This window comes from Erithacus rubecula, assembly GCF_903797595.1.
Source record: "Erithacus rubecula genome assembly, chromosome: 6".
Taxonomy (NCBI): Eukaryota; Metazoa; Chordata; class Aves; order Passeriformes; family Muscicapidae; genus Erithacus; species Erithacus rubecula.
In genome coordinates, this window is record NC_136688.1 from 54503523 (window position 1) to 54791880 (window position 288358).

The 288358-nt window shown below is 42.3% G+C and overlaps 1 protein-coding gene across 1 annotated transcript; it reads left to right on the forward strand.

Moving 5' to 3' along the window:
• Positions 1–41109: 41109 nt before the first annotated feature.
• KCNH5 (potassium voltage-gated channel subfamily H member 5) lies at positions 41110–187024 on the forward strand (the record flags this gene model as incomplete). The annotated part of the gene is made up of 11 exons (XM_079308248.1): positions 41110–41197; positions 54438–54561; positions 58875–58981; positions 63429–63557; positions 77687–77802; positions 82483–82875; positions 97539–97968; positions 136574–136773; positions 147695–147947; positions 158281–158477; positions 186077–187024. Exons 1-11 carry the CDS (start codon positions 41125–41127, stop codon positions 187022–187024), a joined length of 2970 nt encoding a protein of 989 aa, XP_079164374.1. The 5' UTR covers positions 41110–41124.
• Positions 187025–288358: the final 101334 nt, after the last annotated feature.

A 288358-nucleotide genomic window follows, 5' to 3' on the forward strand; every position in this document is an offset into this window, starting at 1 on the left:
CCTGGGGTGGTGCACACCTGGAAGCGCAAAGACCAACACAGCCTTGGAAAAGAAGCCTTGTATCCCCACATTGCATGAGTAAAGACAAACAAAGCCATAATAATGGAGCTCTGCAGTTCCAAAATGTGTGTCCTTCAATTTTTTTGGTGAAGGGGCATGGCAGCCTCACCTGCAACTTCCTCTGGACAGGCTAAGTCTGTCAGAGCCTCTCAATGGTCTATCTGTGCTGGATCAGCTCTGGACTCTTTACCCAAGAGGTAATAGAATTATAGAATCATGTAATTTGGGATCTCAAAGATCATCTAGTCCTAATCCCCCTCCCACTAGACCAGATTGCTTCCAGCTCCATCCAAGCTGGCCTTGAACACTTCAAGGGATGGGAGATGGATAAAACAAGGTTTGCCTGTTCACCTGGAGAGCCCCAGGGAGCTCTGTTTGCTGTCTCTAGCCAGGAGTCTTGGCCATTCAGTAATTTGTGCCCATTCATCCCCCCCTCCCTGCTGTTAACAGGGATCTGGGCAGGCAGTGTTAGGATCACCTGCTGCCAGAGGCATCACTGAAATGTTTCCCAGAATTAGGAGATCAGGCGCATCCTCCTGGCTTCAAACTGCAGCCCAAGGCTGAGCTTTTTCCAAGAAAGCCTGTGAGCTCTGGGCATCAGAACCCCCACTCTCCAAGAATTTGCTCTGCTGATGACTTGTACCATCAGCAGCCTGGCTGGCCCATCCTGAGGAGCAGCACATGCTGCAGGGATTTATTCTTTAAGCTCATTTCTAGTTGTAATTGAGGTCAAACCCAAGCCTGTGCTGTGTTTAGTGGCTGTGCACTGAGTAGGTACCAGCACCCTGATCCCCTCTGTGCCTTTGCTTGCCAGCCTGGTGACCTTGTGGGGAAAGTTTGCCAAATATGTAGGTGCATGCTGTTTGCAAGGTAACTGCAGAGCCTGAGGAAGAAAAACATTCCAGCAATTCATGGTTCAGTTCCCCACTGCCTCTACCAGACAAAAGCAAAAGCTCTCTTGCTTTCCACTTTACACTGGCATAATCTATCTGCAAGCTTTTTTCAACATCAGGCATGCTCCAGTAAATGCAAGATTTAATGTTTCTTGGGCCAGATTTAGGCCTGCAACAAAATCCTTGTGTCTCATTCCTCACTGTTCATAAATCTGGGCAAGTCTCAGCAGGACTGTGCCCACCTCCACTTCTTTTGCAAGAGGTTAAATTATGAAATTTCCTTGCTGTTTTTTTTTTTTTTTTCTAGAGGATTATGGTGACTTTATTCTCTCTTCCCTTTTAGAAAAAGGATCTTCCAAAATTTAAAGGTTTTCTCATGCTATCATGGGGCTGAACTGGACAATCATAGAATCAGAGAATCCCAGAATCATTAGGGTAGGAAAAAATGTCCAAGATAATTGAGTCCAACCTTTGCTCCATTATCACATGTCAACTAAATCACAGCACTGAGTGCCACATCCCATAATTTCTAGAACACTTGTGGTGACTCTAACACCTCCCATTCCAGTGCTGGACCATCCTTTCAAGGGAGAAATTTTTCCTGAACTCCTTAGGTCCTTGCAGACCCTTCCCATTCTAAGCTCTGATGCATGGGACACTTTATGGGGAGCCAGTTTTAGTTAAAAATGCATCAATAAAAGGCCTTATATCCCTCAGTGTGAATAATGGAAGTGCAGTCATGAATCCAGAGCCTAAATAATGGATTGCCTGGAATAAACCAACAGGAGGTGAGCAAGGATGACCTGCAAAACTCAAACTCAGTGCTACAAGTTTGCTTTACCTATATAGGTGATATGTGCAGCTTCAGAGGAGTTAGGATAAAGTTATAAAATAAGAATTTTATCCAGACTAAAAACACATGTTCTTTTTAATGTCATGATTTAACTCAGTTTGGCACCATTTAGATCAGCTGGATCAAAACATTTTAAGAGCTGTTTTAGTTTCAGCAAAGTTTGATCAGGATGTTTTCCACCACTTTACTCAGAGGACTGAGAGGGTGTTTACCCCTCTGCTACTCTGGGGTTGTTGCTGTTTTGCTTATCAAGTTGACTGTGACTTTGCTGTGTGAATTAACAGGCCTGTCATCTAGCAGCCTGGCAAAGTTTGAGGCAATCCTGTTGCATTTTACAGATTTGTTAACCTGCAAATGGCACGTGGCAATTCTGTAGGTTCAGCTGACCCTTCTGCACTGCAGTGCAAGTTTCAGCTCCCCTAAGAACTCTTCTGAGCAGTGGAGCTGCCTTCAAACCCCAGCCTGGAAGCCACAGGCTTATTGGTAATCATTAGCAAATGTCAGAAGGTCTAATGATTTAGTCTCAATCTAGGGCTTGTTTTTGCTATTTCACTAATCAGGTTAGAATTGGTCAGATTTTTTCACAAGATTTCAGTCATTACCATCTCACAAATCTAATAAGAGCAGGCTGGTTACGCGCCACAGTTTGGAAAGATGTCTGAAGCAAAAAAAATTCAAAAGTAAAGCCAACTAGTCTGAATGCTTGCAAATCTTGTTTAAATGTGTGTGGTTCTTGGGTATCCAGCCCAGTTTGTTTCCCAGTGATTTTACAAATTTCTAGCCAAGGGCTCCATGGTACAAACAGACCCACGAGCACCACAGAGTGAAGATGTCATCTGAGGCACTTTCTAGGTGAGAAACCAAGTTTCTCAGGCAATCTCTGCTCCATATGAAGTGCCTCTGACCTTTTGTTAATTAATAATTTACTGGCAGCAGATCTACTCCTAAGGTTGCAGAGTATCTCCAACTCCCAAGCACAGTGGGGATGCATCACCTTCATCTTCATCAGCACAGGTCAGACAGGGGTGCCAGGGTTTGCTTCCAGGGGATTGGCAAGTTCAAGACTGGTGCAAAAAATTTAGGTGAGAAGATCTGCAGGACACAAAGGACTTGCAAAATTTTTAATTAGCTCAGCAATTAGCAATATCTTGGCCAATTAACTCTATTCTGTATTTCTGTTCAGGCTTACAGGAGGACAAAAGGGATATCACGCTCTGTTGTGTTCTGTCTGCTCTCTTCTCCTGGCCAACCTGCCATCCCCACATTTCTCCAGTGCCTCCTGAAATGCAGTGGTCTATCATTGTGCAATCTTCTCAGTTTGAAACTTGACAGCCAGAGCAATGTTCTGCATTGACTCTTTTCCTCACCAGACCTGACTGATTTTAAGGGGATCTTACTCTTCCTTAGGTCCTGTTCACCTAAATCCTCCAAGCAGATCTGTCTCTACATTCCCACCCTTAAGAAGCTCCCCAGGGTGGGGGATTTTGAAGGTGACAACACTGCTGTGAAGCTTTTCTCCCCATGTCTTGCTGCTAGAAATAGACACATTCAGCCACTTTCCTTCCACCTACCAGTGTTGATGATGAAATGAAGTTTCTGGCACTACTACTGAACTGTAAATTGATTTCAGGCAAATCTTCTCACATTTTTCTTATCCTTTGTCTAATCTGTTTAGATTTTGAGTTTTTTGGGGCAGAGATTGTGTTGGTGTTGGACTGAACATAGTAGGACTATATTAAGCTTAACTATCACTGTGCTGTTCAAAACCAAATTTACCTGCCCATCAAATTCAGGATCTTGCCTGGACTATGTTGTTTTAAGAGCCAGACTTTTGCAGTAAAAAAAACATCTTTGGGACTTTAGGACATCCCCAGAGTCACTATATCTCTCACCTCCAGTCTTAGCTATTGGGGTGGCTCCTGTTTGTTCTAGGGTTGCCTGGATGGCCCTCCACATTCTGCTAAGATTTAATTAAATTGGAGCATTTTATCCTTATTCCCTCCATCCTCTCTTCCCCTTTCTTTCTGTCTGCCCCACTCATCATCCTCCCACCCCAGGAAGTGCTCACTGAGACCTGAAGTGAATTTTGTATATTAAAAAGCAGAAGTAGCAAATTCAGGAGAAAAAAAATAATAGCTTAACAGTGACCACAGGAGGGGTGGAAGTGCTCTGTGTGAATCCTTTTTAAAAGCATCATGCAGATGGGCAGGTGCTGAGAGTCATTTTTGAGGCTTGTTGAGAGAGAGCAAGCCTCTCTCCAGCCATCCCACCCCACCAGCAGCTGCCACCAGCATCACCACCTTGGTGGTCCATGCCAGCAGTGGGGGTTCCCTGCTTCAAGCCACGGATATAATTAATATCATTGAATTTCCCTTGGCAGAGATGAGCTAATAAAACAAGAGGCTTCTGGGAGAGGAGGTCAAGAAAAGGAAGCTTCATGTCCTGTCCAGCAGAGAACCCTCTTGCTTCCCAGAGGGGGCTGCTGTAAAATGAGAGCTGCAAATGTTGTATTTGTGTGTTTGTGAGTGGGGAGGGGAGTTTTCAGCTAGGGCAGGAGGTGCTCCCTGTTACCTTACAGCCAATTCTGCATCCCTGACTGCAGGCAGTGCCCTGTGTGTGCCCCCCCACCCCCAGCTGGTGGTACTTAGCCAGAGTCTGCATTTCCAGCTATTTTCTGTTCATAGGTACTTGAATTTGGACTTTGAGGATGAGTTTTCCTTGGAGGTGTGAAAATTCCCTCTGGATACTGGAATATCTGCCCCTGGTGCATATTCTCCCTGTTTGCATCAGAATTCGCTCATTTCCTTCCAGCAAATCACTAGCTGTTGCCTCTGTCTTCTCTGCTTTCTGGTTTTGTTCTTGCATGTCTCATTTCTCCTCTCCTCTCCTCTCCTCTCCTCTCCTCTCCTCTCCTCTCCTCTCCTCTCCTCTCCTCTCCTCTCCTCTCCTCTCCTCTCCTCTCCTCTCCTCTCCTCTCCTCTCCTCTCCTCTCCTCTCCTCTCCCTCTCCTCTCCTCCTCTCCTCTCCTCTCCTCATCCTCTCCTCTCCTCTCCTCTCCTCTCCTCTCCTCTCCTCCTCCTCTCCTCTCCTCTCCTCTCCTCTCCTCGTCCTCTCCTCTCCTCTCCTCTCCTACTCCTCTCCTCTCCTCTCCTCTCCTCCTCATCCTCTCCTCTCCTCCCTCCTCTCCTCTCCTCTCCTCTCCTCCTCCTCTCCTCTCCTCTCCTCTCCTCTCCTCTCCTCTCCTCTCCTCTCCTCTCCAACACAATGGGGAGAAGCAGACTTAGGTAAGAATTCAGCCTGGGATTAGCATAGCAGAAAAAAACATCACTTCATGCAATTTCTTTCTCCCTACCTATGATGTTTTCCATAGAGATTTTCTTCCTAAATTACATTTATTTTAGGTTGAATGGTGCAGCAGGAGGTTAAACAAAGAGAAACCTCATCTATGCCTCTTCTGCATCTCGAAATGGCATTTGCCTCTGCAGATGGTGGACTGCTGGGAATGTAAAAGGGCTGCAATCAGGAAATCAAGCAGCACTGAGGGCACCAACATTGTGATCAATTAGCACCGTGTGTGCAGGTACTCAGTGAAGTCATTACAGGGACAAATCTGTTTGTTCACATCTGAGTAATGCTTGGGACATAACCTGCAATTTCTTTAAAAGCAGAGAAACTTCCCCAAGTTAGATGGGTCCAAATGTAATGTTTCCAATGGGGGAAGAGGTTCGTGTCTAACAACATGCCAGCTGGAATTTGTAGGTTTTCAGCTTCCCCCTTTCCAGCCCAAATTGCCAAGCTGGCTTTATCGTTGAAATGAACACACGTCTGATTCATAAAACATTCATGCAGAGTTTTTACTCTCTTGGAAAGAAGGGAGCAGGCTGATTCCAGGAAGGGAATGTGCTTTTTTGCTTCATGTGATCTTTCTGCCTCCTCTCAAAAATAAGCAGAAGGCTGCTGCTGCTGCCTCCACATTCCAGGAGCAGGCAGACAGGAGGAGCACCAAGGTGGCAAGCAGAGGGATGTCACAGTTTTCATGCTGTCTCCTTGCTGAGCCCATTCTCTGTGCCAAAGCACTGCCATGAGACCTGAGAGCACCATTTAAACCTGCTGGTGAGACTGGCACAAGCAGAGGGGATCATCCAAGTACAGCCCTTACCTCATGAGTGAAACAGGAATGAAAGAGTGCTTCCCTTCCTTTTTTCTATTTATACTGCTGATCTTCAGGGCAGAGACCAGCTCCTGCCTTGTTTGAAGGGTGTGGGCATGTGACACAACTAAACCAACCTGCTGATTGTCACCCAGAAAGTGCTTGGTCTAACCTGACAATGAGCTTTTAAAAGGAGAAAATGCATAGAAAACTCTTCTGCTCTTTTTCCCCCTTTACACTAGTTTTCTGCAGGCTGACATTTCCCAGCTCACTATAGGGACAGCTTGATTTTCCACAAGTGGTGAGAATTATGGGAGAAGTGCTGGCAGCAGAGGGTTGCTTTGCTCCTTTTGTAGGAATTCAAGGTTTTATTTGCACTGCCAAACCATCCTCTTGCTTTAAAGGTGTCTGGGTGTGGTGGTAAAACAAGTGAAGGATGTGGGCACCCTACCTAGGCTGCTGAAATGTCCAAAAATCACATGAGGCTTAAGGTTAAGGCCTTAGCTCAAACCTCAGGACCTACAAAGGGCTGAGCATGCAATGGAAGGGGAGGGAGAGGTGGAGAATAGTCAGAAGCAGAGCTTTTGCTGCAGGTAAAGCAGGTGTCAGTGTACCTGTGCTGGTGTGTGTGGTCTGTGTGTGCCAGGAGCTGCAGACACACCATGGTGGCATTCCTGGCACACTCAGGCTGCCTCAGAAACCCTTCACCCACCTGTGCCTCCTCTTTCTCATCCCTGCCTGGCTCATTCCTTGGTGCTGGCATCTCTCAGGAGGAAGCTCTGCTTATCTAGCAGTGCTCATTGTGAAATTCAGTGTAATGCATTCTGGGGGGTCTGTGGCTGCTGAATCCTGTGCAGTGGTGCTGTGCTCTGCACTGGGCTGCAATCAGCTGGGACAGCCCCATGAAGTTTTCAAGGGTCAGGGTTCCTTTCCCTGCTCCCTGTTCCCCCACAGTGGCACATTTATGTAAAATGAGTCTGGCTGAGCATCAGCCACCATCTCAGAGCTCTCTGGGTTTGCTCCCAGTGCCTGCCATCGAATGGCAGGAATCCCTGTGGGTTATTTTCCTTAGTTCAGAACTAATTTTCCTGTTTTAGTTACTGGTTAACCATTACAAATTATAATCCCCATTTAAAGCCATTCATTAAATATCTAAATAGTGGCATAACATCTGAATAATGGCATGGTGCTTCTCCTCTTTCTTACATGTCTTCAGTTCTTTTCATTTTTTTTTTTTTTTTACTGGTTTGGAAGTACAGCTTAGATTGCTACTGTTTCAATGCCTCTTTCAATTTCAACAAGATAATTTTGGGCTACATTTTAATTTTTGGTGAAAAAGAAAATAAAAAAGAAAAAGATAAATACATGGAATAACACAAATGAACTTACTTTATGGGTTTACCCAGAAAAGGACCTGTCAAGCTCTTCAGAAATCTGTCCTCATGATATTTCCCTACTTTTTTGATCAGGTCATGTTAACAGTCCTTTTCCAAATTTGTGCTGAGGTAAGGAGGACTGGAAAACAGTCCATTGGGAAATCATCTGAGAGTGGGTTCATGTGACAGCTCTTTCTGGGACTTGTCATGCTGTGAATAGCAGAGCAGCAGCCTTTCAGCACTCAACCATGTCACTGCCTGCCCTGCTTTTGATGGAACTGGGGTGAGTGCCTGCTTGTGGAAACCAGGCAAAACTCAGCCAGTGCTTTTTATTTCTATAAAAGGTCTGGTTTGCCTTCTCATTCAGTGTTTGCATAATATCCTGGTTGAGTTGCCCTCCTGTCACCATGGCCCCTGCTGCAGTGGCTCTGTGCTGGCATGCAGGGCTGGACCCAGCACTGTCACACCCAGCAGAGGGACAGGGACACTCAGCAGCCTCTTGCAGGCCAAAGGGGCAGGGGACAGCAGGGGAACCAGCAGGGAAAGTGTTGTCCAGCTGACGTGTGAGGTTCTGGAGTTGCCAGAAATAGCAGCCCATGCCCTTGCCCCATGACCACTGGTTATCTCTGGCTAAGATAAAAGCCTTTGAGTCATGTGCTGTGCCTAGAGCAGGTTGCTCTGAGTGCAAGCTGGGGGCCAGAATAGCTGTTTATGGGATTTTCCTGCTGTGGCACCTGCTGCTCTGCAGCACTTGGGAAGGACTGGGTGTAAGGTGCTAAAACTGAGATACAGAGCTGTTGGAGGGATGGAGCTCTTCTGCTACAAGGAAAGGCTGAGAGAGTTGGGGCTGTTCAGCCTGGAGAAAAGGAGGCTCTAAATGACCATATTTTCACCTTTCAGTACCAAAAAGGACTCCAGGAGAGCTGGAGAGGGACCATTTATATAGGGCAGAGTGTGATAGGACAAGGAGGAATGGCTTCAAACTGAAAGAGGGTAGATTTGGATTAGATACTAGGAAGGAATTGACTGTGAGGGTGCTGGGTCCTGGCACAGCTGTGGCTGCCCCATCTAGAAATGTCCAAGGCCAGGCTGCATGTGACTTTGACCAACCTGGTCTAGTGGAAGGGATCCTGCCCATGGAGGGAGGTTGGAACTTGATGGTTTTTGAGGTCCCTTCCAACCCAAACCATTTTATGATTTCTGTGTAAACTGGCCTCCAGGTGTCTCAGGGCTCAGGTCAGGGCTCCTCTGCTTCTCTCTGTTACAGCAGAGATGTTTGCCTGAAAATGTCCTTTAGGAAAATACATTCCTTCTCCCTACCCAGCTGTATCAAAGACTGTAGACATCAGCAATGATCACCTGATGACACAGGGGCCTTTCCTTAGTGCAGCTCTTTCATCCTCCTGTTGTTGAGACCATCCCATTGACTGGGCTTGAATTTGTGCTTGAACTTCTTTCATTACACAACTCCTACCAGCTGCTGCCATTCTGCCCCAAGAGGCAAAATCCAAGTCTGGGCATTTATTGTGACGAATTTTTTTTAGCTGGCAATTCCCTTGGTTCCCAGCCAACACAAAGCAGTTTGGGAACCAACAAACTGACAAGTTTTAGAGTTTCAGAAGAGTGGGTTCAAAATGGGCTTGGAATACAAAAAGGTATGACAATGTAGATGTTCTGTGTGACTAGGAATGGTGAATCATGCAGCTACCTTTTTTAAGCAGCAAGATGAGGTGATTTACTGAAAAGTCATGGCATGTATATAGGATAGATTGCAAAAAACAAAGTAGAAAAGACTCAGTGCACTGAGAAGGCAACACCTCTTTGAAAACATGCTTTCTGCAAAATATCAAAAGATACATGGTTTGGTGGTCAACACCAAGGGTTTATCTGTGTTGTTCTTTCTTCCTTTTTTGTTTTGTCTTTGAGGAAAGTCCCCAGCCTGGAAAAGGTCTGGGCTGAAGCTGAGAAAGCCAACAGCCTGGGAAAAATCCAGATTGGATTTTTCCACGAGCCTTCAGCAATGTCTACACATAGGTATGAGATCTTCTCAGGTGCACAATCATATACCACTATTTCTTCCTTCCAGAGTGTAGAAACCACATTTACATCTGAGCAGGATGGATCTGGTGGGGCAAGCAACTTTCTACAGCCACGAGTTACCTCTCACAGCAGGCAGCTGCTCACAGCTGCTGTTTCCCACTGTGGACACACACAGCTTTGCTGGTAAGATGCAGGGGGAGAACTTGAGCTTTCAAACCCTAACAAGCTATTTTCTTCTCCTTCTCTGTCTCTTCCCACAGCTGCCCTCCATGTCCAGCCACGAAGGCAATTTCTGTTTTACGAGTAGAGGTGAGCAGAGAGCCAACAGGTGAAATCCCAGCCCCTCCTGCCTCTCTGTAATTAACAGCCCCAAATATGGAGCAGTGGCTGACCCTGTGACATTTTTTTCCTAAGGCTTTTATTAATTTGACACTGGTTTTCATAGCAACTCGCCAGGGAGCTGTAACAAACACTCAGCTGTACCTGACAGAAAATAGGGGGTTTATCTGCTCTAAAGGTTATTCCAAGCCTCAGAGGCCAGCTGTGGTTTGGATCCTGGGGAACTGCTCCAACTGTTTGATGGAAAAAACATGGAGCACTAAAGTGGGAACATTACAGTTTAAAAACAGGGTTTGTGTCACCTTGAGCTACTGATCTCTGTTATTGTGGTCTATCCAAACTTCCACTCTCTGCAGAGCAGGCAGGTCCCTTAATGACCCTTAATGTCATTGTTCCTGAGGGGACACTACCTTGTCACCTCCAAACTAACTCAAAATGAAGGTTTTGTTGTCTCATTCATTAGCTGATGGAGAATTTTGTTCATTTTCTGAAGAGGGCTTTTCTGTTGTTTCTACAAAAAACTGTTCTCAATGCTCTTGTGATCACTTTGTTCCTGCCCTGCCATTTCTGCTGGGATCACACTGTTGCACAGTATTTCTTGGACACCTCAAATTTCCTATTTTTTTGAGCCAGACACTGTGAAAATGGCCATAGTACGTGCAAGTTTTTTGTTTGTTTATTTGTTTACCCAGTGGACTCAAACTTCTGGTTTCATGTTTTGTCTCAGGGCCCTTTATCCTAATGAAATTTGATGGCAGTGTTCACCCAGTGTATGATCGACCTGGACAGGATAGATCATCCTTTCCTTGACTAACTTAAATTGCTGCGTTGGAAGATACTTCTTCATTTGTATGAACTATCTTGGCTTTACCCTAAATTCCAGTCGTAATCTGTTTGCTACAATCAAGGACTCTGTCCTCCCTGATTGATACATCATTATTCAGTAATTTGCAGTCTATTCTGTCTTTTCTCCTATTGTTGCCCATCTTGCAGACATCCCCTTCTTGAGAAAGGTTGTGATTTCAACACAAAAACATCATTCAGTGCTCTCTGGTGCTCAGGACATGGGGCAGTGGTAACAGGGTGCTGCTGTTTACCAGGTGGATTCAGTGATCTCAGACCTTAATGATTCTGTGATTATAAAACATTAACCAGTTTGTTTTGTGTATCTCTTGCAAGGCTCATGTCTCCCAACACAAAGGTGGCTTTAATGGTATCCATTGCATCACTAGCATTTTCACCTTTTCTTAGCCCATACCTTGGTTCTTCTGCCTTAGAGTTTCTCCTCCAGCATAAATAAAAATCCCCAATTATTTTAGTGTCAGGCATTGCTCTGGGATGTTTATCCTGTGAGTCTCTTGTAAAATCAGAATTGTTTCTGAGAAGATTTGAATGCACTGGACAGTTGAGTGTCAGACCAGTCAGCTGTCAGTGCAGAATGTGAGAATCACAGTTTATGCTGAGTTGGAAGAGACCCATCAGGATCTTGAAGTCCAACTCCTGGCCCTACACAGGATACCCCAAGAATCACACCCTGAGCCTGAGAGCATTTTGCAAATGCTTCTTGAGCTCTGTCAGCCTTGGTGCTGTGAGCATTCCCTGGGCAGTTTGTTCCAGTGCCCAAGCACTCTCTGGGAGAAAAACTTTTCCCAAAACCTCCCCCCACTCAGGTTCATACCATTTCCTCTGTGTTTAAGCAGCACTGTAGTTATTAAGGCTCCTCTGCAGATTTAGTGGTAGTGGCCTGACACCTGTACATCCTAAATTTTTACTGTTGTTAAACAGATAAATCTGACATTTAAATTCCCTTGAAAACTCATTATTTTCTGTCTCAGATTTACTTAAGATCTCAGCAAAGCTTCCATTAAATGGCCTGTGATTGAGACAAAAGTTCTTTCCTCTCCTACATTGTATGGGGGCAGCATATGTGGTGATGTGTACCTTTAGCTGCAGGTGGGGTGTTAAATTCACTAACACCTGCTGCTAATTCTGCTGAGTAGGTAAATAGCCCCATGCTGTTATTCTTTCCTAGCTGCTTCCATCTGCAGTGAGGTGAAATTTGAGGGGCTGCATCTTGCATTCATTTGCAAAGCAAAATCATTCCTTGGTGTAGGCAGTTTTGGGGAGAAGGAAAGGACAAAGAACATCCAGACACCATAAAGCAGCAGTCTGTGTCCAAAGCATACCCCAATGCAGTTTCACAGCTGCCAGCAGAGATGGGTAGCCAGCCATGCAGACAACAGCTGCACTGCCAAGGAACAAAATTACAGAGCCAGATGTTCCTTTTGGAAGCACATTACACTGAACTTGGTGGATGAGTGCAGCAGCTGCCAAGTGCTTCTCTTATTTGGTCATAGGTAATGATTCCTCTATCAGGGAATGTGGAGGAAAAAGACCACACAGAATGTCCTCATCAAAATGCTGTAGTTGGAGCATTAACTTCTCTTGGACCAGAAAGACTTGGGAGCTCCATGGCAACCTTCACATCTTGTTTGAAGGATAATGTTGTTTACTACCAGGCATGAAGTGAGAAACTTGCAGCTACTGAAGCCAAATGCTCTCAAGGTATTTGCTACTGAGAGGTGACTAAGAGACAATTTTTATAGCAAGCACAGTTGTTTGTGGGCGCTGTTGTAGTTCTCAGCTCAGGCTGCAAGTGAGAAGGAGAGCTTCTGGTTCTGTCTCTAAAGCAAATACCAGGAGGTCGGGTTTCTGAGGACGTGTTTGTGCTGCAGCCATGCTCTCAGGGCAGACCCAGGCTGGAAGAAGCCAGCTGGGTGTGAGTAGGGCTGGCCATGGCAGTGCTGAGCACCTCCATCAGTTTGTCCTCGTGGGAATATGGTGAAGGCTGCATTTCTGTCTGGAGCTAGCACTGTGAGGGTGCATGGTGCTCTGCAAGGCAGCACTGAGGCACACAGGCTCAGATTCGTGCCAGCCAGTGGAATACTGCTGATTAAAGTTGCTGATTTGGGGTTTCTGGTTGCCAGCAGAGAAGGATGGATGATTCTTTAGAGAGATCCACAGACCCCAGGCACCCCTGTAAGTACTCACCTAATGAGAACTTAGATGACTGAATAATTGGAAAGAGGGAATATTGGCATCTCTGAGATAACAGGAGATAACTCATATCTTGCATCTCTCCAGCCATCTTTCTTAAGCTATGAATCTGATAATTCCCTCCTAGCTCACAAGTTGCAAAGCCAGGTCTTTTTAAAAGTACCTTCTACTCAATAACCAAAGAAATACACAATAGTCCAAATCCCTCTGCCAAATAAATCTGTCAGTAAGGAACTCACCCCTAAAAATTACATTGGCCCAACATTTCCTGGATAGAATATTACACTTACTCCTGCATCATCAACAAATTTAAGATCCTAGACCTCATGGATTGCAACAGAAAAGCTACAGATCATAAATGAAACCTGCAGATCATATTGAGAGATTTTTTTTTTTCTTCTAATCACATCGAGTTCATGTCCCCACTACTCATCTGGGAGGGGAGGGAAAAGGTCAGGTTAAACACTGAGGGTTTGGAGTGAGAGCACACTGTGCTGACTGCGGATTTTCCGTGGGATTTAAGGACAATAAGTTTCTTTCCCCACCTAGCGGTCACTAAGAGCCTTTGAGCAGAGCAGCAGCTTAAACCAGAGTGCTCAGGAGCAAAATTGTTTTCTGATTTTTCCACAAAATGGGAAAATCAGGGAGGAGATGGTTGCTCCCTTTGCTGTAGGTTATCTAGCTCAGATGAAAGCAGAGAGGAGGATCCCTGGAGGATTCCGTTTTTTCTCAATATACTCTTAAAATATGACAAGAGTAAGAAACTGAACTGATGGTAAGGAATGACTGTGAACCAATGGTTGGGCTGTGGCTGCTGATTTTTCCTTCTGCTATAATCCTCCTTCTGTGGGTTTTGTGGTGAGTGAGAGCAAGTTTGAAATGTGACAGGCACAGAAACATCTTCATTGCTCAATAGTGTGTTTGGCCTGGCTGGGGTTAATTCTTTCTGCAAATAGTGAGGCATTGGGTGAGGGGAGAGGAACGTGAAATTAATATGAATGTGAATGTTAAGCAAAGCTGTGCTGACTTGCCTAAATAGAAATAAGTAAGGCAAGAGACTAAGCAGTAAAAGTCAAGTTTGAATTCTTCCCATTCCAATACCCTAAGGTGTTATCAATGATGTGAGGAAAATATATGTGAGGCAAAAACATGGTTATAGTACACAAGACATTCCACTGCCTTCCCTGAGCCTGCCCATGAGTCATGCCCTGTGGGGAGTGGTCCTTTGGGGAAAGCAGTGCTTTCTTAATGCTGCCCCTCTTTCAGAGCAGGTCACAAGAGATGAGCCCCAGTGGTGCTTTGTGCTGACTCTGGGTTACCCAGGGATGTCTCCCTGCCTCAGAGCTCGATGATCCCCTGCTGTGTTTCCCAGAACTTCACTGCAATTCTGTTAATCCATAGGTGTGAAATGAGGGTAATGATATTTTTCTTGCTGTGAATAAAACTTTGAAAATGAAAGTTGAAAACTGTAATTAAAATCTGCAGTTATGCCAAAAGTGCTGATAGAGGCTTGTCATTTCCAGGGCAGCTCGAGTGCCCTTCCTTCCAGCTGGAAAAGTCCCAGGGAGCCCCTGTCCTGCCCCACATGTGCCAGGCAGCTCTGGATCATCAGCTCATGCCCCAGCAGACAAACTTCCCAAAGAATTTTGTAGAAAATCCCTGAACTTGAGGCTGCACTGAGCTCTTTGTCCCTCACCTCTGGATGCAGACCCAGGGTGGAGGAGGGACTCAGGCTGTTCATGGTGCTGCTCCTCCATCTCACCCTGGGATACCCAATCCATTGCTTGCTGATGAGCTTCCCCCTCCTGCACACTAATAAAGTCTCATAGCTGAGATTTGAACTGCTCTCAGCTCTAGCAAACTGGGACAAGCTTCCCTGGAGAGGACACACATCTCCCCTCAGACTTCCCACCACTAGTCTCAGGTGTCAGACTGATTTTGCCTTTAATAAAGACCTAAGCCAGGAAGAGAATCTGAAAACCCATGGGAAGGGATCAAATTATCCTGTGGCTCAGGCAAGGAGGAGAAAAAAGGTCTGGCAGGAGGTTTCCACATGTGACACCACATTTCTGAAAAGTATGGTGGGATCAGTATGGAATGGAAAAAGTCAAGTTAAATTCTTTCTCATCTAAAACCTAGTTATTATTTTCTCCACTTGACTCTACAGAGACCTTCATGCTGTGTCTTACAGTGGTATAATAAAGCAGATGGAGAGAAATGTGCATCCTCCCTCTAGCTCTCTTATCAATACCTCTGCTGAACAGTAAATAACAGGGAAATGGAGCTGGCTTGTCAGTGCTCCCAGCTGCCATTGCTTTCTCTAAACATACAGTCAGATATTTATTGCTAAGTGTTCTGAAATATATAACAGCATGGGACAGGCCTGTGGACACATTGTCTTGCTTAAATAAGATATTACTGACAGCCAATGTTAGATACCTCAAGGTTTTTATATTTTTATTTTCAGTAGATGTTTCCCTTACAGAGGGTGCCAGAGAAGCTGTCAAGGCAGTGAAAGGTAGATTAACTGACAAATTTCCAATCAGGTTAGGTTGACAGCTCACTCTAATTCACACCTTGAACACTTAAAGGGTGTGTTTGCAGGGTGTGTTTGCAGGGTGTGTGGCTGCTGGTGCATTGCTGGTGTGGCACAGCCCTGTGAGCCCCTTCCCTGCAGCATCCTGACCCCTGGCCCTGCTAGTCACACTGTTTGTCTGTGGACACGTCCTGCCCTCCTTGGTGGCCAGGACCCTCTCAGCTGAGGCCACCTGCACATTTCTGAAGCTTCACTTTAGGTCATTAGCACTATTAAATATTGAGTGCAACTGAGCAGGACAGACCAGGAGCTCAGTGGCAATGTGTGCCATCAGTCTGAGGACAGATTTTTGGGACACCTCCTTGCAAGCTCCTGGAAACCACACTTCCCTAATTTTTCATCACTGAAATCAAGATATCCAACATCTACCACCTCCTGCTTTCCCACTCATCCTGTCAAAGAGGAAAATGAGTTTGGGTTGGGTACAACATGTTCTTGACATTCACTCTAGCTTTTTTAAAATCACATTATAGTTCTCCTGGTGTTTATAAACAGATTGTTTAATAATTTGTGCTATTCTTTTTCCACACTGATGGTTTTTTGGTTCCCCAGACCCTCATTTTCCACTTTTAAAAGTGAGAGGTACTCTGTTTAATCTCGTAGTGTGCAACACAAAACATTTTATACAAAGAAACAGAGAACTAATATTGCATTGTAGCAACTATTCTGAGTCATCTCGAGGATTAAACAGGAACAAGAGCAGTGGCAGGACCTGAATGTTCAGAGAGATAACAAGGCAGCAGGGAAAGGCTGTGCCAGCAGCAGCATCCCACCTTTGCAGAGGGTGGGTGATGCCTCAGCCAGGATGGGCTGCAGGGAGAAAAACATCTGCCATACAAGAATGGCACATGCTGGACCATCACCAGAATCCAAACATTTGGCTGTTTGGCTGCTGGTGTTTTAGTATTTTGGCAGGGGTGCACTGCTGTCCATCTCATTTCCCAGTGTGGAAAAGCCAAACTTGCCTTTTCCAGAATGCACTGATGGACTGAAAGAGCTGACAGGCCAAAGTCAGACATGTAGCTTCTATCATATCCATATTAATCTCTGGTGTTGAAAAAAAATGAAAGAACTTTGTAGTTTAATTAAAATTGAATTAAATTCCCAAACAGTTTATTTTTTAAAAAAGTTTCTTTTTCTCTGGCAATGCTTGATTGACCTATTTGGTGGATTAGTTACCAGGACATGATGCTTATATAAACTTTCTTAATAAGCTGTGCTAGACACAAACATCCCTTATAAAAACTATTATCTTCTTGCTGCTGACAACTGCATCCTTTTTATTGTTCAGAATATAAAGCAAGGCAGAGAATTCAGAAGACACTTTTATCATTAATAACTTCATAATTTTCCCTTTGCCTATCTTAAATCCAAATACTTAAATTCAAGTGTAGCATTCCTATCTTGGATCTGTGTTTGTAATTTCTATTCCTCAGAGCTTAAAAAAATGAAAAATTAGGGAAATCCTACCATTTTGTCATAATGAATTTCAGTTTCAAACACTCTTGATGTGCACCATCACATGAAATATTTTTTTATTTGACGTTAAGGAGGGGTTGGGAAGGTATTGCAGTGTTTCCTGGGGTTTTCTCTGATTGTGTCTCTGCCTTTGCCCCTTGCTATGAAATGTGAGTCCTGTGTATGGTTTTACAAATCAACACTCTAAAGGAAGCAGGGGCATGACTGAATTCCTGCAGGTGAGGGGATATTTTAGCCCAAAAATGAACCCAGGAGTTGGGGTGAGGCGTCAGCAATGCCCAGTACAGGGGATCACTGCCCTGGTCCTGCTGGCCACACTATTGCTGGCAGCTGCCACTGCCCTCCTTGCCCCTGGGCTCATGCTGGCTCAGGATAAAATTTGCCAAATCAGATTCCTCTTTGAGTTTTACCATTGTGTTCTTTCCTTCACACCAGGAGTTTTCAGTAACCTTTGCTGATGGCTTTCTTTTCCCAGTGCCTTCTTGCAGTGCTTTCCCATGTGAGAGACAAAATAATTTTAAAGTGATTATTTTTTTCTTAATACTAAAGCAGCTGCATCATGTTCCCAAGTCAAATATCCTCATTATTTAAAACAGATCTTGTCTTCATTCCTTCAGTATTTGGTCAGAAGAAATTAAGTCAGCAGAAAAAATAGTCACAGAGCCCAGTTGCCAAAAATTTCCATTACAGAGAGCTCTCAGTCAACTGTCTGCAGACATAATGAACAGGAACTGCAGCCAAGTTCACAGAATATTGGGGACAATTTAAAGAGAAGCTCACAGGACAGTCTGCAGCTCACTTCTCTCCCTAGAAGACTACTTAAAATTTGGAAAATGTGACTGTAGGGTCACTAGAAGTGTAAAGTCCTTCAGAAAAACCTGTATAGAGATGTGCAAATGGCTGAGATCAGCTGCAAAGTGCACTCACCTGGGTTCTTGGGGAAATGACCCAAAGGTGATCAGGAAAATTAATCCTTTTCTTTCAGTAGATCAGAGGCACTGGCTTCAGTTCTCATGTCCTGGTGTTCCCTGGTAATGCAGAAACCTGTGGGACCCCATGATTAGGAAAGATTGAGGTCACAGCAAGATTTATTTTAACTTTTAACAAACCAAATCTGGGAACACATCTCACAAGACAAACAGAATCACTTTTATTTTTCTTTCTTTTGTGGCTGATAAAATGGCCCTGACTAAGGAAACACACCTTGCATCCTAAGAATATATCTAAATAAAAGTGAGGTGAAAGTGGGCAGTGGGAACAGCATTACCCCAGTGGCACTGGTGTGGCTGGGTATTTAGGAATAGCCTGGAGGTGTTGAACAGCCTTTGGTGCAAACACTGCCCTGTTTTGGTAATAACCTCACTGACTTAGTGGTACAACTAAAGCAGCTCAGGAGAGCATCTGTCCCTGTTAATATGAAACATTAAATAAGTAAATAGCAGAAATCAACCATGGAGTGTTACTTGAAGAGGATGAGTTGACACCGACCACCCAGAAAGAGCAGAGACTGAGCAAATTACACTTTATGGAACAGGGTGTTGAGAAAGCTGGAATATATGCAACCTTTTCAAAATGGTAGAGAATTTGGGCCCACATCCTCAGTCAATTAAAGGAACATGAGAAAAGGCACACATCTCATTTTCTCCTGGTTAATTGGCTGGCTTTCCCTATCTCATGGAGCTCTCTTTTTTAAATAAAACCTGGTTAAATGATGTTGGAGCAATCAGGCCACCCATAATTCAGGCTGGGAAGTTGCTGGCCCTCAAGCTGGCTCTGAAGGCACAGAGGACACAGCAGTGACAATCTGCTGAGGAAACAGGGGATATTGCTCTTTGGCTTTGGGGAGACAAAGAAATGCACAGTTCCACAATAACCTACAAAACACATGAAAACTTGAAGCCCTCTCCTTTGCCAGGGAGTGGAAATTCATTAGATACCTGCTGAAGGCAGGCAGCAAGATGTTGCTAGGATTAAGATTTTGCTTCATTTCTGCTCCCTTGGAAAGAGCTGGTGGTGCTGCAAAGACCAAGTGAGACTGTTGGATGGGGAAGAAAATGCAAACGAAATTCTGGGATATATTTAAATGTTAAGTAATGTTTAATGTGTGTGTCTGAGACAGAATGTGCTTAGTTAGGGGAAATAGGAAATTTTCTTAGAAATGACGTGTATTTCTAAGAAATACTGTCATCTAATAAATGAGTATTGACTGAAGATTTGAGGGGAGGGGACTGAACTGACCCAGGGTGTCATTTTTGTGTTGCTCTTGGGATGAGTTTGGCACAAATTGTATAAATGTCAAAAACAGGTAAAAAGATAATTGTTGATGTTATTTGCAATTAGCCTTGCTCATGGTGATTGCTATTCACAGCTGAATCTCTTGAGAGGATTAGTAATACAACTAATGAAGACTAATAATGCAGGTAAATTAGTTTGTATCTGATGTAATGGACTATTTTTGAAACTCTAATTATGTAACTGGGAAATCTGTCCTCATTTTCAAGTTCCAGACGGTTTTAGAACTAAGTCTGATTTTCTGAAAAAATGCCTCAGATGCATCATCTTCAGAACATCTGTATTTAAATTAAGTCTGTCTTGTCCTGTATGATGAGCAAGGTATGCATTTTCTCTACTCTTCCAGGAAGTGTGATTTATGGTTTTATAGTGTGCAGCAGGAATAACAAAATGAGCATCCAGATTAAGTCAGGAAGAGGCAAGTTTGGGTGCTGTGCAGGGATGGGGGCCAGATTTGTTGCATTACTTCAGACTGAAGGAACATCCATGTAAGAAGTGAAATCTGTGCCCTGCAGAGATTTAGGAACTCTTGCAAGCACCAGCTCATACCATGAACTGAACTCCTGACCCTGCTTGTCCACCTGTGACAGCACAGTGGGATTTTTCCCTCTCAGTCCTTGTCTTCCACATGCCCATGGTGTTCTTGGCTGGTGTTTGGGGGCTTGGTAGGACTCAGGCTGAATTTGCTTCCAGGTGAGTTTGGATAGTTCATCCCCCTGGGAAATGGGGGCAGGTGAGCAGAAGAGAGGAGATTGCAGAGCAACACACCCTCATCTTCCTCCCTCCTTCATACCAAACCTGGGATTTGGTAGCAGGGGTTTGATATGGGACAGGCAACACTTCCACATTGTTTTTCAAGAACAGGATTTTTTCAGCACTTTTCATAGACAGGCACTTCTATTATTTCCTGTAGAAGTGCATTTAAATGATCTTATCCTCTTTCTATCATTTGTGACCCCTTAAAAATTAATCTGCAGGCCTTTTGCAGCAAACTGAGAGCCACCAGCTAGAAGATCTCCCAGATCACATCTTGCAGCAGCCAACACAGTGTCTGCAGGCTTGGCATGTCCTTCCCTCCTCTGAGCACCTTGAAAATAAACCAGCTCTTGTGTGTGTTTAGATTGTACTCTTGGCTTCTCTTTGGCAAGGAACAATGTGGGCAGAGCAGTGTTTTGCTCAGGTGGGTTTTTTTGGGTGTGTGCATGTGAGGTCTTTATGGAAAACTCTTCTCCAGCAGCCAGCAGCATGTGTGTGTGTGATACACATCCAGGAAAGAACTAGGAACAGATTCCTGGAGCTCTTGCTCATGCCAGACATCCTTGTACTGGAAGAAGGGCTCAGTGGGAGCTCTGCCTTGCAGAATTCCTGTATGCTCTTTTGTCCTCCTGACTTCAGTTAATGGGAGAGCTTGTCCTGGCCCTCTGCAGCATTGGGAAGCTGTGATGGTTAATAGGAGTTACCTGTGTGCTACCTCTAGTTTGGTTCCTATCTCCTGCTGAAAAACAGAAGAAATTATTGCAAGGAAACTGGTGAACTCCTGTGGTGTCACAGAACTGCAGCCAGCAGGTCACAGAACCTTTAAAGCCAAAATTGTGGTGATCAGAAGGTAAAACCTTGAGTGGAATAACAAGAAAAATTTCTCAGTGGTGTGTTGTACCTTTGAATAATCCATGTAAGGAGTGCAAAAAGTCCAGTAAAAAAGGATTATTTAGTGGGCAAGAGGAGCCTTGGTGAGTGAGGGGGCACCAGAGACCAGCTGGGTACAGGGAGCTGTAACATGGCTTGTGCCTCTTTCTAGTGAGTCTGATTTTGTTCATGAACAATGACTACTGAACATCTTAATCTAGTCTTAATTTTGGTTATTGTTAAATGTTTTCTTCTCTGTTGTTTCTCCAGGGAAATGTTAAGTTATCCTTTTTTTTTTTCTTTCTTTCTTTTTTTCCCCATCTGTCTACTGGTGTTTATCTCTTCCTGGAAGAAATCCAAGTTTAGCAATTAAGGCACTAGGAACAGTCAGAGGTTGGATCAGCAGATAAAATGTAATTATAATAGATCTATGAATCTCTCTGCAGTAAATATTTTAGCACCTTAGGCCAAATCCTCCAGGAACACAAACAGAGTTTTGGAGATCAGTGTCTTACACCCACTGGGGATCTGTGTAAAACTGCACTGACAGCTCCACTGTGGTTGTGTGGCATAATTAAAAAAAAAAAAAAAAATTACCTTAGGAAGATGATGAGGTGCAATACCTGCCCAAAAGGCAGTTTGGATGAAATGTGTGATTTTTTTTTTCTCCCATCCTGTGATAAATGCTTGCTTATTTTTCCCGTGGCAGTTTTCAAATACCCTGAAATAGAATTATCTCTGTATAGGTAAAATCTTAAGTTGCAGTGGTGAGCAGCTGGATTACATATATTAACTGGACAAGGGGTGTAACTTATTCCCTAATTTGGGTCCTTAGGTGAAGGTAGGTTTGTGGCACAAACATTCCAGAGAAAATAAAAACACAAAAAAGATGGAGAACAGAAAATTCCCCAGAGCCCTGGGGAAACTGAGGTCAAATGTTATCCCCTGAAACTGCAAAGTGCCAGATGTTGTTTTGGCACCTCCTGGAGTGGATCAAGGGCTGCAGAGGGACACGTGGGAAGGTTGCTGGCCACAGACATGGCAAGAGAAGGACTGGAGTGAGCAACAGCCCCCTAGGTGATCAAAAGTTTTCCAAGAGACTGTATGGATGAACCCTAACTCAAGATGAAAAATCAAAAGAAAACTGAATATTAGGACAATGGAAGCCTGGTGGCAATTCCTGCTTGCCAAAACTGAGGGGCACAGGTCCTGTAGGAGCAAAGGCAGCAGCAGTTAGATGGGAACAGCTTATTGCATAATGGAAGCAATTAATCCCTCAATGTTCCTTCACAAGCAGAACTAATAACCTGATATCTTTTAAACAATGACAGCTCCACTAACTCAATAGAGAGTTTAAAGAGAGCATTGAATAAGAATGCAGCATTATTATAATAGGAAGAAAAACAGTCTCATTGAAATGTTAGGTACCTGCTCCATCCTTTAACAAACAGAGATTCTAGGGAGCTGAGAGTAAAATTTGAGTCTATAAATCTTCCTGTATTACTGTATAACATTAACTGTGTAACATAACACAAAATACAATATAATATAGTGATATAGTATAATAATATACAATTTGAAAGGTGCCTGGTCTTCAAAACCAGGGTTCAAGGCTCATCTGGCCCTTCTGGGTGGCCTCTCCTTATGTGGAGCTGATATGAAAACTCTTTACCTCAACCTTGTATCTGCACTGAGTGTGTGATCAAAGAATAAACCACAACCATCTTTAAAGTCACCAGAAAGCTGCATGTCTATCAGAGATGTATTTATTTATGATTCAGAAATGCCAAAAACATAATTTTCCTTCAAGGTTTGCCAATTCATTTGAAAAAAAGATGTAAAGGATGCATCTGTGCAAAGGTTTGGAGTCACACAGCTGGAAAAGGGGGAAACCAGTTGTTTATCCCTTCAGAGGTCTTGAATTTGCACAAGTAAACACTGCAGAGGCTGCAGAGGATGTGCCCACACCATGTCTGTGTCTAGATGTGAGTGCTCAGAGGGGAAAAGCTGTTCCAGAAGCTTTTGGAAGCAATAATGAGCAAAGCTCGTGGCAGCACCAACACATCTACAACACACAGTGATGTTCCCTTAGAAATATGCTACTGTGGTTATGTGCACACCAAGAGAAAACATACCCCATGCAGATTTCTTGGTCAGTTGGGTTCTGGCAGGGGAAGACAATTAGAAAGAGGAGTTTTCAGGCATAAATCAGCTTTGCTTGGGCTGAGCAGCATTTGTGGTGTAAGAAATGTGGGCCCAGCAATGGCAGATGCTCAGCTGTGCTTGGCTCTTTCACTGCATTTCAGTGTTCAAGAGGCTGTCCCAGGGGGAGGCAGGAGCTGGGGGTTACCTGGGTTTTAGGGAACCACACCAAATTGATTCATTTTGGGAAAATGTGTTTTGCAAACAGTGAATAAAGATCAAAACCCCTGAAATGACATTATCTCTGACAACCTTCATTTCTGTGGGATATTTTTGTCCTCTGAAACAGCACTTGGTGGTGATGATTGAAATAGGGTGCTTTTGTTGTTGTTGCTGAAACTAAAAAAAGCAAATACTTCTGCAATTAGAATTTTCAGTTGGGGTGGGGTTTTTTAAAATTATTTTTTTCCCAGTAGGCTCAAGGATATTTATTGGAAATTGCCAGTAGGAGCTACAAAAAGTTGTCTTGCTACATACAACTTGTCATTTATTTGTGTAAAAGTTAGCTCTTGGAGAAATGCTTGTTGTTTAGGTCTGTTCATTTTGCTTTTGTTTTCCTGGAAGCCAAGTCCATGAATAAAGAATCACAGAATGGTTTGGGCTGGGAGGGACCTTGAAGATCATCTTGTTCCATCTCCTGCCATGGGCAGGGACACCTTCCACTATTCCAGGTTGCTCCAAGCCCCATCCAGCCTGGCCTTGGACATTTCCAGGGATGGGGCAGCCAAAGCTTCTCTGAACAACCTGTGCTAGAGCCTCACCCTCACAATCAAGAATTTATTCCTAATCTCAGCCTGCCCTCAGATTGCCCTGACCCATGTGCAGGATGTTGCACTTGGCCTTGTTGAATAATAAACCTTTGTGAGGTTTATTATACTCCTTATATGAGATTTTTTCTTCTTTTCTCAGAATCAATCATGATGACAGCTGCTGCCCTCAGACTTCCTATTACAAACAAACAAACAAAAAAAAAATCCAGAACTTTTGGTTCAGATATTTGTCTCAGTTTACAAAGAGCAGACAGATAGAAGAAGAAGCTGCCTGTCAATATTAAATGCAAAGGAAACATCTCTGGCTTAGGAAACCCCTGGAGGGCAAAATATCCATTTTGGAGAGTAACCATTCACTGCCAGGTGCTTGTATTCCTTCCCATGCACCTGTTCTCAGCCAGTGCTGGAAAAAGGACAATGGGTTTTTATCTTCAGCAGTATCTCAGGTTTTTGTCCTCATGTTTTTATTTCGTGTCATGAAACATTTTGTTGCTTCAAAAATGTTTCTCAGCAGCAGCAGCACACCTGATTTTTGGAGCTACTTAGGCTGCACATCACAGCAGAAAATGAACCAGCTTGTTGATATGGTAATCTACATTGCGAAGTTGCATCTGAAACAACAAAAAAATTGAGTGTATTGAAACAGAAAGGTGCTGCAGTTAGGTGCACCCCAGGTAACTCTGAAAACTGTCACATTTTGAAAGTAACCACAAAAAATTAAAAAGACATGTGACAAAACCTAATGGAAATCCTTTAAAAGCTTAATACAAACTTCATTAAATGACAATCAGAGCAATAAACTGTTTGTGGTTTGCTCCAGTCATATGAGCTCATTTGTGGCTTGACTTTCTCCTGATGAAATTCTTTGTCAGAGCTGCTCTCAAAGGCAGGAAAAACAACAGGTTAGTTTCATACACCTGATTTAATAAGATTGCCCAAATTATCATTTTTCACTGCTGCCAGGGAATCAGGAACAACCCCATATTCTTCTCCTCAGACTCAGTCATTTTGGCATCCACAGTGTTTGGATCAGGGAAGTGTGAAAGAAACACTTGGTAGCAGCAGCCCAGTGGAAAGTTTCAATAAGTGGTTCAGGCCAATGCAGCAATGGCATGGGGTCATCTGGATGTAGAAACCTTGGAGAACTTTACACTAGAAATAATCAGTGGAGCCCCAAGGTGTTGTGACTTCACCAGCTCCTTGGTACAGCCACTCTCAGGACAAAGTGGAAGTTCTTCAAAAGGTTCAATTTGGTTAAAGAATTGCTGAGTTGTGTGTAAGAGAAGAAAAGGCCTCTCTGCAGATGCCTAAATAATCTGCTTTAGCTGTGCTGAGTTCCTCTTGCCCACACCTGATGCCATTTGGATTAGCTCTGGTCACACTGATAAACCTGGAGAGGTTTATTTGCACCCTGCCTGGAAAATATCCCAGCTGTCAAAAATAAACCTATACATCATTCCCTTTCGGGTTTTTTTCCCCCCACTCCTAGATTTTATACTCAAGACTTCAAGTTTGATAAGTGAAAAAACCATTTAATCAAAACACCTTTCAAAAAAGGAAACTACAAATTAAGAGGACATGTTGCCTTAACAAATGTCTTCAGCTAATTTGAACCAGACAGCTGCTTGAGGAATCCCAGAAGGATGTAACATAAGGCTGTGCCTATTTTTCACCAGCAGCCTCCAAGAAAATTTACCAATTTTTCTATTATTTATTAAGGTCTTCTGTGTTCTTTTTATAGAAATCTGTCCAGAAGGAAGCAGGACTCAGCTTCTGCCTCTGATGGCCCAGGCAGAATCTCGTGCTGTGTTTGACATGCTGGTCCCTCAGAGCCTGGAAAACATGAAGAAATATGAGATGTCCTGCAGGAATGTGGAAGACATCATGTGCCTTGGAACTTGGTGAATTTCCAGCAAAATTTACTTTTGCTCCAGATTTATATTAATTCCTCAAAATCTGCCAGTTGTGATGCTCTTAGCTAAGAAAACCAGAGGAAATTGAAAATCAGGGTAGACCAGAGTCACCTTTGCACACAGGGTCTGAGTTAAAAGAACAGCTTTAGGTACCCTATGATCCTGGGGAAAATGTCTGCACAATGCAAAGCAGCTGTGAAAAGCCAAGAACATTATGGAAGCTGTGTTAACAAGGGAATAGGGAGTAATACAGAAAGTCCAGGGGCCTGACAAATTAATCAGAGCTGGGCAGCAGTTTGAGAAACCTCACAAGGATATAAACCAGAGCTGCTGGATAGATGCAAACACTGCAAGGGGTTGGGTTGTTTCACTTCCAGAGGGTCTGAGCTTATAGAGGATGCTGGGGAGAGGGAGTGGGGTTTGCAGCACTAAGGGAAACCAGGGGTGATGCTTTGGGGTGTGTGACACAGCTCCTGTATGCAGGGCACACCTGGGGAGATGGACAAGGGGAATGGCTTTAAGATGAAGGGGGATAGATTTAGATTTTATATGAAATTCTTCCCTGTGAGGGTGGTGAGGTCCTGGCACAGGCTGAGCAGAGCAGCTGTGGCTGCCCCATCCCTGGAGGTGTCCAAGGCCAGCTGGGTTGTTACCTGGTCTAGTGGAAGGTGTCCCTGTCCACAGCAGAAGGTGGGAATGAGATGATCTTTAAGGTCCCTTCCAACCCAAACCATTCTTTGATTCTGTGGTTTATGGGCCTGAAACAGGATTCAGAACATAAGGGCAACCTGAAGCTGCAGCATTTGAGAAACAAACTAGTAGATGGAGTAAGAAAAGACATAGAATATTTGAATGAAAAGAATTTCAGGCAATGTTTTCTACACTGAGTCTCTGCTCAGGCTGCACAATATATATTTAGTCAATCTTATCCATTAAAAGCAGAATTGTGTTATTTAGTTTCCAATTAATAGATGTATTTCAGCCTCCTAGGCAAAGACACTGAGTAACTGGAGACAGACCTGCTCATGCTGCAGATCAAATTGCTTTAATCTCTTTTAAGGGTGTTTCTTACTGATGCAGCTCCTTGTTCCTTTGTCTGCTTATCAGATCACCATAGTATATTCACATTCTAAATGCACAATGCTCTGCCTGAAACCTGCTTAAAACTGGTAAAGATCATCTTCAGATCCAGATCTCTATTACTCATTATATGGAACATGAAAGAGGGGAGTGTTTTTTCCCTGTGCAAAAGCATCACATCCTTGGGTAAGTTTGGTGGTTCACTCCATTGCAGTGCTGTTCTCTGAGCCCATTGTGTTTATTTGCTCTGAATCTGTTCCACCATTGGAAGAGGCAGGTAAGTGCAAGAAGAGGAGTTTAAGAGGCAAGAGATCAGGGTCATGAAAAGGAGGAAATGGAGAGTGGTGAGTAGAAGCATGAAGTGGAAGGAGAAAAAAAAGGCTGCAAGAGGAGGGAAAGGCACAGATAGATACCCAGGGTGAGATGGGAGGATGTGGGAGCCACTGGAGCTTGGCAGAGGACCCAGCACTGAAATGCAGGGCACAGGGAATCTGCAGAGACTGTGATCTGAACCATCCAGGGCATCCAATCTTCTGCTCAGCTCATGGGACTGGGCTTGGGCATCACCTGGGAGGAGGCTGAAATCATGGAAACACTTCAGTGCCAGAACTGATGTAACCAGGACAAAAGAATGGTTTAGAAGAGGCAAGCAGTTTTGCTTCACAGCACAGATAAATCTGATTGTATTATGTTTCCTGGTTTTGTTGGCAAAAATCTGACAGCATGAGACAACAAATGGCTTTTAACTTATTGTTTTCTCTGAGGAAAGCATTATATTTTAAAGATCTCCCCATTAAATCTGCATATTCTTGGAGCCTGAAGAAAACAATCTGATGGAGCAAGGGGGAGGAAGGGGATGGAACAGCTGAAAATCTATTTGCTAAGTCCTGCAATGGAGAATATATATTTTAATGTGAAACAGTGATGACAAGGGAAGCTTTAGACAGCTTCAAAGCAAAAGCATCCAGGCAGGCAGTCCTGCAGGACTTCAAAACCTTGCATGGAGACAAAGCTTTTTGTACATCAGAGCTTGAAATTCAAATCAAGTAGAGAGTGAGCCAAGCCAACTTTGAGCATTTTGCATTTCACTTGATTTCCTTGAAGGCTGCAAGAGTTTCTTTATCATTTTCTTGCATCACATGCCATTTTCAGCACTCTTTTGCAGGTGTTTCTTTCCTCCTTTTTTTCCAGTTTCTTTGAGTGGTTACACAGATTTGTGGTGTATCACATGTGTTTTTTCAAGTTTTTGTTCAGCTGGATTCTCTTTCCCTCCCTTAAGCCTCAAAGGCAGATTTACAGGAATCTTTCAGAGATATGACACTGCATTATTTTAAAAGCTTTGCTCTTCTTATCTCCATGGCCTTGGAGGTCACAAAGAACTACATGTGAGGATAAGCATCATGTTCCCCAGCATGGAATAAAGTCAGACAGGATTGCAAAAAACACTTTAACACATAAATCCAGATACTCTTTGCAGTGTCTCCCCTCTCTCCTATCACTGCTGAGATTTCTTGAATTTATTTTAAAAAAAGACAGGCGGGGGGAGTGCCAGGAAGAGCAAAAATATCCCCAAGCCTCTATCAAAGGACCTGAAATAACATTTTAATTCCATCCAAATAATGCTGGTTCAAGAGTGGCTCAGTAAAGATATTTTATTACAAAAGCAGTAAGGAATTTTGTTGCCTTACTACTGATAGAGTTTATATTTCATTAATGAATATCAAAAAATCATCTAATATAGAATATTTTCAAATTAAGGGCAGAGAGGAAATTACATTTGCTTTTGCTAGAGGAGCAACTGGATATTGGAAAATTGTTGCAGGTTTTGCTGGATTTGATTAAAATAAATGCTTACAGCTTGGTTCTCCATTGCTCATGTTTTATACTGTAATTTCAGCCATGCTTTCTTTATGTGCTGCTGCAATTAAGGAACCTGGATGTTTTATAACTCACAGCTCTGGTTCAGCTCAGCTGTGCCAGAGACTTTGGGTGTGAATCTCAACTTTGGCCACATCCAGAGACAACTGAGGTGAGTGGAGGGGTGGCACCCCAAATCTTGGCTCCTAGGGTGCAATATCAAACCCTGCACCAGTTGCCTCCTGATCCCAGCAGGATGAGACCCAGGTGGTTGAATTAGCCCCAACCCACACTCCTCCTTTATTTGTCCAATAAAAATTGGACAAATAAGCCTGGTTTGGCCAGTGGCACTGGTTACCCTGCAGGGCAGCAAGGGGCTTGGTGGCACCTTGGGGGCTCACAGGCTCCCATTGTGGGTCCCTGGGGATTTCAGCATCCCTGCAGTGAATGGTGACACTTAGAGACTGTCAGGGAGTGAGGAGAGGGGCTTGAGAAAAGCTGTGCCCAGCCAGATGTGGAGGAAGGAGGCAGGAGCAAGAAATAGTTCTGCAGTGATTTAAGCAAGACAAAGGGGCAGTGCTGCTTTTGGCTGTGCCTGGTGTGGCTGAGGGAGATGAGGCTCATTTGGCCAGCAGCCACAAAATATCTCCTTGTGTTCCCCTGCATTTCAGTGTTCTGCCTTTCCACAGAATTCAGTTTGTCCCTCTTGCTCCTAACCCTGATATCACTGGCATGCTTTTAATCTGAAGACAAAAATTACAAAATTCTACAAGGAGAGGGAGCTACTCCAGGAGCTAAGGTAAGGGAATGAAACAGGATTGGAGAAGCAAAGGTTTCAAACTGAGGGTTGGCTTAGATTAGATATTAGGAAGAATTTCTAGACTGTGAGGGTGGTGAGGCCCTGGCACAGGTTGGCCAGAGCAGCTGTGGATGCCCCATCCCTGGAAATGTTCAAGGCCAGGCTGGACAGGACTGGAGGAAGGTGTCCCTGCCCATGGCAGGGGATTTGGAATAGATAATCTTTAAGGTCCCTTCCAGCCCAAACCATTCTGTGACTCTGTAACACTGATTCAGCTCTGGGCATCTTCTCCAGCTGAGTGTTGGACACCAGCTGTGTCCCTAGGAGGAGGCTGCTATTGCAATACCCAGCCCTGGCCCCCCTTTCTCTGGGCAACCCTGGAGTCTGTTACATCACAGGCTCAGACAAGAGGGGGTGGCACAGGAATCCTCACAAATGTAACAACCTTAATGCTGGCATTTGCAGTAAAATGTGAGAGGATGGCAATTCCTGCTGTGTGACTCCAATTCTGATGCTATTTCCAGGTAAGGACAAGAGGATGATCTTTTCATTTGGCTCTGCTGCACAGGTCTGAGCTATCTGTTGCTTCCATAACCTTTAAGGTCTTTTCCAGCTGGAATGGTTCTGTGGTTCCACACTGAGTGGTGTCTTTCTGAGGGACAAGGTACTCAGCCAGCTCTGGAGGATTGGTTCAGCATCTCCTCTGGGGATATGTCTGCCAGGCAGGAGGGACAGGGAGTGTTCAGCTGTGGCTGGACAGAAACTTCATTTCTATGGGGTATTTTTGTCCTCTGAAACAGAACCTGGTGGTGATGATTGAAACAGGGTGAGCCAGCCTCTGGCAGCCAGAGCTGAACACTCACTGCCCCTCCTGCCTGGCAGACACATCCCCAGAGGAGATGCTGGACCAATCTTCTTGCTGAAATTTCATGCTGAAAGGCAGAGGTGCAGAGGGGTAGAAGCAGTCTCCTGTCACAGGAGTGATTCCTGCCTCTGAAGATATTGCCCCTTACTTCTCCTGAGACCAGCAGGAGTCTCTCAGCATCTTCTGCTGTGTAGAGCCAGGTGAACCACTGTGCTCAACATTCACTCAACAGAAAAATGTGCTGTTGGCCAAAGGAATTTTGGTAAAAATACCTTCACTTAATTCTGTGTATTTTTGTTTAATTGTTCCTAAGACTTTTTCCAAGGAAGGGCAATTCCAAATTTAGGTTGAACTGACTGCAGAATACACACCCAGCTGGAAATGCTGTCAGCTTTCAGTTTGGGGGTCTCCTCAGAAACCAATGAAATGTGTTGTGGAAAAACTAAAAACCCCAAGTAATTTTGGCTTTAAACACTTGACCCACAATTAGCATTTTGCCTTTTTCTAACAGGAAACACAGAAGCCCCAGGCTGTGTGACTGGCGTTGTTGAGTCAGGAGGAGACTCAGGGGGGACCTTGCTGTTCTCTACAACTCCCTGAAAGGAAGCTGCAGCCAGGAGGAAGCTGCTCTCTTCTCCCAGGTAACAACTGCTAGGACAAGTGGAAATGGCCTCAAGCTGTGCCAGGGAAGGTTTAGATTGGACATTAGGAATAGTTTTGCTGCTGAAGGGGTGTCCAGCATTGGAACAGGCTGCCCAAGCAGTGGTGGAGTCACCATCCCTGGAGGGATTTGAAAGATGTGGCACTTGGGGACATGGTTTGTGGTGGGCTTGGCAGTGCTGGGTAAATTGTTTGGCTCAGTGGTCTTAGAGGTGTTTCTGACCCCAATGATTCCATGATCCCATTATTCTGCAATTTCCATGTGCAGTGATTGAGGACAGGATATTGCAGAGCACTCATGGTGTGGGCTGGCTTTGTAGGTACAGAAGCATCTTATACATCAGGATGTGGCTCTGTGCCTGTGAGGGAGGAGAGAAATTAATTCTGGTGAATCTGGAGAATAATCTCCATGACCATGTAAAACCTTAAATGTTTTGTAGGATGCTTCAGTCAGCAGTAGATGAGGAGTCCCTGTGTGCACAGGCAAGGGTTTAAGCTGTATATAACCAACAGGGGGCATTAGGTTTATGCTTATTAAATGTGTATTTCTATTCCTAGCAGAGAAAAATCTCTGAGTAGTTTGATTGAAAACAGCAGGATGTGAATCTTGTACCCTATAAAAGATGCAGGATTCTGTCATTTTTTTGTTTTATTTCCAGAAGATTTAGTAACTGTGTAAGTCTGCTTTTCTTTAGGTCTAGCCTATTCTGAGACAAAGATACGTGAGATAGATGTAATTAACAATCAGATGTTTGCATGATTTGCAGCTCAAAAAGCACTTGAAAAATATAAGTGTTTCTGGTACAAATTTGTTTTTATTGATAATTCCCAGTTTTCTAACCAGAAATGAACATTAGGCTGCAATTATACTTTTCTTATGGAAATGAGATTCAGCAGTGCACAGTCAACTGCTGCCCTTAAATTTGGAGAAATCCTTGCCCTGAATTATTTGATTACTGAATGCAAAGAACTTCAGTGAGGAGCTACAGTGCAAGCACAAATTGTGGTCTTTGGAAATGAAAGTAATATTTATTACAGAGATAATTATTATGGCTACAACCACTCATACTCCTGTACATGGTACTATTCATATACACATTCCTTTTATATTTATATTTTGTATTCACAGCACTGACTACCACCTTTTTCTCTTTACACATGAAGTGGGAAATTGTAGCCTGTTCTGCACTCCTGTCACACCCCAGCAACTGGAAAACTGTTTTAGGTGATTTCTACAATCTGTAGTTAACTTGAGCTGCATTTGGAAACATGGAAATAGATTAAGGAATTAGTTGTTAAATAGGTAATACAGCTGTGACCAGCTTTCATAAAACAATGTCAAAACAAATTATTGTCCCAAATGTACAGATGCTTTATATTTCAATAAGTTGATTTAATTACCTGCCTTATGTTAAAATGGGTTTCACGCCACCTAATAACTTCTTCCAAAGTAAATTAAAAGTTAAGATTTTGAAATGAAGAAAAATAACCCTCCAGCAGTTGCAGGGTTTTTGCCTGGGATGCTTTCAGCAACTATTGTTCCCCCACAGTCAGAGAAGAGAAATTCTAATGGATCAGCGGCACACAGTAACTCCTTTCCCCTGAGCCCTCTTTAAACCCCTTGTCATAAATAAATTTTAAAAAAGCAAGACGAGTTTGGTGCATTTTTATGCAGTAAGAAGTTGTTTGGAGGGAGGGATGGATCCAATTAATCAGTGGCTTGACTCTGAGGGACACCTCATCCCAAGACTTTTTCCACATCCTAAATGTGCTGCAGGCAGTGCAAGGTCTGTAATCTTCAGGCTGGTCACCCATTACAGACAGAAAAATGTATTTTATCTTATACTGTTTACCTGGCACGTTTGTAAGCACAAGGGAAGGAACCAGATCACCTACAAGGATTTATTTATTTATTTATTTTTAAGTTGCTTGGTCAATATCCTGGCACATCCTTCCTTCTCACAGAGCAGAATTTAGTGCCCTGCACTACTTAACTCAGGCTGAGCAGCATTTTAAACAGGATCTCATCTGCTGGGCCAGTTTTTGTTAGTGAAGAGTGGTGTTACTCTCTGTATCCAACAGAACAGCAAATTAGGGACACCTTTTCCATGCTAATCAATTAGTCACAGAAGATGTTTCTGCTTTCCAAAGAAGTGCTGGAGTAGCAGCTGTGTGACTTGTTCTGAAAGGTCTGTGTGTCAGCAGCTTTTCTGCAGAGCCAGCAGCAAATCCTAATAAAACTTAATATGAGAAAACACTGCCAGTGAGGTGAGAGGTTGAGATTAAGTGCACTAAAAAGAGGCAATTCCATGCTAAGTCTTTTTTAACTTCTCTGAGGAGTCACTATTATAAACATACCAATTTAAGGGCTTCTTTCTGCTCCTGTGAAAATCAATATGAAAACTCACACAGAATTAATCTAAAAAAGAAAAAGCAGCCAGCCAGCCACCATTCATCCTAAACTTGGACAGCTAAACTTTCTGACTTTCCAGTAACACAAGTTATAGCAAGTATGTTTAAACTCCAAATTAGCTCCATGCTGGGTTCTAATGATAATTTCTATTAAAAAAAAATAAAATTGCAGTTGAGATAAGCCCTGATTCAAATTTCATTCTCAAAGATAATTTTTATAAATAAGTGTATATAAATAAGTTTAAAATTGGAAAAATTCCCCATCAATTTGTTCTTAACTGTATCACTATTAATATAAAATATTTCCCCAAACATATTAAACACTTTACTTAGATTGCCTGCATTAGAAGAAAATGTTGTGTTTATCACCTTTTTCTGGTGTTTGCATTTGTAGGTATGTAACTTTCAGGACAATTTAATGTGTCGACCCTTCAGCTGCCAGAAAGTATTGAAATTTTCTGCTGTACTTGAGGCAAAATCCCCAGGCCCTCAGAAATATCCCTGTAAGAAAAAATGTGGTGAACTTTTAATTCTGGGGAAGGTTTTTTTCTTCTGTAGCTCCTGCTGATTTCAGAAGAAGCTTCAAAACTGGCACTGTTCTCACATGGAGAAAGGTCCAGAGAGGTTTCAGATGTGGGAATAACCTGGACATCCTCTGGGGAGGAAAATGAAGTGTCTCATTTTGCCACAAGCACCTGTGATGACTGACTGGTCTGTCCCCCTTCCTGCCAGTGCATTTTCCTGTCTGCTTCCCACATGTGTATGCTAGCACCTGTGGAAGGACAAAAATATTCATCATCCAAAAAAAACCCCAAGCCATGATCAGAACCAGAGCCCCAATCCTTGGGTCATAGGACCAGGGATTCTCATTTTGCTCTTCTTCAGCAGAGAAATTTCTTCACTTTGGAATCCCCCAGAAAGCCTGGAAACCCAGTCAGACCACAGCCTAAGAAGCAATTCATGCCTTGGAGTCTGCAGGAAGCCTGAAGATCAGCTCTGATGCAGAAAATGGCTCAATTCTCCAGCAGGGTGCTTGCTCTCCTCTCCCATGTGTGGCTGTGGCTCCAGAAGAGTGGGAATTATTTGCTTTGTTATTTATTTATTTTTGCTTTATCCTTTCACACTCCCCCAGTTCTGTGCTGGGATTGTGACCTTTGGGGTACAAGGGGGGATTTCATGCTGTTAGGGGCTTCTATCAGACTTAATCCAGATTATTACTCCTCTCTGAAAAAATATCCCTTTATACTAGGATAGCATTTATTACTGAGTTTCCTGCTCCTATGGTGCCAAGGATTTATTGCTGTTTCAAGTAATCCAAAGACTCCCCAAAATATGGAACCCTGGAGTCAAGAGCAGAGTTTTTAAAGTGTATTGCAAACTCTACCCAGGAAGGACCTGTGAGCCTGTGCAGTCCTTGCCTCTGTCACAGATTTCCTCAGAGCATGCCTGCAAGGATGATTTTGGGGTAAAAATCCAGGCTTAGTCAAAAAGGCCAAGAGAAGAAGAATGTGCTTCTTATGTGCTTCTGTGACCTGTTCTTAGATGGACACTACTTTAAATGCAAAATGCTTCTTCTAAGATAAACCAGTGGATTGTTTCCAATTCTGAATCTTTTCTGTGATGATTCAGCTATTGGCAAAAACAAGCTGAAGAGTACAATGTTGAAGCACTGTCATTTCCTCTTCACATGATTGTTATCTCAGGTACTACCTGTTCAGGGTAAAAATATTTTCCCCTTTAAAAAAATACAAACCAAAACCACAAAAAACCCCACTAACAACCAACCAACCAAACCAAAAAGAAAAGAACCCCAAACCAACAGCAAGAAGAAAAGGACATGAGTCCATTTTTCTTGGTTCTCTGTAATTAATACAGTGATTTATCTCTGTAAAGCCTGCCAATAAATTATTGGTTGCTATCAACTTATTTCTCAGGATGAAAGTCTGTGAGAGGAAGTTACCATGGACTCATTAGAGCCCCCAATGATTAATGTGGGTGCTGATAATTGCTCTTCTTATGATGGAAGAACATTTCCTCCCCTTATTGCACATCACCCTTTTGACCACTGAGCATTTCTGTGATTTTCCCTTGTCCCAAACATTGCTTCCTGCAAGCTGCCATCCTGTGGTACTGGTCATACTGGGGTTTTACATTAAATCAGAGGACTCTTCCTTCCAAGTAGGAGTTTGAGATTTCCACCTCTTCTCTCCTGAAAGACATGAAAACTTTCACTCGTATCACTGTATGCTTCCCTACCCACAAACATGCTGTAGCATGTGTCAGGATTTCCCTCCAGGGTTAGAAATTATGAGCTCTGTACCCTTGGGAATGAGGGATTTCCTTTCTTCCAGGGTGAAGGTATACGAGTCTTGGTTTGGACCCTGCAGCACCTGCCTGATGCTGTGATAATGGACTTGGAAAGTTTTGATGCTGTTCAATTCAAGGTGTTATTTTAGGTCATTTCAGAAGCTTTAATGGCTCCCTGTGACTGCACAGCTGGACTCATGGTAACTGAAGCACAGACCTTGCAGGTGAAGGAGTATGAAAAATAACATTAATAAAATGATAATGTTTTAACTTTTTCCCAAGTGTCTGATTCTGGCTTAAGAAAAGACTATGGAAAATAAAAATTGAGTTTCTAGCCACTCCAAAGGGAGGCAATGCCCACATAATGCCTGGGTTGCTTCTGCCCTTATGTCTGTGTATTACAACCCACACTTCAGTTACATTCCCCACAATATTTCATGTATGTGTGTGTATAAACCTCCCCCACTGACTTCTTCTGACTTGTGTGCAACTTTGGCCCGCAATATCTTTGGTGTGCCCACTAGAGGAAATGAAAGCTATGAAATAATAAGGCAAGGGCTATTAAAAGTGTCATTTTAAAAGCAAGCAAGAGCTGTTATTGCTAAATTTGCTGTTAAACAGGGATCTTCCATGAAGCTGTGCAGGTCATTCAAAGGGTCTTCCACTGCCCATTCTTCCTGTACTTTTCATAAGCTCATGGGGAATGCAGAGGTTGTGGTCTGGAGAAGTGTTTTGCTCTCACAGCTGTAAGCAAAGCCTCCAGACACTGAATGCATAAACTTCTGCTGAACTGGGACTGCTAAAGTATCCTGGATGTCTCAAGTTGGGCACTGTGATTTCCCTGACCATTTTGACCTTAATCTCCCTGTGCCCCAGTTTCCTGTCTGATCCCAGTATGACAAGGTAAAATGCAGAAGATATTCAATGGTGCCCACAAAGCACCAGCAGATTAGTGGTGAGCACCAAGCAGAAAAAAATTAATCATGCCATACTTGAGCAGAGGTTGGCTGGGGTCCCAGGAATGTGGCACAGGGCCATGAGAGGTGTAAAAGGGAGAGGCTAAGCCATTCTCTATGCACTGAGCCATCCTCAGAGCATCCCAGGTGCAGGATACACAGGGAGCCTTGATTCTTCCTAATTCCTGTCTGCTTGACTCAGCTGAATGCTGCTGCCTCCTATAAGTTCTGCATTCCTTTGCTTTGTACTGCCAAAGGGACTGAGGAACAGGAGATTCACAACATCCAGGTCTGCTTGTCCAGACTTAACTTGCCCAACACAACAGAGAATAAAGAATCCTCATCGGTGCCAAATTAGAATCCAGCGAGTACTTTTGGTCTGAGGTTTCATCAATACTTTACATCAATTTTATACCAAAAGCAGAGACTTTTGTCAAGTTTTTATTGATTTCCTGTCTGCCAAAGTACTTCTTCAAATTTGTAATGGGGTAAGAAGCAACCCCCCCCCCCAAAACAGAGAAGGAAAGAAACTGCAATTTTTTATTTTTAGGAAAGAAACAGTAATTTATTTCCTCCCCCTCTCTACTTTTCTCACCTAAGTATTTTTTCTGGTATTATCAGCTGCTGCTATGAGCAGAGGTATTTCTTCCTTTCTGAAGGCAATGCAGAAATGCAGATGTGATGCCAACCCCTCAGCAACTTTCAGACTCAGATCCCACCTTTATGGTGAGCAGGATGGTGAGCTCAGAGATGCTGCTTTGCTTCCTGCAGATTTCTGACAACCCCCACACAGTTCTTGTGTAGTGTTTTTGGAGCCAGTAAAAGAACCCCTGACCTTATAGTCCTCCCTGCTGAGGAGAAAAAGTTGCAGTATGAGCTCCTGTATTGTCCCACTCCAGTATCTGACAACAGATGTACTTTACTCATGAGTAAGATTTATTAATGGTCTCATAGCTCTTAGCAGAAAAGTCTATTCTGCCACATTCTTTTGGTGCAGATTTGGTGGCCTTTGAGGAGAAAACTCTACCTGCTTTCCCACCATTTAACATCCTTCAAATGTCTCTGGTTCAGTTACAGTAATACCTGTAGAACATGGGAAGTCAAATATTGCTAATTTGGTGTTCCTATGTACAAATCACATTGTTCATAACAAAAGCCCACGGTCATCTTGATGATGTTTTTTAGAATGGGAAGTATTCTGTGTGCACCTGGGGTAGGAAACAGCTCTGAGCCTTGCTAAGGGTATTCCATGGCTCAGTTCTGTTCACAATATTTTTAGAATGATGTGGGTGAGTCTCACTGGGTCCCCAGGGTGGTTCCAGGGAACCTGACTCACCTTGTTACACACAGCACTGGGAGCAAAGGAGATGTGCATCTGTTCCAATGACTCAGGCTATTGGATTGGATCAGTGCCTGACCTGTTTATGCTGCTCTGTGTCTCTCTTCTCTTCTAGGAGCCCTGGGAGCGATGATTCTTCAATTCATAAATTCACAGAAGACACATTTAAAGCTCTGTGCTGTGAATAAGATCCAGTTCTGAAATGTTTAATAGTCCCTGAAGTAAAATAACCCTCTCCTGTAGGTTTAGATTCCAAGGGTCAGCTCTTCACCACATGGAGCTGAACTTCACAGTGTGTGTGTTCTCCACTTGCTGTGGGAGCTCAGTGCCTGCCCACTGCTGGGTGGATTTGGGGTATTGTGCCTTTTGTAGAAATACCAGAACAGAGGTAAATCACCCTGAGCAGGTTCTTCAAATACCAGAAGAAAAGGAATGGTGAAGCAGAAGAGGAAGGAATCGTGATTACTTCTACTCTGGTACAGGGATGCGCTCATTCCCTTTTTGTCTTTTTCCTTTTAGGAAAGGAAAACTAGTTTCTTCACTTAAAGAAATAAAGTTTGCAAGCCAGGAAGAAATAAGAACTAGGAATGCTCTGATCATCCATCTGGAATGTTGTTACATTTAGCTTAGACTTTTTTTTTTCTTTTTAATGTTATAAAAATTAATTAATTCCTTAAAATGGAAACTGTTTTGACTTACTTATTCTGAGAGGGGAAAGAAAAAAAAAAATGAATCACAGTGGGTTTTTTGTCACAATAATAGCTGGTTGAGACTGGGGAATTTTTGATGTGGGAAGAAGCTGCCTAGTTGTCTTTTTCCTACTTACATTGACCTCAAACCTTCCTGACAGTTTCCTGCGTGGTGGCTCAATGCTGTTTCCAAGCACAGTTCGAAGATTCCCAAAAGAAGACACGAGTCTCTTTGCAGCTCCCAGTTTGCTTTCTTTGTCAGACTCTTCTTTTCAAGGTTATCTTTAGCCTCATCCAGCATTCCAGGAAAAGAAAGAAGTGTCCTCTGGAGTTTTTTGCAGTCTTGGTATAAAAACATCCCACCACATCTTGCCATTTCTATCTGACGTCTGTGACATTTGAAGATATGGTTTTGGAGCTTGCCCCTCTCCATAACCTATTGTTTAATTAGTGCCACTGGTAATAAAGTGAAGGAAGTTAAACGGGGGATCTGAAGTTGGGGAGATGGAGCAGGGAGGATGGAGTGAGTCTTGGGCACATCAGAACAGAAAAGTTTAGTGGAAAAGGTGAACAAGAAGGGGTTTGAGAAAAGGGGGATGGGAGGGCAAGTAGCAAATCTAGGTTTCAAAATGAAGTTGGGAAATGTGTAGGAAAATTCAGATTGGTTGGTTGGGATGGAATTGGGGAGCAGAGGTCCTGGCAGCACCGGCCAGTCAGATCAGTCACACAGTATTTGCCTGTGCACTGGAGGTTCAGGTGAGCCACAGCTCACTTGAAGCAAAGGTGTTGCCCTCCACCCTCCAATTACCGGAGCGAAATTTCCCTGTACCTCTGGGCAGAGCTCAGCAGGAGCGTCTTTTAAACCACACCACGCTAAGGAAAGCCCTGAAGATGCCAGACCTGGGGGGAAAACAATGAATGTTTGACAAATAGGGTGTGATTCACACTTCAAACTTGTTTTCTGTCAGCATTTCCAAACTGATTGTAATTGAGCTGCCCCTGATTTGCATTTTTTTAAACGAAAGACAAACCAGACATTTTCCAGGGACAGCAGTACTGCTTCCTAGGAAAGAGCTGCTCCAGCAACAGCTCCTGGTGTGGTAAAGATTTTAAACTTTAAGCTGTGGAGTGCAGGTGACGTCCGTGTGACTTGCTGGACCAAGACTCAAGCACAGGAAGAAGCAGGTGCTTCAAGCAGGATGAAAAAATAAATAAATTGATTTTTCCACAGTGGAATGATGTCCACTGGGAGAAGCACTGCTGCTTGTGCCAAGCAGGGCAGTAGTGTGCAGCACACGGGGATGAGCTCTGCAGAGCATGCTCCTGCTCTGGACAAACACTGCTTTTCCATGTCTTAGCTCCTTCTATGATCCTTTCCTCTCTGCAGCAGCACGCAAAATTGGCAGAAGCAGTAGGTGGAGAAATTCCTTCCAGGATTTTACTATCCATAGCTTTAAAAAATACTATCCTAGCCAAGAAACGGCTGGAGGGAGAACGGTGGCCGGGGCAGGAATGGGCAAAGCTCACGCAGAAACTCGGGTGTGGCGCTGGCTCACCTGCTCCTCTGGGGCTCCGGCGCAGCACAGCCTGGTCCCTGAATACCGGGAGAAAAGAGGTTTCCACCCAAAATTCACCTGCTCCTGCCTCGCACGGAGAGAGGGGGAAATCCTCCAAGACATATCTTGATGGCTCCAGGCAAGGCTAGTGGCATTTAACACGTTACGTCGCACTCTGCGTTTATCTTTGGCGGGCGAAGCGCGGCCGCCTTCCAGTGTGTGCCACACAAGCATTCCCGAGTGTTTTCCCTCAAACCCAACCTCCGGGGGGAAAAAAACCCCAAAAACCCCAAAGAACAACCACTAACAAAACAACGTATAGATGCAGAACCAGGAGGGTTTGGGGAGATTTGCATGAGTTTCGCTCAGGGCAGAACTTCGCGGGGGACCAGCGAAGGGGGGATGATCGGAGGGATGCTCGGAGGGATGCTCGGAGGGATGTGGGGGATGCTCAGAAGGGTTCAGGGGATGCTCAGAGAGATGCAGGGGGTGCTCAGAGGGAGGTGGGGGATGTTCAGAAGGGTGCAGGGGGTGCTCGGAGGGATGTGGGGGATGCTTAGAGGGATGTGGGGGATGCTCGGAGGGACGCGGGGGATGCTCAGAGGGATGCGGGGGATGCTCGGCGGGGCAGAGGGGATGCTGGCAGACTCCACGCCGTGTCCCCCCGTCCCCTCCCCATCCCCTCCCGTCCCCCCCTTGCCCTGGCATCCCGCGGGCCGGCGGGGCGGGCGCGCAGGCGCAGGGGGGGCGGGCGCGGCGCGGGGAGCGCGGAGCGCGGCGCGGCCCCAGATCCGCGCTGCAGCCGCCGCGGGGGCGCCTCTACCATGAGCGGCCGCGGCCGCCCCTGCGCGACTCACGGGCACCGGGCGCTGCCGCCGCCGCCGCCGGCCCCCCCCCGCCGCCGCCGCCGCCGCCGCTGCCGCCGCGCACCCCCGGCCCCCGAGCCCGGCGCTGCAGGATGCCGGGCGGCAAGAGAGGGCTGGTGGCACCGCAGAACACCTTCCTGGAGAACATCGTCCGGCGCTCCAGCGGTGAGAGATGCCCCCCTGTCATGCCCGTCCGTCCGTCCGTCCGGTTTCTCGCCCCGGTGGGTCGGTGCCAAAGCGGTGCCTTCAAGGAACGGGATCCGCGCATCCCCTCCGGAGCATCCCCTCGCGGTCCTTTCCCTGTCTCCCCGCACTTCTCACATCGCGATCGCTACCGCCAATTTGAACCTTTTTCTCTTCTATGAGACAATAAATTGTCAACCTCTCCTCTCCTATTTTTTTTCTTTTTTCTTTCTCTTGTTCTTTAGTTTTGTAATAATTAGGACTCGCAACTATTTCCATGCAGGGCGTTCCAAGTTTTTTCTTTTTTTTTTGCAATTCTGTGACACTTTAAAGTCTGTGGCGAAGGTGCCGGGAAAGCGGTGAGGGAGTGACTGTGGTTTGGATGATGGTAATCCTGTGGCTGAGCAAATGGGTGAAGAACTGTCTGCAGTTGGTCATTTACGGCTCCTCTGTTAGGTGAATGTTTACAGGGCTAGTTCAGGACTGTGTGGCACCCACTTATTCCTTGCTGCTGGAGCTAATTTCTCCCTTTCTAGAGCAAAGCACCCATCAAGAGCACAGTACACAGCTCCATTAAAGTTACGATGTGTTTGCAGCCCACTGTCTCTTTGGGTGTGCTGATGTAGATGCTGCTTTAGGGAAGTCCTGTGCTAGTTGCATTCATTTTTTAATGCAGTTTTGCACTGGCACGTAGCTACTGAGACATAGAAGTGTTTGCAGAAATGGGTTTGCTAAAAGATAACTTGGTCAGCCCAAGTTTAAGGTGATGCTGCCATGGGGAAGCACTGCTGTGCCAGAGAACACTTGGGGACAGGAGAGGGAAAGATGAGCAGAGGATTGGGAAGAGTTACTACATTTAGTATTAATCAAGACACCAATAAGCTGTGAAATTATGCTGAAAAATGTTCCTTTCCACCTTTCCCTCTTGCACAGTGCTGGATGTACCTCACAGTCACACCAGTGTGGTGTGGTGTACTGGCTTGGAGTGGATTTTGACAGCAAGTAGTGAATTGGTGATTCATGGATTTTCCCCATGAGCAGGAACAGGATGAGGAGCTGGAATTTGTTTTAAAATGATGTGTGTTAAAATGCCAGCTTTGTTTTTGGGGGCTTCCTCCCTCTCGTGTTGCCTCTGTCAGTTCTGTGGTCGGCAGCTGACTCCCTGTCAAGCCCTGTAGCTGCACGATCTCCAAGAGCTGGTTTACCTCCAACAGTGTATTTATTTCCCAGGATATTAAATGCAGGCATAATTAATAGGCATTTATATAGCACTTTGCCTCTGACAATTTCAAAGTGTTGGGTGGAATTTAATTACACTTCATGGCTCCTTGTGGAAGAGGACATGCAGAGTCTTTCTCGACCTGTTCATCGAATTGTGGCGTAAACGGGGGCTTGGGGCATCACAGCTGATTTCCCTAGGTTGTGCAGCATGTCAGTGGCAGGGCTGGGAGCACGGTTTGGGAATGCCATGGTTTTGTATCATGCCCTAATTAAATCACACATCCTCCCTGGTGGAAGCTCAGTTAAGCTTTGAGATATCAAAAACTGGGAAAGCTCAGAAGGCTTCTGAATGTTATATTTTAAAAGCATGTATCCCCTCCAGTTCTTAACCTGGTCTAATTTAGGAGCATAAATCATGCAGATCTGGTCATTCATTCTGCTTTTGCTGTGCCACTGATGATGTCTAAGCATGGTGCTGGCTAGAGAGGTAAATCTTCCCTGTTGGACACAAAGAGGAAAGTAGATTGGGAATTTGTATTTAACTCATGTAAGTTGTCGGTGCTGTGAGCTGAAGCATGATTTAGTTCTTATTTTTGTCATCCAGGACATAGCCTTATTTATCCTTTATAGAAATAGTAATTTTCACTGGATTCAGTACTGTTTAATCCAAACTTAATAATATACAGGGGAGCAAATCTGGTTCAAGTATCTCCTGCCAGTGCTCAATAGAAGACAAGGATTTGCTGGCTGTCTGCTGGGTTTGTTTTTAGACTTGGATTCACCAAGTTCTGAAGGATTTTTCATTAACAGTTTGAGCAATGGGATGAAGGAAAGAGTGATGATTGTTTTTAAAAATACATCTTCAGCATTCCCCTCAAAAAACCTTTCTGTCACCATTCCTGGTTCAGGAACATTCTCCTTTGAGATTTGTCATGTTTATGCAATCCCATTGCACTTCTTGATCATAAGTCTTTTTTTAACAGCCAAGAGAAGGTTTGTAGATTCGGGTAATAACTTCTATTAGACTATGGGTACTGCTGGAAAAAAATCAGGCAGGTACTTCAGCAGATAGGCTCTTCTTCAGGTGAAATAGAAGCAGTGGCTTCAAAATGAAGTGTTGATGGAGATAAATTACTCAGAGTTACCAGAGATGGATCCTAATAAGAAAATTTATAGACAAAATTGTAATAATTTTAAAATGTGGAAATTCAGGACTGGGAGCGGGTGCAGTGGGAACACAGTGTGCAGGTTTGGTGTGGTGTGCAGCAATCATATATTGAATTTTCAGCATTATTTGGGCACTTTCTCTTCAGGAATGTTGAGAACCCTTCCTTTTTACCTCAGGTTTGGCTGCTCATCAGGTTAAAATTGTGAGAGAACTGCTCACAGCGTTCAGCCATGAGCAAAGCACCACGGAGCTGAGCAGGAAAGAGTGGGTTGGCTGTGACCAGGGTGGCTGTGAAACGGGGTGACAGTGGCTCTTTGCCCTCTGTGTTGGAGAGTGGCAGAGCTGGGCTGCCCTGCTGGATGCCCCTGTCCATGCCAGTGTGTTTGGGAAGGATGGAGCAGCTGCCAAAACCTTGGAGGGGTCCCACGGGTCACCTTGCCTGGGGAAATCTCCTTTGGAGACAACTTTACACCTTGGAGCTTGTGAAGTGTTTTAGGTCAGCGTTGAACTTTGGTGTTTGGGCAGCATCACAGGTGATTCCCAAAGCATGGGGTGGTGCATGGAATCCTCTGCTCTGCAGCTCTTTGCTCTCAGCACAGCTGAGCTCCACTTAAGCAGAGCCAAAGCCCACGGGGAGCAGCAGGGTCTGTCCTTAGGGCTGCTGTGGTTGGTAAAAGGGACAGGCAGACCTGTCTTCAGGGTAACCTCAGTGCACTCCCTGCAATCTTCTTTTTTTCTTCTTTTAAAGCCCAGTGAAAATACATTGAGGCTTATCTGAGGCTTGCAGAGATTGATATGATCTGGCTGCAGCTTTGGCTGTGCCCTAGATCTCAAGAGCACCAGGTGTTTTGCTGAGCTGAAAGGTGTTTTGTGAGAGCACTGGGCTAAATCACATTAAGGTGTCTGCCTTTTAGTGCCATTAGTATTTGGGATGTTTAATAAGGACCATCCTAAGGGCAATGTTCTCTCCCAAGATGTTCTCAGCAGGCTGTGCCTACTATTACTGATATTATTGTTCACTCCTTCAGTGCATTTAGAGCTCCTACTGATACTGACCTGTGCTCAGCATTGTGGAAGTGCAGGGGGTAGAGAATTGGGCAAGTCTCTAGATCAGGTTTGGGATTTATGGACCTGTCCCATGGGCAGAGTCATCCAGTGAGTTGAGCCATGCAAGTCTGTTTTGCCTTCACAAATTCTCTCAACAAAAGATTAAGTATATGTTAATGGAATAATCTGCTTTTATGATAGAGCATGAATTTGTGGAAAGGGTGACTCTGGGATTTGGCAGCTATCTGCAATAAAGACTACTAACAGTTTGGAAGAAGGGATGAATTTAATGAAAAACTATATATAATCTTATATTTATGGTAAGAGTCATCATTATTGGGTATTGTTTCTGTTGCAATAACTCTTTAAATCTTCCTCATGAAAGTAGGTCTTTCACAAATGCATTTTGACACTGAGAGGAAATCTTAGCCCTGTAAGGCTTACATGGGAATTTCAGCATGAGTTTTAATGAATCTAGCATTTAATTCCTGGCCTTTTTCAGCTTTATTCCATGTTCCCAAAGAGCAGTTCCTTCCCACAGACCTTTATGCGCTGCTGGGTCCCTGTGACTGATGGGTGAAAGGATCAATCCTGTTCATAGGTGATTTTTGTCAAGGCAGGTTACCTGGAAAGGGGAGGAAACAAGTGTCACATCTGTAGCAGTAAGACACCTTTTTAATTTTTATTCCATTGGTCTTAAACAAATAAGTGTCTCTTGTGTGTTTTGTTCTTATAACTCATGTAGGATTCCTGTTTTCCAGGCAGGGATGTGTGATGTGATACACATGGGCTTCTCTCCCCTATATTAAAACAAGTTGCATTTTCATCTGACACCAATTAAATTACACATGCTGCACAGAGAAAGCTCTTTAAACGAAAGTACTTCAGGTTTAGTGGATGTCTGTCACTTGAGGTCCTCTGACAAAAATGCAGAGCTCAGCAGTTCCCTAATCCCTGCAGAGAAGCAGGATGCACCGTGGGGTGGAAGTTTCCACCCTCCAGTCCAGCTCAGAAGTTTTTGAAGGGATGACCAAGGTGCTCATGTCACTGGGGCTCTCTCTGGCATTTGAAGGCTCAGGGCTCCTTCTGCAGCTCCTGTGACTGCAGGGTGCTTGCTGACACATAAATCAGTGCAAAGTGGATTTTTACTCTGACAAGCATTACTAGATGACATATGTGAGGGGTTTGCAATTGCAGACACCCTGTTTTCCTTGCTTTTCAAGTGGGCTTGCTGAGCACAGACTGATTAAGCATCTCTGAAATTGGGGGAGTTCTGCATGGTCTAAAATGCTTATTTTTACTTTTTAAAAAACCAACAGTTTTGAAAGCTCTGTGCCATTTTATTAATTTAGAAACATAAAGAATGTCATGTTGTTAGCAAAAGGAAAAGCTGCATTTCCTTGAGACATGATCAGCTGTTTTCTGGTCTTATTTGTAATTGTGCCTTCCTTCCTTCCTTCCTTCCTTCCTTCCTTCCTTCCTTCCTTCCTTCCTTCCTTCCTTCCTTCCTTCCTTCCTTCCTTCCTTCCTTCCTTCCTTCCTTCCTTCCTTCCTTCCTTCCTTCCTTCCTTCCTTCCTTCCTTCCTTCCTTCCTTCCTTCCTTCCTTCCTTCCTTCCTTCCTTCCTTCCTTCCTTCCTTCCTTCCTTCCTTCCTTCCTTCCTTCCTTCCTTCCTTCCTTCCTTCCTTCCTTCCTTCCTTCCTTCCTTCCTTCCTTCCTTCCTTCCTTCCTTCCTTCCTTCCTTCCTTCCTTCCTTCCTTCCTTCCTTCCTTCCTTCCTTCCTTCCTTCCTTCCTTCCTTCCTTCCTTCCTTCCTTCCTTCCTTCCTTCCTTCCTTCCTTCCTTCCTTCCTTCCTTCCTTCCTTCCTTCCTTCCTTCCTTCCTTCCTTCCTTCCTTCCTTCCTTCCTTCCTTCCTTCCTTCCTTCCTTCCTTCCTTCCTTCCTTCCTTCCTTCCTTCCTTCCTTCCTTCCTTCCTTCCTTCCTTCCTTCCTTCCTTCCTTCCTTCCTTCCTTCCTTCCTTCCTTCCTTCCTTCCTTCCTTCCTTCCTTCCTTCCTTCCTTCCTTCCTTCCTTCCTTCCTTCCTTCCTTCCTTCCTTCCTTCCTTCCTTCCTTCCTTCCTTCCTTCCTTCCTTCCTTCCTTCCTTCCTTTCATTCTTCACTTCCTTCCTTCCTTCCTTCCTTCCTTTCCTTCCTTACCTTCCTTCCTTTCCTTTCCGTCCTTCCTCTCCTTCCTCCTTCCTCCTTCCCTTCCGCCTTCCTTCCTTCCTCCTTCCTTCGCTTCCTTCCTTCCTTCCTTACTTCCGTCATTCCTTCCTTCCATTTCCTTCCTTCCTTCCTTTCCTTCCTTCCTTCCTTCCCTTCTTCCTTCCTTCCTTCCTGTCCTTCCTCCGGTCCTTCCTTCCTTCCTCCTTCCTTCCTTCCTTCCATTCCTTCCTTCCTTCCTTCTTCCTTCCTTCCTTCCTGTCCTTCCTTCCTTCCTTCCTTCCTTCCTTCCTTCCTTCCTTCCTTCCTTCTTCCTTTCCTTCCTTCCTTCCTTCCTTCCCCTCCTTCCTCATTAATTATCTCTTTTATTATATTTAATTTTCTTCTTAAATTTTTTTTCTTTTTTTCTCTTTTGTCCCGTGGTTGGTGGGAGAGTATCCTCTCTTTTTGGAGGAAATTTGAGTGCTGCTGAGCACTTGCCACAAGAGGTCACTGCAAGAGCTGCTGCATTCCCAGGTTAATGTTGAAACCTGAGAGAAGGAAAACAATTAAATTGATTTTTTTTTTTGAGGAAACATTCAGGTTTTCTTATGCAGCCAAAGAATAATGTCAGGAAGTGGAAATACATTTAATTAGCCTGTCTGGTGGTGGACTGGGATTGTAAATTATTCTCTTGGATAGCTGAAGGAAATAGGATTTTCTGATTTGATAACATTAAATAATATAAGATTTTGGAGTTGGTACTCTAATAATCTGCTTTTCAGATAAAAAAAAGGGCAATATTTGTTTAATCAGCACACTCAGGGCCCTGGCTATTGGAAGTGCTAAGCCCTGGGTATCCCAAGTGGCCAGGGCCTGACTCCACACCCAGGAGGGCTCTGGGATCAGTCCTGTGGAAAGCTTTGCTTCAGCCTCTGGCACAAGGAGGGGAGCACAGGGGATGCAGCTGGTTTTCTGCCCAAACAGGTTGTTCTGAGCAGCAGCCAGGCTGTGTGGAAGTGCAGCCAGGACTCGCTGCAGGCTCAGTGTTTGCAAGAGGAGCCTCATGTCTGAAGAGCTCCTGTACCACAATTTTCTCCTCTGGGGATGGGGAGGCAGAACTCTCATTTGTATAAAGCTGGAATCTGGATTCTGGCTCTCCCTGAGGGTGCCTTGAGTGAGAGCTACAGCATGCTTCAGTTTAAATTTAGTCTCAGTACATCTATGTTGTGTTCTGCATAATTTTAATAGAGAGCAGATTCAGCAGTGGCATTTAGATGATAACTGGAATAGGTGAGGGTTGGTTTGATTCTAGGATAAATTGATGTGTTGGGGAGAAACTGTGATCAGAATTGTATGAAATGTCATTTTTCAGGTAATTTATAGAGATGCTCTTATGTCCTTATTTCCTCAGAGCTCTTCCTGGGGTCAGTGATGTGCCACAGTAAAGGCAGGAGCTGTTTTTGGGCTTCCACACTCCAAATTATTGCAGCTAATTTTCTAAGTTTGAGGAGATATATTTCAGGTAGACCCTAATTTTTCTTCTTGAGCTTGCTTGCCAAATTGCTGAAAGCTGCTGTGTTCCCAGCTGAGTGGCTTACATGTGGATTTAATATTTCAGCCAGAGCTGGGTTATTTGTCTTCTGTATTATTTGAGGAGCATTTTTTGGGGCAGGAAGTGCATAATTTCAGCATAGTCAGTGTGATGACACCTTGCTCTGGGTTTAGCCCTCACTGCATCTCCATAACATGAGTATTAAATAAATTCAGCACTGGCACAGAAAGGTGACGTAAAGAGTCAGTCCTTTGAGAGTTTATTTTTTTCAGGCAAGCAACGCTTAATGCACTGGGTAAATTGGATGACACTGATGTTTTGCATGCTTTAAAGACACTGGGGAAATTATAGCTTTGTTAGAAAACAGCACTGTGGTTTTACAGACAGGAGTACAAAGCGCTGGTGGAGGTTGCTGCCACAAGAACAGAGGTTTGTCTGCAGCCAGCCCCAGAGCTGGAGGGGTGTTGGTGCCTGTTCAGGCAGATTTCAGAGGGCTGTGCCCCCAAGTGGGCTTAGGATCTTCCTCTGTATCCCATGGGGATGTAGCACATGGCTGGAGTCACCACAGACACCACAGGGTACTGTCAGGACCAAGACTGCCTCAGGAAAGCTAAGAAAATTAAAAAGTAGAAATTTTTTAGTACACCTCTCCTAAGTACACTCAGAAAGGAGCACCAGCAGTTTTCCAGGATTCTCTAAACAAGTCTGCAGCAATATGCTGACCCTGTGCAGTTTTGAGTGGAATCAACTGGCAGCAGTTGAGGTGGTTTGGGACTTTTATATTAGCAAAAAAAAGGGCAAATTCCAGATATTTCCCAGCCCCCATGAGGTCTGAGCTGCCTTTGCTGTGCAGTGGAAGGGTGATAGTTCTGAAGGACAGCTCTGTGTAAAGTTGACAGAGTTAGGAATTTGTTTATGGATGGAAATGCTGCTTTTTTTTGTTGCCATAATCATTATTGTTTGTGTTCTACTACTTTACTTTCTTTAGAATATCTATTCAGTGGTGACCTTTCTAAAAAAGGCCAGTTGTCAGTTTCCTTGGGAAGAGAGGGAATTCTTAAAACTGGTGATTTAAACAATTTCGGTTGCAAGAGGTACCCAAGCATTCTTGAGAAAAAATGATTAGAGACAAGGTTTCTCACTTGGTTAAGCATATCTCCTGGAATGACTTAGCTGTTCTTGCTCTCCTGTCATTACATAACAGGAATTTTACACTGCTTTAGGCATTTTGTTAGTTAAAAAATTGCTCGCACACCGTGGTCTTTTTATTTTGTTTTAATAACAATCACAAGGCTCAGCACTGTGTTGAGTGCTAGCTGCTGCAAGATAGAGTAAGATTAAAGGCTTGCTGCTCTACAGCACAGGCTGCCTTTATACAAAAGAGCCTTTTTACAAAATAGAATCGTGGCAATAGCAAATGCAGTGCTTTTTAAAAAATTGTTTTCCTCAATTTGGTGTTTTCCAACCTGAAGTTTTGCTGACTGTATGCCTCTAATACCCTGCTTTCTTGCCATCAGCATTAAACCTTGTAAATATGTTATGGGAGCTATGTTAGCTAATAAAAAGCCTGCTGCCTTCCTGAGAGGAATCTGGCAAGTCTGAGACAGACAAGTTGCTGTCAGCCCCTGCTTTCCCTCCTGGTGTTCAGAGGTGTCCAGTCAAGCAGCATGCACAACCTGCAGAGCTGGGATTTGGGTTCCCTACAGAGCATCAGAAAGGGCAGTGGGTGGAGAGGATGGTTGGTGGAGGCAATGACATCAAGACAAGCTTAGAAATAATAAATGTGACCTTTTGTCTGTGAGGAAATGGGAAGTGGACGTGTACTTTCAGTGCATTGGAGAAATCTGAGGATGAGCACATCAGCAGAGACTTTGGGATAATCATCATGTGAGTTTTGAAATTAGCTGCATGAAAGTGTTTTCAGAGGATGAGATACCACACCATGGTCAGCTGGATCCAGTTTTCTGGAGTTCCACCATGTGCTGGATCACACCAGAGTTACTGTCCTGCTTTCAGCAGTCACCAGTGTCTCACTGACCTGTGGGGAAGTCCCAGATTCTTGTGAGATTGGGAGCTTCACAGAGAGAGATTTTCCTTCCTGGTCCACAGCACTGATATTGCACAAGTTTTAGTTCCCAGCACCTTACAGCTGATATCAGCTGTGTTTATGCCCTGCCAGTCATAACTTTGGCTCTTCTTGGCAATCCCTGTTGTGATCTTTACATGAAGTTGTGACACAATTAAAGTAAATTTGTGTGTTCTGGTAAAAGTGTACTGGCTGAATTCAGTGATGCCCAGTTGCTAGTAACTAAACTCTCTTAAGAAACACTTGTTACTGAGAATATCCCCAGTAGAACATATTTCAAAATACTTGATTGCAGGATGTAGTTCTTGTCTATTGGATGACTGTGGAGATCCCAGTGCTGGTGTCCCTCCCATGCCCATCACTCTGCCATTTCCACACCTTTTGTTGGCTCCCTTTATTTTTCTTCTGAAGAAGTCACAAAACACTCCTTTTATCTGTTGAGGACTTGAGCAGGAAAGGAGAGGTTTCCTCTCCCATGAAAGGAAGTCTAAACATCTCTATTCTTGGCTGCCCTGTGGCAATTGGAGATGGAGATAAATGAAGTTTGTTCCAGCCCTTGTTTCTTACACCTGGTTCAAGCAGCCAGCTGGAAATTGGACAGAGTGGAATTTGCCATAGACTTGTAGAAATCCTAATCAAAGACACAACTGTGATGACCTTTCTTAGCCAGAAAATCATGAATCTGAACTGTAGGAATATGAAAGTCAGGAATTTGGGTGGATTTAGTCGTGAACTGGCTGTGGATCCATCCTCATTGGAGGGAACTGCAGAAATGGACTTTCAATGAGTAGTTAGTGGTGATAACATGATTTTATAAAATTATAGTCAAAACCAGAGAGGTTTTCTCAAAGTCATCCAGTACATAGTTTGGATTTTTACAGCTGGCTATGGACTGGCTCATGTAGAATTAAATCTGCCTGGAGATAGGATTTATAGCTGTAGAAATAGGGAATAATTAATTGTGGCTTTGTTGAAGAAAACAAAACTCCTGATAAAATATAAGGTAGGTTAAATACACAGAGTTCTGTGAATACTGAGATTTGGGTACCCAATAAAACCAAAGGATCAGACACTGACCTGTTCTTCCTTCAATTGTGTCAAGTTGCTCAGTGAGCAGCAGCATTAATGAAACATGGATTCCTGTGGCTTTGTGGCTGCAGTTGGATTTATTGGTCTCTAACAAGAGGCAAACATTGATTCAAGGTTTTCCTTTGGCTGGAATTGGACATACAAACACACACACACAGATGTTGGACCTGGCAGTGCTGGGTTTGCACCTGGGCTCAGTCATCTTGGAGGTTTTTTCCAACCTAAAAGATTCTATGATTCATATTCCTGTGTTGAGCCTGGATGAATGAGCTTTGCTTGCTTAGGACACAAGGGTGAAAAAAAGAAGTCAATTAAATAAAGGAAAATTCAAGGGGGTGAAAGAAAGCACCTTCTAATATCTGGTCAAGCTTCTAATGCTAATATTATGGATCTGATCTAACCTTAACAATTAAAAATGCTTGTATCTACCAAGATGTTTCTAGCATATTTTTTTACCTCAACTTTTATGGGATTTAAAAGAAAAACAAAACCACAACAATTTTTAAATAGCTTGGCCCTACATTTTGTCCCCTCCCAAGTTTCTAATGGATTTGTTTTGTTAGGTGAATACCTTATCAAATATTTTGAGACCCTCAGGTACAAAGAAGCATAAATCCATAGAAGACAGCCATTAAATGCTATTTATCTGGCTGCCCCATGTATCTCCTGCTGTGTGCTCTGTGTCCTGAAGCAGTGATGTGGTGGAATACACAGTGGAGTTCATGTCTGTGGATGGGAGGCTTTGCAGAGGGCAGGAGGGCTGTGTGATTTTGGACTGAGGTGCTCTGAGGAGCTCAGGGATGTGCAGAGCATCCCTGAGTGCCTCATCAGCAGGCTGTACCCTTTGTGTGGAGGTGTGTGAGCAGAATTTTGGCCAGAGATGGTTCTGGCTGATAAAAACAATCTTTCCAAATTTAACTTGCACCCTTGGGTTGTTTTCCTGTGGGATGGGAAATTCAGAATTGCTGATGCTCCCAGTATCTCCAGTTTGTGGAGTCTGGTGGTGATGGGGTGGCAGCCATGGGGACAGCCCAGGTTTGGGGGGTTGGGGGTGTCTCCCCTTTTCCAAAATGGACATGCTGCCTAATGAGAAAAGGAAGAAATTTTGTAACAGTGTTAAAGTGGTAAGATAAAAAGCAACTCTTTAATGGAAGCTTTCAGGTGCACAAATATGGCTCTGTGCACATGTGAAAAATGATTTTCACAATTTTTATAAGGTTAATTAATTAGTATATCTAGCCAGTACTTTCAGTAGGAAATCAGTTACTCCAGTAACCCACCCTTGGATCAGCACTTTGGAGCTGGTCCCAGGGTTTCTTTGTCCTATTTTCTTGTTATATCTGTTGAGTTCTGGTGGAAATCAAAATGTCCTTATCTGAAATTCTCTCCTTAAGTATAAGATTAAACAGAATTTCAAGAATGTGTTAGAAAAGAGCTAGCTTATTATGAGAAAGGGTAGGAAAAGTACTAGAAAGTATACAACTGTGTATCAAAATCTACAAGGCTACAAATATATGAAAATATATAAAAAGCTAAAAAATCTTTAGGCATCAGTGGAGATGCAAGTGAGGGAAATGCCAATACAGTGGGAGCAATCATTTTGGTCCCCAGGGGTTTAGGATGTCCCTGGGCTGGGCTGAGTCCCAGCAGAAAGGGGCTGGAGGAATCCAGGGATATTTTATGCAATGCTCAGCCTTTACTCCATGTCTCCTGCTGTTTGTAGTAAGGGCATCTTCCTGTGGGCAGGAAAGCAATTTTTGAAAGTTGACATTTGGGCTTAAAGAATATTTGTGATGGATCTGAGTAAATGCCTTGAGAGTAAAAGTGTTAGATTCCAGAGACTAAACTTCTATTTCTCCCATTGGTTGGCTTTTAAATATTTTGAAATCTGCTTTTCTGTAGAAAATCCAATAATCTTGAGATTATTTTTTTTCAAAATTCATGCTTGTAAAGAAAAAAGATAGAAATACTATTTTTTCTTAGTACATATTCCATATTCAATAGAATAATATTTGCAGAAAGTACAATCCAGTCACAGTTATAAATACTCTGTGTAGGGCATGTGCAGCTCATGCAAACTCAGTGTTACTTTTATGTTAAAATCAGTATGTTCACCTGAGTAAGTGTCTGTTGTCATAAGCATTCTTTGGTTATTATGAGGAAAATTTGTAAAAATATCCTTTTTTTTTTTTTCCAACAAGAACTAATGAAAGGAACATTTCCTACAATTTTATGCAGCAATGATTGTTAATAGTTATATTTTAACAGCTTTTTAGCACCAGTGAATGGGACCATATAGCTCCATAGCTGTAGTCAAAATGAAATTGAAAACTAACAGGAAAAATAAAGAAAACACTGAAGATTACAAAGTACTACAATTTTAAAACATCTGCTTGCCCCAGCATCACCTGGCACTCTGTCCCTCATCCCAGGGATGCTGCCTGTGTTCTGCAAAACAGACTCAGACCTGCCAGGAAGAAAAAATTACTTGTCTAAGCAAAAGAGTCATTATCAGCTTTGGGCACACATACAGTTCAACATTTAAAACACAGTTTGCTCATTAATTTAATGTTGCTTTCAAATACGTGTAAAATAAAAATAAAACATGCTCTATTGCCCAGATGTTGTGGATAAATGAATGCTTTCTAAATTGTTAAAGCATTGGGGTTTATATCAGTGTTTTGTGGTGTAGGAAGCTACTTTCATTACCAGGAGTTATCCTGTTTTATCACTAATTCTTTTCAGATGTCCGTCTGGATTTCCTTCTGAAAGTTCCTGTCACAAATAACTGCATCTGCTGCGTGACACCAGGAGGATTTCTCTGTACTTTGCCACTGACACCAGCCCTTCCACTCTTTTTCTCTCTGTCCTTTCAGAATCCAGTTTTTTGTTGGGGAACGCCCAGATTGTGGACTGGCCCGTAGTTTACAGTAATGACGGGTTCTGCAAACTCTCTGGGTACCACCGAGCTGACGTCATGCAGAAGAGCAGCACCTGCAGGTATGCTCATTGCTTTGGCTGCCACTTGGGGCACTTGGAAACTCCTCATCTGCTGGGGAGGGTTTGGGAGAAAGGCATTGTTCTGCAGGTGTTGAAGACTTAGACTTTAAATGAAACTGGCAATTTATAGAGAACATGGTAAAGCACCTTGAAATTTATCCTGGCTAGTATTGGTGAGAATATACTCAAACTAATGATCCAGTGAAGAGGGTGGGTTTTGGGTAATACAGTTCAAAGGCACTTTTGCTAGATTGTTCTGAGCTCTGCTGTTACCATGCCAGGAGGCAGTGGGCTCCTCTGCAGCCCACTGTTATTAAGCACACAGAGAGCCCAGTAATGCACAAAGTGCATCTTTATTCCCAAGAAGGTGATTAGGCTGCTGATATATTTACTCTAAGCATTGCAGCTTTATGGCCTTGTTCTTTTATTGGTGGTCTTTCAGGAGTGAGCAGCTGTGATTTGTGGCTGGATGTGCATTTGAGCTGTGTCTGCTGCATCCTTTAGAAAGAGATGCTTTTGGGGAAGGACTGCTCCCTGATGTGTGTGCATGTGTGTGTGAGCAATGCAAATGAGGGACAGAGGCAGGAAGGGAGGGCTGAGAGACAAGTTTGGGTAGGTTTTCTGTCTCCTGAGAGTGACCAATTCCAGGCACTGGGGACAGAGGATGGAATATCTGGAAGTGCTCAAGGCCAGGCTGGATAGAGCTTGGAGCAGCCTGGTCTGGTGGAAGGTATCCCTGCCCATGGCAGGGGGTTTGGATCTTTGAGATCCCTTTCAACCCAAACCATTCTGTGATTCTGTGGTTCTGTGATCTGCAGTGACAATTTCTGGGAGATGATGCTGCCATACACTGCTGATCAGCTGATGCTTCAGTGCTAGATTTGGTGCTGGGATGGCACCCCTGTGGCCTGATTTTTGTGTGTCCTTGCAGTGCCAAAGCTGTGCAAAGAAGCCCCACTGAGGATGCCCATAGGACCCACAGAGCTGCATCCCACAAATGGTGTCAGCCCTTCACCTTGCAGAGTTTTGAAGCTATTGATGTATCTGTGCTTGCTGTTCCTCCTGGGCAGATGTTTGTCTCTTGTAGTTGATGCCTGAACACTTTTGGATGAAGAGAGCTGTAAATCTGGTGTGGGGTTGGATGCCTCCTGTGCTTCACTTTTCCTCTGTCCTGGATAATTCCTCCCAAACAGCTGTTAGTGCCCTGCAAACCCAGAGCTGCCCTGATGCTGCTGCTCTGCATCCTGGCAAAGGACAGGGGAGCACAATGTGGAACTTCAGACAGAGATCTTCTGTGCCAAGAGATGCTTTAGGAGGGAGGGGGAGCTCAGGCATCCCAAATGACAACTGGTCTGTTTCAGGGGTGGAGAAAATATCTAACATTGTGCCTCTCTCTGTGAATTTCAGCAAGTCTTGCTTCTCTTTGATAAGTGTGTTTTCTATGTAGTAAGATTCCCAGTAGCAGAGTGGTTTTGATATTTATGTCTTGTACAGTTAGCACTCAAGGCATTTGACAAGCACTAAATAAAAAAAATGAAAGAAAAAAAGAAAAAGGAAAAAAAGAGGCAGAAAAAGACAGAGTGATTGACTAAAGAAGTAGGAGTCCCTCCATGTGTACAAAATAGGACAGACTAAATTAAATTAAACTTGTGATAAGCAAAAATCTTATATAACTTGTGCAGTGAAAGGCTCTGAGGTTCCTTTGGTGCTGTTAAAAATGGCCTTCTGAAAAATGTTTTTATTGTTCCAGAAGCCTTTAAAATTCCTCTTTATGTGTGAATATAATATGAGATTTGAGCATTACAGGTTTACTGCAACAATAAGCTGCCTGTAATTTAAAACATAAAGTTGATTGATGTTCTGCAGCACTAACTGGTATCGTCCACCTCTCATCATCAAGTAGGCTTTGTCATTTTAACACTAATTAATGACAACTTTCTGTATTATAAGTCATGTAAAATCAAGCACTTCAACAAATTCTTGCTATGAGAAACATTTTTTTTTGTCGTAAAAAAACAAAAAAGAGATGCATCAGAGAATTAAAAAGGGCATAAATTAAAAAAAAATTAAAATCAAACTTTTTGCTGTCATCTCATGTATAAATGTATAAAAGGTTATGAGGTGATATGGGAGAGAAAGGCAGGTAATTTGAAAAGGAGCTGTGTTCTGCATGTCCTTGTGACAGCTGTGCATGTTAATGATGATCAGCACATTAATGAAGCCTCGTGCCAGGGTAAAACCATTCCCTGCCTTCAGCTGCTGCGGTGGCATCTTTGCTGTCCCAAAGGTGACAGTTCTGCCTTGCCATTTATAAAATCACAGAATCATTTGGGTTGGGAAAGACCTCTGAGATCACCAGACCTGCCACTACCTCAGCACTGCCACCTGCACCAGGAAGCCACGTCCCCAAGTGCCACATCCTGGTGTTTTCTGAGCACTTCCAGGGCTGGCAATTCCACTGATGCCTTGGGTTTTAGATTTTATGTTTTTTAGAATCTCTGCTGCTTAGTGTGTAACTCTGAAACTTCATGTTAGGTATTAATAAGGTCTCTTCACAGGGTAGTGACAAAACAATCCCTTCCCAGCTGGAGAATCAAGGACACCCAGTACCCAAAAAGCAGAAACAGCAGTGAGGGAAAGGGGGCAAGGCAGGGATGAGACTTCACAGCCTGAGGCTGTGCTTGGATAATTGACCCCAATGTGTAAATGAACAAAAATTTATAGAAGTGTAAAAACTCGTGACCAGGATCCACCTTGGATTTAATTTGGGTGCAGCCCCAGCCACTGCCCAAGGTAAATCCTTCCAATAAATTCGTATTTTATCCCTTTTGCTCTGTCCAGTCTCTGTTCCATGCCAGCCTTTCCAGGCAGCACCACAGCCTTGCTGGGCAGCCTGTTCCAGTGCCTGAGCACCTTTCAGGGATGCTTTTCCTAATGCCCACTCTGATCACTGTCTGTGCCAGTGTTAGCAGTGCAGAGGCAGCTCTGGTGACATGCAGATGTTGCAGCTCCTCTGGTGCTTCCATCACCCTGTTGTGGGAGCAGCTCCACTGCCTCCTGTGCTGGCTGTGGAAAAAAAAGATTCATGGTCTGGCATTCATTGAGTACCTTAATGCTTGGCAAGCCTCTAAGCACTATGTTGTTTTATTGTTTCTTTCAGAGCAGCAGACATAAAATAAATGTTTATTGAACCTTTGGAGGTCTGTTGATCAATAAGGGAAGCTGCACTGAAACCACAGAGGCTCTGATAGCTTTTCCTTTTCACATTCTCAGGGTTGTCTGTTGTGGGTTTCAACTGAGGCTCAAATGTTTGTGAACGAAGAGAATGGGGGGAGAAAAAAGTCTGATCAATTAAAATATATTCATCCAAGTGCCTGAAAGCTTTTATCTGATGTTCCATTTTTCTTTCAGTTCTGTAACTGGGAATTTGCACAGAGCAGCCTTCACTTATTTTTAATCCAGGAGAGAATGACAATAAAAGCCTTACAAAGGCTGTCAAAAGTAAGGTCAGGGGGTTGGGTTTGCTTACACCAGCTGGAGGTCTGACCTGGAAAAGAAGGCAAAGATGAGATGGTTAAGTGGCAAGAAATAGCAGAGTTAAAATTGCATATTTATATTTTCAGCCTGGAGAGGGATGAGTCTCCAAAAGCTTTTTAGCATTTTCCACTGAGCTATTAAAGAAATGCAGTATACAGTAAGAAAAACTAGGATGAATTTGGTTGCTTGGTAGTAGTGCAGACATTGCTATCATTGCTCCTCACTGTTTAAATCCTACCTCTATTTGTATTGATATTTAGTAAAAGAATTCCAATTATCTTATTGTCCCAGATGCATCTTGACAAGATTAGATTTGCAGCCATTGGTTCAGCCAACAGCCTTTACCCATAGTAGCTTTACATCCCTCCTCCAGAAGGATTTTCAGGAGGATTGAACAAAATTTGGGAGATTTTGGAGGTTTTGTTCAGTTTTCTCTGTTTTTACAGCAATAGTGCCATGGCCTGCAGCTGTGGTGATAATGGTTTCATAAGCTGTCAGCTCTTTTTCTAACCATATATCCTTAAAGAAATGCTCAGTAAAGCACTTAATGAAGCATTATGCTGGATTTATTTGCAGTCATTTACAGTAAGAAGGTGGTCATGGTTCCTCACTATTGTAGGTGTCCTTGTGACACTCTAAATATTTAAATGGAGTGTAAATCATAATTAAACCTTGGTAAATGACAGTTCATAACATCTTTAATGCTTTTGCTATTTAAGGTGACTGTAACAATGTTGTTGCTTGTCTAGAAAAACACATTTTTTTTTTTTTTTCAGTTTTATGTATGGTGAACTGACAGACAAGAAGACCATTGAAAAAGTCAGACAGACTTTTGACAACTATGAGTCAAACTGCTTCGAAATCCTCCTCTACAAGAAGAACAGTATGTATATATTTGTATGTGGTGCTGGGAGGGGTAAAGCATATTTAAAGCATGTGATAGACTGAAAGAAATTTTCATTTTGACATATGGGTAAACTTGGGGCAAGATTTGGGGAAGAAACAGGTATTTTGGTTGCCACAGCTCAGGAAGAAAACTCCCTTTTCAGGCCAAGCATTCAGATTGCCAAGAATAGTAGCTGTTCCCTGCTGTCTCTAGTCTGACTCCTTCCTTCAAAAATATATTTCATTTTGAGGATTGTTTCCCTGAAGGGAAACTGACTGGGTTAAGTGAAAGGAAATGCTGAATGAGGTTCCCCCACATCCCTCAGGGAACTCCCCCTGTCTCCAAGTGAGAGCCCATCCCTGCTGGGCTCTGCTGCTGCTCCTGGCTGTGCCTCGTGGTGCAAACCATCACATTTGAGCTCTGGGAGAGCACTGAGCCTGGCACATGGCCCAGGGATTAGCACAAACCAGGGATTTCCACTGCTTAATGACATCCAGGGCCTGTGCTCCTCCTTCTTGGTGGCATTGGGTTTGCAGGACATTCCCAGAACTGGAGATTTTCTTCATTTTGTCTTAACCACGAGCCCTTGCAGTCACATCTTCTTGTCAGCCTTAGAGCACATTCTGAGCACAGCCCATGCTGGTGTGTGGCCTCACACAGACCTGCTCAGCTGCTGGTTGCAATTCCTGTTGTTGTCAGTGGGAATGAACAGCCTCCTTCACCAGCACAGACCATCTTACCAAGACAGAAAGCCAAAACTCAGGTTAAATGTGCTCCAGAAAAGCTGGTTCTTCTGTAATCTGCTCAGAATTTGTCCAGTTGCCTGGGTTGGTGGCCAAGAGCAGTCCAAGAGCAATCCTGATGGAGATTTCTCTCAGTTTGGCTCTCAGTGCCCTGACAGGGTGCAGGTGCTGTGGACAGGGGATCTGTGAGATCACAAACCTCCTGTGCTCTAGGCACCAGCTTTGTTGGGTTATCTTAAATGAGTGAAGCAGCTAATAGTTGCTAGAAGGTTATTTATTACAAAGCACATCAGTCTCAAAAGGAAAAAGAAAAGCAATGGCAGGAAAAGCAGAAAAGCAATGGCAAAAGCAATGGCAAAAGCCTCAACTTTCCCCAATACACACTCTTATATAGGGTCTTCTCAACAAGCTAAGGCACAAACTCAGAGCATCACCCCTTAACCTATTAGAATTCTAGTTTCTTAACATGCCAGGTTACATATAAACTACACATACAACCTGTCTTGTTCTATCTGAAAAATGTAAGCAATATTCTTACCTGTGCATGACTGCCCATTTCACTGCAAACTCACCTAAACCTTTCATGACATTGAAAGGAGCATCCTGGACATCTCCTCTTCTGCTTTACCTCTGTTTTCCCTTTTTAGACTAAATCTTCCTGTGTGGGCACTAAAATAGCAGGAAATGCCTGCAGAGTTCTCCAGTTCTGCCTGCATCAAGGCATTTGAGCCAACTTGTTAATTAAAGAGAGAGGGCAGAGCAGCTCTGAAGTGCAGCTGTTCCTGCAGGTGCCCACAGACACATTTGGGGAGCCCTCCAAATGACCTTTTTTGGGTTCCTAAGCATACAGATGTGCCTGTTCTGCAGATTTTCTGCTTCTCTTCCCCTTTCCTGTGCAGGTCACCTGGATGCCCCCTGACATCAGGGGAATTTCCTGGGACAGTCTCATGTTGGGTATCTGCTGGTGGTGCCCAGCACTGCCATGCCCTGTGTCCATTTGGTTTCCAAAGTGGATCCCAGAGACCCTGTGCTCTCCCCAACCCTGGCTTCTCTTAGTAAATGCTGGAGCAGCTATTGCTCTAGAAGGAGCATGAGTTAAATTCCTTTATATTTTATTTATGCATAAAGAGAGAAAAGTCCTCTCTTGGTGACTTTCCTGTCACAAGGCAGATACTTTTTGCTTTGGGTTGTGTCTGCTGGAGCTTGATGATGCTGCAGAGATTTATTGAGCTGCAGTTGCCTTAATAAAATCTTCACCTTTGCCCAGATCTCCAAGCCTACACTTTCAATAAATTATGCAGAATTAGTGACAGACTTTATGGAAAATTACTCAGTATTCCTCTCTGGGCTTGAGTCACTTCCCATCTGTGACATCTGCTGTCAGTTTTCCTCTCTGTCACCCAAAACTCAGACCCCCAAACTCTCACCAGTGCTAACAGGCTCACCTTTGGCTCCAGCTCAGCAGCTGGAGTGCTCAGGCTTTGCTTCTGTTCTTCATTCTCTGAGCCTTGTGGAAGATGGTCCTTCTAGACACTGCTTATCCTCCAGGCTGAAAACTGGAGCAGAGAAGGAAATAAAGATTAGTTGTCTGTTGGTATGGATGTAGTTCTGCAGAGTGTAGGTGGTTACTCTGTGGAAGGGCTTGTGTTTATCACCCACATGAGGCTTGCAGAGGCTTCAGAGCACCCTCCCACCCACATTTTCAAACTGCAGGTCCAGGTGTGCTGGGTATTTTTGATAATGTGGCACAATGTGGGTTGTTTGGATTTTTTTTCTTTTCCTTTATCCATTTTGTTTCTGGCAGAGGGAGAATCTGAGGTTTTCAGGTTATTTTTCCATCCTTCTTTACCGTGTTAGAGATGATCTTTAAAGGCTGGTGCTCTCTGGCAGCATCTGTTTGACTGCTCCCTTCACACTCCCCTTGGTGTTCTAACCCAGCTTGCACTTTCCAGCTTCAAGACTTGAAAGCTTGCTACAACTTTCTTCTGCTTTGCTGCATTCCCTTATTACATACTCCTTACTTCTGCCCACACAACTATTCACCAACCACATTAGGCATGCCTGCATATACACATATATATATGTATATATGTATATATGTATATATGTATATATGTATATGCATGCCTCTCTGTGTATGCATCTCTATGGTAATACTCAGTGAATCTCTTTACCAGCTTTTCCTCATTTTGCTGTTTCTACAGCAGCAGCACTTTGCCTCTGTCTTTGATTTTAGTCAGCACCCTTGCACAGGGTGTTTTGCCTACTTGCTTTCATCTCAGAGGGATCTCAAATGGATTCCCAGGTCTAAGTGCAAGTTACTTCCCCAGAAAGCTGCAGCACTCTGTTTTAGTAGTTACAAAAAGGTTTTTGTCTTGGGTTAGCAACTGGGAATTAAGAGAATCAAGGAATCAGCATAATGGCTTTGGAATTATCACAAAAAGCAGTCCCACACCTCTCCCACTTCTCCAGTTTACTGGTAGTGAGTTACTGGTTTAATCCTGGATGAATTACAATAAACCCTTGTGGGTTTTAACCTTCCCCACAGTAGTCCTAGCCTAAATGGTTTTCTCTGCCCTCTGGGATCTGTGCTGCAGCTCCTGGCACAGCTCCCAGACCTGGTGCATCAGAGGAGATTTGGGGGGGCAGCAATCAGAGGAGATTTGGGGGCAGCAGTGCCCATCCCAGTGTGGGCTAACAGTGGGCAAGAGGCTTGTGCCAATGTGCCAGCTCTCAGGCAGCTCAGGAGAAAGGCCATGCTGTCAGCTGGCTGAAGGCACATCAAATCAGAGGCAATTAGCAGGCTGTGAAGGCATTGCTGGTGCAGGGTGTGTAGGTGCTGGTTTGGGAGGGAGGGACATGGAGCTTTGCTGGGTGGAGAACATCTGATTTCACAGCCCTGCAGGGGAACAGGGAGATTCTAAGGAAATTGCTCCAGTGTTCTGGGATTGCAGCCCTTGTGGAGCGCACCTGCATTTGTGTAGGGCACTGCCACGTGTGTGCTAGCCTGGAAGACCAGTGTCACCTCCTGAGCACCTGCAGGAGCCCTCTGCAAACAGGGATTTACCAAAAGCCAAGCTGACCACTCCAAAACCAAGGGCTGTTTTTTTGATGGGTGGTTGGATTTGGTTTCATTTCAGATGTAGAGATAACTGTGCTGGGAGAGTGCTGCACTGGGCAGGGCAGTGAGGAGGTGGAGGTGTGACCTAAAACACACACAAAAAAAATTAGATCTGATTTGTCCTGATAGGACACTGAGAGTCCAACTCAGTCCTCTTAAATAATGTGGTCATGTAAAATTTGGATCACATATACTCCACAATTTTTTGGATTTGCTAGCTCCATGTTATGTAAAGAGGCAATCAAAGATGTCATTCACCTGTTTTTTTCTCACTTTTCTACCTTTCAGACCTAAGTTTGTGCAACATGCTGGGAAAAAACAAAACCAAGAAGGGAAGAACAATGTATTTTATTTCAGAATGAATTTTTGTATAGCCTCCTCTCTCTGTTCATCATCTGGTTAGATTAATGAAACTGTAAAAATGGGAATATATTGTTTTTCTTGGGGGAAGTAAGACTAAAATCTGGAAGATGCAGAAATACTGAGATATACACCTAAACTGCTTGTGTGTTTAAATAATGTGTAAATGTTATGGGTTGTGCTACACCACATTCCAATGTCACTTTTTTCTCTGCTCCAGGAACCCCAGTTTGGTTCTACATGCAAATTGCACCTATAAGAAATGAGCATGAAAAAGTGGTTTTGTTCTTGTGCACTTTTAAGGATATCACTTTATTCAAACAACCGATTGAAGATGATTCAACAAAAGGTAAACATGAAATACATTATTATTTTTGTGAAGGATAAAAGTAAATGCTTGAGCTCAGACCTGTCACAGGGACATGTCATGTCAGTGATCTGTGTCTTGAACTGAGGAAATGTTTTGTGACCTGTCAGAGTTTCAATGCCACTCTCCTAAATTATAATAATAAAAAAAAAGGATAAATCACCATGAGTGGAAATTCCCTACAAATGTTTTTCTAGAGTCACAAGCTTTCCTTTTTCCTTGCAATTTGCTTCTTCATCACTGCAGGTGGCATTTTCTAAAAATTACACAGTTTGGAGTTGTTTACATGCTGTGCTGTTTTGGGAGATATTTCTGTTATGGGACAGGTGTCATCTTTTCAGGAAAAAAATAATTCCAACTCCTTGTCATGCGATGCTGATATTTCATCCCATTCTCCCTCTTGGAGGTGAAATGTGAAAGAAACAGCCTGCCTGAGTCATTTATTGCTGCTCAGGAGTGATGACTGCATGGCAGTGGGCATTGTGCTTGTTACTTATCAGCTGCAGGGCAGGATTTGGTTGGAATGCTCTTGTCACTGAACAGCTCATGGCCAGACCTGCAGCCTTGCAGGAGAAATTGGTGGGGAAAGGTACAGGGGATCTGGCAGCATCATCCTCTGCTTTAGTCACAAAACATGTGTCTTGTGTCAGGTTTACATGTGTATTGCTGTGGGTGAAACAGTGCATGATTGCAGAAAGAAGGACATGATCCACATCTCTTGGAATTTGCCTCCTGATGATTAATTCTTTACTGTGTTTTTCCCTTCACGCTTGAAAAAGGCTTGATATCTCACTTGGAGCTGGTGTGCTCTAAGCCATCTTCTTTAGGGTGAAGTTGCTGTCATTTGAATGCAAAAAGTGTTTGAAGTAATTTCTTAATATCTAGATTGCACTTATTACAAGTGTTTGGATAACTGAAAAGTCAGTTTATAAAGGCAGACTTAAAATGAAAGGCTCCCCTCTGAGCTAGCACTAAATATGACATTTTTTTTTTTTTTGTCTAGAGAGTATTATCCATAAAATTATAAGATCCTGATACAGGAATACCTTCTCAGCCATCATAAACTTTATTGCCTCAACAATTTAGCTAGCAACCTGCAAATGTTCTTTATTCCACTTTCAGCTCCGTTATGTGGAATTCTTCTGCCTGGAAATAAACTGAGATTTTTTAGGGTAAATGCCAGTTAATTGAAAGGGCTTTATAGGTATCTGAAAGCATGGGACTGGCTCCTAGCTGCAGTGTATGTAATACATAGTGTGAGCTCATCAAGGAAAAAGCCAGTTTTTGCAAGAATCCTCTTGTGAGGTTTCCTATTTGATGCTTTCTGGGGGAACCAAGATGTAGCTCATAGATATGGGATAGAACCAGCTCCCAAACCCCCCCTTTCTCCCAGCTCTGCCCCACTTCCCCCAGGACTGATTTGCACTGAGAAGTGTTGGGCTGCAGCAGGACAGAAAAAACATACTGAAGGTGGCTCTCAAATGCAGAAATGATGAATGTTGCCTCCTTTGGATTCTCAGCCTGGAGATTCAAGCTCTGCTGCCTTCCCTGGGGAGGCAGGGATGTGCTCCAGGGGCTGATCTCTTCCCTTCCCCAACTTGTGGCTGAGGAGGAGCAGAGCCCAGGGGGCATCCAGAACAGGAAAGTGTGTTCCTGTGGGAAAGAGCAAGAGCAGTGAATGCATGGCTTGCATGCTGCTGTGCACTGAAGGGCACCATTACTTAAAATGCCAGGTATTAATGATGGATATAATGAAATATTGCCCTCAGCAGCCAAAGAGGCTCTATGTCTAAAGAGCCCTTAATTCTGTCAAAGCCATTCTCTAAAATCCCCAAAACTCACACAAAACATCACAGAGGCAGTGCAGCCACATTTCCCAAGTGCCTTTAAAACACAGAATTGGAGCTTTAAGGATCTGTTTAGGGTGCTTTGATTAGAGCATTGAAGAGCATTGATCTGTGCCTCCAACAAACCTCATCATTAAAAACTACTGACCTGATTTTAGTTCAGCTTTTGTATAAATTAAAGCTTGTCTTTTCCATCCTTGATATGAGGAAAACATTCAAATATTTGCAGCACTTTACTACAGGGGTGGGAAAACAGCACTGTTGCACTGCCCTGTGTGTCTCAGCTGTGTGGGTCTCTGGGATCCCATGGCACTGGGATCATAGATTTTTTGTGTCAGACATGTTGCTATGAGAGCTACATAATTCATTGTCTCTGCGGATAACATTACAATGTGCTTAGAAAGCTGCCAGGCCACTTTCTTTTAGAGTTATGAGATTGGTAAACATGTATGTTAAAATTTAGTGGAGAATTTTTAAAGTCTTGTGGAAAAGGGTTTCAATATAATACTTCTGTAGAGTGCTGGGATTTGCCATTGGAAGAGCTATATTTTTTTTCGATTTTAAAAGAAGGATATTCCTTATGAAATTCTGCCAGGACCATGCAATACATAATACATAAGTAACTATGGTGCAGATGAGTTACTGTGTGTTACTTATGGGAGCAGTAAATCTGAGATAAAAAATTCAGCAGCAATAAAATATTGATGCCATTATGCAATAATCTCTCCATACCAAAACGCTCTGCACTGTTCAAAGGTGTGTTGCTTTGCTGTGAAACCTCAGTATATCACACCCCTGTGAAGCATTTAAATCATGGCACTGGTTGTATCTACACTGCAGTTTCTGTGTGTCCCCACTCCTGGAAATACCTGGTTGGGCTGGTCAGATCTGCTTGCAGTGGGGTTGGCACCTCGTGGAGACTTTTCCAGGGAACAGCAGGTTTGGGGACAGGGAGGGTGCTGAGGATGCAGATCTACCCAGAAGTGTTGAGCAGCTTGTTGGGTTTGTAGAAACAGGACAGAAAAATGAGAGTTGTCTCTCTACAAAACACATTGCCAGAGTGAGGTGGGATTTTTTTTTTCCTGATGTGGGATTAAAAATGTGTTTTTTCAGTGCAGAAAATACAGTTGATTCACAGGGACAAGCCCCGTGCGATCAGAGGGAATCAGAGAGGTCTGGGATGCTGTGACAGATGGTGTGTGTGTCTCTGCTTACCTGTGTGCTCATCACTTGCTCTGTTAATGCTGAGAGGAGGAGGAGGAGGAGGAAGGGAGGAGGAGGGAGCTTTGCTTGCCAGAGGGAGTAAAAGTAATGAAAATTTTTCCTGTGAATTTGCTGCAGACCAGAAAGCTGTTGAAACTTACTGGACTGTAAGCAAGACTGGAGAAAAGGGATATTTAAAAGCCACCTTCCTCTCATAAAATACAGTGACAGAGATCAAAACCCTTGTTTTCTGAGAGGGTACAGGCAGTAGACACTAAAGATTGGACTGACTTGTTTTCTCGTTACTTGTGCTCCAATCTATTACTGCTGGCTGATGCGTGGGAGACCTGTGATGTATGGCAATGTAACAGTGACCGAAAAGTGCTGTAAAGCCATTCCTTGTAAATGGAAAATTACTTTAAAAAGTCTCCAACCAGTCAAAAGTGTCAAACTCTCCAGCAACTCCAGCAGAAGCAGCAGAAATGATGATGGCAGGAAGGATCAGCCTCCTGTTTGACTGTTCCCTCCTGGGTGAAGGTGCCACCAGCAGCTGTGGAGGTCTGGGGATAGACAGAACTCCCTCCATCGGTTTGTTTTTGATTTATGGTGCCCCAGCTCCTGAGCCAGTGGCTGATGGGGGGATGGGAGCAGTGTGGAAGAAGAGAATTTGTGGAGAGGCAGGAGACAATGGCTGCACTTAGTGGGCACTGGGCTAGTGCTTTATTTTCTGGTTAAGGAGCTGTGCTTTGTCTGATCTCTCCTTCTCCTGCTCCTCTCTGCTAATAGGAATATTTGTCTGATGTGGATTCAGTGGCAAGCAGCAGGTCCCACCTGTGGTGGCAGAGGGCCAGATCCCCAGGTGTCCATGCACAGCAGAGGTGAAAGGCCATTAAAGCATAGGAAAGATCCTATTATTTATTTTCTTTAAGCCAATAAACCCCAAAGAATCTTTTTTTTTTTAATATTTGTACCATTGTCAGGTCACAGTTGGATGCCTTTATCAGCTTGCTGAGCTTTTATTCTGTCTTTACCCAATGACCTTTTAAAAATATCTGAAGACTTTCAGTTCCTCCAAGACACACAGTGGTAATAATCTTCTGTTTATTTGTTAGGGGAAAAATGAAGCCATTTTTCTGGGCCCTAACTATTACAAGGGTGAATGGGGCCACTTAAAATGTTAACACCATTTGAAGCCAGGAGAGGTGTAGATTCTATTGAACAGAAAGTCTAGGTATAGAAGGAAAGAAAAAAAAAAAAAAGAGGAGCATTTTTGGTTAATAGTGGAGTTTCACTTGATGCAATGGTTTTATTCCCTTTTTATCATCAGTGAAGAAAAAATGTGGCCTCAATGTAAACTTAAATTTTTTTTTTTGACTAGGATCCTCACTGATTATCTGTAGTCTCTGTGGAGTGAAATATCAGGCTTGTCACATCTGCAGTGATGGGGAAGTTCTAGTGAATAATGATGGGATGTTGCATCAGGATGCAAAGTTGTGTTAATGAGCCCCCTACAACTCAGGACAGTGTGCTGTTAACAGATAGGATCAGAAATGGCACAGCAGGACCCTGAATTTTCTTTTTTTTTCCTTTTCCCCCAGTTGGTAGAGCCAGACTCTGATAATCAAGTCTGTCTGGGACAATGCTGTAATGCTTCCAGTGATATAACTCTTTATGGTTATATAACTCTATATAATGATACAACTCTATCTCAGAGTGTGACAGGGCTATAAAAAGTGTAGTAGTTGCAGAAATACACTCTTATGGCTTGCTAATCCTTGCTAAGCCTATAATTCTGATCCTTTTTTATCTTTAATAGGTGCAAGTTATTAAGCATATATAACTAGTTGCACATGGGAACCTTTTTTTTACTCGAGGGGGTATCAATCCTGATGATAATAGAGGAAGTGGGTGGAGGGATCAGAGCATGAAAATGATGTTTCTACCTTTAGCTGAAGCACAGTGTACCCTGTTGAGTACATCATCTTGACAGTAATCCATCACAGTAATTTAATAGGTTACAATTTGGATATCCTTAGCATGTTTTTATTGCATTTTTCTATGCCTGTAATAACAAGGGTCACAATAGAGAACCTTGCTTCCTTTTGCTGTGATTTGCAGTTTCACTCTTTTCCAAGCATCAAGGAGATCATTTCTCCATTCTCTCCTGGGTCTAGAGTGCTGCATACAGGGACTTATGGGCTGGGAGAAAGGACTTTGTTGGGGGGAAGAATGACAAAAATTGCATTTGCCAGGACACCAGGTGAGTTTTCAGCACCAAGAGCAGACAACTCAGTGCAATGATGCTGAGATAGTCTCTTTTGGTATTTAGGTAGTTAGATAATATTAGTATTATCTAGTATTAGTATAATTATTTAGGTAGTTAGATAATATTTTGATAAAATGCTATTTTAGGTGGTATTTTAAACCATCTATTTGGGATAGGCACAGCTTTTCCACAACTAACCTGGAAGATGTTCCAGAATTGCTTTTTTCCTGTTCCTGCAGGACAACCATCCCTGTTGTTTGTCCCTGTTATGTCTTCAGTGATGTGCTGCTGGCACTTTCTGCAGACACTGCACAGACTGAACAGCCACAGAGAGAGTTGTTTCCTCACTTTCAGGGGAGATGCTCCAAGTCCTTATTTTCACTCTCCCTTCCCCCTCTGCATCCTTTTTGCTTTTAATGCTGCTGGAGACCCACCATGATGAAGAAAAGAGAATTTCCATATCCAGAGTTGTTTAGTTTCTTTCACAAAAATGAAGTACTTTTTTCCTGAATCTCATACAGTCTTTGGAGCTCTTTGTGTGCTCTATCAGAAACCCATCAATGCACAGTAACTGCCTGCAAATTTCTGGAAGTTTAATGTGCAATGAAAATGAAATCCCATTGAAATCAAATCTAACCCTGTGAGAGATTGAATTAAACTGGAAGCTGGTCTTTGAAGCAGCAGCTGTTTGTAGATGGATACACTTTGTGTGTAGAAAACTGAGCACTCATCATTAGCCAAATCTAAAATAATAAGTATAAATGTAGTGGAGTTTAACAGTCTGATCTGTGTAACACAGGGCATTCCACTTCACTGAGTTGCTCCTCTGCTGAACCCATGAACTTGTGTTACTAAATCAGCCCCTCCAGGGAGGCATCCAGTATTGATTTAGAAGAGGCTGAGCATCCCCTGCATTACTTAATATTTTTTTGTGCTTCTCCATTACACTTTTGGCATTAAAAAAGTGTCAAATTAGCCAGGCTTCAGCTTCTTGCAGTGGCATCTTCTTATGTCTTTTTTTCCACTGTATTAAGAAAGTTCCACTAAGGCATTTACACATATAATCAGCTCATCACTGCGCCTTCATTTGATGAAATAAATGAGTTCAGCTCCTTAAACCTCTGTCTAGACTGAATTTGGAGGTCTGGTGATGGCAGATACAAGGATGTTTCAGCTGCCCTTTAATCCAGCTCATTGGCAGCAGTAGGGATGGAGCTGTGCTGGTCTGGATTTCAGCCTCCCAGGTGCCCAGCGAGTTTCTGCAGCAATTTTTGTGGCTGGGTGGGTTTCCAGCTAATTCCTCATTATTGCCCATTGCTCACCCTCCAAGCCCAGTTCTTACTGTTGTGCATCCAAGGATCAGGTGACTTTTTGCCAAAGCCAATTTCATGCTGAATTGCTCATCTGCCAACACCTTTGGACCCTTTTCAGAGCTGTTCTTTGCTTGGGACGTTTCTCCCTCCCTTTCTGGAGTTACAATTTTCATTCTCTGGATGACTGTTTTCCATTTAAAACAAGTTTTAGGTGCCCAGTTATCAAGCACATCATCCTGTTTGACTGTCCCCAGTGCTGTTAAGCATTCCTTTAATCCTCCTGTTCTTTGACACTTCCTTCAGTCACTTTATAAAGACTCTCAAACCCTGGAGACAAGCACTGAATAGGATGCCTGGCCACTGGTGTCCAAAAGGTTCCCAGCAATAAATTTGTACTATTTTCCACTGCTCCTTGTTTGATATTTGCCAATTAACAAGTTCTTCACCCATTTAACCTGTAATTTCTTGAACTGTGTGGTCTCAATATCTCGTTGAGAGTGTCACAGAAGGGTCAATTTGGTGAAAATTGCTGTGCAAGAGCTTTGGCCACTCTGTGTCTCAGGGGTGATGCAAATGCAAAACCAGGATGAGGTGATGTGATGGGATGAGCACTTTGCTATCTGACCAACTCCTGAAAGCCAGTACTGACACTTACAGTAATTAGTATTTTCTTTTTCTCCCCTTCTTTTTCCCAACATTTGCACTTGTATTTATGCACTTATGGGATGTAATTCCCCCATGGTCCTGTGTTTGTGTAAAAAGTTTAGCCTTAAAAAAAGTGAAATGTAAGAAGTTTGGTACTGTACATTTAAGGATATTTGAGAGTTAAAAAATATATTGTAATTTAAAAATGTATGCCTAGTGTAGTCTAGAGTTATATAAATCCTAGCTCTTCTTATCAGTAGATCTCAAAATGGCTTGCAAATTAGGTAATTAGCATTATCTTCATTTTAAGGAGGAGAAACTGAAGCTCAGAGAGGTAAAATTATATACCCAAGATTACCCATTAGTTCTTCATCCATATTGAGCTCCCTAGCAGTTGCAGTGGGTGGATGGAAACTGGGAAGACAACACTGAGCAAGAAGGGAGGTTGGAAGTAAAAATCATCCCAGGAGTGCAGTGCATTATCAGACAGAGTTTCAATTCCAGGAATTTATCCCAATATTTTGAATTACATTTAAATAAAGTATTAAGTCCAGAACTATTTTTACTGCACCATGGGAATGACAGAACATTGTTTGACTATTAATCTGTTTATTCAGGAATCCTGTTTATTTCTCTCTCTTTCTATAAACTCAATACAGGGATTATTAAGATTTTCAAAGTGAACTCTTTCACACATACTTTGCCTGCAGTAATGAGCAAACAGCCAGCTATTGTCATGATTTTACTGCTGCAAAGTCTAGAAATAGTTGGGATTTATACATGCTAACTATTTATGCCAAAAGATGATCTGTGCTACCAATTGAATTCCACACTTCCTAACTCTGAGCAGTGCTAGCTCTTTGCTCTTGTGGCTAAGTCATAAATTATATATTATTTAAGCATTCTGCATGTTAACTGTTTTGTGCTTCACAATGAGATCAGAACAATCTCCCTATGTTTGGGATCTGTTCCCTGTGCTTCTGCAGGCAGGAATGAACACAAGCACTGCTGGATTTGTTCCCTGCAGTTTTTTTGGTTTTTTTTCTCCCACAAAATATAATTCTTTACCCAAGTGTATTCCCTCCAGTCTAAGGTAAGGGTTAGTTCCCTGTTATACAGTTTAAAAGTCATCATTATTTAAGACCAGACAAACCCTGACAAAAAGGTTAATTGCAACCCAGTAGAGCTACACTAATGCTTTATTAGGGGGAACTAGTCATGTCTAGGCTTTTCAGAGCAAGTGCACCATAAAGGATATTAACATTTCACCTTGGGATTTTAAACTCTTCATAAACTCTGATGTATGAATTTAGCTTTAAAGTAACATAATATTGTTAGGAATTAAATATATTTTTTCAGTGGTGCTGCTAGCTGGGTGGTTAGATTTGCCTTTGGAACTGTACACAAACTCAGTCAGAGAGACTGCAAATTTTCAACTCCTAATTAAATTACTGTGAGAGTTCTAAAGCTTTTATCACTTACATTTAGTTATATTTGAAAATATTTTCTGCTTTGTGAGCTTTGTAAGCTTGGAAATCCCTCTGATTCCAAGGTTTTATCTCCACATAACCTCTAGGAAAGAGTCTGAGATGTCTTTTCCAGCCTAAACAATTCAATGATTCTGTCTCATCCATTCCAGCATCACTTCTGCTTGGGGAAACCTCCCTTGCTGCACTTTCTTTGGACAGATTTTGCTCTGGTTCTTTTTATGCTCAGCCATACACTGCAGCAACATCTTGGACCTGGCTGGGGTTTCTGCTTTTTTCAGGGAAGGCAGCAGAGATGAGGAGTGCTGGGGATGGCTGGGGTGTTTGTGTGCTGGATCCCCCTGCAGGGGGGTGTTTTTGGGAAGCAGGCTGGTGACCAGAAGGGCAGAGAGAGATCCCTGTGGCACTGCAGGGGTGCAGAAATGTGATATTGTGGAGTCCCTAAATAAGCCTGGAAAGGGTTTTGCACACAGAGAAAGCAGTGGGGGGGAGGTTTGTGGATGAGCTGTGTCCATCCCAGCTGTCCAGTGGGAAACAGAATGATGGAACTGGGACCTCAGGGAGAAAGATGGGTGGGAATAATACTGCCCTTGGTGAGGAGCAGCTGATGGGCAGGCACATGCTGCAGTGAGTGGGATAGTTTGGACTTTCTGGTGGTGGAAGGACAAAAGGATTGAGTTCTGACCTTGAAATATCATTTCCCCCTGAGGCACCATGTAGTTTCTGTAGTGGGGATGAATCTGTACATTCATACACACTGAGTGGCTACATGAGCTCCTCAGACCCTTCTGGGATGCTTTTCCTCCTCTGAGGAGCTCATTTTTTGAGCATCCTCACTATTGCCCACCTCCTGCCTGTGCTCCTGCACTGCCCCAGGCATCCTGTCACAGCATCAGCAGCTTCAAACAGTGCCACAGCATCTAAGAAAAACACAGAAATAATATGTAGAATATATAGAAAAATTATATTAAAAGAATATATAATATAGAAAAAATACCTTTTAAAATTAATTTGGTATTCCTGTTTTTATTTCTCTTCAGAGAAACCTCTGGCTCTCAGCTGTTGTGTGAAGGACATCACAAAGTCATCTCTGTCTCAGTTAGACCCACAGTCAGAGGACTGTTAAATTGGCAGTCCTGTTTAGGGCAAGAGACATGGGGAATAGTGGGTGTAAAATACTTAATTATGTCTAAAAGCATGGAGAAAAAAGGAAGTTGCCTGATTGGAAGGGCAGCATTTCAGGTGGGCCAAGGCAGAGACTTGTTTAGCCCATGTCTGTCAGAATGCTTTCCTTCTTCAAGTCCTGTTCTGGTACCTGTTCACCTCCAGTTTACTGAGAATGCAGGAATTTTACTTTGAATACGGGTAGAAGCAGGCAAATATTTTACTAGGTTCCTGTTTGAGAGATCATTGTTTTAGATCCTGAGAGTGAACACAGATCATGAGGGTCTTTTTTAAAGAAGAGGAACAAATTCTTCTTATTTTGTCTGTGGATAAGAAAGTGATTAAAGAGAACCAAGGAAAAAAATAATTTTATTTATATGCTATTCCAGAATTTTCCATTTGAGGTGGTTCACATTTTTGTGTGGAACACCCAGTTTAACTGTTTGTAAGGAGAAGCAGCTGCTGGCCTGATCTGGTGTGTGATCTGATGATGATCTTTTTTCCCCAAAAATCTGAGTGCACTGGTGCAAGTTCAGGGTGCTCTTTTCCAGGCAGTGCTGTGCAATCCAGCTGAGCTGAAGAGAGCATCAAAAGTTGCATTTCCCTCACGAGTAAATTTTTGGTTTTGCCCCTCTTGCACCTGCTATTTGTGCATCTCCTTTGCTCCTTACAGACTGAAAATATCTGTGAGGACAGGCGGCCACTAATACTTGGGATAAAATTACCATTCTTTTCAAGTGTCTGCCTATAGAGGAACAGAAAGGAGAGAATTGTTTGAAGAAATATTGACAGCAGTAGGCAGCTATGCAAATTTTCCCTGGTCTATTTAAACATACACATTGGTTTTAAATATAATTCTGAACTTGTCTAGTCTACAACAAGGTCAAGGAAGAGAGAAATGTACCCTGTGCAGATTATTTCAGACACAAGGCAGCCTGTATACATTTTCACCTTCCCACTCATAACCCAGCATCTTGCTGGTGCTGTGTTTTTAATTCTCTTGGGTTGTAAATAGGAAACAAAAGAACCTGGTAGTTTTTTCACAGTTTTGCAGATGGATGGATGGGAGCAGGTAAAATATTGCTGGACTTGGTGCTGAATTGGAGAAAAAAGTTATGCTAGTGTATTCTATGCTTCCTATGTCCAGAATCATGGGCTTCATAGGGCTAAAGAAATGTGAAAATGTGAAGTGTCTAAACGAGGCTGGAAAGGTTTTGTAGGTCTGCTCTGGTGCAAAGCAAAGCTTTGGTCTTGGTGGAGAAAGGACAGGATGAAATGATTTGTCTGTGAAAAGAAGAGGTCAGAGCAGATGAACAGAGTGGTACCTTGAATGCTAAAATGTGTGGCTGCTTTCTTTCACATGATATTGATGATCTCACATGAAGGTAAAGAAGGATTTGAAAAAAATCATAGTTTTTATTTTCTTTTTATTTTTACAGCAAAAGAGTTGCTGTTGTCTGGTATGCAGCTTACTGCTCCATCTGCCCTACCTTCCCCAAGAATTCTGCATTTGTGGTTAATGCAGGACAGATGCTTTCCTTACCTAAAACAATGACAAGGGATTTCTTACTAGTTCTGCTTTTATTTTAAACCTTGTATTTTTATGAGTGGTATCTCCCAACCTGCAAATACCATGACAGAGGATTTCTAGAGAGCACACAAAAACATCTCCTGTTATTGCCAGCCTCTGACTCTCCTCTAACTGGACACAGCACTGCAGGAACTAGTGAGGAGGAGATGGGAGGGATCAGGCTGTCAGTTCTGGGTCTCATTCCTCCAGGGATTTCCACCATGGACACGTTCAGCTCTGGGAATCCCCAAACCATTTTCTGCCAAACCACTTTCCAGCCTGTGCAGGGGGTTGTACCTCCTCAGGTACAGGGCTTTTCACTCTCCTTGCAGGACATCTTCATGTGTCTGTCAGGAGCTGGATAGCTGACAGCACTGAGGTGTGACAGGGATTGGGACTGGACCCAGCAGTTTGGTGGTTCTGTTTCTGCTGGACACTTTCCCATCACTCTCATATCAGCTGTGGGGCAGGATGACAAAATAAAAATTTGGGATTGGCCCATATTTTTCCTTATGGACCACAGGGAAATATTTTTTCAGGGGAGAAGAACCATGACTGGGTACAGAGTGTGAGTACCTGGCCTGGTTCTTGCTGTGTGTTTGCAGTGACCCAAAATAAATCACCTGGGTGCAATGCACCTGGCCTCCAGCAATTACTAGAAATGCTGGGGCAGAGCTGTCACAGTGCTGTTACCAAGCTCACTTGGTTCTTTGAAATTGCTGGTTTAGAAAATAAAAAGCAGTTCTGACTTCTGTCTTAAAGCTGTCTCCTTCCTGCAGTTTTATAGACAATTAGGAGAAGGAAAAGTGCAAGGATTTTTTTTTTAGAAATTATTAGTTCATAGATCACTGTAGTCTGTCTTGACCTTGTTTAATAGAGAAAGTGCATATTCCTAATTGAATATCCCTGTAAGCTTCAGAAGCATGAGACATATCCAAAGCTCACATTTTAAAGTTTACATTTGAAAAGTTAATAAAATGCTTCTATTTTTTAGCTTTTCCCAGTGAATTTTTTATGTGCATTTTTGAGGTCATGTATAAATAGCCAGACACAAATGTTTGTGCAGTGCTGGTGGCATGTCATGATATTTTAAGCTGTTCTGACTGTTAAATGATGAACAATGGATTTACATTTGTGTGAATGAGATATGTATGTGGTAAATGGCAAAGCCAAGTTTGTACATAATTTTTTTCTTGATGTTTTACTGTCTTTTCTAGTCCCTGCTCGTTATTTAGTCTCCCTTAGGGCTTCCCTTAACATTCCAAGTCCCTGACTCCTATCAGCAAAAGGCATTTAAAAATAAGCTTTGCACTGGCTCAGGGTGCCCAGAGAAGCTGTGGCTGCCCCATTCCTGGGTGGGTTCAGGGCCAGGTTGGGTGGAACTTGGGGCCACCTGGTCTGTGGAAGGGTCCCTGTCTATGGCAGGGGACTGGAATGAGATGATCTTTAAGTTCCCTTCCAACCCAAACCATTCTGTGATGATTCTAATGTAGAAATGCTATGTTTCTTTTCCCAGATATGATTATTTTCCCTAATTTTCACCTACTCAGCATTCAAATTAAGTGAAAGTTAAACCTCCTGAACCCCTTTCCTGTTTGTAACTCGTTTGATATTTTATCCACAGCTCTCTGGTAAAAAAATGACATTATACCTGGCTAAAGTGAATGTTCAGCATCTCCTTCTGTGTCCTTGGGAATATGTTTCCTTCCTAAAGATTCTTGGATTTTCAAATTACCTGCTCAATACTGAGGTTCTACACTGATGAAAATCCTGGTGTTTTCTTTGCTGCACCCATCTCCCCATCCACTGATGCATCCACACCATCACAAACACTGGGTTGTTTTTCCAGCAGGAATGACTTGCTGACATGTTCCTGGGCTGGTGGTGCTGTCAGTAACAAACTGCTCCTTGCAGGAAAATGTTCCTCAGGGGCAGCTCAGTGTACAGGTCCCAGGCTACAATTAAAGCAGCTGTTTATCATTAGTATAACAGCCAAATGTATTTCTTAATGCCATTTAAAATCAAGTTCTTAATTTGACTTAAAATGCTTAATTTTATTTTTGTTTGTTTGTTTGTTTGAAGCATTTCTGCTGGTGCAGTCTTTTTACATTTTTTTCCCAGTTTATTTTTATCCCTGAAGTTTAGTTGGGGCAAAAACCAGTGAAGACTAAAGGATCAGACTTCTGGGGCTTCTCCAGTGGTCCTGAATCAGCAGGAGCCCTTCTGTTGCTGGGAAGGATTTTCCTTCAGCAGGATTTGCAGACTTGGGAGGCCTTTGCAAGAACTTCAGTGGCTAAGAATTAGATTTCAGCAGCAGAGTATGTCCCCAGAAGGCTGAAAACAGGATGTCATCCCCTAACACAATGTCTCCAGCAGGCAGAAGAAAGAATATTTTGATTCCTTTCACATTTACCTGAGTGCCTTGAAGGAGCAGTATCTTCCCTCTTTTGCACGGTCTTTAAACCCGGAGCCTGCAGCTGGTCTGTGCAGCAATTTAGAGAAACCACTCAGGTCTGAGACTGAATATGGTTGAGCAGCAAGGAGATTTACCAGCACTGGATGAGGCCTGAGTAGTTTCTGAGGGGGTTTGTGACATTTTCCCTTCTGTTCCTGCAGGCTGGACCAAGTTTGCGCGGCTGACGCGGGCGCTGACCAACAGCCGGAGCGTGCTGCAGCAGCTGACGCCCATGAACAAGGCTGAAGTGGTGCACAAGCACTCCCGCCTGGCAGAGGTAAGGGGGCTGCACACCAGCCTGCTCCCTTCCCAGGGCATGGGGGAGAGGAAAACCCACCCTAATTCCCATTGGTAAAGGGTATTCTTGGAGGAAAATATTTCCCGACTCTGGTTTTTTGAGCCTCGCCTCTACTCGTCCTAAAGCAGCACCACGTGGCAAGCCTGTGTCTGTAAGGCAGATCATAAAAGCGCTCTCTGTAGGGCAGTTTTATTTAAATGACTCTATTTCTGTGCACACAGTCCTCAGATTCCCGGATGTGCCTTAATTTGGGGTGCACAGTGTGCTTCTCTGCTGTCTCACAGTGACATGGAACCAGGATTGATGTCTTGGAGTCCCCCTCCCAGGAAAATGGGATTGTTTGAGAAACCTCTTTGGAAGCATCTGACCTGGTTTGAAGGACAGGTATCTGCCAATAAAGGCAGGAGCTTCTCTTTGAAATGGAGAATGTAAATCCCCTCCCTCCAAATTATTATAATTCTGAAATTAAGGGGCTCTCAGGCAAAGATATGGGAATTAGGAATAACAGTTCTTTACTGGAAAAATAAAATAGAAATACAGTGTTACAAAAAACAATCTGAACCCTGCCAGAGTCAGAATCCAAGCTGGCACAGTCAGTCAGTCAGGGTGGTGGCACAGTCCCATTCAATGGTGGCTGCATCCTCCTGCAGTGGCAGATGTGGTTCAGCTGGAGCAGTGCTCCTGGAGAAGGTGCAGTTTCCTCTGAAGGTCCAGGAATGATGTGGAAAGGTCTGGTTTTCCTCTGGAATCCAGTGGGAAGAAGGTATCTTGGTTTTAAAAATCTCAGTTTTTATCTAGGTAGGAAAGGCTTGGCTCCTGCCCTGGCTGGAGCATCTCCCAGTGGGATGATGGAATTTTATCAGTCATGCACTGGGACTCAATGGCCATGAACAGGAGATATCTCCTGGAGGGAGGATAAGCTGTGGAAAGATAAAGATGATTGCCCCAGCTGGTTTAAAGCTGGCCCATTAGCAGATAATATGTGCCAGGAGATCAGGGTCACTGCTCCACCTGGCTTAAACTGATGGTGACAGAATTCACATTGCTGGTCACATCCTGTATTGCAACCCAAGACAGCATCCCTGTCTGGGTCCCCATGAACTTCATACAAACCCTGATCTTGACTTTATTGCGAAGCCATCCCCACAATACTTTCCTCATCACTTTTGTCTTCAGAACTGATGAAATGAACTCTTTGGCAGGTAGCAAATGTTTCCTTAACAGTGCAAGTGATGCAACAAATGAATACCTTATACAAGTTAATACTTATGAAATAGAGGTGCTGCTTTCATCTTTGTGTCCACTGGTAATGAAAAATAAATAGGTCGAAAACACAGAGTCAAAATATACGAGCTACTGAAAAAGACAGCCTTTGTACCAGAGAACTTACCCTGTAGAACTGATAGCTGCTTTAAATGTTTGCTTTTTTGGTGTTCTGTTTCCATTACCTTTCTGGTTTTAGTGAACTTTGATAACAAAAACCTCAAATTATTGGAGTGGAAACCCACAGTTTTCAGGTGTTGGCAGTGTGGCGTTTTCCCTTCAATGATCCCATACCAACAGTTCAGATAAATGCTGGATTACTGACTCCTCATGCTTTTCAAATTCATGAGGTTTCATAATGTCCTGTAAATCCTGTTATGTCCATTTTGGTTTAGTCTGGAGAAGACTGTAGAAGATGTGATAAAAATATTCAAAAGAGTCCAAAACAGTTGCATAGAATGGGGGAGGAAATAGTTCACCACTATGGCTAGAGGAAAAAAAATGGCATTAGGTTACAGCAAGGGAGATTTAGATCAGGCAGCAGCAAAACCTCAGGTAAGGGAGTAGGTGTGCTCAGGAATAGGTGGGATGATGTTGTGCTCAGGAATTGTTCCCTGCAGAGTGTGCAATCTCCTCTTTTACAAGTAGTTTATGGCTGGGAAGTGCTTTGCAGGCAAAGTGCTGTGAGGAAGGCAGGCTGAGGCGAGGTTCACCATCCCTGTACAGACCCCATTTTCCATATTTCTGTATCTGAGGAGGAGCATTATCTTCATAGCACATTCCTTGCAGAATGTGCTGCTCACCTTATCAGACTCAACAGTTATCACTCATTTTTATTAGCTATACACAGGAATAATTCAGACAGTCTGGTAAAAGCAGCTGACTAACAAGATATTGTGTATTCTTTGGTGATTTAAAATTAAAAATCCATACAGTATGAAAGAAATAATCATTATAGTTCAGTGGTCTCCACAGCCACTTGCCACCCACTCACCATGTCAAACTCAGCATGAGATTATGTTAAGAATAATAATTATGCTTTTCCAGTATCGTGGGAGCTCCCAAGCACTCCACCACCAGAGGCACAGGGAACTGTCAAGCATATGTTAATGGCATTCTGCTTGAGCCCTAAGCAGCTTATTTTTCCAGCTCTAGTGAGGATGTTTCCAGCTCCTGCCCAAGTGAACAAGGCAGGGAACAAACAGGCCTGAGGAAACCAGGGAAAGAAGTCCCAGTGCTGATTTATCAGCAAGTGTTGGACACTGATGAGTCCAAAGACATAACTGGAGATAACAACCAAATTACTAGGCAAAGCCAAAATGCTGTGTTAAGTGCAGGTGAAAATTTTTGCTTTGAAAGAAATATTCACAAGGCTGCTGTGAGAAAATGTGTTGATCATAGCTTTAATTCCAGGGACAACCCCACGATCTACCAGCAAGTTCAGTGTGCTCCAGTGGTTATAGGAATATGGATGTGCTGATAGTGAGTCTGTCCTGGGCACTAGGGGAGGGACACCTGGAGTTTGATGTTTTTGTAGGTCTCACCAGGGGTTTGGCATCTGTGCTTGTCTCTGACAAGTGCCATTGGGACCACAGCACTCCACAGAGGGCTCTGTGTGACACTGGAGCTGCTGTGACAGGAGGCTGCTGGCAAAGAGTCTCTGCTGCTCTCTCATTGCTGCCATTTAGTGGGTCCAGTGCTTTTCTGTCCATGGCATAAACCTGTGCAATTCACCCTGACTCCCTAGAAAACAAATGGCTAATTAATGTAACAAGTTAGTTTTTTGTAGTGTCAGCTCAACTGACTTTCCTTGCAGGTCATCATTTTTAACTGTGACCTCAGGGAGGGTGGGACCAGGTAGGCAGAAGCAGGTTTGCATCCCTTCAGCCTGACACTGGCCCAGATTTGACATCTTGGGAAGCCACATCCCCATCACAGAATGAGGGAGGCTGCTGTTAGTGTTGGCTGCAGATTTTCAGCAGAGCTAGTCTCTTACTGCCTGATCTTAGTAACAGCTTTCTCTTAAAAACATCTAAAACACAAGAGTGCAGAGAATTAATGGATAATCCCTATCTGTGGTGCTTGAGTTCATATTCTTAGTTGTTATACAGTTTATTCAGAGCTATTTACTCCTCTCCATTGAGGAACCATCCTGTGTTTGATGAATTTTACACATCTGAGGCTGCTGTTTCCAATCCAACTGTCCCTGGAAATATGGTGCATCAGCCCCAGTATGGGACAGGTGCAGGGCTGAAATGAGTTTTAGAGTTGCTGTAATTATTTATTTTATCCCATACAGACTTCAGATCCCCAGATGGATTCCCCAATGGATCTTTCAGTTGTCAGTGCAATAAATTGCCTGGTGTGCATTCCTTTGTGCCTTTGTTTCTTGTGCTGGACTGAGATAAGAAGTAATTAGATTAGCTGGGAATGCCTTAAGTGAATTTGGCCTGGTTTCTGCAGTGTTTCCAGTTCCACAATTTTACAACAGTGAGCATGCAGGAGATTACAGTACTATGGAAAAAAAAAAAAAAAAAAAAAAAAAAAAAAAAAAAAAAAAAGAGAAGATAAGAAATTACAAGAAATAAAAGAGAACCCACTAGTGATATTGAGCTTGTGGGAGCAGCAACTTTTTGAAGAAAACACGAAGGAAGTGTGATACTGGCAGGGTTCTAGACAGAAGCTGTGCACATGATGCCTCATTTTTGGAGGCTGGCCAGCAAGGCTGGGGTCTGTTTCACCTTTGGTAGGGTGTTGCTCTGGCTCAGCAGTGATTTGAAGAAGAGGTCAGGCACAAGGAATAAGTCTTGTAACTATTACAAATCTGAATGAGTGTTCATGTTTAGATTATGTGTTAGGAAGGAACTCCTTACTGTGAGGGTGATGAGGCACTGAACAGGTTGGCAGAGAAGCTGTGGCTGCCCCATCCCTGAAAATGTTCAAGCCCAGGTTGTACAGGGCTTGGAGCAATCCAATCCAATGGAAGATTCCATGCCCATGGCAGGAGGGCTGGAGATAGATAATTTTTTAGGTTTCCCAGCCTAAACCATTCTATGATTCTGTGTTCATCACTGCAAAGCATAAGCTGGTGTGGCAGTACCCAAAGCCTGTTCCTGGAGCCTCTCTTCCCTTGCTGTTGGAATGGTTTCCCCTCAATCCATCTGCAAAGACCTCCCTTTTTGCAGGAATATCCTCAAGTGCCATGCTGCTCCCATTCATTGAGTGACAGCTGCTTCCACACATCCTATATAAATCAGATTGTTTAGAAACTGTGCATTGCCTTACAATGGCCAACAAGCACAATCCCAATTCTGCTGCTCCTCACAGAAATCTCTAAGACCCTCATTGGATCCTATTCAGTGCAAACAGTAACATTTGCCCCTCTGCCTCCTACAGGTTCTCCAGCTGGGATCTGATATTCTCCCTCAGTACAAGCAAGAAGCTCCAAAGACTCCACCACACATCATACTCCACTACTGTGCTTTTAAGACCACCTGGGACTGGGTCATATTAATCCTCACCTTCTACACAGCAATCATGGTCCCATACAACGTGTCCTTCAAGACAAAGCAGAACAACATTGCCTGGCTCGTGCTGGACAGCGTGGTGGACGTTATTTTTCTGGTGGACATTGTTTTGAACTTTCACACCACCTTTGTGGGCCCTGGGGGAGAGGTTATCTCAGATCCCAAGCTCATTAGGATGAACTACCTGAAGACGTGGTTTGTGATTGACCTTCTGTCCTGTTTACCATACGACATCATCAACGCCTTTGAGAACGTGGATGAGGTAAGGTGTTCTCTCTCAAAAGGGTTATTTTAATTTTGGATTAATTTAGAAGCTTGTTCCCAGTGAGGCAGCTCATGTGTAAATACAAGGGGTGGCCTTGAGCTGGTGTTTTGTCCCAACAAGACACTCCTGTGTTGTTGAGAGGTGTCCTAGGGCTCCATGTGTGGATGTTTGTTTTTGTGGGGGGTTTTAGAATGGCTAGAATGTCATCCAAGAGTGTTGGTGCAAGGCCCTGTCAAAGTGGGCTGGGCCAGTTGGGATGTCCCCTGACACACCCTTCCTTTTCAGCTCAGTTTTTGGGCTTCTAACCCATTGCAGGCCTTCATTACAGTTCTGTATTTGCTCTGGCTGAAGCTGGTGACAAATTTGCCACTTATATGAAAGTAGGGAATGGCTCTGAATAAACAGTTTTTTAAATCCTACTCTAGGACTACCTTTTGAACCAGGCTCTAATTCCTTCCTTTCCTTCCTTTTTTTCCTTTCCTTTCTTCCTTTCCTTTCCTTTCCTCTTTCCTTTCCTTTCCTTTCCTTTCCTTTTCCTTTCCTTTCCTTTCCTTTCCTTCCTTTCCTTCCTTTCCTTTTCCTTTCCTTTCCTTTCCTTTCCTTTCCTTTCCTTTCCTTTCCTTTCCTTTCCTTTCCTTTCCTTTCCTTCCTTTCCTTTCCTTTCCTTTCCTTTCCTTTCCTTTCCTTTCCTTTCCTTTCCTTTCCTTTCCTTTCCTTTCCTTTCCTTTCCTTTCCTTTCCTTTCCTTTCCTTTCCTTTCCTTTCCTTTCCTTTCCTTTCCTTTCCATTTTTTTTTGTACAATTCTTCAACTACAGCTAAAATTTGAGAGACTTTAAGGAGTAAAAACATAAATATCATAGATGGATGCTGAATTAAAGCTTTTTAACTGCTGAGTGTGTTTACATTTATGCAGTTGAGCTTGTGGCCTAAGCTAATACAGAAAACAAGCAATAGCTACAACAAATAATGCATGCACGAGTCAGTGTACAGAAATTCATTATTAGAATGGAACTGTAATGGCTTTAGGATTTGTTTTAATTTTTCTCTAGAGCTTTTTATCTTCAGGGCCATAAACAGATGGAAAAGCCTCTGTTCAATTTTGAGCATTTTAACAGGTTTTTCTTAGAACACCATTTAGTGGGGTTGTTTGTTTGTTTTTAAATTCTCAATTCTGCACTTAGATATCCTTACTATATAAAACCTATTTTTTTTTTTAACACAGGCTTTACTGCAAATTTTGTAGAACTCCTTTAAAATCTCATCCCTGACTCTGTGTGCTGAGTAGCATTTTTTGACATTGTTCCATTTCATTTATATCAAATATGGCAGAAGTGATAGGACTTGGAGCTTAAATTCAAGATCCTAGGAGGGCTGCCCATCTGAAACCAACTTGTTCAATTAGGCTGTGTAACAAGGTGATATTAGCAAGGTTGTAGATGTAATATATCTTATTAACATAATCAGTCTCAGACTCAGAGGAACCTGATTTTTATAAAAAATACAGTGCTATATCCATCTTTTTGTGCTCTAATCTGTAAAACAAACAGAAAATTTCCATGCCCAAGCAGGACAGATTTAAAGGATGAGGTTAACCTCTTTCTCTAACATATACATGGGAAACAAACCATCTGCAATATTTGTGACAGGGAAGAGAATATTGACACAGCACATTATAATTGAAATGCACCCAAAGTGACAAACTTTAATCAAAATGTAATAACAGTAGCAAGGTACCATGAACTCCAGTGGTCCTAGAGCTGCTGTCATTTACTTTCAAACAAATGAAACATTAACTCCTTTTTAATAAAGGAGCCAACAGTGATTCCCTTGTCATGGAGTGCTGTGTTGTGGCTCTGGAGCCTCCAGCAGGTACTGGTTTATATTTACTCGATTTCCATCTCTTACAACTCCAGCTTTCCCTAGTGTCTGAAAAGAATTGGTTTTGAAAGCAGGCATGTAAACAGTCAGCCTTTCCTCCCTGGGTCTGCATCTCTTTTCTCTGTCCTTCAGGGGAGATTTTTTTAAAAATTTTTTTGGTGATATTTCTTCTTTTGTGACACTTAAGTCTTTCAGGCTGGTTGGTGTGTTCTGGGTGGTTGCAGTTATTAATGCTCTTTATCTTCATTTGGTTGTTAACATTAATTTTAACTGGTGCTTCTTGTCTGGGATTTAACTTAACCCCCCAGCAGCAGGGTGTACAAACACTGTTGATAGGTAAAGAATAAGTAATCCATGATCTTAATTTGGGAGAGATACTCTGATTAAAAGCAATGTTTCTTGTTAGGAAATTGATGTTTCCTTCTTAAGGTAATAAGAAGAAGAAGAATTCTTTTAGTTCTTGATTCTGCTAGGGTTTAGCTCTCTGTCTTGACTCTGGGTGTTGGATAAAAATTGATGATTAAAGTTGATGATTGTGGCATTTCAGATAAAGTTGCAAAAAAATGAGCTTAGCTCGTTTAGTAAAGATCTTGGGTGCAGGTCCTGGTGCTCTTTGAGTTCTTGGTGGTGAGGGATGGACCCAAATCAGAATGAACAGCCCTAAGAGGCAGCTGAGTGAAGGGTGACTTTCCAAATTTCCCTTTTCCCACATCTGACCCTTGTTGTCCCACATAAAGCACAAATGCTTTTTTGCTTTTTGCTGAGGAGCTGGATGAGAAGGGGGAATACCACTGGAGGGGGTTTCTTTTCCTCCCTATGGGCAGATCTCTCATGAAGAAGGAAGGATGTGGCCAAGGAGGTTTGGGATTTTGTCTCTTTGTTGCACACACAGATTTCTATGAGATACAGGTGAGTGAAGGAATCAAAATGCCTTGGGTGCATTTATAAATAGCACTATACAAATAGCACTAGAGTGCTATTTATAATGCCAAAATTAAGGAGATAAATTGAAATATTAAAAAAAAAAAGTTGAAAAATGAAATCAGTGTTTTCTTACAGAGTGTTGTAGTTTTTCAAATGCAGCCAGTCTTGGCCAGAGTAGCAATGGTGTAATTTCCCTCACAGACAACATCAGGTGAAGGTTGGAGTTCCCATCTGACTGCAAATCAAAGTTATTCTGCTGTTGAGTACATGCAGAATCTTGGTAGAAGGATTTGATGGGGAGGATTATGACACACAAATTGAGAAATGGGGGGGATTAAGATGATTTGAGGCAGAATTAGAGGTGTAGGTTCTGTGGAGTTACAGAGCCGGGCTGTTGGAATCTGCTCAGGGGATTGGGATGTGTGGAGGGAGGGGAAGGTGACATAATAAGAGACACCTTGCACAGCACAGAGTGATCTAAGTTGAGGTGATGGATGAGGAATTAAGCGGCTAAATGGTATTGAAAGGGCAGGAAAACAAGATAAAATAGTCTGGAGAAAAGTGAACTAGTGACAAGAAGAATGGAATCCTTAGTGGGATATTTGATTTAGGAAACTTGCTAGGATGGGAGTCCCAGAAAATCAGAAAAAAATGGATGACATTTTTTCTAATTGGGCAGCATATCCTGCACTGAAAGACTGACTAAACCAAACCCATACAGAAAACCTTTCCTATACAGAAGTGTGACAGGAACAGTGTAGTACATACTGGGAAATCCAGGCAGTTTTCAGGGAACAAACCAGAACAGCTGTGTGTGTGCTCAGAGTCTCTGAAACTGGGATGATTTTTTTTTTTTTTTTTTTTTTTTTTTAGTATAAGAGTTCTCTGAAACTTCAGATTTCGTCTAAATGTGTCTGCCTGTGTCTTCTTTAACATTATGCAAACAAACAAAAACAAAAAATGAAAAAATAAACAACAACAACAAAAAAGATTAAAAACTTTGGATTAATGGGGAATTTGATGTTGGATCCAAAGATTTTGGTCCCATGAAGTTCCTCTAGGTATTAGGATGTGAAGTGTGTAGCTACTGGAAATTGGATTTTTGTCTTGGAGTTACATGTTGCTTTTAGTGCTTCCAATCTTCTTTTCCCTGAGTAATGAGCTGTATGTGACAACTTTCCACTGCTGTATGCACCAGTATATGAAATTTATAAGATCATGACTCCTTGTTTTTGAAGCTGGAGAATTTTGTTACCTTGAGACTCAGCCTTTATGTGTGTTCTGCCTATTACAGAGATAAATATCAACCTCTCAGTCTGGGCTACCAAAAAGTTGTTTGTAACCACATTTTCCATGCAAGTCAGAATTATCAGACCCATATTGTGATAAAATTGTTAGCAAATTTGCAGAGGCCCAAGAATCTGATCAGGTATGGTCAAACCATGCTAAAATCTCCCTTTGGGACCAAATACTTCAGTTGGCATCCCAGGACTCCAGGATGTTGGGCAAGTGTTTGTCTCTTGCCTTCACATGCATGTGAGCCTCTGAAAAGAAATATTTTAAGTAAATATTCCCCAAACTAGAAGGATGGACAAGCTTTTGGCCATATGGAAAACGCTTCCACAAATTACAGGTTAAATTCAGCTGGAAAAGCCTCTTACTATTAAAAAAAACAAAACCAAAAAACAACTGGGAATTTTAACTGAGATTCATGAATTTCTGATTTTGTAATGAAATAAAACCTAGAAGCTGGATCTCCTCTCTGCCAGAAATGTGGTCCTGAAATGATATGTCACATGTGATGAAAGGGACACGAAGTCAGGGTGGTATCCAGATGGTTTTCTGATGAGTTGTATAAATACCATCCTTTCTGCAGAAATGAATTTTCACAAGCAAGTGGCTGGAAGTGAAAGCAGAGAAATTTAAATGACCTAAACCAGAGTTCTGTGCCTGTTGTTTAATAATGTAAGACTACATGACCCAGTGGCCTTTACAATTTAGTGATCTATTCAGGGCATATTAAAGCATAGACTCCCTGTACTTGTAATTTTCTTTTAATTACTATTATCGACGTATTTCAGCACTGTCAGAGACTTCTTTGTATCAATCCAATTAATAGGAAGTAAAATTGCAATGTCTGTAAATTGAAAGCAAATAGAATCTGATTAAGCTGGTGTAGCCATGTCCACACCTGCAGTGCTTTACTGCAAACATCCCCTTTGTGGGAGGTATTTGGAGGAGGGTTTTGGGCATCAGGCTGAGTAAAATATGCAAGGTGAAGATAAACTGGTGTGTTTCAGGAGTGTAACTTTGGCTGTGAAGTACAGTCTATGGCTAGCTAGCTTTTTTAAAAAGACCATTGGGATACCTAATTAAAGTTCAGTATGCCACAGCCCACACTAGACAGGGGTATGAGGCTGTCAGGTCACTCACCACCCCTGCAATGGAGAAAATGAATGGAGAAAATAATTATCAGAACTAAACCCAAGTGTTAAAGTACCATGCATGTTCCTAGCAAGTGACAACAGAAGCACTGGCACCTGGCATTTCCCCCCTTGTTATGTACTCAGAAGACAATTAAATATGAAGAATGCTGTCATTCTGTAGCAGTGTGTGAAAACTCACAATGGAATAATACAGTGGCATGGGTATGGTATTAAGTTATAAATGTATCTACACTGCAGGCATACATTTTGTAGATTTTCAACTATTTTCACCCCTTTCTCTTATTCACCTCTATCACCCCATTGCACTGACTTGCAGAATTGCACCTCTTCTCTTTGGCTTTTATTATAAAACTTTATTAAAGTTCTGCCGTTGTTTAATTAATCAATTTTTTTTTCTTAATTAATTAACCAGCTACTTCAGTGCTGTACAAGGTCTGGGATATGAGTGCAGGTGTCCCTGTGGAGACATCTGAATGTCTCCATGATGAGAGGGTCAAGGTGAAAGGAAGGAGCAGAGCCAGAGCCAGGGCAGGGGGTGGTGAGTGACCTGGTACACCTGTCTGGTGTGGGCTATGGCAAACTGAACTGCAATTAGATGTCCCAATGGTCTTTTCTTTCTTTCTTTTTTTTTTTTTTTTTTTTTTTTTTTTTTTTTCAATTTTAATAGGATGTATATATTACTGGGAAGCAGATGTTGGGTACCTCTAAAAAGTCATTTAAAGCAAATCTTCAGTCAGTTTGTGGAGCACTTTCAAGGGAAACTTGGAGTCCTTTGTGATCCCTGTTGTTCACAAAGGAAGGGGAGGCTTACAAAGGAGATGAGGAAATGAAATAATCTGATCAGATGCTGATGCTTCTGATCAGAAGTGATGCTGATGGGAGCAGCACAAATTCCCATTTTCTCCTCCACCCACCTTCCCTACATGAGTGAAAATTATCATATTTCACAATACTGTCTTTTTTCCCCCTTTGAGGGGCACACTGATGCACTAACAAATAAATAGTGCAAGATGCCACATCCCCCTCATCTTGCATCTAGGGGAAATATTTTGAAATCACCCTTCTCTTTATAACCTCAGTTATTTGCTGTTTGAAATGTGCTGCACTGTGTAGTTGTGCCATAAACTGTTCACTGGAAGTTTATTTATAAAGTTACAGCTTATTGATATTTCTGTTAGGAAAAAAAGGGAAAGGTTCTCCCCCCTCCTGATTAAAAAAACTCAGAAGATAAATCCCAAGCAATAAATTTAGGGGTACTTACAGAAAATGCATGAAGATACCTATTTGCTTACATTTTGCTGTAAAGACTCAAATTCTTGCTCACTGAGGTCACTACTCCCATTCTTCCAGTGGTGCAGGGTCAAGTATTAGTTGGGCTCTGCTTGTATCTGACCTGGGATCTAGACAGCTGGTGCAGAAGAAGCAAAGCTGTTTACTCCTGTGTGTATCTACATGATTGAACACAACTCAAAATTCTGCTCTTAAAGTGGTGATAAATCACCAACATCACTGTTTTCTTTTTGTCATCCATTCATTTTGATTTGTAACTATGCAACTTTATTATATTAATTGTTTACCGAGAAATAAAGATTTCTGATACACGTTGGAAGATTTAACATTAACTCCAGTAAAGCAGCATTAAGGAGCTAACCAGGGATTTTTAGAGCTAAGCTCTATTTAAGTAGCTAAGCTCGAAAATTTCTTTTAGGAATTTAGGATTTGCTGGTTGCATTTCAAACAGCCTTTACCTCCTCCAGGATGCTCCCCCTGCCCTGCAGAGAACAGGAGTTTTTGGTTGTGTGCCTGCAGCTCACCTGCTCATGTTGGCAGGGCTCACCCCCTCAGTCACTGCCAAATCTGCAGGCACTTTGTTTTCTCTTACATCACTTGCCATGTGGAGCAACTGTTTGGTGGAGATTGCCCAAGCTTTACAAAAATCCTGCCTCTTTCACTGCTTCAATAATAAACTACACAGAATCAGCTACATGATTGATTTGGGTGGGGTTTTTTTTTTTTGTTGTTGTTGTTTTTGCTTCTTGATTTTGTTTTTGTAATTATTTCTGCTGAGAGAAAGGGAAGGAAAATTTTGCCCACGTAACTTTAAATAAAGTATTTTAAATGTATTTCAAAATGTGCTGATGAAACATGGAGCCAGGCATCATCCACAAGGAGGGACAGGCACATTTGGGACATGGCTCCTCATGTTCTAAGATGCATCTCCAGAGTAGGTCTGAAAAATCATTCTGCCCTAAAACTTCTATGTCTCACCCTTGAATGTAGTGACACCAGTGTGATTAGCTCAGATGCAAACTCCTCTGTGGTCTAGTTTAGGCTGGGATGAAATATATCCCCCCTTGAGACTACATCTGCCTCATTTGGATTTTTCAAAGGATAAAAGCAAGAGAAGAAAAAAAAAAGGTGTAAAACTCCTTTTGAGTCTCTGAGCCATCAGCTTTGTGAGCAGGTTCATCGTGCCACCTATCCTATAAACTGGTCAAAATCCACATTTCCTCATGATGTCTTAATAAATCTGTCTTAATTTGCAGTCTGTGCATTCCTCGCTGTGCCAACCTCCATGGTTAAATATTTCTTTTCCCTCCCTTGTGTTTATCTCCTCAATGTGCTTAGAAAAAAGTCATCTCTCCCCTGCATAAACACTCCTATTTTCCTTTTCTTAGTTTAAGCCAACTGATCCTGTCTAGACACCTCATTTATGAAATTTTATGAAAGTTTTTGTGGCTGATCCAACTGCCTCCCTCTGCAGGAAGTGAAGTTCAAATACATCTCTTTAGGGCAGAGCTTTACAGATTACTGCAGGTGGAGAATTCATCTTCACTTTGCAGCTGGGGTTTGGTTTTCCCTGTTGCTGGTGGAAACACTCAGCTGGTGTGTCCTGGAGCTGGATTAACCTCTGCTGTGAGTGCAGCTCACTGATTGCTCTGAGTCATGTGGGATGGGTACATGGGATTAACCCATATACCCAAATATTTCTTTTTCTCAGTAATCTTCAGTTAAAGATCCTTGTAGTTGTAGATGTTTTTGTTAATTTGCACTGTAATGGATGCCTTGGGACTCTATATTGTCAGGCTTTATCACAATTTTCTTTATTCCCACACTGTTCTCTGTACCTGACAGTGTGTTCCACAGGTGCTATTAACAGATTCTGTGACCATATCCTATTTCTGTTTATGTCACTTAAAAACCAGCAAAATCTCTGAGAGTCATCACTTGTAACCCCTTCTAGACTCCCTTTTTATGCTTTTCATTTTCCCATCCTGTCCAAAAGTTCTTCATTCACCCTGGTATCCCAGTGGTTGTCCTTGGTTTCCCTGTGTTTCATAAGAATTTCACCTCTTATGATGCTGAAGTACTGCATTTGTTTTATTTAGAAAATAAATTTTCTCTGTGTTATCAGAGAAAAGCTATCAGGAAACCTGGGATAGATCCCAGCTAGCCTAAGCTTTAACCTACTGCTCCACTGATTGCATTTTGATTTATCTCAAAGTTTCTAATTACTCTTTCCCTTAACATTTGTTCAGATAATGTATCTGTTTATTTCCTTCTTGATGCATTAGATTTTCTGGGAAATATCAACACCATTTTTGGAAACCAATCTTCAGGATTAATTTAATTTTTAGCCCAAGCCTGGATTATTTTTACTTCATTGCAGCTCAATCACTTTAGTTCTTTCTTTTCTTTTTTCCCAATTTTGAATGTGAAGGATCTTTGGGTATTTGTTTCAGTATTCTTAGCAAGGAAAAGTTCAACCTGGCATTTGGCAATTCTTACTTTACTTCTACTTCCTCTCTAAGGCATAGTTTTCTGTTGATCAGTTTTTTAATTCTTATATATTGTCAGTTTCTGTTTTCTTCCTCTGGGTGATCACTCATTTATAACTGATGCCCAGATTTACAGGTTTTTCTCCTTCTTTGAGTTACAACCTTTTGTCCCTTTTGGTGTAAGGACATTCCAGGTGTCCTCTGCTGCCAGGTGTCTGACTCTTCTACCTCTCATAACCCACCTGTCTTCATTTATTACTGCCTTTAGTTCAGTATTTATAATTTACCAGCTCTTGCCCTTTTGAGAGCAAGAGCCCAGCCCAGTTTACTTTGTGATTGTTCACTTTTTTATGAACTGATTCAATTCCTTTCTCAAGCCCATGGGGACTTCTGCAAAACCCTGCAAGAACCAAAGGTAGTGTAGCATCCCATTGTGGGAAGTAATTGCTGTTGAATGAAGAAATAAGCATTCTGTTGCATCTGCAGAGTATCTCAGCCTCCTGTTATTAATAGCTTTTATTCTCCAAGCTCATCTGGAGCAGGACCAGTCTCACATTGGGAGGCTGTAGTGTCTGTTTCTCTAATAACCAGTACAGATTGGGTTGCTGTGCAGGTGCAGCTCTCTGGTTTCTGAGGATGGGTTTGATTTCCAACCCCTCCCTCCTGTTGGACATGGATGGGGTGAATCACTCCCCTGACATGCCCCATCTCCAGGGAGGAAGATGGGCTGCTCACAGGGACAGGGTGTTTGGCAATGCTTTCTGTGGGATGCAGGAGGAGCCTGGAGCTCAGCACATGCTGTGGACACACAAAACCATTTTGCTTTTGCTCAGAGGTGAGCCCTGGCTGCAAACTCCTCCAAGGATTTGATCATTTTTATGGCAGTTTTGCTGTAATTGCTTGTGTTCAGCATAAAAAAAAATTAGTTTAACATCTGTATATGCTGCAATTGCCCTCTGACTGCAGTGGCAGCATGTCCTACCAACATTTCATAGCTCTGGTTCTTGGCCACACCATCAATTCTTCAAAACCACAGTGTGCTGAACATTGAGTGAAAAGTTTTTCATTGTTTTTTTTTTTTCCTCTGACCTTTTCTGAGATGGTGTTTTATGCAGTACCTATCCCCATTTCCAAAGCTCAGAGTATTTCAGTTTTAGAACACATTTAAAATGCGTATTTCACTTCCTTTTGTTGTTGCTGTTGCGTGTGTACCCACAGCTAACAACAAATAAATAAAAAATCATGGAGTGAAATCTAATTGAAAAAGTGCCTAGAGTTAAAAACACATTGTTCCCTAGTAGAAAGAAAAAGATATGCATGATTTACCATTTCAGCATACTGGCATTTAATTTGGAGGTTTAAGCAGAATTTTGTACATTTAGATGGTTGAAACTACTGGCTGTTTTTGTTTTTATTTTACTTTAAAAATAACATTTATGCAATAATTTCCAACTTCAGAAAAGATTAATTAGATTAGCAAGTAACCAGCTATTCTTTTTCAGATTTTACAAGCATGCAGCTCTGCTATTCTGCTGCTCCTTTAGTGTGGAACAGACTCCACTCTCTCTTCCCTGGTTTAGGAGGGTTTAGGCAGAGTCATTGTGGACTCAGATGATTTCCTGCCCTTGTTAACCTTCATTTCCCTTTGGTGACAATGTTCCCTTCATCCTCTTGCATGTTTGGCTCTTGACCCTTGTATAACACAACTTTATCAGCTTCATCCTCCTATTGCCTGGCTTATCAGGGATTCATTAAGTGCAAGAGAACTTTGCTCCCTGTTCTTGCTGGAGGTGCAGAGATCTGTTCCCACGGCGTGCATGGCAATTTTGGGAAACATCTGTCTCAGTCCTGTGGCTGGAAAAGTTCAGCTGGGTTCAGGCACACAGCTTAGACACTTCTTTCATTCTGGAAGGCAGCAGCTTGGCAGTGGGGTGACATCTGTGGTCTGAAGTGGCAAGAGTCAGGAAGTTTTAGAAGGAAGGATTGGTCCCTCTGCATGTCAGGCTGAGTGCTGTTATCAGCTGTGCCTCCACTATCAAATTTAATTTTCCCTTCTTAGTGTGTCAAGAGAATTGAGAACATAGACTTTGCAAGGTGCTTTGTCAGGCAACTTGGGCTTTGTTTAATCACGAATGTCTAATTTAATTCCAAAGTTAAACATCCATCCCTCAAAAATATCTTTCTGGATAGATTTGACAGCGTCTGCATCCTTTGTATGGCTTCAGCTGTCTCCTAAATTGAAATGGTGGCAAAAAATGGCTGGTTCAGAGCCACTGCTCTTGTCTTCTCCTGATCCAATGGCCTCACAAGTCCCTGGGAAGAACTCCTGTGTCTCCCATTTGTGCTAGTTAAATCGATGATGTGTGTCAGAAGGGAATTTGGTTCCAAACTTACCACCCCAAATGCAGTTTTGGAGTAGGTGGCTTTTCAGTGGAAGGATTTCTGCAGCTGGGATGATTGATGATGAGCATGCTGAGTGTCTTCATCTGATTAGGATATAAAATACATTATCCAAACCCCCAAGGGGCTGGATTGGATGGTTGATAGCATAAGGAGATATTCTGTTCAGCCAGAGAACACAGCCCAGCAGCTGTTACAGACAGTTGGCCCAGCTGAAATGGCAGTGGAGTCACAAATCTCCTCTCAGAAGGTTGGATCTCCAGTATCCAACATGTGCTTTACTTACACAATGCCAGTGCCTAACTGGATTACATGCCCCATTCACAATTTCTAATCACCTCTCTGTTCCTTGAGTGCTGAAGTTACCTCTCTCAGAGCAGATGCTCATCCTGGAGTAGAAGGGTTTCCAAAGTATTCATTACTGAGCATAAATACAGTTAAAAGAAAAATGAAATTAAAGGCAGCCTGCAATCAATTGAGTTTAGAAAACTGAATTTCTTAATTGCCCAAATGTAATTCAAGGCAGTTAGTCTTTCACATAACTTCTATCAAAAAGACGTTGCTGACTCTGAGGCAGAGCTTTGCATATTAAAAATTCTGCATTAATTATTGGCAATTTTATGAGTATGAAGGTACCAGCTTGACCCAAGCAGTAGTTAGTGCATATGTAATTGACACATATATATATATACATATATATACGATCCATTCTATGTGATATATCACATATTAATTTAGCATTTGTTTCTTTGCTCTCTCCTATATAGTGCTTTATGGAAGAAGCTTTTTAAGCTTCCAGTATTGTCTTTATATGAAATGTGTTCAATATATCTCTTGATTTTTTGGTCTTAAGTAAGGGGTCAGATTGAACAGGCTTTAAGATTTACAGTGAAACTTGCTTAAATTAATTACTCTTTGGAAAAATTACATTTAAATGTCAGCTAAAATGAAATATTTCCCTTTGTTTTATACATAAGATATGAGATTGCTACCTATGCTTAGGGGAAAAAAAAAAAACTACAGCAAAAACTTTCTCCCAGACTTTGAAATAAATGCTGTATTTTTATATAACTTGTACAACTGCTAAATTGTCCATGTAACTTAGAGATGATGAAGTGTGGGTGGGGGATGGAGTGTAAACTCTTCTGTTCAGGAATTGTTTGTGCAGTAAAAGTGCAGTGTAAGCTGTGCCACTGGGACAAACTTAAACTACTGGGTGTAAAAAAGGGCACCCCAAGCTTAAACTCCAGTTTTAAATTTTAACTCCATCCCTAGCATTTATCCTGGTAATGAATGGTGACTCTTTAATTAAAACAGAAATAATGCATCTCTGTGGGACCAATGCAACAGGATTGGTTGGAGAAAAACACCCTGCTGTTTTCTCCCTCTTTTAAAGGTGTAAGCTTTCAAAACAAGGTTAACTCAGTGAAATATACTGAGAATAACTATAAACTACTCTGAAGGTTTTTTTTAAATGTAGGTATTGTTTCTGTGGGGTGGGACCCTCATTCAGTCCATTGCATCAGGAATATTGGAAGGGACTTCCCAGTTTTTTGGAAAAGTTGGCTGCTCAGAGTGTCTCCCAGTCATATATCCTAAAGCAAATAAGTAGATATACATTTAGATGGAAATAAGGATGATAAACCAGATCTCTGTCTTGTGTAAATGCAAAATGCAGAAATCAAAATGGGAAAATTCCACTTCCCTCTGTGGTATTAGTCATCATGAGAGCTCAAATGCAAATATAGAGCTTCAATTTATTAAGGATTTGGGGATCTGAAACACATTCCAACAGGATTTGAAAAGCATACAACAACTGTGCCAAACAGATTACATCTAGAAATATCAGATGTGTGTTACCCTTCAAATGTTGGGAAAAGGGAAAGAAGGTACAAAAGAAGAAGAAACGGAGGTGCAAAAGAGACAAATGTTTTTCTGGTATGGAAAACTCCAGAAACTCCAGTCTTTTACTGTTTGATAATATAATTAGCCAGTGTTTTGACTAGACTGATTTGATAATGATGCATAGAAAAGGGCAATTTAATCTTGGCACAGTAGCTAGGAATGTTTGCCTCATTGCTTTCTATGTCTTAATTTCTACTTTAAATTAAATGTCTTCAGCTTCTGAATGTTTTATATTAGAAACCTTCTTTTACAAACCTTCTATTTTGAGCCACTAATTAATGTAATGCACAAGTTAGGTATATCATGGGATTGCAGTAGATCAAGAGCATGTTTTTGTTCTCTTTCTGCATTTCTAAACTCCCAAGCCATTTGTGCATTGAGAAGGACATACACATTTCTTATCCCTGCTCAGATGTTTCTATTAACTTTCTGATGGTCCTTGTGCTCTTATTCCCTAAATATTTGTATTTCCATTTATTTGTGTGTCATCTATCTTGCATGACAGGAAAAAAACAACACTGCACCAACACTTGCTTTAGGGAAGTGATTGGAAAGGAAATTAACCCTGTATGCAAAGGCCTTGAGGTCTGTATTTTCCTTGCTCAGGAAGGGAATGTGCTCACAGTTGTTTAATTCCATGATCACTCAGTGAGACTTCTTCTAAATAACAAAATATCCAGAGTTATGTTGGAAAGATAATAAGAGTTGGAGAGTGTTGTACTAGAGGAAGTCATTCAGCTCCTGTTTGGTGGATGAGAGTAACAATAGACAGATTTCTCTGAGTTTCCCACTGCCATTATGTTCTGATGTTTCTCTCGAGCATCTCTTCATGTTGAGGGCTGTTGGAATAGGTGTGCCCCCGTTTTGGCCAGAATAACAATCCTCTGCTTGGATTTAATAGACTGCTGTTCTCTGGGAAACTTCACAGGGTTGGTGTAGTTCCACCTGTGACTCCTCTTCCACCTCCTTTGATCTTCTTGAGGTCAAAGCAAAGTCTCCGATTTACTTCAAACTGGCGAAGCATTGAACCACTCCTTTTTGTAATAAACTTGCTGTTTCCACTTTGGGTTCTACAGAACCCTTTTGTTGCTTTGAAAGACTTGAGTTTGAACAAGGTAATTTATCCACCTGGTGAGTGCCAAACTCAATTGAGCCTGACAAGGACAAAAGCACTGGAGGGGCAGGAGGGTTTGATCTTATATTCTGTCATCTAAGCCCCGAAAAATTACATAGAAAGATTTTAAACAAATGCAGGAATTGTTGTACAGCCTTCTGTGCTAACCAGCAGGATGTTTCAGATGAAATGATGGTTTTTATTCCTTTCCAGGGAATCAGCAGCCTCTTCAGCTCCCTAAAAGTGGTGCGCCTTCTGCGGCTGGGGCGGGTGGCCAGGAAGCTGGACCATTACCTGGAGTACGGAGCTGCTGTGCTGGTGCTGCTGGTGTGTGTGTTTGGGCTGGTGGCCCACTGGCTGGCCTGCATCTGGTACAGCATTGGGGACTATGAAGTGATAGATGAGCTGACCAACACCATCAAAACAGACAGCTGGCTGTACCAGCTGGCGCTGAGCATCGGGACCCCGTATCGCTACAACACCACGGGCTCGGGCCAGTGGGAAGGAGGGCCCAGCAAAGACTCCTTGTACATATCCTCCCTCTACTTTACCATGACAAGCCTTACAACCATAGGATTTGGGAACATAGCACCCACCACGGACGGGGAGAAGATTTTTTCAGTGGCCATGATGATGGTTGGCTGTAAGTAAAATCTGTTTTTTTGTGTCCTGTCCTGTCTTGTATAGTGCACTGGCTTTAAGCTTCCTTGTTATCCTAAAAAAAAACCAAACCTGTAAATAATCATGAAATGAGCTTGGAATTTTTAAAAACAGGTATTGAAACGATGCACTTGTTGTACATTTTAAATTTCTTGCAAGGCTAAGTGGTTTGGGTACATGAGTGTGCCCAATGACGAGTTATACTTGGGGCCTCATCTTTACACTTTAAAAATGGATTTTATGGTGTTTGTAAGGTCTTTGCTAGAATTTGGTTAGAAGTTACAAAGTGTATTTGAATTCAGGTAGTCTGAGTTTTGCTTATAAACTTACACAAGCCTGGAATCATTTGATGAGGTTTTATCCAATTCTTGAAACATTAATTATTCCATAAATTGATTGCTTACTTTATGGCACTGTTTTGAGATATGAGCCCTGATTTTTCTCTTCTGAATGTAGTGGCCTTTGTCACCAGCAAAGCTAGAAGTGAAGGAAATTATGAGACAATATATTGCACCTTTTTTTTTGCTTCCTGCTGTTTCACAGGGCTGCTGAAATAGTCCAAAATCAGGAGTGGGTAAAGCACAACTCTCATTTCATGTGCTCCAAGGTTACATCACTGAGAGGTTCTACAGATAACAGAAATCTTCAAAATATAGGGGAGACAACTTAAAATATTAATACCATTTGGGAGAATTATTTTTCTGTTTAATCAGTAACTCTCAGTATTTCTCTGGTGCTTTCTATTTTCTGAGCACCATGCAAACACTAAGCAATTATGTAACAAGAGAGCAAACAAAACCTTTTGATAATAAGATCTGCATAATCTCTCTGGTAATTATCTCAGCTAAGACTTCGAGCTCATCTCTGAGAAATACTGAATTATAAAAAAGGAAGTTTTCTTGCCACAGTCTTTCTAGATCTTCAGAAGATTTAAGACATTTGTCTGGAGATTTTAAAATGCTTTTTAAAAAGAAAGGTTGCAATTTTGGGACTCTTGCAGTGTGGTTCAATGAAATTTCTGCTGAACACCATCTTTACATGATGGGTTGATGTGTTGCAAAACATTTCCAGGTCCATAAAAAGCAAATCCCCAAGCCAGAGCATTAGTGAGCTATTGCAGATAGGTCATCTAAAGCCCATAGGAGCTGATATGCTATTTGTTACACTGATTTGTGGTATTTACAGAACCTGGGGATTTGGACAATAAAGTGGATGTAGAACATTTTTTATGCATTGTAATATTTGCTTCCCTTGTTTTGTTTTGGGTTTTTTTTTTTGTGTGTGTGTGGGGGACTTTTGTTGTCCTGTTGAGGGGGATTTGACAGACAAAACGAAGTGGTGAATGACTTAGGGTGTGATGAGAACCATAAAAACATAATGAATGCCACTACTACTATTTATAATGATAATAACAAAATACATGCATGGCCTCATGAGGTGAAAAGGAGATTGTAACCTGCTTTGTGTCTGTTCTAGGTGGATTGTTTCCTTTCTTTTCCATCTCTGAAACTCTCATTAAAGATGGGGATACAAGTAGCAGGATCAAAGTTAAAACTGACAGCAGTCTGTGTATGTGGCACTGGCAAATAATTTTCATGAGTGTTACCTACAAAATTACTAAATGTTCACATCAAATTTATAAGTGGCAACTGTGACCTCAGCAGTTGAGAAACTGTGTAGGATTACAGGCTTTTGGAAAAAGTCAAAAGTAGAGTCTAAAATTTAAGAAGTGTGGCAAAAGAAGTACTGAGTTGCTTATCGTAAATCAAAATCATATCAAAATAATAACAGCAAATTAAATGTATTTTCTCTTGTGGGTGGGGTGAAGAGCACTGTGGCAGGCAGGAAGGCTACAGACAGGAGAAACCTTTTGGTTTATTTATTTGGTTTATATAAAATGCTCAATTATCATCAAATAGTGAATCTTTTACAATGATATCAGTGTAGATTTGAAGATTTCTAATCCATGCACATCAGTGTGATGAATGCTCCTGATTGAAATCCTACCCTTGATTGATCTTTTTCCACTGGTTAGAAAATAAACCAGCTTTGGAACAGGCACTAATCATGGGCTTAATATTTGCAATATTTGTGAGAGAGATCAGACCTGCAAATGTTTTGCTGCTGCCTGAAGCCTGGCACTCTGAGCTCCAAATTGAAATGGGAAGGCACAACAAATAATTGATGGAAAATACAATTTCCCAGGCATTCAGAGTGTCCACTGAGCTCAGGAGAAGGATTTGCCTCATGAAAAGGTATAACTAAGAACTGAGTGATTTTCAAACCAAGATGTTTTATTTTCTCTTTTGAAACAGCATTTTTAGATAAACATTCAGTAAAATTCAATTACAGTTCAGTCAATAAATATGTCTGATCCACAAACATGCTCCTGTTATAAACAGAGGGAGGCTGTGAAATACCTTTGGTAGTTCTCCTGAAGAAGCTAATACCAATAGCTGATATTGGCAGTGCTTTTTTTTTTCTTTTTTTTTTCCCTAACAGACTATGCCAAATAAATGCTTTAAACTTAGCACTGGAATCAGAAATAGTAATTCATCACAATCCCAGCTGCCTACTCATGCAAACTGCAGATAGGAAAGGAAATCTTCCCTGCTTTGTCAGCGAGCTGTGGCTCGTTCTGAAAGCCCCAAGTTTCCTATTCATGCTGGCAAAGTTATCAGGACCTGGGAGGAGTGTTTGGAGAGATTTGCAAATCCTTCTGGTGGGCAGCAATGCAGGATGGTGTTCTCGTTAAAAATAGGCAGATTGAGGCTCTGTAGGTGCTGATGAAGCATTGCTTGGTGTGGGGCAGGGTGGGGGCTCCCCTGATGGATGGGGAGCTTTTCACTTGGATTGGCAGCTTGTCACTTACTTGTTCACTGAGGACAGATCGAGTGGGATATTAAAGCTGAAATACATCACCTGTCTTGCAGGAAAGAGAGCTTTGAATAACTTATAATCTTGTGGAGCTTGCTTTGGATTTCTTTTTGCCTCACTTGTTTAATATTGGTGCCCAGTGCTGTTCAGCAATATTTTTTTTTGTGTTGCTTCTTGACACTTGGAAAGCTAAAAATAGCAAACAAAGCATCCTATGACAAGGGAGAAAGGGTTTTACAAGGGTTATTGTTTAAATACCTATTGTGCATTTGCTGCCTAGAGTTGCTGAATATGCATTGAAAATCTGATTTTTGTAGCACCTTTTGTGTTGATCTAGGTCATTTCATCCCCTCTCTGTGCAGAGCAGAACAAATAGGTAGGTCTGTCAGATCCACCAGGAATCGTTTATAATTCAGGAGGGACCATTGTTATAAACTTCCCATTATCTTCTGTCAGCTCAGAGCCTCCAAACAAAATCTCAGCCTGTGCTGCTGTGTTCTGCTCTACTTCTGTCCACAAGCAGCTTTAAGGCTCCTGCAGCATGGCCAAAGATGCAGATGTAAAACTGACTGGGGTTGTGTCTTTCACACACAAAATAAATAAATAAATAAATAAATAAATAAATAAATAAATAAATAGATGTATGAAGAAAGAGAACAGAAAGAAACTTTTTGGTTCACACACCACTCTCACTATCTTGCAACTCAGCACAGCCAGGCCTTTAGTGATCAGAAAATAAGAGGGGGAAAGCATTTTGGGGAAGGTGGCCGTGTGGTTGGGTGAAAGAGCTTGAAGAATTCAGGAGATGGATTTTTTGAAGGAACAAGTGTGAATGTTTAAACAACTAGAATACAGTCATATGCTTTCTTTCTCCCTGTACTTTCACTGTGAGAACAGCAGCCAGCTTCCCAAAGTCCTTGTTTAGGCAGGGATGGAGTTAATTTTCTTCCCAGCAGCGGGTGCAGTGCTGTGTGCTGGATTTGGAAGGAGGATAATGTTGATGGAACACTGAGGTTTAGCTGTTGCTGAGCAGTGCTCACATGAAGCTCCTGGTTCCCTGCCAGCTGGGGGCACAGGGAGCCACCAGGGGACACAGCTGGGACAGCTGAGCCAAACTGGCCACAGGGACAGCACACACCATATGGCATCATGCTGAGCAAAACTGGGGGGCTGGAGGGTGGCTGGGCAGCAGGTAGTGAGCAACACTATTGTGCATCACTCTTTTTTGCATTCTTTTATCATTATTATCAGTGTTTCTGCTTTCTTTTCTGTCCTGTGAAGCTGTGCTTATCTCAACACATGAGTTTTTTGCCTTTTTTTTTTATTCTTTCCCTGTTCCAGTGGGGGAGAGGGAGTGAGCAGGTAGCTGGGGGAGTTTTAGCTGCCTGCTAGGTTAATGCACAACACCCAGCCTGGGGCTCAGGGGGTCTCTGACACATCTCATGCTTCTGGTGTAAGCTGGAGTAATGGATTTGTCCCTGTTCATGTGCAACAGTGAAATGGCTTTGTATGGCACAGAGCAGATTGCAGCATCAGTCTGACCCCATAAATACAGCAATTACAGCAGTTTATTTATCCAGCTGAGTGGACCTGGCATGTACATCCAGGCAGTTGGAGAAATCCAGTATATTCCACTGGTCACTGAAATGCTCTGATGATCTGTGCAGCAAGGGAAGGTCAGAATGAGTTACTGAAGGCAGGATTGTCAATGAACATTGAATATTTCCCTGTTTGTCAGGCTGTGAAAAGCTCAGAAGAATCTCTTAGCTATCCATTGGTCCCCAGAACTGCTGAGCAGAGGATGCTTTGTTGTTCTTCCTTTCATGCTTTTATCTATATATGTAATTACTTTGGCTTCTATTTACTCCAGTTTTATAGGGAGATGGTTGTGGGAGATTATATTTTTCAGTGACTGGTTTTAAATTATGGTGGAAACAGGTCTGGCAATTCACTTTGGTTTTGCATATGAGCAGAAGAATTTGTTGTAGTGATTATACAGGATACCTTCTCTAGAAAATGGGAGTAATTTCTAGATTTCTTCCAAGAGTTTCTAGTTTAATGGCTTAAATGCTAGCTTCTTTTCCTCTTAAAATACCCAGGTTAATGATTTTCAGCTTTGAAAAGGAGACAGATATAATTGCTGTCACTTTGACCCCAAGTTGTTGTTGTTCAGGGGAGGGATGGTGAAGGAGAGTGTGGGTGGGCTCCTCTTGGTATCACAGAATCACAGAATGCTTTGGGCTGGAAGGGACCTTAAAGATCATCCAGAACCAGCCCCCTGCCATGGGCTGGGGCATATTTCACCAGAAGGTGTCTGCTAGACACATAAATATCAATATCATTGATGTCTTAGTATCTATACTAAACACATAGACGTCCTGCCCTCCTTCCAATTTTATTAAACAGAGAGAACAGGACCTGCTCTTTCCTATTTCAAACCAGTCAGATGCTCTCATCTGAGCCACCTCTGGCCCTAAATTTGGCAAACAGTGCTGGGAGGCTGCAGACTGCTCATGGCACCCCCTTGCTGCTGCTGTGACGTGGGGTGCCAGGGGCTGTCAGTCAAGCCTGCATTGATCTGACAAACCTAATTCATTATTTAAGCAGGTTCTTTCATTGTTCCAGCAGCATTTGTCAGTTCCCTGCCAATATAGGGTGGTTAGCCACTTGAATGCTGTTTGGATGAATCATGGGAGTTTATCTAGCAAATTTGTTAGGCAGTGGCTGAGCCCACGCACTGACACAACAGCATATCATGGTAGGAGAGTGTTTGTCTGGCAGGCTCCCAGACAAGCCATCCCAAGAGCCCATAGAATTTCATTTTTGATCCTGAGGAACGTGTATAAGACAGCACCTTCCAGCAAAAATCACTGCCAGCAACGTAGATTAAATTGTATTTTTCCTAGCAACAGATACTAATATGAGAAGGTTTTCCATCTGTAGGAACTCGTAGGCTTGAGTGTTTAGCTGTGGTTGAAATCCAGCTCTAAGGGTGTCCTACAAGAGTCAGTCCTGTGGAAGGGCAGTTTGTTTTCCTGCAGAGCTCTGGGGTGTGGGAGAGATGTGGCTCTGCATCAGGGAGCTGCAGAAGGGTTTGCTTGATCTCTTCAGCAGTAGAGGACTGGTGCCAGTCCTCTATTTTTGTACTGTTCTTAAAGTTTCTTAAACTGGGGGCCAGTAAGGGGTATGTATCTTCCAACAACAATATGGCCCTGCTAGCTCTTAATTATTTCTTAGAGTCACAAAATGATAAAATGATTTGGGTTGGAAGGGACCTTAAAGATCATCTGGTTGCAAATCTCTGCCATGGACAGGGACACCTTCTACCAGGTTGCTCAGGGTCCCATCCCTGGTCTTGAACACTTCCAGGAGTGGGACATCCACAATTTCACTGTGCAACCTCTTCTGCTACAAACAGATGTAGTCCTCAAGCAATGAGAGAGGTGGCAAGTTCTTCAACATCCAAATCAAGAGAGGGAAAAGCTATTCATTTACCCATTAGTGCAAACAGAGGAAAGTGGCACAGAAAGTTACAAGAAGTTGCCTTGCAAGGGAAAATTTCTCCTCTTGAGTGCCATTGAAAAAGCATTTTGACACTTTTGGATTGCTGAACTGCAGCCCAAGTGCTATTAGCTCTACAAGGAAAGGATATCAGACTCTTTCTGTGTTATCTCTTAGTTGTTACTAATCTTACTTATGTCTCACAGCTGGGGCACGTGAAGTATTTTGAGCCAGTTATTGGTGTCAGTACAGCAGTCAAACTTGGCAATCTCAATATTGTCTGAGCAGCTGCATGGAAAAGCCTTAAGAGTATAATCACATCTCAGTAGCCTACATTAAAAAAACCCAATTACATCTTGGGGATGTAGCATCATCCACTTTTTAATGGAACCTGAGTGTAAGAGGGAGATCATAAAATCATGGTTTAACTTGGAAAAGGCTTGTAACATCATTGAGCCAAACCATCACCCCAGCACTGCCAAACCCACCATTGAACCATGGCCTCAGGTACCACATCTACACATCTTTAAATATCTCCAGGGGTGGTGACTGCCCTGGGCAGCCTGCTCTGGTGCTCAACTCATTCCATGAAATTATTCCTAATTTCCAATCTAAACCTCCCCTGGTGCAACTTGAGGCTGTTCCCTCTTGTCCTGTCACTTGCTACCTGGGAGAAGATACCACCACCCCCCCAGTGCACCCTCCTTTCAGGGAGTTGTAGAGAGCAATGAGATCCCTCCCAGCCTTCTTTTCTCCAGGATAAACACCCCCAGCTCCCTCAACTGCTCCACACCAGATTTGTGCCCCAGACCCCTCCATTTCCCAGCTCCATTTCCCTTCTCAGGACATTCTCCAGCACCTGGTTGTATCCACCAGATTGGGGCCATATGTGCCTTGTTTAGCTGCAATTCTTTCAGAGCAGGAGATTTTTAGATATTTAGGTTCGAGTTTATAGCAAAAACATGTGTCTTTATATAAGGAGCTTTAAAACTGTAAAACAGTCTCCTTGGGAAGCTTTATGGGATTTTTTTTGTCAAGGTTATAACTAGCATGTGTTTATATAAGGTTTACTTTTATTGTCATTGGCTTGATGTGTTTAAAGGAAATTATGGTATCGAGAGAGATAGGACAGTGAGTGGGAGAGGTAACAATGAAGAAGGAAACATTATTTCATGCAGTTGAGCTGTATTATTTAAAGCAACTGAAAATTGGTATTGAATAAATGATAGGTAAATGTTGAAAATGAACATTTATGCTCACACAGAGTGCAAGCAATCACCTGAGATGGTCCCAGAGGGATTATCAGGTAGCACTGGATTTCTCACAACAACTGTATCTCTCAGGAAGCAGAAAGTTTTAATTAGCCCAGCTAGATCAGCAAATTTATCTGAGTGGCTAAGAACACAACACAGCTCAGTTTTATAGCATATTGTGCTAATGGGATAAACAAATCTGAGATAAAAGATAAGCCCCAAGGTATCACACCACTTGGATGGAAGGGGCTCAGGAGATCCTTTGTGTTTGCCTGTTGTGAAGTTTCAGCGAGCCAAGTGAGTGATCTGAGTCTGTTAATTTTGTGTACTCAGGATTTTGTGTGTTTGGCATGGAAAAAGGGAGAGTTACTCAAGTTAACAGGTTACTCCTGCCTGGTGTCAGAGGAGATGTGCTCCTCACTGGACTCTGCTTTCTGTTAAATCTCATTGATACTGGCCCAGTTTTGCTTGCAGATAACTGCTGTGTTTTACCAATTGAGGTGGAAGTTAGGATGGGCAGTTCAGCGAGGAGGCAAGTTTAACAAGTGTCCTGCTGTAGAAAGTTTGATTCATACCACCACATCAGGCCTTAAAATACCATTTTTCATGTCCAGCAAGAGATTCCAGTGCTTAAATTTTGTTAGGCTGACTTTCAGAACTGAAGAACCGTGTGACATTTCACACATCCAGAGATGCTGACAGAGCTGGGGGTTTTGTGTTTTTGTAAAATATATGAAAAGCCCCATTTTTTGGGAGGTTTCATTATCACAGCACTGCCTGTGGTGCTGTAGCACGTTCAGTGGTGCTTGGGGATATCAGGTAATTGGATGAAAGATGACAGATACCAGTTCTTGGTTTTTTGTTGCTCCGTTTCTGTAGGTCTGAAGCAGTGCAATGTCATGTTCCTCCTGAATATTCTGAGAGCACTGAGGACTCAGCCTGCATGTCTCTCATCCTTGTTCATCTTTCCTCTGGCTTTTTCTGCAAGAACTTTGGGAGAACTGGGAAAAATTTTCCCAGCTGGTGGAAGCATACTCTGTGTGGGAGTATGACTGTGGGTTCCTCCTTAAAGTGCTTTTCCCCTTTCCCTTCCATTTTGGAGGAAGGACAGGAGAGCATCTGAACTGGCATCTCTCCCCTGGGTCCCTGCTGTGCATCCCTGCCAGTGCTGAGTCAAACCCAGTGGAGTTTCAGTAGGAATATTTTGGTCATGAATGATTATGACTAGTTTTCTTCCACTGGCCAGCAGCCAGCGTGGGTTTGTCAAGATGAGTTCATGGCAAATTAATCTGATTTCTCTCTTTGACAAGATAACTGCCTAGAGAATAAAAGGAATTGAGTAGATACGATATATCTGAACTTTTTAGAAGTCTTCTGACAGTTTTTTTACTTAGTGGCCTCACAGCAAACAAGTGAAAGATGATCTCAACACAGTCATAACAAAGTTGGTGATAACTGATTGAGCAATCTCTCTCAGAATATAATCAAGGGCTTTGCTGTCAAACTTGGAGGGAATTGCCAGCAAGATTTTTGCCCTGTGTGTGATTCTATTCAACACTTTGATTAGCAGAGATGAGTGGCAGAACAGAGAGAGCACTTTGGGAGGGTTCTGGGAAGGGTTGCAAGCAGCTGAGATGACAGCATCAGAATCCATAATGATCCCAATAAATTGGAGAGGCGTCCCCAAACCAGCAAGGTGAATGTCAAGAGAGGGAAATGCTGAGCACCACGTGCAAGGAAGGCAAATCAAATGCACAAGCACAGTCCATGGAATAACTGGGTCTGCTGCTGTGAAGCTGGAGAGGATTTTGGAGGATATTGGAGAGGAAAGGTGACTGCAGACTGAATGCAACAACACAGCAGTGCAGTAAAACCTGTAAATTTTGGTCTGGACAGTATCAGGAGCAGTGCTACAAACAAGCTGAAAAGGTATTTATTCTGCTGAGACTAGGACTGGATAGTCACCTCTTTCCTTTCTTTTTAGATACAGCACTTTAAGGAAGCTGTAGACCAGCTGGAGGGGAGGAGATCATAAAAATGTGTTACAAGGCAGGATCTCAGGGGAGCAGTTGGAAGAACTGACTTTGGCTTAAGCTGATGGAAACTTAAGGGGAACACGAAGATTGACTTCTACCATGGAAAAAGTGTGCTTGAAAGAGAAAAAATACTGATTTGTGTTTCCTGGAGAAAAGTCAGGTCACCTGGGAGGTAACAAACAGCTGATGTTGGAAACAGGCATTTCCAACACCAGCCCACCAAAACTTTTCAGCTTGGGCAAAACTTTTTATATCATGAGCAGAGCCAGCACCAGATTTGGGAGACTCCAGTTCATTGATGAGCATTTCATTCCCTTGAGGTCCCTTCCAAGCCTTCAAATCTCTGATGCTGGAGGGAGAGTAAGGTACAGCTACAAATCCCTGTTGTGTCTTAGCAAGGCCAAGCTAGCAAAGCTCACTTTCTGCAGGTGGCTGACCACCCTTAAACATCTACTAATTAATTTCAGTACAGGAGTTCTGACCTTTTTTGTTAGTTTTAAAAATTTTACAACTGAAATATAGTTCTGAGTTAAAGGTTCTTGCCTCTAGGCTTTCATAATGACTTTTAGATTAATAGAGATTGACACTAAAGAAAGAAAAAAATTATGTAAGAAATGTTCCCCTTTTTTTTTCCTTGTCCTTATTTCTTTAAAGTTTGGTTTTTTAATGCTACATCTTTTGGTATAACATACTGGAGGAATAGTAGAAGGATGGAAGTAACATTTTCCTTTAAGACTGAAAAAAAAAAGAGAAAAGGGAGATTTGGGAAAAATTTTATTACTTTCAGCCATTTCTCTCTTTTTCCAGTGGAAACTAAACAAGCAGGTAAAAGGAAGAAGATCAGCAGATAAAAAAAAGATATTTAAAAAATGTTAAAAGATTAGTAAGCTTTTATCTTACTTTGTCTATATTTTTGTTGCATAACAACTTGAAGCATTTTCTAATAGAGCAGAATATTTAATTTCTTCTAAAGTGTCTCATGAAAATTAAAGCACATTTCAAAGCTCCATTGTGAAGCTTAATCAGAGTTGAAATAGGATGAAGTAGATAGAAAGGGGTTTATAAATATCTGCTGCTGATTTCTGCATGGTGATGTGACAATGGGACATGGAGTGGAGGCTCTGCAGGAAAAGCCCAGCTCTGTAGGAATGGCATCATGCTGGAAGAGTTGTGTTGGTTTTTCCTCAGTGGAAGATGGTCAATTCTGAGGTAAAAGCCCCTTAAATTGTTTTTTTTTTTCCTGAATTTAGAACACTGGGAGGAGCATTCATATCCATGGCTTTACAAAATGTGTGGTTTTGCATGTGTATGCTAATAGTAGAGGCAGCAGCTATGGAAAAATGGTGATTTTTACATGGTGTTGGCAAGGCTGAGCAAGCTGAACTCAGCATCAGTGTCACACAGGCACACACTGTCCCCTTTTGGATGGGTGTGCCATCCCTTAGGTCTCATCTCTCTTACCTCATAAGTGATCAAATGATGTGGAGTTAAAGGCTAGGAAGGTAGAATGAGGTGTGATGAATTCCTGTCCATTTAAAAAATTAATTTTACCCAGTCCTTCAGTACTTCCTGAACTGGGAACTTTAAACTCATGGTGTGTTTCTAAGCACTGGATTAGTCCCATTCATTGCTGCTTAATGAGAATTTACCTTTAAGTGTTCTCTGGCCACAAACTATCATGAAAAGAACATTTCTGACATTTCAGGTTTGTTGGTGGATCTTCCAAATGCAGGCAAGATGGAATTAGGAGGGTAAGTCCCATTTGAAGGTCACTAGGGCTCATGCCTAAAATCCATGTAGGTGTATTGTAAAAAACCTCAGCATCCATTTCAATGAGGTCCCATGCATGGAAATTATTATTTTTTTTACATTATATGTTTGAATGACACCTGATTGATAAAGGCATGGGAACAAACCATCATTCCTATGTATGGTGAAAGGACAAACTTAATTTGCCTTTCTTCTTCCTTGACCAGGAACATTTCAAAGCACAGAATCTGATGCCTGCTTCCACTCCCTTATTTTTGAGTATTAGATTGAAGCATAAAGAATGCAAGCATTTCCTGCTGAAATTGATAATCCACCTTACCTAAAGGAAATGTTACTTTCTAGTTAATCAAAGACAATCTTTCTACATTAGCACTTGAAAGGGGGAAAAAAAAAGTCAAGTCAATAAGGTAAGAAAGAAGTTTGCAATAAAGCTGCTGGCATCACTGCAATGTCAGAAACTGTTTAATGGCTGTAAGTCTGAAATAATTGCATGTGAGTGAAGATTGGTCATGCAAGAAGGATCCTGTTATCAAATCTTGTCTGAAGATGAATGAAGGAGGAGAGGAGGGGAAGACCAGTGTGTGAGATCCCTGCAGAAGCTGTGGCACAGTCCCAGCCCTTGGAGGTTCTTGCAGCAGGTGATTTCAGCAGAGCCCTGCCCATGTGTGATCCCATACAGTGATGCTGAGCCCCATCACATGCTCCACTTTGTCTCCTCTGGAAGTCAAGGGGTGGACTGGCTGTTAAATGGGATGTAAAATGACAGAATTGGAGAGATTTATCTGAAACATTACTCTGTATCAAAATAATAAATCTTCATTGTCTGAACTTCCCTAATATTTTTCAGGAGTAGCAGCAGATGCACCTTGTTTGTGTGTGTTGATGAGCTTTGGAGCAGAGTTACAATTTCACTTTGTAGATCCCACAGACTGCTTTGGATGTTTCTGGAGAAAATATTTTTTTCCCAAGCTTCTGAGTGGGACCCAGCACTGCAGCTCTTTTTTATCTTCCACCAACTGCTAAGGGAGCAAAGCAAATGAAAGCACAAGCTTAGAACAAGTTTCTGTTTACCCTGCTAAAAACCCAAACAAGCCCAGGAATAGCAGACAGTATTAATGAATTAAATCCTAAGTGCTTTGCTAAACAGAGGGCTTAATGATAAATGTTGGGGCCCTCCCACTTCTTCCTGTCTTAGGAACAACTGAGATTTAAACTCCTCTGCTTTATAGAAAAAATAGCAAGACAATTATTCATATGGTTTAAACATGGGTGTGCTCTTGTTTAAATGCTTCTTACAGGCATTTAAACAAATCCTGCTGAATGTGTGAAATATTACACGGGGTGATTGGAGTCTTTGAAAGGAGTTTAATGGAAGCTACACCAGCACTGAGCACCCACACAAACACCCAAAAGAGGAGGGACAGGAAAGTGAGCAGAGCAGATTTGATCCAGCCTAATTAGCCAGGTTGTTGTTGTTTTTACAGTCTGTTATTGATACACAAACATGCTGTTGAAGAATTAGTAATCTCCAACACTGCAGTTCATTAGGGTTTTTAGTGGTGCTCTAATAGCCACGCTCCATCTGGATGATAATAAGAAATAATGGCCCATAGAGAAGTTATGCATCCTCACCTTCTAATCCATTTTCAGCCAGCTGAGAAGGCAACAAAGAGGATGTTTGCTGAAATATTATAAATTCAAAGGGAACAGAGTCCTCTGTTCTTTATCTCTGCAAAAGGCATTTATCCCTTTCTTCCTTTGTGTGCTGCTCTACTGTTTCTAACCAAATTTCTGCTGTGGATAAAGGCAGATCACTGTGTCAATGTGACACAGACATCTCTGCAGTGCCATGATATCTTTAATGGTTTTTGTGTTACTACAATGGGAATGTCAGAATTAATCAGACTTTCTCATAAGTTTATTGTCAGGTTATAATTGCAGCAGCAAAGCATGGTCAGGTGTGATGGCAGCACATGGAGGTTGTTTATTGATGTGTTTTCATTTGTATGTGAAAAGGAGGACTCAGCTGTGCCTGCTTTTAATTGGCAGTGTTTAATGTAGAAACAAGAGCTTTTGGGTAGAGTGTCTAAAGGTTGAGGCTTTCATCTAGGAAAGTGAAACTTTTTGGTTTAGTTTCCACATCTGACATTTGGTAGAATTGTGAACTTTGATGTTTGATAAATACTGTGGTGCTTTTTTCCTCTCCATCCCATGCCTGATTTGTTGGTTTAAATGTTAAATGGTTGGGGGCAGGAACTCCACATGTTTTTGTAAAGTGCCTACACATCATGTTCCGAGAACGGGGAATGAAGAAAAACAAATTACAATATTCCAGGAATCAAAAGAAGTAAACAAAAAGTTAAAAGAAGTCTGACTGCACTGAATTAATCTGAATTTCTGTAGCTGACTCCACATAACTGGTTCAGACCTTGGGTTAAATTCAAAGACTGCAGGAGACATTTAATTTTTGCCAATCTACAGCTTAAAAGCTGAGGTGAAGGCAGAGGTGAATGCAGGATACTGTGTATTGTTCTGGCTGGTCTAATTGTCTGCAGTCAGGATATTCCAAGAGTTCAGTTGGACCTGGGCTCTAGCACTTGTGGGAATAAATCAGAGGAACCTTGTGGTTCATCCTAATTAAAAAAAAAAACTAATAAAATCAACACATTGTTTTGCTTCAGTGGATGGAGCCTAACAAGTAAAGCTGGAGGCAATTCTTTCTACCAGGAGCAGTGTGTTCCATGGCAAATAGTTTCAGGATTAATATAGTCAGGGCACATGGGAACAGTGCAGATTTGTGCTGAAATTAGTCCCTGTCTCATGCTTCTCAGACAAATGTGATGAACATATGTAGGCATAAAAGCAATGGTCTGATACATCCTGATTTTTTAAATTGATAAAGTGTTTAAGGCAGAGCCAATATTATTTAGTAGAATGGCAATAAATACCTGGCTGACATTGCAAAGCCACAACTGATACCTGTATGCTATAAATATGCAAAAAACACCTAAAAGACACTGGAAATGGAAGTTGTATAGGATAATATGCAAATATTGAAACCACCAACAAGGCTTTGGGGAGTTTTGTGTCCCATTCACTGTCAGAGAGATCTTGGCTTTAACATCATGTTCCTGCTCTCTGTAAGCCTTTCCTATTGCAACCAACACAGAAACTGGTTTAGGATCTGCTCCTCACTCTCCTTTTGTCCTCCAAAACAACACAGAAATATTGGTCACAAGAAGGAAATGTGAGATAATTGCAGGTTAAGATAAGATATCAGGCTACCACTCAGAGGCCTCTAACCTCTGAGCATGAGGTCTTGGAGTGCTAAGCCTTATGAGTAAATTAATATTAAACACTTCTTTTTTGTTTTATAAAGAACAGGAAACCAATTCACAGTCTCACTGGTTTTGGTTTTTATATTGCCTTGCACCTTCTGCATTAGATTTTCTTGTTTTTCTGTTCTTTCAACCTGTCTCAAACATTTTAGATTAAATTTTAAAAATCCCACAATAAATCCAGTGCTTCTGTCGATGAACAAGTATTGTTTTTGATTGCTTTTCATATTAAATGGATATTTTCAAAGTTTTTATGGGCATTTTATCCTAATGTGATCAATAATTGCATTGAATTTGAGGTGTGTGCAAATAGTTGCTGTTACTCTTACCCATACTTCCAAAAATTAATGAAAAAGTCTGTATTTTATGTAGAGCTATAACAGATGAAAACCAGCCAAAATAATTTTCCCTCAAATTTCCTGGGAACATTCACCTTGATGTTGAAAAATATCAGGCCAAAACAAATTAGTCTGATGAAAAAAAGGAAGTTTAGAGTGGGAGGTAAAACTGTCTCAGCTGGGGAATGCAGTGTTCAGTCTGCAGATGATAGTTAAACTTTCTTACTTTTTAATTTAAAAAAAACCCCAATGCTGAATATATTTTTGTGAGACATAGTATTGCCTTACTTCCATTTCCTGCCCCAAATGAAATTTGGCAATCAGCTTTATATTTGCAATATCCTCTCTCCTTCCTTTTATAGTCGCTTCACATTCAAGACACTTAAATAAAAATATCAAGAAAATTAATATCCTACTCAGAAGATTTGGTTGAAAGTATCACAAAATGAGGACAAATTTAATTTTTGACGAATTCATTTCTTAGGTTTTGATTCTGTTAGTTCATTTCAGAACCCAGCACTAATAAATGGACTTTACTCAATTCTATTTAAGCAGTCTGGGTGTCTCAGGTCAGATTGAGATGTTTTGTCAATTATTCTGTTGGTATCCTCAGAGACTCTATCCTTATATGCTGTTTTTCTTGAAATGGTTTCTGTGAAGATGGTAATTAAATTTTTTCCTAATCTTTCCCCACAAATTGCTGTTGGGGCCCAACTATGTATGCAGCTTTGGAGTTCTGTTTGGGATCAGGCCACCTGTGCTATCCCAGGGCAAAATCTTGATTTCCATGTTACCCCAGTTCTTTTGAAAATGAGGGGTGACCTACAGGATCCACGGGCTCAGCTATGCAGCATGATAATAATTTCAGGTCACTTTTTGTGACAAGGTAGAATGTGTTATCTTGGAGGATGATTTGTAGGGCATCCTTTAAATAAAACAAGGAACTTCTTAATCCTTCTCTTCTCTTCTCTTCTCTTCTCTTCTCTTCTCTTCTCTTCTCTTCTCTTCTCTTCTCTTCTCTTCTCTTCTCTTCTCTTCTCTTCTCTTCTCTTCTCTTCTCTTCTCTTCTCTTCTCTTCTCTTCTCTTCTCTTCTCTTCTCTTCTCTTCTCTTCTCTTCTCTTCTCTTCTCTTCTCTTCTCTTCTCTTCTCTTCTCTTCTCTTCTCTTCTCTTCTCTTCTCTTCTCTTCTCTTCTCTTCTCTTCTCTTCTCTTCTCTTTTCTCTTCTTCTCTCTTTCTCTTACCAAGCTGGCTTTATTCAGGGTGGATTTGTGATGTAAAAGTGGGTATTTGTCAACTCAGAGTTATTTTTTATGGCTGGTCTGTTTGTATAGGCAGAGAGTGAAGCCTGTGTTGTGTATCACAGTAGAATATGCAATTGCAAGAAAAATACTTTTTTTGCCTCTTTATGAAATAATCCATGTGATCACATCATGTAGTGGAAATAGCATGGGAAATAATTGCTGCTAATTAAACCTTCCTGGTTTAAAACCATTTCTGTAATCTAATTAGACTAACTATGTAGCTCAGTATCATATGGATTAGTTAATGAAAATATTTTTGAACATGAATCATGATGAAATTGGAAAAGGTTAAAATTAATTATGGTCAGGAATTTTTCTTCCTCTTTTCTATGCCTAACTATGTAAATGAACTGGGATGTGAGGTTTTCTCCTTGTGTTTCTTTGTGCTGGTAGAGGAGAGAGATTCTGCTGTTGTCTGAAACATTTATCACAGCAACAGCCGTAAGTATTTTCTTTCCTTTGGGAGGTGAGTGCTCTGTGTTCTTTATGCAGGATAAATAAGCTTTTTCACAGAATTATGTTGTCAAAGTCTTTAAGTACAGAATATTGGAGACATTTTAAACATCTGTTAAAAAGGCACTTTGGGCCCATTTCATAGCAGTCATTCTGTTTGCTTTTGGCTTTAATCTTGCCCATTTTTCACTGGAAAATCTGATGCACACTTTTTGCACACAAAGAACAGACTCCCACCTTTCTGTAGGCAGTACCTAGAGCTGCCCATTAATCAAGCACTTAGTAGAGAGTGCAGCAAACTTATTTCAGAATCAAAAGACTCCCACTTTTAAGGAAATACAAGTACCAAATAGCTGTGCTAAATTGTCAGAGGAGGAGTATTCAGTTTGCCTCTTCCTTCCAGTGCTTGCATTGGCAGAGCTCATTTCTGTGTGTTTTATGCAGATCCCTGAGATTTTACCTCAGCAAAGGGTGAGCAAAACTATAGGCAGAGATGGTCCAAGGGAAAAAGAGAAATATGATTTTCCTCATCCAGACCTCATGGAGGAAGAAAGATCCAGAGTTTGGAATGCCAGTAGTGATCTGAGTTTATGTTAAAACCTAGGGTGAAACTGGAATGGTTGTTCTGTAAAAGGGGCTTTTTGCAGTGGAAATGCTTTCATGGAAAGGACAGTGCATTATTTTATTTGTAATGGAATAAATGCATCTCAATTCTAAAACTTCCATAAGTAAAACAACCAACATAGCCATATTGAAATGTTCTGAGCTTTTAGTCTGTCAGTTCTTTTATTGGCTTGAAAAAACAATGCTGTGGGGGAAAAGGAAAAGAGAGGGACAACATCTTCTGCTTGGAGCATGCAGGGGGGAATTGCAAGGCACTTTCTCCTCCTCCTCAAGAAGTTTATTCCTTTACCTTGTGATCCTAATTCTGTCAGAAATTTTATTCCTAGAACTTGTGGTTTTAATTCTGCTCCAGGGCTTCAGGTTGAGTGGAGTTTTGTGTAACCACATCTTTGATTCTGGTACAGTGTCTCTTTAGCTTGTTTCTCATTAAAGGCTGACATGATGGAAAAGAATTAGAAAATGCTTTTATGCACATACCCAAATATGTTCCAAGGGACAACCAGCTATTTCTGATCCCAGAAGTTATTGTGAGACATTTAGGGTGGGAAATGTAGGCAAGCAGTGGCAAGTTACCTTACCAGGGGTATTGTTGGCTTAGCTGAACATGAAACTACTCCAATGATGAGTCTTGTAAATGTGATTATCATATTATTACAGCAGTGTTCTCTGGGAGGGTTTAGTTAGGAAGATTTGCAGATGAGTTAGATGTTGAGGCTCAGTCTGAGTGTACTTTGCCTGTATTTGAATCTGGCCATGAATATGGATTTACTGGCCAGCACTGAGCAGACACTGAGGATGGAGAGATGAAAGCCTGTGCATCCTATAATTTCTCTCCTTTTGAGCTATTCAGCTTCCCAGCATGCATCAATTTTTAAAATGAGACTTCAATCTACAATATTTTATCCCTTTTAATGAAGGTTTGATTTTTCCCTTTACTTCTCCCTTTTTGCCAGTTATGTAAAACCATCTGCTGTTTACCTTTTGTCACTTGGAGTGCTCAGTCCCTTTCTTTATTCTGTTTCCTTCAGTCTGCCACTCTGTGGAAATATCCACAGAATTTGTAAGGTTGATTTGGAAGTTGCTCAGTGTTTGCCTGTGGTCAGTTCAGTGGCTGGCAAGCACAGTAAGGCTTGGAGGTCCTGTGGCACCCTGAGCAGTTGATGTTCAGAGCTGATTTTCCAAGGGCAGGGTGAGGGCAGGAGGCTGGAATGGCTCTGGCTCCCAGCACAGGAGCAGCTTTGCAGGCATGTTCTGTTTGCAGCTGTGGCCCAGAGCTGGTTTTCAGGATAGACTTGAGCTCAGCATTGCAGTAATTTGTTTTCTGGGCCCTGTGATGATCTGGTTTGTGTCCCACCTTCTGTAAAAGATGTAGGGGGAAAAGGTTAAACTGAGTAAATTTGGAGTTTGATGACCAACCACTGCTATGCAATTATTCCTACAGACAGCAGGAAGGCATTTTTCAAATGCTGGTTTATTTTTACTCTCACTTTGCTGGAAAACCCACAGATTACTGCTTTACAATTTCTCAGTTTGCTAATCCCAGCTTTTGATCAGCTCTAGAGCTCCATATTAAAACTGCTGACAAGATGTTCATCAAGGGTATCAAACAAAAAAGAGGAGGAAATGCATTGTCAAATTTGTTCTTCAACATCCTCTCCTTCCTTTTCATCCTGATGACTCTGTTTCTTAGAAGTTAACTTGCCTGACTCGGGGTAAAATTCATCAGTGCAAATTATCATCACCATTATTATTTAAATAACACTGTTTTTAATTAAAGAGAAGATTTTGTCTGCTGTTTTTCCACCTCTCCTTTTTTCGTTTCCTTCCTCTTTTTTAAAAATTAAATGCCAGCTCTGTATCTACTCAACAGCCTCAGTAATTTAAACATTAAATACCTGACAGTAAATTGACTTTCAAAGGTGATACACTGGAACAGCTGTAATGCAAAAAACCCTTGGAAGATCTCCCCAGATTCAGGGATGTCAGTGCACCCTACATTTTAGTGTTGGTCTTAGTTGTGTTTCATTTGTTAAATGCAGAAGCAGTGATGATGTGAAAGACAAGAGAGCTGATGTTGCACAGCCTGGCTCTTTAACCATGTCTTTGTTCACTAGGTAAAGCTGTGGGATCATTTAACCTCTTCCCTAAGATGATGTGATCAACAGTGCAAAGACTATATTCCTATTTTGTAGGAATATTACAGTGAAAAGGAGTTTGATATTGTGACAAAACCACAAATGCTGCATAACCTGATGTTAAAGTAGCTTAGATAATTTCTTAAATTTGAAGAAGAATTGAAATGGACTGTGTTGGTAATCTGATATAAACCATACATTAGTTATGCTGGAGATCTTTTTAATTGCAGTTTTCCAGGGTGGTTCTCACCCCAGAGTTTTCTTTATGCTTTATCTTGTGGCAGATGCTTTACAGGCATTTCAGTCACTAAGGCTGCTATATTTAATGCCTGTGTTACTGGTACCACAGAAGGTGTTAATATCCATAATGATATTTCCCTTGAAAAAGCCAGCAGCATTTATTGTCACTCTTTAAGGTGATTGTCAAGATTTTGCTGTGTTGGAGAAGGAAATTATGACATTCAAGCCACCTCAGAGTAGTAATTCCATTAGAGCACTTTCCAATTCCTTAACTATGGCCTTAGCTTTTTTAATTAGCAAAGAAATTTAATAGAGATGTATTAGTGAAAGGAAACTAGCTTTGGAGTGTTATCTGAAACAAAAATAAGCACCGACTTTCAAGGGTGAGCAAATGTGGACAGCTGAACTGGATCCACAGGATCTCCTCCCAGGATTTGTTTTGCAGGATGAGCACCAGAGGTTACAAAAATGCTCAAACACTGGCTGAAGCTTCAAACCTTATAAATTCTGCCCAAGAAAAGGTGATTTTTTTTCCCCTGTTTCCTGTATGGGAGCATGGGGCAGAACACATGGAAATGGCCAAATGAGTTTTTCAAGGTTGAGTGGGTATTAAATGTTGGGATTCCATGAACAGAAGGTTGTGAGGCAGGGTGGCTACCAGGATCCTCTGCCCATCTGAGCCCCATCTCAGCTGCACAAAGGCAGCTGAGCCAGAACTGCCCTGTGAAAGGAGCCAGGGCTGATTCCCCTTGGCAGAGTCACTGCCCTCCCCTGTGCCCTGAGGGTGAGCTGGTCATCTCTTCCCTAGGAAAACCTCCCTGAGGAGCCATCCCTGCTCTGAGGGATTCCAGTCCCTCATCATCCACCCTCTGGAGGTTCCAGATCTCCTTTCTAACTTATCCTTCTTCCTGCACCCTGCCCTGGTTCCTGCATTCCTTCCTCACATCTCTCCCAGGTGAGCTCACCCATCTGTGACCAAGCTTTTCTGAGCTCCTTCCCACACCCTCTGAGTTTCCAGCAGCCTCCTCTGATTGCAGTCCTGCCTGGTCCCTCCCATGTCTTTGCTGAGTCTCTCAGTCTCTGCAGAAAAGCAGCCTTGAAGGTGACTCGGGAATATTTAGATTAAAAAGAGAAGCAGCTGATGATTCTGAGTAATTCAGGGTTAGTCCTTGCTGCAACACAATGATGCAGGCATCAGAAGTTTCTCAAAGTTTCTTTTCTGCTTCTGTTTTTTCTCTGTATCTGTTCTGTGCTGTCCAAAGACCCTAACAATGATTCAGTTTTCACTTTGCAGGGCACTTATCCAAGTGAAATTCTGTGTCCTGAATGTTTATGCTGAAATACCCTGGCACCACAGCAAAGCTCTGTGAACAGACCAGGTTTGCCTGCAGTACCCTACCCCAGCTTATTTTTTTTTTCTTTTTAAATTCTGTGGCTAAGAGCATTTAATACAATTACATAATTGCATTAGTAGAAAAAGTAAATTTTTAAAATTGAATTCTTCTTCCAAAATTGGTGTTTTAAAAGACTCAAAAAAAAGTCTGCTTCTTGAGAAAAAAAAATCAAATTATCAAGATGGTATTTTTTGTGCAAATGCTTCCTACTTTTGAAGGCTTTATTTTTCAACTTTTGCAAAAACAGTTGAGTATGTTAACAAGCAATGGAAAGAAGCATCTGAAAACACCATTGCCATTTTATACTCCTTACAAAGGAAGAAAGAAAATGAAGATTATGTTTTGTCTTTAAAAAGGTATACTTTTTGCATAAGTAATATGCTTTTATTTGTCAAATGCCTTTCACTGCAGGTTTACTGCTATTTGTAGGAAAAACAGCAGCTATAGTACCTTTCTTGGGAAGGAAAGCTGAAAACAGGCAGCTTAAAATAACCGTGGTCAGGTGGTTGTTGGGGATACAGGCAGAGGAGAAGATTGCACCTGTGTTTGCCATCCCAGTGCAGCTGAGTTTTTAAAATCTTTGATCACCCAGTTTGTCATTTCTTTTCTCAGTCAAAAATAGTGCTTGGCTAGCAAAGTAAACCACTACCTAAATTCTTTTGCCTTTTCCCTTTCATTTCCTCTTTTCTGCTGGTGCTAAAATCAATACACAGCTCCCAGATACTCTCTGGAATTGCCTGGGGCAGAGGAGTCAGGCTCAGTGAGGTTTGTTCTCAGAGTGGTGTTAATTCAGCACCTCCAACAATGCAGATAATGTCAAACCATCAGGATACAGACACCTTTTGGGTTCTCAAAATAGGCAGCAGCTTTTCTGTATTGATTTTGAATGGATCATGAAAAGTTCATGCAATGAAGATAAAAAGATTCTAAAACCATTGCTATCAACAACAGGAAAAATTATTGCATATTTTCAGTCTAACCTCAGTCCTCCTTCCTCATCTTTTACCCTTTTTCTATTCTCTTCCTTTCCCTTCCCAGCAAGGGATTGTTGAAAAGGAGTTCTGTCAGCTCACGGGGAAGGACTGCTGCAATCACTGGAGTTTGATTCTTCTGATTCCAGTTTTATGTAACTTTTTTTCCCTCCTGAACATCTATTGTCACTCTTCTCTAAATAGAAGACATTACACTAATACAGATCCTTCTTGTCTTTTTGTCATTTAAATGTAAAGCCCATAAATTTAGAACCTGTTAGAAATTATTTTTAGTCAGGAAAAGAAAGTGCTGGGTAATGTTCTTTTCTCTGACCAACTGCTGGATACAAAGAGCTGGGGATCAGCCTCCAGAGCCTCCAGTTCATCAGTGGCAGTGCAGGATGAAGTCATCTCTTAGATCCATGCAGAGGACAAAGCCACTGCTTTTCTGTGGACAGCTGTGCTGCCCCTGTCATGATTTTAACAAAGAGGAGTTTTAATGATTCAGTTTCTATCTGAAATAAAGTAGGTGAAACATAGTGAGAAATAGACTTGCTTCTGAAAGACTGTGCTGTGTATTTTTAGCAGTTGGTACTGAGAAGTTCTATTTTTTATTTTTCTCTGAAGGAAATGAAAAATATCGTGTGGGGCTCAGTTGTGGTGAATGTTTTCTGTTGCCTTTCCCAGATCTTGTCTCAACCTATGTGAGGATCATGAGATGAAAAAGAGAAGAGTTTCCCTCCTCCAGTAATTAAGAAAAATCAAGATACTGGATAACAGTTGCTTTCCAATTGCTCACAGTAATTTAGTACTGGACTGTGCCACAATCATAACTGGTCTGAGTTTCAATACAAAGATATTCAATGTGGCCCTTATGAGTCTGAATGCCCTGAATGCAAATACCATTGGAGCATTGCAGAAATCCCTTCCTAGGAAACAAATTGGGAGATTATTAAAGCCAGTTAAAATCTTTGAGGGAGAATATTATTTCAGTAGAAGAAGCTAATTTGTCAAAGAAGAAAGCATTTAACTGATCCTGCCAAAACATCTTTTAAAAACTGGTTAGCACTCTGTGTCCCCTTTATTTCATTATGGGCTGATAAATTCCGTATGGGACAAACTGACCTATCAATTTTGTCATTAAGCATCCTTAGCTTTGAGTTTTTATTGTCCCATGTTACCTAGTGGAATATAAAATAGTGCAAAACCGATTTAATTTTAATTCCTATCGCCATAACCCACCCCCACCTGCCCACAGTTTTTAAATCTAAAAATTATTCTTTCTTTTTCATTTGGACTCGAGATCAAAGCTGGGAAGAAGAAAATCTGAGCCATATCAATCTCTACATAGTTTTGGGGGAGATGACAAAGGCAAATATAAAAATATATATGGTACCTGTTAATTAGGAGACCATGAGGGGACATGCTTTGCCATGTGTGCTTCACACTGACTCTTGGTGACATTCATTTCTTTTACTTGTCAAATTATGGAGCAATTAATGACTCTGTGTCTGCTTGTGGCAGGAGATTTATGGGGTAAGGACAAGTTTGCTAAATTATCTGTGGGCCCTGTGCAGGGTCAAAAGGATCATTTCTCACCCTCCACACAGTCCCTCCATGTTCTTTGGAATACTTGCTGTTGGCTCACTGCTTGTAGGGGAGGAACCTGGAAATGGACTGTAAATTCATTTTGTGTAAATGAGATGGGAGATGGGCACGCTCTTAGTAATTATAATCAGTAAATTGTAGCTTTTGAGAATTTTAATTTGCTGTTACTTTGGTTGCAGTGCTTGGTAATGTCTTTCACAAATGAAAATAAATATATTAGCTGAATAAATCAGTTCTTGAATCTGGTATGACTCTGCCCCAAATAATAATTAAAAAATGAAATTTCATAATAGCCTTATGCCTCTGAAGTGTGAAAGGGAGACAACATCAAGGACTTCAGATACAGCTTTGTAATTTGACTTTTTCCTTAAGTTTTCATTAGCATTTTATCCTAGCTTTGTGAATGAGTCCTCATCAACAACAATAAAAGCAAGTTTTGCTCAGCAAGTTTGTCAATAATGTATAAATGAAAACAAATGGATTTTTTCCTTACCATGAAAAGCTTGGCTATTCCCAATCTGTATAATTCCTGCAGTATTGAGTGCATAGTTTTGAGGAGCAGAACCACAGCTCTAGTGGTGTGTGTAAGTAAAAATAATGAATATAGTTAATATTCTGTTTTGCTAGAAACATTCACAAGGACAAATACACTATGTCCATGCTGTGCATTTCAGACTGCCTTAGATACAAACTCTGGTCCTCTAAACTGTTCCTAATTTCCCAGAGAGTTGCAATCTCAGCAGTGTGATCACTGTCCAAAGCCAGGACAAAATGGATTGTGGAGGTTGAGCTGTGAGTGCTGCTTGGTGTGGACTCAACATGCTTTGGCTTCATTTTGTATTTCAAATTTTCAAATGAAGGTCCTGGTTGGAAAGGTCTGGGTCAGGAAGGAGAGGAGGTTGTGAGAAAATTTGGATTAAAGTTGGAAGTGAATCAAGGGCCAGGCAGGAGGGGTTGAGGTCACCAAAACTGAGAGGAACTTGTACCAAGGACCACTCTTCTAAATAGGATAAATCAATCTGGAGCTCCTCACTGTGCCCCTGCTCTTTGCAGGAACTCCTCTCAAGGTGTCTCTATTTTCTGCAGCTGTAAAGCTCTTGGGGAGCTGCAGAGCTCTGAAAATATCTCACCATTTGTGTCTGGGGCTGGAGTGTGTGCAGAGAAAGGAACAGAGCTGGGGAAGGGTCTGGAGAATGAGTCAGATGAGGAGCAGCTGAGGGAGCTGGGGGAGCTCAGCCTGGAGAAAAGGAGGTTTGGGGGAAGATCTCATAACCCTTCCCAACTCCCTGACAGGAGGATGCAGCCAGGGGGGGTCAGGCTCTGCTCCTGGGTAAAAAGTGATGGGAGAAAAGAAAATGGAGCATCAAATTGCTCCAGGAGAGGTTTAGATGGGGTATTAGGAACAATTTCTTCATGGAAGGGATTGTCAAGCACTGGCACAGGCTGCCCAGGCAGTGGTGGAGTCTCCATCCCTGGTAGGATTTGAAAAAGTTGTGAACATTTGGGACTTGGTTTACTGGTGACTTTGGCAGTGCTGGGTGAAGAGTTGGACTTGCTGATCTTAAAGGTCTTCTCCAACCTAAACAATTCTGTGATTGCATAAAGCTGTGCAGTCTTGGTCAGTATCAGCAGAAGAAGGCTTTACAAAAAAACACCCCCAGTGTTACCCTATTATTCCAGTGAAATCTGCCTGCAAGGATTAGCTCATTAATTATTTTTTATGGATGTGTGTGAAAGTAGGGAGCTGGTGAAGGCAAGATGTTCTGCATAAATTCTTCAGGAAGATCCAGGAATGGAGAAATATGGAGTAATTTCTTACAGTGTCATGGCAACAGGCTCTACTCAGAGGAGGCATCCTATCAATTAGGTTAAATAATTATGAACAACATTGAGTAAAATGAAGAAAAACAGCTTAGAATCATGTCAGGTGGGAGGCAGCTAAGCTACTAAATAAAATACAAAAAAAAAAAAAAAAGCTATATCACCTCTGGAAGACTTCAGCAGAAGCTGAAGGGAGATTTGGAAAGCAGGAAGAAATGAAGGGTGTTAATGAGATAGGTGAAAAAAACTTGTGGTGGAAACATACTCAGTTAAAATGAAAAGTGTTTGGGAAAATCCTTAGTTCTGTTGAAAATTTATTCTTATTTTAAATTACGTATTTTGAGGAAAAAGAAATTATATACACAAGTTTTGTTTTTTTTTTTTAACATCTGAGCTAATATGCCCCTGTTTTTGAGAGAACTGAGAAGTCCTCTCTTGCTCATTTTCTTACTCTGCTTTTTAGATTTATTTTTTCACACTGCAACGAAACGAGAAAAATCCTTTCCTTGGTTTTCTGCTGGACAGGTTTTAAAAATGGGAGGAAATTTTATTTTATTTTTTAAAAACTTTACTTGGATGGTGGAGAAGTAGAACATATTAAAAATAAGACATTTGACTTCTGGTTTCACTTTAGAAAGTCTTCTGCAGTTACAAATTCAGACTAAGAGTCAGGTTAAGGGGTTGCTTTTTATTTTTTTGCTGAAGTTTATCCTATTTTGTAGAATAAAAGCAGCAAAATAATGAGGTGGGGAATAGTAATTTTTAAAACCATGAATGCATTTCTCAATTTTATAAAATATTTCATTCTGAATTTCCTAATAAAAAATAGAACAGGGACAATTGACATAAATGATTAAGTGTGGAACTTAATCATAAATGAGTAAGTATGAAAGAAAATTGAATAATTTACCTTTCTTTGTAAAATGTATGTATTAATGAGAAATGTGAAGAGACTGTGAAATGATGATGATGATTGCTATTATTCCTAATTCTAACTATGAATAGGCATGAAGAAAATTAAAATTGTGTCCCAAAGGCTTTTTCTCCTGCCTTTGGGAAATATCTCATACAGCTTCTCAAAGGAAAATACACTCATACATGTTTATTGCCCACCCTAAAACTTACTAACATCAGCAGCTACTTTTTATTGACCTCAGTGAATTATGGACCACAACCTCCGGGAAAAAATGACTTCAGATTAATATCATTAAGAACTAAAGCAGGTTAGCTTGCAAATTTGGTTCAAAGTGTTTTTATTTAGGTTAGGTAAATGTGTTTTAATGTTATGCTTACTAATATATACTTGCAGGAATAAGCACTTGCATAAAATGAGAAATAGGTGAAAGATTGTTTCTCCCAGACCATCAGTGGAGGAGATGAAGAGGCTGTGCTCCACAGTTAATAAATCTGAATGCCTCAAAAGATTAAAGGAAATATTTGCAATTTGATCAAACAACTGTGGGGAATAAGATGAACTCCTTTGGGATTGGGTTTGCGAAGCTGAATAAAAAATGTAAAGAAAAGAGCTTTGCAAAGTCAACTGCAATTAATAGTTCAGTATAAAATTAATGTGCCATGCTGCAGAGGCTTGGGGAGAAGCAGGCTGGAAGGCCTGAAGAGATGTGCTAATAGATGGGGTGTTGAAAATCATTTTCTTGGGTTTGAAGACTCAATCCTGCAGGGCTTGCAGCAGTTTCTCACAAGTAGCTGGTGGTGGCACAACTCAGAGTGAGTGATACTTGCAGGTGTTTAGTAGCATGCAAAAAAAAGGTGAATATATTATAATTTCCCCATTCCATGTGCAATGCCTATTCTGTGTGTAACTTCAAATGTCATTGTCCCTAAAAAAGGACATTTTTGGCACATGTGATCAGCTATGAGTACCTTGCAACAGCTGAGAAACAACTTAGGGTGGCAAAATAAGTGGGGGGAGAGACCCTGCACTCATTCCCTCAGCTCTTAACACATGAACAGATGTGTCAGAGGCATCAAGGCCACTTAATTGACCTCTTGCTTTCCTGGCTGATCTGACTGGTGTGTGAATAAAGACAACAAAATATTGCTGTTAATGGCACATGGGGCTGCCAGGCTGGAGGACTGAATGTGTCCTTTAGAAATTCACACTTTCCTGCTGCTAAGGAGTTAATGTTTGAAAGATATCCCATCCCATAACTGTTGTAACTGTTGGGTCAAATCCTGATATTTTTATTCTGTCAAATCTCTCGTTTATTTTCACTGGACTTTCAGTGTTGGCTTAGTCACTCTTGGGTAACATCCAAGAACAGCTTTGTCCTGCTCTGGGAAATAGTCAGTCCTGCTTGTGGTAGAAATATGATAAAATCTCCCCAATTATTGTGACCTAAGCTGTGATACTGGCATAAACCTAAAAAAACCCCATAAAAATTAAAACAATTAAATTTTGCACAGATTTTTAACTCATAGCTGTATCTAAATGCAATTTAGGAGACAGCTTAGCTTGGGAGAAACATAGCAGAAAACTCCCTTGTGCTGCAGATCTGCTAAATCCTGAAATTAGGGTTTCTGATTTGATCCAGCAATGTCACCACAGAAGTGTTGTAAAAAGAACTGATGAAATTCAGTGTCAGTGCATACAAATGAATAGGTAGTCATACCTACACAGTAATGTTTTCTGAATTAGCAGTTACCTGAGGAATGACACCTGACTCTTACTGTTGAGAGTTCCTTGAAAACATCAGTGCAATATTCAGTCAACAAAAGGCAAACAGGATTCCTGGGCAGGCAATTGAAATTAATGCTGTTGCACCAAGCTGCACTGCTCTGCAGCAAGATGCTCTAAGATTAAAAAGAGTGTCTAAAAGGTGACAGGAATGGTCATGGGATGATGGCTGGAAAAACACAGTGGGCAATGATTTCAAAAAACAAGAGTGGTGTAAAGGAGATGGAGAGGAGCAATTACTCACTGTCTAGAAAGGGTGGCTGGGGTGGTCAGTGTAAAGGCTGGGGCAGCCAGGCTTGCAGAATATCAGAAAGAAAATAATGTTTTGGTGAGGAGAAAACCCAGAAATGGATTTGTGGAGCAATATCTGATATTCTGGGTGGAGAGGGTCAGTGGCTAATACATGGTGTGAGTGCAGTCCCTGGGCTGTCTGGGCTTGTGGAAATCTGAAAGGAGTGCCCAGGGCAGGAGTGCACTCTGCACCCTGTTTCTTGAGCTCTTCTCATAAAAATCTGGGGGGAGCTGCAGCCAGGCAATGGAGTTTTGCTGGGTGAGCAATTAGTGTGGTGCTGTGTGTCACATTTATCACTGTACACATTTACCTCTGTGTTCCCATCCCAGGCATCTTCCAGGCAGTGCCTGGAACTTTCCAGCAAGAGCTTCATGGTCCCACAGAGCAGCTTCACTGCAGCCTCCAAGAGCAGAATAAGTGCATTTTATTGAAATGGGACATTTAAAAATGCAATGAAACAGTCGCTAAAAAAGTCAAACAAAAGTGATAAAATGCACTCAATTATTCTCCTCAGACACTCTCCAGACATCAGTGTAATTTCATTGACTTCAGTGAAATTAGTGTTAATGTAGGAATGGAAATGCAGCAAATCTAATTCCAGCATCTCCTTCCTGGAATAGTGAGCAAGAAAACAGAGAGGTAATCAGATAGAAGCAAGTGCTGATTAGAAGGATTGGACTGGGAGGAGAAGAGCTCCAGGAGCTGCTGCCAGGAAATAAAGATACTTTTCCAGTCTCACATAGTCATGGAGAGTTCAGCAACACATGCACTGAGGCCAAAAGGAAAAGCCAGGCTTTTTTTGTGGGCTTTTTTTTGTTTTGTTATTTGGTTGGTTTTTTTTGTTTTGTTTTTTTTTAGTTTGATGGTGTATGAAATCTTTTGTTGTTCTTTTGAATGTTCTCAAACCCCTTCTGCCAGGACAACATCTATGGCTAGCAATATTTCCAGGAAAGTTTTTATATTTTTGGTATTATGGAGAAGGGGATGGTGCAGAGATGTGGGACTGGTGGAGAGAAGTGGAGGTAATGTGAATGGTACAGCATTTGGACAGCTTGTTTCACCTGAAAACAGACCTTTTTATAGCTTTTGGAGTGATGATGTCCAGTTCTACATATTCATTAATAAATAAACAATAATTAAAAATATATATTACTATCTGACTTTGTGATCCTCTAATGAACAATGCAAAAACATTTTTGGATGTTGCCTCCATTTTGCCCTTCACAAGGGTGATTTGTGTCACTTTGCAAAGGTGAGCACAGAGTCTCTGTAGGATCCCAGGTGTTCTCTGAAGTGCTGTAAAAACTGCCCCCAATGTGCTGGAATTCAAATCAACGTTGTGTAGGGAATGAAAACCTTCCCTTAAGGAAATTCACCTTCCCCAAAGACCCTTCTGCCCTGGCAAAAGTGGTTTTGTGGCAGCTCTGAGTGGCTGCGATGGACACGGTCCCACCAGTGTCAGGCAGGAGGGTGGGTGTGCTCTGAGCACACAAAGGGTTAATTGAAAATGCTGAGTGCCAAACTGAGAGGCCAGTTCTCTCCTCCTCCCAGAAGGATGCAGCCTGGAGCAGGACATGGGATTTCATGGAGTATAAAAGTGGGAAACGTGCTTGTTTTCACAGCTAGGTTTGGCTTGGCTATTGGCTGTTTCACAAGGCAGCCACAGAGGAAGCTCTGAAGAAGTTGTCAGGCTCAGTGACAGCTCAGCATCTGCCACAGATAAATCAATACTGCCATGAAGGACAGGCTCCCAAAGTGAATAATCAAAGCAGAGTAAGGCTAATTCACCTTGAAAGGCTGAAAACCTTGGTGTGAAATTTTTTAGACAAAACCAGAATTATTCCAGCAGAAGAGGAGAGGTGCTGAGGTCCAGCCCTGAGCTCTGCCCAAGTGTGGGGATGGGGAGCAGGTTTCACACCAGTCATGTGCACAAATGTCCTGATAAAATGGAAATCTGGTGCTAATAAATTGGGCAAAAAGGAGTTTGGATTGGCCCTTATTGCCAGCAATGTGCTAGGAGCTCATGGCTTGGTTTTGTGGAAAGCATTCCATTGCAATATAAACTGAGGGCATGTGTGAAGATAATGAATGTTCCACTTTTTTTTTTTTTTTTTTTTTTTAGGCTGTTAAGGCTTTTTTTTTTTTTTACATCAAAATATTATTTTCTTCCATTCTTCAGGTTTATAATATTTAAAACCAAATGACTGGAGAAAAAATGTTTTACTGTGTTTTCAGTTTTTAGTTTTATAAAACCTGGAGGTGAATTGTTTCAACTTTCTGTGAAACTTTTTTGTTTCCCATTTGTTTCAGTGCAAACATGTCAGGGAAGAGAAATTTAATCAGAGCTAATCTGTCAACATCAGATGGAAAATTTTAGATACAAAAGTTTGCTGAGCTCTGTCTAGAAGTGCTGAATTTGCTGGATAGAGAATTAGAGGGAAAGTGTTTCTGTGCATGACTTAGATGAGTAAGATAAATTATTGTTGAGCTCAGTGAAGCAGTTTTGTGGTCATTTTATGAAGCAGAATTACTTTGAAAATAATAGGATGGAAACATAATCTCCAAATTTGAGGCTTTTAATATTAAGGGTTAAGCACTTTACTTTGTTCCTAAAATGCCCTATAATTACTTACAAAAATCCATCTTCACACAGAGTTCAAGCTGAGTTCTACTGAATAGAAGCCATATTGCTTTACCTGTTCTCTGTCTCATTAATATTTTCAGACAGATATTGTATAAATATTCACTGTTATGTTAACAGGTGTGTTTACCACACTGCTCAGGGCTGTGCATGGTCTGTATTTTATAGCTGGAATAATTCCTTTCGTTGTCCCAAACCCATTCTTCTTATTTGTGCTGAGATAAAACTCAACATTTAATTCAATGAATAAGCAAAATTGGATTTGAAAGAAATAGAAAGAGCAAATTAGAAGACTCAAAGGAAAAATTGCAGCTGCAGAAATTCTGACCATATTGATGTTGTAGGTCTGTTCACCTTTACACTGTGTATCTGTGTGCATGTGCATATATATATATATTTATGAGTATCTAAACCATACCAGGACACAGATTTATGCAGCACAAACCTCTATATTGGCATACACATTAAAAAAGAACCTGGGAGCAGAGAGCTAGAAGCATCTTTTCCTACAGTGCAGTACTTTGAAGGTGTGTTTACAAATTTTCCATTATATTTTAACAAGACAGGCAATTTAGGTGGTGCTCCCAGTGTGTGAGTGATGTTCTGGCATCCTGCCTCCAGTAACATTCCTATCCTGAGTTCATCTTAATGTGACAAGAACTTGGTGTCCCACTAAAAAAAAAATTCCTTAAAATTATTAGAGGGGGAAAAAAAAAAATCAACAAGAGAAAAAAATCCTCGTGGCTCAAGCCCAGCATGAAGCTGTAAAGTTTTCACACAGGGATACTGACAGCTGTCAACTTTGCTCAGGAACTCTTCTTTTGAGATGATCCCTTTGGTTCCTGTGCTGCTGTTCAGACCCTTTGTGTCCTGTGCTTGTTATTGGTGACAGTTTTGACACACTGAGGCCCAGTGAGGAAGGACAGGATGGTTTTGATCCCTGGGTCTTAGTTCTGGACAGTAACAAGAGTAAGGACAGCACTCTGGGGATATTTTTTTGATGGAGAAAGGAAGGAGAAAGATTTATATGATAGGTGGATGATTGTCTGACAGACGCAATTCAGCTTCTTCTGAAATGCTGGAGAGATTTGCATGGAAATGAGGCAGTGTTGGAGATAATATTCAAAATGGAGAAAATGATAAATAAGGATGGAGCAAAGTATGCCAGAGGCATGGAAGTTTCTGGAATTCATGGTGAACATAATTGTCATGAACTTTGGTTAACTTCTGCTTCTCTACTTTCCTTCTGCACCCACTGGAATTCCTTTAGAGAAGTGATTGTGTTGTAATTACCTTTGCACAGGACTTTGTGCAGGGTGTGGAATGCTAGACATGCCTTTTGACAGGGCAGTGATGGGTTTCTGAAGAAACAGGAATGATGAAGCATTGTAAGAAATGGTTTCACTCATTTCACTAGTTATTTCTTATCTGTGTTTGTGTCATACTGTTCTGATAAATGGGAAGTTAAATATTCCTTCCTCAACAGTCACCATCAAAAGCTGTTACCCATTAAACCCAACTTTCACTGCGTATGAAATGTGTTAAAGAAGCCCTGAGCAGCCTCTTCAGAGCTCTTAGAGGAAAAGGTTCCAGAATTAAGGCCTTTTCACTTCAAAATAAGGATTTTTCCAGCAAAGTGATGCCTTTTCCATTCAGTACACAGGGTTTGCCTTGCCCTTTTGTGGTGTAATTGTCACCATTTTTCAGGCTGTGCCTTCCTGCATGTTGCTTAACACCTTTGACTAATGTGGTGAGGAAGAAGCAGACCCTGGCAGTCCCAAGACTTGTAAAGCTTTCCAGTGGAAAGAAATGCAGGAAATTCAATCCAAGTACCAACAGGAACCCCCTGAGCCTGTGCAGGTTTTCTTTCTGATAGCTGGCACTGTTTCTCAGGTGAAGGAACAAAGTAATCTAATAACCTGAGATGGCTGTGGAAGGAGATGCTGAGCAGGGAATGTGTGTGCGAACTGATTTGAAGCTGCTCAGCATCAGACCTGGGAGCTCTTGGCCCTTCATCCTCAGTGGTTGAAATGAGGAATTTTGTTGTCTGTGCTGCTGAATAACCCCAGCCAACTCCATCTATAACCTTAGCTCTGGTCCATCACTGCCACAGAACTGAAACCCTACTTGTAGCTGTGGACCATGGTACTTTAATTTAAGATGTGTTTTGCAATACCATTTCAGCCAGCCTTGGCTTGCAGCTCAGGGCAAATTGCAGGCAGTCAGGTCATCACATCTGCAGGGTGGCAAGGCATTGGAGCTTTGAAGTATTTTCCATTAGCTGAGTGTGCTCATGAAAAAAAAAAAAAAAGCAAGCTCCCAGGTTCACCATTTAAAAATTAGTGACCAATGGTACAAGTGCAGTTGAAAGCCTTTATTTTAATAAGAATTTAGGCATAAAGAGTGCCAAATGCCCAACTGGCTTCAAAGCAGCTGTCCCTCTCTTCTGTGCAGTGTCCCCTGCAAGGGGAAGAACAGTGAGTGTGAGTTCCTGCAGTTTACTACTAATAATAATCTAATTTACATAACTATTTAGTTCTTGTCAAGCAAATATCAATGTTAACAGGGCATTTACAGGCCTATCTTGATTATCACTATCCTATTAATTTAGGATTTGCATTACTGTAGTATCAGGAAGCTGGTGTGCTGGGAAAGCAGCAGGGGTAATTGGAGGAAAGTTTTTTTTTAATGCCTTGGATGATTTTGGAAATCATGAGAAAGAATGTAAGAAAATAAAAATGTAAAAATTAGTGTGCTGTGGTGTTGGCATGTTCCTGTAAATAGGGCAAAACAGTGACTGAACACTGATGTAAAACATTGCTGGGGTGGGGAAGAGTATTTTAACAGCAAAATATCTGGTGGGGCCAAGGATTGAGGATCAAGGTTGTCCTTTTGAGAGCTGTAGAGCCCCAGGGCTGTGTTGGTGCTTCCACTGGCACAGCTGGCAGTCAGGAGTGTCCCTTTGGGGGAGAGGTGGGAGGCTGGGGCTGTCATCACACAAGTGCTATGAAACAGTGATGGGGAGGGTGCTGAGGAGGATTATTTTCTCCCAAGTAGTAACTTGGTTGAAATGTGTTGGTGGATTTGAGGAAAGCTATTTCTGTTAAGAAAGTGGCAGCTTTTTGCTGCTGCAGCATCTCAGCGAGGCTGTTTGAGTAGGAGATGGCCACTGCCTGGTCTGCACCAAACATCTTGCAGATGTGTTGAGGTGGAAGGAAATAACAGAAAACTGCTCAGTTTCTAAAATCATAAATCAGATATTTGGGTGCTGGGTTTCTCTCTGTTTATATTTAGTAAGTTGTAGTGGTTTGATGCTAAACACCCACCTTGGTGTCTGCAGAGCTGTTCCTGTCACATATTCTCACTCTTTTCTCTCCTCTCTTCTCCTCTCTTCTCTTCTCTTCTCTTCTCTTCTCTTCTCTTCTCTTCTCTTCTCTTCTCTTCTCTTCTCTTCTCTTCTCTTCTCTTCTCTTCTCTTCTCTTCTCTTCTCTTCTCTTCTCTTCTCTTCTCTTCTCTTCTCTTCTCTTCTCTTCTCTTCTCTTCTCTTCTCTTCTCTTCTCTTCTCTTCTCTTCTCTTCTCTTCTCTTCTCTTCTCTTCTCTTCTCTTCTCTTCTCTTCTCTTCTCTTCTCTTCTCTTCTCTTCTCTTCTCTTCTCTTTTCCTGCAGTTACATCTGCACAGTATCTTTTTTCTTAAATATGATATCACAGAGGTGTTAGCATCATTTCTAATTGTCCCAGCCTTGGCCAGTGGCACATCTGTCCTGAAGCTGTCTGGCATTGGCTCTGCTGGATGTGGAGGAATCTTCCAGGAGCTTCTCACAAAAGCCACCCCTGTACACAGAAGGCACTCTCCCAGTACCAAAATTAGGCTGTGCAAACCCAATACAAAAATGGATATTGGAGTTTTTATCTAATCTCTCCTGAATGATAGAACTCTAATAATACTTACCTAAACATCTTGCAGGAATGGCCGGTTTCAAAAATTAGTGGAAGAAATTGCAGCTAGTTTCAACCTGCAGAATGAAAATCTGCATTTTTCCAGGATCACGGCCTCACAGAATTGTTTATGTTGGGAAAGACCTCTGTGGTCATTGACTTCAATCATTAACCCAACACTGCCCAGCCATCACTAAACCATGCCCCCAAGTGCCACATCTCTGTGTCCTTTAAATCCCTTCAGGGATGGTGACTCCACCACTGCCCTGGGCAGCCTGTGCCAGTGCTGGACACTCCTTCAATGAAGCACTTTTTCCTAATTTCCAGTCTAACCCTCCCTTGGCACTTGAGGCCATTTCCACTTTTCCTGTCACTTGGTATTTGGGAGAAGAGGCTGGCACCCCCTTGTTAATCTTCTTTACAATTGCAGTTTAGAGGAACCTGTATATGTTTGCATTTATAATACACTAGCATATAGCAGGACATAAGGAAAATCAGATCTCTCAATTAAGCCTTCAATTCCTTAAGGAAGATGTTCCTATATGGATGTATTTAGTATAACGTCAGGATAATCAGAGATCTGAATGCTTTGGGATTATTTAGGTAACTCTGAGTCATTTTTTTTTTTTCCAGAAAGTTTCTTATTTTTAAATAGGCTCAAACATTTATGTAACACCATTGCTAAATCATTCAGAAATGTTTTGTAAAAGTACAAATATAGTAACAGATTTTATATATAAAAATATATAGTACTTGGGTTCTTGTATGTAATTTTGGGGAGATTTTCCACACTGAAGAATCAAAATAGAAACTACAATTACGGTTGGACCACTCACATCACCTTTAGGACTGAGAAGTATTTCTGCATCATTACATCAAATTTACATCTATCAAGTTTAGTGAAGACTGTTCCAGATTTACACACATATAACAATTGAGTTAATGAGCATTGCATGACTGTAGGAACATAACAGGAAATGTTTGGAGAAATTCAAGTCTTTAAAGAGAAGGTGAATAAATGCAATTTGACCTAAGCAGTCCCTTCATGAAATTGCATAATTTCACCTTCTACCTCATCTCTCCTGCTTATTGCAAACTGAGAGACTAAAGTAAAACTATTAAAGTATATTAATAACTTTAGAGATTTCTTTAGAGGTTGTTTAAATACTTTTACTGTAAAGAGAGGCCCAGAATCTTGTTTTTCTTTAGAACCTTTTGCAAATGTTCTTTACTACCAATTCCACCTGCCAAAAATAATTAAAATACAGCAAAAGTGAAATACTTTTGGTAGCATTCAACTGCCTTTGTTTTTTTATAGGTGAGGGGTAAGATTCACACTTGTCACTTCAATTTTTGCTCATTAAATAGAGATTCAATGAGAAATCCTCACTTGCTAATTTTGGACAATATGGGTTATTAATAGAAAGCCTTAACCCTTCAAAACCCTTCGAATGCAAACTTGTGTTGCATACCAGGACCTGCAAAACAATAAGAAATCAGCTTTTTTTCAAATGACCTCATTTTCTAGTTATCATGTAGAGAGCAGGGATGGGGAGAGGATTTACAGAGAGGTAAATTATGAGGAATCTTGTCTCCCCAAAACCTTCATGCCACCCTCAGCAGGTGCTGGTGTGGGCATGGGGAGCACCACGAATGAGGAACTCCAAAACTCTGAAGATATAATTGGCTCCCTTTAACTCTTTGCCAGAGATGCAGTAACCTGTGAGAGGAGTGGAGTATTTGGATGAACTCAGCCATTTTTATAATTTCCAATTTGAAAGGAATCCAACAGAGTTTGGTTTCCTACACAGAGATGATGCTGAGTTTGTGCAGCTCCACAGCCTGGTAGATTCTGCCTTAGAGAAGTATTGCTGGGTGGTGTTTACAGGGATTTTGTGTGCTTGATCCAATGATTTATTCTGCCCTTAACTTCTTAAAGAAATGTTTTTTTTGAAGTACAACTTTTCCAGGATCCTATATTATGAGACACAAAACCAGAATTTCTTCTCTAGCCTTACATTTTTCTACCAAGAGGAGAGTTTCTTCAGACAAGGTGTTTTCACCATGGTATTTCTAGCTATTTCCAGCCTGGCGGGTATCAGAGTTAAATCTCTTTGTTCAAGCCTTGCAGGGCACATTTTCAATCAGCCTGTGTCCTCTGGGCAGGTCTGCATGGCCACTTGAGTTGTAAGCATTGGATTTACAGATGCAGTCTAGCTGCAGTTAGAGGTTGTAGGAATTCTGCTCCTGCAGAAAATCAGCATTTTGGGTGCAATTAGAGCTTCTCTCATTTATAATGATTTGCAGGAGCATCTAACATCAGAGATATTTGTGCCCTCACATACCTGATGAGATGAGTGCATGATAAATCAGCCACTGTTCAAAAGGATGAGGGATGTTGCACTTAAGAGAAGTGATATTTCATCAGGTTTGTCCAGCTGCAAAAGTCCAAAAGAGCAGAGAAAACTAAAGAAATAAAAAAGTTATGTGTCATCCATCCGTCTAAACTTTTTTATAATCCATTTACTTGTACTCTTAAGTGTTGATATATGTCTGAATGGATACAGGGGTATAGAAAATCCTTCTGTAGCTTGCAGATATGATGCAGCAACCAGAAAAGCGAGGAAAAAAAATCTGCCCTTGCTCCATCACACAGAGCATTATTCTGCTGTGTTTTCCTGAACAGAAATCTTGTGTTCATTTGTGCTGCACATTGTGTGACGTTGTTTGGTATGAATCCTGTATTTGTGATGAACTTTGACATCTGATTTCTTCCTGGACATATAAAAAGCAGTGTGTGAAATGGAGCTATAATTCTTCTATTAGACAGGTTTTAGGAGAGCACCATGTTTCTTTAAAAATGCCACCTCTCACACAGGGGTGATGTACAATAGTAAATTGGTGTGAAACAAAGTGAGATTTCTGGAATGAGGTAGAAATGGGTTGTGTAGAGGGAAGACATTATGCACTGAGTGATGAAAGGCATTTTTTTCCTTGCACAGTGGCTTATTTCTTACCATTTGTACACTGCAGTTGTTGGTTTTTGTTTTTTTTTTTTTTTTAAGCAATATGAAAATGCATAGCTGAATTCTGCTATAAAGGACCTCTGAACAAAGATTATTAAAAATGACAGGTACATTTCTGTGTATTTGATAATTCAAAAACAGAAGTAGTGCAGCACATTGGTGTTATAAGATACCAGAATATTTCTCTTTTCTGGAAAGCCTCTAATGTCTAATGTAAGAATCTAAAACTCTAATGTAAAAATCTAAAATTCTCTGACATTGTCCTTGAATTATGATTAGCCTTTACTAGAGCATACATATTTATTGTCTTTTTTTTTTTTTTTTTTCCCCAGCTCTTCTTTATGCAACTATTTTTGGAAACGTCACCACCATTTTCCAGCAAATGTATGCCAACACCAACCGGTACCATGAGATGCTGAACAATGTGAGGGATTTCCTAAAATTATATCAAGTCCCAAAAGGCCTTAGTGAAAGAGTCATGGATTATATTGTCTCAACCTGGTCCATGTCTAAAGGAATTGACACAGAAAAGGTATGAGTACCCAAAGTTTAGATAACAAGAGTTTGTGTCCATTGTGTGTTTTCTTAGAAAGTGGACTGTATAACAGCTTATAAATTACTAAATAATTCTTAACTGCATGCTATGCCTTTATTATGTTTGTGTTTGCAAAAAAACCAGGTTGTTTTAAAATTGGACTGTTTTGCTGCATTGAATGTATGCCTTTATTTTTCATTATGGTAAATGTCTTCTGCTTTCCAGTCTTAGTTTGTGTAAATACTAAATAATTTTAATGTACTTAACCATTGAAATCAATGGGAAATTGGTCTTCAAATTAGCCCAAGAACATAATGTGGTGTCTAAACTGAGAAGTATTGGCATCTGTGCATTGCAGTTAAATGAGTTTGATTGGCTTGGATCTTTTGCTGATGCCCAGGATGATGGTGTATCCATAGATAATTAGTGCAAGATTTAATGGCAGTGGAGATTGATGTCCCTGAGCTCACATCTCTGGACTGGCACTTCAGGCCTTTGCTAGGAAGGAACAGAGAATGATACTCTTGGCATTCTGCAGGACTTGAGCCCTCAGAGGGATCTGAGGTCATTTAGGTTTCTTCAAAAGCTGATTTTAGAAGGTTATCTTTGGAGAGTGATTCATGGTGTGCCAGGCCTGACCTCATGGCTTGCCCTCAATAATTTTCTTTCTGCATGTGCAGTGAGTCTGTCCAGCCCTGGATATTTCAGAGCTGAAGGGAAGGGTTCCACCTGCAATGCCTTGAACATAAGGCAAGATAAAACAGTTTTGGGTACAGATTTTTGTTCAGTGAGGCTCAGCAATGCTCCTGTGGCTCCTGTGGACATGTCAGATTAAATTAGGCCTTCAAGTTCCAGCATCCATGATTTCCCTCCTAAGGACTTGAAGGCCAAGGGTCCAAAGGAGTTAAGGAAGAGTCATGACAGATGACAGATGACTCTTGAAATGTGCTTGCAGAGCTTTAAAGTTCTTTCTTCAGTTCAATCTCTGGTGCAATATGGGAGGGTGATGCAGATTTTTCCAGGATGAAGTCTCTGCACTGAAAAATTTAGTCTTACATCATGCTGATGCAACAGCAGTTCTTTTATTTATCATCTGCTCTGAAATTCAGTTTTCCACCACAAACACAACTACTTTAGGTAGCAAAAATCTTTATTTCTTGGATTCTTGTGCTTCAGTATGCCACATTCTTTAATGTTAACTTCTTGTACACTAATACCCTAACTTCCTAATCCTGATTCACACATGTTAAAAGTGAGCTTTTCTGTTCTACACTACTGTAAATGCATTCAGTCCTGTTATCTAAACTTCAAACTACATCAAAATTGAACTATTTGCATTTATCTTCTTGCAGTTAAGCCAGAGTCCTGTGTTACTCCGCTTCAGTTTTATTAGATTTTAATGATGCTTTGCAGTTAATTAGGAGAACCTATGCTTTAATTACTGAAATTTCCTCCCATAGTTTCCGCATGTCCAGTTTTATGGATTGTAAAAACACAGTTAGAGCCCTAATCTCCAACCCATGGCAAGCATTGTTCTCTGGTCTGTAAGATGGAGTGGCTGCTTAGCTAGATAATTAATTTATCTGCAAAATCTGTGACTTAGCTTTTTAACAGTTTTCCCTTGGTGAAGACATACCTAAACATAGGCCTGGATGCAAACCTAATTTTAAACAGTGGAAGGATTTCAGGAGTCTCTGCATCTGGACATCTGTAGTTGCAGCTAATTGAGCTTCCCAGAAAAGCTGAAAAATCATAAAAACAGCAGTACTGTCCTAGGGATTGGTCATCTAGGGTGGGTGGTTTCTCCTGGCTCGGGTCTTTCTTTAACCCTTCAAGCCTTGCTGTAAAAAGCTCTGCTCTTAAATTGCATCCATCTTCCCCAAACCTGGAGCAGCCAGAGCATGGGAGCAGAGAGACCCCTAGGGTCATGTCAGATTTATTTTTGTGGGTACAGAGGGGATAATGGGATGTACTGCACCTGCAGCCTGAGTCCAGACAGTTCTCCAGCTTGGAGGAGAGAATTATTGTTCAGGTCTTGGATTGCTTCTCTGCACTGCTTTGTCTGACAGTCTGGCCTTAGAGGTTTCTGCCAGATTCATTTTCAAAGCTCCAGTTAGGACATTCTGAGCAGTCTGTTGTGAGGATATATTTGCATCACATGATTTCCCATCTTCCTAAATTTTTATGAACTTTTCATTAAGGGGAAACACATCTTATCCTGCAAAACACACATGTGCCCATGAAACAAGAATAAGAAGGAAGAATGAGATTTTTATATGAGTATTAGAGTAGATTTCTACGGTGTGGAATGATCCTAGCACTGATGGAGCAAGAATTAACACGTGTTTCATGGATAAGATTTTAAATTAATATGCTTGAAATCAAAATATAAGTTAGAAACTTGATTGAAATTACTACCACTTCATGTGTTGATTTGCTGCCTCAAGTATTTATCCCTGACTGACACATTTGGTGTGTAGTCCCAAAGAAGAGCTTGGCCAAAACTGATGAGTCCTTACATGAGAGCTGAAGGGAAAGTGGAGGAGGTTAAGTGGAGATCTAGTCCTTGCTGCCTGTGGAGCAGGATGTCCTGAAAAGAATTTAAAATGTGCTTTAAAAAATATGTTTTAAAAACCTCAATGTGTTTTCCTTGTATGTGGAAGAAGACTTGGTTTCCCACACTGAAGAGTGATGGTGCTTTAAGCTCAGAATTTTGGTTTCCCTGATCTCCTTGGGATCTCATCTTCAAATCCTGCCTTCAGACCACATTGCTTCAGCTCTGAGTGCTCACAAACAAGGAATTAACAATGACACTAAAAGCATTAGCATATTTATTATTATTACCTAAGGGGAAGAAAGTGGCCTCTCATCCATAATCTTAAATCACTTAAAGATGAGAGCCCTCCTCTGACAGCTGGGATGAGATATGGGATACATGGACACTTATGTCCTGGTGCAACAGTGGCTCAAACAAGATAGGAATTTATTTATTTATCTATTTATTTATTTATTTATGTTTAGTGATGCAGATTTTAGGGTTACTCATCTGATAATGAGCAGGGTTAAAAACATGACAAAACTGAAAAGCCTTTTTGCATTAAACAGCATCTCTTATCTATCAGAACCTGGTGTTTTTTGTTTTATTTTGTAAGAGGTAAAAAAGAGGCAGTAATTTCTGTGCATATGACCATTTTTAAGTAGATTTAAAAAAAATCTTTGCAATAATAATTTGATGTATGAAACACACTGAATTCAAATATCTTAGTTTTTATTAAAATATCCAGGCAGCAAATGAGAAATTTATAGATACTAGCTCTTCTGTAAGAAATAGGTCATTATCCAGGAAAGCAGAACAACCATTAACTAACATGCAGATGTCTCAAGGTCTTATCTAATGATAACACTCTGAAATGTCTGTAAAACCCAAAGATTTTCTCATCTTGACCTCTGTGCTGTTGTATGGCTTACAATTTGCTCAAAAAGCAATTAAATAAATGTCTGTCATGTTTTAACAGTAGTCTCCTTCAGAAAAGCCATAGGTTGAACAAGAAAAAAGTCATTTTACTTAGTTTCAACCTGAACATCAATGGCAATTGGGATAATGAAAGGCAATTCCACATTGTACTGACTGAAATGGAAATCACAGGAACATAACACAGTATCAGAATTATTCACTGCTGACCCACTAGGCTTTCATAAAGGAGATGGGTTCATGGTAAATGCACACAGGTTGTAACTTCATTTAGCATTAATCTACATGAGGACAGTGCAGCTTATTCATGTTTGCTGTAAATAGGAGCTTCAAGAGCTGTAGAAACAATTAGTGATATCCTGAGATAAACAGAGGAATCAGGCTGCCATTCCTGCCATGTCCCATCACTTTGAGGTGTCTCTGAGTGCTGGCTGGATTTCCTTGTAGATGACCAGGAGTAGAAGGCTGCCAAATTTTGTGGCCAAAGAGAATTTCCACAAGATTAGCTGTGACAGCTGCAGACAGCTCCCTGCTGGAAAGGACAGTAAAAATGTTCAGACAAGTGTTTTTGCTTTGTTGTAGAGGCTGCAGGGTTTGTTGGTTGTTCTTTGGAGATGGGGATGAGGTGAACAAGGAGTTGTGCTTCACTCAGAGAGCTGAGCTGGGAACAGGTGCAGTGGGAATCCATGAATCCCTGCAGAGCAGGATGCAGGAGGGATGCTCAGGATCTCACTGTCCTTCCCATGGCTCTGTGAGTGGGGTCTGTGCATCAGTGGGGTTTTCTGTTCCCCCTTCATGGATTGTTTTCCTCCTGCATGCACTCTGCAGGACCAGAAAGAGTACTCACAGTTAACTCTGCCTCTTGGATGTTAATCTTGGGATTAACACAGAATAAATGGTGAACTTGTGGAGATGCCAGGAGCTTAACTTGTGGAGATGCTTAATTCCTGGGGGAATAAGTCCCTGAGAGGAAGGGCTGGGCAATTTCCTGAGCACTGCCAGCAAAGGGATGGTGCACACAGAGAGGCTGTCAGTTCCACACCACATCTCAGGTTCTTCCTTCATTTCCTTGAGTGTCTTCACATAATGCTGCATGTGATAAAATGAAGCCTCCTCCAGAAGCACAAAATAAAAGAGTGCAGTGAACAATTCCATTCTTCCAAGGGTGACCTTAAGTGCCAGAAACTGTTGTGACTTGAGAAATTTTTGATGTATGACACATTCTTTCTGATGTTTCTTTTTCTTGTTTTATGTGAAAAGCTGTTTTTTTAAGGATAGATTTCCCAGTAGTGTGCTATCCTTGCCCTATTAGAAGGCTGTGCAATAACTTTGCTTGCTATAGAAATGACAACAAAACTGGAAACAATAAAACTTTAAACATGCAACCTTTAGGCAACCTGGAATCTACTACTTGGGGTCATCCATAGATGTTATTAATGTGCCACTTCTCAGTGCATTAGACACACCAGTACCCCTGAGCTGGTGAACCACTTGATTCCCTAAGACATGTTGCTGCCTCTCATCTTGCCCTGATTTTCAAACCCTTAACCAGATCCTATCTGTCTTGACAAAACTGAATTGGCAGCCAATTTCTAGGGATTTTTAAAATGTCTCTAACAGGTTACTTGGTTAAAAAAACAAGTTAATTTTGTTACGATACCACTAATTCTATCAATTTTGATCACTGGTTCAGCTCATATATTATTAATAAGAAAATAAGCCAAACTCAACTTAGATGTAATTTTCAGATCTTGATTTCAGAGCATTTAAATCCAAGTGACCTTGGATCTTACTGCAATTAAAACACAGCAGCACTGCTGCTGACATTCATTTCTTAGTGCCAAGACACTCAGTGGTGTATTAAAGACCACCCTAATGCATGCAGGGTTAATTATTGCTCAGCTCCATACATCATCTTTGAAATCCTTACAAAATTACCTGATTATTACAAAAAAATGCTGTGATTTGCCAATCAGCTGTTTTCTTACCTTTGTCTCTTTGGCCTCCATCCAGTGCCAAATGTAACATTTTTAGCCAAGCCTGAAAAATAATTCCATACTCAAATGAGCCAAATCTTTCTAAAAATCTGAGCAACTTGGTCAGCTGCCTAGTCAGTATTGTGGGTTTTTTGGAAAGAACTGACCTTGATTCTGACTGCTGAATATGTCTGAAAACCCAGAGTGGCCTTTCTCCACAAAATAAAAAGACATATCTGTGGTCTCAAATGGATTTGAGGTTGGAGGAGTTTATTTTCTTTATTTTCAAAGCTGGCATTTTTAGTATCTCGGATATTTATTACAGTTATTCATTTAGGAAACAGTCCTAGTTATTACAGCACAGAATGTCAAAACTCTTGGCTTGGTTATCAGCCAATGTGTTCCCTACCTACAAACAACCCCCAAAATGTGGGAATCCTGTGTGCTGAAAGAGGATTGATAGCTAATGTTCATGATTCACTGGCTTCTGCCCTTTCTTTTGACATATCACAACAGATCCTGTAATGCCTGCTATGCCATCCTGTAGTGTTTTACAGCTGGGGAAGATTTTTTAACAAGTACTTAAACCTGCAAACCCCTCCTAAAAGATATTGTTTGGACACACTCTAAATCTGGGCAGTTTGTGTTTTGATTCATTTGCTTTTGTTTGAATTTTTCATAATCTCTGCTCCCTGTAGAGCTCTTTGAGCTGTTCAGGAAGCTTATCTTGAATTGCCTGCACATGCTGGGAAAATGGATGAGAGAGTTAAAAAATCAGATGGAGCCTCCTGGGGAGTTTAATCCCCCACCCCTGCAGATCTCGAGGTGAAAAGGCTGTGAGAGGTTTTGTGCCAATTCCCAGTGGGTATTCCAGAGCTGCTTCCTGCTTTTCCCAGTCTCTAGCAGCAGCCACAAGCCATTCTCTCAGTGTCAGCATTTTCCATGTGGGATGATCTGGAGATGATGGTTCTGTTGAGTCTTTGCTCTGGGAGTTGTTGTGTCTGTATCAGCTGGGTGCCAGTGGTGATGGCAGAGCTTAGCAATTGTCTTACACTGGTTTTGAGGAGGTTCCTGTGCAAGGAGGGAAAATGATAAATATTATTCTGTGCTTTCCTTTCTTCTCCCTCAGCTTTGCAGTGGGTCAGGTCTTTGGGATACCTGTGTGCTCTCCTGGTGAAATCAGAGTTAGTGCAGCCAGCACAGATCCTCCTCTGGGTAGAATTCAGTTTCTTCTCTGATTTTGCACTGATACATAGCAGTTCTGTTCTTCCATGCTGCCTGGACACGTAGGGGAGAGCTGCCTGCAAAGTCTGTGGCTGCAGATTTATTACAGAGCAAATTCTGCAGCAGCACAAGCACCTGTCCCCTCCAAGTGCTCCAACCCCCTCACTTAGCAAAGCATTGCCATCAGCATCCTGAATATCCTCCCTGCCCTTCAAACTGCATGTTTCACTGCAAAAGGCTGTGGAATCTCCAAGGAAATCTCCTTTTAAGAAATTTGTCTTGATGGTTTTTACTGTGCTGCCAAAAGAACACACAGGGCAGAGCCAATGTCCCGTCTGAGCTTTTGTTCTTTTACCAGGATGTGTTGGAGACATTTCCTCCACAGTGGATGTCCTCTCCCTTAACATATTTTTTTTGTTTTTTCACTCTCATGTGTGTATTTGCACACGCTATGGACTCAGGGACAACCATGGTGATACTAGTTTGTATTTCTATAGCTGCATGCTGCCTTAAAAATGCTGATACCTCAGCAATTCACTATAGAATGTCCAGAATCTTGTATTATCAGTAAGGGGTCATTTTCAGGTGAAATTCATCTGAATTTGAAGTGCTCATTTGAAGAACATGCAGTAAAATCTTAGCTGAATGTTGCAATTGTCTATCTTTGCTCTCTTTTTTCCCTGCCTATATTTACGTGTATCTATAGCAGTCAACAACACCTTGCCAAATCTTCTAACAATAAATACTTGTTTTACTTGTCATCTGTTTTATTCTCTGATCTCAATGCCTATGTAGCAGACAAGAAAACTCAAATTAAGCATATTTGTTCCTGGCTAACTCTTAGATCATTACTCATGTACTGCTGATATCGTTGATAACTCATATCTCCATTTATCTCTGTACAGTGATTTGGCATTAGGAGAATCACTTTATCATGACATCAGAAAATTCCTGAATTATGCTATCTAATACTGGCCTTTCTCTGTGCAATAGATTTTTTTCTGTCTCTTCGTTATTCAGTGTGAAATGATAGATATGCTGCTTGTGTCTATTAAAAAATAATTATTTGAGTGTTCACTTTTAACACTCTTTACTTAAGTCTGTGTTTGCTGCTTTGCATCCAAGTGAAGGACACAATTATTTTACATTCCAAACATAAAAAGGGTCCTGGAACATCTTACAGGAACAACCTTTGCAACAGTTTAACTGATTTTTTCTTCAGCTTGAAAGCTCAAAAGCTAAAATTTGGTAATCAGTCATGTATGAACACAGACATTTTTCTTAAGAGCAATGTTGAGAATTCCTAGCTTGTGGCCTTGTTAAGTCAAAAGCACTTAAATTTCTGAAAGTATTAAAGGGACATAAAAAACTTATAACCATGATTCAGGCTCAAGAGTAGATAAAAATGTTAAAAATCATCAATCATGGTAGAAAAGAAAGCAGAATTTTTCATTAAGTTACTTTTGAGATGAAGAAAGATGGTATGTTTCTGTTTTATTGTAATAAAGACAAACTTTCTGTTTGATTCACAAGTAAGGCTGAGGTGAAACAATCACTCTCAAAAGTAATCTTTTTTTTTATTTTTCTGAGAAACTAAGGTGTGCCCATATTTCTACTGGTAAATGGAATGACTCAGGTAAATAGACTTTCGTAAAATTGACATTTGCCCCTACTAAATTATGGAAATGTGATACAGAATATGGTCTACATTGACTCATACTATTACTAATGCAAATGATGGCTTATAGAGAATATGCCTTGTTCAATGTGTTTATTACTGTTTTTTATGATAAAATGTACTTATGCAGGGGATTTTAATATGTTCTGTACAACATTTTGTTGCAGAAAAATATCATTAACCTAAATTGACTTACTCTGTGTTAACTAAAATAAAAAACTAATTATCTGGTAGCTCTGGGAAGTTGATTGTAAGTGAGAAAACCTGATGCACAGGGAGATTTCCAAAGAGAACCTGTGCTTCATAGTGTTAGGCAGAAAAAGCATCTTCTATCTCTTGTTTTTTCAAGATTGAGAGGTGACCTGGTCATAGTCTACAAACACCTACATGTGGAAGAGATTTATGATTATTGCAGGTCTTTTATCTCAACAAGATCATGGATTCTCTCTGGCTGTTGGCTGAAAATTAAGAAAAAAAAAAATTAGAAACAATGCATGTTTTGAAAGAGAGGGTAGCTCATTAGAACAAATACCCTGTAGCATTTGAAATCATTAAGTCATGCCCTTCTAGGCTATAATTTTACCAGGTATTCTGAGATTGATGGGAACATTTGGAGTGGGAGAGTTTAATGCAGATGGTTACAGCAGCCCCTTCTCACCACACACTGTTATAGGACAGAGAATAGGAGAAAAACTTTTATTTCACCTTTCTGCATTCATTGTGTCTTTGATCCCAAAGGAACTTTGATCTATCTAAATAAGAAAAGGACTAAATATTACTATTTAAATAGAAGTTATTTATTCTTTTCATTTTCAATGCTTTAGGAGCTTTAGTAATGCTCTGCAGTAAGTTGTTTTATACCTCTCCTGCATTAAGCAGAAATTAAAATAATGGCTTGTATTCATTAACATGACCATTTTCCTCAAAGCTTAGTCAGGGTTACCAGAGTGTCCCTCTGCTATTATGCCTTGATAGTCAACTCATTAACCCAGTGTTCCTGTCCCCTGCACTGTCTGCAGAGCAAGCTGCCAGATTAATTTCAGACAATGAGAAATTAATCAGTACTATTGATCTGCAGTCTTCTTGATATGAGACTTCCAGGGTGCTCTTAGTCTCATGCTCTTTTCTATCATTTATCCCAGGAAAACATTAGAAGGCTTTGTGTGTTTCCTCAGTGCAATTAGCTACTGTGCATTTTGGGGCTATAATGATGTAACTGTGTTTAGGAGGGTGTGCAAATATTAAATACACAATTTACAAACCCGACAAACCCCACAGATTTTCACTTTGTTTCTTCAGGCGTATTTGTGTTACTGTTTCTGTAGGGAAAGCTATTTAAGGTAAGAAACTACTTGAAGGTCTTCTTAAATTAATCTAAATAAAGATATCTTCATAGTGGACAGTTCTTCACTCACCTTTACTTTACATTTCATGAGGTTTCATTATACTTCCTTTTTCCTCCAATCTCTTTGGATTTTTCTCGTCTTTAAGCCCTCCTGGGCAGGTAATTCCTTGTGTATCTCACTGAAACTGAGCCCTGGGTGTGTTTGGACACGTGTTGGTAAGTGGTCACCCACATCAAGACTTCTGAAAGCTGGGTTTTCTGAGTGTGAACAAAATGTGGTGTTTTTCTACTGTGGATGGTCTGTCTTTGCACGTCCTTGAGCTCCTTCAGCTCTGTGTGTCTGTTCTGTGCTCCTGCAGGGATTGAGCATAGCAGCAGGCAGATAGGCTGGGCACAGTGCAACAGAACAGGCCTGTCTTCCACATCAGCCTTTCAGCCAAAATGAAAGCAGGAGATGGGTAGGAAAGGACTACTCCAAATCAGGATAAAACTCCCACCAGAAGATTTCTGAAACAGAGGGAGAGAGGGATGGATGGCTGATGAATGATAGTGGATGGATGGATGGATGGATGGATGGATGGATGGATGGATGGATGGATGGATGGATGGATGAATGGATGGATGGAGAGGGGATGGATGGATGGATGGATGGATGGATGGATGGATGGATGAGTGGATGGATGGATGGGTGGGTGGATAGATGATGGATGGATGAGTGGATGGATGGGTGAATGGATGATGGATGGATGGATGGGGGGGTGGATGGATGGATGGAGGGATGGATGGACGGATGGATGGATGGGTGAATGGATGATGGATGGATGAGTGGATGGATGAGTGAATGGATAATGGATGGATAGATGGAGGGATGGATGGATGGATGGATGGATGGATGGATGGATGGATGAGTGGATGGATGGATGAGTGGATGGATGGGTGAATGGATGATGGATGGATGGATGGGTGGGTGGATGGATGGATGGAGGGATGGATGGACGGATGGATGGATGGGTGAATGGATGATGGATGGATGAGTGGATGGATGAGTGAATGGATAATGGATGGATAGATGGATGGATGGATGGATGGATGGATGGATGGATGGCCAGATTTCAAGATCCCCCCAGGCACATCTTCACAACCATCCATCAGGTTATTTCACATACCAGTGGCCTTGCTATCACACTCCCAGCTGATTATTTCTCCATCTTTTCCTTCACCAGGTGCTGTCGATCTGCCCGAAGGACATGAGGGCAGACATCTGCGTGCACCTCAACAGGAAGGTGTTCAACGAGCACCCTGCCTTCCGGCTGGCCAGCGACGGCTGCCTGCGCGCCCTGGCCGTGGAGTTCCAGACCATCCACTGTGCCCCGGGGGACCTCATCTACCACGCTGGGGAAAGTGTTGATGCTCTCTGTTTCGTGGTCTCAGGATCCTTGGAAGTCATCCAGGACGACGAGGTGGTGGCTATTTTAGGTACTGTGATCTCTGCTGGAGTGCTTGTGCTTTGTGTGTGTTTTCCTTTTGCTGAGGTTTGAATATTAACGAGTCTTGCCTAACATCGGCTGGGACTATGGGAGGCTGGCAGTTGTCATCAGATGGAGATGCTGTGTCTCCAGAGATCCTTCTCTAGAAGCAAATCCTTCATCTTTTGTGCCAGTGGGAGTGCTCTTTCTGCCCAGCATGGCTCACTGGTCACAGCTACAGTGTCTCTGAGCAGAAGAGAATGGCATCTGTGTGCTTGACATCTTTTAAACGGAGGAAATGCACATCGTTTTGTGTTACTCTCTCAGGAGGATTTCCACATTAACCTTCGCACTGGGATTTGCATTTGTCTCTGTTCTAGCCCAGAATAACACCTGCAAAACAGTCTCTGCAAGGAGGCAAAATTTTTGCTTGTAGTGAGCTGGCTTTAAAGAAAATAAAGAATCTGATCTGACTTTGAAAATGGAGGGGGTTACACCATATATCAAACCACAGTCATGAGAAGTCTGAGTTTAGGTAAATCACCCTGTGCTGTCTGGTTTTGGGAAAGAGCCCAGTGCAGACTCTCATTAGCTTGGATGGGGTTGGGAAAGGTGTGGCACATGGTGGGACTGAGTGGCCAGCACTGGTGTGAAGGCAGGAATCCTCCTCAGAGGCAGAGCTGGTGGCTCTGCAGAAAAACTACCCAGAGCCTGCCTTGCCTGTTTAAAATAGAGCCATTTACTGTGGAGCTCATGTCCTGTTGGATATTTGCCTTCTCTTGAGCTGGAGCTGTCACTCCCTGAGGGCAAAGCCAGTGGGTTCCTGGTCCCAGGGCAGCTGTCAGACCCCACTGAAGCTCTGTACTGCTTCTTCCCTATAAAGGTGGCTCCAGAGGGCTCCTGATGTGTTTCCCTAAAAGTGTGCCTGTGTCTGGGACTGGGATGGGAGTGGGCAGAGTGGGGATGGGGCTGCATGGAAACAGCTCCTCCATGGCACCACTTGGATCCTCCCAACTGGAGTATGAGCTCAGGAAAACACACACCCAGGCTCCTTGGAAATACCTGCTGCACCTTTCTGTATTCTAGTGTGCACTAGGATTTTGAAAATTAGAGATTTAATGTAAGAATGAATCTGTTTCCATATTCAGATGTGAAGTCATTGCAATGAAAGTTCCTGAATCAACAATTTCCATAAGAAATTATTCCTTGTATTCCAGCTCACTGGACCATTTCATTTTTATAATTAATCTCAGTGATGATATCTTATATTTGCTTACAATTATTTAGAAAACAAAAGGCTTGAGAGGAAGTAGCAGTATTTATACAAATAAATGGTTTTTACCATGAAACCAATAAATATGTAATTTACTGAACTAAGAGCTATTACTAAATGGATTACATGCAAAACTTGATTGAATTTATTAATGAATATTGTGTGTTTGGAATGACATGACAGTAAGAACTTTTTGTTTCTACCTTTTATATGTATTAAATCTAGTATCTATGTTAATCCCCATGTGACCAGAGAGACTTTTAACAATATCTGGTTAAATGAATTACCTTTAATTACCAAAAGTGCCTTCAATTCTTCCATGACTCAGAGCTGTGTTCATCGTGTACTACAGGGATTGGCAGAACGTGTAAATGTAACTTAAAGCAGAATAAACTGCTTCCTCTAGTCCTAGAACACACTGAAGAGTTTTTCCTTGCTCTGACAGATTATTTAGCAGAATAGTGAACTGAGTAATTATGGGATATTGTGTCCTTAAAATTCACTTGTGAAAGAAAATCTCTCCCACTTGTAGTTGCAAAGACATTTCTAGTGGCAGCTGCTGCACCTGAAACAGCAACTGCAGATCAGACAATGAAAAACATAATTTTTATTGATCTTCTCTGCCTTGAGAAGTTCAAGCACAAGGAATGTGCTTGAAGGAATGTGAATCTGCCTAAGGGGGAGACCAGATTAAAAAAAAAACCTGACTAATGGGAAAACTCAGTACCTGCTTTGAATGCTCCAAGCATCTGCTGCCACTTTGGTTTTCCCAGGGAAAGTCAACTTGCAGGGTTGAGCTGCCACTCTGTCCATCTTCTCCCCCAGCAGTGACCTAGAGTGGAGGAAATTCAATGAGCATCCTTTGGAAACTTGACCTCATTAATTTCCTCTATGAGAGCAGGAATGGACAGGACATGCTGTCTCCATGCTCTGCTCCTTGCAGAAGAAATAATAGTGCAGTGTTGTTTAATAGAGGAGTGTATTTGCCTTGCTTAAAGAAAGAGAGAGGCAGAAGGCCTCTTTTGCTTTTTTTTCAACCATGCTCACCCTCAGATGGATGGTTTGATGTATTTTTAAATGTGGAATATCCAAGAAAAGTGAGTCAGGTAGGGACATTAAAGCAGGTTAATAACCATCATGTCCCATCTCTTACATTCATGCTTCCATTCAAAGTGCAGGGCTTCACCCTCCCTCAGGTCCTGGCATGAATCATTTAATGGATTTTGCTGCTTTTTCCCTTTGTCCATCTTCCCTTATCATGTTCCTTGCCTCACAGTCAGGGTGAGCTGGCACATCCAACCTTCCTGCCTGCAGAAACTGTCCTCAGGAGACTTGGCATCCTGTCCAGGTGCTTTCCTTGTTTTTTTTCTGCCTTCATGGAACATCCATCCTTTCACTCAGCAGCAGTTTTCCTGCCTCAACAGCACCAACTTTGGTGTTTTCTATGCTTGAGATCAGGGAGCCTGGTGACTGACAGGGCAGCTTGCAGCACTGTGACATTTTGTTCCCTCATGGTTTGATTTTGGTCTCATTTGTGGATAATTAAACGCCCAGCCACTGCAGTAATCAGCATTACAGAAACACTGACTGTGAGAGAATGACTCCAGTTGTAGACCTGAAGTTTTTAGGACTCATTAATGGAGATATGCAGGTGCTCCATCATGTTCCCCTCATTAGTTGCCTCCCCTTCTCCAGGGCAGTGTCCCACCTTCTGCAGGTCCTGGCTGCAGCAGGGAGCTCTGTGCAGAGCTGGGGTGCTGCTACACGAGGGAAAAGGAGACACAGGCATTTTAACATGGCTCATCTGCAGCTGCCAGGAGCATGGAGAAGGGCAAACAGTCTTGTCTCTAATTATCCAAACCTTCCCAGCAAGCGAGGTGACCCTGAGAAGGCACATCAGTAATTTTCCACCGTCTCAAGCAGGAGTAAACAATTTAACTGGCATTGCTCTGCACGGGGAGGTGTTACCAGCAAAGCATCTCAGGGAGGACCAGGGGTTTGGAGTCCCCAGGCTAATGAAAAGAGGCATCAGCTAGCAGAGGGCAGCTCATAATTCACCCTGCTGCAATTAGCCTGAATTTGCTCCTGATGAGGAGTCACACATGGGTGGCAATACCAACCAAGTGCCTCTGAAAGTTGCTTTCCAGCTCCTGCTATTTGCACAGCTGGCTGTGTAAGCTGTGCAGTAACTTAAACTGGGCATATTGATTAACAAGGTTTAAAGAAGTTGTTTTTTCAGCAGAAAAATAATGGCCCACCACGTTCAGATGTTGATTGTAGGAATTGATCAAAAATATTGCTCAAGCTGCATAGCAATAAAAATATATTGAGCAGTGAAATCCTGGTGGGGGCTGTGCTGAGTGAGCTCAGCATGAGAGTCAAGTCAGAATGAATATAAATTTAATAGTTCATGTTTCAGCCACACTTAGGGTCCTGATCCTATAGTATTGTTATTTGCCTTTATGTATTGCATGTTAATTCTCAGCATGTTCTGCAGATAATTCCAGAGTAACCCATTGTTAACTGTTATTAGACAAACCAGACCTTATTAAAGGTCTGCTTCATTAATTATTCCCAAATTTTTTATCTGGGAAGGGGATATGATGCAATATCAAAGGAGTAAAGCATCTTCTTCAGTTTGGTGTGGCAAGTGAAAATAGGGATGAGTCTTTTTCTCTTAATGCAACTTGTGTTTGGAGGTCAGAAGATTTATTCTCCCACCAAATCACACAGAGAAAAGTTCTTTAGAGGGAAGGGCATCTCCCATGTGGGTGAGCAGGAATTCCATGAGCTCCATAGCTCTCATCCTTGGGCATTAGCAAGGTGATATTTGGTATCATCAGCACTTTGAATTTCCCTGCCTGGGCAGCCAGGCACATGCTTTGGGCAGGACAAGGCTGACCATGCATGTGATGCACTTTGTGCCATGGAAACCTGTCAGTCCAGCTCCATCTCACAGTGCTAGTGGCTAATTCCCTGATTTTAATTTGCTTAGTTGCAGCTTGGGTTTCTTCTCAAGTGTAATGAAGGTGGCAGAATTGGCCCCTGTGTCAAATCAGCTCTTGCTAATTTATACTGAACTTCTGTGTTGTTTTCCACGTGAAGTCAACCAAGGCAGACTAATTGTGAACATTTCCCCAGGTTAGTAGCATGCACCTGGTAGCAATTTACAGAACAGGCTGTGTCCTATTTCATCTATAGGGAAAGTCCCCTGTGTTCCAATGAGTTAAAGCTCTAAATTAACTAAGAGGAAAATGATTCATAGAAGAAAGAGTTGGGCTTTTTCAGCTAGCAGAACTGAAATAATTCATGTGTTTTAGGCTGGGTTTTAAGAGCTGAATCTGAAAGTATTTTGCAAAATACTTGAGGGATTACTGGTCTGAAAACAAGTGTGATTTGCTGATCTGCACTGTGCAATTCTTCTTCCAAGTGCCTTGGAATCAGATATGCAGGTTGACATCTGCAGTACCATTGTAAGATTTAGTCCTACTGATGCTTGCTCAAAAGTGTCATTAGTTCTTACTGACAAACCTGAAATTTTCATATTATTTCGTAAATTTAATTTATTTTTGTCTCTGCATGATGGTTAATTATGATAAGAAACATCAATCTTAATTTAGTGTCAGGTAGTGTGTTACAAATTTGATTCACAGCCTCCAAAGTCAAAAAGATTCCTTTCTCTGAATTGATATGTTTTTGAATTAGATCTGCATGTTTCACTGCTAAAACTGGAAAGTCTTGCCAGCACAGGAAAATTATTTAAAAATCATTTGGCACAGTTCTTTTAAATCAGACTAACATTTTGAGGCAATCTGATTTTCCCTACGAGTTTTCAAGGTGGTAGGAATGGTCATGCTTTCAGGTTTATTTCCTCAGTCAGGAAGGACTGAAACCTATTTCTATATAAAATCAAAATGGAAATAACTTGTTTCCAGTAGCTGGGGCTTCTAGAAGGATGTGAGGCAGGATGATACTTGCACTGAAAATGAGAGTGATAAGGAGAGAAATCTTTCTGGACTTTGGGCCCTGCCTGTAGCAGTCCTGAATTCTGGAGGAAAGGTCAATTCCTTTGTGTTTCCAGGTGCAGATGGGAAAGGCTGCACTGTGTTAAATAATGCAAAGTACCTTTGTCAGCACAGACCTGGGTTTTGGCACAGTCTCTTGTCATTGCTGCTTTACTGTCTGTTTTGACAATGCTTCAGAGGCTGGAAATGCTGTTTTCTCCTGTTGTTCTGCCCTTTCCCATGCAGTCCTGTAGAGGTGGATTTATCTGCAGCTCTGTGATCAGCTCTGATCTGATTTTCAAGGAAGCTCTGGCCCTTCTGGATGCCCCAGAAAAAGTTGAGGCTAAAACATTCACAGGGGCAAGAAGACCACTCTCACAGTTTAGAGTCATCCCTGCACATCTTGGGCTGTGCTTGCAGTGATGTCCCAGGTGGGAAATGCACCTGGTGGGTTTGTACCACTGCATCCCCCCCATCTTCTCCAGACACAATTTTGGGGCAGAAGCAGCTGAATCAGACCAGAAATCCAGCCAGCCCTGTCCCAGAAGTGGTCAATAGCAGATGTCCAGGAGAAAGCAGGAAGGTGAAGTAAGGAAACTGTGACACTTGTCAGAATGTTTCCAACCCTCTACTGGGCTGTATTTCACCCAGAGGGAAACATTTTGTGTTTAGTAGCCGCAGATGGATTTTATTGCATGAATATTTCCCATCATTTTGTAAACCTGTGCCACCAGCCCCAGTGTGCCATGATAAGGAGGAGCAGAACTGGTCCTTCACAGAGCTGCTCTGGGTGAATCTGGCTGATTCACTCCCTGCTCCTTGGGTTTCTACATCAGTTTGGGACACTTCTGTCCTGCAGCAAGAGGGTTCACTGCAGATACATAAAAATATTAATTTGTATGAGTATAGACACCAATATATGTAATTATCAGCTCTATTTGTGTGCATGCTGTCATCACTTCATGGTATTTGGCACTTGAGCTGATTGGATGAACATTTTCTCTCTGTGAAACATTTTGCTGGTCCTCAAACACCATCAGCCTTTGCTTTTCATAAGCAAGTGAGGTTTGATTGCATTCTGATGGAAAGCCAACATCATTCATCATGTCTGGCTCGTGCTAGAGTGACTGATGAGGCTTTGGACATATTTTGAAATGGTTAAAGAGTAGCTGGTTTATCTGCTAAGACTGCACAGAAAAACACCTCCTTAAGAAGTCTTGGTCCCCTTTATGTGTTTTTCCCCAGCACTATTTCCCACCAATAATTTATTCTTGAACTGCCTCCCTAAACTTTCTTCCAAAGGATCCAGCAAGCTCTTATGTCTGCTAGGATATTTATTAGCTCAGTTTCTGTCCCCATCTGAAGGAGGATGAATTTTGTCTTTACATAAATACACATGTGGGTCCTGAGATGCTGTTTGAAAAGAATTCAAGCACTTTTTCATTCCATCTGCAAGCTCCTGGGGGGTTCCATAAAGCCCTTAAAAATTTTTCTGCCTGAAAGTTCCAGGCATGAGTTCCTGTCTGGCAAATTGATAGGTTAGTCCATGGTGTAAGGCTGTGCAGAGCATCTGTCCCCCCAAATCTGTTTGGCAAGGTTGTCAGAATACAGAACTGTGCATAGAAATATCCTGACCTGTTATACAGCTACAAACCATATGATTACCCCTAAATATGTTTATTTATGTGATTTATGTATGTGATTATGCATGAATGTGTATGTATATTTTGTGTCCAGGTACACATACATAGTTTTTGGAGTGATAGCAGTGTAACTATTTCAGCAAAAATTATGCCTGCCACCAACACCCTTCACATGTCCTCTTGTTGTCCATGTTGCTTTCAGTTGCAAAATCCAAATTTTTACCATCTTAGTGGTCTTTCCCAACTCAATGATTTCATAGTTCTATAGATGTGGCATTTAGGGGAAGTTTTAGTGTGGATTTGGTATTGCTGGCTAATGGTTGGACCTGATGATCATAGAGGTTTTTTCTAACCCAAAGGATTTTATGATTCTGTGATGTGTAAAATGAAGTTCCCATTCTAATTTACAGCATTCCTTCTTCCAGCAATGCTTTGGGCACTGTGAGCAGGGGCAGGAGGTTTTCCCAGAGCTTCTCCTCCATTCAGGAGGTGCTCAGGACTCAGGACTGGGCAGATTTGGGAGGGAATGCTCTGAGACCTCAGTAAATCTCCAGAGAGAAGCTTTGGAAATTATGCAGGCTGCATAATCAGCACTTCTGCATTCCCAGCTCAGCCCCAGCAGCACTTTCCCTGGAGCTCTGAACATCCCTTGAAAGTGAAAAATACTTGTATGTGTCTCTGGGAAGCTGTGTCAGACCTAGCCAGTTCAATTTTCTGTTTTGCAACCCTGAAAATTTTGTTCTTATTTAGTTGCAATGTGTAAAATTAACCTCAGAATCATGGAATGGGTTGAACCACCTTCCTCTAGACCAAGTTGCTCATCCAGCCCGGCCCTGAACATTTTTGGGATGGGGCACCCACAGCTTCTCTGGGCATCCTGTTCAGAGCCTCAACCACTGAGTAAAGAATTTTTTCCTAACATCTGATCATGTCCTGAGTGAATAATTACCTCTCTCTGCACAGTGAACTACAGTTAATAGGGATAAAGTATAGGACATTAATCTCTGTATTTATGAAAAAAGATACATTGTTTTGGAGAATCTGGTCGGTTTTGTTTTCATTCTGTACATTCCTTAGCACATTTATAACCACAAACAAGCTCAGAAGTGTTTGTGGGAAATGTCAAATTCAAGATTCTTTAAAGGCTTCCAAGATTTTGTATTTTCTGAAGAGTATAAACCACAATGTAAGCAGAGTTTAGCGTTTTGCCCTCCAAATCCAGTGAGTGATGGCTCATGGAATTGTGAATAAGTTCAGTTCATCATGTCCCAGCCTTTAAGTCTCAATCAGGGCAGTTCTCTGACAATGAAATCTTCTCAAGTTTATGAATATTGGGTTTTTTCATCCATGATTTGTGTACAGATTCTGTAACACAATTTGTCCTGAGTTTTGGGGTGAGCATCCACTGCTTTCAACCTCTTGGTTAAATTAACTACCTATTAGGCTAAATTTTAAAAGGGAACAAGTGGTTTGCTCACATTTCAGTGGCAAAACCACTGCACTCTGCACAGAAAGCAGGACTCAGCTTTGTCCTGTGTCCACCTCAGAGAGCAAATCCATTAAGCAATTTTCTGCATTTCAAAAATGGACTGTTCTCTATAAATTATGTAACTCTGTTGAGCGTGTCTGTAAACTGGATTTTGAACTCTAAGTAGAGACAAGGACAATTAACTGCAAAAGGTAATTTCAAAACAGTACATTGGATAAATTATAATGTTACTAGAAAATGCTCTGTATTAAGGAAAACATTTTAAAGCACCTCATTTTATAAATTATACCAGCTGTGTTATGTATTGTAGTTAATTTTAATTACATAAAAATATGTAGAATCAAAAGCAGCTCAATGAGGTGGAGTTATAACCTTTCTAAGGGATGATTCTGTTATAGAGGCATTTGTTAGAAAATAAACAGAGAAGGGAAGATAAGGACTTGCACATTTTATTTCACTCTGCCTGAGAAATGTTAGATATGTTTTACTGGATACAATACCAAAAGCAGAAATGGAAATAGAGAACTAGAACCTCTGAGCCCTGAAAGTAATCAGGTTGGATAGATTACCCCTCTGGCTTGTGTTTCCACAATAGAGTGGACCAAAATGTTAAAAGTTCTTGAAAGAGGAAATAGGGAAATTCATTACCTTTTTTATGCCAAAGCTGTAACATCACCAACCTGCACCAAGGGGCTGCTCAAGGTGCCTGAAATCAGCAGCCACTGTCTGATTTGAGTTCCCTTTTAGTAACTGCTAAAATACAGAGCTGGGATATCTCTGGGGGTCTGAAACAAAAAACAACCTTTGTACCTCAGTTTCTGCTTCAGGATTTGAGGTGTCAGCCACAATCCACACCGTGGGGCTTGCCCAGCCCATGGCCAGGCAGCAGGAGGCAGCTCTGGAATGTTCCAGTGTGTTTTCTGGTGGCTCTTCTCAGAACAACCAGAAGGTCCAAACCTGAAAGCATCTCTCCTATCTGCAGCCCTGCTGGGTCCTGGTTGGGTCTGAAGTGTGGTTTTGAATCCTCATCCTCTTCTCCTCCTTTGGTGTCTAGCATAGGTGTGGGGGGTGTGGATTCCTTGCAGAGGAAAGAAAATTGGGCTAAGACAGCACTACCAGCCCCTGGAGCTCTTCTTCAGCTAGTCCCAAGTCCTCAATCAGCTGCTCTGCCTGCCAGTGCATAAATTACCTTCAGATGTAATTTCCCCTCTGGTTGAAGGTATTTATACATGCATCTGTCTCAGGTGTCAAACCCTCTCTTACTCAGCAAACATTGAAATACAGACTTAACCTAAGGTTCTACTTAAATGGATGAATTTGGGTTTAGAACTATCTTTTGGATGTGTTTAAAATTTAGAGGTTGTTATTTAAAGGTTAAAAGTCTCAGTGAGGCTTTTGGTGGGTTTTCCAGAAGGAGTGTTGCCACTGACACTGAATTTAAAATGTTAAAGCATATTTTAAAATGTGTTCCTTGGGCCCTGGAAGTGACTCCTGCCCTTCACTGTAGAGCCCTGAGGATGAAAGAACCTAGATGTGAGAAGGTTTTTGTAAGAGCAAGACTCCTAAATCACTTGGGAACGGACACCTGAAATATCCAATCACCTGAACATTAGTTAAGTGCTCATTATATTGGGTAGCCTTTGAAAAATCCATTCCTTGTATCTTCAGCTGCAAGGAGACCTTTACAATCTGGCTCTCATGCTTTGTGACACTTCACAGAGCAATCTATAAATACCTTAAAAACCTGGGGCTACTGCTAAAGATGCTCAAGTACCTCAGCTAATTTTAAAACTTTTACTCTTGTTAGTTTTCAGGGTTGGGAGCTTGCGTTGGGATAATTGGGAGTGTAAGACAGGTTGTGAAAAAATCATGTGTGAGCTGAGAAACTCTGCCAAAGCATTACCTTGTAACAAATGTGCCCTGCTGTTTTTCAGGTAAAGGTGATGTGTTTGGTGATATTTTCTGGAAGGAAACCAGCCTGGCCCATGCCTGTGCCAACGTTCGGGCTCTGACCTACTGTGATTTGCATATAATCAAGAGAGAAGCTTTGCTGAAAGTGCTGGACTTTTACACTGCTTTTGCAAACTCCTTCTCCAGGAACCTCACACTCACCTGCAACCTGAGGAAGAGGGTAAGCTCTTTATTTTCCCCTTTCTCCCACCAGGAGACTGCACAGTCCTGCAGGTGCTTGCAGTGTTTAACCACCCCCATTTCCTCCTGATGTTTTCAGGTCATTGCAGACTGAGTGGCCTTTCAATAAATGTTGCCACTGTTGGTAATGATGGCTCAATAAAAGTTACCTGTAGGTTTGCAGCTCTGGAGAGCACTCCTAGCAGGATGACGTATGAATTGCATTTCTTTTCCTTTACTTCACAGTTGCTAGTTTTCATTTTTTGGTGTTTTTTTTTTTTTTTTTTTTCCCACTCCATCACATAAATGTATGAAGTTATATATTATAGAATCCAGATTCTGGATATCTCAAAGCCTCTAAGATACAGTTCAGAGGACAATCTGATGGATGCCAATGTTATAGACCAACTAAGAGAAATTCACTGATGTTAAATAAATAAAATACACTAATCAAAGTACTGTATTAATACCTGCTTCTAGACAGTTGCACAGTCTAGAATTTTAATATGGCAAGGTTAATAAAGCTGAGTAGTGATTTTACATTCACAGCTCACTTCTTAAACCCTCCTGCTCATTTTATAATCAATCAGCAATGCTCACTATCCATTAGTTCTTTCAAAGAACACTCCATCTAAAAATTAATTAGCTATAAAGACGTATCTTGAAAACAGGTTAAGGGATCCTCTAATTCACATTGCGGCTGCAAAATTCCATCTTTATGATTTTTTTTTTTTACGATTGATGAGGGTTATATAAATTTCATTTGCATAGAGAAATCTCATAACAATGATTTATAGATTACTGAGCATTAGCTGTGATCCTCTAGCTGCTGAAACACATTTTTCTGCAGCTGTACCTTGGGCATCTCACCTGATATTGTACCAAGGCTGCCTTAGTATTTCACAAGACAGTTTCAGCCTCTGCAGTAAGAGAAGTTCAACACGACTAGAATTTTGCTTTCTTAAGCCTAGTTTCTCTCTAGAGCTGCTTTCAGAGGAGGTTTCAATTTCTGTGCATCACTTGTGCTCATGGATACCCCAAGTATGGCACAAAATATCCCTGGCAAGAAGCAGATGCAATGGGATTACAGTGCCCCTCTGTCTGTGCTGGAGCCTGAAAGAGCTGAGTTATAATCAGGTTTGGTTCCAGCTTGTCAGCTTACCTCTGACTGGAAGGTTGTTAACTGCATTTCAGACCTGAAGGAGAGCTTTGGAGCTTGGAAGCTGCTTTGTGGTTTCTAGCTTCTCACTTCTCTGTTGATAAGAAGTGCTCCCAGCCTTGACTTCAGCATTTTCCCCTTTTCCCCCTCACCAGCTGCAGCCCTGCAATGACAGCTCTGCTCAGGCATTGCTGATGGTGATTTCATGGGACAAGATATGCCACATACATTGTACCAAAATGTATTCTTTCCTCCTTAAAACTGTGAACCTGTCACTCCAGCTGGATTCCTGAGAAAAGCATGGGCATGCCTATTCCTGACAGGGCAGTGTGCTGCAGTCCAGGGATGCATATGGGGAGCAGCCTCCTGCCTGAGTTGTCACAGAATTTCTTCTCTCACACACACCTTTTTAAAGGAAAATTGATTTCCCTGCAGGTCCCTGGCTTGGGGAATCACACAGGTGGAATAATTCATGGAATTTAGGTTCCCAGTAGAGATACCTGTGTTTAGCTCAGTGTCAGGTACATGGACTTTGACATGGAGACAGTGATTCCCAGTAAGAAGGAGCAGCATTCCTAAAGAAATGTTATATTTTGCAGAAGCAAAGGAAATGCTGTTTGGGGGAATGTGTGGGCAGTACATGAGAGCAGATGAAGAGGCCAAGAAGGGTGGTGTCCATGTGGGATGAGCAGAGTGAAGTTAATTTCATTAAAAATTGGGTGATGATGTCCAGGGTAGTCACCAATCGCCTCCACAGCCCTTGAGGGATGAAATCATCTGGCCCCTCTTTGGTGCCCAATCTGGAATGGGAAAACCATCCCCTTTTGATTTCAGAGTCCAGGATCATTAGCTTTTAAATACCTCATGTACATCTCCTGCAGTTCCAGTCAATAACTGTTTTGGAAGCAGCCTGTCATTGCAGTCAGATGTGCTGAGCCTGAGCCTGTTTTGCAGAAATTCTGTGTTTTGTTCCTGGGCACAAAATAGATCATGCCACATCCAACACAGGGACAGAATCCAAGTCCTGTTATATAAAGATATCCAGGGGATTGTTTCAAACCTCCTGTTTGCTGGATGGAGATGTGATTCCCTGTTGGGAACCACAGAACCGTTTGCAGTGAGTTCATTCCTGAGGAAAATTGGTGCCATCCAGGACAGTTCCATCAGGTGAACAGAAAGCAATTGTTCAGGCAAGTGAGGCTGGGCTGACAGCTGCTCATGCTGGAGTCATTTAACCTAAATGGAAAGAAAAGCATTGCCTCCTTTAATTGATTTCTATAGAAATATATACCTAGCACTTTTTCTACATAGTCATCAGTCATAAGGTTTGACATTTAATTGTAACATAAATACACTCCTTGGGGGTTTGTGCCTGAGAAAATGGCTGTTTTCACTGTCACAATGCATAGGCAGAAGTGTTCTTGCACCAGGTCTGCTCTTTGAAACATGCATCCATGGATTTGGGTGCTGCCCTGTCCCTCAGCCAGCTCTTTGATGGAGTCCATAGACTGAAAAACATTTAGACCTTCAAAAGACTAATAAATTAATAATAGTGCTGAGCACAAAAGGTTATTTCCACATGACAGGGAAGCAAAAGTCTCGTTGAAGTGGGAAAATAATGTTTTCTCACTCCCAAATAGCATTTAGAGCCTGGTATGCTGAATGACCTCCTTAAGGGATCTGCTCAGCAAAAGTATTGCAGCATATCATGTTTTGTGCTCTAATATCCTTGCAGCATGTCTGACATCACTAATGCACAATCCAAGGCAGAACAGGACTTTGAACTTTTTTTTTTTTTTTTTTTAATCGAGGAAAATAATTATTCTGAAAAGATATTCTTTAAAAACACAACGAGATTACATAGCTGCCTCTGAGGACTGAGTAATAAAGCATGGTTTGGGATGAGTCTTCAAAGAGTTAATTACTGCCTTCTGAAGCTGGAAGAGAATATTAATAATATCTAATTCATTAAGTGCCTTTCAAGATTTCACACAGCTGGAGGGGGGCCTCTGTGCAAGCTTGAGCCATGGAGCTCTGCCTGAGGAGTGGAGTCATGACTGATTTTTGGGAGACTCTGTGCATCCAGTCAAAGGGAAGTGAACACCCAGGCTGGAAATCTCGAGTCAAAAGGAGCAACAGAAGTCAGGGGGTCTGCAAATGGTTGCAAAGTTTCATTAGTAAATTACACATTGGCATGGGAATTTTTATGAGTTAAAAGTGGGAGTTTTTATGAGTTATGCTCTCCTTGTGTAAGCACACAGCAATGGGTTTTGGAAAAAACAGTGGGATGAAAGGGAGTAGAGAAAGAGAGGCATGAATGAAAGCAAGCAAACAAGCAAAAGAAGGGTGAGGAAGAGAGATCACCATTCCTGGCTCCAGTGTTGTTCCAGCTGGGGTGTCCAGGGTTGTGGGGTGCACACATGCCCAGGCTTTGTGGGGGTATCTCTTTATAGATAGGGTTTCCCCATCCTGGAGAGAAGTTTCTGATTTTCTATGCAGATTAGTTATCATGCACACTCAGTTCTTCCAGATCTTCCTGGAATTTGGTTGGAAGGCTTTGAGGGTTTTGGGTGGTGTTGATCCCCTGCTACTGTCCATGCCCACATCTCAGCCTCATTCCTGCACTTGTGCTGTGCTATGCTGTGTTTATTTCCAGGAGACAGAACAAGGATGTTTGTCCTGGAAAAGTCCTGCCCTATCTACCTCCATATGGCCCCTGCTCCAGCCACACTCTGTTGTTTTGTTTTTTTTTTCTCTTTTCTCATCATTGCTTCCATTTGTCACAGTTAATGCACCACCTCTGCTGAACTGCCAGCCCAGCAGAGCCTGTGCAAGCCAGGGGAAAAAGAAAATCCAGATGAAATCTTGTCCCTCCTTGAAATCACAGCTAAAATTCTCCTGTGCTTCCATACAGCAAAGATTTCTGCTTTTAAGGCACACAGCCACATCCTGCAGTTTCCCACTGTGGGCAGAATGAGCTGTGCTGAAGGGATGAGTCAGGAGCAGCCAGGGAAGAGACAATTGTTCATGTCTGACCCCTGGTGTGTTTGCTCCTGGAAGGTGTGCTGAGAGTGAGCCAAGGAGCTGTGAGAGAGATGAGTGCCTTTAAGGCAGCAAAATCCCATTCAGGGAGGCTCAGCTCTGCTCCCTGCAATGCTCTTAAAGCCAGGGACAGCAGTGTGAGCACAGGGACAGCACTGCAACTGATGTTACCTAATACCTCCAGCACTGAACCTCTGGGGCTTTTTTAGCAGGCAAGGCCATCATACTGTGTTAGCACACACGTCCTATTTTCCTTTCTTCCTTCAGATTAGAATAATTTCTTTTTAAATTGCCTTCCTCTTCTTGCTTGAGGTTTTAATGCATCACATGTGGTTTCTTGGCTGAATCACTTGTCAGTTCTGTGTCATGTGGTTTTTTAGAAAAGCTTTATCTTGAGTTCTGCATTCACGTGTCCTAAAAGTGAAGGTTGTCCCAAGGTTCATTCCCCATCCTTATTTTCCTTTTCCAGACCCTCCCCATGGTGTGCTGTATTAGTGAGTGTCCTGATGCAGAAGCAATGCCAGAGGCAGAGAGCCTTGTTCAGCTATCAGCCCTTGCCCCTGAAAGTCACTTGAGTTCTGGTTACCCTGGGGACTTGCTCAGGTTTTGAGCTCTGAATTAAGCCACTCTCAACTGCAAGATCTCAGTTCAGAGCTGTTTGCACTTCACCAGCTGGTGCTTACACTCAGTCCCCATCAGTCGTGGGGAGTGACTTGCTCACATGGAAAGGGGTCAGAGCATCATCTTTATCTCAGGCCTTTTCTCTCCCTCTGGTCTTCAGTTGTCTGGGTTTATTTTTTCTTTTATATGAACATGTTGCCCCAGAAAATTAAGTCCTATAGCTGCAGTTTATCTTTAGTGACTGTTTAGTGTGATTGCTGAATAAGTAAGTTACACCTTCAAAAATCAATTTGATTTTATTTTGTTCACATCTTAGCAGACTTTGCAGCTGCCATTATGCTTGAAAGGACTTTCACTTTGGAAAATTTTAGATTTTTTTTTTATTTTTTTAGCTTTATTACATTCACCGCTCTCTGCAGACATGTCAATACTCAATTGCAATATTTCCTAAAGGACTGTTCCACTGTCAATATCTATATTATCTATGTATATCTATCTATATCTATATCATCTATATCTATATATATGTGTGTACCTATAACTATATCTATGTCTATATCATTTATATCTATCTATATCTATATCTATCTATCTATCTATCTATCTATCTATCTATCTATCTATCTATCTATCTATCTCTACATCTATATATCTAATCTATCTAATACCATCTCTAATGGTGTCTACACTTGTATACTTCTACACTTTTCAAATGTGCTTGGGTGAGAAGAGCTCACTCTAGGCCATCAAATAAAGTGACCTTGTCCAAATTGTTGATTGGTGGTCCTGGGCTGGACATTTCTGCAGAAACTGCTCAGGGATCTGGGCCAAACCTGTGAGGAATTTATCAGTACAGATAATGCAGCAATTCCTTGTGTATTTGTGACTGTGTGGTTACAGACAGCCCAGCAAAGGCCATCCTCCATCTTCTGCCACTGAGAGCCCCATGGATCCCTCCAAGTGAGAATTACAGATCTGAAACAAGAGTTTTTCTGCATCTCTTCCTTCCCATCTCCTTCTCCCCTGAGCAATTCCTTGTGTCTTTGTCCCTCTTCAGGGATGTGGGGATTTGAGTTTAAGGCACTCAAAGCAAGGGAGTGAGTCCCTGGAGGACTGTGTGTGACTTTGCTAGGTAGAAGAGCAGGATAAAAATTGAAAGGGAGAAGTGCAGCAGCTTCAAGTTGAGCCCCTGGCAGACAGTGTGGGACAGTGTGAGAGCAGAGTGAGCACTGCAAGAGCTGCAGTGGGTTTGCTGTCACACTTCTGTAGCTGTGAGCTGGTCTCTTTTCCCTGTGCCCACTCCTTTCCCTCTCCTTTCTGAACATCTTCATCTCCTGTACACTCATCTCTTCTGGGCTCTCTTCAGGTCACACTGACTGTGGGAAATGAGGTGCAATTGCACCTCTGTCCCCTCCCTGGAGGAGCAGAGGCAGCACAGAGGTTTTCTCTTGCTCAGCTGAGGCTGCACTCGTGGCTGAGTGCAGAACTTGGTGATAAGTGTGAAACTCTTGAATGCATCCAGGGCAACAAAGCTGGTGAAGGGGCTGGAAGGAGTGCAGGGAGCAGCTGAGCACTTTGGGCTTGTCTGGTTTGGAGAAAAGGAGGATGAGGGGTGACCTAATTTCTCCCTGTGACTGCTTGAGGAGGGGAAAGGGGACAGAGAGAGCTACTGATCTCCTTGGGATGCAGTGACAGGATGTGTGGGGATGGCTCAGAGCTGCTCCAAGGAAGATTTACTGGAAACTAAGAAGCATTTTTTTTACTGAGAAGATGGTCAAATACTGGAAAAGGCTTCCTGGAGAGACAGTTGATACCCTCAGCCATCAGTGTTTAAGAGGCATTTGGACGCTGCCCTTAAGATCAGGCTGTAACTTTTGATCAACCCTCAAGTGGTCAGGCAGTCAAATTAGATAATGGTTGTAAATCTCTTTCCACTGAAATCTCTCCTCCTCTCCTCTCCTCTCCTCTCCTCTCCTCTCCTCTCCTCTCCTCTCCTCTCCTCTCCTCTCCTCTCCTCTCTCCTCTCCTCTCCTCTCCTCTCCTCTCCTCTCCTCTCCTCTCCTCTCCTCTCCTCTCCTCTCCTCTCCTCTCCTCTCCTCTCCTCTCCTCTCCTCCTCCTCTCCTCTCCTCTCCTCTCCTCTCCTCTCCTCTCCTCTCCTCTCCTCCTCTCCTCTCCTCCTCCTCTCCTCTCCTCTCCTCTCCTCTCCTCTCCTCTCCTCTCCTCTCCTCTCCTCTCCTCTCCTCTCCTCTCCTCTCCTCTCCTCTCCTCCTCTCCTCTCCTCTCCTCTCCTCTCCTCTCCTCTCCTCTCCTCTCCTCTCCTCTCCTCTCCTCTCCTCCCCGGCACTGAATATCCTGTGGGTTTTTTGGGAGGTTTGGGGTACTGTGGATTCACAGCACAATCTGGATTAGCACATTTTGCCTTCAGACTGGAGGCAGATGCAGAGATCAGCCCCTGCACCATCATCTTTGGCAGTGTTTCAGAGCCACACTAATCCCCTGGGGTTCCAGCAGGCCAATATTCTATTCTGGATATAATCTCAGAGTTAAATACCTTCCTCAGCATCCTGACCATGCTTCTGTAGGAGCAAGTGACAAATCACCAGCTCTGTTAAAAGCAGGGCTGAACCCAATTCTGATAATCCTTTGGCATTACAGAGATAGACTTACTCTTTTCCTTTATGTGTAACTTCCCTGTCTAAATCTAAATCAAAAGGTCGTTTCATGTTGTTTGTCTGCTGGTCTTTATTGAGAAATGCAAGGCAATTTAGCATACTCCTCACTCAAGGATCATTGCACAGCATTGTCTGGCTGCAGACAAAGGAATGCTGAGTGCTGGTGTGATGCTTTCTGCATCTTTAGTGTCAGCAGCTGGCACTAAAGGCACTCAGCTGATTCACCCAGTGAAAGGTGGGAGCATCCCTTCCTCAGGCAGGCAGGGCACTCTGGGGGATTTGTTTGAGTGTGGAAAGATTAAACAGGAAACTCAGGGATGAGCAGCATCCATAGGTAGACAAAATGTGACTGGCTGTGTTGAGTGAAGACTCAGATTGGTGATTATTTGCTATTGCTCTTTCTGGGAATTAATATTATTTTCTTGTTTAGAAAGCTCTGATAATTAAGACATTCTCCTTGGCTGACACAGAAAGCATTCTGCAGGCTGTCTCTAGTATAAGCTTAAGGTGGCATTGCTTGCACAGGACAGGACTGCTAATAAAAAAATAAATCAAAGGTTTGTTATTTTTAATCTTGTAAATATTAAAAAATAAACATTTTGTGTCTACATCCCCTCATTGATTAAAATTGATGCTTTTAATCTCTTCCCACTGCAGAGAAAGGGGAGGGAATGTGCCTGGTGCAATGGGAAGGAACATTCCCATTTCATTTTTGATTTCCAGTTAAGAAAGTTTTTTACCAGCAGGCAGGATTTGCACAGAAAGTGGGGACAGAGATGTTTTGTGTTACCTCTAACCCTTCCAAGCATTTATTCCACAGAAATGGATTTCTTCTTACAGGGGCTTCTGAGCCTAATTGCTGTGTAGATCTATGATTTTTTTTCAACTTGGTAAGTTCTGAAAGAAAAGGGGGAAATGTTAAAGAACTGAGATGATTAATTCTGTCATTGCTTCCTGGAGCTGAACACCAGACATTTTAACAACAGCACAGTATGACTCGAAGGTATAAAATGAGCTTCTACCCCAGACTTTTCATTCCCTAAACCTTACTTTTGCCAGACTGGGAATGCAGCCCAAATGCACCCAAAGCCATGGCTGGGGAAGGAGAATTTCTGCCTGTTCATTGGGATGGTATCAGTGGATCCCCTTGGGCTTCACAGGCACAGCCAAAGCTTGAGCCTTCATCCATCTGGCTCTGCCCAAAATGGGATCCATTTTGACCCATCTAGAAATGATCAGTGACAGTTTCACAGCAGTTTTGCAATGGAGACAGCACTGATTTTGTTAGGTTTTTGCCTTGACTTGAACAAAAAGGCTGCTCAAATAAATAAATAAATAAATAAGCAAACAGCTTCTCAAATGCTAAATAAAACTCCCTGTGCAAGGCCTTTCTTTTCTGTGCTAGTATAAATCCATTAATCTATTATTTTTCAGCTAACACTTCACAGATGCAATAAAACCCAAACATGCTGGTTCAGCACATAATAATCATTGCAGTCCTGCAAATCCTAGATTTAAATTGCTTTCAGTGGTATTTCAGGGCTGCTTTCTACAGTGCATGTAGCAAAGTATTAAATTGTAAACAAGTGCAAGAGGAACTTTGTGGGAAAGTTTGCATGAATCCCACTAGTTTCTGTTAAAAATAAACCCCAGCCTGTCACTTCCAGCATGATGGCTGATTGACTGTGTCTTTTTTAATTGTCTGCCAGTGGCTGTGATTAGCAAGCTGGCTCAGTTTAGGTCCCATGCAAAGAAAGCCTTGAGGAGCAAATTCAGGAGATGCTTAAATATATTCCAGAGGTGGGCACAGCTGTCAGGAGGGACAGGGACATTCTGGGAAGCACCTGAAAGAAGCTGAGTCCCTTATTATTGCACTTCTGAGCAGCTTACTGAAAGCTAAAAATATTCTGTGCATTTAGGAAGAAAAGTATATTATTAATTTACTTTTCCCCCATATTTTTACTTCTCAGAATTTACAGCCCTAGCTCTTAATTTGTTTCCCTTCCTGAAGATAAAAAAAACATAATTAATATAGTTTTTAGTTGTATATTACTGTTAAAAAAAGGAGCATAGTGTGAGCAGTTATAAAAGCCTCTGATTCTCTTAACTCCATTAATTAAACTGTCAGTGATCTTTTGATATCTTGAACTTTGGGACCTCCCCTCTGATTTCTGGGTGAATATCAGATTTTTTTTATTAGTACTCCACAAAGCTGTCTCAGCTGCCAAATTCTATATGCTGTTTCCTATATTAAATTTCCATCAGTCACTGTACCTGCAGAGCAGGGGGACTTACGTCTCTGTGCTCTGTGAGTACAAATCCCTTTGGAAACAGTCCATTGTTCCTCTTTTGTAATATGAACAGAACTTCTGTTACTGCAGGAACAGGCTCTGGCTTTTTCTGAGAGCCTAAAACACTTCACACTCCCTTAAAAATGTGAAAATGGGCACCTAAGCAACCAACAGATGACAGCAGCAAAAAACAGCCATTTCTAATCAGGATATTTCTAATGAAAATTTCAGATTAAATGAAACCTTTTTATTATGGTTAAATTTGTTTTTCCATTCATGCCCATTGCTTCTCTCTCAGTTGCAGGCATCCAGTTTTCCTTGCCCCTGTCCCTGACCTTAACAGAGCATTCTGTCATCTCTGTAATTAACTTCTGTGTCTGACCTCTCTATTTTCACCAATTCTGCCTTCCTTGACTCCGTTTCACTGTAGAGAATTTTCATCTCCATTGTGTGTCTGAGGTAAATCCATTTTTAAATGGAACAGTTGCTGGTCAGAGCAGCTCAATTATGAATGACCATCCTTCTCCCAGGCTGTGTTGGCCATCCTGCCAAGGAATACACGAGGAATATAAATGGATGGACTGAATCAAGCATGTTTTTCATGTGTGAATAATTGTCCCTGTTCCCATTTAGTGAAGGGCTCAGCCAACAACCTCAAGATGTTCTACAGAAGTACATGAATAATAATTTACAAGCTCAGTGCAGCCATGCATTAATGCACAAACAGATGCCTGACTGAGCCTGATGAACCAGCAGCCATAACTTAAAGCATTTGTTAGAAATTTTGTAGTAAGCGTCCCACAAAGAGCTTCCTGCCAGACCAGTTGGGCTCAAATTCAGTCCAAAGTGTCAGACAGTTGCTAACAGGGATGGCAAAGAATCTGCTGGGACACAGATTGGGCTTGCAAAACCTTGCAAAACCCCAAGACCCTTCTTTAGCCTTGCTGGCTTTCTTGAGGGCCAGATGCTCTGGCCCCATGGATCAGCCCTGCCCCATGGTGGAACATAGAGTTACAGAATCACAGACTGGTTTGGGTCAGTTTGGCTTTAAAAATAATTTCCACTCCCCTGCCAAGGGCAGGAACAGCTTCCACTAGAGCAGGTTGCTCCAAGCCCCATCCAGTGATTGATTCCCAGGGCTTGAACATCCACAGCTTCTCTGGGCAGCCTGTGCCAGTGCCACCCTCACAGGGAAGATTCCTTCCTTGAATTGAATGTGTTGCAGTGTAAAGCCATTTCCCCTTGTCCTATTACTGCATGCCCTCATCACAAGTCCTTCTGTAGCTTTCTTGTAGCCCCTTTGGAGGCAGGAAGGGGCTCTCAGATCTGGCTCCTTGTCCAGGCTGAACAAGCCCATCTCTCTCTGCCTGTCATTATCAGTGAGGTGCTCCAGCCCTGTGAGCACCTTGGTTTTAAGATCTGACCAGCATCTAAGGCAGGTGGCAACCCCACTGAGTAGAAACATCCTCCTGGGCAAGGCCTTCCTGGGAGAATGTGACTGCAGAACTTCTGTGTTGTGTGGAAGGATTGGGGTGAGCTGGATGTTTTGGACATCAGAAAAAAAAAACAAAGAGGAAAACAAAAAGATGCTTTAGCCAACGTTTCTGAGCTCAGAAGGATCTCTGGGAGGCAAACACAGCATCTGAGATGGAAAATAACAGAGGTAGAGATCTGTATTTTTGTGTAGTGTCTTTTTACATCCCTGCAGCAGTGTTTATCCTGCACCAGCTGGTGTTTCATTAATTGTGTGTGCACAGGGAGTGGTAGAAAGCAACACAAACTCAATGTAAGCAGGGTGAAGCATGGCCACAAATAGGGAAATACAGGATTGTCAATGTTATTGATTGCAAAGACCTGTTATTTGTGCAGGTACAGGATTTCCTTCTAGGCCCAGACAGGAAGAGAGGATTGACTCCAGTTTTACATGAGGAGGTCATTTCTGATCACTTTTAAAGCCAGATTTTCCAAAGTATACAATACTGGGGATTACAAACTAATTTGTTTAGGTCTGGAGCAATGAGATAAGCAAAGGCTGCAAAAACAGCAGGCTCAGCCCCTATGGAGCATCCTGTGTCAGTGCCTGAGTACATGGATGGGAACAAAAACAGTGCTGGTGAGCTTTACAGACACCCACAGCTAGCAAAGAGGAGATGGCTGTGATACAGATAGCAGGGAAGATCACCAAGAAGCACATGAGAAAAATGGAAGGATCTTTCCCCAAGAGTAGATTAAGTGTGGAGACCCAGTAGAGGGATACCCACAAACAGGATATGGTCAGATGGTTCAAACCCTTCACAGACAGTCTTAGCTCATTGCCATGAAAGCCCAGGGATTGGTTTAATGCAGTCAGCATGCAAGTGGGAAGGAAATGCTCTTCACCACCCCATCTGTTCCTGCCATCCCCATAACCCCACCAGTTCTCTCTCCTTGTGCTGCCTCTTCCCCCTGGAAGCCCTTCAGAAATAAATGCAGGGCTCTGCAGAGTCACCAATTTGCCAAGTGCTTCAGTCACATCTCCTGAGCTGGGAAAACATGCAGTGGTCCCTTTGGGGACAGGGAGAGCACTTCATCCTCAGGGGTGTGTGTCACATAGGCAGCCCATGGCTCTGCCACGACGGTCAGCAGCAGCTCCACCTCTGCCCAGGTGGCTTCAGGGAGCAACACTCTGAATTTTCACATGGCTGATGCTGTGTTTCTGTGGTAGAGAGCTCACTAGCTGGTGGGTAGCTCTCCTCCTGGCTTTCCTGGCTGTGGGTGATTCCCCTTGACTCTCTGCCCCAGGAAGGAAGAACCTTTGCTGGTGCACATTCAAATATGAGGAAACATTAGCAAAATCATTGAAATTAGGTCTTTGCTCTCTAAAAATTAAATTAATTTGATCATGCCATAAATTGAAGGCCCCTGGTCTGCTGACAATTACAGATGCCTCTGAAATACTGTAATTCCTTCAGTCTCTTGAGCTAAAGCACCCTCAGTGGCAGAGCTACACCAGCCACTTAAGGCTGAAGGGAGAAGTTTTAGGTGAAAGTAACATATCCTCTTCATGGTATATTTCTTCTTGACAGCATACTCCTTAATGCTTGCATGCTTGTGTCCTGGCTCTTTTTTTTCTCCCCAAGTGGTTCTTCCCCACTGAAGCAGTGGTTGTCATCATATTAAAGGCAATTTCATCGTGTTCCAACAGCCAGCACTCCTTAATCACACCCTGCCAACCAAGAGCTCCCAACTGGGAAAAGCTTTGCTCCTGCTGGGAAAGATGTTTCACTTGAAGAAACCCTAGGATACTTTTTAAAGTTATTTCAACAAGCTTTCTTAAATGAAGTAGATATTAAAAGTTTAAATAACCTTTTGGTCTTCTTGTCCTGACAAATTTGGATTTCCAAATGGTTTAATTGAGTTATTTCACATCTATGCACAGTGGGCTGACCCTGTCTTTCAGAGGTGTTAATCCTTTCCAAGTCTTAATTTCAAATTAAAAGAATTGCCAGGTCACTCTGCCAGTGGATTTTGTGCTGTGTCTGAGTTCAGAAGCACAGATGTGAGCTACTGAACAGCCCCAACTCATTCTCCCTGGCAGCATCCCTGTGGCTTTGTTTGCATCCCATGGGTAAGGTAGACACTGTGGTCAGTGTCATTTGAGCTTGGGTTTCATCCAAAAGATCTGCAGAAATGGAGTGAGCACTGGCAGAAGTGTCCTAACTTTGGTCTAGACAGCTTCAATCCTCTGTGATATGTCAATAGGCTGTGTAGGAGTGTCCTAGTTTGGAGGATAGGTGTCTGCTAAGAAAGGCAGAAGACTGTCTTTAAAATGGAGAATGTAAAACCTCTCCCTCCAAATTATGATAATTTTGAAATTAAGGGGCTCTCAGGCAAAGATATGGGAGTTAGGAGTAAGAGTTCTTTACTAGGAAAACTAAAATAGAAATGCAGAATTACAAAGAACAATCCCAAAACACTGCCAGAGTCAGAATCCAAGCTGGCACAGTCAGTCAGGGTGGTGGCACAGTCCCATTCAATGGTGGCTGCATCCTCCTGCAGTGGCAGATGTGGTTCAGCTGGAGCAGTGCTCCTGGAGAAGGTGCAGTTTCCTCTGAAGCTCCAGGGATGATGTGGAAGGGTCTGGCTTTCCTCTGGAATCCAGTGGAAAAGGCTGCTCTGATGTTCAAAATCTCAGTTTTTGTCTAGGTAGGAAAGGCTTGGCTCCTGCCCTGGCTGGAGCATCTCCCAGTGGGATGTTGTAATTTTATCAGTCATGCACTGGGACTCAATGGCCATGAACAGGAGATATCTCCTGGAAGGAGGATGGGTTGTGGGAAGATAAAGATGATTGCCCCAGCTGGTTTAAAGATGGCCCATTAGCAGATAATATGTGCCACAGAGATAAGGAATCATTGTCTCACCCAGCTTCAACAGGTGGTGATATAATACATATTTCTGGTCACATTCTGTATTGCAACCCAAGACAAGGAGAAGAAATAACTAAAGTAATTTTGACATGCTTGGCTGGCTGAGCGCAGAACCGAGGTGCAGTGTGAGCTTTGGGCTTGAAAACAGAGACAGGGAGAGCAGTTCTGAATGCTGCCTAACCAGAGAATCCCAGAATCCCATGGTGGGTCAGGTTGGAAGGACATCAGTGGACAATCTGGTCCCACCTGTCTGCTCCAGCAGGGCCCTCCCAGAGCACAGGGCACAGGATTGTGTCCAGATGGTTCTGGAATATCTCCAGTGGGGGATTCTCCACACGCTCTCTGGGCAACCTGCTCCAGTGCTCAGTCATTGCACAGGAAAGAAGTTTTCCCTCATATTCAGGTGGAGCTCCAGTGTCTCAGTTTCTGCCCATTTTCTCCTGCTTGGCACCACTGAGAAGAGCCTTGCTCCATCCTCTTGGATCCTGCCTTTCTTCAGGGAGGAGTCCTGGTGCTCTTCCCTGTGGTGTGACATAGGCATGCCCTCACTTTTAGCCACAAAAGATCAGATCCTTGACTGGGATCTAGAAGCAAATGGGAAATAGATAAATGAATGCCCATTCACCAGTCTAAAACTGCTCCAGTCAGGAATACTGGAATGTTTTGAGTTGGCTTGAGTCTGGAGTCAGTGACTCCTCAAAATTGTTATCTGTTTATTAGCCCTGATTCAGGTGAGGAATATCTGACAGTGCAGCATGTTCTACCTCCCTGTTTTTTAATACAAGGTGCTGTCTTGGCTCTTCTGGGTACAGAGGCTGCCCGTTGTCCCTTCCATTTGGGTTTTAAAAATTTTTTTTTCATTTCTGACTTACCACTTCCAAACAAAACTGATGGTGTTCTACATCGTGTAGCATTGGAAATGCATTGTTTTAATTGAAGCTCCTGCTGTAAAAGCTTTTCAATAAATTAACAAAACCTTGAAAGTGATGAAGTGAACAGAGTAGCTGGTGGCACATTCCATATTAAACCAAGGTTTCTGAATGCCAGGTAGAATGTTCTCAATGTCAGAAACAAGGCTGATAGCAACGGGTGTTATTTTTTATTGGACCAGTGGATATAGCTGGAAAAAAATCAAAAATCTTTCAGTTGCAAAATGCTTTTTCAGGTCTGAAGACTTCAGATTAAATTTCAGGCACTTTATAGTCTGGTACAGTAATATTTAAGTTAAAAAAGAAAGCCATAATGATTCCAATTAATTTAAATTTCCACTTAAAGCAGACAGGAGAGAGTAGTACATTTGGGGAACAATTTGCAATTCTTTTGCTGATGTATTACTTTGTAAATGGAGAGACTCTCATAGGCATTTAGTGAGATCATTTAGTCTTCAGGCAAAAAGCAGTAAGAGGCAAAAAACACAGAGAAGAAAACACAAATTCTGCAAATCCTCTGTGCCCATGTTCTGTGTGGCTTTGTGCTTAGGATATGCAGGAACACTGCACAAGCAGGGCTGGCCAGATTCCAAACATGAAGATTTTGATATTTTTTATTCGAATAAAAGCACAGCCTTCTGAAAATTGTCACTAAATAAACAGAACTAGTTCTGCCTGCCTCCTTACCCCTCTCCCAACACAAACCTGAGCAGCAGTAAGTTGTCCTGGTCTGGATTTAATTTCAGCAATTAACCACAATTAAAGTTGAGCCCTTTCAATTATTTCCAGTCCAGAACTCTACACACCACACAGGACAGTGGTAAAAGAAAAGTTGTTATTATATTGATAATCTTCTTTTACTTCTAATAAAAACATTTCTATGTTTAATCTGTTTGCAGTATGGATTTTCCTACTGTAGGGGCTTTAGGTTGGTTCCATCCCCCAGCTTATCCACTAAACAGCTCAATGACCCTGGGCAAGTGATGCATGACCTCTCTGTGCCCTGGTGTTGGCCTCTGGCACAAGTGGCAGCGACGTAAATCCAACTTCCTCCAATGCAGGGAGAGGGGAGGGCTGGATTAGTGCTGCATATTATTATCAGTGATTGATTTTCTGCTCCAAGTTAAATCAGGCTGAAGAGCAGCTTGGAAAGTCTTCTGGCACTTTTTCCCAGGTTCTGCAGCGTGCCCCAAGCTCAAACCCCCTGCTGTCATCTGGAGGCTTTGAGCTGTGTTTCCCTCTCCCTGCCCAGGAGCGTGTCCCCCTTAGGAGATCCTGGGAGAACTGAAGGCTGTTTTCTTCTTTTAATCATCTGTGGTAAAATGCAGACAGTAACTCATCTGCAGCACAGATGAGCACGGATCAATTGGCAGTGCTGCTGACTGACATTTCATTAGTCCAGTGCCAATAGCAGATATTGATCCAGAGCCCAATCGATATGTCTGCAAGGACCCAGCCTGCCCAGTGGAGCTGGGAACTGTCCTGTGGGTGGGTCTGGCAGTGAGCACAGCCCCATCAGCTGGGCTGGGAGGCAGTGGGGAGCTCCCTCCAGCTCCTGAGTCCTGGGGTAGCTGATGGAGAGGTGCTGGCAGCAGTGGTGGTGACAGCATGGTCGTACTGCACCGTGTAGTGCCACATGTCACCATCTCTTTGCATCAGTGGGGTTCTCTGAAAGTCATGAGGTGTCTGGTTGGGGTGGGTGCAGGCTGTCTGTGCTGGGATTCACTTCCACATGCAGTGAAAGATCTTGGGTTTAATGGGCTTGGATTTTTAGCCATCTGCAGGGCTCCTCTTTCCCCCTCAGCTTCCCTTCTTGCAGGAGAAAGGAACATCTGCAAAATGGAAAAAAAAAGAAATCCCATCAAGAGAAATCTCTTCCCTTTGCCTTAATGCCAGATAAAGAAATAGGAGAAATATTTTCCTTGCCCTTTGCTCTCTAATAATTGTATCCACAAGGAAGAAAAGAGAAAGGGGAAGGAGAGATGAGTATGTTGGATGGATGACAGTCTCCATCAGTAACACATCTGCAGGTAGTTTGCTCACCCACCAAATGACCAGCCCAGACTGGACTTGTTTACATGGGAGAGTTGTTAGGGAGTGAAGGAAGGCATGAGTTTAATTCCCAAAGTGGATAAACCTAACCAGTGAGGGGGAACAGGGGTCTCCATGAGACATGTTCAGTAATAGCTACACTGCAGCAGTCATACCCAAACTGTTCTCTGCTCAATTTCCCCATGTTTAACCAGCTCTGTGTTATATACAGAAAACAGATTAGACTCTGATTCAATGCATTATTTCAGCTCCCCAATCCAGTCTAGTCTTTTTATTGAGTTCAGTGTAGGATTTAGTGTCCTGAAAAGGAATTAGGAGGCTAAAGCTGGGCTTCTTTGCTGCCAGTTGTGACAGGAGCCCAGGAGGGGCTATATGTGTTTGGACCATGGCCACAGCCCTTCTGAGGCCACACAGATCAATACTTCACTCTGCAGTGGACTCACTCTAAATAAGGCCAAGCAGCAACAGACCCTGTCTGAAACCCACCATGAATTCATAAACAAAGTAGCCTGTCTGGTTTATTGATTGAAATAATTTTGTATGTGGAAGGTGCATTTTGCTCACTTGGATAGTGTTGCAGAAATCATTCTGAATCTGTCTGCTCTGCAACATGCTAAAGCATCTGCTGTTTGGTTACAGCAAAGAAAACAGAAAATAGAGAGTGATAAGGCAGCAAAAAATAAGCAATCAATTCCAATCCCAGAGTCTCATTTAAAATCAGTGGCAAAGCTCCCCACTTCCAAAGGTGCACAGTGCCCTTCTTCAGCATCCCTTTCCAAGCAGACAAACAGAGCCCAGCAGACATCAGAGACAACAGCTGAGCCTGCAGCCACAGGAAATCTGAATTGTTTTCCCCTGGGATATGAAAAGATGGAGGCATCTCCAGGCAGGAGGTGCTCAGGCCTGAGTGACTGAAAGAACAGAAGAGTTCAGGAAACCAAGCTGCTCTCAGATAACACTCTTGTGTTGGTGGAAAACTGGGTAATTTTGCCAAGGGAGGAAAAGGTTTTGGCATTTCTTTTGGAAATCTGAGTCCTTAGCTCAGCCCACACCTGGCTGAATGTGTAATCACTGTTTAAAGAATCAGTGTCCATCACACCAGCTGAGTGATGTGACTGATCCTTCCTTGCAGAGTAGCTGCCAGGAGGTGTTAGTTCCTTTAATCCATCAGGGGATTGGTGTCTCAGGGGATGAGGACAGGACTGCATGCAGCACTGTGCATCCATTGTGCTCTGCCCCTAACATCTCAGGGCAGCAGTGCCTTGGGCCCTTGATCTGGAGCTGAAACCCTGAGAACACCTAGGTGCATTTTTTTCAATTATTGGGTGTTTTTTAATGAACTGCCTCAGTTTTGGTCTCTCAGTTGTAAATAGTTAGCAGTGACAGAGGGATTTCCAGTCAACTGGGGAAAAGAGGGCAGTGTTATTACCTCTCTTACACTGGGGGAGATGGAGACATGAAGAGACAAAGTGATTTGCACAGGACTGCCCAGCTGGCTGAAGGGCAGGGCAGCAGGAAAATCCATCTCTGTGAATCCCAACCTGGTGCTCTGTGCTGGCCACGATGCTCCAGGGATGTGACAAATGAGACTTGGACCTCTGCCCACTTCTCTCCTCCTTCCTCTTTCATCCAGACATGCTTTAAATGAAATCAGGATGACTTCAGATCCATACCAAGTATGAAGTGGATGGGTCAACCTCTCAATCACTCTCTTCTTAATATTCATGCTTTTTCACAAATGCAGATCAGCCTAATTGGCTGCCAGCATGCACAGATGTCTCTCTGCAAGAGTACTCAGGTGCTGTGAGAATTGATTGTGAACATGAAATGGAACCAGATTAAAATTTGACCTACAGTAATCAATTTCTAAACCACAGGACAAACAGTAAAGAGATGATGGCATTTCTGGGCTTTGGAAATCAGTTGTTGGCTGTTGTGCCCTTCTGAAAAGTCTCTCCCTCACTACATGTCCTGATACTTTTTTTTTTACATGAGCAGCTTGGGGGACAAAGATCTTTATTAAGTCATCATAAAAGCATGAACTTTTTCCTTGCACAGAAAATGCCCATTAAGTTTCCCTTAAAAAGGCTTTTTCAGCACCATGGAAATAATTCTCATTTGCTTGAAGCGACATCACTTTGTTACTTGGATTGGAAATCTTCACATCTTTTGCAAGTCATTTCTATAGCTGCTTAGGAAGAATGTATGTGAATAGAGTTTCTCCAAAGCAAAATTAAAATGTGCTTGGTAGGAAGCTTTTGCTGCAGCATGTTACCTGTGTCTGTGAAGTCAGGATCAATGGAAATTTGCAGAAAGGCTATTATTTACTGTTTCTTTCAAGCAGCCAGAAGACTAACCTACAGAAATCTTCTTTTCCTTCAAAATCCAGCATGAAAGTCTGTGTAGTGAAACATCCCTATCCTGGAGATTAACTAATTGCCCAGCAGTCAGTCATTTTCACTGCACAGCCAAGGACAGTGATTCCTTTCTCTCATGCAGATGGAGCAATGGTTTAACACAAAACAGTTCCTGGGACAGGGGGATTAAGGGGAATTTACTGGAGAGCAATTAAAAGAGTTGTTGGAGCAGTTTGTTTTTGAGACTGAATTTCACATCAAAGGGAAGCTATCTGAGGAGTGTACAGAGCAGAAGAACAATAAAGCCATCATTTCAAACCATCTCCTCTGCATCCTTGGAGTGCAGGTTAATAAAGTGAGCTAAGAGTTATGGAGATTTGCAGGAGTGAATCAGGGGAAGCAGCCTAAAGGCTTTTGTGGGGTCATTTCCTATTCATCCATTTCTGTCCAGTCTTTCATAGTTTAACTTTTTAAATTAGTATTTTAATTCATGAAAACAAAGAAAGAAGATTTTTTAATATCATTAAAGTTTTTTTTTTTTGTTTGTTTTTTTAGAGATGATATTTGAAAAACAAGATTTATAAGCATTTTAGCATCAGATATTAGTAATGTTTTGGGAGCTTTCTGAAAAAAAGATCTGAAAAATAAGATTTAAAAGCATTTTAACATCAAGTATTAATAGTGAGTCATGTTCTCTGGGACCTGCCTAGATTTTAGAAACACTTTCATTTTGGAGCAAGCCTTTTCACCAAGGGTTATACATTAGGAATTGGGCTTGACTGGCCTAGTTTTCAGAATATCAGAAAAGAGGATCCCAGATATGTGCTGTTTTGATAGCTAAAGGCTCCTAGAGGGGCCCTGTCCTTGAGGAATGAGGGATGAAGCATCCTAAACCCCCCTGAGCCCATCAAGCAATGGCCTGGGAAGGGCTTGCTGGGCTTGGCAGGGCTGGGAGTGGTCCAAGCAGGCTCCATCCTACAGCACCTGGGAGTGGGATGAGCTTTGCAGAGCAAAAGGGTGGCTGTGCAAACAGACACATCTCAGTGGTCTCCAGTTCCCAGGGGCTGTGGGAAGGGCAGCTCCATTCCCCTGATGGAAGGTTTTCCTGGGAAGTGTAGTGAGAACAAGGGGGAAGGGGTGGCTTGGCTTTCCCTACTGGTGGTTCATCCAGTTGCTCCATAAAAAACCCCAAATTTTTACCCAGTTGCTGGGTTAAAACCTCTGGTTTTCCACAAGCTCTCACTGAGAGCCACCAGTCTGGCAGGGTCTCCTGGGCAGTTGTGCTTGTCCTCCCTCTGCAGCTTTGGAGAGAATAATGTTTGTCTGTCAGGACTGGCTGGTCCCTGAGGCTGTGGGGCAATACCCCAAAACAATGGGGTGGAAATAAAAGCAGCATCAGATGAAGGGTGCAGAACATACACACATACACAGAGAAAAACTTTGCAGGAGGGTTTTTATCCTCTCTGCACCAAGCACTGACATTCACACTGCCAGAGGCTGGGATTTGAATCCTCCATCCCCACCATCCATGCAGGATGTCTGCACACAGGTGACAGGCACAGAGCTCCCTGTACAGACACCAGGGACCAGCAGCAGCTCAGGGTACAGCTTGTCTGACCTGCTTTAACATCCAGCTGCAGGTGAAATGACTCACACCCTCCAAGTGCTTTTGTCTTCCTGCCTCTGCTGTGCAGGGCTCCTGCAGGGTAGTTCAGATGCAGACAGAGGCTTTGTAGGTGAGCCCTGCTCTGAGTGTCTGTGCTCTGGAAATTGGGTGTATTTTATGAAGCAGGAAATGTGTTTATGTATTATGTATTTTCAGGAGCAGGAAATAGCACACACGTCTGTACTGGGGTATCCTGTGTCTAAATCCTGGATCTGACATAAATCTGCTTTCCACATTAGCATGACAAAAATGTAAATTACTTTTGTACAGCGCAGTTCAAGATGTGAAAATTAATAGTATTTTTTGCAGATGTCTTTATGGAAATTTATGTTGTACAGTCTTATAGCATTATTTCCAAAGAAAATGAGATCTGTGTTACTGCAGTACTGGATATTGGTTATACCACTTAAAACTTTCAAAATTCATTTGACAGCTTCAGCTAAGCTTGTGTCATTTCAGGCCAAGGAGACAAGGGAAGGCAGCTCTCCTATTTAAAAAAAAAAAAAAAAAAAAAAAAAAAAAAATAAATTAAGAAAAAAAGGCAAAAAGGATTATAAAAAAGGGTACCAAGACCAACACATCTTGTGAGGATACTCTAATTTCCTTTTTGGATGGGAGCTAGACATTTCTGAAGCAGGTGGACCAGTCCAAATCCTTCTGGTGGGATCTGAAAGCTGGTGAAGGAACTGCTGGGTGAGTCTCAGCCAAATGCAAACCAGTCTGCAGTGCACCCAAGGAAGGGCACATTTCCCTGACATCCTGCCTCCATCCCTTGGAAAGCTCGTACTCACTTTGTGCACTCATTCCATTTGCTCATCTGCAGTGTTTTCAAGAACAGCCCTGGACCTGTGCTGTCAGATGGGTCCAGGATAAAAAGAGCCCTATATTTATTCCAATTTATTAACCTGGCTCAGACTTCTAACCTTTATAATTCTGTGATTCTATGGTTCTGATCTCACTGATCTCAGATGCCTTCTAAGATGCTGCTGTATTAAATAGGAACAAAAAACCAGGGATGTGGATAAATACATTGGGTTGTGAACAATCAGATGCAAAGGAGATGAGGCTTCTGCAAGACATTGGTGCAGACAAGATAATTACCCTGAAACAAACTTTTGAGAGATGACCTGCATGAACATCAGCCTGGTCTGTGCTTTAATGAGAGTGTCCTGTGGTTACTGAGTGGATGTAGCTGTGGACTTAAGTGTGTTTCTGCTGCAGAAATGAGCTGAGTCACAGAATCACAGGGTTGGAAGAGACCTCCAAGATCACCAAGTCCAACACATGCCCTCACACCTCAACCAGACCATGGCACCAAGTGCCTCATCCAGTCTTTTTTTAAACACCCAGGGATGGTGATTCCGCCACCTCCCCAGGCAAAGCATTCCAAAACTTTTTTATTCTTTTTGTGAAAAACTTCTTCCTAATACCCAACCTATATCTCCCTTGGCACAGCTTGGAACAACTTGAGTCAAACCAATTCTCCCAGGACAGGGTCTTCACACTGTGAAAATCTTTGCTTTTGTGTGTCTGTCCCTCCCTCCTTCCCTCTGTTTCTCTGTCAGTGCACACTGCATCCATCACCATGACAACTGTGGCCCTTTGGATCCATGGCTGTCCCTTTCTGTGGATTTCCATGGAGAGGAGCAGGCACACCTTGAGTGCCGCTAACAACAGCATGGCATGTTCAGGCACAGGACAGGATGATCTCTGGTCAAACACCTGCCACTTTTTATGAATTCACTGTAATTCTTCCAGACTTTTACCAGTTCTTTAATCCCTTCACGTACCTGCCTTGGAGTCACTTATTAAGGGATCTTTGTGTAGATCTCCTGTACGAAGCAAGGTCACAGAGAGATCATTTTCACAGTACTGCTACAAGAAAAAGAGAGCAGACAAGGGATGCATTTCAAAGCACCTGGAAAGGCCACAGCTTTACTCTTTAATTCAGCGTGTGTGTCTCAGCCTTGAGCTGGCTCCCTGACTCCTCATTGCTGTTGCCCTAATTTGCACTTGGCTTTGGGGCTGGTTTTATGAGCTGGCACCTGACAGTAGCTGCTCCAGCAGTGCCATATCCACTGCCAGTACTTTTGGTAAGGTCCCCCTTTGGGAGGGACAGAGCTCACACTCACCTGAGTTACCTCTTGGAATAGAGGGGAGGGAAAGGAGGGTGAGGTTGAGAGAAGATGGAGAATCTCAAATTGCTGTTGTCTCCTCCCTCCCTTCTCATAAATAACTTGAGTATTTCAGTCCCCATGGCAGGCTACAAGTTAACTTCTGCTTCATCTTTGCCAGCTCAGTAATTAATGTCATCTCAGTTGCCCCTTCTCCCCAAAATAAATACACTAAAAGAAACTCAGGAACCTGGTCCCATGGGACAAAATATGTGCCACATGGAAAAGTCTTTCACAATCTGATCCATAAAGGAAATGGACTCCTGCACTTAATGTCAGTTACATTAATGAATTTAGAACTTGGTGTGAGACAGGATTGTGTCTCTTTACTCCTTGAGATAAACTCTATACACACTTAATTCAGCTTCTTCTGATTAACTCTTTTTGAAGATTGTGTCTGCTCCTGGGACATACATTTGGGCAGGGGTATGTGTAACTTCTCTGGAAAGGGTCAGGGACAAATGAAATAACTCATCCAATTTAGGATTTCCAAATAATGCTCTTCCAATCTGCAGAGAAATGTCAGATTGCATGAGATGTTTTTCTATTCTTATTTATAAAGAAAAAAATCTGGTTAAAGTTATTAGACATTAATAGAATTAAGTCTTCATGTAAACATTTGTAAATGTAAACACATTTTAACTATTCTGGTTTAGTTTAAACCACTGTGGAAGTCGATTAAATCCAGCCACAATGAAAAATCTCCTAATATGGAAAAAATTGGTAATGAAAAATAACTATTGCTCTGTTAGTGCTAGAATTCATATCTTCTTTTTTTCTTCAGTTTTTTGTCTATGTAAGATTTTTCTTTTCTTTTACTTGTACATATTTTACTGATATCAAGTATCCTGACCAAAACTAGATCTTTGTTGTGCTATGGGTACATCTTCCTTGGTTGAGGGGAAAAAAGAGGGGGAAGTTCTCCATGGGGTGAAATTATTTCCTTGGCAGAGCAGTTCAGTGGGAGAGGGAGGACCAAGGACTCAGTCTCCATCTAAAGTGCCATTATCCCACAGGGTCAGTTGGGATGTGAGGGTCTGCTTGGTTATTTCAGAGTGAAAAAGAAAATAATAAACAGCTGTCAGCTCATACAGGTTACATGAGAAAGCTAAGGGGGAAGCAGTTCCATTTTGCTCCATTGGAGATTGGGCTGCAGTGAGGTAGATCAGTCATGAATTCTTGACTCTCAGCTAACCCCTGGATTTCTGAGTCCCTGGGCATTTTCTGAATTAATTCAGCATTTGGCAGACCTGCTTCTTCAAAGGATCTGCCCATAGCCATTCCAGGCTGTAGCATTTTCTGTCCCAAGAGAAGAAAAAGGAAATAATTTGTTGAAGAGCTCTGTCAGCTTGTGTCCTGCAAGAAGCTGAGAGAATGTGTTCTGAGGGGGTGACAGCAGAGGTTTTTGGGTGCGTGTCTTCTCCACTGCATGGGCATAGAGATAAAGCTAGTGGCTGTGAGTGATTAGTGGTGCTTGGCCTCACACAGCCAGACCAGATTTTCCACCTTTTTTCGTGTATCTGATGATTTTGCCACCTTGGCCACCCATCCCTTTCAGCTTTTCCCAAAGTCTTTGCTCTGCACTGAGTCACAGCAGCATTCAGGCTCAATCCTTGCCTCTGGGCTTGGCCCACCTGAGTGACACCCCAGTGGTTCTGGGGCAAAAACTTCACAGTCATTTCCTGGTTTTTATAAGGACACACTTCAGGAGTGTGAGGTGCAGGTGGTGTCAGATTAGAGAGATTTTGGCTTTTCTTCTGCCAAACCCAGCAGCAGCAGTCACTGGTAATTATATTCTGTGCAGGGAGATAATCTCTGTCTGGAGAAGGTTTGAACTGAGTCTGGAAGAGGGACAAAAGAACCAAGATTGGACTGGGGGAGAAAGGGAGGTGAGGGTAATTTTCAGTGAAGTGCAAGCTTTGGAAGAAGAATCAAAACCTGCTGCTGCGGTCTTTGTTGTTGTCATTGTGGTTATTATGAACATGCAGCAGGACAGAAGTTGTCAGAGTTGCCTCTTGCCTTTCCCAATGCACATCCAGAGTCTCACTGGCCAGGGAAATGCCCCAGGCTGCTGGCACTACCTCCCTTCCAGCATCCCACCTGCCTCTGGGCTGCCAGGCACAGGCTGGCTCAGGAGAGCAGGGTGCTCCAGCTGTGAGAGATTCGTGGCCAGAAAGAAGGGGAATCATGGAAACATAGAATGGTTTGGGCTGGAAAGAACCTTAATGATCATGCATTTCTGAACCCCTGCCATAGGCAGAGACATCTTCCCCTTTCTCAGGTTGCACAGAGCCCCCTCCAAGCTGACCTGGAACACTGCCAGGGATGGGGATGGCAGCCTATGCCACGGCCTCACCAGCAAATAATTTCTTCCTAGCATCCAACCTAAACCTGGTCTCGTTTTAAAGCCCCTTTGTCCTGTCCCTACACAACCTTTCTAAGCACTGGGTAGAGGATGTTCCCCCCACCACAGATGTTTTCAGGGACTCAGTATGAGGCAGAGCAGCACAGCCAGACAGGGACACCAGCAGAGGAACCAGCCATGTCCCCTGGGTCACACCTGGGGGACACATCCTTGCAGCTGGCTGCTTTCACTGCTGCAGCTGCTGCCAGAGGGACTGTGCTGCCCTCCGGGGAAAGAGAGGCACAAACAAAGCATCCCACACATCCCACCTTCCCAATCTGCCTTTAGAGAGTGTGGCTTCTGTTCAATGTAATCATCAATTTTGAATTCAGGGCAACTTCTCTTGCCGTTATTTGCTCTGCCCAGTGGCCTGACAGAGAGGGAGAGAAAGAAAGAAAGAGTAGATCCACAAGGGCAGCTGCTAATGAAGGGGAACCTCCAAATGAGGGAATGTGTCACTGCATCCAGGTCAGAGGAGTCAGATGAAAGTAACTTCCATGGTTGTCCCTTGATTTTGTTTATATTTTTTTAACTGGGCTTCTAACAAGCAAATTAACCAAATTATTGTATGCAGGTGCATCTATCAGCAGCATATATCTACTGCATTTGAAAGCTCTCTAATGAAACTTTGAAGTCCAGCTCATCCCAGATTCATGCAGTGATGGATCTGTAGCTATTGTGGACTTCTCTGCTGACTTCTGAAGATGTGAGACTTGAAAGTAAATAGATTCTCGAATATGGATACTGAGGTTGATATTTCAAAAACCTACAGCTGGCTGACACAGGGTGTTATTTGTGTATTTCAAGGGCTTTGTTTTCCTTTTCTTACCACACTATCCCTTTGCAATCCATGTTTGTATTTAATCATAGGCTGCTTTTCTCAGTGTTGTCAAACAGAGAACTGGTTTCCCTGCTCTACCTCAGTCCCATATTCAAGAAAACTAGATGAACCTAAAAAAAAAAATCATATGAGTAACATTCAGAAAATCAACAAAAAGGTTTTGCTCTGTGGATCCTCCTCCAGCTTGAGGCTCAAATTCCTTTTTCTGTAGCAGCCTGAGACAAGGTGCCAGGTGAAATAACTCAGCATTAAATGGCATGGCACGATGAGATGGAGGATATTGCTGGGTCTCAGAGCCACGCACAGCCTTTATACGCTGCTTCTCCATGGTGCTCCCACTTCACCTACACATATTAGACACACCTATTCTGCAGTAAACACTTGTAAAGTGTGTGAAGCCACACATGTAGCCCACAGAGAGCCTAATTGCACCCTCCAACACTCCTAAAAAACTCTAAGCCTAACAGCAAAACCAGAAAGTATTGAGCAAATTGGGATTTTCCAGCCTCTGGAAGGGTGTGTACATTGAATTTGTCTTTCAGCTGTGTATTCCCTGCTGAATTACTGTTTCCTTTTGATCTGTACTAAAGAAAGTGACAGAGCAGGTACGAGTGTGAGTAATGGGTAGGTTGGCATCACAGTATTTGGGTTCTTTGTCAACTGCTTTCTTCTCTTTGTTCAGTTTCTTTCCTCCTGTTGGTGTTGGGATATTTTTAGTTCTTCAAGTAGTAGTATCTTCTGCATCAAGAAAAAAGGATGAAACCCACTTTTAATGTATCCTGTTAAGAAAGTGTGTGTTAAATTTGAGGTTGCTTGTCTTGATCAGCTCCATTTGAATTCACCACAAAAAATTAAGATGGAAAGGAAGATCAGAATTAGGAATTAAGGGAGAAATGGTTGTTCTCAAGACTGTTCACCCATCTCAAATTAACATTTTCTTGCGCTGCCCTTTGGGTGCTGACTGTTGTGGATTTATCCCCCACAGATCATCTTCAGGAAGATCAGCGATGTCAAGAAGGAGGAGGAGGAGCGCCTGCGCCAGAAGAACGAGGTGACGCTGAGCATCCCCGTGGACCACCCTGTGCGGAAACTCTTCCAGAAATTCAAGCAGCAGAAGGAGATGCGCAACCAGGGCTCGAGCCACGCGGACCCGGAGCGGAACCAGCTGCAGGTGGAGAGCAGGGGCGTGCAGAACGGCGCCTCCATCACGGGCACCAGCGTGGTCACCGTGTCCCAGATCACGCCCATCCAGACCACCCTGGCCTACATGAAGAGCAGCGAGGCCGTGAAGCAGAACAACCGCGACGCCATGGAGCTCAAGCCCAACGCCAACGGGGAGCAGAAGTGTCTCAAGGTGAACAGCCCCATGCGGATGAAAAATGGCAACGGGAAGGGCTGGCTGCGGCTGAAGAACACCGTGGGAGCTCACGAGGAGAAGAAGGAGGACTGGAACAACGTCACCAAGGCCGAGTCCATGGGGCTGCTGTCCGACGACCCCAAGTCCAATGACTCGGAGAACGGCGTAAATAAAAACCCGCTGAGGAAAACAGACTCTTGTGACAGCGGAATAACAAAAAGTGACCTTCGCTTGGATAAAGCTGGTGAGACTCGCAGCCCCCTGGAGCACAGCCCCATCCAGGCGGATGCTAGGTGTCCTTTCTACCCCATTCCTGAGCAGGCCTTACAAACCACGCTGCAGGAGGTCAAGCACGAACTCAAAGAAGATATCCAGCTGCTAAGCAGCAGGATGGCTGCCCTTGAGAAGCAGGTGGCAGAAATTTTAAAAATATTGTCAGAAAAGAACGTATCCCAGCTCTCTTCCCCCAAGTCTCATTTATCACCCCAGTCCCCTCCCCAGATACCCTGTCAGGATATTTTTAGTGTTTCAAGGCCTGCATCACCTGAATCTGAAAAAGATGAAATCCACTTTTAGCATATACCTATGTGTATATATGTATACAGTATATATGCAGAGGTGTATATATACCTTTATACATATATATATATGTGTGTGTATATGGTAAATATATATACATATATATTTTCACTTGCATCCAAAATGACTTGAACACACCAAGGATTTTGATATGTAAATATTGCATGTCCAGCTGGATTCTGGCCTGCCAAAGAAAGCAATTAATAACATAGATATTGCTTGTATAATATGCAGTTGACTGCATGCACACTTTACATTTATTTATAATCTCTATTATGTAATAAAAGAATGACTTTTGTTTAACAAAGGCAATGTACTATTTAAAGAATCAGGGTCTAACCTGCCAATATTGCCATGTCAGTTTTGATCTCAGGCTGGGTGAATTGAGCTTTTATTTCCTCATTGTCTTTTCTGCCGAGTTAAACAGTAGATTAATATGATGTGAAGGACACGTTCAGACTCCTGTTAGTATTGTTTCCTGGTATCATTCCATGACAATATACTGTATATTTGGTGATGAATTCCCCTCCTCCTCCTAAAGGGAGGGCTCAGCTCAGTGGGCAGGGAAGGGCACCGTGCCTGGTGCTAGGGTGGATCACTGGAATTTATTTGTGTGGGTATTGTGCATGCACAGCCTTTATTTCAAGTATCCTCCTGCTCTTTTAACATCATATAATAAGAATAAGAATAAGAATAATGGTGATTTATGTAACAAAATGAAACTAACAGAAACTCAGTTGCACTCCCTGAGCGTTTGGGGGTAACTTCTTTCTTGAAAGCCTCCTTTTACTGATGCCATTTTTACTGAACTGTTAGAGTAACATTATGTAAATTCTCTTTGCAGCACTCAGTGGTGGTGTCCAGTTCTGTCAGTATCTTCATTAGCATGTCCCATTTTTTGTGGGGTTGAGGTTGCTCTCCCACTGTCCCCCTATTGCCCCTGGCAGAAAGACTTTGCACATGGTCTGAGCAAAGGAGAGAACACTCATAGTTCAGCTTCCTGGGAACCACGTGAGCAGGTTTGAAAACCTGAAGTTAAAAGGCTGCAGTCAATCCCCCTCCACTCTCTTTCAGGAGAACATTTACCAGTCTGCAGCTGCCTTTAGAAAGAGAGAAAATAGCTGGTCAGGATGTAATTTTTTTAGTCCACGGTGCTTGGTTGATAACGTGTGGGTGGGAGAGTGGTGGGTGTGCTGGGGGGATGGAGTCCTGCCTGGAGTGCTGCTCGTGTCTGGGGCTCCTGGAGGGTGTCAGTGCATGGAGGAGCCACATTTCTGCAGCAGGCTTGCAGTGCCCACACTGCCAGGTCCCACTTATACTGAGTCCCTCAGGTCTGTGCCAGAGGCTCTGACCCTCTTCTTATCTCACTCCCATTGGCATTTCCCAGCCCTGGGCCATGCTCAGACCTTCCCTCCCAGGCTGGAGCTAGTGGCTTTGCAGGGTTGCAGCAGGCCAGGCTTTGCACTGGATCTTGTTTGATCTTCTCTTTGGACCTGGGTTTTTGGACTCTGCCTGGGTCTGCCCCTGAGTATGCTGCAGGTTTTTGCCCCTCCATTTGCACTGGTTTGAATCCAGGTACACAAGGTGCATTGCAGAAATTGTCATTGCAGCTTCAGAGATGTTACCTGGTGTAGCTTGAGGCAGCCTAGCAGAGCACAGTGACTCTTTCCCAGAAGGATTCCCCCTGCCTCTGGCTTAAATGACCTCTTGTATCAAGGTCCCATGGTTTCAAAAGTGCCTGGAGTAAAACCCGTATGTACCACAAGGCATCACTATCAATCAGGTGTATCTAATACCTGGTTATAATTAGGGAGCCTTCTAAACCCACACCAGTATTAGATCAATTTTTTAACTTTAGAAAACTAGACCTAACTAAATCACTTCCTGAAAAGCTAACAAAATCCCTAAAACCCAAACAAACCATCACTTGCAGTAGTGGCAATTAGGAATCTACATCTTAGGGTGAACATATCTTCGACTGTGAAATCCAAACCCATAAAGCTCCAAAAGCTCATAGGAAAGCCAAAGAAGTAATTGCTTCTGTTGTGTCAACTTGTGCAGGCTTTTTGGACAATGATAGTTTTTTTCTGTTCTGTTTCTATCACTTTCTTTAGGAGATTAGAGATTCCAAAAAGAAGAAAAAGAAGGGGGGGAAAAAAAAAGAAAGAACAAAAAGCCACAGTAAGGGACAGCTCTTCCCAAAGCCTGGTGATCAAGCCACCTGTTAATTTTAGTTCTTTGCAGCTGCAGGTGCCTCTGTCAAAATTTCCAGCTGTATTTTGCAGCTGCTCTTCTGACACAAGGGCAAATCCATGACTCTGCAGCCATGGTTTGGACTGCAAGAACCACCTGCACCTGCAGAACACCAGGACCTCCCATTGCTGTGATAAAGGCCACCTTGGGACTCTGTAAGAATGGGGGCTTTGGGGTTAGGGAGTTACAGGATTGCTGCAGGAGCCTGCACATACCTTGTGGGTACAGTTAAGTGCCAAGATTTCAAGTGTTGAATGTTCTTGCCTGACTTGGTCTGCTGGTTAAGACAGACACACAGCCACTGCCCAGGGTGTGTCTGAGGCACACAGGCTCAGTGGGGCCAGACTCTGGGGGCCAAACTTTGTTAAAATCCCTGTAATGCATGAACCTGCCATGAAGTGATGCTGCAAAAGACACAGCAGGATAATGGGGGGTAGCTTTGTTAGAGAGCTTTAGCCTTAAAGGGATTCCTCTGCCTTTGTGACAGACTGCTTTTCTTTACTATAACTGATATTAATTCTAGGTAGAACTGCATGGCATGCAAAGGCATCTCTGTTTAGGTTTATCTTGTAAGTCAGGTGAAACTTTGTGCCACTTTACAATGAGAGAATGTGTTAACAGGATTAGTCTGACCTTGAAAATCATTTGGGCAGGCTCAGAATGTCTATTACAGTTCAAGTGCAGCTTGAGTGGTTCAAATGTGTGGTGGCTAAACAGTGTAAAATACCAAGTTCATGAAACAAATACAGTGTCTCTATTTCTGTGCTGCTTTGACTCTGATATTCCAACACTGCCCATTGCAAGGTCAGTGGAGCCAGTTTGTACCTTGCTGGCACAAATGGTGCCCTGCAGGCACAGTCAGTGCAGCCTGTGGATGGGCTGTCCCAGCTCTGTGTGCTGGGGGAGGCCCAGTTTGTGGGGTTGACTCTGGCTGGTGCAGTTCTGAAGGACTTTGCCTCCAAAATCCATGTTGGGAGCGTTTCATGTTGTTTCATGGAGTTGTCAGCAGCTCGTCTCCCGTCCCCCCGCGGTGTGCACGATGTGATGATGATGATGATGATGTGATGATGTGATGATGATGTGATGATGTGATGATGTGATGATGTGATGAGTGACTGGGTTTTTCCTTCTCTGTTCCAAAGCATGAGTCCCAGTCCTGTGGTTCAGGCTGGACTGAAAGCAGCCACTTGTAGTCATTGAGTGCAATCAGGACACTGAGGTGTCACTCCCCCCAGCCAGTGCAGCAATGCACATTGTGGAGGGAGCTCTTGGCTGCATGCTTTCCTTTCCTGTAAGAGCTCAAACCCTGTACAGATGTTCCTGCCAGATGCTGGGAACAGCATCCTTAGCACCTACCCTGTGCTTTGTGTGTCCAAAGCATTTTACCTGCACACGAGTGGATTTTATCTTTCTGGACTTTGGAATAAAACCTGTACAGAAAATGTGTACAGAAAAGTAAATACTTTCCAAAGCAAATGAACTAGAGTACTTTTAATAGCTTTTTTTTTGTGTGATGTTGCATATAAGAGAACAGCACTTCAGGATATTTACTGAAAAAAAACTCTTGTAGTAAGGATTCAGTTCTTCTGAACTTGTATTTGTAAATCCTTTTTTTCTTGTCTTTGCCAGGGCATGGGGGTTAGAGCAGAGCTGATTCTGGAAGTGACAGACTTAAGCTTTGTCCATTTTTTCTTTCCCCTGTTCTGCAGAAGTAGCACAGCTATGGGGGCTTGATGCTACACCAAAGTTTGGGCTTATTGAAAAACTCAAGTTCAGTCTTCATTTGCCACCACATGGAGAATCCCTGTTGCACAGCTGTGAAGGTTGAATCTGATCAAATCAGATATTAATATGTATTTTGAATCCCTGGACAGTTTCAAAGGACTGGAAGCTGCAGAAATAATGTTTTATTTTTTGCAAAGCCAAGAAGAGTTGCTCTGGAAGTAACTGAGATTGTTCCACAGACGTCATCATTGCCTGGGTCAGAAAACAGATGTTGTGAAATAGCTTAGAGGCTTTTGGGGGAAAAATGTCCTGAATTGAAAGGGAGGGAAAAAAAAAAAAAAAGCCAAAGGTTTAATATGGAATTTGGGAGTGAGGAATAGAGGGATGTATTATGTGAAATTTGCACTTTTTTACTTGGATTTTGAGCATTTAGAAAAAACCAAGCCTATCTTTTTGGATGTCAGAATTAGACAGATTGTGTCTTAAAATAAATATCTTTTTTCCCTAAGTGACTTGGTGTAAAAGTGATACCTGTTCTATTTCTTAAAAAAAAAAAAAAATTCAAATACCATTTTCCTGCAGAGGAGGGTTTGAATGTGTTTTGTTAACATTGCTCTTAATAGGCTGTAGGTGGAAAATTTTGATCCATCTAGATATCCATATCTGGGAATATTTTTTATAATTCTTCCTTAATTTTGAGGGGGAAAGCAGATAACACAAATCTCTACATATCTTATTTGGCTTAATATGTTATGGTGCATTTCTGAGTGAGATACATTCTTAAAACAAAGTGCTGAATGGAGCTAAAATTGACAAAAAGTCCACATTTCTTCTGGCAGAGAAGCAGTGAATGTTCTCACTGGCATAAAGAATATTGTGCAAAGATCAGTGCTGTGATATCTAACAAATGACAAACAAACTAAAATCATCCTTACTGAGGGTGCATTTAGTCAGGCTGAAAATTGACCTTGTAGTGCACAGTGGGACAAGAAGGCACATATTGATTTTGTATACTCAAATGGCAGAAGCATTCAAAAAGGGCTTGACCAGGCCATGCTGAATAAATTGTTTTTATTTCTTGTATTATGTTAATCAGCCCCCCCAATGCATTGCATGCAGAATCAGGAATCTGAGCCAGTATTCTCACAAACCTTTTTATCTATTTTCTGTAAAGCAGTTAAGTTATTTTCTTCATTATTTTCTTCTTGGAGATGCAAGCTTGCTTGGCCCACAATCTGAGACTATTGGTGTGCACCAGCTCTGTGTCTGGCTGTCTGCCATGAATACATCAATTAGCTTAATTAAAAGCCCTATAAAAAGGATTTTGTACTAGGGTTGGACTCAGCCCTCCCTGCTGCAGGACAGGATGAGGCTGACAGACTTTTCTGGGGTATCAGCTGTGGGACAGGGAAATGCCATTAAAAGATACTCAAATATATGCTGGTAGGGGAAAATGTGGGCTTCAGGAGAGCTAAAGCTCTTACAGTGTCCCAAAAAACTGCTGGAAAGGGACATATAGTATCTAAATTATGCAGCATCAGTGTATGGACTCTGTATTTGCAGCTGGCCCTGCTATGAACAGAGGGGGTGGGACCAAGTGATTTCCAGAAAGTCCCAAGTTCTGTTTTATCATCTGGTGATTCTGTAGATTTTAATAGCACAAACAGGAGGTAAAAATTGAAGGCTCTTAGTTATGTCCTATTTTTTTCTGGTTTTTATTTTAATTACCATGCTGAGGAACATCTTGCCAATTTTCAAGATAATTGTGAGAGCCAATACTCATCAAACAGACTGCAGAAAAATCTGGCATATTCTAAAACTATGGCATATAAATAAATTAAACATTTTGTCGGGCATCAGCTAAAATCCACACTTGGTGCCAAACACTGAGAATAATGTCTTGGTGACTATGCAGTTTCTGGAAGCAGTGGGCAGATATGGATACATCAACAACACCCACACCCTCTTCCAGCCTCTTCCCCAGTTGAAAGATAATTACAGTGTCTGAAAATGCCATCAAAATATCAATTTGAGCAGGTTGTCAGTGCTGCCCTGGCACACACATCCAAGGCTGTAGGAAATGTGTGGGTTTCTCATTAGTGGCTGGATCTGGAGGTGATTTTCATCCCCCTGGATTCTCATCCCCATGGATTCAGCCTGCTCCTCCCACAGTCAGTGTCTGGATACCATGGATGAAAAGACCTGGGCTTGTCCAAAGGGTCTGTGCACATCCATGGGGTCTGTGCACATTCTTAGAGTCTGCCCAAAGCCCCATTCCCAGGGTTATTCCCTGCTTGTCTAGGCACATTCAAAGGTTTACACCTGGCTGTATTATTGATATTCTTCCAGACTCGGTAACCTCCTGGATCTCTATGATGGCTCACAGGGTTTCTCACAAAATCTGTGGTTGAGCAACAAGTCTCCAAATTAAACAGGAATAAGAGGACAAGCCTTCTGCCATTCTCAGACCATTCTTTCATTAAACAAACCTTCATATTTTAAATTTTTATTTTATTTTTATTTTATTTTATAATATTTTAATTTAATTAATTTTAATTTAATTGTGGCCCTTTTGTACACTCCTGAGCAGGACAGCAGGACTCCATAGAATGGCAGGGACTGGAGTGTTTGTGGGTTTTAATGAACCACTTGGAGAAGGGGAACTCAAGTGAGACACCAGTTTCTGCCCTGTGTGTGACCATTCCTACTCCAGCTACACTTTGGGTGAACTTCAGCAGCAATTTGAACCAGTGCCAGGTAGTGATAGTAAAAGTTCTCTGTATTTCCTCAAGCAAACTTAGGGCTCTGCTCAGCTTCTCCACTTGTCCTATGCCAACATGTGGGCACTTTCCTGTCCTGGACTAGTTTTCAGTAGAATTTCCTGACATGTTCCACCTCTTTTCTCTGTCATCAATTTTATTTCCTAGAAAAAAGGAAAAAAAAAAAAAAAGCATTTTCTGACTAATCAAGTGAATTCACTTGCATCCAAGGCTGCTGCCAGGACCATTAGTGTGAGGTCACAGTTCAGTTTGTAAATTGGGTGTTTTATCTGAGCTCTCATGGAAAAAGGCAATTTTTTTTTCTAAAGGAAAACAATTTTCCTGCTCTGCTTCTAATTAGTCCTCTGTTGTCCCTGCAGGATTAATTACTGCCTTCTTCACTCGAATCATCAAATACGATTTGGCAACAGCTTCTTTTTTAAATTTTATTTTAGGTATAATTAGGAGTCCTGGCATTACAAACAAGCTCAGTCAGGTTGTACCTTAAAATTACAGAGTTGAAATGTCACCTCAACTAGTAGCTCATACCCAGCTTTGAATACCAACAACCCCTTTGCACTCAGTGCATGTTCAGAGCTCATCCCTTTGAGGTCATCAGTAGGTCAGAGTGAGCATCCTTCTCCTGAAATCAATCACAGAAGGGATTTTATTCTGCAGAGTCCTCCCACAATGGGACTTTTAGGGAAGGATTATGGGTGCAAGGATGAAATGGCACCTCCCAGCTCCTCCTGCTGCCTGTTGATGGTCTGTAGATTCCCAGACACATCTCTTTCCCATTTAAAGGAAGGGCTGAGGGCCACCAACTGCCTAATTCTATCAAGTGGTAAATTGAATTTATCAGGTGAGAGAGGCAGTAGCCAGCAAGAAGTCAGGATTTTGGTTTTTAAAATCTTCCTGGTGGGAATTGGGCAAGCTACCAGAAAGACAATAAAGGATTTATCTGGCAATTCATGCCAAAGGAATGCTAAGCATGTGAGCAGAAGAATTTATGGATACCAGTGAAAAGCTCATTAGCATTGAAGTGCAAAGCAGGTCTGTAAATGCACCTTTCAGCTGTCCCAATAAAATCCCTGCTCTCAGACAAGGGCAGCTGAGGCTCCTTTCTGTGGAGGGTAGAACTGGCTAATGAGCTTTCCCAGAAAACTTGCACACAAACCATGTTTTCTCAAATGTAATAGTTGGCACTATTTCATTGCATGGGGACATTTCACAGCTGACCTCAGTGTTAGCCTCTCCCTGCCCTGGTTTCACAGGGATCCAGAGATGCTCCAAAGCTGGTGCTGCAGCATTTCTCCTAGGGCAGGCTTGTTCCCCCTCTCACTTGTCACTGATTGTTGATTATTTGCCCTTTAGGAGATCTGCAGCCCTGTAAGGGATGTGGGACACCCCAACAAAGCTGCAGCTTGTGGGGCTGCAAGCAGAGGTAAAGGTTCACCACTTTTTGTCTGGAAAACATGCCAGCTATAAAAATACTCTTGCTAACTGTTTAAAGCTCCAATGCCTTATCAGCACAGTTTATGTAACAAAATCCCATTAGTACTGCCAACCATTCTCACATGAATTAGGACATGATATGCTTCATAAACCTTACATGCTTATGGACTGTTCTTATGCATGGAGACTTGGCTGGGCTTTTATGTGCAGGTGTAGCTGTGTATCTTGAGTTCATTTCTGTGTTTTGCAAGCTACAGCATATGAAGCAGGATATTTTCCACAATGAAATGCAGTGTTTTCCTTCCTTGTTTGTTTGTTTATATCTTTCTTCTTTCTGTCTCCTTCTTTCCTCCCTTGTTTTCGTGCCTAGATCATTAGGCTAGCAAATTGTAGAAATGGGGAGATTGATTAAGTGATGTTGCATCAGCAGATTTAATGAGGTAATGATCTGGTTTGCTATTTGTGTTCAGAAGAAATAATATGCTAATAAGAATTGTAGCAAGAGCTGATTTTTTAATGTCCTGCTTAAATACCAGCCAGTGACTGAGTGGTTCAGTGAAGTGGTCTCAGCAGATCTTCTAGATTGTGTTCTCTATTTTGGAGGTAAATATTTTCAAGCTTTGAGCATCTTGTGTAAATATTCTCTCTAAGGTCAGTGGAAGTCTTTCCATTAATTTCTCTAACCCAGTTCTTGCAGAGGGACCAGGACACTGAGTCCCAGCATGGACTGAGCTTTCTCAAAACTGAGAACTGTGGGTACTAGAATTTTAATTTCAGGCCCTTGTCTAATGCAAATGGGTCCAAGATTTCATGCCCTACTAAATGTTGCATGCTGAATGCAGAAATGTAGAGGCTGCATTTGAAGATTGGGACAGCAAGGTGAATTGCCATGAAAATCAGCTGAACAGATCAGGGAAAGGGCACTTTCTAATTAACTTGTATTTGAATCCAAAAGACACGTTCTTGGTGTCTGAAGTGTCAGTAATTTCCATCCAAAGTAACTGCTCAAAATTCATGGCTGTCTAGAATATCCTTGCACAAGCCAGATATGTACATAAGCTGTGCAAGCTCTCCCTGGGGAGAAGCAGAGTTAAAAATAAAGCTATTATTGCTACCACAGAGAGAGATGATGACAAAGACAAGAGCCAGAGCACCAGGTGCTGTGAGACTGAATCCTGCCATGCAGCCCTCCATCTGGGCATTGCTGATCCAGGGGTGGGCAGATGTGCTCAAATTTTGGGTCCTGTTTGTGGCCACACCTGGAACAGAGCAGAGCAGGGAAGGGGCAGATTGGGTGGGAGTTCATGAAATGAAGCCCCACCCCAGACCAGGCTTTGGAGGCAACTAGGCTCCCAAATGAAGAAAAATCTAGGGAATTTATACTGGGGAGAAAGAGGGACAAGGGTGGGCGTGATCTTGCCCATGTCTGTGCACCCTCAGCTTTGCAGTGGTGTTTGCAGAAGTGTCCTGGTAGGAGCATACTCACAGAATAATCACAATTATTGGCAGGGGGAGATTATTTTTTAATGAGTTGTCATCGCAGGGGACCTCATTACAGTCAAAACATTGTACTGTTTTTCTAGGGTTTTTCCCCTCAGGCTTCCCCCCTCACCCAAAATGACAACTGAAAACTAAACTGAGCAGGAGCTGCTGTACAAGCCTGCACAGAGATGCTGAACCTGAAAAACCAGCCTGCCCTCACAAGGTACCCACGGGGCTGTGCTGAGCACCCAACCTTGGCATAACCTGCCTTCTATTTATTTTTCTTTTTCTGCTGAAATGCCAGAAAATGTGATTTTTTTTTTCTTCCCCTGTATCACTAGCCCAGCACTCCCTACCCCACATTTGTTCTCTGGTTTATCTCTCCACCCTTGAGCACCTAACAGGGACTAATCCCTGGCTTGTGGGAATCTTTCCACTAACATTAGCAGGACTTTCAAAACATAATGAGCTTTAAATCCTTTTTTTAAATTTTATTTTACCCTGAGGTCCTTACATTTTGAGTTCGTTTCAAGGTGTCCCATTAGCTGAAAAAGCACCAGCTGGTATAATTGTGTTTGTGCAACCCTCGTGGAGAAGTTGGGCAAAACAACTGGTTTTAAAAGCTCATGTTGGAAAACCCGATTTACAGAGTAACTGTGGCTTTTGAATGTATGGGATTCACAGACACTGGACTGTGGGGAGGAAAAGTATTTTGAAAAAATTCTTTTTTTTTTTTTTTTTTTGCAAGGAAGAAATTGGGGAAAAGGGTTATTGCTGGGGTGATGTTTCTTTTGTTACTACTTGCTGCTCTTTGTACACTAGCCAATGCAAATGACATTCATGTTCCCGACAATATTTTTGAACAGCCCAGCTATCTTTTTTGCTGTTGTTAATATACTGAGGATTTGGGAGGATTTTAAATGCCTCTGCCTTTCAGGATTATTTCTACAAAAGCAATTGAGAACTGTGTTTTGACAGCAGGAAGCTTATAAAAACCTAAAGATAAAAAAAAAAAAAAAAAAAAAAAAAAAAAAAAAATAAAGCGCTTGAAACCGAACAGCAATGAAAGGAACACACCTCTGCTACCATATCCAAAACCTGCAAAGCAATCAGGAATTACATCAAGGAAGGACCATCTTTCTACTGGAAATCACACACCATTTTGTACAGAGAGGATGCTCCCTTGGCCACCAGGAGGAAGCTCTCGTTGCTCGTGACTCTCCCGTCACGGTTGGATGTTGCTGAGCGTGGTTGGTTAAACTGGTTTATCTGTAGCAAGCTTCTTGTTGCACTTTTCTGTTTGCTAAAATTCAACAACAAGGAAAATCGTGGGTCACTTTAAAGCATTGGCAGACAACTGTTTCTAACCCAAAGGAAAATGGGTTTTAGCACAATGAACTGTACTTCTTCAGGGAGGATCAATGTTGATTTTTTTTTTTTTTTCCACACGTCTTTATTTACATGTGGCTATATTTTCATTGATACAGAATAAAAAGTGCATTTTATTGACCTTGAGTGTTTGTGTCCTTACTTTTCTTGAGCACCACAAAAGCAATAGATGTTGTTTTCCTGGCCAAAGCAGAGCACAATTTCTTGAGATTAATGAGCAAAACATAATTTTATTTTTAGGTGGTTTGGGGATGAGGGAGATACATAAATCTATTGTTAGAATGGAGCTTCTCTACAGGACAATAGAAACAGTTCTTGACCCTCCTACTCATTATCCTGAAGACAATGGCAAATAAATCAAGCTGAGCTGGTCACAGATACCTCATCCATAAAACTTTTGTAGCATCTAATTCCCTCTCTCAAGCAAATCGGGCTGAAGAGAGAATATCTCAGTGGATAATAAGTATTTTCTTGTAACCTTTTGTTCACAATATATTCAATTCATATGCTGCAAATGGGTAACCTTGCTTCAAAAAAGTTACATTTCAGATACAAAATGAAGATTTTGAAGGACAGTGGGATAGAGGCAGAAGTGTTTCACTTGGAAATTTAAAGAATTTCCAAGACATGGATCCCTTTGCTTCTTGCATCATCAGCTTGGTTACAAATGGCATTCCTGAAAGATCTGCCCGTGCCAAGGTACAAGAGATTTTTTTCACATGAACACACACAACTTTGCTGACCTGTTCTTGAAACCACCATTGCTTTGGTGCTCCTCCAGTGCAGAAATCAAAGCATGTGGAGGTTGGAGCCAGGAATGGTGTCTGGGTGTGGAGTAATCACAGCTGTGAGAGACAGAGTGGCATTAATTCAGTTTGAGGGTAAAGCATCCAAACCTAGTTGTCCACAAATAAAATTTGTCATCTGTAGGGAGAAAACTTCTTCAATTTGTGGTGTAAAATATTAATTGGTGAACTTTATTTTTTTTTTTTACTCTCTGAGCCTACTCTCAGCATCCTCAGCAGGGGTGAGGAGACCCTGGGCTCAGCACAGGAGGGAGAACAGGCTAAAGCCTTCATGGCAAACACTGGTAGAACAGGCCTTAATTTCCACTGCTGAGAAAACCAGTGTCAGGGACTGCTCCTGCTGCTTGTCTTTTGTAATTGGGGTTGGCTTTTGCCAGACTGGGAGCTGGCAGCATCAGCACAGCAGCTTCTTCCAAGTGGGCATTTGGGAGAGTGTCAAGGTTGCACATCCCAGCCCTGGGAGCCTTGCTGGAAAGGAACTGTCAGAATAGGGTATGAAGCAAGAATGGATTTATTTGCAGGAGCTGATTTTCACTGGCTGACAGCACTGATTTGTGTGCCTTGCAGATGTGCCTGAGCAAGCTGGCAACTCCCATCATCCATGGGATGAGTCCTCACCAGATCCCAGACTCCTTCCACAGCCCCAGACAGGGTTTGCACTGTACCCTGCAAGGGGTTAGGATGCTCTCCAAAATGCAGGACCAGTCCCCAAAACTGCTGAGGCCCTGGGGGAGACAAAGCACCCATTTTGCTTTGCAGATTGCTTTGCCTGTGCACAAAACTTAAACACCTGCCTAAACAAGACCTGTGGAAGCCAGGCAAAAAAGTTAATATATGCACATCTCATTCCCTTTATGAGAGCATCATGCAACACACCAGGATGAAGATTTATTCTCCACGGCTGATGCTACTCCTGATTTAGGATCCAGATATAAACAACATGTACAAGCCAACACAGGGCAGCAGCACAGGGCAGAGACAGAGGTTTGGCTCAGTCCAGCTCCTTCCTAACATCAGTGCACCCCTTACAGGCACCTTTCTTACATAAGATTTTCCTGATTGTCCTCAGTGATGTTAAACTGGCTGGGCTGGATGGGGCTTGGAGCAGCCTGGTCTGGTGAGAGTTATCCCTGCCCATGGCAGGAGGTGGAGCTGAATGAGCTTTAAGGCCCCAAACCATTCTGTGATTCTATGATTCTGTTATTTGGCAGATAATGATCATCTTACTCATCTGATTAGGTGAAATAATGAAGATGGACCAAGCAAGTTCTTCAGCCTTGAAAATTCTCTGTCTGAATAGAAATTAAATAGCTGCTTAGTTCAGGGCACAAATTGAGCCAGGTATTGAAAGCCAATTGGACTTTTGTAATGCACAACTCAGAAATGGATAAAGAGAGATGCCACTGGTGTCAGCTATTTTTGTAGCCACCTTGAAACCCTCTCCTGGTCAATAATTTCCATCTAGCCAGGTCTGTCTGAATAAAGCCTCTTGTTCACTTGGTTGCACTAAAGGAAGTTTATAAATCATTACTTTCAGGCATGAGCAGGCTGGTCCTGCCTGAGAGGGGGATGTTGGAAGTGTGTGGGCAGCATGGGACAGCATTGAGTGACCTTCCCAAAGAGCAGCAGAGCTGTCCCAGGGGGATTCCTTCACAAGTGCTGCTGCCAGGATTAGTGCTACTCAATATCTCCCTTAGCAAGAGCTGCTTGTGGTGCTCACAGAGGGGAACATCTGAGGAGGAAAGGTGGTCAGGCAGGGCAGAGCACAGCAGTGGCTCAGCATGCTCCTCACCTGGGAAGGTGCTGGCTGTGAGCACCGTCAGGGGCTGGCAGCACATCAGCAGGCACTTGGGAACATTGCTGGAGCAGGGCTGGAGTGTGCCCTGCCAGGAACTGCCTCTGATTGGCAGCAAGATGGACTGACCAGCTTAATGAACCTCTAATCCTGAGACATTTTCTCCAGGAAAGTAACACACTTCCAAATTAATCTGATTGCAGTGAAGCAGGCTGTCATCAGCCCCTGGAGAGAGCAGGAGGCTGTGATCCATCCCAGCTGAGAGCAGGTGAGACTGCAGCTCCAAAGGCTCCCAAAGGGCAGAGGGTGACCCTCCCACAGGGTGCTGTGGGTCTCCAATAATAATTAGCAGAGAAATAAGAAAAGACAGGGTAAGGGAATAGATTGAATCAATTTATGTCCTGCTAGGTAAACATATCACGGGAAAGAAAAGAACCAAGATGAGAAATAGATGGTTAGAGAGGAATGAGGGATTAATCTGTCTTGCAATCCACTTATAGCATTATAAATCAGTAATAGAGACACTACTGAAAGAAAAGCACATCGCTGGGTAAGATCTAGGACTGCAGAACAGGCACTGTTCAACATGGGAGGATGTGAATTATTTACTGGTGCTTGGGCACTCTCTGTTGGGTTGTGTGAGGAGAAAAGCCAAATCTGTGATCATGCAGAACTGGAACATTCAAAAGTCACATAAAGGGTTCAGAAACAATGGCAAGGTTTTGTTTGTTGAGATGTAAAGGAAGGAGGCAAGAGGGTTGGAGAAGCATAATTCTATCCCTGATGTTTTCTCTCTTCAGTTTCTTATATTCTTCCATTCAAGTGCCTTAAATTGAGGGCTTCCATCAGGAGTGTAGAAAATATTGACAAGAAATAATTTTCCACAGAAATAGAACAGTGAAGAGTGACATCCCTGATTTCATGGGTGGGAGAAAGTCAAGGAGTCTGAGAATATCCACAGCCTTTCAGCCTGTTGGTGTATTCCAAACTTTCTCACAAAGGTTCTTCATACTTGGGACTTCCTTCTCCAGCAAAATTTTTTAAATTGGAAAAACCTTGGACCAATGGGTATAAGACCCTCTGAATTCCATTTGAGGCTCACAATCCAATAACATAAAATACATTGTTTATCTAAAATGCCTTCATCATCCTTATCTGCTATTTACATTTTGCAACAGGGCCAGGAGCAGCACAGATTTCCTGCAGTCAACAGATCACTCACCCTAAAGATTAAAAAATGCTACCTCAGCCTTTCACAGTGTAATTTTTTAAATTGTCTATGCAGTCAGCTTTTCTTAATGCAAAATGAAATGTGCCAAACCATGGTTTCTAAGCCATGTGCAGACCTCTGCATCCCTGGGAGAGAGGAGGCCTGACTCAACATAGACTCATTTCTAATAAACCTACAGTTTCAACAGGTTGGTAAACTTTGTCCTGAAGGCATATGAAAGACCAGTGGTTTCACAGAAGACTTAGTTTTCCTTCAGAAATATGATGCCTCTCTCAATTTCTCTTTCCCATTTCCCAATTCTCTTTTCTTTCTTTATTCTTTCATTTTCTCTCTCTCTTCTCTTTTTTTTTTTTTTTTCTTCTTCTTTAGCTTTCTTTTCCTCTTGCCCTTTGCTTTTTCCTTTTGAGCTCCATGAAGAAATGCAGACTTTTGTTCAGGCCAATCTGACCTGCAGCATTCAGCTTGTTCTTTTATTCAGGCCAGATGACTTTCTAGCTGCATCAGGGAAAGGAAAAATAATGGAAGAAACCCAAGACATCAATTGTGACAGCAACTGTATGCTGGCAGTCTAGCACACTCTGTATTTCTAGATAAGCTTGCTTGAAACAAAGACAACTAAAGAAAACAAACAAACAAAAACCCCCCAACCTGTTAGAACTTGACAGAAGTAACCCCTCACCATATGATATTTGCTAATGAACTGCATGCAGTGAAAAACGTGTGAGAATCCTTCCCGTGGCTTTTTGAGGAGGGTGATAAATTAATTTGAGTAATGTAATAAGTGAGTCTGAAAATGGGTTGTGGTGGGTGGTTGCTTGCCCCCCCCCTGCTAAATCATGCCATAAATGTTTCCCTCAGCAGATGCAGACGCACATAATTTCTTTCGGGATTTTATAACCATGACAACCAGTTTTAAAGGAACGTTTTCAGTTTCCACAGTTTAAATTAGAAGTGTATCCAAAAAGAGGGTTGTAAAATGAGCAGAAGTAAGCTACTATTGCCACATCTTCCTCCTAAAACTGAGTGTTGCTTTTTTGCTTTTGTTTTCATGTACAAATATGATAACACATAAAAGAAATCTTCTGCGCCCCCTTTTATTTTTAAAACATTTTTAAAAGAAAATTTTATTCCCATGCTAAAATGCTTCATTGTAAAGATAGTGAAATTAAATCTTTTCCATTTAACTCATGTTAGATTTAATGATACTGTAATTTATAATGAGTAAAGCATGTTGGCATTTAATGCATATGCCTTCTTTGAAGTTACATCCTTTTAGTAGAGATGAATTTTGATGAGTTTTACCAAAGGGGTTGAAAGAGTTTAGGCAAGCTAAAAATAACTCAGGAGCAAGTTTAATCTGGGTTAGACAATGTTCCTTTTATTTTACATTGAAATCTCATTAGCAGCAAGGTGCAGAGAACCTTTCAGGGCTTTCAAGTGCTTTAAAAATCGACGCCAAGCCTTTGGGCTGGAGTCACAGAGGGGCCACTACCCAAGCCCAGCCTGCTCCAATGGTGGTGTCCTGGTGACCTGCTGAACTGGGGTTTCACCCCAAAAGGCTCCTCTGTGCTCCCATTTGTGTTTCAGGCCATGTCCAGCTCCAGCCAGGGCTCTTCAGCCCTGACCTGCTCACCTGGAGCTCAGCAGTTCTCATTAACACAGGTACTGCCCATTGAGCACCTGCAGGCTGAGGGTAACAGACAAAAGATTTGTGCAACACCCACAGAAAGGGAGAAGAAGAGAGAGAAGATGATCCCTAGAATTCCCTAAGCCAAACTTTTTCCCAAAATAAAACAATTAGAAAGGTCAGATGAGCCATGCTGCATGAACATCCCTTCCTCTCTTGTTTTAAATTAAGCCTCACAGTGAGGCAGGTGCATGCTTCTGCATGGATAAATCCCATCTGCTCTTGGAGGCTCTGATCTGGCAAAGCATCCCACTGTGACCAGCAGATCACTACAAACCTTTGGTCCCAGGGCCCTTGGGGTGCAGCAGTGCTCCCACTCTGCCTCCTGCCCTCCTGCTTTCTCTTCTTTCAGCTCCATGTTCTGGCTACAAGACTTTCATTACTCAGGTTATCAATTTGAAACTCTGGTGGGCTCATTGGGGTTTAGACATGGTGCTTTCTCAGCACTGCTGCTTTGTGAATGTCTCTTCCCTTTGCATGTTGCACGTGATTAACCCCTGGTTTGACATTTCTCCCATTTCTAACCCATCTTGAAGCAGTTTGCACAATGTCTCTGTGGAGTTGCTTTTGTTTGCTCTGTTGCCAGAACACTGTGCCAGCCTGGGTGGGTGCTGCAGGCCCTTCCCTTCTCCCAGAGTAGAATAAAACTCTCTTACAATGTCCTGGGCAATCCCAGGGCCCATTTACCATATGAAAACTTGCTTTCCAAACAGGCAGCATACAACATTCAGCTGATCCTTTCTGAATAAACTCAGCATTACTCTGGCATTGCTAAGAGGTGCAGGCTGTTCTGTGCTCAGCTGTAGCAAACAGCAAATTCTTCACCCTTGTGACTGGGGATCCACCTGGGGATCCTCCAAAGGAAGATGAGCTTGGTGGGTTGTTTATTACAAAACCACTGAGGACTCAATACTTGTGTAACTTCTCCTTAGAGATGGCTAAGGAGTCTTGGCAATTCCTCCCCACAGTGGAAGGCTCCAGCTTTATCCTGAGAAACTAATTTCAGCCTACATTGCAGTCCAGGTTTCCAACCTGAGGTTCTCCATCACCAGAGGGGCTTCTTCTACACACCCAGCTGCACAGCACTGCTGGCTCTGCTAATTGATGGTCCACTCCAGTTGCCTGCCCAGCTGGACACAGCTCCTGGGCTGCATATGCCCTTTCTGCAGAAACACCTCAGGGGCCCCTGTGCTGTGGCTATTCAGACCTTGCCTCCTCAGGCTTGCAGTTGTGTGTTCCATTTAAACCCTGGTGTCAAGCCAAAACAAGCTGCTGGTACAGGGCTGCAACAATCAGCTCATGTTGCCTTTATCTAATGACATCTTTTCACGCTGAGCAATAAAATCCCAAATAAATGAAGCAAAGTGTTGGCTTCAGACAAGTGTGGCAGACAATTGCAACTGGGAGCTGACTATCAGGAGAGCAGCACACCAGCAACAACCAGGTAACACAGAGATATTCAAAGGAGAGGTGGGGTTTAATCTAGCACAAGGCCTGCTTAAATTGAGGGTTACAGAAAGAAATAATCTTGTGTTTCTATTACTATTTTTATGGAAAATTTCTTGACACATGGCAGCTGTACAAGCATTAGACCCTACAGCTATATGAACACACCAGAGCCATCATTTACAGGTTTTTAAGGTAACAGGATGCTCACCAACCTTTGGGAATAACTTGCAAACATCAGAGGAAGTTGTAACCTCTGTGTGCACCCCCTGGAACTCTGAGGGGAAACAAGCCCATGGATTTTGGCTGTGCAGTGCTCACCATGCTGGCTACCATGGATTGACCCTAAACTTGGTGCTCTGAAAGCACCTTTGATTTCCTTCCTGTTTAAACACAAATTTAATCTGACTTTGATATGGAGAGAGACTGTGTACAGCCAAATTTCACAGTGATACAGATGTTTTTATGAGTCCAGCTGCATTTTCAGTTCACTGCTGAGCCCTCACTGTCCCCCTGCCCTGCTGCTGGAGCTGTGCTCTGGGTACAGCATCAGGGGTGCAGCACAGGCAAAGCCAGGAGCAGCAGCCACCCCTTTGCTAGCAGAACTGAAAGCAACAAAGGTAAACAGCTCCATTTCCCTTCCCTCCAACAGCAGGTCAGTAAGGAAATGTCTCTAATTGGCACTCACAGCTGGCCATTGCTGAACTGCTGGGAAATGCTCAGTGGCCTGCAGGTATTTTGCCATCCTCCCCTTTCATTGCTGGCTGTTTCAGTGCTCCTGACTGCTGTTACTTGAGCTGCAGAGCCAGCTGTGACACTCTGCTCTTTGGATGAGGCCAGAGGGCTTTTGTTACCTGAGTGAATAAAGAAATGGGCAGAAAACAGAGAATCTTTCACAGACATGTATAAACTTTGAGATGCCAGGCATTAAAAATAGGTTTGGGTTAGGGGGCAATGTAAATTCCTTCCCCCTGTAGCCAAGATCTGGTCTAATGAGAAGATGCTGGGTGTGATTTTCAAGCAGAAGTGAATATGTATGAAAATTTACCATTTAGAACAGTGCCCTTAGTCTGTGAGAGATAAGCAGCAACATGATTTCAGTTCAGATCAAAATGTGCACACACCCTTATATAAAAATGTGTGCTCTACACATGAACCTATACCTGTGCATTCACATATCCCCATGTGCGTGCAAATGAAATTATTGAAGACAGAAGGAAAAAGTAGAGGAAAGTGACAAGTTTTCACCCTCTGGAACCAAAGCTGGTTTTAGAGTAACTGCTGAGGAGACAGTAGTGTAAAGCAGTGATGTTCCCACAGTCTCTCTACTGCTCCCTCCTTTTTGGCCTCTGCAAAATAAATTAAGCTTAAGGAAATGCCTCCCAGCCTCAGTGAGGCAGGACTCCTCCAGGGCTTTCATTGCTTGTGAGGAGCTGCCCTTTCCACCACGAGCAAGCCTGTGCTGTGAAGGGCAAGTGCTGGAGATTTCACAGAGCTGTGAGCTGGCTGCAGGAGAGAAAGGCTGGTCTGGTCCCTAGTTACTGACAAAAAGCACCAGTGTTTTCACTAAACAATATTGCACAAAAAATCTCATTCAATTCTGTGAATGGCAGTACTCAGAAAGACAAGAACTCTTAAAATAACAAAAAATAGAACATTCTGCAGGTTGTTTTTTTTTTTTTTTTTAGAAATCATCATTTCAAATCAGCTATGACACACCTAGCAAACCTGTAAGGCTTGATAGGGCTGAGTGGTGTATTAGACTCTCTTCCCATGGCTCTTATCTTAATTTTATCACAGCTCTCAGGAAATTAAATGCATTTTATACCATTCCTTCATTTATGAGATACCTGACCTTGGTCTAGATTTAGTTTTTTCCAGCTGGCTCAAATTGGGCACTCATAATCCCTCCTTTCTGCTGTTGCTGAATCTGAAATATCTGAATTAATGAAGTCTCTTGTTTCGCTATCACATGATCTAGGCTGCCAAAATATTTACTTTCTCCCTGAGTGATGTACAAAAGAATGAAAATGTAAATTGTCTACGTGCTCCTTCAAGCTCTACTTTACATATAAACTACTAACCTTGCTGCCTTCTGCTTTCCTAGCTGTACATTGCAATACACAAAGAATGCTCAAATTCTGTCAAATTTAACCACAAGTATAAATATAATCCTGGGCATGATGGGCTTTAGACCCACTTAAACTGCAAAAATCAGCTTAACCAAACTATCTGCTTATACTGTATCTTTGGACTAAGTCCCTCAAATATATAGCTCCCAGCTCACAGGATAAACCAAATGATGTATTAGGAACTCGAATGAAACCATAAAGATTAGGGATAGCTAAGACTTTAAAGTCCTTCTAACATTAATTTGAGAGTGGAACCTTTCCCTAATGGGAGAGAAGAGATGAAAACCTAATAAAAATACTTGTACTTTATGCTTGGTCTAATGAACGATCCCGTAACAAATGTTAATAGTTAAATAAGGAAAAAACCATTAAAGTGCTGTTGCTCAGGCCCTGCTGTCAGCTGGAATAACTCCATGTCTTCAGTGAAGTGAAAGCCAACTCAGGAGCAGCAGAAGATCTGGTGCACTGTGTTTGTAAGGAGGCAGACAAGCATCTCATCAGAAAAACTTTCACATTTTCTCCTTACTTGTGGACACACGGATGGCTAAAGCAACTTTCCACTTTCCAACTTGCAGCCTGGTTAAAGGAGACAAATCCCCACCAGTTTGGTGCCACAGCCAAGTGGCAGGCAGCTGCCAAGGTACTCTGAGTGCCCAGGTATCTGTGTCCCTAGCTTCCAAAAAATCTGTATTTAATTACACAAATAGTGTTTCTTCCACCCCTTCTTCTTGTAGGAAATACCCTTGGGATGAGATAATTCAGTGCAAATAAAGAAATTATTGGGATCAAATCAATGAGGTGCCTTGCACAAAATACACAGAAAAGGAATCTTATCTCTTGATGCTTCACTTTGGTCTGGAGGTATCTTGAGAAATTTGACTGGGAAGACATAAAATCATGGAGTTCAAAGAAAAGATGTGCAAATTTCTGCAGCTGGAGTTATAAAGACAGATCAAGTAGAAGCAAACAATACAGCAGGTATTGTCACAAGTTGCCATTTTGGAGGTTCAGGGAAAAACCTTTCATCAGGAGGGTGCTACAGTGCTAGAGCAAGCTGCAAGGGCAGGTGATTTCAGGCTATTGGTGACTTTCAAGGCACAGATTGCCAAAATCACACCTGACTGGCTGTCTTGGGTTGATATGGTTAGCAATATGTATTCTGTCACCATCTGTTGAGCCAGGTGGAGCAGTGACCCTGATCTCCTGGCACATATTCTCTGCTAATGGGCCATCTTTAAACCAGCTGGGCAATCATCTTTATCTTTTCCACAGCCCATCCTCCCTCCAGGAGATATCTCCTGTTCGTGGCCAGTGAGTCCCAGTGCATGACTGATAAAATTCCATCATCCCACTGGGAGATGCTCCAGCCAGGGCAGGAGCCAAGCCTTTCCTACCCAGAGAAAAACTGAGATTTTGGACACCAAGGTACCTTCTTTCCACTGGATTCCAGAGGAAAGCCAGACCTTTCCACATCATCCCTGGAGCTTCAGAGGAAACTGCACCTTCTCCAGGAGCACTGCTCCAGCTGAACCACATCTGCCCCTGCAGGAGGATGCAGCACCATTGAATGGGACTGTGCCACCACCCTGACTGACTGACTGTGCCAGCTTGGATTCTGACTGTCAATGTTTGGGATTGTTCTTTGCAATACTGTATTTCTATTTTAATTTTCCTAGTAAAGAACTGTTATTCCTAATTCCCATATCTTTGCCTGAGAGTCCCTTAATTTCAAAATTATAATAATAATTTGGAGGGAGGGGGTTTTACATTTTCCATTTCAAAGAGCAGTTTCTGCCTTCATTGGCATACACCTGTTCAAACCAGGACACTGGTAAATCAGACTGTAGATCTCCAGGGTGACTCCTGTAGCAGATGTGCCACTCTTACCCATCTTCCTCTGCTGGCAAAACCTTCCTTCTCCCAGATAAATGGAACTTTAATGGTATATCACAAAGTTCTGACAAAGCACAGGTGTCTTTGAGCCTCTGAGGAAAACTTTTGATCAGAAATTTGTTTTCTTTGTGGCAATCTGCTTATGTTCTTCGTGTCTTCTGAGTATTGAAAATGGAGAAAGAAGTATTTCAAATACTAACATAATTTTAAAAAAAAATTTACTGATAGTAGAGTATCTTCTGCTTTCACTATAGGAACTTTGTCTCATTTAACGGAGTACAAGCTAGAGAGTAAAAAAATCATTTATTATGGGTAGGGATACCAAGAGATCTTTGCTTGCATGAATCCAAATGGAGGATGGGCCACAGACTCAGCTGGTGCAAGTTCAGCATCTAACAGTCAGTGGAAATATTGTGATTTGCACCAGCTGAGATATGGCTTTCTGTTCCTATTTTAATAAATCAGCTGAGAGAATAAGTTTCTCCTTACTAGCCTGGCATGGTTCTATTGAGATGTTTAACCACACTAACACAGTGATGATGATTTCAGTGCAAACCACAAATGAAACATCTTCTGTGCCATATAAAGCACATCTTCTAGTTCAGACTGATTTTAGAGGTTCTAATTATATTAGTGTTGCAGGAACTGCAGTAATTCACTTCTAAAATCCATTTAATTTCTTTTTAATTACTCATGTTTACCAATTCCTTTTGATTCAGAAAAGGCTCAAAATTGCAGTTAGCAAAGGAGGCTTGAAGTAGAATGATTAAGAGCATCTGGCATATGCATAATTATACCAGGCAATTTATTCCACCATTACCATTTCACTACAGCCGTGGTAATGAGCTGGGGCTGGATTCTATCACTTTTCTGAACATTTACAAATACCTTACTACACAGACAGCTTCACTGATACATAATATAATAATTCAAGTGTATAATACCAAACCTTGGGAGAAGCAGTGATAGATTCTTTCTCTTGCTAAGTAGAGTTGCCAGCCCCAGATGTGTGGTTAGTTTTGTCCATCAATAGATTCAGGCAAGTTTGAGTTTATCTGAAAAAATGTTACCTGAATGTAATTAAATATAGCTTAAGAAAAATATGAATCAATCCTAAAGTTATGTTGATTCTGCAAAGATTTTGTCTTGGGAAGAAAACAAAAGGAAAAGTCAGGCTATCCCACACCCTAATGTTTCAAGGATCTTTGAAGTTTAACATTTAATTCTTGCTTTAAAATGTTACATGAACATAGAACAGAAATTAATTAAAGGATTTTATTTTCAAACCATGTTCAACTTATTTTCTTTTGTAGGACACTAAAGATATTTACTTTACTTGAAATTTGTGCAAGGCCAAATTTCCAAATCAACTCAAAGAAGGACTCATCTTCATATTAATTTTATATTATTTTTCTGCCTCAGTAAGTCTTTCATTATGCAAATGGTGAGACTGGTTGATCAGAATGACTCCTTGTGGTCAAGAATCTCATAATTTTATTCTATAGCTACCATATTTTTTTGATCTCTTTGTGATTTTCAGCCACTGTCCAGGCACAATTCAGACCATCTCCTGGCAAGTACCACCAGCCACAGGGTTACCAGCAGCTCCTATTTCCTACAGCCCTGGGATACCATGGAAGAGAACATTCCTGAAAGTATCCCAGGAGGATCTGGCCAATGTCAGGAGCTGTGACAACCTAGGAGAGAACATCTTGTGACAGTATTGCAGGATAACGTGACCAGTGTTAGGAGTAACCTTAGGACCCAGATGACTGTAGAGAGCCTGACTCCTTCTCTACAAATTATTAATATAGAAAAATGAGCAAAAAAGAAACCAGTGAAATCTAGGTTCCTTTCTCTGCAGCATTTCACAAGAAAAATATTGCCATTCCATTAATTTAGCAACTGTATAGTCCAGTTTGAAAATTCTGCCTTATGGATTTCCATGAGACATGTAATGGAAAAATCCAGCCCTACTGCACATTCAGAAGAGCTCCAGCTGCAGTGAGCCAGGGCTAAGTAATGAAATTTGAGAGGGTATTATCTGAGAGTTGGAAAGTTTTGGAGCGGCCAGTGTGTTATCACCACCAGAGCTCACCACCCTGGCCAGCTGGTGGAGGGACAGCTCAGCCCAGCTCCACCTGCTCTGGTCACCTCCTGTCTGTTCACCAGCAAGGGCTCAGAGGAGGTGGGCTCGTGCATCCTCACAAAATTGTCTTGTCACCACAGAACTAACTCCAGAAAGAGTGCTGGTCCAGGCCACCAGCCACTCAGCTTTGTTTTTAAGGATGGCATTTGTATGCTGCCTCTGTGCTGCAAGTGAGCAGAACTCTCCAGTTTAATAGGTAAGCAACATTGTCCAAGACCATTTCCTTGTGCCATTTCTTCAAGTTCTTAGCCCAGGATCTTCTTTATTTTGCTGCCTCCTGTTCTTACCATTCATTTGTTATTGGCTCCTAGCTGCCATGTGGAACTGATTTCCTTTAGGCAGCCTGTCTATTCTGCCACAAATTTGACCATTACTTATCTTTTCTTGTGGTTTTGTGTGCCTTTTGCTCCATCTTGCTGTTTGTTCCTTTCTGCAGTTTCAAAGCACCTCACTTTGGTCTATATTACTCTTGTGAATACGAGTGACAATTTTATTGAAGATTCAGCTTTTCTTCTGTGTTCCCTGTCTGCCAAATATTGAACCAAGTTATTTCAGAGACTGCTTTTCCAATCCAGGCACCAAAAATGCATATGCTTCCTTCAGACAGACATTATAGGATGCAGTCCAAACTTGATTTGAGTTGGCTCAGCAGCTGCCTCTACACAGAAACATTAGCATTTCTCTGCATAAACTGAGTCTTAAAAAAATCATTGAAGAATGTTTTATTCTGAAACAAACCCCAAAACCAACCAAAAAACAAACAAAAAAACCCCTTCATAACATTTTTATATGAGATGCATGTTCCTATCTCAAATTTAGATTTCTTTCCATATATATCTTGCCTGGGCATACTTTCAAATTTTTACAAGGGAATTTCTTTCATGCTCTTTCAAAGGCTGAATGGAAAGAATTTAGATTTTTGTTTTGTTTATTCTAGTGGCTGTTGTTTGCATGTGAAATACTTCATTGCCATATTTGCATGTTTCTTGACGTGTGCAAATTTTCCATCTGTGGCCAAGTCGTGATTTGATTTTTCCTTATGGAGTCAAAATGATTCCCTGTGTTTTATCTATGGAACCCCTGACTTAAATCTGTCAAATTAAGATGTTATATTCTAAGTCTGGCCTGCACAGCTCAGTGACTGTCAGTTTTCCTGGTTAACACAAGATTCTTCACTGCTACAAATGGCACCTTAAATCTCCCTTCCAGCAGGCTTTGATCACCAGTTCTCAACCCATTGAGACAACCAAGATAATTTTCAGGGCATGTCTGATGAAGATTCTCAAGCACAGAACTGTGTTAGTTATCTTTACCATTGGGGTAAAGGTATAAATATTTGGGGTTTTTTTATATTTGCATGGATATTTCTGGCTACAGCCTCAGTCCACTTAGCAGAAATTTCACATGAAGATGGGTCTCAATAGACTCATCAGTCCACCCTATTTTTATTTTTTTTGAAATTACAGTGTTGCTGTGAACAACATAAGATGAAAAACATGAAGAAAAAAAACCAAGAAGGTAAGGAGGAAAAAACAACTGAAGTAAGTAGCAAACAATTAAATCCAGAAATTAGCTGGTCCAAAGATTTTATATCTATGAAGTGCTTGTTTTTCTAGGTTTCAGATAAATTTCTTACCCTATGTAAATACCAACATGCCACTACTGTTCACTCTATCTGTTTTGCAGACAAAATGGAAATGTTAGCCCACAACAATGGCAATTTCCATTCTTTCATCAGAATTAAGCATAACCTCTGATATTATAAATCAGTGTTGTCATCAAACATTGAGTTGTGCTGCTTTTGGCTGGGTAGAGTTAATTTTCTTCACAGTAGCTGATATGGGGCTGTCTTGAATTTGAGCAGAGCACAGGGCTGATAACAGAGGGATGTTTTTGTTATTGCTGAGCAGGGCTCACACAAAGCCAAAGCCTTTTCTGCTTTCCCTACAGCCACACTGAGATGGAAGTTGGGAACTGGGAGGAGATACAGCCAGAACAGGTGACCCCAAATATTTCTCTCTGAGAATTCTCATAAGGAGGAGTTGCTTGGGCTTTTTGTTTCTGTTTTGATTGTTATGCTTTGGGGATTTTTTTTTTATCACTTCTTTTCAGGTAAAAAAAAAAAAGTTGAGGAAAAAAATTTAGAGCTTTGAAACAAGAATAAAAGAGAAGAGGAAGCATATTTTCCTTTTCTGTCTTAAAATAACATTGGCAAGCCTTTCTGTTTTGCTTTGCTTTGCTTGGTTTCAATAGTAACCATGAGCACCCTTGGATTTAGTGCAGGTGTGTTCTTTGGGGTTACAGCTCTGCCTTTTCCTGCTGCTGTGAAAATCCACCAACATATAAGGCTCAGTTGAGTGTTTTTTGTATTTTTTTTTTCTGAATTTGGCTGTTGATACTTTTGAAGGTTTCAGTTTTCACAAATCTCAGAAGATCTGCACATCTCTGATGTGTGTGATCTCTCTTGTGTGCAACAGGGTCCATGGGGCAGCACCTGCTGCAGCCAGGGGTGGTGAATGTGGAGCTGGGATTTCTCTTCCAGCACTGCTGAATCTCACTCAAATGAGTGACAGAAAGGACAAGGTGAAGGGGAGGAAAAGCACACAAAACTTGAAGCACTGGTGGGGCAGGAATTGGGGCAAAGAAAAAAGGGGAGATGAGTTTGGGAGGAGGGGCTGTCAAAAAGACAGAATGGAGAAAAAATGAAGAGGCAAGACAGGGTCTGAATAAAGAAGGGTTTAAGACAGCATTGAATGAAACAATAGGAAAAAAAGAACAAAAAACCAGATGGGAGGTGGAGAGCTGAAGAGCTCAGGCAGGACAGAAGAGCAGAAGGATTTAGTTGGGATTTCTAAGAAAAAACAATGACTCTTTGGAAACTTCCATTAGAACTCTCTGTACATCTTCAGACACCCCAAAATCTGGTTGTGTTACTGCAGTGATAATCCCAGTTGGTGAGGGACAATGCACTGGGGCTCTGGAGCAGCAGTGAAAAGGTTTGAAGCCAGACTTTGCCCAGTGAGGAGACAAAAGCTGTGTCCACTGAGGTGCTGAAGAGCCAGGAGGATTAGATGGTGATCAGTCAATTACAGACCACATCACAAAATATCTGCAGAAATGGGCTTTGCACAGGTTCTTTAACCCTGGTAGACACCTTGTGAGTCAGAACTCTGCACCTGATGGTACTCCTGCAAAGTGACACCTTTCCCTGTGTCAGGGGATGGTTTGGAAGGGGTTTGGAGCACTCTGTGGTGGTGGTTTTCCACTGACTCAAAAGTGAGCTCAAAATCAAGCTGTACTGAAAGTCTCACCCTTATTTTATGCAAATTTTCCTAAGGGAAGAAAGGCTCCTTAAGGTGTGGGAAAGCAGCAGTGTCAACAAAACCATACTGAGGTAGAAAAACCAGCAGAAAAGAGAAAATCTGCAATTTTTTTCCTTAGAAAATGCAATATATAGCTATTTGGATCTCTAAGGATATTTTAAATCCATTTCACACTGCACTTAAACTTGTTCCATTTAAGAATTAGCTGATAATACCATTTTCTATCTGTCTTTCCCCCTTAGTTGATGAATAGAGGCAAGGAAGTCTTTATCAGTAAATAATAAAGCAATTATTTTTTAACAATTTCAATTTCTCAGTTGTAATAAATAATGAAACAATTAATTTTTCTCAAGTCCTTTACAGAAAACCAGCACACCCTGTCACTGAAACATATGTGTAGCTCACAGGCTTTTACTTCTAACCACAAAAAAATTGCTGCCACTTGTAAGGATGGTAAATGCTTTAACTTCAGTAACTGATAACCTCACATCAGCCTACAAGGTGAACCTGAAGTGTTTGCTTTTATTTTAATCTCAAATTCTTCCTTGATTAAATTACTTCCTAAAAAGCACCTGAGCTACAAGTGGCCAGACAGATAAAAAAAGACACAAACATGGGACAGCACAGCAGGTTTCAAACCAGCCATCAGTCATGCAGAAAGTGCCATTTTTGGAGGGATGGGGTGTGTAAATATCCTGTTAAATTTGGCCTACTTGGTGTTGCTGATTTAAACAATAAGCCCAAAGAAGCTCTCCAGGTTATTGATTTCTGCCACGTGTTGTGTGCATTTATGTAAATCTAATTAAAACCCTGTGCCTAACCCAATTATGAGCGATTCCCTTAAAGCAAGTTTTATGTTTATCTAAGCCAGGCTGTGCCAGCTGTGAGAAATAACCCTGGATTTGCATATAGTCATTGTGTAACAGCTGAAGTGGTCAGAGAAATGCACTGAGGGTTTTGCCTTTTCCTAATGGATCATATACTTTAGGATCAGGACTGGTTTTGGCTTTATCAGGTCACTGATTGGCTTATTTCTGCTATCAGATTTCTCAGGACAAGTTAAAACTTAAGATAAATTTTCAACTTTAGGGTTAGGGTTAGCTGAGGGACAAAAAGAGAAAACCCTCTATAAAACCCAGTCCTATGCTAAGCATTCCTACAGTAGTCCCACACCATGGTTCTGACAGCAATAGACTATGTGTAATCTTTTCTACCATTGGATGAAATGTAAGATTCAGGAGGAGCAAACACTAGACTGAGCTTTTCTTTGCAGGAGTAGAAGTGGCCCCTCTCCAGGAGCATTTTAAAGAAGTGCTCTCTCTCAAGGCTCAGCCTGTGCTCTCCAGTTTAGGAGGAAGAGCTAGCACTGAAGAACCCTTCCTTGGCCTGGGGAAAGGGAAAAGGAGGATAAATCTGGCTGAACCATGTAAGAGAAGAGGTAGTGAAGCAGGAAAGCCCAGTTAGGCACATGCAGAGTCAAAAAGAGAAGAAGGGGAAAGGAGACAGGGAGGCAGAGCTCAGGTGAGGGTGAAACAGAGCCAAAGTGTCTGTGAGCAGAGCATGGCTGGCACAGCACAGAGGGAAAGTTGGAAGAAAGGACACAAAATTTTCTCCAGTGAATTATACACTTTTCATCACTCTAAGGCAGGAATTGATGGTGTCAGGTGGAAAACCCAGGTAAATTCTCACCCATGACTCTCAGTAAATTACTTTTTCTTTCCTTTCTCCATTTCCATGCTCTTGGGGACGTCTTAGCTTAGGAACTGTCCCAGCCCAAGCAGCACTTTCCCAAACAAGGTTTCAGCTGGCAGCAGAGTGCCTGCAGAGGCAAAGCTGCTGCTGCAGAGCAGCACAAGGAGCAGAGTCTCCTCGTGTGACCTTCACTCCTGGGCTCAGCACAGTGCTGCAAGCATCCCCCTGGGGAAAATGAGATTGACGTGGCAGCTGAGCACATGTACTGCCCAACTCCAGCATTTCAAACTACATGCCACTTCCTTCCAGTTGGAGACAAGTTTATGAGCTTGAGCAGGCAGTAAAAGCTCCTCTCTCCATGCTAATGAAATGTCCAAGTCCTAACGGATTAGTAGTTTTCCTATCAGATTATACATGCATTTTTTGCTGATAAAGACAGAGAAGTCACTCCTATTAGGCTTTCAGATTTTGTTAGTGAAAATACACCTCAATAGAGCTCAGTGCCTGTGGGGTGCACACAGGACAGGAAAGGCAGTAACACGTGCTGTTGGACTGCTCAAAAACTCTGCTTCCCTCCAGCTGGCCAGAGCACGGGCAGCAATGTACAGGAAGCTACTGCTGATGTGAAAAACCCTGAGGACTCTTTCCTGGAGGCCATGCACAGCCCCAGTCCCTGGAGCTGCTCTGCAGCCACAGAAAGTTCTCCCACTCCCTTCAGAGGGTCCAGGCCCTATTGATTCCAGAATCTACTCCATGTGTCTCTTTGTGAAGCCTCTGAATGAGTAGTGACCCCAAACTCAATGCCTCACCAGTAACTTTCCACCCTAAAGAGCTGCAAGAGTTATTTTGGGATACAAGATCAACACCAAATCCTCCAGAAAACTCCTTAAGCTGTATCTGTGCTGCTGGGGGAAACAGCCTCAGACACCAAGCACAGGTGGAAGCAGCTGGCTCACATCCCTGCTGTTTAGAGCTCACCCTTTCTGTCCTGAATTTGTCTGGAAGTGAGCTCCTTGGGTCGACAACAGAGTTGAAAAGTGAATTATCAGCTAAGCAACACCAAAAGAGATGTCCAGATGTTCCATGGCTTTCATTTAGCAGCACAGACATTCCCAAGGAGCCTGGCAAAGGGTGGGACATGGCTGTGAGGTTGGGCAGTGACCCAGAACAGCCCCTCCAAGCCTCCAGTGGCAGGAGGGAATTCCTGGCTGTGGATCCCCAGCTGCAGCTCCCACAGGTGCCCAAATGCTACCTGAAATCCTGGATCCCCCTGCAGCACTGCCTTGTCACCTGCCCCTTTGTGCCTTGCAAGCCAAACCTTCAGTGTCTCCTCTGTGGAAGTTGTTTAATAATGTGCAGGACAAAATTGACTCAACCAGAGGGTACTTTGCTGACATTTTGTACTCATGGCTGTTTTTTAATTGTTTGTCTGTTGTTTTTTTTAATTCTTTACCTTCTGTAAACTTTTCCATTTGTTATTTTGGACCTTAATACAGTGGTGCCATTTTCCATTTCAATCAGTGCTCACTCCCCCTTTCCATTTCTGACTGAGTCCAAGGCAACTTTTAGAAAGGAAGGAAAAGTGATAGATGAATTATGGCATTTGAAGTCAGGGAAAAAAAACTCTGAAAGGAAAATGTAATTAAGAAATAAATTGAAAAATGGAAGCACCTGTGATACAGTGACCAGGAATGATTATTTAGGGGGGAGACCATTACAGGCAGCTTAATTCCATTTCATTCTGTTGCTTTGGGATTTGGACTGTTTGCTCATTTATTTGGAGAAATTGTAAGCCTGTTCTACTTGCACTGTTAGATGTAATGAGTATTATTTTGCATTTAATTAAAATACTGACACATTCCCACTGATAGAAAAGTTTCCATTGCTTTTCAGAAAGTGCTGGATCATTTGATTTATAAGACATAGTTATTAACTGCTCAGCAAATATCTGGAATGGAAATAATTTTACCTGTTGGGAAAAGCACTGATGCTCCTGTAAAAACACAGGTTTCAAAAAGACTGAAATGTCTGGAAGAAATTCAAAGTGGGAAGGGAAAATTCACAGGAGGGTGACTGCAAAAATGGTGAAGCAACATTTTGAGTGTCATTTGTATCTGTAATTTTGATCAATGACTGATAAAAATGTAATTGCACATGGAAATATGAGTACATTGGAAGCACTGCTGAACCTCTGAAAAGTTTGGGTTCAGTAGCTGAAGTGGGATGAGTTGCAGTAAAAGAACTGATACCTGAAAAATGGCAGAAAGGGACTGAGCCAAAACTTCCCATAGTCTGACATAAAAGGGAACATTTTCCCAGGTGAGTTTGCTACTTTTACAGTAGCATTTAAAGTTGCTTCACTGCTGTGGGAGAGGCTGAGCAGAGCAGGAGACAGATCAAAAATTGACCCAAAGTTCAGAATTAAAAGTCAGAGAAATTCTGCCCAACACCAACCCTGTGCTATTACTCTCTTCCAGCTGCCTCCTGACATTTCTTCTGCCACCCAAAAGCAAAACTACTCTTCCCAACACCAGGACTCTCAATCCTACCAAAGATTGGCTAAACATCCAGAAATGAGGGAGGAGGGCAGTGACTTTCCCTGGAAATGACAGCTGTAAGGAAAAAAAAAAAAAAAACAAAAAAACCAAACTGAAGCTGCATAATCCCACCAAAGCATTACAAGGGGAAAAAAAAATGGATGAAATGACATTAGTCTAGTTACTGGATTTATTAAATCTAAAGTACTTGTAAAAAATAGAGACAAAAATTTTAAAATTGCTGCAATTAATTGTTACCAGAACTCTGAGGCTTCAAGACAACAGCCTTCACAGAGAATAACTGAGATGAATTTATAAAATTTATTTTATCCTAAGCTTCCATGAAAAACATGCACAGAATCTAGCTAGGTGTACATCAGGCTTGAAAGGAATCTAGAACTGGTGTAGACAGCAATATTTAGAGTGCTGGTGTCTCTGCCTCCAGGGCTGGGCAGTTTATTATGGATGTGGAAGCTTTTCACACAGCAACTCTGGGAATTACAGCAGGTGAAAGTTTTGTGAAAGTGTTTTTACACTAGGAAAAATTACACTTTAGCAGGTTGAAACCACATTAAGAGCATAAGGACATAGAGAGGGGAAAAAAAATTCCAACAGCAAACCAACACAAATAAGTGTTTTCAAAACAAATATTTCAATATTGTTGCAACCAAACAGAATTGCAGTTTATGGAATGGATGAGGCTGGAAATACCCCTGGAAGTCACCTAGCCCCACACTGCTGTCCTCAAGAAGAGTCTCCTAGGGCAGGTTGCTCAGGGCTGCTCCTTTAACAAGCTGATTTTTCACCCATTCCCCCAGAACATGACCCACCTGCATTTTACAGAAGTTCTCAGATGCTTCTGAAACAAACACTGATGGTCAGGGCTGTGGATTTGTTTGGTAGAGTATGAGGTTTATTGGAACAAGCTCTTTTTCAATATATTTAGGAATTTATTGGCTGATGCCAACAGCTACAGCTGTCCAAGGGAGTAGAGAAATCCTTGGTAGTTTTAAGGATTTTTTCCCAGATATTTGGCTCAGTGGAATCATGGGGAGTGGGTGGTCCTTGATGCACAAAGCACATGCACAGAGTGGGCACATTTATGAAGGTTCATTTTTAGTTCAGTTCCATGGGTCAGTACTGAGCTTTCACTGCAGTTCTGTGACTCTCAGCCTCTGGGGATCTGCAGGGCTGCCCAGGGCCACTGCTTTGATGGGAAGATTTCTTCAAATGACCACTTGATGTCACTTGACACCGTGCTAATAATCTTGTGAAAGTCCACTTCTGGGCAATAACTAAAGGTTCTTAGAAAAAAGGTGTTTGAAAATGGGAAAGCAAAGTGCTAAAAAAGCCCTATAAAAAAGGACATATTTATTTTGCTTACTTGTTGTTGCAAACCAATATTGATGATTGCCAAATTACTTACAAATCCACAATTTCTTTTGTCCTGAGAACCACAGGGTCATAAAATCATTTAGGTTGGAAAAGGCCTCCAAGGTCATTGAATCCAACATTTGACTGATCACCACCTGTCAATGAGCCATGACTTAGTGCCACATCCAGCTGCTTCTTGAGCAGCTCCAGGGATGGTGGTGGCTTCTCCAGAGCCCATTCCAATGCCCAACAACCCTTCCCATCAACAAATTTTTCCTGCTGCCCAAGCTGAGCATCTCCTGGCACAGCCTGAGGACATTTCTTCTCATCCTGTTGGTGGTTGCCTGAGAGAAGAGGCCAACCCCACCTTGGTATTGGTGCCCAATTTCTCCTCCAGAAACTGTTTAGAATTAATCACTAAGACAAATGTTTACTAAATCAGGATGTGCTCCTCACTTTTTTGGGATGCCCTGTTCTGAAGAGGCATCTAAGAGACAGAGATGTTCCTGGATTACCCTTACACAAATAAGATTCCATTAGCAATCCAGTGTCACCAGTCCTTTAAAAGTTTTGGCTAAGCTTTGGATTTTCTCTCCCCTACAGCTTCATTCCTGACTGACAGTGAGAATTTCACATTTCCCATGCATGTGAAATACCAGCTCTGAAAACTAATGGAAGATTCCATATTTCCTCATCTATCTAGTCCAAAGTAAAGTGAATTATTGTTCCTTGACAGCATTTTTCATACAGCAGTATGACCTGAATCACATGATCAGGGCCTTAAAGTCTCTCCTCTTCCACTTTCCATTTATGTGCTGCTGAGACACTGATTTATTTGTGACAGAAACCTTTGTCCTGAGACTTGTATGTGTTGTTTTTATCTGCTGGTATTCACCAGCCAGGTGGTCCTTCACAAAAATAGATCTGTCTGTAAAATAAATGTTAACCCAGAATTTTTTCATTCCCAGAGCTGGTTGAAATATTTTAGCCAGGAGAAATTTTCACTGCAAGTGAAATGTTTCTCTGGATACTGTTTTCAAACTATTATTAGATAGAAAGAAGAAAAAAAAAAAGTAAATGACTTATTGAGGTTGTCCCATTTTGTTTTGAAAATGTCATAAGAAATTTGTTCTTACTTTAATCAAAGCAAAATGAATAAGCCATATTGAACTATATTTATAAAATATTTTATATTGGTTTTGATGTCTTTTTAGCCTTTGAGTGGTTCCAAATTTAAATAGTTTGGAAACTCTGTTATCCTAAATTTTGGAGAACAGAATAGATTGTCCTTCTTGTTTGCCTTTCAGCATTGGTATTTATCACAGAAAAAAATAGCCAGCTTGCTCATATAAATGTTGGGCACTTGTTCTCATTTATGATGTATTTTATTTGGAGACCACACAGTTTCACCCAGGTAACAAGCTTTTCCTGGGCAAGGCAGTTTCAGTCTCTACCAGCAGACCAGTGACACTCCTCATTCACTGTAATCAGCTGGAAACAGCAGAAATTCACTCCTTGTGCTGGAGGGCTGCCTAAGCCCCTGCAGGTATCTCACTGATGATTTGTTGTGCCTTATCAGCTATTGCTCTTCCTGCTCTGACCCTCCACCCCAGGCTGGAGCTAGAATGAGCCTGGCAGACCTTGCTGTGAGGTGTGGTGGCTGAGAGGCTGGGCACGAGCTGGCCATGTGCAATTTCAGCCCAGAAGGCAAAACCCATCCTGGCTGCATCCCCAGCAGAGCTGGAGCAGGGCCAGGGAGGGCATCCTGTCTCTCTGTCCCTCTGTCCTTCTGCTCCTCTGTCCCTCTGTCCTTCTGCTCCTCTGTCCCTCTGTCCCTCTGCTCAGACCCCCCTGCAGTGCTGCATCCAGCTCTGGGATGCCAGCACAGCAAGGACACTGAACTGCTGGGGCCAGTCCAGAGGAGGCCACCAGGATGATCAGAGGGATGGGGCAGCTCTGATAGGAGGAAAGGCTCAGATAATTGGGGTTGTTTAACCTGGAAAAGAGAAGGCTTTGGGGTGACCCAAATACAATCTTCCATATTCTGAATGGAGCCTGTGGGAGAGATGTGGAGAGACAGGACAAGGGGGAATGGCTTCAAATTAAAAGAGAGTAGGTTTAAGTTGGATATTAGGAAATAATCTTTACAGTGAGGGTGCTGAGGCCCTGGCACAGGCTGTCCAGAGAAGCTGTGGCTGCCCCAAGCTGTGCTGATCCAGGCCAGTTGGACAGGGCTTTGAGCAACCTGGTCTGGTAGAAAGTGATATCCAAGACAGGAGAGTGGAACTGGATAATTTTTAAAGCCCCTCCCAACCTAAACCATTCTCAGTTTCTTTGATTCTATATTTCCTTGAAGAACCATGAGGGAGATGGAGACCCTTTCCATAAACCTTCAAGATCATACATGTAATGTCCATAATAAATCTACCTCTACTCAGTAGTTGAGATTATCTTTTCTTTAATGCTTATCAAGCCAAAAGATCCCCAAAGTTGGGTGTCTATAAACACCCCATGAAGTTTTCTGGAGAGCTTTTTGGTGGCACTTAGTGGAGCCACAACTTGGAGGAGCCTCCCACAAAAATGTGTTGCTCCAATACTGATATTGCCATGGTTGGGACAAGGTGAGGATGGTCAGCAAGAAAGCCAAGCTTGCAGCTTTCCAGCAATCCAAACTAAATTTGTTGTATATTGAACCTGTCTGTAAATTTGGGCTGGCTGTGACCCTTTCAAGAAAACCAAGATCATAAAAAATGACCTTTACATAGGAGATATAAGCACTTTTTGGATATTTTAAACTCCTTTATTTTCTACAGGAACAGTAAGCTGGAGTATTTTCAAAGATCAAGGTGTAATTATGTTTGGTAGATTTAGGAAAAGTATCCTCCATGCCCTCATCTCTGGAAGGTGGTGTCTTGATCACTGCAGTTTTTTGTTTGGGGTAATTTCTAGATTTTTCTGCCTGTACCCCACCTCAGACCTGATTCCAAAATTCTGGTCCTCAAAGAAATGAAAGAATAACAATGTAATTATCATAATTAACTCTCTTCCTTAGAGAGGTAACTTTAAAGACACATTACCTTCCAGCACCACCCTCTCTAGCTGCCAGTGTTTGCAGTTCTCTAGTGCTTTATAATCTTAGTTTCTACAAACACTGTGCAGATATTGGTGATTTATTCCTGCAATTATTGTGCTCTTGAAGCTGTACCAAATGGAGTGTGCAGTTCTGTGCTGAACATTAAATCCCACTGGTCAGGAAGGAGAAAAGCAATGCCACTGAAGGATGTCTAAAGCACATTTCAGCCCTTGCTTGGCAGTCCATCAAGCAAGATGGTCTACAAGACAAAGAAGAGAGAAGGAAACACACCATCCATCTTCTTCCAGTGCAGGCAGTGCGTGCAAGTTATTTATCTTGTGATTTAAATTGTGTCCCTTGGCCCATTGCTTTAAAATGAGAACTTATGACAATTTCTAGGCCCAGGAAATTTTGCTATTTCATTGCAAATTGGAATGAAAGCTGTGAGTATTTTAAGGAATCGTGAAAATAATTGGTAAAGCCACTTTGTTGCAATCAGAGAGTTGGGTTCCAATGCAACCCGAGATGTGATAATGGTGAAAACTGACAGAAAGCAAAAGCTTAACAAAAACAGCAGAGATAATGACCATATCCTACTGAAACAAGACGTTCTGCAGACACAGAAATGATCAAACCATCTGTTCCCATAAAAAGGCATATCTGCAGATATTTTTTTGTTAAAAGTAGATGTGAAAATGTATTTATTTACTTAACTTGGGACTCCTGACTTAATGGGCTAGGCGACAATGCACTGGGATCTTAATAAAAAATGAAAAGCAAGAGTCAGCCAGGCAGTGTATAGCTGGAGCCAGCATCTTCAGAGCCAGAGCATGCCAGTGTTCTCTGCTCTCCCTCCAGGCTGGCAACCCAAAAGGAAGGGGGATGGCACTTTCCTGATGAGTTTTCAGCTCCCTCAGCCTTTCCCCATGAGAGAGGTGCTGCAGTGCCTTAATGACCTGAACATAAATCCAAATGTCACTACTCCAGCTCAGTGATGCTGTGCATGGGATCACCAGTTACCCATAATTATTCCTCTCATTAGCAATCATTATAGTGCATTCTCCTTCCCATTTTTTTTCTCCCAGCTATGTTTCCACTTGCATTAATTCAAAAACTTCTTAGGGCTAAATCTGGTCTTGGAGAGCTGTAAATCAGGCCAGCATCATAAATCAGGTGTCCACACTGGTATAACAGCCACCTAAATGAGATTGGAAGAGACTTGCAATTTCATTCTGTGCAGAGAAAGCTCGTTGCTTTTTCAGCAAGTTAACTTAGCCTTCTTTCTGAGAGATGACCACACTTAAATATGAATTTGTGGAATGAGCCCAAGCAGCACACAGCCAGCTCTGAATGCAAAGCAGCCACAAGCAGCTCTCCCAGCCAGCCAAAAATCTGAGGAGCTGCACTACCAATAGTTAATGTTCTATTGAATACCTTTGAACTGTGATGAAGCAAGCCTTGGGAACACTATTGCTTTGGTTAAAATCACAAATTAAAGTGAAAGATTGTGGCATAGGTTCACAGCTGTGTTTCATGTTTGTGCTTGTTTGAAGGAAGCAGACTTGAAGGCGGTGGAAAGCAATTTATTTACTAGATGTACTCTGGCTTTCCAGCCAAAGGCATCAGGAAGGCTCACAGGTAGTTCATTAAGGCTGAGGATATATGGCAACTCAGCTGCAGATATTAACCTTACAACTTCTTGTATCAAATTCTTGCCAAAATTGCATATCACCACATACAGTCAATCAGTGGAGATGGAGAGCAGGAAATGCCATCCAGAGTTCTCCCTGCATTGATCAAACTCAGCTGAGTGTTGCTCCACACAATTCCCCCTCTGCAAGCAAATCTCTGCTTGAATTTCAGAATTGGATGTGCCCAAGAGCCACATTAATCACCCTGGGATGGCACTGCATGCTGAAGGCAGTTCCTCACAAGCAGCTGGTCAAAGGATCTCTTGGCTGTCTCTACATTGACATGGGAGCTCAGAAAGGAAAACTAAAATAAATAGCTGCCTCAAGTGCCTCCCTTCTCTTAGCTCAAGACGTGACCTGCACAATATTCATCACACTGCACATGTGAAGGAGTCATGCATTGGGTCTGTGAAAGAATGGATGGAGCAGAGGGTGCTGTGATGCTTTGAACACCTGGCAGTGCAGTGGGGTGTCTCTTCATCCTTGTCCTTCCCTGAAATGGCCTCACCATGGCTCTGTGTGAGCCAAGAGTCCTGCCATCCTCAGGGGGACACTGCTCCCCACAAATTGCTCTGGGCTGAGATACGCCTTCACTAAAATCTCTTTATAATCAAGAATTTCGGACCGTAAATCCCTGCAGTCTGTGACAAACACAGGCTGGAAGTGGCATCCAGAAGTTACCCCCGAGAAGAGGCAGCTTTTGAGAGAAATTTGCAAATAGTGGTTTACTTTTTCACTTGTCAGAATCAGATTTCTGTGTCAATTATATGTTTGACACAGAGACAGATCTCAGTAATTAATATCTTGTGTCAGGCTCTTCTTACAGGGCTGAAATAAATAATGTGAGTGTCAATCTGATTCATTTGAACTACTGAACTCTGCATCATTTTCAGAAGGAAAATGCAGGCTGACTGTATTTACAGGACAGAAAGCACAGCAAGCCACCTACTTGTTTTCCTGAGAGGTTTCCTAGGGCATACATCTGCACAGATCCAATTTACAAAGGATCTTTGAAAGCCAGGATACTACTCTAAAGTGAAGCACTGTGAAGGTAACAGACCTGTTATTTTGTAAAAAGATTACATATTCTTCCTGGTCCCTCTGGAGACAATCTGCTTTGTACCTCCTTTGCTCCTCACCTTTCTAGTGCTCCTCTTCTTGGACTCCAAATATTCCTCAGATTTCCTTAACCTTTTTTAATACCCACAAGACCATGTGTGGGCTACATATTTGTCCCTAACAAACACTCAACTGATCATTTCTTGAGGCCTTTCATGAGCTGCAACACCTGCAGTGCAAGAACAGTAAAGGTAGTGAGAAACCATGGAGAAATCTGCTCCTTTCCTTTCACAAAACAGCTGAGTCAAGCAAGTCTCATGCTCAGAATAGAGCTGCTCCCCATATGAGGAACTCAAGTTGCCTTAAAAAGCACAAAGCAAATGTAAAATCCTGCAGTCAATCAGAAGAAGGAAGAGTGAGGGCAGTGGGCACCACAAATTAAAAAGTCAGGCATCCTGCCCTTATTCAGAAAATGGGGATGAAAGCAATGAGAGGAGAGATGCCTAACAAACCAAGATCAGTGGTTTCCTGACTCCTTGCTCTCTGTTGGTTGGCAGAGCTCAGCAGGATGAGCTCACCCCACAGTATCCCCATTTTCAGCCAGGCACAAAGGGAATTTTCTGATTTTACCACAACTTTCTGAGCAGTTGATGGTGCAGCTGTCTCTCTTTGGCCACAACAGTTTCACTACTATGTCTTCTTATGACTTGGTACATTCATTCCTGAACACTTCCTCCTCTTGCCACATGATGTGTCCATCCCTAAATGTGCAGAAACTGAGTGAGACTTCAGACAAACTCTTTCCAGCCCCAACAGAGGGGCTTGATCCTGAAAGAAATGAGGATGGATGGGGAGCACATTTCTTTTGTCCCCTTAGTCAGGTCCTGCAGGTGACATCCAGGCAGCCAAAATTCTGCTCAAGTCCCAGAAGTGCTGCAGCCTGTCTGCACTCCAGCACTGCTCAATCCTCAAATCTCAGCGTGCTCTGAGGTGACCAGAAGGTTCTTTGTGTATCCATAAGAAAAGGAATCACTTCCTTGACTAAACTGTTGTGTTTGGGCCTCCAGAGCCTCAAAATTTTATTTTTGGTGAAAGACAGACTCTGATGGCAGTTGCCTCAACCACCAGCCAAAGGATGGAATAACTGAGCTGCAGGTCTTTGCTCAAAGGGTTCCATTCCATCTCAGCTGGATCTGTGAGGACAGACCTGGTTACTGTGGGAAGGGGCTGCTGGGGGGTGAGGATGGGGACTCTGCCTTTCCTGGGACATGGAGAAGCACAGGAATTACAGGGAGAACAACCTGGAGAGAAAGTGACTGTGACTCCCAAGTTTGGACACTCTGATGCCTGTGTGTGGCCTGGAGCTGATCCAGCTGGAATTTCTCCTGGATTTGGGGTCTCCTGTCAGATTCTGACAGCTGAGCTGCAGCTGTGGTTGGTGTGAGGACAAACTTCACCACTGCTCAGTAGAGATGAGCCCAATGAACCCTCTGAGGGCAAAACACTCCATGGACCTGACATCTACTTTTCAGAAAGTATTTTAATAGATATTTTATATTTCTTCAGTTTACTTCTGACTAATGATTTGCTTCGTGCCCCCAGAATTGGGGTTGAAATCAGACAGGCAGAAGCTAATGCAATGAAATTGGTTTAATGTCCTCCACAGCATTGGAACAAAATTTGAACAGAGTTCAACAGAACTACAGATAGTACATTCATATTGAAGTGGAAAGAAAATTCTTCACTCATCAGAAGTGTCCTAAAATAAACACAGCAATATCAAAGCCAATTAGGGAGACAGTGATGTAATTCAAAGACAAAATAAGGAGCATTCTGTGATGTGGTTTATGAACAATTTATCACCATGTTTTGGCTCCAGCAGGAATACAGTCCAATAAGCTACTGGCTTCAAATTGCCTCTAGATCTCTATATCTGACTCAAAATGATGGAGCCAGGACCTGAGAGGGGTGATAAAATGAACTGTTTCCAATTATTCAAACTCAACAAAGGGTCTTCTAGCAAACACATTGAATATATTAAACTGAATTCATTTCCTTTGATGGATTCCCAGTGCTACTAAAATCAGTAGATTGGTGGAGTGGAAAAGAAAAAGAAAAATCTGTGTGTTGAAATGACAGAATAAATCCATAACCAGATACAAAACTGCAGCCGCCCAGCATCATGGGAAGGGAGCACATTAGAATAAAAAGAGGATGACCACTGCTGGAGGGAGAAGAGTGGGCATTGTGCTTTGCCAATGCACCAAATTGACACAAAACTCATGTTTTCTCTAAAAGATCATTGCAGTGGTAGAAGAATTTGGAAATCCTGTTTCAGACAAGAGAAACCATGGTGAGTGTGCTGGAAATGCTCTAACACATCAAATACTAAATGAATGGTCACTTGAGGAAGGTTTTAGCAAGGAATAAATAAACAAGTGCACACACAAAATTTCCTTGATCTTTCCTTCTACAAATCAGGAAGATATAGCAGGAGAGATTATAAACCTAGGCCTGGTTTTGAGTGAGCTGGAGGCCCAGAGTAGGCCAAGGATTTGTTTGAGTTTTGATTCCAGACTCACATTCCCAACTCTTAGGAATGAGGCTTCTCAAGGAGACAATAAAGAGCAGGACACAGCAGCCAGACCCAATGTTTCTTGCTCCAGGATTGGAGAAAGTGAAACATCATCAGTGAAATTGAATTGCATCAAGTCAAGTCACACTTTCCTACTATAAAGATGCTGTGTGGATTGAGACTGGTGTTACTGTTGGAAAAACCCATGGACAGTGGTCCCAAACTACCATCCAGTGATTTGAACACCAGCCCACCAAAATTTTTGTCATGAATGACCCTGAGCACCAACAACATTTTGATCCAGGTCTTGCCATCAGTGTCACTATGTCCTGAACATGATGGGACATACTGGAGGACAAGAGGCTGCACAGCCACCAAGGAATCCTTGATTCTAAAGTTTGGGGCAAAGCCTGAACCTTGCTCTGTAGCAAGCCAACTCAGTATTTTGCAGCTTAGTGAGAAATGTTCTGCAATTGCAGCACACAAGGCAATCCCCACTCCATTGGCACAGGGAAGAAATACAGACACTGATTTCCCCTGCACAGACTGGAAAGAGGCACAGGGGGATATTGATTGAGCTACAACACACCAGGAGCTGCAGGCAACCATCACACAGGGCAGGGACAAATTCCTCACACCATGATAAATGAGGAAAACAAAGAACTACATTTGTTTGGTACCTTCAGCATCTCCCCATGCTCAGACAACCCTCAACTTCTGTGTCCCATTTTCTTTTGTTAGACTGCTCAAATTCTCTCTTTCCTCCTTTTCTTAGGAAGATTGATGCCTTTTTTTCACATGGACTTATTGGTTATAACCCAAGCAATAATAGCTAAACTTGCTGGAAGGTGGTGCATTCATTCTTCTGAATTTCTTAGCTCCAGAGCCACCACAAAAACCCCCAAAACTCAGAGGTGAACAAGTGATAATTTTAGTTACATCAGCAAAGTGAAGGGCTGATACATTCATACTGAGCAACAAATTAAAACAAGCCTAAAGTAACAAGGAATTTCTGACTTTTCCATGTGTGTTTTTATTTCCATGTCTCTGGTGGTTACCTACAAGGAGGAATATGTCAAAAGCCTCCTTTTACTCTGAATTTCAAGTCTGAATTATATTATTAGTGCCAGCAGAAGCTCCACCATGCTTATTTAACTCATCCTGCCTGCCAGGCTTCCTGAGCTGCCTGTCTGAACCTGGACAAGAGAATCTTCCCTCAGGAGGAACCATGTGGGAATTGGGGAGTCCTCAGCAGCATGAAGGGATCTGGCCTCAATTGTGTTTGTTTCAAAATAAAATCCTTCCAGCTGCAGTCCCTCCTGAGGACTCACCACCAAGTGTCACATCTCCTGGATCTCCTGCTCCCTCATTTGGCCTGCTCCCATCATACTGCATCAAAATTTCACTTAAACTAAGAGAATAATTAGCTCAGGTGGTCTTCCAGAAATAAAGAATAATCAGGGAGAATGGGAAGACTCACAGATTGTGCAGTGGCATTTCCCAGTGCCACAAACCATGTCACTGATGCCAGCAGGACTGCAGGTCTTCCCAAAAAAGCAGGGCCATTACAGCAGAGGATTTGTCTGTACACCTCTACCTGCCTCCAAGCCTGTGAGTAAATCCTGCTGCTCACTTTGGAGGAAAAACTGCTCCCAGTTTCCAGCCTGCCACCCTGCAGACAGTCAGACCCCAACATCTGTAGCACTCAGCCAGCAGCAATCAAAGCCACACTCTATTCTTTGCCACTTCACTCCTCCATCACAGCCCCAGCCAGGCTTGTTCTCCACACCTGTGAGTCAAAAAAAAAAGGGACAGAGAGCACAAGTTCAACTTGGGGAATGTTTTGCAGATAAGTTCTGCTTTGTAAGCCTGCTTGACTTTGTTCACTGCCATCTGAACTGCCTGAAAAGGAATCAAAAGCAGCCTTTCCTAGCAACAGGGTGTTAGAAGAAGATCAGACTTACAATACCTGCAGTGCCTAAAAATGGAGTATTGTAATGACTACAGTCACTCAGTGAAACCTAAAAATCCTAAAATTAGAGCCTACAATTCTAGCATTTAAGGGGATGATTTTCCACTTGAAGATTTTTAGACTTGAACACTTTTCTTCCAGCTTGCTGAGGGAGCAGCTTGTCTTATGAAGAAAGCTGTGCTGCTTCCCAATTTCTCCTTCTGGGGGCTGAAACCTGGATTTTCCTGACACCTCACTTTGCACTGCTTTTCTGTGTATAGTGACTCTGTTGTAAATGCCATATAAGAAGCAATGGATAGCATATGGTTGTTTTTCTCCAGCAGCAGAAAAATTATTCTACAAGGATAAGATTAGCAGTGGTTAAACTGTTCTAAACTATGGTCAAAGCCTTCAAAAACAATTGCACCATATTTTTTTTGCAGGTTTGGGAAAATCTAGCCACTTCCTTTTTTATTATTATTATAATTTCTAAACATTTTCTGTGTTCAGCCTTCACCAGGAGTGCTGAGGCTACAAATGCTTTTTGGCATCTGTAGACAGTAATATCCCTCATTGTCTGATGGCAATGTACTTTTCAAGTCTCATATTCATAAATCTCCCAAATGCCCTGGAGATAAACAAGTACCACTGTGTACCACTATGATAACCCAAGGCATAAAGAGGGCAAGAAACTTTTTATGTATTACCAACTGAATCAGAGCTGGGTATAGAAACTCCAAGGCCTTTTTTCCCAAAACATTTTTTTTTCAAAAAAACTCACCAGCCACCCCTTTCCCAGTTACCAAGCATGAATTCCAAACTTTAGCTGCTGGTTCTTTTTGTTACCTTCAGCAAAATCATTCACTGGCAAGACTTAATCCATTGCTTATGTAAAGAGAAAAGACATTTTAAAATCTTAGTGTGGAGAACTTGGATTTTCATGAGGAAAATCCACCTCCAAGTGAGAGAGGGATGGGGCTGATTCCTGCACCATTGAGTTGCTCTCTTCCCTTCCACAGATCCACCTTGCAAGCAAATGTCTGATCCAGCAGCCACCCTGCTGCCTTGCTGCCACTTTTGGAGACTCAGCCTGAAGCCAAGTGTGCACCATGACACCAGTGAGACAGTGGGAGGAGGTGAGATCTCACAGCAAGGAGCAGGGAGGGGAAAAAAGAAAGAAGAGAAAGAAGGAAAGGCAGTGGAGTAGGAGCACCACTGACAGGCTGTGTCTCCTCAGATGAAATCAGCCTGAGTGTGCATCAGCCCCTTTTTGAGCCCTCTTGCACAAAATGAGGAGGACAGGCATTTCATATTGCCTTGGCTCTCTGCCTGGGGTGGGCACATGGTCAGGTTGCACACTGATCAATTGGCCAGATGCCTCCAAGTGGAATTCAGACCTTTTCCAAAGCAATTTCTGTAAGGTGACACCAGCAGATGTATTTTTCATTTTTAAACAAGCAGGCTATTTTAACAGGGATTAATCCTGGACTGGAAGAAAAAAAAAAAAAAATCCTAGAATAAGTTCTAAGTGAAATCAATGTGTGTAGTGGTCACCATCCACTGCATCTCTTTAGGCCATGCCCTACAGCCACTCACACACTTGGGGTATCCAAAAGGGAGGTATCCCTGGGCTGTCTCCTCAGCTGAAGATTCCTCCAGAGGATAATCCAGGCTCCCTGCAGCTGGAGGGCAGAGGACAAGCCTGTTCAGTGGGGATATGCTTCACTTTGCTAAATAAAGTGAATAACTGCACAACCCTCCTGGTGAGGTGTCAGAAAAGAGAGTCGTGAAGACTTTTAACCCTCCTTGTGTTCACTTGCTGCTCTGATGAGATTGGTCCTCAGCCTGCCAGCTGCATTCTCTGACATGGGAAGAGCTGGGGCTACACAAGTGGGATGGTTTGCTCCCATTTTTGCTCCATTCTTAGAGATAAAGCTGACAGAAGTGATGTTATCCTTCACAGGGCTCAGCACCAGGGGCTCTGTGGGAAACCAGGAGGGAGAGGTGCTAGGGAAGCTCCCCTGAGAAATCACCTGTGGGGCTCTGGAGAGGCCACAGAAAGAACTGAAATGCTGGAGACACAAGCTCTGCCAGGTTCCTTGGCTCTGCTGGATGATCACTTAGATCACTTCTTGTCTCATTCACCCCAAAACATGCCTTACTTGAAGGAAGCATTTGTGACCTCACACACCCAAAACAGACCCCTTAACCACAGCTTCCCGCCAAAAATGTCTTTAAACAGGTTTGTTACAGATGAGAAGACCAGAAGAAAATGAGGATTGTTGCTACCTATCCCCAAATCCAAGGATCAGGTGATGCAGCTCCTGCCAAGGTGCCTGAGGATCTGGAAGCTGGGCAGGTGCAGCCCCTGGTCTGCCTGGAGCTGCTGAAGGAGCAGAGCTCTGCACAGAGCAAGGCTGAAAAGAGAACAGCAGGGACAAAACAAAGCCATCCCTGTGGAGAGGATGCTGGAGGAGAGGGGGAGCCTGGCTCAAAGAGAAGCCCTGTTGCAGTTTTATTGCTCTGGTGTGAAAGTGAAATGGTGAGTCCAGGGGACACAGGCTGCAGTGCTGTTTTCCACATCAAGCTTGCTCTTTTGTTTATGAGAGACAAAGAAAAAGCACTTCCTGCAGTGCAGCTAAAGGGAAACATCCTCTCCAGGGAGTCTGACTAGATTTTAACAACATTTGTTGCCCTAAGCTGCTTGTATGTATTTTTAACCCTATTCTCAGATTAAAATCTGCTCTAAGCAGCTATTTGAAGACTTGCTTGATGAGGGATTTTTTTCCAGAAGTTCTGGTTGACCATCACAAATATTTATTAATTATTTTTTAAAAATAATACGTCCAGCAGAGAATTTGTTTGGATATGTAGAAAAAATTTAAAAAAGACCCAGATCCATTCCTCTTTAACAAAGAAAGCACAAAACAGCCTAAAAAAGGACAGACACTCCCAGTCAGGCAACATAACAATGCCATAATTAGAGATGCATTGAGGGAGTCAAGGTCTTGCAAAATTAAAAGCAATTAAGAAAATTACCTGATTGTCTTAGAGAGCAAAACCAGCACTCATGTGTAGAGTCCTTGTGGAAATACTGATCAAAATGCCTTACACCTTTTCTAAGACTCTCTCATACTATTTTCACTATCCTAGATTGTCCCTGGGAATAAAGCATTTTGTATGATCTGTTACACACCCAGGCAGGTTTGTAAGGGAGACAATAGCCAGTGACTCCTTTTTTTTAGCAAACCTCAGACTTCAGGTCTGCTGCTGGCACATGCAACAGACAGTATGAATTTCACATTTTTCTCTTATCTTACTACATAATTTAATTTCTGATTGGTGGATTTTTTTTTCCTGCTTTGTCTGGACACCAAAGAGCAGCCAAATTTCAACATGAGAAAGAGGCTGATTTTCTGGGGCTCTCAATTAAATTTATTCTCTGAAGTGTGCAGGGTGTGCACTCCAACAGGTTCTAGGAGGGAATTTTCCCCCTAGGTAAGATAAGCAGGAATTTTGTGGCATTTCTGACTTCCCCTCTTCATATGCCTTTTCTATCTTCCATAATCTCAGGGAAAATCTGTTTATCAAATTCTTTGGTATCAAAGGAGTGTAAAGATTCCCTCAATCTCTTCTGTTCTCTTTCTGTCATATATTTAAGGCATTTGCTTACCCCCTACAGGCCCAAATGGGACATAATTCCAATGCTTCTTGTTGTGAGGATTAGCCTGTGGATTTTTTGAGTATTTCTTGGTGTCCTGCTCTTGCAAAGGACTCAAATCAATGCCCTGGGGTCCTTCTTCTAAACCTGTGCTTTTATATTTTATTTACCTTTTATTAAATGCAAAACATACAAGTCACATGAATGAGATGAAATATTACCAGGCTGCTGAAATTGTACCACAGCTATACATTAATCTATAAGTCCTAGAGTATCACCTGAACCTCCCTAAAAACTGGATTCTAAGGGTTAAAAAAAAAAAAAAGCTCCATAATATCTGTGCTTTCCTGCAATCATTCTATTCTGACAGTGTAATGACCACAAAGGCTTGAAAAAAGAGGAGGAGGGCCAAATTTTTGCTAAAAATATCCAGATATTGGCTGCTTCAGGCTGTGCTGCCAACATTAGGTTTCCCTTAGTGCACAAGAGCACTTTGAAGCAGCATTTTAACCACACATTTAAAAAGGCCAGTCTTTTAGGAGCCTCAGTCTTCTATGAGGATTTTATTTGCCACTCATCCTGATTACCACCTCCCACCTTGCAGATTCTCTAGAGCAATGGCTAATGTTGCAGTGCCAGTTTATATAACACACTTTACAGGCAATTCAGTTTCAGTCTCTGAAAATAAAAATTGCATGGAAAAATACCTTGCTTGTTTTTCCCTAAGAGACACAGCAGTGAGTGTGCTGGCTTTCTATTCTGATCATTTTTATTTGCTTGTGTTTCATATTTGAGTGATATGGCACCCACAAGGGCAGGACAGGAATAGTCACAGAATCACAGAGTAATCAAGGCTGGAACAGACCTTCAGGATCATCTAGTCCAGCTGTCAGCTAATCACCCCTAAACAAAACCCCAAGATTGCTCTTGAACAGTTCCAGGGGTGGTGACATCACCTCCCATGGCAACTTATTCCAATTCCTAAGTCTTTCAGTTAATTTTTCTTTTTCTTATATTTAATCTGAATTTCCCCTGGGCATTCCTAAAGGCCATTTCTTCTTCTTCTCCTTTCACTTGGGCCATTCTCACCAGACATTGTGTTTAGCTGGGCTCTCCCTGCCTTTGCTTTCCCCAGCCTTTGTCTGATCAGCAGTACCAAGCTCTGTGGAAAAGCCAAATAATACAACTGCAAGTAGTCACAGCAGCATGCACAGGCTGTGCCCTGCAAACAGACTATCCTGTGTGACCAGAGCCCATTTTCTGTTCCTTTAAAAAATGACACAAAATTTTGACCAAGGATGAGAAGCACTCCAAAAATCATTGCAACCATCTGGCCCTGGGGTCAGCAAAGAGCTTGTTTGCCTCACACTAGGTGACAAATATCAGGTGTTTTCAAGGATTGCCAGTCTCAAAGACAGAGTGAGCAAGAAATTCAGTATTTGAGCACCAGTTTTTGGAAATGTGCTGTGGCAAGGCATAATTTGGCCTTCAGTTCTTTGGGATGGGGGTTGCCATCCTGATGGATTGAAGTGCTCTGAGCATCTCCTCTGACAGTGACACATCCACTCTGTCCTCAGGGCTGCACTGGCCCAGTCAAGTTCATTCAAAGCAACATTTTTCTCACTCATACCTGCCAGTGCTGCGGGGCTGCAAGCAAAGGACAGCCTAGACAGTCTGTTAATCAAAGGCCAGGAGAAAAGAAATTAAGAAGCTTCTGCAGCCCTCACCAGCAGATTCTGACCTCTGTATGTTGGGGTGAGCTTGTTGCTTGTGAAATAACATCTGCAGAATTTTTTATTTTGCCTCAGGCATAAAATCAGTGAAGGGCTCAGCACCATGTGGCTCCCACTAGCAAAGCTCTAGTTTCCATCAGTGCATCCCAGTGCTATGAATTCCCAGGATCTGAAGATCTTAAAGCTTAGTGATTAAATCATTATGTTCTACATCCAGGCATTTCAGTGCCTGTGCAGCATAACACAGAACTTTTCTTTAACTGAGCCCCCTTTAACCAGGCACCAATTTATTTAGACTGCAAAGTTTATAGTCTGAATGAACACCACTACACCCACATCACTGTTTTGTACATTCCTGGATTTTATCACTACCTCAGTACAAATGTCCTACACAAAAAGTTGTTGAGGTCCACCCAAACTTGGTATGATGTCTGATTAATATTTAGATCCTTCTGAAAGATCACCAAAATGTTGCCTAGCAGAGAGAATCCTATTAGACAAAGGTAATGCACTTTCTGAATAAATTCTGTTCTTATAATAGAAGCACAGATGCCCTTTCCCCAAAAAGATTTTTCCATCATTGCACATCTGTGATTTTGAAGAAAAGATGCTGAAGAAGAGCATTTGTTAGCTGTCCACAGAGATAGTCTGAGTGGGCAGTCAACCCCAGCTATTTTCTTTTCATCAGGATATGAACCAAGGCATGGCTAACAACAAATAACTAGATCAAAGCTCCTGTTTTTGTATCCTCTTGTTCAAAAGATAGCACATACCAACTGAAACTGTGCTGATTTTTTATTAAATTGCTAAGTCTCCACCAGCATGCAGCTGTCCATTTCAGAGTAAAACTCTGTATTTCAAACACTACAGACTCAGGCAAGGATGCAGCATTACTGCATAGTTCTCAATCTTGATTAAAACAATATAAATTGGAGGCCAGTTCTCTCATATGGTCAATTAACCCAGACAGACACTAAAGTAACTGAGAGCCCAAAAGCCATGGAATGTCTTTATAATGCTACTTTAATTATCATCAGCTTTGTTGTCTTAAAAGACTCATTGTGTAATTCCACATAATAGCAACATGTAAATCTGTTGTGGTATTATTTCTTAGTGTTTTCATTTGCAATCTCCCAAGACATAAACAGTGAAAGAAAACATCAGTTCCTAATGGTTAGAGACACAAAGAGAGATCTGCCCTGTGGTTTCAGAGCAAGTCATGCCTCTCCCTTATGTCTGGCAGCTGCACAAGGACAGCCAAGGCTCAGCCCTGTGGAACCCACCTGTCTGCATTATCAGAGAAACACAGATCACAGCAGGTTTGGGCTGGAAGGGACCTCAAAGATCATCTATTCCCTACCAAGGGCAGGGACACCTTCCAGCAGGCCAGGTTGCCCCAAGCCCCATCCAGCCTGGCCTGGAACACTTCCAGGGATGAGGAATTCACAGTTGTTTGAGAAGTGTGGGCCAGGGCCTCACCAATCTCACAGTAAAAAATTTTTCTTAATATCTCACCTAAATCTACTGTCAGATCAAAGCCATTCCCCCTTGTCCTAACTCTACATGGTTTTGTAACAAGTCCTTTTCCTTGTAGGCTGACTTCTGGATTATCAAGGATAAACAACAGGAATTAAAACACATTTCACTGAAGACTTGAGTGAAGAGGTTGTGTAGGAGATGAACTTCTCCTGAGGTGTCTGATTCATTATTAGAATTCCTGCCTTACCTCCCCTATTCAGCCTCTCCCAAAGTTATTTTCTATGGTCAAACAACAGATTTTATTTTCATAATTTTTCTCATTTCCTGAACTGTCTTTACAATTCCAGCACTTTCAATTTCTGATCACAGTGTTTAAATCCATCAGTAAATACATTGAGTCATTGCATTTTATTATTCACTTCCCTCCTCACTAACGCAGATGATCCATCAAACCTCCATTCTAACCCCAACTTGCTGTGCCACCTCTCAAAGAGATCAGAAGTTCCTGCAGAAATCTCACTCCAGCATTTCTGATTTGACACATTTAGGTGAATTTAACTACTGGCTTGTGTAACAAAAACAAAAATACTCCTTTGACACAAGTAGAGTTAGAGGCCATACAGGCATTTTTGAGGCATGGTCTGGCAGAGGGTTTGCATGACATTAAGTGTTATAAAAGCACAAATACTTGATGTCTGTGGAGTTTTTTTCCAATATCCCTATAGGGTACAGAAAATGTGGGTGCCTGACAACCTGGGCAAGTGACTCCCACTGGAGGAGTGAGTGTCTATGTTTGAAGACATTACTTTCTATTTCAGTTTGGAGAGAGTGTTGCTGGTTTTTTGTTGTTGTTGCCATAGCTGACTGATCCTGTACTCTGGTCATATATTACTCTCCCTCTCCTGCCTTCACCAATCACTTCACGTCTGTCAAAAATCTTAGAATTGGTTGGCACAGCTGCATTATGAGTGGGAACAAGCCAGGTCTTTTGGAAATCCTGTGAATTTTCATAGCCTGAACCAGTTAGCTACAGCACCTGGCTGAAATTTTTAGTGCTTTTTAAGGCACTGAAAAAAATCAGTCACCACTTAACAGGTCTGAATTATTGAGGCTGGAGGTAAAAAAAACCAAACTAAACCCAATAACAAAAAAACCAGTCTGTCACAGAGGACAATTGTGAATTCTGAGAAAGCAATTGGAACATTTAATAGACTTTTCAAAAGCCCTGAATGAAGTCATGAAGTCCTCAGACAGTGAATTAAGATATCCACAATAGGCTCCTCCAAAGTGGAGCCTGGGAAGTTTCAGAAGGAGAATAAATTTCAGACTTTGTACTCAGTGCCAAGACTTCAATTCCAACTTTTAGTTGCTTCACTTCAATATTGTCTAAACTTACTTTTTTCCTTGTGTGTTGAGATTTAGAATTGATGCTGTGCTGGCAGGAACTGTTATTAGGTGCTGAGAAATTCAATCATGCAGAAGGGAGTGGGGTGGGGGGAATGAGCACCAGGTTATTTATTATCTTTCTATAGGTGCCCTGCATTTTGTCCAGGCAGCATCTTAAAGAAAATTTCACTGTGCTCATAAAGACAAGGCAACAATGGAAAATCTGGTTAAAAGTCTGGAAATTCTGACAGCAGCTCTGCATTCAGTCAGGTTTAATTCAGCTACACATCTTCAATATATACCAATCTAATTAAGAACTGGTGAGCTGCTATTAATAGGCACATATCTTGGATGCTAATATTGTGAGCTTTATGCTCCTGCCTAGCAAAGCTGAGATGTTAGAGGTAATAGAGTATTAGTGTTAGAGAGCTGTCACACTTGAAAAGGCGGATGAACAACTCCCTGTGGGAAGGATCTTCCCCCCCAGCAGCCCCTGTGAGCACTCACAGTGCCCCTCTGCCCACCTGGTGCACAAACTCAACATTTATAGCTCCCAAGTGGTTCAAAGGATTGGTTGGTGTCCTGGTTTGAAGGACAGGTGTCTGCCAATAACAGCAGAAGCTTCTCTTTGAAATGGAGAATGTAAACCCCTTTCCTTCCTCTAAATTATGATAATTTTGAAATTAAGGGGCTCTCAGGCAAAGATAGGGGAATAGGAATAGAAGTTCTTTACTAGGAAAATTAAAATAGAAATGCAGTATTACAAAGAACAATCCCAAAACCCTGCCAGAGTCAGAATCCAAGCTGGCACAGTCAGTCAGTCAGGGTGGTGGCACAGTCCCATTCCATGGTGCTGCATCCTCCTGCAGTGGCAGATGTGGTTCAGCTGGAGCAGTGCTCCTGGAGAAGGTGCAGTTTCCTCTGAAGCTCCAGGGATGATGTGGAATGTTTTCCTCTGGAATCCAGTGGAAAGAAGGTTCCTTGGTGTCCAAAATCTCAGTTCTTATCTGTATAGGAAAGGCTTGGCTGCTGCCCTGGCTGGAGCATCTCCCAGTGGGATGATGGAATTTTATCAGTCATGCACTGGGACTCAGTGGCCATGAACAGGAGATATCTCCTGGAGGGAGGATGGGCTGTGGAAAGATAAAGATGATTGCCCAGCTGGTTTAAAGATGGCCCATTAGCAGAGAATATGTGCCAGGAGATCAGGGGCACTGCCCCACCTGGTTTAACAGATGGGGACAGAACTCACATTGCTGGCCACATCCTGTATTGCAACCCAAGACAGCTGATCTTCTAAAAGCATGGATGAGAAGGAGGTTAACCAGCAAGAGAAGCACTTTGTGAAGCAGCATCTAATAGCTCTCACCTCCTCCACCCCTACACACGACCCTGTCTGGCTGCTGCAGCCCCCTGAGATCAGCTCCATAAGAAAGAAATAAAGCCACAGCCTCCATCAGGAAAAATGGAGCACATCCAGAGTGGGACTGGAGCTCATCCTGTGCAAAGGCAGGCTCTAAGGGACTGCCAAAAAATGTTGGAGTTTAGCAGACATGGCTAGTCCAGTCAGGGTGGAGAGAGAAAATCTTCTCATGTCTGGAGCCTGCCTGGTGCTGCAGAAACTCTGTGTTAGAGGGAATATGATCATCACAGAGCTTTGATGGGTTTCCTGTCACCATGGGCTAGATGTTCATCCCCATGCTGGACAAATACTTGAAGGGGTGAAGGGAACTCTGAGATTAAATTGTTAGGTCAACTGAACAGAAAATCAGATGAAAAAGAGAGCTAAACCTCTGTGATGCCTTTCTACATGCTGGTTATCAAAATCTGCCTTTCTGTCCATTGGCACTGATTTTACACAAAATATCACAGATGACAGTGGAATAATGAGTCCAAAAAGGCTGCTTGATCATGTTTTGCAGCAATAAGTGTTTTTTTTTTGGCAAAATTGGGAAATTCTGCAGGAAGGTATCAAATTCCATCAGTTCTTTCACCAGAAATTACATTTCACTGTGATAGATTCAATCATTTTGTTTCAATAGAATAATTTCAGCTACCATTGTGACAAGCAGAAATAAGAGCAAAATGTTCTAAATTACCATTACGAAGCATTTCAATCCAGACATTACAATGTTTCAGGAACAAAAACATTCCCCAACTTCACTTGGTATTTAATTTGGACTTCTAGTGCTTGTTTGAAAATAAAATTGTAAGTTTCCTGCAGAATGAATATTTCATTTTCTGACCTGTCACGTTCAGTAAAGATATTTCAGATGTAATTTAGAGGAATAGAATGGGTCTATTTCTACACACTACTATGGGACACTGTTCCAGTTGTCTCTTAGCCTGCCAAGAGCCTCCTCCTCTTCTCACAGGGCATCAAATAATATTTCATGGACAGCAGCAGTGAGCTGCACACAGTCCATCAGCCTGCAGAACTAGCCAGGAGGGGTCTTCATCACTTTAAAACATTACAAAGCCAAATTCAGACAAATATAATAAACCAAGGGAAAGGAAACCCATTTCAGAGAGCACTAGAAGGGAAGAAAAGGAGAGGAAATAGAGTTAAAAGAAGCCATTTTCCCATCACAGGATCGAGAGTGGGTCTCTCACATAATTTGCAGAGATAAAATGGAGTGCAAATGTTTGGTCTCTGGGTTTGATAAATAACTCAGATGCAGACCTTCCAATATTTTATTTTTTACAGTTATTTATATCTGAGAAAGAGTGGAGAGAGACACCCCTAAGGAACTGCAGTTTGTTTGCATTTATTTTACCCACATACTTGGTGTGCACCCCTCTGCTTTTCTAGGATGGTGAATGCCTTATGAAAAGGCCTTTTGGAAAGGTTTTTTTCTGTGGAGAACAGACCAGATAGGTATTTCTGGTGGTGGTTCCTTCTGTCCTGCATGTGCTCATGCCCCACACCAGGATGGGGGGAGCAGAGGAGATGGAACACCCTGGAGGAACTACACAGAGGAGTTTAATTGGAGAACCTCTTCCCAACATGCTCAAGGATTTGGACAGTTTGAAGATATTTAAATCTCTAGTTTTGTTTTTTTTTTTTTTCTGCTTACTGATATATTTCATGTCTTAAAATAGTGATTCCTCATCTGAGGGATGGCATGGAGGGTTACAGAAATGAGCATTGCATTCTACAAAAGTCCAGAGCAAATTTGCCCAAGAGAAGGGGGAGAAGGCAGCAGGAACATGCAGGGGCTGTGACTGATGCACAGCTCTGCACTGGGGAAGCACCTGGCATGTTGTCCCACCCCAGCACCTGGCATTCTGCAGAAACCAGCTTGGATTCCTTTGGGCTGGGGCTCAAATGGGTCCTCTCAATGTCCCACACAGCCCTGAGCAGGGAGAGGAGCACAAGGGATGGCCAGGCTGCTCCTCCTCTTCTTCCACGTGGTATAAAGACAAAAACTACTGTTGGGTCATTTCTGCCACTCCAGAGAGACCCCTCAATCTGCTGCCTGGCCCCTCACATGGGCTGTGTGCCAGGAAGTCAAAACACCAGATTTGGGGGTGACCAGGGATGTGGTTAACACCCAAGAGGCAGCTGATGGGACCTTTAGCAGCACACACACATCCTTCTGTCTGCACTCTGTCTCCATATCAAACCATCACTTCCATCCAGCAGGGATCCAGGTCCTTCAGCCTGATCTTCTGGAGATCCTTGCACTGGGAGCAGGTTCTGGGGGTTGTCTAAAGCATCCCCCCCTTCCTGGGCTTTGCATCCCTTCCCTGAGCCACAGCAGCTAAAATAAGTTGGAAAAGGAGGGAGTATGAAGGTAAAGGGTCTGAAAGAGGTCACAGGCATGAACCTGGGGATCAGAGAAATCAGCCCAAAGCCTTTTTGGAGAGGCTGCACTGCACCAAGCACATCTCAGCAGAGGGGCACCTCGCCAGGCCATGCTTGGAGCACACACATCTGAGCAGTTCTGAGTCCTGGCTGTGCCTTTCCTGGTGTGAAAGACACACTCCTGCAGCAGGGATGGGTTTCATTTGCTTTTCATGGGCAGCTGTCCCAGTATCAGGCAGCACGCAGAGACAGGATGCTGACGAGCCAGCCAGCTGCAGGGTTTTGTCTCCTGGCCTCCCTTTAATTGCAGTGTTAGCTTGTGGAATAGCACAGCACTGCTTTCCTGACCTTTGCTGTTAGCCAGAGACTTCAGGGCAAGTTGGATTGCTTCTCATCCTCAGCAGTAGCTGTGAGGAGCAGCCGACTGCATTTAGGCAATCTGCAACCAGAGGGGCTGACCCAAAAGCATTAATTGAAGTGTGAAATTTGCCTTCCCCTCTCCTCTTAATCAGCCCTTCACATTTAAAACCCCTGTAACTACTTTGATGCCACCATAGAGGGGGAAGCAATAGTTGCCTGAATACAAATTACGGTTTATGCATTAATGATGAATATTCATTAAGTTGGCCAGCTAGTGTGCTCCTGTTTGGAAGGGTCTCAGCAGCATGAAGAAGGCTCTTTAAAAAGCAGCATTTCTTTTAGGGGACAGCTTGCCTAGGACAAATGAATAGTTGTCCAAAAGTCCAGAACTTGTAATACGTATCTACACCCTGCTGGGAGATTTTCTTGCAGGATATACGTGCATCTTCCATGTCCATTTGGTCAAACTCTGCTCTGGTTGTATTCCCTGCTGATGCTCCATGTCTGAAACATGCAAGTACACATAAAGTTTGTGTTGCTTTGGCCCATGCAACAGCACTGATTCAAAGAAAGTCTTTCCTGTAGTCACATCACAGCTCTGCTGGTTTTTGTGTCCATTCCTGTTCCAAGGATGAGTGGTCCAGTTCACAAAATGAAAATATGGTTCCAAAGAAATTTTAAAATTTTCACCTGAGACACAGTAAGTTGAAATAATTTTATCAAATGTTACCAATATGGTTTACAAAAAAAACCCCTTCACATTGGAAATATTAACAAGTAAAATAATAACACACAACCCTCCCAGCCTGTGCTGCTTCACCCTTCTGGGGCCAGTGTCCCCAGGCTGTCCCTGCACTGGGATCATGGGGAAGGGAGCACTTGGATTGCCTGGTCCCCATTTCTTCCCCAGGCTCTGGACCAGCACACAAAGGAGAAGCACAGCCTAGCCAAGCCCAACTCTCTTGGCAGGAGCACGGTGAATATTATTTTAGCAATAACAAGTTGCAACATTTTCAAAATATTTGCCTTGTAGGCTTTTCATATGCTGTGAGCAGTGCTGCCTGTTGGACATCTGGGGCTGATTTTGGGGCAGGATAGATTTCTTCTCAAAAAGCAAGAGTCAGGTGAAGAATTAGTGTGGTTTGCAAACATGAGATCCTTCTATCAGTTACATCAGGTTACACATAGCAAAACACCTGGTGTCATTATATCACACTGCCTGAAGTGAATCAGTGACTTTAGAAGAAGTTCAAATCCTGGCACAGTCCATTCAGCACTTCAGGATTCTTGAATGCAGAAATGTTTAACCAGCCTAGGTTCTTCAGACAAGAGCAAAATCCTTCTTGTGCTGCAGTTATTCAGAAACTCGTAGAACATCGTGTTGTGTGCTCAGGATGTGATTTCATTCATGATTTGGAACCTCTCCTACAAAGACAGACAGACCTGGGGCAGTTCACCCTGGGGAAACCTTCCAGTACCTGAAGGGGCTGCAGAAGATCTGGAGAGGGACTTTTGACAAGGGCATGGAGTGACTGGACAAGGAGGAATGGCCTCAAACTGAAAGAGAGGAGATTTAGACAAGATATTAGGAAGAATTCTTCCCTCTGAGGGTGCTGAGGCCCTGGCACTGAGAAGCTGTGGATGCCCCATCTCAGAAAGTGTTCAAGGCCAGGTTAGAGGGATTTTTGAGCAGCCTGGTGTGGTGGAAGGTGTCCCTGCCCATGGCAGGGGGAGTGGAATGAGATGATCATAAAGGCCCTTTCCAACCCTGACCATTCTGTGATTCTGTGATATTTATCTATGTACCCATAGCTATACTTCATGTGTCACTGCTAAAAATGGTGACACTTCATTGGTGTAGGGTATTTATAATGAAAGACAGAGGAAGGTGAGGCTTCTGCCTTCAGTGTTCTTTGAACCAGCTTGTGCACACATAGCAAACACAGGGTAATATTCAAATATTTCCATCTCAGGGCCACACAAGTGGTATAAGTTTGTGCAACAAGATCAGTAAAATATACCCAACTGATCTGAAAACTTTGGTGTAATTAGAGGGAGATGAACTCTGCTGATTCAGTCTTTGATAAAAAGAAGGCTCCTCTATAACCTTCCCCGAGTGTTTTGATAACCAGCAGCACAGTTCAGCTGTCAGTCTGTGATCAGGAGCTGCTTGGGATGGGAACAGCAGAGGATGCTTCACACCAAGGGATCAACACATCTATCTGGGGCAGTCGCAACACAGCCCACAGTCCTGTGTCTGGCTCATCTCCACACTACTCATCCTTGCTCCCATAAGAGCTGAGCTCCATCTGCAAACTTAAAAATGGAAAAAAAAACCCGAGCAAACTTTTTTTTTTCTCCCCCCATCAAATTCTGTCTGAGCAGACAGCTTTCAGAAGGCTCAGCATTTTCTGAGTTGCAGGTTCCCTTTGGATTTCTCACAAAGTGGTTGCCCACAGTCATCAGATCTGCTTGAAAACCTTTGCTTTCACCAGTAGGAAATTAGATGCACAATTGCATTTCCCCAGGGTTTTGGAATGGTCTCTGTGGCTCACAGAACAGAGCGTGAAAGAGGCAGGTTTATGTCAGAAATGCAGACAATAAATGGTAGCTCTCAGTGTGAAGATTTATTTATTTAACAAAGTCTCAGAATGAAAAAGGACGACTTGAAAAGAAAGGGCAAAAGTGATTCTTATTTTGTCCACCACATGGAACTTCTTTTCCTAATCCTTCACCATTTGAATATGACTGCTCCTGGAGGCTGCCAGGATCAGAGAGATGAAAGGGCAATCCTTCATGTAAGCACCAGCCCTCCACTTTAAAAGCTCCCCATGCACTCTTTCAACTTTCAACTGCCCTCAATTATATGTTTTTTAACATTTGAAAATTCTTTAGGACAGCAGGTGCCTCTGTCACTCGTGTATTGTTCACATGTCATCACCCTCTGCCTCCCTTCTCCCACTTGAAACCCTCTCCCTTTTATGAAAATTAGCAAAATAGTCATGTATCCCAAAGGGGGAAAGGTGGGAAGACAGAGGAGGTGCAGTCCTCTGGTACATGCTGCCTGTTCCACACCCTGATCTCTGTGCTCTGTCTGATTACACCCCAGCTGCAGGAGAAGGAGTGAAGCTGGGGACACCTTCTAAACCCCTCTGAAGAAGATGATGCTGTGAGGCCCATGCCACTTATCAAGGAACCTCTGTGCCTAAATCAAGTGATGAAACCCATACAAGGGAATTCCTGGCACCATGACAAAGTGGAACAAAATCTTAGCTTTCAGCTCCCTCTGTTGCATTTTACACTCACAAAACCTCAGCTGAAGGTTTATCCAGTCCCACATCCATCCTCCTTTGCTGTTTGGAGCTAATAAGCCAAGTCTACCAAAACATCCAGGCAGCATCTTCTTATGTGCTGGATAGCCCCTAAAAGACCCAGGGAGTGAGCTCCTGTACCTTGGGCTACCCAGCAGTGGAGTCTGTGTAGGAAAACAGAAGGTAATAAAAACACACATTTAAAAATTCATATCTGCATAATGAGTGCTGCAACTGCACCCAGAGTGAGTCAGGCCCACATGGCTGGGCAGAGCTTTCAGAGCAATAAGGCAGCACTGCTTGCTCCAGGTTGTTCACACAGACATTAACACTGCAGAGAGAGTTTGTAAATCACCAGGCCCTGTGCAGAGCAGCCAGCACAGCACAGTGTGCTACATGGGCTGCCATCTTGGCCATTTCTGTTAAAAAATAAATGCTGTACAGAAAGGGAGGGGTGTCTTTGTGCTGCTCTGCAAGGACTCCTGATTAAGCACGCTGCTGCCTTTAATGACCTTCAGATGTGACCTTTTAGTGCCTGGCAGGTGTGTGGTGCTTTCATTTCACACCACCAAGGGAACATGAAAAACAGATTCAGATGATTAAGTTAATCAATAAAACCTTTTGATTCCCATTTCTTTGTAGAAAATTGAATAGCTTAAGGCAGGAAGAAGAAACAAAACTGTCCTGATGTGTCCTCATTACCTCCAGCCTCATGACAGATCTTACACCCATGGCCCAGACACAACTTGTGGCTGTCAAATTCCCATTTTTACCTGTGGATGAAGCCTGGGAAGGACTAATGAAAACACTGAAGTGGGAAGGAGAAAGTTTAAAACCTGTGCGATTCCTGTGCCATTCCCCTGGCCTTTGTTTCTCCATTGCTATCTGGAAGAATTTTCCTGGTCCATCCTCATAGAAATCCTGAGAAATGGAAAATATGTAATCCCAACTGCTTCCAGTGCTCACCCTCCTTCCAGCTGAACAAAATGCCAGGTCTAAGCTCCACCTGGATATGAGGAAAGGGAAGGGAATAGCTTTTCCAGTGTCTCTCATCCCTCTCAGCCAAGCCTTCAGGAGGTGCAGCTGCAGGGTGCCCTTAGAGAACCTTCCCAGCCAGGGATGGCCCCTTGAGGCATGTGGGAAGAACAGGAGAAATGTGTAGGGCTTTTCTCTGAGCAGGACAGCAGCAATAAACCCAGAGGGAATCTCTCTGAATGCAAATTCATCCCAGTGAAAATCTCTAAATTCCTGCTGCCTTTCCTCTCTGGTGGCACAACCTTGCCAGGTGGTGTAGAATATACAGAATATATAGAATATATAGAATATATAGACTGACTTTCTGAGAACTTGCTGGGGCTTTTCCCCATTTGAAGCTAAGCTCCATTTTGAAAAGCACCTAATCTCATTTTCATGCCAGAAACAGATAGATGACAAGAATACTCCAGATGTGCTCCACTGATTATCTGCCACTGCCATGAAAAGCACAGTCTGGTCCTAGTCTAGTTCTGGCTTGTCTGGAAGACTCTGAAAAGGAAATGCAGGTTTAGCAAAGATGCACAAAGTGTGACAGCCTTTTAGAACATCTACAGCATAAGGAAAAGCTCTTTCACTGGGCTGGTAACCAATTTTTTTCAAAGATCACAAGTACCAGTCCTTCACCAAGATATTAGAACCAAGAGGCATTTTCTACTCTCCATTCAGGTCTGTCTCTGTAGCAAAGATTCCCTTTAAAGACCTTGATCACAGAGGTTATTGCAGACACCAGTATTTCAAACACCCTGACCTACCCATTAAAATGATAACCTCAGTGTATGTTCAATAAGTGCTAACAGTGCTTTGAGTTCAGTGAAGTCCCCAACTTTTATCATTTTATCCCTGTTTTCAAAAACTGATTTTAGGCACTTTGCACATCTTCTTTTTTTTTTTTTTTTTTTTTTTTTTTTTTTTTTTTTTTTTTTTTAACTTGGAACCAAGTTGTTTTACATAAGAATATTAAAAATACAGTTTTGTGATACTTTTCTCTCACCTTCCAACCCGTGTTAGCAACTCAGGTTGCAGTGAACCCAAAGTGTCAGTTTTGGACTCTCTCAGAAGATGGAGTAGATGCAATTACTTGCATTCTTTAAAATATGATTGATCTAATGCTGTCACAGGAGAATTCACACTGGATTCTGATGGCACAAACACTGCTGAAATGAACCTAAAGTGTCAGTCTGTGACTGAGATACATAACGAAAGGCAGAATAATTTTTTTTGAGCTTGGGTCAAAGATCCCTCCTGATGCCTCATGGAAAATTCTGAAACATGCTTGGAGGTGATTTTGCTGACAGATAATTTTATATATTTTTCTGTTTATTTCAGACACAATCTTGTGCTCTCTTTGTCATCAATAGCCTACATACTTATGCAATATCCTGAGTTGTGCATCCTGATACCTGGATGAACAGATGATCTTTGGGAGATTCACACCACACCTGCTACAACTGGGTCTCAAAACATCTTTTGCAATCTTTTGTTGCACATGTAATTAGGAAACATTTTGGGAATTTTTTGAGGGAGGGAAATAAAATTACTCTAATTGTTCATATACTGATTTTGATGGAAGTTTTGTTAACATTAGTGCAGAATTCAAAGTTTGTTCAACCCAAACACAAAATTATTCATTCTCAATGTGAGTGTGCCAGTTTAAGGCGCATAAGGTATCAGAACCTGCAGACCTCCTGCAATCTAGGGAAAAGTCCTTGCATCCAAGCACTTGGCTGGTTGTGATTCCTTTCCACAATTCTCCTGTTGGAGCTGTTCCCTTCTGTATTGTACAGAAAACATAAGGGAAAAGCAGCAATTCTGGAGACTCAGATCTAGGACACTCTCCACAACAACAGGGAGGAGTTTGTGTGTCAGCAGAACAGCAGACATGCAAAAGAAACCAGAAATGATGCTGAGGCAGCCATTTGTCACTTAGAAACTGGACAAATTCACCCTATTAATAAAAACAGAGAGGGAAATATATTCTGGAGCTGGAAGCACACTTGGGCTTCCTCATCTCATGGACATGGCTTTATCTGGAGTGTCTCAGTCCTTCACCCTTTGATCAGACTTTTCACAGTTCCCATCTGCCATGGCAGATCAAAAGCTTCTGATCTAAGGATGGAGTTTCCCCACAAGATACACATCAGCCCTGTCTGGGATGAAAACCACCAGGGAACAGGGATCACAGACTAAGTAGGGCAGCACAGTCCCAGCCTTCAGACCCTGGTCCTGGGTTATAGATACAAAAATAAAACCTGGCAATCCAAAGAAATGGTAAAGTTTTCCCACCAGAGATGCCAGAGTAGCACCTGTACAAGGCAAATGTGGCTGTGGCACCTTGGCAGGAGGACCCCAGTGGTTTGTTCTGCACCTCAGCTTCCCAAAATTGTGCATTGGCCCCATCTTCCCTCATATCCACTCCCACTGGGCTCTTCCATCCCCATGAGAGGCTTATCAGTGAGGCAGCCACAAAATAAACTCATTTCTGAGCATTCTTAGGATAGAGTCACTGCTAAAACCAGACTAATAGAAAAGAAAGTGCAAAAACTTTGGAGGAAAAATTGTTTGGGGCCAAATTTTCAGCAGTTCCATGCTGGGTGGAGCTCATCCACAAAAAATTCTGTTGATTTATGTGAGTGTTGACAATCAGCTGTGCAGCAAGTGATCAGGGTAGAAAAGCACTGGTGAAAATATGCAGAGAGCAAGGATACACAGATGCCTACACTTTCTTAAAGAAATGAGAATTGTGCATGAAGCAGCAGTTATTTGGATCCCAAGAGGGTCAGTTGTGAAGCTGAGAGCAACAAGTGGCTGTGAGGTGGTTTGTTGGTTAATAAAATCACTGACAATGAAACCACTGAGCTGCATTTATGAAAGATGGATTGACACTGCACTTGGCAGAGCAAGTGGCAGAAAGACTCCAAGCAAGGTGGCATGGCAAGTCTAATCAAGTCAAACTATGCACAGCAGTGACAGGAGCAGACAGCAAATTACTTCCCCAGCAATTCATTTGTGTAATTGACCAAGAAGATGTGGAAAACTATTGAAAAAGAAGCTGTTGCAAGAAAATTAACTAAGCAGAACAAAACATAAAGAGGTTTTTTACAAGGTCTTAATTTTTATAAAGGGGTGTCATAGACTCTGTTTATGCCTTCACACATGGAATAATAAAGCCATTGAGGGCTAATCTTCTAAAAGGATGTTGAGAAACTGCATTGTCTTAAACACACATCTTGAAAGAAAAGAGAAGAAAAGCAGTAATTTGCCAACAGCATGATCTCACATCTGAAGCTATCTTTTCATAAGAGAAGTTTTCAACACAACGATCATCTATTTAAAAAGAAATTTCCCTCAGAAACACACCAACTGAAATATTTGAGTGACATTAAAACACTGCAGTTTAATGTTGCTTCAACAGGTTACTTGCATTTTGCAGTAGTTTAATAGAAGTTGTGCTCTGACCCAATTAATGTAAATATCCCAACCTATTATCATTCATGGAACAGAACCATTTATGCTATTTTCATTATCAATGAGAAAATTAAGGTGTGATTTAAATGAAGAGACAGAGTGGACATAGGCCTCCCACAAAGGACACTTCAAACCAGCAAGTGTATCAATCCTTGGAGATTAAATCTGCAAAATCTAAATATAGAATAAGACATTTTTAATGATGACAATAACTAAGCACTGGAGCAGAATGTTTCACAATGTAGTATACCATCATCTGAGCTTTCTAAGTAAAGATATTTTGATAAAATTTATGCTCCATTTCAATCATGAAGGAGCTGTTTCCAAGAAAAATAAACTTTTCTTTGCAGGAGTCAAAATCAGGTGATTCCAATGTGGTAGCAGGATGGTGCCTGTTGGTGGAAGCATCTCTTTGCTGGGCCATTTTGGCAGCCTGGAGAGGATGAGACTTTCATCTGGGTGAAGAAGGGATTGAATTTCATACTGTGAGTGCAAAATTGCTTCTGTATTCACACATGACTGGGTGTAAAAAGTTTTGGGAGGATTGCTTTGAACCAGACTCACTGCAAAGGTCAGTCCTACACTGCAGCTTGCAAATCCAGCTCCAGTGGTTTTGCAGCTGGAATGGAGCCTTTTCTCTCCCCATGCAGATGTGCCAGCTGTGTGTCAGCCCAGCTCTGTGGGCACTGCAAAGGCCAAGTTTGAATGCACTTATTTGATTAAATTGTTTCCACCTAAAGTAGTTTCAATGTGTTCATAAGAAGCATTTTTTTTTGGGGGGGGGGGGGTTACTACACTGTAAAAATCTGGAGAACAAAGCAGGTTCACAGGAGTGACAGAGGCTCTGGGAAACTCCCCTGACATGGCTTTTAACTATTTCTGGTATATAATCCAGCTCTGGATTATCATAATAAAAAACTCCCTTGCCTTGGTATCTCCATCCCTAGAGACTCTTAGCTGTGAAATGGAGATTGTGCTGTCCTTGGGATTGACCAGAAATGTTTCCACATTGATTTTTCCAGATGTGTGCTCTGTAACCAGGTTACACTTGTCTGTGCTGGAATAGTGCTTAAATATTTTACTTTCTAAAAAATGGTGAACAAAAAAATCAAGGATGCACAGGGAGGTAAAAGCAGCAATTCAGGTGAATGTGAAGATGGAAAATACCAGACAGTGGGAAAAATTTTAAAGCCTGATATAGGATTGATACAGAGAGGGGTATTCTAATTAATTCTATTAATTCTATTAATTCTTATTCTTATTCTCATTCTCATTCATTCTATTACTAAGTAATAACATTCTAATTAAGATAAAGAATCATGAAAAATCGTTTTCAGTGACTTCCTATTATGCCTTTAATTAGAGTAAAATACACTGCCATGTGACATTCAGATTTAAGGTGGGCAACTAAAAGTAACAATAAATAAGGACAAATACAAAACAGTGGCAAAATTAAGAGGCCTCATGTCTTTTGCAAGTCCAGAATATATCCCAAACTAGAACTTTATCATAGAGGAGATACAGAAGCTGCAGAAATCTTTCCATTCCTGGACTAAATTCACTCCTCCTCAGAAACAAGCAGGGGCACTGAGTGTAGAGTTGCAGTTCAGTTTGGGTGTTGCCTTGAACAGATGATATTGCACAAAGCTTGACTCTGAGATATTTTAAAATCAGACGCTAGACAGAATTATTTAAGGGTAGGCACAAGGCAAATGTCCATGAGACCTGATCCAAGATGGGAAAAAAGACAGTGAGGTTGTCTCTTGTGCTTCTCAACCCATGGGCTTGGCCTGTGATGGGAAAAGGGTGATAAAACCAGGATATAAAGTGGAATACAACATATTGGGAGGCACTCTCCATGCAGATTCTGAGCACATCGCTGTCTCTTGGCAGACTAAAGAAGATGTGACTTAAGACAGACATTGCTGGGGACAGAGCTGTCACTTCACTGTCTGGACTGTGTCTGATGTCTCCATGTGGCACAAAGCAGTCTGAGTGCAGGCTGAGGCTTTTCCTCAGAAAAATCTCATGGTGCCTGACTGGTGCCTGCAAGGGTGTCCTGAGCCTCCAGCCTGACCCCAGGAAAGGACCTGGACCTGCTCTGCTCAGGGCCAGTCACTGCTCAAACATCCACAGGAGCAGGGCAAGGCCTGGGAACATGACTGGGAAGAGGAGTCACAGGAAAATGTGAGAAATAACAGCCTGTGCAAGCCTCTCTCCTCACCCAGGGCAGTTTTATACAGCATTAAATGCCTCACCATTAAATGCCTGGCATGGATAATATTTTCACCCTATATGGAAGAAAGAACCCTTTTTAATCTACTCAAACCCACAGCACCACTCAGCCTGCATTTTCTTTCACTTAGATCTGTTCACTCTTATTAGCTTGGGGGTTTTTTGATACAAACCTTTGTAATATTTTTAAATGATAGAAATTACAATCTCAAACAGAATCTTTCTTTCTTAATACTGGTGTTCCTTCTTCAAAAGCAGCTCAGCTAAAGATTTCTTACTTCAGGTAATCCAGGGGAAAATATAGAGACAAAACCTCAGAGGAAATTCAAGTTAAAAAAAGGAAACCACGTACCAGGAAAATCAATTTCAAGAAATCTTTCATGGGCAAAGCTTCTTCTTCAGGAAACTGCTAACAAAATTACTTCATTTTATTTATCCCAAGTGGAGGTTTCTCCTATGGGGTGTTTGAATTAGACAGAAGGTGGCTGCAGGAAAGAGTAGAACTGAGAATTTCTGATTCCTCTAAAGCACAAACTGATAAAAAGCAATACCAGGTACTGAGCAGGGATTAAAAAAAAAAAAATTGTGACCAGTGAACATTTTGGGAATGCCCAGGTGATCCCACCATACCTTGGGATAAAATTAGACCTTAATAATTTTCTCTTTGGCAAAGAGGAGAGTCCATGCTGATTGCATGAAGGATGCTCAGCTGGACTCTGGCAAGATGAGGGACAAGCACTGCTCTGCCAACTAGAGCAAATCCTGGCTCTTCTGTCATCTCTAATTGCTCTGAGGATTGAGATGAGAAGCTGTTCCAGCTCTTGGAGGAGACGTTCCACTTTTTAATCAGACTTTGGGCAGAAGGAGCAGGCAGGCTGATCCTCTGTGCTGCCAGGCAGGGCCAGTGCTGGTGTCTGGTGTCCAGCTGGGCAGCAGCAGAGCTCCCCTGGATTCCTGCAAGGGGAGCTAAGACTGCTGGCCACAGCTCTGTGCCTCAGGGGAAATGCTGGGCTAAGGTAATTCTCGTCTCCTTTGTCCAGGGGCACATCAGGGCAGGCACAAGACCTGTTACTTGTACAGGTAGAGTATGTTCTTTAAAAGGATCATGCTCTTCATAGTCCCTAAATATAGGGCAAGGTGTGTTATTCACAGAGCATCTTCTGACAAAAACTGTGCCACATACTGGGGCCAATCCAGTGGCTGCTGCCTCTTTTCAGTGCAACTAAAAATAGAAACCAGTCAAAGGACCAAACCCCTACAGCAGCCTGCGTCACTGCTCTGTATCTTCAAACCATAGCAATATGAGATGATAAATAAAAAAGGGAGAGAGAACCTCCAGGCTATAAAAACAGAGAAAAGGCATAAGTTTCTAAGGGGGAAAAAAAAAAATCTCTCTCAGATGTTGCAATTTTAAATGAAAAACAATAGAACATTAAGATTAGCATTTTGTTCATTCCAGGATAGAGAAAAATACCCCAAGTGTGTAAAGAAAAAAAATGTTGTGGCCTAGAAAGTGTTTCCTATAAAGAAGTGCATGGAATTGTTTAGAGCCTTGTACCATCTTACAGCTTGGGGATCAAATATCCTCCACCCCAAAACCACCATCAAACCCAGTGTCTTTGAAGTTCTAGCCCATGTTTCAGAAGGCTGATTGATCAAGTCTAGGATGATGATGTTCCTATGTATTTTCTCATAAGCAGGTTCAGTACTCAATAATCCTTATTATCCAAATCACACTCTTCTGCTCTCAGCACGAATTCATCTGAGTTTCCTGTTCCACTTCTTTGACCACATTCTGTCTTCATTAGTTTGAAGATCATTCCCCAGTCTCAGAGGCCATCCATCTGCAGAGATGGAAAACTAACTCACCTTCAAGCTCAGTCTCTCCAGGGCACAGTCCCATGCCTACAGACATTTCTGTAGCTCTTTTCCAAGTTTTCCAATCTCTGTTTTCAGGATGGCTGCCAGAACTCAACACATTCCAGCAATGGGCTTGCTAATGCCACCTCTCCTCTCCTCCCAACCAACAGCACCTGGTCTTTGATACCCAAGGGCCACATCTTGAAAGCAGGATGGCATTTGGGCCATGGGAATGTGCCAGCTGCAGAGCTCCCTCTGGCAAGAAGTGACCTAGGATGGGTAGCTGGATGCACCAATTCCCCAGAGAGCTGCTGAGTGGGTCTTGGGTGGGACTTAAGGGGATCATGAGCAGAAATCATGGCTTACATGGATCCAAGCACTGGCTCCCAGACTGCCCTCCTTCCTTCTCAGTGGGAGAATAATGAATATTCTGCCTGCTCTCTCTCCACCCTCGCAGTTTGTCACACTCAGGCAGTCAGCAGGGCTGCTGCCCCAGCCACCACAAAGTGATTATTTTCCTCCCTTTTTATGCTAACCTAACTGCTTAAAAAAAAAGAGCAGTTATTAATTCACCAAACACTTATTTAGCAACGAGGGGGGCAAGCAGGGTGCTGTTTTCCTTTCCTTTCATGGTTACTACCCATGGAACCATGAGCAGAATCTTTGTTGACTTCACGCCTGTATGGAAACTGGGGGCCCTGCTGCACAGGGGCAACCATCTCCTTGTCCTGCAATATAAATGCTAAATTTAAATGCCATTAAAACTGCATCATGGAGTCTGAAGCTTTCTAAACAAAGCCGGTTAAAGAGAATCCCAGAAAAAGCTGTTTCTTTAAGATAGTGTTAATTATTCTCTTTATTTCTAATAGAATTATCACTTAAATATTCAGAAAAGAATTTTAGGAAAGACCCTGATCATAGGTCCAAATTTATTATTCTGCATTTTCTTCTCTATTTTACATCTATGTTAAGAATGTGACATTGTTTGTGTAAAGCTGCAGAGAACAGCTTTGTGAGCCTTCAGTAAATTGAAATACAAAGTACCAACAGTTGTACTTGGTAAGGTTTATTGAGTCCTGTAAATTAAAATTTCTTCTCAATTCCCACTGCTATTTCTAGGCTGCTGCATAACAACAACAGAAATATTGTGTGGCTAAAAATAGGTCAATGAAATTTACATTGTCCAAGCTGAAACTAAAAGCAGAGTTGATGGTAAAAACTACTGAAAATCAGTAATATATTATAAAGACTGGATGAATTAGACAAAAGCAAAAATATCAAACCTTTAATACAATTCTTTCCTCAAGAGCTTCAGTAATTTTAGAGAAAGTGGGAACCACAGCCTGACTGATCATTGTTTCAGTTTTGGGGAAAAAACCAGTGCTCTCTTCCTGACTGACCTCTCACTTTTGGGATTTTGTCTATCTCAGCCTTAGCATCAAATGTGGTAAAGGAGGGGATTTTTTAGCTAAACTGCTAAAGAACAAAAGTCTCACTGATTTTCAGTGTATCAACTGTCACCCAAGACACAAAGCTGCTTTTAAAAGTCATGAAGTCCTTGTTCCTGGTTTTTATGATGGGATTTTCAGCCCTATAGACTCTTTGATAGCAGCTCAGTGGCTCAGAAGGAAGCAGCTCATTCAGTCTGCCAGGGACCACTTCCAATCACAGTCACAGAATGGTTTGGTTTGGAAGGGACCTTAAAAATCCTCCAGTTCCAACCCTGCTGCCATGGGCAGGAACAGCTTCCACCAGACCTGTTTGCTCCAAGCCTTGTCCAACCTGGCCTCTGTTAGGTTTTTAACAGGAATTAATGAGACTGACAGATGTTAGCACATTTTTAACCACGAAATTTAAGCTACATTTCTCATTGATAAATCTATGGGCTTCAAATGCAAGCAAAAGGAAAATTCAAAGAACAGCTGTCCCCTGCCCCAAATGCCAAAACATCAAGGAATTCAGCAGAGTGCACCTCTCCACCTCCACTGGCATGCTTTCAAGGTACAAATAAATACCTATTAATGTCATAATATGCATGTATATTGCATGGTGACAAATTATAGCAGTGCTTTCCTTGATTTCTTAGCTCTCTTACCTGGGGTTGTGTCTTCTGAAATATACATCAAGCACAGAGAAATCTTCAAGAGTCTCTCTAAAACTACTTCAGAACTCTCTCCAGTACTAGCACTATTCTCTTGACAGAGCTTTGGTATTGAGGCATTAAAAAGTAAGAAAAACAAGGATTGTTTCTTAAACCTGCCTTCTCCAGTATCACTAAGCCAAACACAACAGAGACATCACATTGCAGCAGGAGTGAAGGATGGAAAATACATTAAACAAACAAGAGATCAATGAAGAGAAGGGATGAAATGTTGCCTGGCAGATCACTGGAAGCCCAGTGTGCCAGTGGGAGGCAATGGATTAAGTGGAGTTTATAGCCATGGGTTTAAAGACAGAAGCAATCCCAAATCATTCCCTGAACTAGAAAGGGACGTGTCTAACTTCAATGTGAAATCTTGCATGAGGACACTTTATTGAAGATTATATAGTTATCCTGATTATTAATTTTCCAGGCTCTCCTGGGACCAATTTGCAAAGGCTTGTGTGAAGGTCTAAGGCTGGAGATGAGAACACGACATTGTTTGACACACAAAGAAAACTTAACTGGGGTGCTGTGATCAGAGGACAACAGGAGAACCAAACACTAAAAAAACCTACTGAACTTGGAGCCAGCAGATCTTAGAGAGAAAGTCTCCAAAAAAGTCACTCTTAAAGTTACCTTACATGTTACAGAAATCAGCTTGTTACTAAAGTTGATAAAAACATTTTGAAGATAAATTGAGGGAATGAAAATGCCTTGTGATTGCTGGGGTCTTTTTTCCCATTAAAAGAGGGATTCTGCATTTAAAAAAAAAAAATTCAATGCACTAAAGAAAATGGAAAACCAAAGCATTTGTATTTTGAACATTTTTGAGATTAAAAAAAAAAAAAAAAAAAAAAAAAAAAAGACTGAAATGGCACTTGCTCTTTCCATCTCTGCAGTCTGTTTCCTATGGACAGCATGGAGATGGGATAAGAGGCTTGGCGAGGTGCTCTGCTGGGGGGTGGGCAGGAAGCCTCGTGAGAGAATGGATGCACCAAGTGTTGCACCACAGCTCCCACGTTGTGCTTCAGCAGCATCTCTAACCAGACTGGGAGGAGGAAGTGAGGGTGTGTTCGCTTTTTCTGGTTTTGTTTGTTTTTTGGTTTTGTTTATTTATTTTTTTTTTAACAGGAAGAAATTCCCTTAAAAAGTCAGTTATATTGGCTAAAAAGTAAAAAAAAAACTCCCATAGGAAAACCTTGCACCCCGTCTCTGATCCCCATCCCATTTGTTTGGCCAGGTGCAGTGTTTTTTTTAGAGAGAAAAAGGAGACTGCAGTCTGTCATATCCGAGGGAACTGGGTCAGAGACAAGAGGCAGATGACAGGGTGGATGGGCAGGTGCTGGCAGGGTGTCAGGGGGAGCTGGGAGGGGGTGGGAGCCATCTGCCTGGAGAGGAAGACTGCTGAGATGGAGGCAAAGGGGGTGGCAGAAGGAGAACAAGCCTGCACTGAGCTTCAGAAATACTTTTAGTCAAAGTTTGGGAGTGGAGTAGATGTGGACGCATCCCCATATGCAGGGAAGTTATTAATGCTGCTCGATAGGAGCTGAGTTTCCTCCAGGAGAAGGTGGGTGAACTCACCCTGGGGAAGCTGACAAGGCTGTGGCAATATTGAATCAACCTGCAGGGAAGTTGATTTCAGCTACAGAAAAGCTTCAAGTGGGTGATTCATGCTCCTTCTTGTTGCATTTGGGCTATAGGAGAGCAGCAAAAGGATATAGCAACAAAGTTATTCGTGCAATGGAGAGTGAGGTTAATGACCCCCTGTGCTCCAGGCACCATCAGGTTATCCTAAATGACCAAAGCAGCTAATAGTTGCTTAAAGGTTATCTGTTACAAAGGACATCCATCTCAAAAGCAGAAGAAAAGCAATGGCAGGAAAAGCAGAAAAGCAATGGCCAAAAGCACCTACTATTCCCAATATACACTCTTATATAGGATCTTCTCAACAAGCTAAGGCACAAACTCAGACCACCACTCCTTAACCTGTTACAATTCTAGTTTCTTAACATGCCAGGTTACATATAAACTACACATATGACCTATCTTGTTCTATCTGAAAAATGTAAGCAATATTCTTACTACAACTCTATTATGTCTAAGCACTATCTACAACTGTGGTCCTGTTCAGCCTTCACTAGAACTTGCACTTCTATTTTGGTATCTAAACCTTTCACTTACTAAAAGCATTATAGCTCATACTAAAACTCAGCTTACACCTCTACCTTATGTGAGAGTGGCTTAATACACTTCAGGCTTTCTGAGTGAAAAGGCTTTAATTCAAAGGCTTTAATTCAATCCCTGCACTCTGATTTCTCCCTGAAGAATTCAGAGACCCCCAACTCACTGACTCCAATAATGGAGAAACAAAAAGGGAGCCTTTATTTAAAGAAACACTACACTTATATAGAGTAGTTTGTGGAGCTAAACACAGGCATGATTTAATTGGTGTAAGGAAGGTGACACCCTGGGTCACATAGCTCATGCACCCTGCAGGTGAATAATCATTGTTATAATTCTTTTCTCTTAAGTTTTTCTTGAGCAGCTGGAGAAATCCAAGCTGCTTCAAGGCTGCTTTCCCCCTGGTTCCCAGCAGTATCCAACAACACCTTCTGAGTATACAAGGCAGAGGGTCTAATCACAGGAACCTGAATGGCAACCCAAAATTCCTTCCCAGGTTTAAGTTGTCCTTTCCTGCGTGCATCATTCATCCCACATAAGCAACTTTAGAGAAAAAAAGCTTCAGGTGTGTCTGTGTCTATAACCCTATTGGGAAAGTCAGCACAAACCAAATCCTTGCAAGTTTTCTGGCCTTGAAAAGCAGTGGGGATGCTCATGAAAATGGATGTGAATTGCCAGTTCATCCCAGCCTAGATAAATGACAAGAGAGCACCTTCAGCCAGGCAGCATTCAGAAATACCAACTATAACAGAAACTTGAGGAAAGCAGAGCTTTGGACCATGTGGGAACAAGAGCAGCTTGAAGAGGAAAGTGAATTCAAGCAATAATTTGTGATCTCGGAATCAGCATAACATTCATAACATGCTAAAATCCCATTGAGGTCAAACTGCCTGGTTCAGCTCCATTAAATACTTCCATTCAATAGATTAAGGGTGGCAAGATTGCATATTTGTCAGCTCATAGCTCCTGTTGCTGGAATCCATGAAACCCCTCCTCATTTGGAATTCAGGATTCACTCTTGTATACAGTCTGCCTGTATCACATTCTGCTCAAGGGAAAGATTGATATTCAAGCTCTCCTTAGTAATCATTTTTGTATGGTGGGAATCCAAATGTATGGGGGTTTGCACACTAAATGGAATTGCAAACATTTGATTTATCTCTGTTTTAAAAGAGTGGTTCTGCTTCTGTCACAATCTGAAAACACTGAACAGGGGGAGATCTTATCAAATTCTCAACCCCCAAATAAATACAAGATGTAATCCATGAAAAGTCATCTTTGTTCTGCTGAACTCACAGTGCTGGATAACCTTGGCTTGGACAGGAAGTCTGGAAGTGTGGAAAAGAGGAGTCAATTGCTGCCACAAAGGCAAATATAAAATTTCATTTGGGGATTAATCCAAACAACCAATGCAGAACCAACCTTCCTGAAGTCAGACTGAGTGGAAACTGAAAGAATCCATGTCCCATGTCCTGAAAATATTTTGGCATTCTATAGCAGAGTAGCCTGTCTGAACCACTACCAGCAAAGACAGTGAAGAGCAAGAAGGGCCAAAGGATCCCAGGGGACCAAGGGACACATCTGTGAGTGACATGAGTGCTCCAGGATGGGTTCAGATAAATAATTTGATCAACACTTGCAGAAATGAACACTTCCTCTCACACTAGGGGAAGCAATCAAAAAAAGAAACATTTAAATTTCTGAGGTGACTTGTTCTCAGTGATTAATTCAGCTAGGTCTAATCAACTGCACTATTTAATCTTCCCATGTCCTACTGGTCTGAATCTCTTTTTCCTACCTCCCAAGAAATCCTATGAAAGAAAAAGCAGAGGAATGATTAATTTTTTAGTATGAGACAGCCTGACCTTGTACTCCATTAAGCAGAGTGTTTCCATAGTTTCCATGTAATTTGTCATGGATGAGATCACCAATGTACCAAACAAACTCTTTATATTGCCAGAATTGTGGAACATAAAATCTGAATTGCTGCTGTTTAATGAAAATATAAAACCCAAAGTGAAACTTCAAAAAACGTTCACATTGTCTGTGGATGGCCAAAACCCACAGTTATGTTTTTGTTCTGTCTCCTGGTGAACTTGGAAGGTTCTTCACCAAATGAACAGACACTGTGACATCCTGAGCATTTCTGGGCATGGGAGTGCAGCAGAAACACCTTTGGGGAAAGCCTGGATCCACTGCAATCAACAGGATTTGGGGCACTGGCTTCAAAGGATTGTAAGGCAACATGTTAGAATTTAATTTCAGACCTTTAATTAAAGGTTTAGCACCAGAGGTCCCATTTATGCTGCTTTCCTGGCAGCATTAAATGTTGTCAATCATCTGGGGATTTACAGTCTGTTTGCAGGTCTCCTTCCTGGTGAAGGCAAAGGGGACACAGCTTGGGAAAGACCAGCATCCCATCCCATGGATCCCATCCTATCCCATCCCATCCCATCCCATCCCATCCCATCCCATCCCATCCCATCCCATCCCATCCCATCCCATCCCATCCCATCCCATCCCATCCCATCCCATCCCATCCCATCCCATTATCCCATCCCATTATCCCATCCCATCCCATCCCATCCCATCTCATCCCATCCCATCCCATCCCATCCCATCCCATCCCATCCCATCCCATCCCATCCCATCCCATCCCATCCCATCCCATTATCCCATCCCATCCCATCCCATCCCATCCCATTATCCCATCCCATTATCCCATCCCATCCCATCCCATCCCATCCCATCCCATCCCATCCCATCCCATCCCATCCCATCCCATCCCATTATCCCATCCCATCCCCATGGCTGGAGCAAACCAGCAGAGGAACAGGACAGAAGCAGCAGCAGCACAGCATGGGCTGGCTCAGAATCCACCCTTAGAAAGGAATGTTGGGATTTTCTCCCCTAAATTTACTGAAGGAGAATAATTTGTACTGAAATACAGCAACCACAGGCAGAAATAAAGTTTCTGTGCACAATTTCACAGGCTCAGATGAAAGATGTGTGATCTTCCCACATCTCCCTGTGCAAAACACATGAACCTGGCTTGAGCAATCTCCCAGAAAGTACTCAGGAGCACTGAGCTGTTGTGGACACCCAGTTTTGGGAGTTTCAAAGAAAAGACTGGATCTTTTTTATAAAGATGACAGGAGAATAGATTATGCCACCTTTTCTTAATGTATTGGCAGCAGATTTAAAAGAGAAAAGTATATTGCAGCCTCCAAACTCACCTCCAAGCCAGATGAAAATGCCAGCTGACAGAAAAGGAAGTATTTCCACATTAGAACAGATCCTCAGGCAATGTAAAATTACTTAACTGCATCGATTTCAAAAGGGCAGCATCAGTTTAATCAGACAAGGATTGATACAGGGAATAATACTGCAGAACACCCAGAGAGGTGCTGAGCTGAAAATGCCCAACCAGGGAGACAACACTTTTTGAAAAAGTGATAAACAAGAAATTGCCTTTGCTAGGATCAGGAAATTTCCTGCTGTGTTTGAGAAATCAGTGATTCCTGTACTAATTCATTGGCAAAATCCACTGTAATACAGATGTTTATTGGCACTCTTGAAAAACAAAGCAAAACAATGCAAAATCATCTGTAAAGAAATACACAAAAATACACAGCAATGCACAAAGTCATGTTAATGTGAAGAAAATATCCTCACCTGCAAATTTATCACGAGTTTTGCTGTGATAAAGTTACCCTGGTGAAATATATCTGCACTGTGAGCATGTGCATGTGCATCCCTCTCTAACTTCATTGTGGTTTTGGGTTCTGTGAACCATGGTAGGAAAATGATTGATATCAGAGATGGTAACTCAATTTTACATCAGCATCAAGTCCTCAATCTTCTGGCACTCTTAAAAGAAAAGAGCCTGAATAATGTTCTATTGATGTTCTGTAGAGCTTCTCCTTTCTGATGTTATGTATTATTGCTGCAGTTTCTTTCAAAATTGTGAAGATCTTTGTTGTTTACAAAGTGAATTATGCTTTCATATCTCTTGCATTACTGTTTTCCCAATTGCTTAGCAACAATTCTGGAGCAGCAGTGACCTCAGAGAGCTGAACACCCAGCACATTTTTGTTCCATTATCATAATCCTGATGTTCTGTACAGGGTCTATACATGTTCATATTGAAATATTGCCTTTCTGAATCTGTAACTGCTCCAGTCCTGGGGCTACAGCTTTATGAGCACTATCTTCCACATTCAACATTTTAAAAACTGCTATTTGTTTCCAGTTCTTACTTTTCAAGAGAAATCAGCCCAATTCCAGAACCTGAGTTAAGCCAGACTTGTGCTAGGCTGAAAAATCCTGTAGTTGCTGATCCAATAAATCAATACCCACAACACTGGGAATATACCTCTGTAGCTGTAACCAGCATATAATATCTACAAAATTAGCATTATTGTTGTTATTTTAGACCCAAACAGCCACAGTGATGCTCATCATCACAGAAATATGTTTTGTACTGTGACAGTTATATTTCCTTTCTTCTTTGTCTTACAGCAAGCCCAGTGTTCTCTACTGACAATTGTTATATGCTAAAAGAGAGTCCAATAGCTGTAAAACTTTTCTATTTATGTATTCTGTACTCCCTAAAATATCTGAATGGGAAAGACAAACTGAGTGAAGGTGGTGCACAAGTAATACGGGGAAAAATGAGAGAAAATATCCCAAATAACAGGAAAACAAATTAAATCTTCTCAAAACAACACAAAGGGTCAAAATGGAACATTAAGGAGGTGGCAGCCCTACACTGCCAAGGGAAAAGCACTGCATTATCTAATATTATTTTCTGTCTTTAATTTTAATGAACATCAAGCTGCCATCTTCAATGAAATGCATTCCCAGATGGGAAGTTAAATAGGTTTACAGGCTTGTGCTGGTTTTAGAGTGCACCAAGTCAGATGACTGCTAGGATGGGCTGGTGCAGCTCAATCAATCTTTAATACAGCTGAGGAGATGCACAAGAGACACACAATGTGTGCACCTCAGCACTGCTTTGGTGAGTTTGCCAGTGGCTGGAACTTCTAACAACAGACTGCTGTGATATTTTGGTTGGGTGGAGGGTGTCTGCTACTCAGATTTCCATGGTGAAATTTCCCCTTCCCACTCTGCCCTGATCCCTCAGTGTGTGTGCAGCCCTGCTCTGGTACAGCCCCACACAAGGTTAAACCCCAAGTGGAGTTCCCCTATTGTGGAGGAAAAACTTAAAATCTAGAACTGTGTTCAAAGCAGAAGTCTTAGAAATCATGTCTCCTATTGAGGACCTAACACTTCCAGTCTATAAAGGCCTTTTCTTCAGCATTTGGGAGAAGCCACCTCATCCCTACTGAATTAGCATAGGGGTGCTTTTCCAGCTTCTGTTAGGCAGCATTTAAATTGCTTTTGGGAATCAGTGCATTTTCTGGATTTTAATGAAAACATATTTTCATATATATAGATATATATATGTAATTATATACGTGAATATACAAATGCATATGAATATTAATAAGATAATATTAAAAAAATACAAAACTCTTACTGGCTCATGTTGTCTATTTCCTCAGCTCTCACTTTATGTTTCCAGGTGCATTTAATTTTTTTCATGCAAATTAGAACTTCCCAAGAGAAAGGGAATGCCCAAATATGCTAGCAGAGCTGGGCATTCTTGCAGGGAGGTCTCTGAATATTGTGTCTGCAGGATGGATGCTGAGGATGTAGAACAATAATATTCTGTAAACTCTAGTGATGGGTTTTCAGATCCCTGGAGGCCTAAACTCTAAAGAGCATAACCCATATTTCTTTACCTTGAAATGAGAGCCAATCTCCTCTGAACTTATTTAAGGCACTCAGGGCTTTTAGAGCACAATACCTGCATTGGCAAAGGGAGGTGAGCAATGTTTGTAAGGGATTCTGGTAAACACAGGATACACAGCAAGACTCCAGGACATAATTAATTGCCAATAATGACACGGGTTGGTATTCCCAGGCTAACAGAAGCTGTAGTTTTGGAAAATGAAACAGTTATTACACACACTTCAGCTCCAGAACACTTGAGAAAAGTTCATGCAGGGGAGTGGTTCTGGGATATCCTGCAATTTGGGCACAAGCCCTGTATAAGGAACCACTTCAGGTTCCATCCTTTCAAAAATGGGGCAGAAAACACTTTTTTTCTGGGAGTCGCCACCAGACTCCAAGTTTTCCCCTTGTTCATGCACTGAGCATCACTGATGGCCACACTGAGAAAAAGCAGCCATGAACTGACTTGGCTGTGCTCAAGGCTCACCCTTTCACAAGCAGGGACAGCAGAGCATAGAGGTGACAGACAGAAGCTGTGCTCCATATTCCTCAGAAAAAGATCTTGCACACCTGGAAAAAAGCGTGGGTAGTCCAGGAGAAAGTCTTCAGCATGGTAGCTCTGCTCTGTGCATTAGAAAATCTCCTGACAAGAATGGTGACAGACCTTCATCTGTGTCAAGAGAAGCAGACACTGCTGGAATCTCGAGCTCAAGTCACAGTTCAGCTGTGTGTGGGCTGCACAACCTCACAGAAATTACCTGGATCTCACAGAGATCTCAGCTGCTTCAGCAGTGAAAGGAAATTATCCCTCCACTTTTGTTCCTTTGCAGAACTTAGCAAGGCTCAACTCCAGTGTGATGCAGGTCGTGCCATTCAAAGAACACAGAACATTAACCCCTTACACAGCAAGCAGAAGTGTTTACCTTACTCAGTTCAGTTCACTGCTGCCCATTCCTGTGTCTGAAAGGTGTCCACATACCTGTGGGAAGGTGCATGACTCTCAAGGACACCTTCCAGAAGGGCACTAGAGCAAGTCAGGGTGCAAATAACCCTGTCCAATAGCAAAGGCATTTTGAAACTAAAGCAGACATCCTCTCTCACCCCATGTGCAAGCTAAAAGAGCAAACAGTTCATATTCTCTAATCCTTTCCCACATCTGCCAGCCAGGTAAGGGCCAGAATGACTCATCCCAACAGTTCACTTGGTGCTGAACATTCTTTCAGACCAAAAGCTGAATGAACCACCACCCCAGGCTCACACTCACAGCACCTTTTAAGCAGCTATGTGAAAGCAAATATCCCTATTTGCAAAGCAATCACAGCTAAGGAAAGTATACCTGCAGGGTATGGGCAAGGCAGTGTGGCAAGACAAATCATTCCCCAGGGGAACTTTAGTTCCAGGAACATTACCTGAACACAGAGCAGATTACTGCCAGCACCGTGCAAAAAGGCTGGCAAAGAGTCCTTCGACAGATGTTGTTAGTGCTGATTTACAAGAAATCTATAGTAATTTTTTAAGTATTGCAGGTTGGGAGAAGACATTATAGTGCAGCAACCTGCACACAAAGATAGACTTAAAAAAACCCACGCAGAGATACTGGCTGCAGCTCCCCTTGAATTGATTCACCTGATACACAGCTTGGGGTCTGCTGCTTTCAATAATTCTGCTCTGCTTTTGTTCACTTCTCTAAGTGTGATGAGTCTGTGTTGATTCCTTCCAGACAAACTGATCAGCCATTGCATATATACAAGGTTAGGATCAAGTCTAGTTATTTCTTACACAACCCAAGAGGTCTTTACCTTCTTTGATGTTTCTTCAGCAAACCAAACAAACCTTGGCTTATTAGAGTAAGGCTTCCCAGCCTGAAAGATCAAAGGACCCTTAGCAGAAGAAGCAGCACAGAGAAAAATCTCATACCCACCCATATATCAGGTACCTGAGAATCCTTCACTGACACTGACCTGCCAAGATCCTCAAGGACAGCAGCCCACAATTTGGGAGAGACAGGGATGGATGCATTGCACAGGAGGCTGGAAGGGAGCTGAGGAGCTCTGAAGGCACCTTGGGACAGCAGAACACACCATGACACCAGCAGGATCTCCTCAAGCTTTCACCACAGGGCAGCTCTGGGCTGGCAGCAGTGTGCAGGCTGCAGCAGATGTCTACTTATACTAATAATTTGTATATTTTGTCTGGTCTTCCTATTCCAGGCAAGACTCCACAGAGCCCAGCTTTCTCTAGACACCAAGCTCCTGCAAGCCCTGAAGGGGAGGTGAGATTTGATTGCATCTAGGTTTATCCACAGGCTGTTGGTTATCCAGAGTGGGTCATCTATACTCTGTTTGACATGTCTAGAGGAGGATTTTTGTCATCATGGTTTTATCACCTCTGGTCCCCATCCCTGGAGGTGTTTAAGGACAGGCTGGGTGTGGCACTCAGTGCTGTTCTCTGGTTGGCAAATTGCTGATCAGTCAAAGGTTGGACTGATGATCCCAGAGGTCTTTTCCAGCCTCCTTGATGTTTGATGGCATCTTCAGGAACATGCTGGCCATGGGGTCAGAACTCTAACCCAGCCAGGAGAGGCACTGCCTGCTCCATAGCAGAGTAACCACAGCTCCTCACGTGAGACTTTCACCCCTGCAGGGATCAAACCTGGCTCTGCTCAGGCAGGGAAAACTCAGAACATGAACCAACAGAAAAGGTGTTGCTGACCTGAAGAGCTGCCACTAGATTTTGGGGGACTGAAGAGAGGATGGACAAATTTAGGAGAGGTAATAAGATACACCCTGTCCTAGCAGTAGTTGGGATAGTTTGAATTTTAGGTCAATGAGAGGGGAAAAGGAAGGAAATCCACAGTTATTGTCCCAATTCCTTCTTGCTGACTGCACACTACTATAAGTACTATGGCTGGTGAGTCATTCAGAAGAAATTGGTAATCTGACATTGCTGACCCGTTTCCGTTTCACAAATCACTTCCACCATCATATTTTAATTTACTTTTTTTTAGTTACATTTCTGCAACAGTCTTTCTCAACTTCTGTCAGGGTGCTGACTGCTCATGCATTATTTATTGTTCAGTAAATAGAGTGCACTGATTTGTCACCAAATCTTGAAGGTGCTGTGGAGGTTCATGGGTCAGCTTCAAAATGAAGAGCAAGTAAAATTTGTTTTGTTAATTTTTACTTTGGTGATTTCAGATGAGACTCTCAGATACTTAACTGGTTTCACCAAAAGTATTTTTAACCAAAAGTTTGGGTTATCAGTAAGTGTAGAAAAATAATTTAAAAATTGTAGAAACCATGAGAGAAGGCTCTAAGACAATTTTGAAGAAATATGCCTATGTGTGGATTTTTATTCTGCATGTGGTTGGTGGTCCTCTCAATTACCATTTTTCATACATTCTTGGAAATAAAAATACATGCCAATAATTCTACACCTAATTTTATAATATTTGCAATCGAAGTACCCAAGTAATTTACTAACAATACTAAAAATACATCTCCCAAGCTTTGCTTCTTTATAACCTATAAAAGCTACAGCCATCAATTTCAACACTTATTTGGTACATTACTTCTTTGCCACATTGCTATCATAATCATAAAATGTGATTGATGGACCTTCTTTCACTGTGTCTTTTAGACAGGTTTATTGACTAAGCTACAAATGCTCCAGCTCAAGGGTTGTGTTCCTTTTGCAGAGGAATATTTTATCAGCACATGTTGCAAAATGAAAAACCTATTGGAATTCCATGTCTAATGTGAATATGATCTTAGAGTCAGCCTACAGACAAAACTCCCACAGCTGTGTATTTACTAATACACCTCAAACTTATTTCATACTTATCCCTTCTAAAAATCTATCATCTAGGTACTTGTTTATTTATTTGTTACAGCTCTGCCCAAAAGTCAGGGGTAATCTCTGACAAACTGTTTTATTTATTTTGCTGTTGACAAGACAATAAATCATGTGCCCAGTTTTATTGCATATGTAAATATAACTGTATGAGATAATTTGCAGATTCAAAGCAGAACAGCAAATAATTATGATGATAAAATAATGTGGAGAAAGGAATTTATCAAAGCCAGTTTACTGCTCAAATTATCAGCAAGCAATTTGAATTTGGATGAAAGCAATAGGGGTATAACTATTTCTGCTGATGGTGATGACCTGAATTTATTGTCCTTCATGTAAATTGCAAAATTTCCATAGACAGCAATAAATCTGACCTTAGGTTCTAAAGACTCTGAGTCTCACCAAGTACAGAAGAATGACATCAGGAAACTACAAAAATATAAATGTTGGTTTTAGTGTTTTGGGGCTTTTGTCCTGAGAAGAGCAAAGATTGATTTTAATTAACTAGATGGAAATCTGGAATTATCCTTTCCCATCTCAAAGAGGTTCTAACAAATGTCCCCAATGTCTTTGAGGTAATATTGATAAAGTCAAGGCTAACACACAGCAAATCAACACAGGATGGGTTACAAATGATCTTATTTTTCCTTTTCAGCAAAGCCAGTGTGAGGTTTAGCATGAAATTAGCCCATGGAAGAACAATTTCAGTTGGGAGCAGCCACTGTGTCAGTCCCCAGCCTGACTGCCATTGATCCAACTCAGCTGGGACAGCAGCTGCAGCAGCACAGGGTCAGGCAGTGGAGGAGGTCAGGATGTGATGGGGCATGAGAATTTCACCAAGTCTCACATGGAGGGTGAAAAAAGGAATTTTCCATAGGATGGGAACTGGGAGAAAAGGCTGGAGTGTTTCTGTGTGCACTGACAGGAGGAGCAGCACCCCTGCAGCCCAAGGGACTCATCCCCAGTCACCTGTGATGACACGGGACTGGGATCCAAGAATCACAGCCCCAAATTCTCTATTTCAAATCACTGGCAAACTCCCATGAAACAGTCTAGGAGTTAAAGCTTCAGTGTGGCTGAGTCAGCCCTATCCCCACCTCAGAGCTCAGCATGTCACCAAAACCAGCCAGTGTCACTGCAGGGATTGCAGGAGCACCTTCTGGTTTTGCTCTAGCTGGGAATTTGAATGCCAACACCTTTTAGTTTCTGCCAAAGAAACCCAGGCCAGTCTGCTGATCAAAGCTTTGGAGGATTGAGCTCCATTTAAATCTCAGCTGCATATTCTGAGTGGCCAATGCATGCTAGTAAAAGGATCAGAAGAGGCCAGAGGAGAATTAACCACTGATTATTAAATTAGAGAGAATGCTCAAACATTTCAGTCTCTCAAGTTAATGCTGAGCAGAAACATGTGGGCAAAGGCACATCCTTTATTAAAAACCCCTCACCAAAGTGGAGCTTGATCTATTATTCAGTCAATGCTCTTTTGAAGCAAATGGTCATTTTACATCAAACCCTTTTATCTTTTTTGTTTTCTTTTTAATGCCATGTCTACTGAGGGGGTGGAGGGCATTAAATATCCCTGGATGGTATTCATTCAGCTGCCCTGAGCAGGCAGGGAAAGGAAAGGAACAGTCTATTTATAAAGCTATAGAAAATACACTAGTAGAGTGTTTTTGCACTTATTGTGGGTGAAGACAGATAGAGGGCTTTGTTTAAATTCAGTTTTTTGTGTGATATCACAAGAAAGACACTTATACTTTTGGCCACAGTGGAAGTCCATTTTTACTGACAATAGAGGCCTCACAGGTATATCTGGCTTCACCTTTATGTGAGGAGAGAAAAGCTGCAGGAAGTAAACAGAGCCAGAGACCTGACAGTGTGGAGGCTGAGCAGGGAGAGCTGGCAGGACAAATCAATAAAGAGCTTGCAGGTGCCTGTAAGACAAAGGCTGCAGCAAAGTGAGTTTCTGTTGGGAAAAAAAATAAAAAAACAAAAAACATGTGGCACATGGTTATGTGTTAAAATAAATAGTCTGGCAATAATACACTGTAAATTCATTCTTCAAAATGAAAAGGCAAAGAGTTCTCAGGGCACTGGGCATGATGGTGAAGATGGTGGAGTGGGATGGAAAGCAAAGCAGCTTTAGGAGGGGGAAGAGCTGCCTGCCCATGAGAGGGGGGATGGCATCAGTGAGAGACGTGTGTGAGCAAAGGCAGGAAAGCAGGAGACAAAACAGAAGGCAGCTTTGCAAAAATAGCTGCCAGTCAGAGAGGATGGACTGGCAGGGATGTGTGTGTACACACCCAGTGAGGCTCCATGGAATCACAGCAGCATTTTCTGCAGACAAATCACTTTGGAGGGTGATTAATTTGTGTGTCCCAAGCAGTACTATCAACTGCCTCAAAGCTGAGGATTTCCCCCAGGTTTTTCCTTTAGAGAGACCCAGAACAGCAGTTTCCATCAGATCCTGTCTTAGAATAGCCAGGCAGCAGCATGAGAATCAGTCATTAATGAAGAAAATTCCTCCTCTTTACAATCCAGATTTGCCCCCAGCAGAAAACAAAGCTAGATTAGGAACTGATTCCCTGTTTGCCAAAATCAGAATGAAACACAGAAACTTCACCTGGTGTTGGAGTGGGCCATTGTAAAGGATGGAACATACTGGGATGATGGGAAATAGGATTCAAGATTATTGATAGTTAAGGGACAGACAAAGGAGTATTCAGCAGAAAGAAGTGCTCAATACATATAATTTTGCAGTTTATCTATCCCTTCCCTTCCCTTCCCTTCCCTTCCCTTCCCTTCCCTTCCCTTCCCTTCCCTTCCCTTCCCTTCCCTTCCCTTCCCTTCCCTTCCCTTCCCTCCCTTCCCTTCCCTTCCCTTCCCTTCCCTTCCCTTCCCTTCCCTTCCCTTCCCTTCCCTTCCCTTCCCTTCCCTTCCCTTCCCTTCCCTTCCCTTCCCTTCCCTTCCCTTCCCTTCCTTCCCTTCCCTTCCCTTCCCTTCCCTTCCCTTCCCTTCCCTTCCCTTCCCTTCCCTTCCCTTCCCTTCCCTTCCCTCAGGATTTCAGAAGGAACAGTTGATCAAATCAATTTTATGCCCTCCCATTAGGAAAGGTTTAGTTCTCAGCTAAGCAATCAGAGAAACATCATTATGAATAAATTACACTGTTGATTTTGCAAATAACATGAGATAAGGGACACCAGCCCATCTCTCCTGAGGCAGCATCAGCTGTCTGCAGCCATCTCTGAGCAGCAAACTGTGCCTCATCTTCTGTCCTGAGGGTGATAACCATTGTCTTTTCTAAAAAAAACACATCCCACCCCTGAGCCTTCCTTGTGGGAGACTCTAAGGAGATAAGACCACTGCACTACATCCCCCATATTTAATTACAGCAGCATTCCCAGATCCTTTTGACTGTCCAGATTTCCAAAGGAAAAGGGAGGAAGATGGAGGGAAACAGGACTTTACTTACCAAAACCTGCATGTGAACTGTAAAGTATAATTTCTGTCACTCTAAGAATTATTTAGCACAATTAGGGGAACGAGATATCGAAGATATACTGAAATACATAATTTCTATCACATATTATATCTAATTCTGTCTCACTTCAACTTTGGATTGTTTCACTTACATATTCAGGTATAGGAAATGTGTTATAGTTTTCTAAACCTAAATAAATAGAGTGTTCATGGGATAGGAAATGCTTCAAACCATTATAAAACCTTATCTCCCAGTATTTCCTCACTCTCCAGCTCATCTTTCTCTTTTTCACACCCATTATGGTCTGGATTACTACAGACAAATAACTAGACAAATTTATTTATTTATTTATTTATTTATTTAGAAGAGAAGTAATCTTTGCAGTAAAATGGTGCTTTAAAGCTGTCCTGCCAGAAAACCTTCTCCCTTTTGTGAAAGCCTGCCCCATTCTGCTTGTGATTTCTGGAACAAGGACACATAACTAGAGGAGAAAGATCTGCACAGCTCTGCTGAAGTAATTCTACTAAGGACAATCCACCCAAAGAAAGAACTGTAGCCTTTCCCCACACGCTGTGAAAACCCCTTAACAGTCTGTTTCAACTTGTTCCAGATACATAAGCAAGCTGATAAACAACTCTTGCTGATTTCATTCCCCTAACTTTAATAATGTTTTAATATAGCATTGACAATCTTTCCCTAGTAATTATTTAGAAGCTCATGGACAGCTTTTGTACCTTATTGCTGGTGTTTTTCAATCATCAGCAACTGAAAGAGGGCCATTATTAAAATACCTCACCTAAAGTATCTTTTCTTATCATGCCTTGTGATATAAAAATAACTGGGGAAAAAAATTCATTGCATATTTATACCTTCAAATTCTCATATTATTAGAGAACAGGAATGTAGGAACAAAACAACATCCTCATTGTGCCAGGTCCTTTTATCACCTGGAAGTTTCAAATCAGGCAGTGAGATGCACATGTACATATCTTTTTTCTTTTCTTTTTTTTTTTTTTTTTTTTTTAATAAATGGTTGCTCTTTGTGTTTTACCACACTACACAGTGTCTGCTTTAGAGACTAGCACTTTGCACTTATTTATTGCTTCTGGGGGAAAGATTTCAGATAGAGCTGAGTGCCTGACAATGGAGAAAAATAAGATGCAAATATTGGAAGCTGAAGTTCAAAAAGAAATGAGCAAAATGCATGAGTTTAGCCATGGTGAGTTTAGTCCAAGGAAAAACATGCCAGAATTCATTCTTACATTTGAGTTCTTTCAATCAAGATGGGGAGTTTTTTACATAACATGTTCCTCTTTAGTAAAAAGCAAAAGATATTTGAGAGAGGACCCAAATCACGTTTTTCAAAGCCTCAGAAATGCCCCAGCTGAACTCAAACATTGCACCAGACAGAGCCCCATAATTTTGAGGCCAGAAGCTAAAAGGGCACAAGCATGATGGCAAGATTGCAAGTGCATAAAAACACTGTTCAGAATATAAAATTCACACTGCTTTGTGAATTTTAGTCACACTTTGTGCGAGGGGCTGAATAAGTGATGCCTAAAGCCATTGCTGAAGGCAAGAGGACACTTCTCAAACTGCCACACTCTGGGACACAGGTCTGTATCCTGGGATTGCAGAAAAGACCATCAGGGAAATCAAAATTCAGGGTGAAGCTCTCTGCACTTAGCAGCTGACACGTCTATCCTGATTTCTGCCTTCTCTACAAGAGTGCACAAATTAAAAACCCTTTTCCAGCCCATGGCCCAGGAGTTGTAAGGTCAGAGGAAGAGCAGTGAGGACAGAGGTTCATCTGTTCAGTGCCAGGCAGATCTGCATTCCAATTCCAACCTCCATGGGGGAATGTTATTGCTTCAAAGCTTTGCCTGACTGGATCATAAGAGACATAGCTCAGTGTATTCTCAAACAGATTTCACAAAGATTTCTTTTGTATTCAACTCTCCTCTGAATTATGACTGGAAGATGAAAATCTGATGAGGACCTGACCTCCTGAGCTTCAGTCCAGCCTTGTTGTTGTCAACATACCATTTTTCTCCAGATAAAAAATCTTCTCATTGGAAGATAATTTAAAAAAGAAAACAAACTCAAAGAGCAAAAAGTCTCCCTAACATTTGCCTAATCTCCTTACTAGTTCTTAAAATCATGTTACCCTGCAGTCTTCCCAGATTAGAACTGCTTTGATGTTTCTCCTCCCTCTTTTCAGGGTGTTTCTCCTCCATGCCCTCCATATTTGCCCTCATTGCTTTTTTTCCTATATTGGAGCTCATTTGTGATGTTTTCTGGTACCATACCAAGGAACCTGACTAACTCTGTCAATAGTTTATTCTCACTCTTCCTCTCTGGAAAGATATTGTGCAGGGAGCACCTTATGATTTAAATAAACAACCACAACAACAAAACCCTTGCTTCTGAAATAGAGGGAGTGTAAAAATGAAAACATCTTTGGCTGACAGTAACCTTCCTGTTACTGCTCTTTGGTCTCCAGCCACATCAGTGGTGGTGGGGGTCACCTCCCACCCCCATTTCTCAGTGTTCCCACAACCCAGAGATCAGCTGCAGATTTCTTGGTTGCTACAGGAAGCACACAGCTCTATTTTATAGCTACTTTTTCATTGGAAGTTTACTGACCATTCCAAGAATTGATACTATGCATCACCCTAATCTATCATCCTGATTTTGGAAGCTTCACTGCTCTCCAATTCCTGCTCCTATTACAACCCCCAAATTTAATATTAATTTCCCCCATTTCTAAGCAGAAAGGAGAGTGACTCTCCCACTTTGAAAGCCACAAGTAACACTTCCACATACCCAAACACGTTACACCTCAATTTTCCATCTAAACCACTTTTTGTCAGCAATAAGCCTTTAGGATCCATTTTCTCCAAGGAATTCAAGCTTATAATCAGCACATTTAGCACCTGCACAGCTTTTGTTGCTGCAGCAACCTCTCTTCTCTCATTCTCTACCCCATACTTACTTTAATCACAAGTTTTACTAATTAGTACAGCCTTCTCTCACAGCTCTTTCTCAGATGTCAAAATCCATCCCTGTAACTCACCACTTCCATTCATTACAGACTTCACTAGCCCAGAAGGGTACAAGCCCAAGGAGGATTTCTACCATTGACCAAGATTCAGATCTGGGAAGTCAAGTGACTACAAAACATGGAGAAAACAAAGGAAGAAAGGAGTTAAATTTCTAATGTCTGAGTCACCCATGAGTGTTTAGTGCCAATGCAGGTGAGCTGGGATGGGGAAGTGATAACTTCAACATGAAAAACTGAGGACTTTCTGGTTCTATATGAGAAAAATCTAACCAATTCTTATTTGTGTCTCTTGTTAACCTGATCTACCCCCCTGCCATGTCTATAGGACATTGTTGGCTTTTTTGCTGATCCCAATGGGCGAGACACACACCAGAAGGAAAAGATGGTGAAGGAAGAAGCTGGTTCCTCACCAGGCTGTGAACACCAGTACACTCCCAGTCAGAACCACACGAGCTCTGACCTACAAAAACCTGCATGAAATAAGATCTGAGAGCTTGTTTAATTCCCCAAGAACAACAGGGCTGGCTGGGGCTGCCCTGCCAAACCCAGCATATTGCTGGCAAAAATCTCTGGAAGGGCCCCACTTCCTCCCCCAGTGTGGAAACAGGTCCTGCACCACGTCTGGCTCCTGCAGGGAGCACATCCAACCTTTCCCAGCAGGAATTCATTCAAGGCTCGAGCCTGACAAGTCTTTGGGGAAACAGATCTGAGAGGTTTTTGCAGTAACACGAATGTGTCAAAGAGCTTCTATTTTTGTCTTATGGCCTTAGACAGGAGCCAAGATTTCCCTTAGGCTGAGCAGGGCTTTGGGGGCCCTCTGCTTTGGGAGACCTCTTAAAGAAATCCAATCTTATGGAAATAAAAAGCACTCCTTCACAGGTAAGCATCAGATCTATCAATGCATCTGGGAGGGATCCCAGAAGCCAGGACACTTTTATTTGTGTTTTGACAGAAGGCAAAACTTGGATATACAGACCCATCCCTATAGAACCATCCCTCAAAGTAATATATTCCAAGAACATTATTTCATCTTTCCATCACTTTATGGGGTTAATTTTCTAGGAAGAACCCTGGTCTATTTGATAGGAAAGGGCAATTACTTCACAATACTTTACTGATGTTCTATGGTGAATCTCCCCTCAGCCCAACTGCTCCAGATACAAGCATAACTGCAAGGGAAATTTACTCCAATATTAATTGAGTACTTCATATAACACGCTGATGAGTTAAACATCCCTCATGTTTTTTAAACATATTTTCAGAGATGTGTAGTCTAACAGACTACAATTAGCTTAATGAGATTTAAATTGCATTAATGGACCTCATTAGGAGGAAAGAAGTTATGAAGTCTTCAGCAGTTATTCAAAGGCTCATGTCAGCACGAGGAGAAAAGGTTCCCAGGCTTCATCCATAGTCAGTGAAGAGAAACACATTCCTGTAGAGACCGACAGACCTAGCTCAGGTGTCCTGATGCAGCCTCAGAGGATCACTTCTCTTACCATCAGCTCTGAATTAAGCTTCAAAAAACTCCCTTCCCAGAAAGGGAATAGATTTTACAGACACCCACAACCCTCCAAAGTTACTTATATTTTAGGATCTCCACTTTTTCACTATTTCAAAACCTGATATGTAAAGAGGTATGTGATAAACTAGATGAAATCCATTGATAAACTCGTTTTTCATGAAACAGTAGTGACCAAAGCAATTAAAATTATGGTTTCCCATATCTGATATGTCGACTGAGAGATCCAATAATTGTGAAATGAAAGACTGACCTTTGAGTCAGTCTGCTGTTTGAATCCATTTGGATAAAGTATCAAGTGAATCCATTACACCCAGTCAATAGCAGAATCAGTGAAGATAAGGCAGACAGCAGCAACTGCAATACTGAACTCAAAACCTTTTCCTACACTCCAAGCTATTTTAAGAAAGTAAAGATTTTTTTTTTCTTCTTTATAGTCAATATAGAACATTCCTGAAGTGAGGAGGGAATTATTTTGATGATCGAAAGGTTTGATAAACTGTTCTACAAACAGAATTTACTGCTATGTAGGGAGCAAAGCTTGGCAAAGACTGTAAATCGGGGCAGTTTGGTAAATAAAGATTGAAAATCACATTATTGTATGTCTGTAATAGCTTGAACTCTCCTAAATATTGTTTCTTATGGCTGTAAATGGCAGCTATGAAGAATTAAGCATTCCCATATTTCTTTCTCAGTGGCAGCCCTTTACTCCCTTCTGAAACTCATCCAAAAACCAAGAAATCTCTGTGAATTAAGTACCACTATTTTATCCTCCTCTTTGGGATGCAGCACTTTTGAACCTTTTAATTTTTATTTTTTTTTCTGGATGAAAGAAGGCTCTGGGAAGACTTTAGAGGATGTGTCAGTGCCTAAAGGGGGTATGAGAGCTGGAGAGGACTTTGGGCAAGGGCCTGCAGTGACAGGATGGGGGGGGGGGGTGGCTTCAAACTGAAAAGGGGCAGGGTTAGATTAGAGATTAGTAAGAAATTCTTTACTGTGAGGGGGTGAGATACTGGAAGAGGTTGTCCAGAGAAGCTGTGAATGCCCCATCTCTGTGACCCAGGCCAGGCTGGATGGGGCTTAGAACAACCTGGTGCAGTGAAAGGTGTCCCTGCCCAAGGGTTGGAACAAGAAGGTCTTTAAGGTGTCTCTTCTAACACAGACTTCCAGCACTATGGCTCTATGACTTGCAAGAAGATGGCCAATATCCCATATAAAAGGCTAAGATTTTACTCATTTAGCAATCAACAAATTGTCAACACTTCTTTGGTGCTGCCTGGACCTTTCCAACCCACTTTGCACTTGGTTCTGGTTATCCCGAGGTGCCCAGGACCCTTCCTGTCCCCTCCTCTACAGCAGAGCTGTCCTGGGGCTTCCTGTGTCCCCTCCCAGCCCATGTCCTCCTATGAACTCTGCACACCCAAATCCAGCACAAATGCAAATGTCTTTCTGCTGCTATTCTAGTGGTTTGCACGTTTTCTCAACCAGTCCATATTCTCCTCCTTGCCTTCCAACGCCAGACCCAGTTCCTAAAAGCAATGAGCTTAAACAGCTCAGCTTTTGAAGGAAGCTTTCATAACCTGAAATCTTCTTTTTTTTTTTTCCCCCTTTATTTTTATTTTTTTAACAGCATGCCAGTATTCTGTCTGGCTTGGTACTTAGGATGCCACTAATACCTTAATTATGCTTTAGATCATGGTAAAAATGTTGCTACAGAAAAGATTGCCTATAGAGGAAAAAATCCAAGATTTGTGCCATGATCTGTTTTGTTTGGGTTTTTTCAGCTTTTTTTAGATTTGTTTTGGTATTTTTTTTTAATTATCAGATGAAACAATCCAATTGTAAAAATAGAGAAGCTCGTTGGCATTCTTGGTATCAAAGGACATGACCCTGCCATCTGTCTGCTTAGAAAGATCTAATTATTTCTTCAGTTTATTAGCTTATTTCTCAGACTGATAACCCCTTGCCTGTTAAATAGGACCAAAGCTGTTAGAGAAGTGTGTTCACATAAACCAAACAAACTGAGTTAATCAGCCTCACAAGAATTTGTTTAAACTAACTCCAGCCTAAGCCCCATTGCTGGAAACATGACTAGCATCAGGCAAGATGCCACATCATCTTCAGAAACAGCTCCAAAATCCCCTTTTCATCTGCATGTTCACTTATTAACTGTGTATTTTGCATATGATCTGACAGATATGGAGTAGCCAATTGGTTAGGATAAGTGCATTAGTTTGTGTCACAGTAATATTAAAATACGTTTTCTTAATTGCAGCAATATTCTATAATGAAAAAATATTGCACAATATCTTGTATATTACCAAGATCATTTAGTCTAAAAAGATCTCACAGTAAACAAGCTAGTCCTTTGGAAAAAATGCCTGAATTCCAGACCTGTCACTTCATATTCCCTCTTACTGTGTTCTCTAATTAGTCAATTTAACATTAATTAATTTATCAGACATTAGCCACATCAAGGGGGACTTATTTTTGCCACCAATACCAATGTCAAGCCTCTGCTTTTCTTTACCTTTTAAAGATTCTGGGGTAAAATAATTAGCTATGAGCAACTTCTTTTGCTCATCATTTCTCACTATAATCCATCTCTTTCCTGAAAGAAACAATCATAGTTTGTTAATCTAATATTTTTCCCGTTTTAAATTACAAATCCTAACCTCAAGTGAGTAAGATCAGTGTTATGAAATTTCAAGAAATAATCTTTTCTTCACATAATTCCCCACATTAAGCCAAAGCTTCAAGTGGAATAGCAGCATTTGGTGTCTTCTTCATAAGAAGAAAAGCTATGTGCTCCCAAGTTTCAACACTATCATGGCTGAAATATTGTTATCAGTACCTGTCATTTCTGTATCATTTGCATTTCCCAAAGGAAGATCAGGGACAACCCTCAACAAATGCACACAGACAACAGTGCCAGTGAGACATCTCCAGGATATGGGAAATCTGAAATATTCTCCTGATCCAAGGTGCAGCCAGAGATGCCCAATGGCAACAACATGGAAGGGATTTTAACTGGAAATGTCCTTTATGAGTCTAGGAAGTGTGACTTTAGATTGAAGATGTAAAGTAGGAGGTGAGGAACTTTTGCAGCCCTTGCACATCGTGCTTGGCAAATTTAGTGACAATGGGACATGTTATGTATACAAAGTCCATTTAAAAATTGCATTTCTTAGGAAATGTAGAAGTAAGAACATGGAAGACAAAATACAATTTATGTATTTTGCACTTTCTGAAAAGCTTTTCCAGTTTTTCCAGGTTTTTGAAACAGATTTACAGAGCAGAAGAGCATTCTCAACAGAAACAGCATTACTTTTCAACTGAGGAAAAGCAAGTTTTCAAAGTGCTATTTCTAGATTGAATCACAACCTTTTTATTGGCAACACTCTGAAGCTGTAAAATAGGGAACATTTTGCCCATGTCAGAAGTTATACAGGTGTGAAGAATAAAAAGATAGAGCCCATGTCAAGCTTGCAGTGCCACAAGAGTTTAGTCAAGAGACCTCTGAAAGCAGGAAAGAAACAGCTTTGAGTCCCAACAGGCATCAGTTTATTGGGAAGTTTATCAAAACCTTGACCAGAAAATAAGAAAATAGATGCAAGTTGTCTCAGGAAATCAGCATTGTATTTAAAATTATCAGCATTGTATTTAAAATAGGCTGAGAAGGAGGTCAGGTATTAGAGAAACATGAGAGATTTTGTTGTTCTTAGTGAGAACCTCAGCCCATCACAACAGGGATGTAGACACTAATTAGAGAGCCACTGCTGAAGGAATTAATGTTTCCACAGTGGATGCAGTGCTTCGAAAATGTTTTATTTTCCACTTTTTTGGAGGATGAGCTGTTCTTGGGCTAGATCCAGTTCCTCCTGATAATTCTGAGAGGGGGAATTTTGTCTGTATAGCACCAAGCAAAAGAAGGTCCCAGAAGGAATAAACCCAACTAAACCCTGAAGAGTAGAATGATAAAAGAGCACCTGTGCACAGGTGAAACCACCCTCTGTAGAGGTTTGTTTGAAGAGACATCTTCAGAAAATTATTTGAGCAGAGATAAGTGTCTGGAGAGTTTTGAGAGCTCTAGAGTTTCATTTCACTGGGTATGGAGTCAGTGTTAAATGGTTGTTGCCATCTTGTTCTTTCTTTCTCAAGGGTCACAATAGCAATTTCTCAGTCCACTAGATTTTCCTCTAGTGTACTAGAGCCCAGAAGACTTCTGCCTAGTACAGAGACAAGCCTGGAAAGGGTCTCAGAGTGAGAGTCAGGGGTGGCTTTGTGCCTACAGGGTTTAGGAGGAGAGGTGACGGAGGTAAGGGTGATCTTCATGTGAGATGAGAACAAGACAAGGGTGTGAGACTTTCACTGTCCAGTTTGAGAGACTCTTCCCTCGTTTTCCTTCAGCACTAAGACAACTGCAGGGACATTGCAGGAGCATGAATCCTTCTTGGCTAGCCAAGATAGCAATCAAGCACAAACGCTCGCACGGAGGGAGCGTGAGTGACAGAGCTGCTAACTGGCAGATCCCCGCAGCCTGCTGTGCTAACAGGAGTTCAGCTGGTGCTGTAACAAGGACAGCATTCCTGACAGATCCCCCACATGCAGGATACTGAAATCTTGACCCCTGTGAAACGGGTGGGTGTCTGTCATTGAGTTAAGCGGGGACGCGGCTTCGTCAGAACGCGCTAATGTTTCTTTTTTTATTCCCCCCCCACACACACACACATGCACCCCTTCCTTCAGAAATACTCAAGTCTCAACAAAGCCTGGATCAGCCATGTAGAGAGTGGTGAGAGGGGGAAATGTCCTTCAGCACCCTGGTTTTTATATGGGGCTTGCAGAAATGGGGCAGCCTGGTATCCTGGGATAGCAGCACACACGTCCCCAAGGCTTGCTCAGCTTTCAGCTGGCCCAGGGACACCCTGAACTGCTGCAGTCCCCTCTGCCTCCTGGGGCAGGCAATGTGCACAGAGACAGGGCAGGACAAGGTGGAAGGGCTGACAGGACTGAGCAATCTTGCAGGAGAAAAATCTCAGAATCAAGCTCTGTTAACCCAAAGGTCTGCGGTGCACTCCTGCTCCTCAAACCCCACTGAGCAGCCCAAGTGATGATAATCACACCTGGCTGCCAACAGGACACAAGCTGCATTTCCAGACACAGATAATCCTGCAATTCCAGACACAGAGCTAAATGGGAATGCAGAGTATCCTAAGGACTCTGGAGTTGGGTTTGTGTCCTGACACTGCTCTGGACACACTGCCCAACTTCTTTGCTCTTTCCCTTGTCCTGAAGCCAGCTATGCATTGTCTCTCCCTGCTTAATTCTGGCTGACTCCAGGAGCTGCAGCTCCTCCAGCAGCACCTGGTATGTCCTTAGTGCCACCTCTGCTGCTCCCAGGAGACCCTCTGGGCAGCAGCACAATGCAGGCAGCAAAGCAAAGCTCCCTGCACCTGCTGAGCCACAATTCTTTCACTTCTGCTTCTGTCAGGACTGCTGCTGGGAACCAGTTAAATAAAACACAAAAGTAACTGCCCACCACTGCAGAGATACAGGAGCAAATTTCTGCTCTTTGTACCTGTGTAAGCTACTGTCTACCCTTTTCACTTCAAATGCAAACCTTTCACAGAAGCAACACACAGGAAAAAAATTGCTGTCCAGGCTGCATTTGAAATCCATGGGGAGAAAAAAAAAGGGATGTTTTTATTTCTGTCAATCCCATGCTGAGACATGCCAGAAAGGCCATTCCAGAAGTGTAATCAGGCCAAAATGAGCAATAAATTTTTTAAAAAGCTCTGGATCTAGCACTCTAAAGCAGAGCTGGAGACAGAAGTCCCCTCAAACTTCTTTTCAGATGTATAAACCATAATTTATAACACAGAAAGTTCCTACCAAAAAAAAGTATATCATTTTTGTCTGGCAGATTCCAGAGGGACTTTATTATTGATGTGGTGGTTGCTGTTATGTGAACCATACAAAGTGGCTTAAATATTATACAATTCCTGCATTAAGGCAATGAGTGAAGCAAACAGCATATTGTGAGCTCACATCAGACCCTGAGCAGCTTTTTGGTAAAACTCTAATCTTTGCTTTTGAAAGCTGAATTTAAGCCCAGATCCTCCCATGCTCAAACATAGAAACATTTCACCTCCTTCCCAAACCTGCAAGGGACCTGTTTGCAGAGCATTGTATTCCTTCCTAAATCTGATCCTCTGCCTTTAGGGGTCAAATGGAAGCTTTGTGTTACTTACAGACTCTGAGTCATATCAGTTCTAATAACAGCAGATCCAGGCAGTCCAATATCTGATTTCATCATCCTGACACAGACGGTACAGAACTAGAGGTTATCATCAGACATGTCAGATAACAAGAGGGGAGGGAATTTCTCACCTACAGAATTTAAAACTATTACATCTCTAAAGGCAGCACACAACTATTTTTATAATTCAATAGGTTTCTAGTAAAAGAAAATAAATCATTTTGCTTTTTGCTTGCCACAAAAACAATTTAAGAATACAGCAGTACTCACATTGTCTGCTTGTGAGTAGACTAGGATCCTGTGCTGTTCCTTCTCTGATCTCAAGGAGTTTTTTATCATCCTCAAAGCACATCTTGTAAAGGAGTTCAATGCTACTATAATAGACTGGTTTTATTAACACAAAACCAGGGATTCACAAAAACTGCCAAATTTCTCTAGACCTGGTCCCAAAGCTTATGCTTTTGACAGCAATGTCTTCTTTAGCCCAGCAGTGAAATTTAATTTTCTTATTTCAAATTCAAACCTCATTCAATCTTTTGGAAGAAAAGCATCTTTCTGTCACCATTGCCATTCTTGCCTTCATTTCCAAACAGAATTAAGCTTGCACAACAGATGCCACTTGGCAGTGTGTGTACATACATAACTCCTCCAAAAGTTTTGAGCCCCTCAGCTGATTTGTCACAGAAATACAATATCTCAAAACACGCCGAGTCTCACAGTTTTAATAATTACACCTTTCACTAACAGGGGAAAGATTCCAAAATCATGCCTTTGAGTACAGAAATTATTGAGTGGTGTTTTCCCTCTAGATGCTCTCCCATGTCCTGTCTTCTGTTTGGGGAAGAAATGAGCATCTGCAGAGGTGGGAGCAGAGGATAGGACTGCAAGGTGAGTTCTGTCCAACCAGACATGGAAACACTTGGCAGGAATGGGATGCAAAGATTTTGCTTTGAGTTTTAGGTGCCATATTTTTAAGCTGATAAGGTTATTTGCAGCTCTGCAATTGGTGTTATTTCTACACACTGCAATTATTTCCAATTGTATTTTGAGAGCTGAACTTGGTACAGTGGAAGAGAGGCAGTAGTTTGGTTTTTGTAACAGAACACCCCAAACTAAACACCACCAGCACTGAGCTTTGTCTGTCACCAGCCCATATTCACTAAATACATCTCTGGTTTTGTCTTCTGAAAATTAGATGACCAAAAAAGTGCTCTTTTACTGTTTGTTTGTTCTTGCACAAATATTCACAACATTCCTGAGAAAAACCTCACACCAACAGTATGTGGTACTTACATTTCCACATAGAAGACAACTTCATGCTAGAAATGTCTTTTGTATCTAGGGCCTTTTTATCCCCTCCTTCAGTACAAAACAGTATTTTAAGTCCTCTCCCTTAATATTATTGTCATTTACAAATTTTCAGGATGGATGAGAAAAAATAATTTAATTGCACTTCTTCCAGAGTGTTGTATCTGGGTATCCAAAAGCTGAAGTAGTTAATCATGGTGTCAGCAGATAAATTTTTATGCTGTTATGAAAAAAAAAAGCAAATTGATCTAGGATTAAAGTACTACCCTACATTTCTTTTTAAGTCTTAATTAGAAGCTCATTGATTTTTCTATACTGCTAGAGAGAGGTAACATAAAATGGTTTTGTGAGCAATGAACTCTTGCTGCTTGCAGCATCAATATGAAATGCAACTGCTATGCATGTTCCATTATGCTAAGTGGAAATCCATATATGAGGTATTTTTGACATAAAACTTTTAAAATAAAGGTAAGTGAAAGGTGGATAAGAGCATTAAAATTGTTATTATGCCTGTTTTTGAGGAAAAACCTGATACAAAAAGTTTAGGTGCAGGTCAACTTCTCCATCTCATCAAATCTGAATCATCCATCCCCAGTTTCAGTGCTACTCATTATTGCTCTCATTTTTCTCTCTCAGATTAATCATCAGCCCTGAACTACCCAGAAGTCAGGTTGTGATGTCAAACCCCAGCACCTCCTCCACTCTCCCACAAAGAGAAGCTCCCTAAAGCTTTCAGAGAACAACCTTGGGCCTCTCCCCGCTTCCCCTGTGCTGCATCACCCAGTGAGGCTTACAGCAACAGCCACAAGAATTTACAAAAAAATTACAAAGCCAGCACCCCAGATTAACCCACAGAAGATCTGAGGCAGAAATGCTCTTTTTGTGTTGTGTCACAGCAGTGAGATCCACTTCACCAAGTTTATCTCCTAGCCTTGGCTGGCAATGAGAATTCACCCCTGTGCACTACAGCAGCACAAGGGAATTTACACCTGCAGACAGATTTCCCTCTCCAGTTTGCAGCATGCTAACAGCAGAGGTTAGAGGTGCATTGTTTCTTCTGCTCCACACATCAGCTGCAATCAACCTGGCAGCCCCACAAAAAGCATCTGGGGGGAAGAGTCAATGCTCCAGCAGAGAGCTGTGCTCAAGCTTGCAATTTACACTGCTTGTGATGTGAACTTGTGCAGTTTTGGCTCTCAGGGGTTCTCCAGGTGTGCATTCACATTCCCACGAGTCAATACTGGCTCCTAACAGAGATACTGTCTCACCAGCCAAAAATGAAGTGGCTCACAGAGGCTGCACCAGCTTCACTTACTCCTTTGGATGCTTCACAAGCCTAGAGATTGCTTAAAACTTCAGGTTTTAGGAGTGGAACTTGCACAGTTTTACACCCAGAACTGGAAAGATTTTGGGGTGACCTAGCAAATGCTGAGGGGTTTTGTAATAGCATATGGCAATATTTATTGTTCTGCCTCAGAAGGAAGTTTCATATATAGCCTACACAGTAGACAGTTATGAAAACAGAGATGACTCTTCTAGAAGAAATTCTCTTCTCACAGAACCTTGGAATCATTTGGGTAGGAAAAGACCTTTAAGATCATCAACAGTTGAATCAGCACTGCTGAGCCCATCACTTAACCAGGTCCCCAAGTGCCATATCTACATTGTTTTAGATACTTCCAGGGATGGTGACTCCCCCACTGCTCTGGACAGACTGTGCCAGTGATTGAATTCACTTCAGTGAAGAAATTCTTCCTAATATCCAATCTAAACCTCTGCTGGCACAAACTGAGCACTCTTCCCACAGTCTGCTGTGGTACCTGGGGTTGTTGTGACCCAAATGCAGGACCTGGCACTTGCTTTTGTTGAGTCTCATACAATTGGCCTCACTCCATTGATCCAGCCTGTCCAGATCCCTTTGTAGAGCCTTCCTGCCCTCCAGTAGATCAACACTCCTGCCAGCCTTGGGGATTTGTATGGAATGGAATAGAAATCTGAGTCATAAACCAAGATCCAAGGGTTACTGTTGAATAAACAAAATAAGCCTCTGGGTTTATTTCCAGCTTTTTATCCTTTAGCTCAAACCTAGGTGAGCTTAAAAGAGATATTTGAGCTGTTTGATATATTAATTTATACAGACAACCTCATTAGCTCACAGCATCCTGAAATGCTTGTACTGTTGAAAAATAGCAAGAAGTTGCCAGTTTGAGAAAACATCAAATTGAACAGGCCACTAGTCTGCCCTCAGTGATTTTGAGGAATGCACACATTATGGCAACATTCTTTTTCACTGGAATCTTTCAGTTTCTTCTCCTGGTCATGTGGCAAATGGCATTCACTGTTGCTGTTTCAGGTTCCACAGCACTGCACTTTCCAAAATTAATTAAACCCTTGTGCCAGGCTCTGCTAGAATTTCCCCAAATTTACTTTCAACTCAAGCTCTGTTACAATCTTGAAAGATGGAGGAATGAGGTGAAGTCAGATGCCTCCAGCTGAAGAAAGAGGAGAGAAGGCAGCAGGTACAGGTGATGGAGAAATGTTTAAGAGCAGACACTGAGGAGGATTTGGGATGGCTTTAGACTGTGAGAAGCAAGGGAGAATTGTCCAATAGAGCATGTTTCTAAATCTGCCCACTGGTAACTGGGCAAAAATTACATCAATAAAAGTCACAAGTCACTCCAGCACCTGTGAAAAAAAATCCAGTATCAAAGAACTATGAGTTAAGCAAATGTGCCCACCTCTGCAGCCTGGCACAGGCAGGGCAGAGAGCAGGCACACAGTCAGCAGCACTCCACAGCACGAGGGATGAATCACTCAATCCTCATGGGCAGCTGGACCCTGCCAAAGCTCCTGGCAGCTGCCCAGGAATGTGGTGGCAGCCAGACACTGCACTGCTTCCAGGAGAGGTGAATACTGGGGTCTGTAATACTTCCAAGAACATATCAAATTAGGCCTATCCTGACTGTCTCTTGCCTGCTATGGGAACATCAGAATTGCAGCTAGAATCAGGTTGTTTGTTTGAACAGAAGCTGTTGGTGTGGGTGCTGGCAGGAGTGTGTTCATGTGCAGCCATGAGGATGAGGTTGGCATCTGCACATCCCTGTTTAGCCACAGCTTACTAGAGAGACCTCCAGCAGACACAAAGATGGATGAGCTCAGCTCCTTGACAGCTTTATTTCTGCCTCCCACATCAGCTTTTGCAAGACTTTTGCCTTAGTTTCTGATGATGCCCTGTTAGCCAGTGAGGGGAGCAAGGTCATAAATCTGCTAGTTCTCATCAACACTGGCACCCCTGTGATAGCCTCAGGTTTGGAAACCCTCCTGCCATTAGCAGATGAACCATTCATGAAATATTAACATTTGCTTTTCACATGCACAGTCCTCCCACACAAAGAAGGATGCCTTCACCATTCATTTCCCAGTAATTTCCAAAAAACACATTCAGGGTAGAAAAAAACACTGAGGGGCACTACTGAGCATACATTTGGTTTCATTGTCATAAACTCCTTTTCTGTTCCAGGTCCCATCAGTAGAAATTGATTTGGTACAGGCAGAATTGCATCTCCTCAAGGAGAGTCTTGCAGTGAAAAAATGAGTTAAGGGGAGATTCAGAGGGCACAAATCTGACTGCTGTCACACAGGGAAGGAAAGTCTCTTCAGTCACCACTCCCTGGACACTACATTCCTTGGGGTAGGCACCTCCCTAGTGCTGACCAGCATTTTCTAATCCAGACAGGGAATGAACAGTCTCCGTCTGTTGCATTTTGGCTATAGGAGCAGAGGAAAGGATAATGTAACATAGTTCTTCGTGTAATGAAGAAGTAAAAGGAGAAAGAGCTTTATTTAAAGAAACACTACACATATATAGGGTAGTTAGTGCAAAACAGAATAGAAAATGCTCATTGGTCC